The following is a 223198-nucleotide window of genomic DNA, read 5'->3' as shown; positions in this document are numbered from 1 at the left end:
TGGGGAAATGCTTATGTTACCAGCTGTGCGGGGAAACCTTGACATAAAACTCTATCAAAAGCAATGAATTGAGGCACAGTAAAGAGATCTGAAAGGAGCCGCCCTGTGACATTAACAGCCGTCTCTCTGGGGGCACCATCTCTTTTCCCTCTGCCCCCTTTTCTGCAGCTCCCAAATCCAGGGTCCCTCTGCCCTGGATTTCTACCAAGAACCACCCCATCTGGCCATGAACCACCCCATCTGGCCACGAACCACCCCATCTGGCCATGAACCACCCCATGCGGCCACCTCTTTCCTGGCCGCTTGTCATCATCTTCCCCCCAGAACTTGAGGCTGGGGTGTCTGCTTCATCAGCAGTACTAGCTCATACCACTCAGCCAAATGCCTAAACTGAACTCTGGGTGTGTCTCCAGAGCCCACAGAGCAGACAGACGGGACAGCACTCCCGAGGCTGCAGAGGGCAGCCCCCAGCGCCCCCGCCTGCCCTGGCACATGGGAGCCAGCACATCTCCAAGGCGCCAACGGGACCCTCAGGGACTCAGTGGTAGACAGGCCCCTTCCTCAGTCCCCAGACCTCCAACACCCCGTGGGAAGGCCCAGCCCCCTTCGTTCCCAGTTTCTGGTCTATTTATGTCTTATGAATTCAGTTATGTAAATAAGGGTGGCCCAGCCCGGGGAGGGGCCCTCACCCCCATCTGCTCCCTCTCCCTCTGCCTTCTGCTCCCCACTGTGACCACACATTTCAGGTATGCCCCCACCCCCATATCATACACTCTACATTTATGCTTTCTTATCTCTTCCTGCTAGAACCCAACGGGGGCCACCCAGAACCTCCCCGCAGACTGCCGGGCCTCCACCCAACCAAAACACAGTCAGGAAAATAAGGTCCAGAGGGCCTCTTTGAAGATCACACAGCAGGGATGACCTTCCCATCTCCTCAGGTTAATCCCACATCTAGGAAGAACCTCTAGATTCTCCCCTGAGCCTCACAGACACCCAGAGTGGTGCCAGTTACCCGGCTTACAGTGAGGCAGGAACCCAAGGTCACAAGCAAGATTCCACCTACTCAGATCAGTGTGGTCCCTATGGGTGCCCCACCCCAGAGAGGTGGGAGGAGAGCTGGAAGAGAGGTGCCAGAGGAGGGGAGAAGAGCGTGAAGGATGGTGGTCTTTGGGGACCCATCTCAGAAAGCTCCCTGCCCCCAGCAACTGCCCCCCGCACTTGCACAGTCAGCCCTATGTAAGCAGAGCTCGACTTTCTGACCTTTGCCTCTGACCTTTGCCTTTGGCCATTGCCTGAACCAAAACAGGCTGCTCTAGAGGCAGGGTTCCAGGTGGGCTGATAAGAATGGGGGTCTGGAGGGCACTCTCAGTAATACTCCTCCATCCTGAGCCTTCAGACAGCGTCAGGGCAGGTGTGTAGAGGTCAGGTTACCAAGCACCGACTACCTGTGGGCATGTCATGGGGTGCTGGGACCAGCTTCAGCTCTGCTCTGAGGGCTGGAGGGTGGGAGAGCCATGGGTAGAGGAGAACCACATGTTCCAATGTCCCCCCACCCCCAAACAGAAGTAGAATTTAGAGAAGGGCCCCAAGGATAAAGGACAGCATCTAAGAAAGAGCTGACCCAGTGGGTCAGGGAAGGCACCCAGGACAGCGGTTGACAGTGGATTCCAGAGAAACATGAGAGGGAGAACTAGGATTTGGTGATGGGCTGGAAACCTCAGGATCCCTGCCGGGTGTCCAGCTGGTGGGTGGGCCGAGGAAGTGCATCCAGGAAATGGCAGCGGGCCAGTGGAGAGGGGTCCTGATGTGGCGCTGGGCATCTAGCAGTGTGAACACCAGGAGACCCGGGTGGTACACAGGGAACTGTCCAAGGGAAAAAAGGAGTGCAGAGAGGAGGTGATGGGAATGCCAGCCTGGAAACCATATCCATGGGAGAACATTCCATAGGAGGGCATGACCATCAGGGTCCCCGGATCCTGAAACGCCAGCAAAAATGAGGCCCCAAAGTATCCATGTGGTTTGGTGGCCCTGAGGTCACTGGGGACTGACCGCTGGGGTGTGTGTAGGGTGCAGGTGAGGAAGTGAAAAGGGCCCTAAAGCAGCAGCTGAGACGCTGGCTGGCTGTAGACCGGAGGGGTCGTGGGAGAAGAGGACATAGTCAGGGGGGTAAATCTGGGATCTGGCGTTAGGAAGGAGGAAGTGTGGGAAGGAGGAGGTGTGGAAGGAGCAGAGCATTGTCCTCTCCAAGTAGGAGAAGCGGTGGCCAGGGACTCTGGGCAGCCGGCTTGGTGTAGAGGGTGGGGTTGGGGGCTGTTGGATGAACTGCGCTGGAGGGGGCTTAAGGGAGAAGACTCAGGACACCGGGCTTAAAGAGGCATCCCAGGGGCCACTCTTCCCCGCCTGGCGTGGGCTCGGCCATTGGAGGGCCTTGGCCCCCGCTCCAATCCAGCTTGCTCTGGGCGCTGGAAGGGTCACCTAGGAGCCACGTTGAGGGCTAAGTGGAGCGTCAGTCCTCCCCGCAATCAGCACCCGGGAAAGAAGCGGCGAAGGCCCAGAACCCGGAGGAAGTGAGGGGAAGGGGCAGGGGGCAATAGCCCCCGTCTCTGGTCGCGCGCCTACCACGCATCACACCTGTCCGTCCACCGCTCCTTTCCCGGCTGGGAGCTGCAATCGGCCGGCCGGGGTTCCCCGGGCGGGGGTCTCCCCAGTGAGCTCTGGGTGGGGAGGTCTGCGGGGCGGTGTCCTCGGGGAGAGTCCCGCAGGATAGGAGTGCGCGAGGCAGGTGCCGGCATCGGCGCGCAGGGAGGGGTCTGTCGGGCAGGGCTCCGGGGCGGCGAGTCGCTCGCCGCGGCCGCGGCAGGAGGGCGGAGGCGCGGGCAGGGGCTCGGAGCGGCAGGCGGGGACCCTCGGCCGCCGCTCCACCTGCGGGCCGCTGCTGCCCCCGCCCCCTCCCTCCCCCTCCGCCGCCGCCCAGCGTCGCCGCCGCCGGAAAGTTCGCGTGCGGCTGGCGCGGGGCGCGGGCGCGGGCGCGGAGCCGGCGCCGACCCTGATCAGGCAGCGCTGCGGGGGCGAGCGGCTGCGGGCCCGAGCGGCTGCGAGCCCCCGACCCGTGAGCGCGGAGGACGGCGGAGAGCGCGGAGAGGCCGGAGCGGCGCGCGGTGAGCACCTGGGACGGGCTCGAGGGCAAGTTCCCGGCCAGGGGCCGAAGGCTGGAGCGCGGGACTGGCTGGCGCGCACCCCTCTCGTGGGTGGGCGGTCTCGGGCCCCGGGTATTGCCCTCCTCATCCGTCGGACACCCTCTTCCCAACCCCAGGATGCGCCCTTCCAGCTCGGACGGGTCAACCTGGTTCCGAACTACCCGGAGGGCTGAGGGTCTCAGCGCTTCCTCGCTTCCTCCGTCCTCTCCTCCCCGAGGAGCGCGTCCCGGGGGGAAAAGAGTGGGGTGCCTGTGGCAGCCGGGAGCTCTGTCCTGCTGCCCCCTCCACTCCCGATTCCTCCCTCCAGCACCCCCTCTTCTCCCCTCCCCGAGCATACACAGAACCGCGGAGACACCCCCAGAGGCGTGGGGACGGGCGCTGGGCAGCCCTGCTTCACTCCAGCAGCGGCTGCTCCCCAAAGCTTCCCAGCAGTGTCTTGGTTACCCGGGTTTCCCCGGAGGGGCCGAGGGGCTACAGCATCCAGCCTGACACATTCATCTGCGGAGCCTACACTTATCACTCTGATCCACAGAGAGGACAGGGCATTGCCCAGTCTGCCCTTTCCTCACCGGCCAGCCCCCACTCACAGGCAGGGGCCACAGGGTTTCTGCCCCTACCAGGAACCCACTGACTCCTGATGTCTGGGCACCTGCATTCTCCGAGGACCCTTCAGGATGTTGTCCAGCCTTCTGTGCTGGGGGATGAGGGTTGGTGGGGCAGTAGCACCCTGGCCCACTTCCAGGCCCGCCCTGCCCCCACTGAGTGGGAGAGGACGCAGGAATCAGGCTTTGTCAACAACCTGTGGCCAGTGATCTGATCTCACCCTGGGGCCATGACCTTCTGCCACTTGCTCTGGTTTCACAAACACCCACCAAGCCCATTCTCATCAGAAGTTGGCAGGCCCCATTCAGAAGCTGGGGTGACCATGCTCACCTTTTGGAGCTCAACCATCCTGAGGGGGGGTGGTCTTTTCCCCAGTTCCAGGTCTGGGAGTCTGGGACATCCCCAAGGGAAACTGGGGAAACGGCTGAGCTTTGAGCCCCCAGGAGTTGTGCGTTCTGCCAAGCAGGGGGCAGAACACATGCCCCCCTTCAGCCTGTGGAGTGCGGGAGTGGGAAACAGAGGAGGGGGTGAGGTGGGGCTGGGAGAAAGCTGGCCCTCCATCCCACCACATCAGTGTCTAATCCTGAGCTACCTGTGCTGGGCAGGTGCAGTCCAGGGCCAGAGAGAGAGCCAGGCCTCCAGGTCGGTGAAGGGAGAAGGCTTGGTCCCTGGCCGTTAGTCCCCCACCCCCCACTGGCTCCCGGGCCGTGCCAGGAGAGTAATAAGGTGGAAGACAGCAGCCCTGCCTGAGGCCTCAGCCAATGGGAGGCACAGAGGGGCACCTCTGCATCCAGGTGTCAGTCCTCATTCATTCAACAAATATTTATCCCTGGGCCTGGCAGGCTGCCTCTAGGGTTGCAGTGTCCCCCACTGTAGGGAGGGGGCCTGGACCTGATACTCTGTCCTCCTCTTCAAGTGGCAAAGCTCATTTACTCTTTGGTGATGCGGAGCCAAGGATTTTACAAGTAGGAAACCGAGGCTCTGAGAAGTTAAATTATTGATATTTGCCCTTGGTCCCAGGACCAGAACTGGGCCCCGCAATGTCCCCCTCTCCTGTGGGGTCAGCCTCACACCTGGGCACCCATGGCAGGGACCTCAGGACCTCAGCCTTGCACACAGCTGAAAGTCATCCCGTACCCAGCCCTCATGCAGAGAGGTGTCTAGAAATCTTGCCCGTACTCCCCCTGAAAGGCATGGGGGGCCTCATCCATTTCTGCTGCTTCTTGTGTTTCTATCAGAGTCTTAGTGAGAGCAGTCATCCTCCTCTTAAATTGGTGGCAGGGTGCTGATGCCCTGATCCCTAGGGCCCTGGGGCCCTGGGGCCCTGGGTGCCTTGAACCGGTTACCCAGCCTGGGATCTGTAGGTACTGAATTGTGTGGAAATCTTCAAGGATTCCCAGCCCCATGTGCCAGACCAGAGTAAAGGGTATGGAGAATTGCTCCCCCCTCCCCTGCCCTGGCTGGGGCCCCAGGGCAGCCCATCCTTCCCTCCCCTCTACCCTGGGGCTCTGCTTCTCTCTGCGGTTCCCAGACTGACTGACTCCTACCTGGAAGGCAGACTGGCCCAGCTGTTGCCCTGCCCACCTTGAGCTCTCCTAACAGCCCTAGGAAGTCAGCAAGGTGAACTTCCACTTTTCAGATGGGAAAGTCAAGGCACAGCTGGGCCACCCCCCACCCCCAAGCTGGACTCTGAGGGGGCCGACATCTTGCTTTGGAGCTCCTCACTGGACAAGTCCCGCTGCTTCACCCTCCCCTCACCACCGGCTGCAGGGCCTCTGGGCAGGGACAGCTTATCGGGCAGTATCTTTTCTCCCCTTGTCCCCTGCTTGCTGTGCACCTTCCGCTCCACCCCAGCCATCCTTTGTCACTCTCTGCCTCCCCCGCCCCTCCAGCCTCTAGTTATCCAGGCTGCCTCTGTCTCCCTGGGCCGGCCCACCCGTCTCCCCTATCCCGCAGCAGGGCCTCACACGGCAGGCTCTGTGGCCTGGGTGGGCAAGGGCAGGGCAGCAGGCTCTTTGATAAGAATCAGAAGATAAGGCCCCTTGGGCTAGGGACACCTGAACCACCCTCGTCTTCCACCCACCTGGGGGGCTACTGCCTCGGAAAGCCCTCCGGTCCAGCTCCTCCAGAGCAGCCCTAAACCTTGGCTCCTCACCTAGACCAGGGCCTGCAGACCAGCGACTCCTGGGCCCTGCCTCACCAGGCCTGACCCACACCCTGGCCCAAGGGTGAGGAGCCCCACGGCAGTCTGTGTGGACCCACCACATGGCGTCCCATGAAGGGTGAGGAATGAATCACAGGAGAGTCCACGTGAACTGGCCCCCTGAGGGCCCATCTGGACTCCGATGGGAGGAGACTGAGATCCAGGGTTGTCTGGGAACCCTCCACCTTCGGTCGTAGCCTGCGCCCCTCCTCCCTACCTCCTCCCTGGCTTCTCCCAGGCACTGCCTTCCAGCCAGCCAGTTTCGTCCATCTGTCCATCCATTGGTGCACCACATGCTCACTCTGTGGCAGGGTACCTGGTGGGAGGGGCCCATCCACAGCCCTAGAGGGGCTCGTGTGAGGGAGCCCCTCCCTGTGCCCTTGTGGAATTCAGTAGAGCAGAAAACGGACTCTGGAAGCAGTGACACATGCCTGATGGGGCCGCTGATGCCTCAAGCATGGCTCTGGCCAGGACCAGGCACCTCGGGCCCCCCGACTACAGGAACCACGAGGGCGGCGGTTCTGCATCTGAGCCCCCGGCAGCCCAGCAGTGTTCATCTCAAAGGAACACGCTGCGGCTGCCTGCATGCTATGGCCCAGGAAACCCAGGAAGCCTGGCTTGAGTCTTAGGAGGGGCCCAAGGAAGCCCCTAGACACCCCAGTCCTGGGCAAGGGAGTATGCCTGTGCCAGGGACCACTTTGAACATATGCCTGGCACTCCTGACTCCTGGCAAGGCTGGAACCTGGCCCAGGGCCACCTCAATAACCACATCCCTGGGGACTAAGTGATGATGGATTGTCCCGGCACCCTACCCCGGCCTGCCAAACTGACTTTCCCAGGGCTAAGAATATTGGGAAGGATAGCAAGGGCCGAAGAAGGAGGTGGGCAGTTAGGGAGGCTGCTTCCCCCCCCCGACGTCTTTGGTACCAGGCAGGACTGTGATCACTTAGCTAGCATGGAGGGGAGGGGCTCTGGGGCCGGCCCAGCCTCCAGACAGACAGTCACGGGCCGTGAGAAAGCAGCTCCCCTTGGGTGATGGCGCCAGCCCCCCAGGCACGGGGCCAGACCCCAACCCCCAAGTGGCAGAGTGACCACTTCTTGCATCACTTCCCTCCCAGCTCCCACTCCATCAGTAGGATTTGGAGACTCCGAGGGAGGGGTGGTTTTAGGGGAGCAGGACACCCTGTTGATCATGAGAGAAACCAGCTGTGCCTCTTCACGCCAGAGCCTGCCCCCCACTGCACAGACCCTGCTGCTCTGATACTCGCAACCCCAGAGGAGCGTGCACCCGTGAGGACCTCTTTGCCCCAGCTGTGCAACCCCAGCCAGATGTGGGGGGCAGCTGCCCAGAGGCATGCCCCCCATCCAGCCACACTACCCCCACCTCTTCCTGCTGCTGCTGCTGGCCTGCCAGGTGAGCACTGCCGGTCCCCCACCCAGCCCCTGACTCCCACCAGGCTGCCTGCTCCCTGTGCTGATGTCTGTCCCCTCTGTCCATTTGTACCCCCCCACCCCAGCCAGAGACCCCCTCTGCTCAGGTGATGGATTTCCTGTTTGAGAAGTGGAAGCTCTATGGTGACCAGTGTCTCCACAACCTGAGCCTGCTGCCCCTGCCGACTGGTGAGCCCTGCCTTTGGCCTGAGTCCAGTGCTCTCCTCATGGGAAAGCCCTGTGCCCCCAACCCCCACCCACCCATTTACAAGTGAGGAAACTGAGCCACAGAGGAGCTAGTGACTAGCCCAGGGCTACAGATCAGGGTGTCTAAGAAAGAGAAGAACTGCCCCAGAACTAGGGTGCTTCACCACCCTCCTCTGCTGTTGGGCACCAGCCCTCCACGCTTGAGGCCTGGACACAGTCTTCGCTCCCATGGAGCTCAAGGCCTAGCAGGCAATGTGTGGAGGAAGTGAACCGGGAGGGGCAGGCAGAGGGCATCGGGCCTGGTGATGCGCAGGGAGATGGGCCATTATTTGGAGTGCTCAGGCAGACCCAGCACCAGTGTTCTGGACAAGTTCTGAAGATCACTCGAGTGCAGAGAGAGAGAGAGACTAGGGCAGGAGGAGCGGCCTGGGAAGCCAAGCCATTGTCTGGGCGAGGAAGGGGGCTGGTGTTGGGCCCAGAAGGATGGCAACAGAATTGGGGTTCAGCCTCCAGGGACAGTAGTACTGCCAGAGGGGCACTAGGAAGAGGGGAGACCCCCAGGGTGAGAGGCGGGGCATCCAAGGGGAGGTGGCCAGGCACAGCTGGAGCTCAGGACCGGGCTGGACAGAGGCGTCCGGGGCAGGCAGGATGGTCACTACGCACTGGAGGGAGCAGAGAGCATGCCGCAGGGGCCGTGGGGGCCAGGCCCTGCTGAGGAGCAACCCTGGCCCCGCCTCTGCAGAGCTGGTCTGTAACAGAACCTTTGACAAATATTCCTGCTGGCCGGACACCCCTCCCAACACCACGGCCAACATCTCCTGCCCCTGGTACCTGCCCTGGTACCACAAAGGTAACCACAGGAGGGATGTGGGGGGTTGACTGAGGGGGTCGAGTGTGGGGGCAGGGTGCTGACCAGAGCCTGCCCCTCCCAGTGCAGCACCGCCTCGTCTTCAAGAGGTGTGGGCCCGATGGGCAGTGGGTGCGTGGGCCTCGGGGGCAGCCATGGCGAGACGCCTCCCAGTGTCAGATGGATGACGAGGAGCTTGAAGTCCAGGTCAGTCCGCGGTGGGTGCCACGGGGTGGGGTTGGGGTTAGGTGGGGTCGGGCGAGGCGGCCTTCTCCAGCCCCGACTGGCCACTGCCGTTTGCAGAAGGAGGTGGCCAAGATGTACAGCAGTTTCCAGGTGATGTACACGGTGGGCTACTCCCTGTCCCTGGGGGCCCTGCTCCTGGCCCTCACCACCCTGTTGGGCCTCAGGTACACCCACTGACCCACACGGGGGTGGGGGTGGCGGGGCCACAGTGGGCAGGGGGACAGGGACTAACTCGCCGTGCCCACAGTAAGCTGCACTGCACCCGCAACTACATCCACATGAACCTGTTCGTGTCCTTCATGCTCAAGGCCAGCTCCGTGCTGGTCATCGACACGCTGCTCAAGACGCGCTACAGCCAGAGGATCGGGGACGACATCAGCGTGAGCGTCTGGCTGAGTGATGGGGTGAGTGCGGGGTGAGTGCCCGGGACCGGTTTCTTGGCTTCCAGGCCCCGGGGTGGTAGGCAGCTGGGAGACCTGTGCTCACACTGCCCCCGTGGCCAGGCAGTGGCCGGCTGCCGGGTGGCTGCGGTGTTCATGCAGTATGGCGTTGTGGCCAACTACTGCTGGCTGCTGGTGGAGGGCGTGTACCTGCACAGCCTGCTGAGCCTCGCTGCCATCCCCGAGAGGAGCTGCTTCCCCCTCTACCTGGGCATCGGCTGGGGTGAGTGGGCTGGTGTGCAGGGGTCAGGGGTGAGGGCAGGCAGCCCAGGGCCTTGGACCAGAGCTGTTCTTTTCCCCCCCGCAGGTGCCCCCATGCTGTTCGTCATCCCCTGGGCCGTGGTGAAGTGTCTGTTCGAGAACATTCAGTGAGTATCAGCTGACTGGAGGGTGGGCTGGAGACGGGCTCACCTCTCCCGGCTGGGAGGTGAGCCCAGCCCTGTGGGGAATGGCCATGTGGCTTCAGAGTGTGAAAGCGGCTCGGGGGTCTCTGGCCAGCATCAGTAGGGGGTGGTGAGCAAACCTGGTGCCCCGGGGTGGAGGTCATGGGTAATTATCTCCCTTCTTTTCCTGAGGCACTAAGTAGATCCCACAGAATCTATGGGATGGCGGGGGTGGGAGGGGCGCGCTGGGAGGCTGCCAGGACACAAGCAGTCCCTGCCCTGTAGGTGCTGGACTAGCAATGACAACATGGCCTTCTGGTGGATTCTGCGCTTCCCTGTCTTCCTGGCCATCCTGGTGAGGAGACAGGGCACCTGCTGGCACCACAGGGAGGGCTGAGAGGCTGCTGGAGTTGCCCCCCCAGCCCCTCCTTCCTCCATCGGCCTGCAGCAGCCCAAGGAGACAGATGGCACCCTGCCGGGGTGGACAGGGAGGGAGACCTGGCACTCTGCCAGGACACTGGCTGGCGCCCTGTGTCTCGGGCCAGGCTTCTCATCCTTGAGTGGGTGCCCACAACCCTAGGGCCTAGGAGCCAGGGCCTGGCTGGCTGCCCGACCCACCTCCAGGAGGGATAGGTGGGGGCCAGGGGCTGCCCTGAGCTGTGTCCCCCCCAACACACAGATCAACTTCTTCATCTTCATCCGTATCCTTCACCTCCTGGTGGCCAAGCTGCGAGCCCACCAGATGCGTTATACTGACTACAAATTCCGGTGGGTGTGGGGTTGTTGGGGGGTAGGCGGCTTACAGACCCAGACACTCCTGGGGGCCAGAGTGGGTATAGGTGGGTGTGGGGCACCAGAGCCCTGGTGAGGGCCTGGGCCGGATGGCTCAGGCTCTGCCCCTGCAGGCTGGCCAAGTCCACACTGACCCTCATCCCCCTGCTGGGAGTCCACGAGGTGGTGTTCGCCTTTGTGACCGATGAGCACGCCCAGGGCACCCTGCGCTCCGCCAAGCTCTTCTTCGACCTCTTCCTCAGCTCCTTCCAGGTGCCTTCCCGCCCCATAACCACCCAAAGCCCAGGCCCTGGGCGGCCCTGACCCCACCCCCTCTCTCCAGGGTCTGCTGGTGGCCATTCTCTACTGTTTCCTCAACAAGGAGGTAGGTGGCGGGTGGTGGTGTCAGGGGGAGTGTAGACAACCTCACCCTACCCCTGAGGGGTGCAAGCCCCTTGTGTCCAGCTGCACTTACTGGGCTCAGTTGCCGGGATGCTGGGTGTCAGGCCTGCCAAGATGGGTCAGCCTCAGCCGTGCACCTAGAGAGGGAGGGGTTCCCAGATGTCCCTAGCTTTCTGTGGTGACAGAGCCTGCCTGGTTCTATACCCAGGGCACCACACTGCCCTTCAAAGCTAGCAGCTTGGGGATCCTGGGAGGGTAGCAGGGGCAGGCCCTGGGTATGGCCCGACCCACCTGCCCACCCCAGGTGCAGTCAGAGCTGCTGCGGCACTGGCATCGCTGGCGTGAGGGCAAAGCACTGCAGGAGGAGCGCCACACTGGCAGCCACACGACCAGGCCCCTCAGGGGCCCCCCCAGTAAGAAGCTGCTGCTTGCAAGGGGCAGTAGCAGCAATGGGACTGGCCAGGACGCCTCTGCCGAGACCTGCTTGGCTGGTGGCCTTCCTGGATCGGCCGAAAACCCCCAGTGAAGCCCCCAGAATTCTAGCTGGGGCTGGACTCAGAGGCCCAGAGAGGCCATCACCAGAAATCTGGAACTGATGTCCAACGGAGGCTAGAGTGTGGAAGCAAGACAGCACCCTTGTCCACACATTCCCCAGTGTGGTGGTCTGAGGGGCACCTGCTCTGTGCCCAGGGGTGGGGGACAGCATGTGGTGGGAAAGCTGTTCTGTGAATGTGTGCCCCTTTGTCATCCTGGGTGTCAGCGTGTCCACATTCAAGGAAACGTGTCCTCCAACAATAAAGAGCTCTGTGTACACCCTGCGTAGAGAGCTGGGCTAGAGGAGAAGGGCTGGCTGAGCCCAGGGCTTCCCCATGAGACGGGAGTGGCCAAGGACAGCCCGTGTGGGCTCACCCCCTCTAGACTTTTCCTCACTACCCCATCATACCGGTGAATTGGAGCTGGAACCCCTCAGGATGTGAGTGGTGGCTGGAAGTGACCCACCTGCATGTGCTGCCCCTAGCCCAGTTTAGGTGGGCTTACCCCCACCTCCAGCCAGAGTGGACACTGCCCATTCAGTCTTGGCCCCTCCACCCCTGGAGGGTCACCATTCGCCTGCAGAGGGAAATGAAGGGCGTAGATGGCCTAGGGGTGAGCCACTGACATCACAGTCCTACCAACCCCACATGAATGCATCTGGCTCCCTGCTGGAGCCGAAGCCAGGGCTGGACTCAGGCTGGGTAAGGGCATCACTGGACAGGCCAGAACTGGATGTCCTCTACTGGTCTCTGCTTCCACCCCAGCATCGCAGTCCACTTGCCAACTGAAGCAGGGAGAGATGAATGCCCCAAATAGAGACCATCCAAGTGCAGGCACAGCAGAGTTTTCCTAAGACTGTGGCCCAACAAAACAGTCAGTTCACAGGAGTCCCTGCAGTCCCTGCTACTCCAGGACAGCTGGGCACGAGGGTGCTGTCTGTCGTGTGGGGGGTGGGCAGGAAGTCCCTGCAGTCCTTGCTACTCCAGGACAGCTGTGCACGAGGGTGCTGTCTGTCGTGTGGGGGGTGGGCACCCTGCTTGGTAGTCAGTGAGGGCTGATGTTCATGCAGAAAGTCAGATGGGCATGCCCTGAGTCCAAGCTGTGGACCCCTGGGGCACAGTGCATCTGATGCAGAGGGTAGAGGCAAGTGCAGGAGCATCAGGACTATGGTCATGCCTCACGAGCTGCCTCTGTGGCTGGTGCCATGATGCCCAGTGCAGGGAGGTGTGAAGGGAGGAGCAGGGGTGCTGTCAAGAGGAAGGGGCAGCAGGAGCCAAGAGCAGAAGCCAAATGGGCCAGCCAGGTGGCCCTGCTTCTAGGAGCTGGTGGGAAGTGACTGCTGGGACCTGGGGGAGGGGGTGTTCAGTCTCCGCACAGCCACGTGGGCTGGAGCTGCTCAGGCAAAGCTGGGTTAATTGGGGCAAATGAAAGGACAGGAGGCCTCTCAGGAAAGGTAAACAGAATTATTCACCTCCCAGGCACTGGGGCCCTCCTGAGGGGGACCCTGACCTCATGCCACCGGATATTGCAGGGAGGGAAGGGCAGAAAGTGAGTTGCAATAGACTGGGCTCTCCTGTGGCCCAGGTGGGATGAGATGTTGCTGTGATTGGTGTGGGCTGCAGCGCAGCGTGGCTGGCTACACCTCTGAGGACCTGAGACCCCTGACCTTGAGGCTTCAACCACTTCCTGTCCCAGGCTCCCCAGGACCTAGCACACTTCTGAGCCCGTCCACAGGGGCACCCCTACCCATCCTCCGTGCCCAGAAGCCTTGTGGGCACAAGCTAGCACAAGCAGGGCACGAGTTCTCCTTCACGCCAGCTGAGCTCAGGGTTGGTGACTGCCCTGGGGGTGTGCCACTCACCCAGGGGACTCCCTCTGCCCTTGTCCTCCTTCACCTTGTCCCTGTCCCCAAGGGAACTGGAACAGGCCAGTGAAGTCAAGGGTGGAGATGGGGTGGAGGCCAGGCAGGGGCTGGACTCATCCAGCCAATAAACATCGACTCTGACCAGGCTGTCCTGCAGGTGGGGTGGAGGCGCTACCGGTGGGGGAACCCACTTTCCAAAGCAGGGCCCAGCACCCACACAGCATCACCCTGCATTCAGGAAGATGAACATTCCAGGCTCTCTGCCCCTTTGCCATCTCTGCTTCCCTTCCCACCTCCACCCCAGCCCTTCATCTCACGCCCTTCCCCTCCAAAAAAGCATAGGAACTACCCAGCTTGTCTGTCTGTGTGCATGTGTGTAGCACTCAGAGGGACTACGATAAACAAGGGTCACACCTAGGGGAGTGATGGGCACCCCCAGGATGGCACTAGTGTGCCAGGCAGAGTGGGTCACTGGGGGAGGCCGCCTTAAGCAGGGCAAGTTTACAGGAGAGACACTTCAAGGGGATCAGAGTGACTGAACACACCGAGAAAAGATTTAGATAACCTGGTGGAGAGTTCAGGTCTTTAGTGTTAGTACACAGAAAACTAAGCAAATGAAAAAAGGTGGCAATTAATAACTTCAAGAACAGAAAGTTGAGTAGAAAAAAAATCACAGTTTACCACATGGCTCAGCTCTGAACACACAGACATCATAATTTACTCAACACTGATGTAACCAAAGTTATGAGAGAAAAAAAACTGTCTAGGGAGGACAGTGGATGGTAAAAACATGTGTGTGTGGTGCCAGTGGTAAAGAATCCTGCCAATGCAAGAAAACGTAAGAGAAGTGGGTTTGATCCCTGGAGTTGGGAAGATCCCTGGGTCGGGAAGATCCCCTGGAGAAGGAAATGGCAACCCACTCCAGTATTCCTGCCTGGAGAATCCCATGGACAGAGGATGGGGCTACAGTCCATGGGTTGCGAACAGTCGGACATGACTGAGCACGCATGCAAATAAGTTGGGCTGGGAATTTAAGAAGGAAAGGGGAGAACCAAGAAGCACAGTTCATGTATGCTATTTAAAAACAGAAACAAAACAATCAGCAGAAAAGTTCAAAGTAGTTGCCTCTAGGTGAGTCAGAGAAGTCTGAGGGCTGCACCTGACCAAACTCTGCCTGCCTGGGCCTCCTCCTGGACACCGGCAGCCATCAGTCCCAGGCCCTCCCCTGCCGCCCTTTCTCTTGCCTTGCTCTCCACTGCTCTCAGCCCCCTACCCTGCTTCCTCCTCCCTTCCCTGAATGCAGGTCCCACCCTCCTTCCTTCTTCATCAACCTTAAAATAGCATCAACATTAAAATTACTCCCAACCTTTATCTCCAACCCGTGGCCCCTCCAGATCCACACTAGACTCAGCTTCCCACTTGGCATCTCTACATAAGACATCCAATGGCATGTCGAATTCCACTGCTCACATTAAGCTCCTTACCTGCCCCCTCACCCAGCTTCTTCCTCCTACGATTCACTAGAGGTAGCCCTCCTAACAGGTCTCTCCACTTGTACCCTGAGTCTTATGGCCTGTTCTCAACACAGCAGCCAGAGCAATCACTTTACACCCAAAGTCTGCTCCAGTGAATCCCATCACGCATATCTCACCTCAGTTTACAGAAACACAGGGAACAGAGGAGCCTGTTAACACTACAATGATGCAACCAGGCAAAACCGGAATTTGGGAAACTCCAACATCAGGTATCCAGGGAGTCTTCAATCATAAATGGAGGGAAAATGCAGGAGGCAGTACTGTGACTAAGACAGACTGAAGGGACACATCAAGCTGATGCACTTGGCCTTTCTGAGTCTATAACCCTCGAGGAATACATTATTGTCGACAGCAGGGGACTATGGACTGGGTATTACGACACTGGGGAATTGTTGTTTATGCTCAATACACATGAACATGCTCAGAGTACATGCTCAGCAAGTACGTGCTAAATTCAGATTTTGATAAACAACCTTAAAAATCAGATATGGCCAGTCTCCTACAGCAGGTCACCATTCCCTCATATGGACAATCAGGGCAATAAAATCACCCCCTCCTGAGGTGTCATGGTAATAACCCCATCCCCCACCAAGTTGCCAGCACAGAATAAAAGCAGAGACGTGTGTGGCACTGCCAAGGGTAGAACGTGATGGAGATGTGGGTACCTCGTCCACCAGGACACTCCCTCATCTCCTCTCTCCTCGCTGTCTGAGGGTAGGGGAGGTGTCTCCAGCCACTCAGGGTTGACCAGGCAGCCCACCGTGCTGGTGAGGATTCTATCACCACTGTTCTGGAGTTCAATACCCGTCCCCCGCAACCCTGGCACAGCCCATTAACCACATTCCCACCTCTGAAGACTCCAGGCGTAGGGCCTCTTTCTCAGAAAACCTTAAGTTGACGGGGACAGCAGGAATGAAAAGGCCTCAAGGGTTGTCCCATGGGCCCACCCACACAGGGGCAAAGTATCAGTGCTAGCAGGCAAGGCCAGGGGAGAGTGGCTACAGACAAGGGAGACCCAGATGCTGGGGGCCCGGTGTGCCACCATTCCCACTTTCCAACTCCACAGGAGGGATGAGTGACCCAGAGAGGGCTGAGAGCAAAGTCAAGTCAATTTTTAACCAATGCAACATATTAGATGTTTCCAGTGTGCTGCCAGGGGGCCTGAACACCCCTTCAGGGGAAGGCCTTCCAGTCACCACAGCCCAAACCTCACTTAAAATGGGAAACAGGCAGGACAGCAGTGTTACATGCCCCAGTCACAGCAAGGCCAGGGTCGTGGCTGCAAGGGGGCAGACATCCAGGCCCCCGCAGTCTTGTGGGTCCAGGGCCCTGTCAAGAGCATCCATGAGGTGACTGTCGCGGCAGCAGGCCCTAATACTCGGCAGCCACCAGAGGAAGGTGCTAACCTGCACTTCAGGAAACAGGCTTCGAGATTCAGCAGCTTGCTCAATGCCACGTGCAGCAGTGGCCTGGCTAGGTTCAGGCCCACCCCTCCCCTTCTCCAACGGGGGATCTCTGCTGGCTGACCATCACCCCATCCTCAGTGGTCTTGGACATGCTGGGTGAAGGGTACCTGTGCCCGTGTGCCCAGCCTCTGGCCACAGGGCCCTGAACCCCAGCCAGGCCACACCCACCTCCTTCCAGCCACAAGCACAGGGGCTGTGTGGGTGACCCAGCCCAGCAGGCACTCAAACCCTTGGCAGGATGCCCCATAGGTCCCTGGGGAGCAAACAGGCCTGTGTGGTTACAGGAAATTGGCTCAGGGCCTGGCACCAGCCAACGCCCACTGGCTGCTGCTTATTGCATGAACCATCCTTCCTGCACCCTCATCCCTGGGGAACCCCCTCCAGGAGAAGACGTCTCCCAGAGCCACCTGTGGGGCCACTGGAGCCCCAGAATACTCTTAACAGGAAAGGGCTGTTCCCGAAATAAATTCCGGTTTGGCTTGTCCGCCAGGGCTACGTCCAGATCTGAAGGTCAAGTGCACTGGGGCTCTCCAAGTCCAGCAGCCACCCTCCCTGGACAGCAGACAGGCCACCCCTCAAGGGCCCAGTGCTGCTGAGGATGTGTTACCTCCAGGGCCCCCACGTCCACCTCCCACTGCCCTCCAGAAGCCCAAGCCCCCTGGTGGAGCCCAGGGATCAGACGGAACTTCTGGGCCTTGGACTTCCAGACCTGTGTGGGCAGCCAAGATAGGGGCCTCACAGACCAAGTTGCCAAGCCAATGCCACCCCACCTTTATTTACTGGTCTTCAGGTTCCAGTCAGACACTTGAATCTGGAGGGCACAGGAAGAAAAAAAATGGCCCTGAAGACCCTCCCAACTCACCACACAGAGCAGGACCCACTGGGTAGCCTCGTCAGCTCAGGCCAGCCCCACGCCCCTTCCTAAGGGTGAGCCAGACCTGGCTGCCTAGAACCCTTGGAGGGGGCACCCAGCAGTGTGCCAGGCCTGGAGAGCTGGTGTCATCCTAAAGCTGACAAGGAAGGAAAGGGCCAGGCTGGACAGTGGGGTGGGGGGTCAGACGCTCCCCGTGCCCCGGGCACAGATGCAGCAGGGGTCGGTGAGGGACCCATGCTGGGTGTGGCTGGGACCACCCTGTCCTGGCTCCTGGCCACTTCAGGACAAAACCAGCCCAGTCCCACAGCACAGGAGATAACAAAGGCCCCTCATCTCCCTCCTGATCCTGGAAGTGCCCAGGGGTTGGGGGTGGGGGCAGGAGAAGGCGACAAGAATCAGGGTCGAGGCCCTGGGGGCAGGCAGGACCAGCAGCTCCAAAGGTCCAGCCAGGCCCGGGGTGGGCACGGGCTGGCAGGGCCGAGGCCCTCCTAGGGACGGGGGTAACCTGAGATCCCCCGAGAGGAAAGGAGAGGCTCGGGGAGGAGGGGCAGGCCTTGGCCATCAATCATGCCTGTCCTGGTCCCGGGATTTTCAGCCCACTGGGAGCAAGGCCCCCTCCCCCTCCCAGGAGCTGAGCCCACAGGAGAGGAGGCGGCCAGCAGCAGGCTGCACCCAGATCTCCCGGAGGCCAAGGGAGGGGCACTGGCGCGCCTTAGGACTTCTTGGCGTCCTGCGTGTTCCGGCGCTTCAGGTCGCTCAGGTCGATGGGCTTGAAGGCTGCCAAGGGACAGAATGGTCAGTGGTGGGTGCAGGTGGAGAGGGAGGGTCTGTCCCTTGTCCTGCCCTCGCCTCTGAAAGCCCTGGGACCCAGGCCACCCCACCAGGCTGGCTTGGAAGCAGCAGGTGGGTGGGCCTTCCTGCCCCCTGGTCGGCCCCTCCTGCCCAGGGCAGCCCCACTTACTCTTCAGGCTGGGGTTAGGGACCTTCTCCACGTACTCCTCCACCAGGCCCCGCTCGCTGCCCGACATCTGGCTCCGCAGGTCCCGCTCCACACCCTGCCAGGCTGCAGGAAGCAGGGGTGGTCAGGGCCCCTACCCCGGGGCCTGCCATCCGGCCCCGTCAGTGTCCAAGCAGACGGCACCCGCTCCTGCCCTATCCCTCCCCTTCTGAGTGGCCCCACAGGCCCCCCGAGCCCAAACTCCCACTTCAACAGTTTCTGGCCCCCGAGTCCAGCCTGCTCCTAACCTGAAGTTGTCCTCAACATACCCTGCTCCCTCGAGGAGCCCTGCCCAAGCCACGCCCCTTCTGGCCTCATGGTACCATGACCAGAACTCCAGTCACAGAGGCTTATGAAACCCACTAGGGTACAGCACTTCCTCCAGGCGGGTGCCCATCTTTCCCATGTCCTCCACCCCCCACCTCCCAGCACAAATGCTGTGCACACGTGCTCACACCTCCACCACACCACTTCCAAGACACCCCAGGCTCCCCAGGGTGCGCCATCTTCCATGGCCCCCCTCTTCCCCAGCAAACACCACTGATTCCAAACATTGCCTCTTCTGGGGTGTTGCCTGTCAGGACCACCACAGTGCTGACCATGCACACCCATGACCAGAACTGGGTCTCCACACCCCACAGGAGTTCAGGGGAGGAGGGGCTCAGGGGGGCTGGCTGCGGACACTCCGTGTACCTTCATAAATGAAGCGCACATTCTCCTCGTGGGCCGGGGTGAAGATCTCGCTGCTGTTGGGGGGAGAGCGGGGGCTACTGTTCCTCTTGCCGTTGTAGACGACCCTGGAGACGGGGGAACTGGGGGGAGCCCGGCCCGTGAGGAGGGGCTACAGGGCAGGACCCCCCACACCTGGAGGTAACGCCACTACCTAAGACCCACCTGGTCATCGCTGGGGCGTCTGGTCCTCGCACTCCACTGCCGGATCCCCTCGGCCTCTGGAAGGGAAGCCTCATGACATAGTGGGATAGAGGCCACCCTGCCACCCTCTCCAGAAGGGGTCCAGGGATGGGAAGGGCGTGGGGGCATTTGCCTCTTCCCTTTAACTGTGGTCTCCCTGCCTTCCAGTAGACAGGGTCGAGCCACAATCCAGCTGGCTAAAGGTTCAGTACCCTTGGCCAGGGGCCACCAACAGGCCCGAGTCAGAGCAGCTTGAGCTCCAGTGGACCCCGCACTTGGACCACCGCGGCCCAGGGAACACACCTACCCCAGGGTCGGGAAGCCCTGTTGATATTCCAAGTCTCAGAACACCACTGCTAACAGAGCGCGGGGCTGCAGGAAAGGCCCACAGTCGTCCAGTGCCCTCACGGCCTGCAGGGCCTAGGATCTTGTCTCCACTGAGCCTCAGTTTCCTATCTGTAAAATGGGGATGTGCTTCCCAATGGGAAAAGTGCCTGCCCGGCTTCCTGGTCCCCAGGGTGTGACAGGAGGGCTGGGGGAGGACTGTGAGCCTGGAGGAAGCCATCAGGCCAATCCTAGTGACCGAGACTCTGGGGTGTGTCCTGTTTACAGGCTCTCTCAGCCCAGGAACCAGACAGCCCTGGATGGGGGTCTATTTTTAGACTCACTCTCAAAACTGCCCAATTGGACAAAGTCCCCTCTCTGGCTGAGGACATGCACCGCAGGGTGAGGAAGCTAGTTGCACAGGGCTAGTCCCAGGCCTGGCCTTGCCCCAGAGGAGGCCAACCCCAGGTGTTGGGGGATGGGGGAAGCCTGGGAAGGGCCTGTGAGCACAAGTGCCTCCCCTCCCCCGCCCCTGGAGCCTGGGGGCCCCAGAATGCTCAGCCACAGCCCCTCCTGAAGAGCCTGGAAGATGAGACCCAGTGGACACTTCCTCTCTGGTTCCTTTGGCATTTAAACACCCGCACAGGGGGACTTCCCTAGCAGTCCAGGGGTTGACACTCTGCTCCCATTGCAGAGGCTATGCTTTCGATCCCTGGTAGGGGAACTGAGATCACACATGCTGCACAGCCCAGCTGGGGAAAAAAAATCTGCACAGGTAAAACAGCCCACAAGCTGAGGTAGTAATGACAGAGCACAAAGCCAGCTTCCTGGGGGGCACACAGAAGCCTATGCCCTCCCAGGAGAGGGGCCCTGCTCCTCACAAAGGGACTTCTCCCTTTTTGGACTCGCGGGATCTCACTGCCTATGATTCTCCTGTCCAGATGCCAGTCCCACAGACACCAGAGCACAGAGGGAAAGCCCTCTCTGGCCTGAGGGTGCCCTGGGGACACGGAAGGGGCTCAAGAACACTCACGTCTCAAGGGGCTGTTGGCAGTGCAATGAAGTGGGAGGCTTCAATTAAGCAACAGGAGGGAGGCGCCTGGAGGATCAGCCAGCCCCAGCCCAACCCAGGCTGGCCCCTCCTACCCAGGCCCCTCATCCCTCCTGCAGTCTGTCCTCTCAGACCTCGGGGGCCACTTCTTCAGGGTACCTGCCTTCCCAGCTTTGCCCATCTCCAGGGCTGCTTCTTTCCAGGGCAGCCTCGGCCTTGGCCTCCTCTGGTCACAGCCTGAGGGCTGTCTGGCCTTTATGGGTGCCTGACTTTGGTCCAAGGCCCCCTTTCAGTCTCAGGCCTAACTCAGAGGCCAGCCCCTTCCAGCTCCCATTGCCCCGACTGCACACATGCACACGCATACATGGCTCTGGTTCTCTGAGCGCCTCACCTGCTCCCCTTGGTCTCTGCATTCCCAAGGCCTGGGCCCCAGGCCCCTGGAGCATTCGGTCTCCACAGTGGGAACCCATCCCTCGCTGCCCCTACTCTGTGCTTCCTGACCAGAGGCTAGAATGGCCCACAAGCTGAGGAGCTGTGTACCTGTCATTGGGCACCTGCCCACAAAGATGTGCTACTTGAGTTAACGAGGTTTCTGGTGCCCTGGACAGAGCGGCCAGGAAGTACCTTGGCCAGGGGCAAGACACCAGCAGGCTCTCATGTCCTCAGGACTTGAAGAATGAGTAAAAGGACTTTTTAAAAAGGAGTTATTGTCTGCCTCCTCTCGATGGGGGAAGTCACACCCAACCAGGTCTGTCTTTAATGGCCTGTGTCCTACCAGCTGGTACCTACTCGTGAGGAACCCCCGAGTCCTCCGTCTTCTCCCAGCAGCTTGGCCTCCCTCCGGGGGCCTTTCTCCTTAGGACCTTGGGCTGGCCCTGCCCCACCCCCGTGGATACCCTGCCTCCTGCGGGATGCAGGGAAACCAAGGCTTCACCTGAGTATACCAGCAGCTTCCCGTGAGGCCAGGGCCTGCTGCTCCCCTGAAGACAGAGGGACAGTGAGCTGCACTCACTCACCCACCTTCATCACCTCCTCCAAGGAGTTGGGCCCCCCATGCTGACCCCAAAGGAAATTTCCTGGAAAAATCTAACAAATATGCATGCTCCGTGACAGCCATTCCAGTTCCAGGATGTACCCAAAGGAAAGGGCCTGGTGGCTACCAAGAGGTGCACAGGAACAACCAGAGAAACAGCACTTGTCTGTGCCGAGGGAAGAACCACTGAAAGGGGCCCATATACACTGGGCCTGTTTCCGCCCTGGAAGGTGACAGCTACAAGTATGAGCCATGGCAATGGCGGGCGAATCATACCACTGATGCTAAAAACAGAAGCCTGGGAACACACGGCTGTCCAGTGGAGAGGGCCGAGCCGCAAAGGCGTGGACAAGGGAGACAAAACAAGGTCAGGGAGGAGATGTCTAAAAGGCAGTTGGACTCAAGGAAGGCCAGGGCAGAGAGGTGGCCTCTGAGCCACCATGACAAAACCTCCAATGACCCAGCAGGAAGGGGCTCGGTGCAGCACGGGGAGGAGTGGGACCTTCGGCCAAGACTGCCTGTGCCTGGCAACTGGCTGTGAAGAGAGGTGCGAGGCCTGGGCTGACGGTAGTGTGTGTGATGAAGCAAAGGGAAACTCGAGCACATTTACTGTCTGAGCAAAGTGCTGAGCAGGGCCTCTACAGAGGCGACTGCAGAGGAGCCAGGCAACCAGCAGGCTGGGGAGAGTGGCACGCCTGGAAAAGCGCCAGGGACACCTAAAAAGGCCCAGTAGGCCACGAGAATCCCCTGAGGTTGGAGTTTCCAGTCCCTCTGGCCAGCGGGGAGGGAGTGTCCACTTCTGCAAACATCTCCCTCCTCTTGTTTGCTTGCCGACTTTTGTTTACCATGATTATCAGGGACAATTATTTCCTGAAGACTGGAGCTCAAAACCTCACTACATCCCATCAACTCTGAGAAACTTTTTTACCCTTTTAATAGCTTTGAAATCAGGCTGTATCTGGCAATCGCCAGCACAAAGGTTAGCACCGTTTTTTCATGCTCGGTGGAGCTTGTGAGGCCCAGCTCACACTACTGAGGTCTCAGATCTGATGATGCAAAGAGCTTTCCCTCAGGCCACAGACCCCAAGCCTCCACCTACGTGTATGTGCTCTTCAGTTACTTCTTCCCATTCCCACCCACTCCTGGTCCGACATCCACTGCCCACTCTCCAATCCATGTCGGGACAGTACCCTGCACTACCCTTCTCCATCCCTGGTACACGTGACGCCAGCATGATCTTCCCAAAACCTGCCCCCACCCAAGTCACTCCCCACTCAGACAGTACCACGGCCTTCTATTGCCATCAAGCCCTCAGTCTGGCCATAATCTAATTCACCAGGTGTGAGTGTCACCAGCTACTGGGCCCCCAGCCCTTCCCAATCACAGTCTGAGCCAGAGAGCCAGCTCTGCTGCTTCCAGAGTCACAGAGAACCACACAAAGTCCCCTGGTGTACTCCACAGGCCTTGACTGTTGTCCACAACAGCCTAGCCCATAGCAGCCAGCGGGCTACCCGCTCAGCACCCGGCAGAGTCCAGAACCACTCCGTGACTGAGGGTCATCCATCGCTGCTCTGGGCAGCGTCCCTTCCCTCTATGGGCCATGGAATCCCCATCTGAGCCAAAACAACCCCCAAGAATGTTCACCAGGCCTTCCTGCTCAAAGGGACCCAAGTACAGCCACATGAAGCCACAACCTCAAACAAAATCTCTGTGGCTGCTTATCCAACGAGACAGTGGACGGGGCAATCATAGAAGGAATGTATCATCCAACTGGGCATTTCTGAGCATAAAAGGGCTGCTCTTGATTATGAAGTGCAAGCCAGGACAGCCTTGGGCAAACTGAACGCAGAGTTTCCTCAGGCATGGCGTAGACCCACAAACATATGACCCAGTGTGGAGGGGCAGCAGCCAAGGGCCAGCTGTGGAGCAGCCATTGCACTGAGCCAGGGAGAACACCAATAAACCCCACTTTGGAGGTTTAGCAGATGAGAAACCTGCCACTCAGCAGAGTGGGATCTGGGCCCCAAGAGACTCCCAACCTCTCGGCCTCCCAGGCCACAGAAATCAGGGCTAGACTAGGATGGCTGAGCTGCCCTGAGCACCCCAGAGACTGCCTCTGCCTTTGTTTGTACCCCTGGCAGGTTCCAGACCCCTGGCACCAATGTGGTTCTGCTAAGAGACAGGGAGGGACTCTTCCTGGATGGATCTATATAGCACCTTGCTCTTTCATGGGGAAGAAAGGGCTTCAGAGACCTCCAGTGAGGAGGAATGCAGGGAAGGGAGCCCAAAGCCCAGTCTCCAGACTGCCAGTCTTAACTCTTTCCCCACATACAGCCATATGTGTAAAGGCAGGGGGTGATATGATATTCTGTTGTCTGCAAAAATGACAATGGATATTCCGGAGTTAGAATCAATGATGCAATTGCAGCCACTCTGTGTTACTTTAAAATTTTTGATAGGTACTCAAAATTTTCAAGACTCCACCTCCCCTTCATATTCTGTGTCTGTGGGGTTCTCAACAGCCGTTTCCACCAATGAGACTTTTAGAAGGCAATCTACCACTCAAGCAGGACACTGCTGTTTTAGATACCAAATGGGCCTGGCGACCCTTGAAAAGACGCAGGCGAAGCCTCTAAGCACTGCACCACCCCTCTCCCTCTTTCCTTGGTGATAGCAGCAGCTTCCCTCCCAAGCAACAAACCCCAATGTATGCATTCCCCTCCTTCCTCACTTGGCAATCTCACCAGCCCTTCCACTCACCCCAAATCAAGCCTTCTCCTTCAAGACTTGGGGCCTGACCCTTCCCTCCCCACCCGCACTGCTTTCTAAAAGCTCTGGACACTCCCCCTGACACCCCAAAGGCTTTTGCTCAAAATGCCCCATCTGCCCAAAGTCGTCGCCCTGGCCCTGGGGGCCCGGCTCATGACCATCTTCTCTGGGAAGTCTTCCTAGGAGGCAGGTAGGGGATACGACTTGTGCGCCTCCGCGTTACCTGAAGTTTCTCACAAACCTGGGTTGCTTCGTTCGCGGCCTCCCCATGGCGGTCCCCGCCCACCCCGGCATCCCCCGGGGTTCCGGTGAGCTCCCGGAGGAATGGCAGCCTCTTACCCCCTTCCCTCCCCTGACACTGCCTCGCCCAGCTCAGAGACCAGGAGCGTGGGATACACGGGACGGCGGCGGAGGGCGAACCGCGGGAACCCGGCCGGCCGCGCTTCGCGGTCAGGAAGCATCGTCAGGGCTGCTCCCCGGGCGACGAGGCGGCGGCAGCTTCAGCGACGGAGAACGGCGGCCCGCTACTCCCTCTGAGCCCCTTGCCTCGCGGGCACGCCCCGCCTCGCCGTGGCCCTCCCTAGCCTCCGCCGCGGCGGGCCGGGAACCCCGCGACCCAGCCCGGGGCCCTCCCCTCGCGGCCGCCGCGCCAGGGCGGGTCCGGGCCGCGCCCGCCCCGCCCCCGCCGCTACCGCCTCACCTCGCCCTCTCGGCCGCCGCCGCCGCTGCCAGGGGCCCGGCCGGAAGTGACGTGTCGCCGCCGCGCACGCGCACTGGCGCAGGTCACGTGACCGCGGGCCCGCGGAGGGGCGGAGACTGAGGCCTGGGGCCGAGAGGCTGGGGTCTGAGGGGTTCTTAGACTTCGTGCCACCCGGGGTCGAGGGATGTCGAGGACAGTCTCCTGGGTCGGCGGGGTCGGGGTTCTGGGACAGACAGGGCCTGGGGGTAGCGGGATCGATGGACGGCAGGGACCGGTGGTCGGGAGCCGCGAGACTCTAGCTCCTTGCTCCGACACTGTCGGATCCCCAGACCAGAGTGGACGGCGGTTGGCCGCTGACCACCAGAGCAGACGGAGCCGAAAGACTGGGACAGGACGGTCCCCAGTAATCAGGCCATCACCACGGGCTTAGGAACCACGTTTATTGAAAAAGTAAAAAGTATAGCAATAAAAAAAAGTTTTTCACCCGAAGAAAAAGCCAGGCCGCGGGTTGGGAGAGGGGAGGGGTTTTGCCCAGGTGTGGGGTCCTGGCCAGTCTGGCCGGCCCATAGCCCCGCTGGTGGGGCAATCCTGGCATCCGGGGGAGATGGGCACCTGACTTCTCCAGGCAGGGCTAGCGCCCTGGGAGGGCAGGGCTGGCCTCAGTCCATCTTAGTCCCTTTGAATAGCTCCACCAAGTCCTTGAATTCCGGGTCAATGAGGTCTGAAGGCAGATCTCCATCGTCGTTCGCCGCTTCTCTGTCTGCCCCCAGGGAAATGAGGTACCTGAGTGCAAAGGGCAGCCCTGGTTGAGGAGAGAACGTGGCCCGGAGAATGCTCACCCCTGCCTGAAGGTAGCAGCCTGCGGTTCTGAGATCTACCTGTTTTTTCTCTTGCCAGGTGAGGTGAGGAGAAAGAAACCGACCCTTTGGAAGTTTCGCTAACTTTTGCAGTTTGCTCTTGGGAGGCAACAGGACAGAAAGGAAATTTCAGAAGCCCTTAGAGTTTTTAGGTACACTAGCAGGGCCACCTTTTGGGGGGACTACATCCTAGAGGCCACCCTCTCACCTGGCTATATCAGGGTATCCGTCACTGCAGGCGATGTGCAGGGGTGTCCAGCCTGTCTCGTCTCGCTGATGAATGTCTGCCCCGTATTTGACTAGCAGCTTCACACACTCAAGGTTTCCAGAAAGCACCGCTTCATGAAGGGCAGCCAGGCCTGGACAGGACAGGAGAGGTCAAGGCTCAGGCCTTCCCCTGCCACCCCACAGAGCCTCACTGGCCCTGCAGGCACTCACCCGACGGGTAGATGGTGTCCAGGGAGACTTTCCGAGTCCGGATGAAGCGCCCCACCTGCTCCAGGTCGCCCTGGCGGATGTGGTCCAAGAACAGGACGTCATTAGGGAAGCGTACGCTGCGATCAGCCAGGAGCCTCCGGCGCCGCTGCCTTGGGCTGTAGCGGGCATAGCGGGCTGTTCTGCTGGGCATCCTGGCAGCTATGGTTTGGGCCACCCCTGTGGGGACCCTCCTGCTCAGGGAAGGAAGGTGCACGGACCCGAACTGTGTGCAGGCTCTTCTGACTGACGGTGACCTCCAGCACCGCCGCCACAGTGCTCTCCGTGCTCCCGTTGGCCAGGGCACCTTCTTCTTATATAGGGCCGGCAGAGCTATATAAAGCTGCGCAGTCATGCTCGCACCCGAGGGGCTGAAACTGAGCCGCTCCAGCCCTGCCCTCAGGATCATGTTTAGTGGTTCATCTTTCAGCCCACCTGTCGCTGTGCCTGGCCAAAGGGGTCAGATCCTTCCTGGCTACTGCTCTCTGCCCCACAACTGGACCTCGAAGGTGCTTGACAGAGGGCAGGAGAAGCACTAGAAGGGCAAGGCCCATAAGCAAGGTGGACAGATAACCAAGGTCATTGAGGACCAGGGTCTCCCTCCATATGGAGAACTTGGGGAGAAGGGCATGATACGTGGTAAGCACAGCTACCTCTGCCCACTGGGAAGGCAAGGGGATGCTTCCCCACACCTGAGGAAGCACAGGAGAAGCTGTACAGAAGAAGGCCCAGCCCAACCCATCTCCCTGTCATTTGTCACTTTCTGTCATGGCTTGTATCACTCTCAGGGCAGTGTTCCCAAAACGTGGGCTTCAGTGGCACTGCCCTTCTGCTTGGAAACCTCCCAGATTAGAATCAAAGTGCAGAACTTCCCTGGTGGTCCCGTGGCTAAGACTCCCTGCTCCCAATGCAGGTGGCTGGGTTTATCCCTGGTCAGAGAACTAGATCCCACATGCCGCGAGGAAAGATCCTGCATGCTGCAAGGAAATAGAAGATACCACGTGCCACAATGAGGACCCGGTGCAACCAAATAAATATTATTAAAAAAAATTATTTTTTAAGTTTTATTTATGTATTTTTGGCTTCACTGGGTCTCTGTTGCTGCTCGCTGGCTTTCTCTAGTTGCAGTGAGCGACGGCTACTGTTCATTGTGGTGGACAGGCTTCTCATTGCAGAGGCTTCTCATTGCAGAGCATGGGCTCTAGAACGCATGGGCTTGATAGTTGTGGTTCACGGGGCTTATTTGCCCCTCTGCATGTGAAATCTTCCCAGAGCAGAGGTTGCACCTGTGTCTTCCTGCATTGGGAGGCAGTTTCTTAACCACTGGGCCACCAGGGAAGTCCAAATTTCTCCTCTTAATAAGGACACCAGCCTCCTGGTGTCCAGGGAGTAGGGCCCACCCTACTCCAGTTTGACCTCATCTTAACCAGTTACATCTACAGCGACTCCATTTCCAAATAAGGTCACATGCTGGAGTACGGGGAGTTAACACTTCAGCGTATAAATATTGAGGGGCGCAGTTTGGCCCCTAATGCTGGCAAGATCCTCCAGGCAGTCACTAAAGACCTGGATGCTGGAGATGGGCCAGCAGTCTGTAGTGGGGGCAGGAACTTGGTTATGAGAAGCCCTTGTACCACCATGTTGATCTCGTTTCAACAAAATCAACAAATTCATCAACACTCCAGGTGCAAAGCCCTGGGCCAAGTGCTGCAGAAAACACTGCACTGCCCTGCTGGGCTTTCTCCTCCTGCCTCTGCCGCTGATGTTCCCTGAGAAACTCCACCGGCCCCGGCCCCACGGGGCCCCAAGGGAGGGGTGGTTCCCAGGGCTCCTGTATTTTGGGCTCAGAGTGTAGTGCTGGGTGATCCTAACTCTTGGTCACTTGTGTCACTTACGAGCAGCTACAGTTTTTATCAGCGGTTTACATGAAGCCCAGAGACAGAGTACCATGCTGTACACAGAGATAGAACTTTCCTTTGATGTGAAGATTGCCTTTTCTGCTGTTGTGGAAAGTTCTGTCTGCCTGCCCTGCTCAGAGGATCAAATGAAAGAACTTTGGATGAAGAAGCTGCCACCAACAGCCTGGTGTTTCCCGCCAGTGACAGGCCTCAGGCCAGATAAGGCAAACCATCAGGGTGGGCCTACTAGTGACCCCAAGAAGGACCCTCCCACTTTATCCTGCTAGAGGTGAGCTGAGAGAGCTCAGGATCTGGGCTTTGGGGTTTCTGTTTGGATATTTGGATCAGAGAAGGGACAGATGCCTGAAAGGCATTCTGGTGACAACTTGGGAAACATGTCCTCAAAGCCATGGACACAGCCTGTAGCAACTTTTGGCAGAAGCCAGCCATGAGCAGTCTAACCTGCTATTCACACAGCCACACCACCACCAAACTTGTATATACACAGCTTTGTCCCTGAGCCTCTGCCCGTGTGAACTTGTCAAGTGACCTGGTTTGCACAACTTGAACATTCTGCTTTCAGGAGAACTGATTTAAACCAAAACAGTTAATGGAAAACGCTCACTTTGAAAAGTCCGAGGAAACTCAACTAGCAGAGAGGTCTGCCTCCAGTAGAAAATAAGCCAGGGGCCTGGAGGGGAGTCTGGGCGGGCCCACTCAGCCGCCTCTTGGCAGATGCCGAAGCCAGACCTTCAGGGTCCAGTACACAGGCCCAGCAGCTGCTTTTTAGGTTCCAGGCCAACCGCTTCCTGCCACCTGGAGAGAGGAAGAGAGAGATTGGGACGCCCTAGGCTGTTAAGCCCTGACTGCCCACCCCAGAGCCCACAAAGTTACCTTGCTAATCCACCAGCCCTGCCTGGTCTGGGACTCCAACCGCCACCTCCCAGCAATCCCAGACCCAGGAATGTGCTAATCAGCTGCCTGGGCAAAAGGGGAAAGGTATCGGTGACTCACTCCCCCTGCTAGGAGCACATGACATGACGACGTGCTCTGGGCAGCAGTGCCTGCTCCCAAACTTTCTGCGTGGAGGGCCAGGCTCTGCGGAGCTGCTCAGCGGGGTCACCAGCGTCCATCATTGGGCATAGCCCACCCCTCGCAGCTGGGACTCCAGACAGCCCTGCTCTCGGCCCATCCTGGATCCCCTTCTCCAGAATCCACACATGTACCTCTGGGAACCCTCTCCCATTTTGGAGAGCAGGGCTAACATCTCCCCGGAAATCTCCCACAGAGCCTCCAAGTGCCCAAGCTCACTACTTTGCGAATACATGTCTCACCATGTCAGCAGGACTGGACTGAGGCACAACGCACACAGACCCTGGAACAGCCCCAGCACAGGCCACCTGAGAACCAGGGAAGGGAGCCCCGCTGTGCGCTGAGCTGGGGAGCAGTACTCAGATGACGGGAGTGTGTGGACAAGCCGGGGCTTAGCTGCTGCTGCCCAAGGTGCTAACGCCAGGTTGTTGCTGAACACCAGCTGAACACATGCCCAGGTAGGAGAAGGGAGCAGCCCTGGGGTTTGAGGGCACAGACACACAGGCCTCTGGCTGGAATGTAGCTGTGGTCATGGGGGAAATAACACACACACACCTCCCCGCAGACTGAGACCACCGAGGGAACCACATTCATAGCAAGTCTCACAGTCACGTCTGCCAGATATGCCCCAGCCATCTCCAAGGCCCTGGCCGCATCAGAACTAGAGTCTGCAAATTGCATAAAGCACGCATCCTTCCTACTCGGGCAGCACGTTGGAGGGACTGATGGAGCATGTGGAATGACAGCCTGGGCTCCTTGGAGACCTAGCCACATTTGCTGTTCTTGACCTCCCAAAGTGGGCTGGGTCTCCACCCCTGTTCCCTCCAAGAATGACATCAATGTCCCACTGTGCCTACAGACATGTGCACAGAACAGACAGGAAACCCTGCCCTGGGCAGGGGTGCCCTGGCTGGGCACTGATGCCCACCTGAGCCCCACTGGCCCCTGTGGATGTCCCACTCAGAGCCCTCGTGGAACGCCAAGGCCCAAGACGTGTCCCCAGTCCAGGTTCAGGTGCCATCAGCCACTGTAGCCAGGATGACAGCTTTGAGTCATGGTTTTTGAGTTTTGGTTTTTTAGTCTGGGGGGGCAGGGGGAAGGAAAGGTCAGCTGAACTACTTTTCCTTATACAAACTATGCATGAGCAGAGGCTCTAAGGAGTCAAATTACATTTTAAAAACTAAGAGATTGGCTTTTTACATCAGATTCTTTTTTACACAAAGGTCTAGTGATGAGCACAGCACTTAAAAATTATTTTTATTTATTCCAGCTGTGCTGGACTCTAGTTGGAGCAGGCAGGATCTCTTAGTTGTGGCTTGTGGGATCTAGTTCCCTCTCCAGGGATCAAACCCAGGCTGCCTGCATTGGGAGCTCAGTCTTAGCCACTGGACCACCAGGGTAGTCTCTGAGTACAGCAATCTTGAAGTCTGAATGCCCCCGATTTCTCATCCAAAGCTGCAGTGGCTCTAGGCTGCAGGGGCTGGGGATACTCTTGCACAACAGACCTGTGCTCCCCTTGCTGTCATGTCCTGACGTGGCATGTTGGCAGAATCCGTGCTGTGACCATTGGGTGCCCACAGCAGGTAAAGCTGCAGACCCCCAGCTGGATAGCATAGGAGTAGGGCCAGGAGGCAGCCCTCCCCCTACCCCGACCACGTGCACTAGGTTACATGTGGGATCAGCTCCACGCAGTGACAGCTCCACGCCCATGGGATGTGTACATGCTTCTGGGTGTCTGCCACGCTCCAAAAAAAATGAGATGGCTCAACAAGAGCAGCCCCAAGCTCACCTCCTCTCCCTAGAATGTCGGAATTCCAACCCCCATCCCCGTGCCTAGAAGTTGTAAGGCAGAGACGACAAAAGGCAGAAAATTTTAACTTTATTTGGCCAATGTGTCCAATTCCAATATTGTGGTAGAAATGCCTGAAGAACTGTCAACATGTGATTCAGCTCAAGCATCCTTGGCTGTCTCCCAGCCTGGAAACGAAGGGTCCCGGTTCTGCCTGGCACAGGCCTCAGGCCACCCTGGACATCACAGAGCAATAAGGACCCTGGCTTGGGGAAGGAGGGGGCTGCTGGGCTTGTCCTGGGCCCAGCCACACCCTCCACTCACGGTTGGGGAGCGGCCTGTGACAGAGACCGGAAAGTCTCCATTTAATCAAATGATGCAGGAGCCACGCTCCACCATGGCAATACCGCATGAGGTGAGGGACCCGTCCAGCCTTGCCTGGTTCTGCCCCACAGAGGGCAGGAGTCCCAGGGAGGCCTGGCCAAGGTGGAGCACACACCCTGACGTCCAAAAATGTCTAAAAATCCCACAGACGGAATTTTTTTAAAGTGATAGTATAAACCTAACAGGAATGAGAGACATTGCCAGCGTGAGAGTCCAAAACATTTTAGCGAGCACTCTGGACAAAACCATGTACAAAAAAAGTACATCACGATTTAAAAAAAAAGGCCCACCAAGATGGGCTGGGCTGGGCTGGCCTGGAAATAAACCCTTTTCCAAAAGTTGAAAAGCAAAGGAAGACGGGTTTAGATTTGCACGTGTGGTAGAGTGAAGTGTGGCTTCAGAAAAGTTCCCTGCATTTCCAATCGACGCTCCCTCGCTGGGAGGGTCTGCGGGCGTCTGGAGGCTGTGCTGCTGGGTGTGCAGCCCACTGGGAGGTGCCGGGTTTGGTGCCCAGGTCTGGCTCTCTGTGTTACAGTTCATCTTTCACAGCTTTTTGATCATCATCTTCCTCCAGATCAGGCTCTTCTGCTTCTTCAAGATCTTCTAGATCCTGGGACATATGATGGAAAGGAAGGGTTGTGAGTAGTCCAGGCTGGGCCAGCTTGCTGAGGCCATGGACTAGGGACCATGCCAAGGACTAGGGACCAGTCTGGCGCTCAGACACAAGCAGCCACCTTTGGTCTCTATGAGCAGATGCGTAGATGTGTGGGGTGGCTTCTGGACGACAGTGAGGCATGGGGGCTCCTGCCCACAATATAGGGTGGAAGGAGAACTGGTGCTCTGGGAGTTCACCCCATGCTGTCAAGCGGGTGAGTACTTGGGCCTACTCCATCCATGGCACAAGTATGAAGACTGAGCAGGGAGCCACTGGTGTGTCATGTCCACCCCTCAAGTCCTAGAGTTCAAGGGGCTGGTGACAGCCCACCAATCCCAGCAGCGCACTCGGCCCTGGCGGTCCTCACTGCCCCCACTGCACCCTGCAGCCGGTCTGCCCCTCGTCCCACATCGCTGCACTTCCGGGCGGACCCTGTGGCCTGAACTGACCATTCCCTCCACCACCCGACCCAGCCCCACCCTCTTGGCCCAGATGCACTTCTGCTATCCCCTCCACTCCCCCCAGCTGATGTAGAGAGGGCCGAGCTCACGCTGGGCAGAGCACCTCAGCTGACAGAGAACATGCTAGATGTGCCTGCGAAGGTTCCTGAGCAAACAGTGGCGCCTAAAGACCCTTCCGATCTCACACCCCACCCCGTGCAGCACTGCGTGGCAGCACGCCCCACAGCCCGCCAGGTCCAATGACTACTTACGTCATCATCTCCGGCCCCATCCTGGCCACCACTCTCCAGGAACTTCTTAAAACCATCCAGTGTCCGCTCCCCATTGTAGTCGATGACCTGTAAGAAGCGGGGATGAAATGTGAGATGCGGTCCCCCCGACAGCCCCCCAACTCCTCCGCACTCCCCTCAGTGGTGGGCGCACCGTCCTGTCGGCGCTGGCGGGGAAGAACTTGAGCGTGGGGAAGCTGTGCACTTTCACCGCCTCCACCTCGTTGGCCGTGGAGTCCATCTTGGCGATGACTATGTTCTCGTGGTCCTTGTACGTCTCTCCCAGCTTATCCCAGATGGGGGCCAGCTGCTTGCAGTGACCGCACCACGGGGCATCTGAAAGAAAGCTGTTCTGCGTCTCGCTGGGCTGGGAAGTACCCCGCCCCAGCAAGCCCAGAGGAGTGGAGGGCTTCACTTACAGAACTCTACAAAGACGTTCTTTTTCTCATCAAAAGCAACCTCTTCAAAGTTCTTCCCAACCAGCACTTTGACAGGCTGCTTGTCCCAGTCGTCAGGCAGCTCCTGGCTCATCAGGTGGGGCTAGAGGGTGAGTAGAGAAGAGTCAGGCACACACAGTTGCCTGGGGACCCCTCTGCCACCTAGTTGCTCTGTGCGCCCCAAGGATCCTCAGCACCCTGACCCCAGACAAGGTCCGCACCTTAATCTTGCCCTCCAGGAAGCGGTGGCAGAACTCGGTGATCTTCTCTGCCGTCAGCTCATCTGACTCTGGCTTATATTTGGTCATCTCCTCCTCCAGCGTGATGAGGCGCACGGCCGGGCACTCCTCTTTCTTTAGGCCGAAGAATTCCAGGATGCGCTGGTTGTCAGTGTGGTCGCTGTCGATGAAGATAAACAGGATCTTGGGAGAGAAAAGGCATGTTGATGGCACTGCACAATGAGGGCTCCCTAGACTTCCCTGCTGCCCACTCCCCAACAACTGGGACCCCCACACTAAAACAGGCTGTCCCAAGGCAGGAGGAACCCTCTGATCAGCCTTTGATCCAGGGGTGCTGAGCAGCTTGCGGGCCACAGGGAGCACACACCTTGCCCTTGAAGCTCTCAGCCGCTTTTTTGAAGTTGCTCAGCTTGCCCTCATAGTCAGACACGCTTTTCGGCAGGAACAGCAGGATGTGAGTCTTGATTTCCCCTCCGAAGATCTTCGGGGCTGTCTGCGTTGGAAACACAGGTTACTTGGTCTGGGACACAAACCAAGCTATCGACACGGGCTATTCTCTCCTTGGCCCCAAGGCCACCACACACCTGGTCTCTGTAAGTCAGGGTCCCCAGGACCAAACATCAGGACCCTCCCCACCTGGGGCAAGATCAGCAACAGAGACACACCTGCTCGGTGAACTCAATGACCAGGGGCAACTGGTTGTGCTTGATGAAGTCCAGAAGCTTTTCTTTGGTGACCTCCCCCTCAAAGTTGTTCCGGCCTTCGTCAAACTGTGGACAGAGAAAGGCGTGGGTGCCAAGGCTCTCCACAAAGCCCCCTGTGGCCCTGGCCAGCTGACCATGGCCAGGAAGGCAGTCTACAGCCTCAGTTTCCTGTCTGGGTTGTGACAGCAGTTGGGGGGCGGGGGGAGGCCGGCAGGACACACGTCTCCATCCAAAGCAAACCAGCTGATGGCTGCTGGACACACCCTCTGGGCACTAGCCACAGTGAGGTCACCAGCAGTGCACAAAGGCTCCCATGAACACCGGCAGGCAGCCTCCCGCAGGCTGAGACCGCAGCAGCTGGCTCAGACCGTGCCCGGCACGGTCCTGACAAGCCATGAGAGCCCCATGTCCTGGGTGGGGTGCCAGGGGACTCCCTCATTGTCAAGTCCCCAAAACTGCAGCCCTCCAATTGTGGGCCTCACCCCTGCGGACCCAAGGCCCTTCCAGGGCGGCCGCAAGGTCAGACCGATTTTCACAACCACGCTCAGACGGCAGGTGCCCTGTCATGCATTCCCCCCCAGAGTATGTAGTACGGCGTGTGACACTGCGTCAGACTGAAGGTAAACAGGAAAACCCAGCTGTCCTCTGTTCGGACAAACATTAGAGACCAACAGAAATCTAAACCACCACTCTGGCCATGAAAACACTGGGAAAAAATTTTCATAAAAATGTTTATTTATTTTTTTGGCCACACCATGCAGCTTGTGGGATCTCAGTTCCCCGACCAGAGACTGAATCCCAGATGGATTCCTAACCACTGGACCATCAGGGAATTCCCCCCCAAAACATCTCTTTTGATAACATGTAATATGTATTATTGTTATTTTAGAACGAACAGGGTTTTTTTTTTTTATTTCTCAGTTCTAACATGTCTAACACAATAAAAATAGGTAGGTATTCCACACCAAAAAAAAAGGTCTTTGGGAGCTCCAATAATCTATTAAAAAAGAGTTTCAAAGTCCTGGAGCCATGAAAAGCAAAGGCTGCGGCCATAGAGCTGAGAGGTGTGGTCCCAGCTCCAGATGGGTGGGCAGACACAGCTCCCTGCGAGGAGGCCGAGCGGTGCCTCAGCCTGTGCGGCTGGTCAGTGAGCCTCCCGTCACCTGTGTGAACTCAGATGGGACCTACAGAGAGAAATCACTCACCTTCCCTGCCCGGCCATTTCCCTCTGCATTTTCCCAAAGTAACTAGCCACTTCCCATTCCCACCCCACTAGCTGAAGCTGGCTCTGCCTTCCCCACACCCGTGATGGGAAGGTGCAGAGAGACAAGAAGGACATGGAGGCAAGAGGCTGGCCACGGCCAGGCTCCATCAGGCATAAAGCAGATCTCCCATTAAGAGGCAGACAGCCATCCCTGCTCCCCCAAAACCGCCGTGTCTCTACTGAGACACGACCTTGGTCGAGGTAATGATGCCACGTTACACTGTGTTCAGTGTCTCCTTTGGTGAAAAACAAACAGCAAACAGCCCTTATGTATCTGGGGACAGCCACAGGAGGTCTTGGGGCCCTGGGCAGAAGCCACCCCACCAGGCTGCAATGAAAATGTCACAAAAATAAGGCCCCACCCCCACTCTTAAGCCCCTGGCTTCTAAGATGAAAGAGAAAAACAAAGTAAACACCAAACAAAGACACAGGACGATCAGCTCTCGAACCAGTGGTCCAAGCAGACCCAAGCTGGGACTCGGACTCAGAGCTGCAAGTGGCAGCTGGCCATTCTTGGGAGCCCCATCTCTCAAGGCTGCCCACACAGAAGACCCTGCTCACACTCAGGAACTCGGCAAACAGCCTGAAGCAACACTAAAGGCGGAGAATGGGGACAGTGGGCCGAGGGGAATCTGCACCTTCTTCCTCCCATCCGTAGAGCTGTCTGCCCGACTGCAGTTGTGACCCCAACTGACTCCTCAGCACAAAGCCCATGGGCTCTGCCAGGCTCACAACTGCCCAAGGCAGCATGACATTCCAGCATGGCTGCCAGAAGCCAGCAAGTGGAAGAGGGAAGCCCCCCTCACTGTTCCCCTTCTCCCCGCGTAGATACCAGAGACTTGAGGCCGAGAAGAGATGAGCAACCATGACTACAGTGTTTGTAGAACAAAGAATCATCCTTTTTAACCTTCAAGGACATGTGATCACCAGAACCAGCATCAATCCAGTGTGACAAGTGCCACTCCAGATCTCAAGAGTAATAGAAAAGGACGGTGTGGATCAAGCTGATGAAAAGGGGTTTGCAAGCGCCACAGGCCTGAATCTCCCCATCCTTCACCCAGGACTGTAGGACGCACCCAAGACATTCTATTCAAGGCCCCCAGGACCTTCATTCCACTCAACTCCATCCAACTTGGCTGGGTCTTCTCCTAATCAGCTGTTAGTAACAGTTTCCTGGGAACCTTTGGGAAGACAATTAACTAATTTAGCAATTCTGTTCCCTTTAAGGGATGGGGTGAGGATGGCTACTGAGTGAAGAGAATGTATATAATACCTCTTGTTTTGAGGAAGAGGAAAGGACTTCAGAAATAGCTGAAAGCAAGCTACCCCAGAACCCAGAGCACCTGGGAGTGCTGCCCTCCCTAGCCCAGATGCTAGAGGCTCAGCAGTGCCCCACCCAGGAGTGCACACAGTGGGGAGGCTGGGCCCCCCAACACTGTGTCCTTTCTGATCACTCAGTTCACCACTTTGCTGTAATGCTACAACTACCTTCTAACCCTGGGAACAAAACAGGACAGGAGTCCAAGGCCTAGCCCCTCTCCCTGAAGATGCAGCTCCAGCGCCAGCTCCCCCCGTCATAGCCTTCCCTCCTCCTCCACTCTTACCCAATCCAGGGACAGCTGTGTCCCAAGGGCACGCATGCTTGGCCAGCCCCAGACCCACTATCTGGTGGCTAAGATAAAAAAGAGACCCCAATCACCCACCAACTGCTGTGCACAAACACCAATCCCAGCTGTGTCCTAGCAAGAGTGCAGAGAAGTCAAGAGACACACGGCCCCTTCATGACCAAGCATAACAGACATGGGGCCAGGGGAGCCTGCAGAAGCCTAAAGGCCCAGCTCTGCAACAGAGTGGGAACACATGCCACTAATACCCCACCGTGGAAACAGAAGTGACAGCTGCATGTTACCACGAACGTAATTAATGCCACCGAAAACTTCAAAGTGGTTAAAACGCTAAACTTTATCACGTCTGTCTCACCACAGCTTTCCTTTAAAAAGCTAATTCTCTGAAGCTACTTGGCTTGCATAAAACATCACAATGGGGCCAACACAGAAGCTGGACATAGGGCCCACAGCAGAAGGGCTGAAGGCCACAGTCTAAGAGGCTCCTACTACCTGACGTTGCAAAACGGGCCCTGATAACAGGCGGGCCGCAGTCCAGCAGCCAGCGCCACCTGGGCAAGGTCCTCAAAGGCCCGGAACTTCAACTCCCCACCACGGAGAGGGGGGAGCGCACTCACCTTCTTTTTTTTTTTTTTTTAATATTTATTTGGCTGCACCAGGTCTTAGTTGCAACATGTGGGATCTAGTTCCCTGACCAGGGATCAAACCTGGGCCCCCTGCTTTGGGAGCTGAGACAGTTAACCACTGGACCAGCAGGGAAGTCCCCGCACTCACCTTCTTAAAGAGGACAACCCCATCCTTGTCCAGCTGGTATTTGGAGAACACATCGCTGTTAGATGTGATCCCGAAGGGGATGTCATCAATGGCCTCTGCTGCCAACAAGAACTGCTTTGCGGAGTCCGACTCCATGTCCTGGAGAGAAGAAGCAGAGGTGACCACCGTCCCAACACTGAGGACCCCTACCCTGGTCAGCAATGGGGGACACCACAGTGCCCAGGTCATGGCAGGTGGGAGGAAGACCCAGGGTGAAGTTAACGAGCCTCTACCTTGAAGAAGCCAATGACGGCCACCTCACTGGACTCCACCAAGGCCTCTGCAGCAGCCCCGTCGGACAGCGTGCTGGCAGCGGGGCCCGTGCGCTTCTTCAGCCAGTTCACGATATCATCCGCTTCTCGGCCAGCTGTGCCCAAACACAGGCAGGGTCCACTTGATATCGGGGATGCACCCACCCTCCCCACCTATCCTTATCCAAGCTCTCTGCCAAAACCAGAGCAAAACATCACCTTGCCGTAAGGAAAGGAATCTTGTCTACATACCTACCCGAATTCCAAGGTTAAAAAGGCTTGTATGTGTATATGGGAAACTGTGGATGTGTTTAAAGAAAGGGAAGACAACAGTGACCTCTGGATAACAGATCATAAATCACTTTTGCATCTTGTAAATTTTCCTTGATATTTAAATTCACTAAACACATGAGTACTTTACCCCAAGTGGTCTCACACCAGGCTTCGTCTTATTTAGCGATGTGGTAGGGTTGGAAGAAAGGGCTGCTTAGCAAGACAGCCTCGAGACTAGCTTTCCCCTGAAAAAGCAGGTTGGGCTCTGCTGCCTCGTGCACCCAGACTGGTCAGGTGTCCTCAACCTACACACCTCCTGGACTGGCAGGAGAAGAGATCAGCCCAGGTACACCATCACGGCAGATCAAACGAGAAGGAAAAAATCTGCTCCTCCCAAGACTGAGACCAGTTGCCCTTTATCCCCTTGTGTGACTACATAGTCTGACTTGGAATAGGGTTGCCAAATCTCACATTTAAAAGGACTCTGCCTAAAATTAATAAAAGCTGTGCTATCAGTTACAGGAGGAGTCAAAAAGAGTTTTCTCATCTACAAGACCTCAGTGTTAGTGACAGGATTGTGGTTAATTCTGCATATGGCACTCCCATTCCAAAAGTGAACCCAAGTAAAAGTGGGAGCAACAGAACAGCAGCCTACTGAGATCAGAGCTGATGTCAGAATGAACAAGACGGGCTGCTCTAAAGGATTCGTGCGGATAAGCCACAGAACCAGTTTCACAGACAAAGATTCCCCTTTTGTCACCGGTACCGACTGGGCTACACAGAGGCGGCGGCTGAGCAGCAAATGAGGGAGGGGCCGGTGCAGCTAGGCTTGGATTTGAGCTCTACCACGACCGCCACAAGCCCCAGCTTGGTACCCGCTGATCTCTGTCTGCCCCTCCTCTGTGAAAGGCCCTCACACCTGCCCTGGTGGCAGGCACACGAGAGAGTGAGCAAAGGCTGAAACGTGTTGTTCCACTTGCTCAGCCTCCCCCGACCCCCATACTGGTCAACCTAAGGACCAACTTCAGCCGGCTAGCCACCTTGTGGGATGACCCTCTCCACTTGACAGAACGTTCCTCACACAACCCTGAGGCTGAACTAGACCCTAGAACCCAGTCGGAGAACAACTTCTCCTCCATACCTGTTATCTTCCAAGACCCTGTCTACTGGCAAGGAAAGGACAGCGCCGCGTTCTCACCTGTGTACTCTTTGGGGGAAGCTGTGTCTCCATTCTTGAAGAACTTGATGGTGGGGTAGCCTCGGACACCATACTGCTGGGCCAGGTCAGACTCTTCAGTGGCATCCACCTTGGCCAGTCTGATCTCAGAACCTTCTGCCTTCAGCTTCCCAGCTGCTTTGGCATACTCCGGGGCCAGAGCCTTGCAGTGGCCGCACCATGGGGCGTCTGGGAGAGAAAGCAAGACCTAGAAAGCAGCACCGACCCACTCCACCGCCTCCCTTCCCTTTTCCTTTGGTACCGCCCTCCGTGAAATCTTTATTTCTGCACCAGGATAACCCCTCTGAATGCAGGGGCTGTGGATGCTCTTGAGCAGTATTAGACAGGGGGTACGAAAGACAAACCACTGGTTCCTACTCTCCCTCATCTTCAATGGTTAATAACTTCCTACTACCTGTAGGCAGTTAATGCAGTCGGGTCCTAGAATTTCCCTTTTGGAACCAGAGAAATTAAGAAGCTAAAGCTAAAGCCATGGCTGCTGTATATTTACTGACGAGTCATAACTATGAGACACACATCTGTGAACACTAGCCAGAGACTCACATCTAACACAAGTTCTTTAGATTCTCTCTCAACTCAGGTTAGTGGCTATGTTGGGCCTAAGATTTCCACCTGAGATAGTCAGGGCTCATACACTTACGAACACAAACAAAGGTTTTGGATTCTGGTGGGCAACACTGTTCATCAGAAGACAGCTGTCCCTGGTGAACGGTGGTGTGGGCAGGGGCAGTGCTCTCCGGGAACTGGTCCAGGTGAGCAATTCGGAGGCTACCCCTTGCATAGTCCTTCGTATTTGTGGCAGTTCATAGAGTCGACCCTACTTTCCTTAGGCTAACAGAGGGATCCTGCCATGTGGACGTCAGGCACAAAGGCACATCCAGGATGTCTGCCCTCGGTCATCATATCAAGGTCCAGCTGGGCACGAGGGATGCCCCCAGGACGCGGGCAGCGTAGGGACGCTGACAGCAAGTCTGTGAGCTGTTTCCGCTTACAGATGGGCCTCTCCAGGGGATAGAAGTCAGCGCGTCTAGGGGTGGCCCGCTGACACCCCTTTAGACTCCAACTCATCTCTGGCGGGGCCAGGGAAGGAAGCGTGGGGAAGTGCGCCCAGGTCCCCCATCCTCCAGCCCCTCTCCGTCCCCCAGTCCACCCCGGTGCCCCTGCTCCCTCCTCTGTCCCTGCTTCGTTTCTATCCCGCGAGTGGCCGCGAGGCCCGGCCCGGACGGATGGACGAGCTGGAGGCACTCACAGAACTCCACCAGCAGGTACTTGTGGGCCGCCAGCGCCTCGTCGAAGTTGCCCTTATGGAGCACCAGGACGTGGTCCTCCTCGTCGGGGGCGCCGGCACCCGCGCGGAATAGCGCGGTCAGGGCCAGGCAGAGCAGAGCGCGGCGCAGCATGTCGGCACAGACGCGGCGCTTCAGTTGGCGCCGCCAGGACAGCAGGCCACGAGAGCGCGCGCCGCCCGTCCTGCTCTTATAAGTCCGGCCGCCGCGCGCGCGCCCGCCCGTGCCCACCTCCGATTGGCCTGGGGGGTCCGGGGCCCGCCTCCGCTGCACTCGCATTGGGGGCCCACACAAGTCACGGCCCCGGATTCGGAATTGCTACAAGCACCTCCCTCGCCCTCGCCCGGGATTGGTCGAGGAGCTCGCGCTCGCACTCGTCCCCGGCATCTCATTGGCTCCTGGAGAAGAACTTTCTCTCTCTCGACTTGTGACTGGTGGTTTTCTCATACACCTTCCCCGGGCCTGGAATGGCTGCTACCTTCGGGGACCCGGGTTCTGCGGCTCCTGATTGGCCAAGACATGCGCGCTCCCCGCGCGATCCTTTGTCGAACGTGGCAGTGGGGAGGATTCCTCAGCTGAGGGGCGGAGCCACGCTTGCGCCTCCGAAACCCCTCGTGTTGCTTTCTGACTGGACCGCGTATCCCCACCTGACACCGCCCCCCGGCTCTGCAGGCCGGAAGCTGGGCTGACGCGCTTCCGGCGCGCGTGAGGCCCGTGCGGTTCCTGCCGTGACGGCTGGTGTCTTGTGCGGGCGTTGCCGGGGTAGCCTCCCTGAGTGGCCATGGCGCTACTTGGTGGCGGCAGAGCGCGGTGCAGGGGCAGCGCGCGGGGGGCCGGGGACGGCCCCACGCGGAATGCAATGGAGGAGCCAGCAACGCCCACCGGGGCTGTGCCCGGAATGGGGCCACTCGCCTGGTGAGAGGCTCCGGTCCGGCACCGTCCACTGTGGGCACCTCCCTGTCTTCCTACAGGCTGCCTCCCACGAAGCGGCCTCCGGGAAGCTTTCAGGCGACCGGGTAAACCTGTGCCGTCCGCCACGGGGTTGGCTAGCGGCCACTATCACCGAGCTCTACAATGCGACCGGGCAGTGTGACCCGGAGTGAGTGTAACACACAGTGAACACACAGATTGAGGATGGAAGAGAAGTGTACGATATTTCCTCGATGACTTTTTGTATGGATACGTTGGAATATTTTGTTGGGTTAAGTGAAAGTATTAAAATTTCATATTTCTTTTTCTTTAATGTGGCTTCAGAGCATTTAAAATAACATGCGTGGCCGGAATGTTAGCTTCTGTCCGGCGACGCAATTCTGGACGGAGCAGCGCCTTGCCCTCAAAGGCTCAAAGCCCAACCCCCAACCCCGTCGACACTCTCTTCATTTGTGTTCACTTCCTTTTATGAAATGCCACCCCCACTAAGACTCATCATCGATTTAATAACTTGGCAGGAGGGAGACACTGCTACATTAAATGTACACGTTGGCTATAGTAACATCTTGGTTTTAAAAATGGTAAAACAGAAAAAGTATGTTTTTGTACTTTAGAGAGTTTGCATTTGTTGACACCTTGCTCCTGAGGGCATGTGTTCTCATATCCTATGCAGTATTCCTTCTAGAATATGAATTTCGGAAGGTCAAGATCAGGTTCTCTGTGCCCCTCCGCCAGTGCCAGTAGAGCAAGAATCAGGAGGAAGTGGTTGTACCTCCTGGGGGGTACTTTACTGGAGCTGGGCCTCCCAAAACAAAAGGCCGTGAATGATGTGTCTGCAGCCTCCAGCCCACTTCCGTGTTCTGGCCTGGGTGCTGGCCTGCTGAGCAGCAGGCCTGGCTCATAATAAGCATCACAGGTCTGCTCTGCTCTCTGGGAACCGGTGGGAACTGCCTCATGTCTCCTGCCCAATCTGACCACGTTTTTGTGATTGCCATGACTGTTTTACAGACCACAATTTGGGGCCTGAGACAAGGGATCTTTGTATCACATCTCGATTTCAGAGGCACTCATGAAATCTGAGTTTAGATACCTAAGTTTGGGGACTTTATAGTTTTTTCAGCTAACAGAATGAAGATATACTTGGTGACACTTTGGAGGGAGCTTGGCCTCATGCTGCTGCTGCTGCTAAGTCACATCAGTCGTGTCCGACTCTGTGTGACCCCATAGATGGAAGCCCACAGGCTCCCCCGTCCCTGGGATTCTCCAGGCAAGAATACTGGAGTGGGTTGCCATTTCCTTCTCCAATGCGTGAAAGTGAAAAGTGAAAGTGAAGTCCTCAGTCGTGTCCAACTCCTAGCGACCCCATGGACTGCAGCACACCAGGCTCCTCCATCCATGGGATTTTCCAGGCAAGAGTACTGGAGTGGGGTGCCATTGCCTTCTCCCACTTGGCCTCATAGCATGTGGTAAATAGTTGAGACTACTGGAACCAAGGGGAGAACAGACCAGATGCAGAACAGCCAGGATCTGAGCTGCTGGTGATGGTTGAGCCTTACTGTGGTTCAATTTGAACTCCCTGGTCAAAACCAAGGGCAACTGGGACACGTCTTGATGCAGGTGATGACAGAGCCACTGTTGTGCAGCCCAGATGGACACAGCCAAGTCATCCTTCTGTGAGGACCAGGGCCTCACCGGGGCTCCGGCGTGGGCGGGGGCATGATGCTTTCATGCTCTGTCTGCATTGATGGACCTTCTCAAAGCACAGTTACCCATCATGAATCAACCTGTGCACTGACCTGTGCAGGAGCAGGGAAGCGGGCTTCCCAAAAAGCGGGAGGGAGGCCAGGTATGGTGATAGCCCCAGGTCTCCAGTTTCTGGGGCTGGTAAAATAGCTGGGTGAGGTGCAGGGGTGCAGCCTGTCCCCCAGAACATAGGCCAGGTTCAGTGTGCACCTCTGCAGGCCTTGGCCCTGAGGGAAGGGCTAGTGTCTTTTTCCTAAGGCCACTCACAGGCCTTTCAAGGGCAACTCTAGGAAGAGGTGATGAAGCCATGGTCACTGTCACGCCAATGCCCTGAACTGAGTGTGTCCTTGGAGGGCAGAGCCTACCCACCTGGTAGCTGTGGCTCTGGCATCTCTGAACCCAGCACAGTCGGCTCAGGATGACCTCCAGGGGTCTCTTACACCCAGAGAAGGTGCTCACTGGTTAAACAACTGAGTGATCAGTGTTTGATAAAGACTACTCTTGAGTTCTCTGGGCATGGTGAGCGCAGGCAGCGTGGCGGGTGGCTGGGTGCCATTGAGCAGACTCAGCTATGGAAGGTAAACCATCGGTGATATCCAAAGAGAAGACTGCAGTGGTGTGTGGAGTCCCCACCCAGGGGCCTGCACGGCGTTTAGCAGTCACATCCTGGTGGTGGTGACCCAGTTGGGGAAGATGGGTACCCTGGTCTCCCTGGAACCCAGCAATGTGACTAGTGACATCAGCAAGCCTGTGCTGACCACGAAAGTCCTCCTCGGGAAGGATGGGCCTCTCATCCATGTCTTCGCAAAGAACCTGGTGGCATTTGTGTCTCAAGAAGCTGGAGAGTTCTCCTCGCCCTGGACATGAAGGACAAGAGCATGGAGGTGGTGATGGCTCTGAAGGAGGTGATCCAGACATGCCAGGTGTGGTGACGCTGGCATGGTCACCCCTGCTCTCCAGGAGGGCCATGTGGCAACTCAGACACCCTCTCAAGGATTTGAAGATCCTCCTTTAGTTAGCAGGAGCTCTCTCTGGCTTTGGCCCTTGAAGTTGGAAGAAATACAGACACCTCAGGCTGACCTTGGTTTGGAAGCGGGCGTCCCCCTGCAGAGGGAGGACAGGAAACATGTCCTGAGAAAGTTTCGAGTCCTCCCCAGGTCCAGGCAGCCACACCCGTGTGAGAATTGACAGAATGAGTCATGGCCCTCAATTGTTGGGGGAAATTTTTTTATTAAAAATAAATGCATATCCCCCTCCAAAAAGTTCTCTGGACTTCCCTGGTGATCCAATGGCTAAGACCAGGCTTCCACTCAGGGGACACAGATTGGGTTTCTTGTCAGGGAACTAAGATGCTGCATTCCACATGGTGTGAAGAAAAAAAAAAGCAAGCGCATTCTCAGAATAAAATAACTCCTTTTTAACCCAACTGGAGGTATTAACAGCAAGCTCATGAACACCCAGGAATCCTCTTTACTTGCAGATTTCTACTGTGGAGCAGCAGCACGGGGCCGAGGGCTGTGCTATGGGCCACAGAGGTTTGCACACAGATGAGCTGAGACACAGGTGGGATATAGGAACCAGGTGCAGTGGTGAGGGAGGCCGTGGTAGACTGAAGTGGACTTGGATTGTAAAGCATGACAGTGCTGAGTATGAAGATTCTAGTAAGCTGCAATAACTGGTGGGTAGTCCATGAAAGGCGCTGACCTGGTGCCCATCGCCATGCTCCTCAGTGGAAGAAGGGTCCCTGTAGGGGATGGCTGAGGGCCATGGACAGGAGAGAGTGGAGAGGGTTACAGGTGCTGGCTCATAAGGGTGGGGAGGCCAGGCTCAGGAGCACTGAGCTGTACAAACGGGTTTGGGGTGGAACCAGGAGGATCAGGTTAGACTTGGGACCTGAGAGACACGTCATGCAGGTCCTACAGGTGCCACCTCATGTTAGCCTTCACGAGGGGAGGAACCAGAACAAAGTCCTGGCTGCTGGCAGGGTGCCTGTCCAACCTGGCACTTGGGGTCTGAGTTCACGAATCAAAATCAAGCTTGGAAAATCCAAGAGTCAAGATGGCATGACTAGCCCTTCTGGCCTGCCAGAGCCTCTGAAAGCCCTTGCCCAATAAACCAAATTGCTGACAGCACAGGTGAACCCTAGATTTGAAGATTTTCACTGGACATTTTAGGAAGTGGACCAGGAGAGTTGGAGGGGCTCTGGCTGGCCCTGGGGCTCCTCTGGCTGGCTGAAACTATAGCTGCTGCCTGGAAGCCTTTCGCCTCCAAAGGTAGGGCTGTTTCAGAGGTATGGGCATCTTAGTTTTGTGAGACAGGCCTTGGGCTTGGGAACCCAGGGCTGTGCAGTCTGTCTTCCCCTGCCTAAGGCTGGTGGTCCCAGGAGGTTGGTTAGGGTCTTTGTCCCCTGTGACTGTGACTCTTGGATTTATGTTTGGGCCAGCTGCTGCAGAAAGTGGCAGTTTGTCCTGGTACCTAGCACAGGGGCCCTGGGGTAAGGAAAGCCAGGCGGTAACCAGCCCTGTGGGAGCCATCCTGGCATGGCATGTGGTCACTGGCACGGGGGTGGGAATGAAAGGGTACTTCCTGGTCTGCTCCAGCTGGCAATAAATCCTTGAAGGGCTCACCCTGCTGCTAAGAACTGAGAAAAGTGGCAGCCTCTGGCAGGCGTGGCCAGGGCGGGCACACAGACAGCAGCAGCCTAGGTGTGGCACACACTTTCCTCACCAGCTGAGCACAAAGGAAGATTTCACCCTGAAAGTTTTGCCACTGAGCCATGAAACGGGGTTTATGGACTCAACTTTGTCTGGATGGAACTGGGGATTCGTATATGCCCTCTCCTTGTCCAGTCGGTAAGGGGTGTCTTAGTTCCTGGGTGCCCTTGGGGGTGCTGCTGAGGCAGCACCATCCCTGCCACCCCAAGGTCCTGAAGAGACCCTGCCAAGTAGCGGGACTGGCAGCGGTGCATGCGTGTCTCGGCAGTCAGTCCTTCAGGGCTCCCCAGGCACTCTCCTATGCCTCCTTGCAGCGAGGGTCCCCATCTCCTCCCATCCACCCCGCCTCAGCAATCCCACCTTTGGCCCTCTGGCCTTCCATGCCACCCTCTCCACTGGCCCTGCTGCCAACTTCTCCATCCTCCCATCCAGCTCTGAGTTCCTGTCCTGGGTTCCCTGGGACCCAGTCATTGTATTTGTTCCCAAGTCTTCAGCATGGTTCCCCTTTTTTGAGGTTGGAACCATTCCCTCTCAGAGGCTCAGACAGGGCCCACAAGCGGTGTGCAGGAGTCACTTTAGACACCGGATGCCCCACTGGACCCAACTGTCCCCGACCCCTTTCCCCGGCAGAACCCACCAGCCAAAAGGACAGCGCTAGCCTGGGGGGCTGATGTGTCTGAGTAAGGGCTGTAACCCCCTTCTCCTTCACCAGCCACAGACAGTGGTGACTGCGCCTGGCCCCTGGCCCTCCTGCGGGTGCCCCGGGGAAGCAGAGCAACGGGGCCCCCATTTCCCCTTCCCCACCAGGAGATGAGCAGCAGACACCCTGGCTCCTTAGGGGGAAGTTTATTTCCCGGTCAGAAAAGGAGAAGCAGGGACAGGCGCCTGTGCATTCTAGGCCCGGGCCTGACCAGGGAGGGTGGGGTCGGGTGGGGTGGGGGCAGAGGGGATGGCTCCAGCGGTGCAAGCTTGGTCCCACAGTTGTCCTGGCTGGGTCCAGGGAGGGCCTGCTGGGGATGGTGGCACCGAGCCCGGGGGCAGAGGGGCAGACCAGCGGGCCCAGAGGACGGCACATATGGAGGCAATAAATACTGGCGGGCCAGGCACACGACTCCAGGCCGGCGGGCCAGGAGGGACAAGTAAGGCTCGGCCACTGGCTTTGTCTGCCGAGGGCTCTCTCTTGGGGCCGTGGGCTGTAGGCACTGCCCACTGGGACAAAGAAGGCAGAGGCGTGACGACACCCAGCCTCCCAGGTGGCCCTGGAGGCCGCTTTTGAATTTTGGCAATTTGGCTTTTCCCAAGCCCCTGGAGCTGTCCCCGCAGGCCTGGCCAGGCCAGGGCAGACGAGGGACCAGCACATCCCAGAAGCCTTCCCGGGCCACGGGGATCACAGACAGGGTAGGGACTGGGCAGGGAGACACCACATGCTCATGCAGACACAGGGTTAGAGGTTAGTGACGCCCCCACAGCACACGTTCCACATGTTAAGGCATCATGGTTAGACCGTTACTGACAGTGATGGATGGGCTGACCGGGGAGAAGTGAAAGCTGGAGGACAACCGGCCCCACGAGGCCCCATGCGGTACACCCCACCCCCACCAGGAAGGGGGCGACAGGAGTCCAGGTAACGTAACAGAGAAGGCCCAGGGGACCTGAGCACCCTGAACCCCACTGCGATGCCTGACTCCCGTGCCAAGGACTCAGGTCGGGTCAGGACAGTGGGGGAATCTCGAGGGATACAGAAGGGGAGGTCGAGGCCTCCCTCCCCACAGCACAGGCGGAAGCAGCAACAACACTAGACCACCGAGGAGGCTGGGGCCAGTGGGCTGGGAGGGTAGAGGAGGGACAGGCCAGCCAGGAGGCAGCCCAGGGGCAGTGGTGGCAGCGTGGGCGGGCCCTGTCAGCACTTTGGTTTGGGGTCAGGGGGTTGGGGTGGTGGGGTGGGGCGCGTCCGTCCTTCCGTCCGCCTGCCCTGCCCGCCTCCCGGCAGGGGCTCAGTCCTTCCACTCCTTCTTGATGGTGAGATTCCACTCCCAGGACAGGTGGTCGGTCCTGTCGTCGTCTGTGAAGCGGGACTTGATGTTGTAGCTGCCTCGAGCCAGCATGCCCTTGGGCGCCTCCTCCATGGGGGTCAGGAACTCATACTCCTCCGCCCGGGGCCCATAGCTCCCCACCATGTAGTCGGTCTTGTCAACTGCGGGGTGCGGGGAGGGCGTCCGTCAGGGAGCTGAGCTGGGCCTTTCCTCGCTCCCTCCCGACGCCCCTGGAGCCCCTGGGTGGCCACCTCCCCCCTGGTGCCCACCCTCACTCACTCTTCACGCCTTTCCTGTACGTGTGCTGGATGTACTTCATGCCAGACACAATCTCTCGGTTCACCTGCAAGGAGGCACCCAAGCGGGGCTCAGCCAGACTCTCCAGTCCGAGCCCCCAGCATCCCCCCTGAGCCTCCTCCTTACCCGGAAGGAGATTTTTATCCGATATTCCACACCCTCCTTCAGCACAAAGGACTGCTTCTTGAAGCTCTCCAGATCACCTGCGTTTGAGAGGAATGCCACACTAGGAGGTTCAGGTAGGGAGGCCACTCCGGCCCTGGTGGGGTGCTCTGTCTGCCCCTCTACACACACACACACACACACCCTGGCATCCCAGACCACACCAAACACACATACACACACCCCCCTTGGCATCCCAGGCCACACACCCAGACACCCACACACACCCCACCCCCCAATCCCAGGCCATACCAAAGCCAAAGCCTTATTAAAAGTTGCACTTCCTAGGCTCCCCACAAGAGGGTGCCAGCACCTCAACAAATTATTTTTAGGGGAAGCAGCAGGGTGCCAGGCAGCCCCAGCCAGGAACCTGGAGATGCCACTCACCTGTCAGGTCCAGCTCCAGGGGGCCCGGGGCAGTACTACACACCAGGGTTAGTCGGGTCACCACAACATTGGGGACATTGGGGTCTGCAGAGTGACAGCAAGTTAGAGCTCTGCCAGTGGGGGAAATAGTGGCAGACACGCAAAAAAGCAACAGGTGTCCACACACCCCACCAGGGCCCACTTACCAGCAGACACAGCCACACGGCCCAGAAGGGCCTCCTTGTACTTGCGCAGACTCTCGTCGTCCTTGTCCAGCTCCTGGATCTCCTGAATGCTCTTCTGGGCCGGGGGCTTATAGTTGACTGAGTGCTCGTCCTCCTCGTTCTCTGCCGCAATCTGTGCCAACTGCTCAGCTGTGGGCTCCTGCTCAGCCATACTCACCTCTAGCTGGATGTGAGACACCTGTGACCAGGGTAGCAGGGGCTGTGGCAGCCTGGAGGGACCCACAGTGTGTCCCCGCCTGCCCTTCTGCAGGACCTGCAGGTGATCTGCACAGCTCTCTGCAAGTGGCCAAGCCCCCAACCTGGGCCCAAGGGGAGGTGCACGTTCTGTAACAGGAAGGCAGTGACGGCCAGAGCTTCAAAAAGGGCCCAGACACAGGCTCCTGAAGCCCAAAGCGGCCACTCACCTCCTCGCCCTGCCCACCTCACAGGACCTCACCCCAGCATCCAGAGCTAAATGAAAGCTGCAGCCTGCTCTCAGAGGAAACCAGGCACAGCTCCCCTGCTGCCCAGGAAGCAGCAGCACCTGGGTCCAACCAGGAAGCACCAGGACCAAGTGCTGCTTCCTGTTCTGAGCTGCCCAGGCCCTCCCCTCAAGGAACCCTTTTGCTGGGTTCTCTCTGACCATCCTGTTCCTTCGAAAACGCCCCAGCTACAAACCAAGGCCTTTGTGCAGGACATGGGTCAGTCATGTCTCACTCCAGCCCAAACACAGGGCTCCCCTAGAGCTCAGGTGACGGGGCTAGCCTAAGTCCCACAGGTAAGTCCTAAAATGGCCTAAAAGACCCTACCTGTCCGACAAACCAATCTCTAACTGTGAGGGTCTATGACCTAGAATTTGGGAACTGCACAGCCATGTGATGGGTAGTCTCAAGATCCTCCTTCCGCCCGGGCCCCAGAAGAGCCCAGAGCAGTGGTGTCAAAGCGAGAAGTGATGGGGCAGCCACAGGACTTCCTTCGCTAAGGATGACCGTCGCACCCTGTAGAATCCCTGAGGAGTATCTGAAACCAACTCAGATTAGACCCGGCGGTGTGGGAGGTGGGTCAGGGCCACCGGTTGCCAGTAGAGACAGCCAATGCCGGGACGTGCGTGAGGACCTTATCTTAAAAAGGGCCGCTGGGGACCCGGAACCGCCGGGCCGCCACAGGCAGGGTGGGGCCGGCTCGTTTTTCCAAGCTTCCCTGCAGCTTCCTCTGGAATTCCTCTAGAAGGCTCACGCCCTAACGTCACCCAAGCGCGGCCGCAGGCGACAAAATCATTTAAGTGAGATGGCGAGGCCCGCACTTCCGCAGGGCCTGCAATCTGGGCCAGGCGAGGCCCGGCAAGCAGGGTGGGGCGCAGGGACCTCACCTCCCAGGGGAGGAGGCGTCCCGCCTGGCCCCTATCCGCGCACACTAGCGAGGAGGGGTCTGCCGAGTACGAGCAGAGACCACAAAAGAGGTCTGCACAGACCCCGGCTCCCGCCCCCGGCACACGCGCCCCCGCCTCCAGATCCCCGCGCCCCCGATTGCACGTGGGCCCGCCCTGCGCCCGGGGCGCCGCCCGCTGTCAATGCCGCCCCCGCCCTGCGCAGATTCCCCCAGCAGGACTGGCGGGCGGGGCGGGAAGCGAGAACAAAGGCGCGGCCCCGGCCTCCTTCCCCGCGGCCGCTTCGCTCGCCGTGCCCACCGCGCTCGCTGGCCCCGCCGCCCGCACTCACCGGAGGATCGTCCGCGCCGCTCTCGCGCTCCCTCCCGCACAGAATGACGAACGTCGCTGCCCCGCCCGCGCGCGCCCTGCCGGCCACTTCCGGGGTCACGCGACTTCCGCTCGCGCTGGGCGGGCCGCGGATAGCGCATGTGCGAGGAGCTGCGGGCAGCGCGCCGCCGCCATCTTGCGGGCCGGCCTCGTGGGCGCGTCCGTTTGGGCAGCGCGGCAGAGGGGACTTACCGGTTGGGGCTCCTGTGCCCTTTGCCATAGGCTTCTCTTAGTCCCGGGTATCCCCAGGAAGTCAGCCGGCAAGCTGAAGGGGCGGGGAAGTGAGACGGTCTGCGAGGTGCTGGGACGCGCTTGTGTTACGGGCGCGTCTCCGTCAGCGGGCATCTCTCCTTCCGAGGGCACACTGCCATCACGCCGCGGGGACGAGCCGGCACAGCCGGTCCCATCAAGGAGCCGGGGTCAGCGAGTGGCAGCTGTCCGGCCTTAGGCGGCCTTCGCGCCCACTCGCCGCTGTTCGCCCTCCCGGAAGTTATCGTCGGACGTTCATCCACGGGTGTCCAAATGGCTCTCTCCAGGCCTTTCCCCTTCCAGACCAAGTCAGCATGCCGTCGCCCTTTTGGGAGCTCCTAGCCCAGACGCCACCAGGCGTGGCGACTGTCGGACACATGCCCACGCGTTCAGCCAGCGAGCATTTTGCAGCCCCAAGCAGGGCCTATAATTTGTAACCAGCCTGGCGGAGCCTGCGCTGCCAACGCCGGTCTAGCATGCAACTCTCCTTCCTTCACCTCCTCGCGGAGTGCAAGACCTCAAATGCTTCACAACGAAGTCATCACACACCCCTGGATTGCGTGTGGTGGGGGCATTTTAGGTCACAGAACCTAATGTGAAATACTGACCTTGATATCTTTTGGAAATGTCTTAAGTTTGGGGGAATATTTGCGAGTTTTCTGTAACTAAGAGTCACATGGTCAGCTTAAAATGTAGAAAGTTTAGTTGGCCAAAGGCAGAGCATTCCAATATTGTATTTATTCCATACGCGCTTTTGAGGCTTCCTGTTGGCGCACCTGAAAACCGTGCCGCTAGACCCGGCCGCACTCGTCCTGCGTCGTGCTACACTGCAGAATCGCTGACTGAGCAAAAGTCTGTTTTTCGACAACCCAAGCGCTTTTTGAAACTATCAAACTCTGTCACCTATTGCTGTGTAAAAACATAACCCTGGAATTTAGCAGCTTAAAACGACCAACATACACTGTCTTTACCAAGGATCAGGGAGAGCTCCGCTGGGTGGTTCTGGCTCCAGTCTAGTGAGGTTGTGGTTGAACTGTGAGCCAGGGCCCTGGTTTCAGGATCTGCAGGAATTCCAAGCTCATGCACGTGCTGTGGGCAGGAGGCTCTGATCCTCACAGGCTGTTGGCTGGAGGATTTAGTTCCCTGCTGCCCACAGCTTCTGGCTTCTCTGTAAGGCAGCTGGCTTTCCCCACGTGAGGCCTCAGAAAGAGAATTCAAGCCAGGGAAACAGTAAGTGCCCAAAACAAAGCCACAGTGCCCCTCACAACCTAGTATGAGAGGTGCCCTTGTTTCTACTCTTGTGCTGGGCATGTGGAGCTTCCTCAATACAGGGCTGGAGGGGAGCATGGGGACATGAGGACAAGGAGACGAGCTGGGCCATTCAGCCATCTTGGAGGTGGCCCACCACATGGATGGAGGCAGAAAGAATGGGAATATGAAGCCCAGAGTTTCTGCCATCAGCGTTTACAGGTGCCCTCTAGCTTACCTCCAGCCCTGTGCCAGGTGTGCCCTCATCTCCGTACGACATGGAGTAAGTCTGAAGCAAACCTCAATGTCACTTCACCATAAATATTTCTACACACAATATTCTAAGTACAAAGGTCCTTTGGGAGTTAATAACTGCGGTACCATCATGCCATGTATGTAACAAACCACTATGTAACAAACCACTCCAGAACTTCCCTGGTGGTCCAGTGGTTAAGATTCTGAGCTGCCAATGCAGGGGGAACAGGTTCAATTCCTGGTCAGGGAACTAAGATCCCATATGTTGCTTGAGGTGATAAAATGAAAACAACAACAAAAAGATGACCATGTTGCATAGCGCTCAGCCTGGGCTGTTGACCCAAGGACTTCCCATATGGCTCCTGCGGAATGTTGGCCACTGGAACTTCAAAAACAAATGTTCCAAAAAACCTGTTTTCTATGCCTGAAGGAAGGGCAGGGCCCAGCAGTAAGAGCAGGTGAGAATTAGGAATAGAGATATATAAAACAGTAGCCAACATTCAGTTGACAAATCACTCAGTTTACTACACACAATTACAAAGCAAAGACAAGGGGGTAATGAACCACTACAGGGAGAAGCTTGAGAAGGAGGCCTCTCAGCATGAGCAGCGTCTTTGGTCCCGGGGCAGTAGGGCTCAAGACAAACATGAATGGGAAGTTGCCTTCTGCTCCAGCAGGGCCTCTGGCAGTGTCCGAAATAGCTGGAACAGCTCTCAACAATGTGGAGTAGGTTCCTCCAGGGAAGAGTTTTCAAAGTCACTGGGCATAGTGGTCTCTTAAGGAGCAGCAGTTAACCCTAGGGGGAGGGGTCTTGACTCTTAACAGTTCTTTTTCTTTGAGTGACAAACATCATCCTTCAAGCTTCTTATCTAAAGTAATACTCCTAGTTTATCACTTAAAATACAGTGCTACAGCAGACATTTCAAAACAACTAACATGGAAGTTCACATTGGCCAGTGTGACTCCATTTTTAACTACTTAACATATCTTCATATAGCTTAAATCCCACGAGTTTCACACAAGGTGAGTAGGAATCATAACAGAAATCACTTCATAACAGATTAGATTCCACCTCTCAATGCGAAGAGGAGCATAGGATGATGTGTGGCCTTCTACCACACACTGCCTCCCAGGACCCCTCAAAGTCTCATCCCATCATGGTTTCTGGTCAGGACTCAGGTGAGGATGAGTCTGGGGGTGTGGCTTTTCTTAATCTGAAAGTGGGGGCTGAAGACCCAGAAGACCTGCTTTGTGGCAGGAGGCAAACCTGTGTCATCTCACTCCCCGACCATCAGAATTGTGACCATAATGTGTGTTTCACACCAAGTTTTGTAGTAATTTATAGAGCAGTAAGTACTTGGAATACTAATCAAGAAAATTAACAAATTCTGTTTTTTTAATTATTTGTATTTAGTTTTGATTGCACGGGGTCTTCATTGCTGCTTGTGGGCTTTCTCTAGTGGCAGGCAGGGGCTTCTCTTCGTTGTGACGCATGAGCTTCTCACTGTGGCGCCTTCTCTTGTTAGGGAGCATGGCTGTAGGTGCACGGTCTGCAGTACTTGCATCACGCAGGCTTTAGTTTCTCCCCAGCATGTGGGTCTTCCTGCACCAGGGATTGCTCCCGTGTCCCCTACATTAGCAGGGGGATTCCTATCCACTGTACCACCAGGGAAATCCAACAAATTTATCACTAAAGATCTAAATATTATTTCCCTTGATTGTACTGAATTGTTTTACTTCTGGTTAGAGCTTTGTACATGGCATTAGTTGTGCTCATATCTTCATAATAGGATCATCGTCTCTGCTCCTTGCAGTGTCTTGTTGAAGGACCAGGGTCACTGGTCCTTCGAGTCTCCCACAACTGTCTCTGGATGGCAGCACAACCCCCAGTACTGACATTGAGTCCCTGCCCTCCATCCTTTCTGAAGGTGCAGGTTGGACTGGCAGGAGCTAGACCCTTTTGGAATGTGACACACTTCTAGCGGGGAGAGGGATGACACTGTTTTGAACCTTTTGTCAGATGAGCAAAGAATCTTAAGAGATGTGACCTGACGTGGCATGGCCACACTCAGAGCACCCAGGCTGGGGAGGGCTGTGAAAGGATACCTTGAACCTTAACAGTGTTCTGAGGAAAGAAGAGTGGCTGTGTGCAAAGATTTACTTACAAGGACTTTAAAAAAATACATTTATTTGGCTGCGACGGGTCTTAGTTGTGACCTGCAGAGTCTTTGATCTTCTTGCAGTGTTCAGGTTCTTTTAGATGTGGCTTGTGGGATCTAGTTCCCTGACCAAGAACTGAACCCAGACCCCTTGCATTGGGAGTGAGGAGTTTTATAGCCAAGGGACCACCAGGGAAGTCCCAGACAGAAGGACATTTATTTCACCATTTTCACAGTATCACACGTTTTCATAACAAGGATCTGAAAAGCAGAGTAGATCACTGAGCAGACCCAGAGCATCTACACTGTAATAAATAAAATGTATTAATTTAAAAGCCCTGTGATGAATTAAAACTTTTTACATTATTCAAATAAAAATATTTAATGACATAGAAAGTCACCTTTACTGAGGTAGAATTTACAAAATCCATCAGTTCAAAGTTGACAATTCAATTATTTTTTAGGAAATTTGTAGAAGGGCATAATCCTCAGGCCAAGAAAGTTTCCCTTGCACTATTTGTAGCTGACACCTACTCTAAGCCCTCTTTCCCCGCAGCCTCTGGCAACCACTGTCCTGCTTTTTGCATCTGTACATTTGTCTTTCCTGGACTGTTCATGTTGGTGGAATCACACAATATATAACTGTAAGACAGGTAGAACAGGGAAAAGGAGTCCAAAATGGCGGCGGCTAAAAAAGCCCGCAAAAATAGAACAGAAGAAGAAGGTCAAAGGAAGGTCCGAGGACCAGAGTGAGGACTTCAGGTAGAACAGCACTCCTGACTAAGCGCAATTTGCATAGGGCAGGCCCAGGGGGAAGGAAAAAACAGATAAAAAGAGGAGCCAAAGGGCTGCTCGCTCTCTCCCTCGCGGCGTGCCTACTCTCTTTCTCTACCCCTGCCCCGCCCCCCCATCCCCCAACCCCCGTGCTGGCTTCTAAATAAAATAGAGCTGTAACACTGATTTGTCTATGAGCTATAACACGGTCTGTCCAAGACCCGAGAGCTGTGACACGCCGAGGGGGCTTTAATGTCCATCACGCCAAATCTTTGTTGTGACGAGACAAAAACCGAGGAGCATACGCTCGGCTGACATAGCCTTCTAGTGTCTTGTGATTTCACCCAAGGTTTTGCAGTCCGTCTGTAGTGTAGAGTGTGCGCTTTGTCCTGTTTTTGTATAAGTATAGCATATTTTGTTTTGTATTCACTTGTCAGTTGATGCACTTTTGGTTTCCTTTTTGTCTGTTATGAACATTTGCATTTGTTTCGCATGAATGTTTGGTTTGTTTGTTATCTTGGGTAGATTGCCAAGAGTGGATTTCCCCATGTTTTACAAGGTGTGTGCATGGGTGCTAAGTCACTTCAGTTGTGTCCAACTCTTTGTGACCCTATGGACTATATAGCCCACCAGGCTCCTCTGTCCATGGGATTCTCCAATCAACAATACCTGAGTGGGTTGCCAGGCCCTCTTCCAGGGGATCTTCCCAACCCAGGGATTGAACCTGTGCCCTTATGTCTCCTGCATTGGCAAGCGGGTTCTTTACTCCTAGTGCCAACTGGAAAGCCCTTTTCCAAGGTAGGAAGGTACCATTTTACAATCCTGACAGCAATGTGGAAAAGTTCCAGTTGGGCACACCCTTGTTAACACTTGGCATTGTCTATGTTTTTGATTAAAGCTGTCCTAGTGGGTGGGACATGATGTTTGTGGCTTTGATTTGCATTTCCTCAATGAAGAGTCTTCTTTGGTACAACATCTATTGAAGTTTTTTGTCCATTTAAAAATTGGATTGTTCTATTCAGTTGCAAGACCACTAATGGGTCCTGGATAGGAGTCCTTTGTCAGATGTATCTTTGTTACTTGACATTGTTTTTCATTATGTTTTGTTTTTAAGATATTTATTTATTTAATTTTTATTATTTTTGTCTGTGGTGGGTCTTGGTTGCTGCACCCGGGCTTTCTCTACTTGTGGCGAGTGTGAGCTGCTCTAGTTGTGCACAGGCTTCTCACTGCAATGGCTTCTCTTGTTGGGGGGCATGGGCTCTAGGCGCGAGGGCTTCAGTAGTTGTAGCTCGTGAGCTCAGTAGTTGTGGCAGACTGGCTTAGTTGCTCCGTGACATGTGGGATCTTCTCTGCCCAGGCATAGAACTATTGTTCCTTGCATTGCGGAGTGGATTCTTAACCACTGGACCACCAGGGAAGCCCAACATTGTTTTTCTTAATGACATCATTTGCAGGGCAACCCTTTAGTGAATTCTAACATCAGTTTTTTTTCATGGCTCATGCTTTTGATGCTGTGTCTCAGAACTCTTTGCCAAAGCTAAAACTGTGAAGGTTTTCTCCTATAGTTTCTTCTATTATATGTATAATCTCAGCTTCCATTTAAGTCTACACTCTATCTTGAATTAATGTTTGTGTATAACTGAGTTAAGAGTTGAAAAGACTAATAGTTTTCAGCCACTGAACTGTCTTGACACCTTTGTTGAAATTTTATTCACCATAAACTTAAGGCTTTATTTATAGACTCAATTCTGTTTTGTAACCTATATGTCACAACCTCTTGATAACCATAGCTTTGTAGTAAGTTTTGAAACCTGGCAGTGTAGGTTGTCAACTTTATTCTTTTCAAAATTGTTTTGGCTATTTGAGGTCCTTTGAATTTCCATATAAATCTTAAAATCTGTTTTCAGTTTCTACAAAAGCACTTACTGACAGGGATTGTTGTTTAGTCGCTGAGTCGTGTCCAACTCTTTTGCGACCCCATGGACTATAGCCCCACCAGGCTCCTCTGTCCATGCTATTTACCAGGCAAGAATACTGGAGTGGGTTATTTCCTTCTCCAGAGGATCTTCCCAGTGCAGGGATCAACCCGTGTCTCTTGCATTGGCAGGTGGATTCTTTACCACTGAGCCACCTGGGAAGCTCCATTACACTGTATCTATAGAGCAATTTGGGGACAGTTGCCATTTTAACAATATTAAGTTTTTCAACCCAAAACATGAGATTTCTATGCATGTATTTGTTTTTTTATTTAAAGATTTTTTTTTTTTTTTTTTTTTAACCAAGCCACATGGCACACTGGATCTTAGTTCCTTGACCAGGGATTGAACCTGTGCTCCCTGTAGTGGAAGCAGGGACTCTTAGACTGAGTTGTATACATATATACAATCTTTATAATATTCTTTTCCACTATGGTTAATTCTCGGAGAAGGCAATGGCACCCCACTCCAGTACCCTTGCCCAAAAATCCCATGGACGGAGGAGCCCGGTAGGCTGCAGTCCATGGGGTCGCTAACAGCTGGACATGACTTCACTTTCACTTTTCACTTTCACGCATTGGAGAAGGAAATGGCAACCCACTCCAGTGTTCTTGCCTGGAGAGTCCCAGGGATGGAGGAGCCTGGTGGGCTGCCGTCTGTGGGGTCGCACAGAGTCGGCCATGACTGAAGCGACGCAGCAGCAGCAGCAGCAGCATGGTTAATTCCCAGGATATCGAGTATAGTTGCCTGTGCTATGCAGTAGGGCCTTGTTGTTAATCCATTCTATGTGTAATAGTTTGCATCTACTAACTCCAAACTCCCAGTCTATCCCTCCCCCATCCCATCCCAGGCATCTATTTAATCTTTAGTTTCTTTTTGTAGAATTTCATAGTTTTCAGTGTGCCTGTGTGCAGGTCTTGTACTTTTATTGTTAAATTTGTTCCTAAGCCTTTTTTTTTTTGCGGGGGCGGGGCTGCATTGTGTGGCATGTGGGATCTTAGTTCCCCTACCAGGGATGGAACCCACACCCCTGCATTACGAGCATGGAATCCTAACCACTGGACCACTGGGGAATTTTTATGTTATTTTTAACATAACAGTGTCATTAACTTGCTTACCAAAATTAACAATGCTTTCCTAATATTATCTAATAGTTCATGTTCAATTCTTCTATCTCAGCTCTTATCTCAGGGGAGTCGAGGAGAGTCGATTGGGAGTTTGGGATTCACAGATGCAAACTACTATAAATAGAATGGGTAAATAGCATTCTGTATACGGTATAGAACAGGGAAGTATATTTGATATTCTATAATAAACCATATGGAAAAGACTATGAAAAAGAATATATAGGAAAATCCCTGGCAGGCCAGTGGTTGTGCATGCTCAGTTGCTCAGTCATGTCCAGTTCTTTGCAACCCCATGGACTGTAGCCTGCCAGGCTCTTCTGTCCATGGAATTTTTCCAGGCAAGAATACTGGAGTGGGTTGCCATTTCCTACTCCAGGGAATCTTCCCAACCTAGGGATCGAACCCACGTCTTTTGTGTCTGTCTCCTGTATCAGCAGGCAGATTCTTTACCACTGTGCCCCCCAAGACTGCAGTTTCACTGCTGAGGTCCCAAGTTCAATCCTTGATCAAGGAACTAAAACTAAGATTCTACAAGCCCTGTGGCACAACAACAATACATATATAAAGCAGAATCATTTTGCTGTATGGCAGAAATTAACACAACATTGTAAACCAACTACATTTAATAAAATACCTTAAAAAGGAAAAACAAAAATAACTCTCTCATTTCAGTCGGTTTATTCACATCAGGATCCAGATGGAGTCCACACTACACACTCGGATGATGTGCCACTGAGAGGTTTATTCTCATACCTGTCTGAAGCCACACATCAGTGAAATTCTGACTGCTAACTGGAGTGACCCTGCAGGTTGAGAGCTCACTCCAAAGACTGCCCCTGCTTCAGGCACCAGTCATGAGCTACCCACATTTTTTGCCAGCAGACTACAAATTCAAAGGTTCCCTTCACTGTTTCAAGTTCAATAAACAACTCAGAACTCAGGAAAACGATTTACTTCCAAGTATCCATTTATTGTAAATGATACAACTCAGGAACAGTCAAAGGGAGGAGATGCTTAGGACAAGGTACGGGGTGGGGGTTCCTGGCGTGTCTGTGCTGTCTCCAGGTGCACTGTCCTCCCAGCATTATGACGTGTTCGCCAATCCGGAAGCTCTTTAAACCCCGTGGTTTAGAGGTTTTTCAGTACAAGGCATGACTGATTAAATCATTGGACACTGGTGATTAACTCAATCTCCATCCCCTCTCCCCTCTGCAGAGGTCAGGGGGTAGGGGGTGGGGCTGAGAGTTCCAAACCTATGTCTTTCTGGTGACCAGCACCCACCCTAAAACTATCTAGGGGCCCACCAAGAGTCATTCATTAACATAAATTGAAAAGGCCTTGTTATGAATAACAAAAGATGATCCTATCACTCAGGAAATCTCAAGGGATTTAGGAACAAAGGACAAAGATCAACTTATATAGTTATTACACCACATTCACTTTTTTTTTCCCACATTCACTTTTGATTCCTTTTCTATGCTTGTAGCACTTAGGTGGGGAGGAAGCCAGGACACCTATGGTGAGACATTCCCACGGGCACTTGTGGATTTGCCAGGGGAATCCTCAGGTGTGATTGGTGTGGTGTGTCTTCCATTCCCCTTACTTCTCAGGGGGTTTGAGCCCCAGGTCAGTTTGAGGAAGTGCTGTGGGCTTCCCAGTGCTTCATCTCAGGGGACACTCTGCTGGTCCTACCTGCAGTGAGGTATGGTAGGCTCCTGGGACTGCCTGGCCTACTATTGTCTATCATCACATTAGCTGCTGAGGACTCTTCCCAACATGCATCATGTTATTAGGCATCACAAAATGGTGATTTTTTTTCTAACACTTTTGTGTTTCTTAGCTGTATTTTTTTTTTTCATATTTATTTATTTGACTGTGCCCGGTCTTAGCTGCAACACATGGGACCTTCAATCTTCATTGGGTCCTGCAGAATCTTTAGTTTCAGTACCTGGATTCTACGTCCCTGACCAGAGATGGAACCCAGGCAGGCCCCCTGCTTTGGGAGCTCAGAGTGTTAGCCACTGGACCACCAGGGAAGTCCCTTAGCTGGAATTCTTTTTAAAAAACCCCTAGTCAACAGCTATTTAATCCCTTCAAACTACAGTTTGTATAGAAAAAATATTTGTTTCTTTCCTTTTATTGGCCAATTTTTAGAATGAATCTCCAGAGGTGAACAGTAGATTTTTTTTAAATATCAATATGGACTCTTGGATGTTTATTTATTTGACCAAAAAAAAGAAAGAAATATTAATTCTATGAAACCACTAATGGTAATTTGAACGGCTTGTTTATGATGGATTTGTACATTTAAAAAACTGGAATGCTCACAGTGACTTTTCAGTTCAGTTCAGTTCAGTTCAGTCGCTCAGTTGTGTTCGACTCTTTTCGAACCCATGAATTGCAGCACACCAGGCCTCCCTGTCCATCACCAACTCCCGGAGTTCACTCAGACTCACATCCATCGAGTCAGTGATGCCATCCAGCCATCTCATCCTCTGTTGTCCCCTTCTCCTCCTGCCTTCAATCTTTCTTAGCATCAGGGTCTTTTCCAATGAGTCAACTCTTCACATGAGGTGGCCAAAGTACTGGAGTTTCAGCTTTAGCATCATTCCTTCCAAAGAAATCCCAGGGCTGATCTCCTTCAGAATGGACTGGTTGGATCTCCTTGCAGTCCAAGCGACTCTCAAGAGTCTTCTCCAACACCACAGTTCAAAAGCATCAATTCTTCGGCGGCTCAGCCTTCTTCACAGTCCAACTCTCACATCCATACATGACCACAGGAAAAACCATAGCCTTGACTAGACGGACCTTTGTTGGCAAAGTAATGTCTCTGCTTTTGAATATGCTATCTAGGTTGGACATAACTTTCCTTCCAAGGAATAAGTGTCTTTTAATTTCATGGCTGCAGTCACCATCTGCAGTGATTTTGGAGCCCCAAAAAATATACAGTGACTTTTATATAGATACTAATTTATAATTAGTTCACATGCTAAAACATTGTATAATTTGTTTCTACAACCTGGACAGATAACATAAAAATTAACTCTGGCATAACTTAGACAAGATGATATATTTTAAACTAATGAGATTATCTCCCAGTACTCTGATGGCTTATTTTCACATTAAATCTTTATTGATGTATATTATTTATTGCTGCATACATGCTAAATCACTTCAGTCGTGTCTGACTCAGTGCCACCTCATGGACTGTAGCCCACCAGGCTCTTCTGTCCATGGGATTCTTCAGACAAGAATAGTGGGATGAGTTGCCATTTCCTCCATGGTATCTTCCGACACAGGGGTCGAACCTACGTCTCTTATGTCTCTTGCATTGGCAGGTGGGTTCTTTACCATTATTGCCACTTTCCCCTAAATGGTCAGTTGATTCCAGAATGACTCATTAATAATGACAGGTAATTAATGTAAACCATATAAACTTTTATGAAAATTACACAGTCCTATGTAATTCCATAACAAGTAATAAATGTAAATTACAAAAAAAAAAAGCAGGATATGTGGGGAAGGCACAATAGAATACAAAGTGTAGCAAAAGAAACTAATTGTAGTACAAAGTACTCTGAACGGGGTAGAAGAGAAGGACTTGCCTAAGCAACTTTGGAAACTGGTACTTTCACTGGAAATCAGTACTCTGTGGCTCAACACATGGATGAATCCAATACTGTACCCAAGTTAGTAAATGCTTCTAACAGGGTGTATGTTAGCAGTTCTAAAATCAGGCTAGGGGGATACTTAAAGGACTGACATCATTTAAGCAAATATCATGTTGATAATGAGAGCCAGGTTTCTTTTTTTTTCTTTTCGTCCCCCTAGAGAGCCAGGTTTCTTATTGCCAGGGAAAGAATTTACAAATAAGGGGAGATGAGAATGAATCCTATGGAATTGCGTTGGAATCAGAGAACAGTAGAAACTCATGTTTTTTTTTAAATGCATGCTGCTGCTACTGCTGCTAAGTCGCTTCAGTCGTGTCCAACTCTGTGCAACCCCAGAGACAGCAGCCCAACCAGGCTTCCCCGTCCCTGGGATTCTCAAGGCAAGAACACTGGAGTGGGTTGCCATTTCCTTCTCCAATGCATGAAAGTTAAAAGTGAAAGTGAAGTCGCTCAGTCATGTCCGACTCTTAGCGACCCCATGGACTGCAGCCCACCAGGCTCCTCCATTCATGGGATTTTCCAGGCAAGAGTGCTAGAGTGGGCAGATAAATATTGATGTATATGCATGAATTAGTATATATATTTCCTAGCTTTGTCCTGAGAGGGCCCAGAAGCAACAACAGCCCAGTAGCAATGAGCACACCCAACACCCAGATCTTGGTTGTTAAATACCAGTCTCCACGAAAGGAGCCAGGGAATAGAAGGTGAGCCTGGAGCCTCTTCTGGGGCCAGAAAGTCAGGAAGTGCTTTAAAAAACAGGCTCCCCTGGCAGTCCAGCAATTAACTTTGACTCTATGCTTCAACTGCAAGGGGCACTGGTTCAATCCCTGGTTGAACTAAGATCCTACATGATGTACACAGTGCAGCCAAAACATTAAAAAAAAATTTTTTTTTTAAGGAAAAAGAAAACATAAAAAAGGACATGGCATATCAAAAAGGCATAGGTGTGAAGAAGGCAATGGCAACACACTCCAGTATTCTTGTCTGGAGAATCCCATGGACAGAGGAGCCGGGCGGGCTACAAGTCCATGGGGTCTCGAGAGTCAGACACAACTTAGTGACTAAACCACCACCCAGGTGGGCTAGCTGAGAACTAGAGCCACCTGGAAGTTAAGTGGGGGTTGGAGTGGGGTGCAGAGTTCTGTCTAGGGGAGAAAGTAACCTTGAACTAACTGGGGCAGGGAGCTGCCAGAGAGATGGCTCAAGAAGTTGTTCCCAACAGGAGAAAGATCGAGTTCAGATGTAGGGTTAGAAAAATAGGTATCTTGACCAAAGGCATCAGAACAAGCCAACCCAACTGGTTCAGGAATGTAGTTTAATTAAATGAATCCAGATGGGAACAAAAATAGATTTAGGGACCACAGAGTGACTGGAGGAGTGGAGAAGGCTCAACAGGGTCTGGCTGACCTCACCTGAAGCCTAGGTGAGGACTATAGGCCAGGCAGAGAAGGGCTGGGAAAGCAATTGGAAAGTAGTTCGGGGAGGTTTTGGAAGGCAATCTGACTTCTCTTTGGAGGAAGTTTGAGCTGGCTGGGTTAGCAGTCAAGAGAAATGGGATTGAAAATGAAATTGGGGCCTCGGTATCCTTGGTGTTGGCCCAGCAAATACTTCTTAGTTGCTACCAGCCTGAAGAATCTATGTTGTAAACTCTTTTGATTTGATTCCTTTGATTATGTGCTTTATATCCTTTTTTCCTATTTCTTAATAAGTTCTTTTGAAAAATGTGAAAAAAAAAGAAAAGGCATAGGAGGAACCCTAATGTCTGAGCAACAGAGTTTATCAGATTGTGACTCATAGAATCACATAAATTATAATCAGTTAACAGATTATGACTCATAGAATCAAATAGCCACAAGTCCATACTGACTGAAATAACTGAATAAATGGTGAAGGGACTGTTCTTTCTTAGAAAAGAATTCCAATTAATGTTGAAAGAATAGGGGAAATACAAAAAATGCAACATTAAACACTACAATAATAATTATCACACCATGAAAGTGAAAAAAAAGTGAAAGTGAAAATCCCTCAGTTGTGTCCGACACTATACACGGACTATGTAGTCCATAAAATTCTCCAGGCCAAAATACTGGAGTGGGTAACCTTTCCCTTTTCCAGGGGATCTTTCCAACCTAGGGATCGAACCCAGGTCTCCCACATTGCAGGGGGATTCTTTACCAGCTGAGCCACAAGGGAAGCCCAAGAATACTGGAATGGGTAGCCTATCCCTTCTCCAGCGGAGAACTGATACCGGGGTCTCCTGCATTGCAGGTAAATTCTTTACCAACTGAGCTATCAGGGAAGCCCTTATCGCACCATAGGAGGCTAAAATTAGCAGCCAAATGGTGAGAAACAAGTATTCACTTAGTCTCAAAGTTCTCAAAAAAATTTATAGATTACAAAGGAGAGAAGGATAACTCTTCCTTCTTTATGGAGAAACCTGGCAGCTCCCACTGAATCATGCAAGCAAGGTTATAAGATGGGTAATGAGAGACAGACCACCGTGCTGTACCCCATGGGAAACCCTTTCAGTGATATTTTTGCTTAGAGTATGTAACCTTGGTCTAATCATAACGAAGTAAGACAGTCCCCAGTGGAACTGATCTTCAAAAAGTGCCAAGGTCATGAAAGACATGAAAAGGCTAGAAGCACTACCAGTTGAAGATGACTAGGCATCGTTAGCTCAAGGCAGTGGTCCAGACATTCCTTTCCCATGTAGACAGGGCAAAGCATTTACAACATAGACTATTAGGACAGCTGGCTAAACTTGAATAAGGATATGGTTCAGATAATGGTATTGTTATCAGTGTTCACGTCTGATTATGTAAGATGATGCATTTGTTTTTACAGACATGCATGTGGAAGGATTTAGGGGTAAAGTGGCACCACGCTGCAACTTATTCTCTACCAGTTCAGAAGAGACAGAGACTGAAAAGGAGCGGGGTTCCATCTGGTGGTCTGGGCGACAATCCAGGAATTCTTTGATTATCACTTCTTTTCTATACATCTGACTATATTGTCATCCTGCTTATTTAACTTATATGCAGAGTACGTCATGAGAAATAAACTGGATGAAGCACAAGTTGCAATCAAAACTGCCGGGAGAAATATCAATAACCTCAGATATGGAGATGACATCACCCTTATGGCAGAAAGTGAAGAACTAAAGAGCCTCTTGATGAAAGTGAAAGAGGAGAGTGAAAAAGTTGGCTTAAAGCTCAACATTCAGAAAACTAAAATCATGGCATCTGGTCCCATCACTTCATGGCAGATAGATGGGGAAACAGTGACAGATTTTATTTGTTTGGGCTCCAAAATCACTGCAGATGGTGACTGCAGCCATGAAATTAAAAGATGTTTGCTCCTTGGAAGGAAAGTTATGACCAACCTAGACAGCATATTCAAAAGCAGAGACACTACTTTGCCAACAAAGGTCCATCTTGTCAAAGCTATGGTTTTTCCTGTGGTCATGTATGGATGTAAGAGTTGGACTATAAAGAAAGCTGAGCACCAAAGAATTGACGCTTTTGAACTGTGGTGTTGGAGAAGACTCTTGAGTCCCTTGGACTACAAGGAGATCCAACCAGCCCATCCTAAAGGAAATCAGTCCTGAATATTCATTGGAAGGACTGATGCTGAAGCTGAAACTCCAATACTTTGGCCACCTGATGTGAAGAACTGACTCATTTGAAAAGACCCTGATGCTGAGAAAGATTGAAGGCAGGAGAAGGGGACGACCAAGGATGAGATGGTTAGATGGCATCATCAACTTAATGGGCATGAGTTTGAGTAAACTCCAGGAGGTGGTGACGGACATGGAGACCTGGAGTGCTATAGTTCATGGGGTTGCAAAGTGTCGGACACTGAGAGACTAAACTATCAGAATTACAAACTGACCCTTAAGAATGTTTCCAGTTAAATGGAGAAGTAGGCTGATGTTAATAGAAATGATTAGGGAAGGTCAAACTGAGGTCTCCTGCACTGTAGGCTGATTCTTCATCAACTGAGCTATCAGGGAAGCAAACTTAGTTGCTTTATGATCCAGCAATTCTACTCCAAAACCACTGAAAACTATCTCCACATAAAAATGTGTACCTCGATGCTCACAGCAGCATTATTTCAATAGCCAAAAAGTAGATACAACCCAAATGTCCATCAACTGATGAACGGACAAAACAAAATGTGAACTATCCACCATAGGATTATTTGCAGTAACAAGGGTTTCATTTGGACTGGATACTGACACAGGCTATAACAAGAATGAACCTCAAAGACATTGTGCTGAGTAAAGACGCCAGACACCGAGGGCACAGGTTGCATAAATCCATTTGTACGAAATGTCCAGAATAGGCAAATCCACAGAAAGTGGACAAGTGAAGGCTGAGGAACAGGAACAGAGGCATGATGGCTAGTGGGTTTCTTTTTGGGGTGATGAGAATATCCTGGAATTTGAATGTGGAGGTGAATTTGTGACTTGGTGAATAGAGTAAAATTACTGTAAACAGGTTAACTCCATGGTATGTCGACTATATGTTAATAAAGCTCTTATTAAGAAAAACAACCTGCAGTAATAAGGGTTTCATTTGGATGGTGCTGGGAAGGTTATTCTGTATACATTGTTAACTCAAATTTTGTACTGACTGTTATTTTTTCAGGTAAAAAACCAATGTTCTTAAGAGTATTTCACATTCCACACTCACTGAAACAGAAACACAGGAGCCCACTCCATGACCCTGCCTTTTCATTGTCTATCGATGTCCCCCACGTCAGTCCCTAAGTGCTCAGTCCTGGCAGCCCCTCCCCAGGTCAGGCTGCACCTCTGGTAGATGCCCTTCCTTTGAAGCCCAGCACAGAGGCCCCATGACCTCCGCCCTCTCCACCAGCCACAGTGGGGCTCTGGCTTGTCCCCGTGTTCTCACCCTAGGACCTTTACATTTGCTCTTCTGCCAGCGAGGCTCCCCTCCGAATATCCACGTGCTCACAACTCGACCTCACCAGCAAGGCCCTTCCCTACTCCTTAGCACCCTCTGCTCTGTTTGCCTCCACAGCCTTGTTACCACCTAACATCTTGTATTTCACTTTTCCCGTCTTTCCCCCATGGAATGTATATTCCACAACAGAAAATGCTTTATGTCCTGCCTGCTTCACTTATTTCTATTGTAGTTGTTACACTATTATCATAATTTCTTATTTTTGTTTCCTGTATTAGAGCCTTAGCTCCCTGCAAGCAGGAACAAAACCCTTGTTGTTTACAGAAAGCAACATTCCTCTTCTGATATTTCAGACCACGTCTGAGTGTGACAACCATTCAACGACTCTGGCACCTTGACTCCTGCTAGGTTTCACACAACCTGCCAAGGGACACAGGGCTGTTCCTCCTTATCCAAGTTGCTCTGTAAACCACGTGTATCTTTGCTCAACCAAGCAAAGCAGAACGCATCTGGAGCTGAGTGGCTCCTCTTCACACAAGCATCCTGTCAGAGTCCAGGAGCCCCAGGCCCTGTGGGCATGCCACGCTCTTCCCTGGCGCTGGCTTCCTCAACATCTTTGAGATTCCTGAAGACTGACTGTCCGGATGAGGCATGTGCCCGCTCCTGGACTGATCACTGAACTTTCCACTCAGACCACAAGGCGGAGGTGAGCTGGGGTACGTTCCACTGCCCTGCAAGTGGGGCAGCCCCATCCACCTGGTCTGCGAGACTGCAATCCAGCATTTGAGAAAAGAACATGAAGGAGAAACCGAGCAAAAGCACCAAGTGCATCTCATCCTTTCACTCACTCGGTCTGTACTTTCAGGGATGAAGTGCTGGCCACTGCAGGGTTACCCAGCACTGCCCTCAGGTAACCAGAAGCATTTGCCTCGGAGCACAGAAACTGCCCCTGTACATTTACCACCCAAGAGCGCTTTCTCCCAAGAGCACCCCCATGTGAACAGCAAAGCACATGGCCCTCCAGTCCTTGAGATAATGGATGGTTTCCCATTTCAGTTAAGGAGATTGAGGATTAAAGTGGTGGTGGGGGGACTTCCCTGTGATCCAGTGGTTAAGAATCTGCCTGCCAATGCAGGGGACAGGGGTTCAATCCCTGGTCAGGGACAATTCTACATGCTGTGGGCAACTGAGCCCATGCACCACAACTACTGAGCCTGTGCTCTGGAGCCCGTGCTCTGCAACTAGAAAGTAGCCCCCACTCGCTGCAGCTAGAGAAAGCCCATGCCCAGCAACAGACCCAGTGCAGCCAAAAATAATTAAAAAAATAAAGTGATGGGGAGATTTCTCTCAGTTCCCTGCCAAACTGCAAGCTTTTCTGACTCGGTCACTTCCCCACTAAATGCTTCTAGCAAATATGTCACCCCTCCCTACTCCCGTCACCCCCAGCCCCATATCCCTGCCTCTACCTGCAGTGTCCACACGTCAAGTTCCAGCTCACAGACACCTAGCTGACAGCAGCACTTGCCTGGGTCCACATCTGGATGCTTACCAGTGTAAGCACCGGTGTTTCTGCCTCTTAGACCCAACACTGAGCACAGCCTGTCCTTTGCCTGCTTTCTTCCTGGAACTTTCTCTTCACTAGTGACACCCTCCGCCCATGTGGCACCTTGGCCACCCCTTACCATGCCCCACAAGCCCCCAATTCCCCGTCATCGCTTCCTCCAAACACCGGAGCCAACATCCAGAAAGCAGTCTCCCTGCCTGGCATGTGCCTGCTTAGTCCAAGGCTACCTCATCAGAGAGGCTGCCTGGCTCTGTCCAGATGGTCTGACCTCCACCAGTCGCCCCTCACCACACTGCAGCTAAAGCTGAGCCCTGGCTGATCCCCTCCCGTTAAGACTGGGCTAGAGGTAGGGATGAGTCACCTCAATCATCTTTCCATCAGTGCCTGACATGGCTCAGATGGTTCAAATGGCAGCTGCTGGCTCTGCAGTGGCAGCACATTAACTGACTGTTAAAGGGCCACCCCTTAATCACACTCCTTCCTTGTGACTCACTCCAGCCTCATCCCAAACATGGAAGCCATCTGAGCTGCGGGCCATGGTAGCTGCTTCCGGAAGAGCCAAGGCACCGGCTGCTGTTAAGGCTGGGGTGACTCTCCTGGCCCCCACTTACTCCTCCCCACAGTCTCTATTCTCAAAAGGCTGTCACCATCCCCTTCTCCTCCTGCCTTCTGTCTTTCCCAGCATCAGGGTCTTTTCCAATCAGTCGGCTCTTTGCATCAGGTGGCCAAAGTACTGGAGCTTCAGCTTCAGCATCAGTCCTTCCAGTGAATACTCAGAGTTGATTTCCGTTAGGATTGACTGGTTTGATCTTGCTGTCCAAGGGACTCTCGTCTCCAGCACAATTTGAAAACATCAGTTCTTTGGGGCTCAGCTTTATGGTCCAACTCACATCTGTACATGAATACTGGAAAAACCATAGCTTTGACTATATGGACCTTTGTCAGCAAAGTGATGTCTCTCTCTGCTTTTCAATAAGCTGTCCAGGTTTATCATAGCTTTTCTTCCAAGAAGTCTTTTAATATCAGAGCTGCAGTCATCGTCTGCAGTGATCATGGAGCCCACGAAAATAAAATGTTAGTATTTCCACTTTTTCCCCTTCTGTTTACCATTAAGTGATAGAACCAGATGCCATGACCTTCTTTTTTGAATGTTGAGTTTTAACTTTTTTCATTCTTTCACCCTCGAGGCTTTTTAGTTCCTCTTCACTTTGACATTAAAGTGGTGTCATCTGCATATCTAAGGTTGTTGATATTTCTCCCAGCAATCTTGATTTCAGTTTGATTTATCCAACCTGGCATTTTGCATGATATACTCTGCAGGTAAGTTAAATAACCAGGGTGACAGCATACAGCCTTGACAGTACTCCTTTCCCAATTTTGAACCAGTCTGTTTTTCCATGTCTGGTTCTGCTGCTTCTTGGCCTGCGTACAGGTTTCTCAGGAGACAGGTAAGGTGGGCCATCTCTTTAAGAATTTTCCAGTTTCCCTCTAGCTGGGTTGTAGGCATAACTGAGTGGCTCAAAAGCATGTCCTCAGGAGGGGAGGCCCAAAGAGATGTCCATGCCCCACACCCCAGGGATCTTGGCTCCTCCTGAACCATAGAACTGCATGGCAGGTCACACCAGCATTCGAGCAAGTAACATGACCATCCTGCTCTTGTCTGTCCCAGGAGGGGTCCAGATGGGCACCACTGTCTGCCCGCCCCCCCAGTTCCCTGTGAGTCAAATGAGATTCTACCACAGCTCCCACTAGCTACATCTCCAAGTACATAATTAAGAAAACACTGAATACAGTGATCTTTCCTTCATGACACAAAAGACGAAAAACACGTGGGGATTATGTTGCAAAGTCAGAACTACTAAACCTAGATTTCTGAGAACCAGAGCACGAGAAGGAAAGGAATAGCTCAACCCAGCAGTCACCTGAAACTGGCCAGAAGCACAGGGCACCCCACCTTGCCCCGCCCCTCACCTGGCAGTACAGGCAATGAACAGGTGGCTGAGTGTGGAGGACCACTGCTCCATATCCTCCCACCTAGGGGGGATGAGGGGATGAGAAAAAGGGGTTTGGATCTGTGGGAACAGCGTGGCAGCCAGCATCGTCCTGCAGAACTCCAAGCCACAGGCCAGGTGCCATGTGCCCAGCAGGCCTGCCTCATTTCCTCCTCAGATCCCACGTCCCTCCCGCCTACCAGATCACACCAGCATTCTGGCCCAGGTGAGGACCCTGAAAATGGGATGAATTAAACAGTTCCAGTTCTACACACATTTCTATTTTATTATGGCAAAGGTGAAAACGCCACCTTCTCCACAACAACAACCAGTAAAAGTTATCCCAAAAATAACTCAGTACAAAACAGGTCTGTTTCAGAATTTAAAAAAAAAAAAAAAGGAAAAAGAAACCTTTACATGAATTTTAAATCCTATTTTAAAACACAAAAGAAACAAATCCATCATTGGCCACACAGCCCCAGTCTGTCACCCCCTCCCACCAGGGAGCACGGACGAGACTTCTGGGTCCTGGTCCATGCACGGATTTGCTGGTCTGTTTAACTGGTGTCCATCTGAAACAGAGGAAGAGAGGTGCTCACTCAAAATGAGGCCCTCCTCTCAGTTGGTCTGGGACTGACCCTCACCCAGCCCTCCTCTGTGACTTACTCTTGCATTATAAGCATCCAGCTGGGCATCTAACTCTTCTGCGGAAAGCTGCTGCTTTGAACTCCTGCCGGTGCCTCTGCCTCTGCCCCGGCTGCCTCCACGGGTGCCTCTCCGGGTGCCGCCGCCACCACCAAAACCTCCTGAACCACGGTTTCTAGTCATCCCACCTCTGTTTACACTAGCAAGAAAAGGAAACTTTGCTCACATGCCTGGGAAGACCTGCAGCATGAGGAGACACCCCACAAGTCAGCCATGACTAGAGAGGCCCTGAACTCACCTCTGTGCAGGTCTCCGCTGCGTGTCAATCTGTGAGGTGACGAGCTGAATGTTCATGGGGCGGCCTGTGGCAGAGAACACAAGAGGGCCAGCTCCTGTTAGAGGACTCTGAAGCCTGCTAGGGGCAGCACCCTGGCCTCCATGCAAGCACTGGAAAGGGACACTGTGCATCTTGATGCTCCCGACGAGAGGACAGCCTGGAAATGCTGGTGGGAGAACAGCCCCACCAGCGCCTCCTCGCTCCTTCTCATCCAGTGCACGTGGGTGTCTGTCGGGCGTCCGGGGTGCCCAGGAGCAGAAAGGTACCTTTGTCTTTACGACTACAGCCCCGCACTCAAGAGTTGTACTATGGTGATTCTGAGAAGGCTTCACAGAAGTGAATCTTCCGGAAGGAGCTGAAGGAGGGGAGGGATGTAGCTTGCTGGATGGGGATTCACAAGAGGTTGGTCCAGATGTGTGGGGCAGCATGAGAGGTGGCAGTGGAAGAGAGACAAAGGGGCGAACACAAAGTGTCCTCAAGCAGAGGGGACCCTACTCTTGCAGGGATGGGGCCAGCCTTTGGCTCCGCAAACTAGCTACAGCGCTGCAGCCTTTCTGGGTCCAATCTCAAACGCACCATCCAAAGGGACGCCGTTGTACTGTTTCATAGCTTTTAGTGCATCTGCCTTCCGCTCAAAGTGCACGTCAGCTGTTCCTAAACTGCGGCCAGATCGGTCGTAGTGCACAGCCGCCTTCTTCAGAGTTCCAAATTCAGCAAAGAGCTCCTGAGAGTCAGAAAGAGCAGTTGTTAGCAAAGCAATCTTTCTTCTGGTGGCCCAGGGACACTCCCTGGAAGTGTAAACTGCTTTGGGGTATTTCCCTGGGAGGAAGACATACATGTGGTGGGGCAGGGCAGTGGCGGTGGGACCTGGGGTATGGGATGGGACAGGTGGGACAGCAATTTCCCGGAGCAGCTGGGCCTGAGGGCTCCTGCCCACTTGGGAACCTGACATCTCTACCACGATGCAGGTGAAGGATCACAAAGCCCACCAATGAAGGGCAAATATTAAGTTGCTATCTTCTTCAACAAAGGAATATTTACAACACACCCAAGGACTGTGCCAAGAAGCAGCCAAGGCCAAGATCACAGAGCAAGGGGCTCTATCCACTTGTGGACCAGCTCCAAGGGCCCTCTGACTGGGAGCCCTGACCCAGCCCCTCCCCCAGGGCAGATTCTGGCTCACCTTTCCCTCTCCTCCTACTCAAGCCTGCCGCAAAGCCTGAAGTCAAGCGCTGCCATGGAAACTGCCCTGACCTCAGGCAGGCTGGGAGTTGGAGAGGGAACCCAGAGTGTGGGGCTACTCCGGCCGCAGGCACACAGCGGGAAGTGGAGTTCACCAAAAGCGGTTTCCAGTGGATGCCAGAAACCACCTTAAAAAAAGTGTTGAGACACTGTGAGTGCTCACTGGCCTTGCTCTGTCCTCCCAAGGCAAAGTAAATGGCTGGGCTCTGGGAAATTGAACCCAGGGAGGCCCAGTACCCTGCCCAGCCATCTCCTGGACTGACCCCCAAGATGTCATTACTTAACCATTTTAGGCAGCAAGTTTAAAGGCCTTTAGGGTTCAACCAAAAAAAAAGAAAAGGAAAAAAAGAAAAAGGGGAGGAAAGAGAGAGGAAAAAAAAAAAAAGAGGCTTCAACCAAAGATGTTTGAGAATCATGCCACTAGCAAAACCCAGGGGGTGAGGATAAGTGAGAAGACAGGGGATGAAATTCTAAGTAAGACATAGGGCTTAAGGCAAATGGAACCAGAGTGACGCTGGCACCATCCTGGTTCTATGCTGTCAGTTCTACAAAAGAAGTACTTTCTCCTCCCAACAAACCATTAAAACAAGCAAAACGTAAGGAAAGCAAGTAGCCTAGCTCTTCCACGAACAGGAACGGAGCACATTCAACCAAGCTTCTGTCAGAAGAGCTTGGGCAGAGTGCCTTCATCTACAGAACACGTTTTAGCAAGGAAGAACGGCAGCGCCCCAGACTAAGCTGGGGTCTTGTCTTCCAGCACAAACTGACACATTGGTCAGGCTTTCAATTCTAGCTCAACCTCTGCTCTGCATTCCTGGAGCCCCTCACAGGGAACAGTGGCTGGCCCTTGGGTGCCTGGGAGAGCTTGTCTTCCCAAGGTGTGTGGGGGGATTCAGGGCCAAGTCCCAAACGCCACAACCAATTCCGTGCGGAGTGACCCGCCCACCAAGAAACTCCAGTCCCTTACCTGAATATCAGCGTCGGACACTCCAAAATCCAGATTTGACACCAGCAGTTTCCCACCGGTCTCCACGCCGGCACCACCCCCAAAACCGCTATCGAAAAGGTCATGCTGCCATTTGTCGGGAAGTTGTTTCGGCTGAGGGAAAAGAAAACACAAGAACAGAAAAAGGTCTGTGAGTCTCACTCCAGGGCTCGCCCTCGCCCTCACGGCCACAGCAAGACCCTCCCCCCATCACGGCGGGGAAGCAGGCACTGAGACAGACCCGCGGCCCCCGCTTCTCGCCCGCGTCAGGCCGTACCCGGCCGCCAAGGCCACACGTCCCGCAACTTCTCGGTTCCCTCCAACCGACTTCCCGCCACCGGGGCGGCCGCGCCAACGGCCCCTCAGCCCCCAGAGCCGTGAGGCCGGGCGCCCTGCTAAGACAAAGGCCGCCAGGGTCTCCGCCTTGGTGCCCGGCAGGCGTGCGACCTTCCCGCCCGCCGAACCGGCCGGCGCCCGCGACCCCCGGCCCAGTCGGTCAGTCGGTCAGCCGGCCGCCCGGTCGGTCGCCCGTGCGCCGCCCTGCCGGTTCGCTCCCTCGCCGCGGCCCGCCACCCGGTATCCACACTCACCCTGCTGTAGGGCGCCGGCCGGTTCCTGCCGCCGCCGCCCGCCGCGCCGCGGGCTATGGCCGGCCGATTCCGAATGGGTCCGCCGCCTCGGTTCACTCGCGCGGCGGCCTGGGCCCCGCCGCCGCGGCCACCCTGGGAGCCGGCCCGGCCGCGGCCCCTGCCCCCGCCGCGGCCGCCTCGCTGGCTCCGGTTCAGCTTAATGATGTCGTCCAGAGACATATCCATTTTGTCGGCCATGGCGGGCGCGGAATCGGCCTCGGCTCGAGCCCGCGCGTCAGCACGTCGGCGCGTCACTTCCAGCGCCGCTCGGGGGTTTTCCGGTGCCGCGTCCTCAGAGCGACCGCGGATTGGCTGCGGGCCTTCGGCGTCTCAGAGGGCGAGGCCGCGCGTGCGCACTGAACCAAGGAGCTCGGCGGGCGCCTCTGAGAAGTGCCGAGCCGCGGCCACAGGCGTTTATGTACCTTCCCGCGCGGGGCCGGCGCTGCCAACTGAAGGCGGGTGGTGCCGCGCGCGATTAGATCGGCGGGGGCGCGGCCGTTGGGGGCGTGGCCGAGCGTGGCGCCTCTCCCTTGCCCCTCCCCCACCGCACCAGGAACCCGCACCCTAGTCCCGCGGCGGGAGTGAGTGCGGCCCGTGCGGCCCGTGCGGCCCACGCCTGGGTTGTTTCCGGGGTGACCTCGTAGGGAGCGGGCTTGGGTCTCCATCTACTCAGCCCCGTCAGCCCTTTCGGAAGTAGCGCACGGCGCGTTTCTGCGGTTGTTAAAGAAAGCCGACGAGCCCTTCTGCGTACGCCGGGGCAGAAGTGCGGTGTTGGCGAAGGACCAACACCGGTCCTCCCGGGCTTCCCGAGGACCCGGCCTCCGCCCCAGCCCCCTTGCAGACAGCTCTTACTGCCTTTCGGCTGCCACTGTTGCCTACGCTGGACCCTCGGGGCGACACCCCTTCTTTGGCTTCCAGGTGCCGTAGCTCTGCAGACTCAGCACAGCCGGGTGGTCTCTTCCCTCCTCGCAGGCTCCTCGCGCCATGAGGGTGAAGATCAAATGCTGGAACGGCGTGGCCACTTGGCTCTGGGTAGCCAACGACGAGAACTGTGGCATCTGCCGGATGGCCTTCAATGGCTGCTGCCCGGACTGTGAGTGTCCCCTGCCCGCTGTCTCTCGAGCTGTGCCTATCATCTGGCCTTGGCGTGTCCCCAGAAGTACTTGCACAGCGTTTCTGGGGTTTGGTTTCCTCTTCCCAAGAAAAGTTGATAGAGAAAAGCCAGGCTATTTGGGCCCATATTTGTACAAAGATCCTGTCAAAAGTTTTGTAAGGAAAAGAGCACAGTTTGCTGTCCTGGTAAAAGTCACTATGAGACACGTGGAACACAAAGATGTGTTCAAGCATTTTATTTGAAAATTTCAAGTCAACAAAAAAGTGTAATGTTACAAGGTTTCCCCCTCAATCCAGCACATAAATGATGAATAACACGTTTTCATATCTGGTGGGTTTTGCCCAGCTGTTTTAAAGTAAATGCTAAATGTCTCCTGCATTGTCAGGTGGGTTCTTTACCACTGGGCCACCAGGGAAGCCATAGTAAATGCTAAATGTGAGGCCCTACTTCAGTGCTGACTTTCACCCAGCACTGTTGTCACTTTAGACAACGTATTTCTTACCGTTGCCCCTCATTCCCAGTCCTTGTTCAGATTTCTTTAGTTGTCCTCAAATGTCTTTTTGTTGTTGGGTGGTGTGAGCCAAGACCCAAGGTGTGATCACTTTTTCCCTTCACTACTTAATCTAGAATAGTCTTGCTTCAACTTCTCTATCGCGTTTTAGACATCTAATTATTTGTTTTTATTTTTATTTATTTATTTTTGGCTGCGTAGGGACCTTCATTGCATTGGGCAGGCTTCTCTCTAGTTGTGTTGCATGGGCTCAGTTGTCTTGGATCACGTGGGATTTTAGTTTCTAGACCAGGGGTCAAACCCACATCCCCTGCATTGGAAGGCAGATTCTTAACTACTGGACCACCATGGAATTCCCCGTAGACATCTGATTCTTTCAGAACCTGTTGTCTTGCAAAATGCCTGACCTCAGGTTTTATCAGAGTTCATCTTTGCTGGGCTTTTTTGCATTGCTCCCTCGTGGCTCAGACAGTAAAGCGTCTGTCTACAATGCGGGAGAACTGGGTTCGATCCCTGGGTTGGGAAGATCCCTTGGAGAAGGAAATGGCAATCCACTCCAGTACTATCGCCTGGAAAATCCCATGGACAGAGGAGCCTGGTAGGCTACAGTCCATGGGATAGGAAAGAGTCGGACACGACTGAGCGACTTCACTTTCACTTCACTTTGTCTCCAGTGTGTTCTGTGAAGTGAAAGTATTTGGGTCAAAAGGAGATTTTTGCACCAGTGAATTTAGTTTTTAGTCAGACACAAGTGAACTAGAAGCAGTAGGAAGGCTCTTAAGACTTTGCCTAGGGAACGAAGGTGTTCCCAAGAGAGAAGTGAGATTTGGGGACCACTGAGAAGTCAATGACCAGGCCTGTCCTGTGGGGCTGTGAACATCAAAATAGTACTAGATCTTTGCTTACAGTGAAATTCAAATAATTGAATTTTAGTGCAAATATAATTTTATCCTAGCCTTAAATCTTTACATTCGGTGAGAGGAAATCTCATCACCTAGGGGCTAGTCCATCCTGATTTAATCAGGCTGGTATATAATCTTAGGAAATCAGTGATTGGTTCTACTTGATGAGGTTTTATGTAACAGGCAGAGAGAATAGAAGCACAAGGTCTGGCTTGGTTTAATCCGTTTAAAACCTCGCCCCCCCCCCCTTTTTTTTTTGGTTCAGTTGGGTCTTGTTACTACATGCAGCCTTTTTCTAGGTGAGGGAGCACTACTCTAGTTGCCGTGGCTTCTCTTGTTGCGGAGCACAGGCTCTAGGCGCACAGGCTTCAGTGGTTTCATTGCTCGGGTTTAGTTGCTCTGCAGCATGTGAAATCTTCCAGGCCCAGGGATTGAACCCATGTCCCGTGCATTGGCAGGTGGATTCCTATCCACTGTACCACCAGGGAAATCCTAACACCACCCTTTCTCAAAGCTACAACACAGGTTATGGGTAGGTACTTGCAACTTTCTCAGCAGCAGATATGGCTTCTGAAAAGAAAAGTCCTAGGGTAGCATTTATGTGGTCATGCCCTTGACCCAGTGTGGGTGAGTGAGCCTGTGTGTCAAAGATGGCACCAGGGCTTGCATGCAGCTTGTGGAACCCAGTGTGTAGGGCTGGCTGAGGTGTGCTGGCTCCTGGGAAGAGGGGGGGGGGGGGGGCGGGGTTTAGAGGCTGAACTTTGGACTTGCTGGTTGTGAGCCAGCTGTAATGATCGAAGTGTTTGGTCAGCCCAGGGTGCCTTCTATACAGATCAAGTGATGCTGGATTTCTCTGCTGAGATGAAATTCCTACGAAGAATCCAAAGTGACTCAGACTGTGATAAACCTGCTCCTTGTCTCAGGGCTTTGTGAGTGAAAGTCTTATGGAGAGGATCCCACCGACACTTAGCATGAGTCACTATCAGCATGGAAGGTGGTGTCAGATTCCCCACGAATGGACGTGATGGCTAGGGTACTCCTGCCAGTAGGCTAGCTGGCCCCTGTGCATCCTCTTGCATCCTCTATTTGTAAGGGCTCTAATGTGTTAGGGGTGATTGCAAGCGTAGTTCTGCTGAGGTGGGAAAGACCCTGGGTGGGGTGGGGTCGGGGTGGGAACCAACAGAAATCAGGTGTCACACCCTGTGGGCTCCTGGCACAGGGCTGTCCACCTCGCCCCCGACCCTGGCCTGGGAAGCAGAGTGAGCTAGATGGTTTTGTATTTTCCAGGTAAATTGTTTTTTGGTTGTTTTGTTGTAAAAGATTCAGAAAAGGAATGATGTTTTGTTTTAGAGAGAATTACTTTTAAAAGATTGGGGGTTTGAGGGGGAGAAAGGATCCATGTATATGTGTAACTGAGTCCCTTCACTGTTCACCTGAAATTATCACAGTGTTGTTAATGGGCTATACCCCAATACAAAATAAAAAGTTAAAAAAAAAAAAAATTGAGAAACACTGCCCCAAACAAGAGAGTAAGAAGATGGCAGTGCCCATCTGTCTGACTCCATAGGGTGAATGTACCACTGTGGGGCAAGGGCTGCTCCTGAACTGGGAAGGAGGTGCAGGTTTTGAGCAGCCACTGAAGGATATTTAAGACCTGGCACCCACACCAGCCTCCTGGCCGGCATGCTCCCTTCAGGCCATGGCAGCTGCCCTTGGGAGTCACGTGGCCTCGTCTGTCGGTGGTATGTCGGGGGGCATGATAGAGACTGCGGAGCACTGTGAGGCTTGGACAAGCGCTCAGGTCAGGTTTCCGGCCCCTTGTGCAGCTCAGAGCAGGTGCTCCATTAGGTCTTGAGAGCACTGCCATGTGGCTTCGCCATGGTGTTATCTGTTTAACACATTGTACAGTCACCTGTCCCTGTGTCTGGTGTCAAGAGAGACGACCAGGACCACATGTGACTAGGCCAGCACTTAGGAACTACTTTGTGGACAAGATGTCTCCTGTTCACCCCAGCTTATCTGGCTGCTGCACTGTGTGCCCTAGTGACTTCTGGATTTGGTTCACGCTTAATAGGCATGAGGGGCCCTGTGGCAATGGTTTGGGGGAATGGCCCCCCTAGAGGGTGGTGGCAGCAAGCTGCAGCTCCCCCTGCTCATGGGGACCTTACCTGCTCGTGGCTGGGGGAGGACATTGTGCTCTGCTGGCACCAGCTATGTGATGGGGTTTTGTAGATTCTTAAAAGCCAGGGACTTGTTTCTGTTGATGCCAGGCCCTCTTCACAGTGGTAGCACATGCAGGTGTGTGGGCTGGAGGGCCAGCACCAGGTTCTCTGGACCTCAGGTAGGATAGAAATGGGGAGGAAACGGGAGGCAGTGCCACGTCACTCCCAGTGGCCGATGGGCTGGGCCATAAGCCCCTGTGTCCCCGACCTGCTTCCTGGTACTGAACTGGGTCCCTACTGCCTGGCGATAGCAACATCTAGTTTCTAAGGCTCCGGCTCATCTCACCTTGATCAAGAGAATGGTTTGCCGCTCGGAGGCAGGTCACCTGTGCAGGCGCCCTGACACACTGATGTAACCTTCTTGGCATCACGGATGCCAAATGGCAGAGCTGCGGTGTGTCTGCAGATGGGCCCAGGCCCTGGGAGGCCAGTGGACGGGGGTTCAGGCCTGGCCAGAGCTCTTGCTGCTGCTGAGCTCCCGCGTGGAGGTGGGAGCAGCCTGGGTGGTCTTTGCAGAGGTTCATATAGAGGTGGCTGCTCAGCTGAGCCTGTGGTTTCCTTCCAGGTTCCTGTCCTCTCTGAGCCCTGAGGCCACCGTGGGCATGCTTCCCCCGTCGGACTTGTCCTGTGCTCTGGGTGACTCACAGGTCCTCTCGTCCCTCCCACAGGCAAGGTGCCGGGTGACGACTGCCCGCTGGTGTGGGGCCAGTGCTCACACTGCTTCCACATGCACTGCATCCTCAAGTGGCTGAACGCGCAGCAGGTGCAGCAGCACTGCCCCATGTGCCGCCAGGAGTGGAAGTTCAAGGAGTGAGGCCATCCACGCTGCCCGATGCCCCTGCCCTCACCCTGAGACGGCCTCACCCCCACAGTGGCTCTGGGTGGCTGTCTCCTCCACGGAGACAGTCTCCTCTGGGCTCTGACAGGGTTGAAATGAGGACTGGAGCTGCGTTTATTTTCTCCCATCACAACGTTGACACTTTTATCAAATAAATAAAACTCATTAAACCACCTAAGCCTGGCCGGAGGCTCCAGTTGCTTGTTTTCTTGGTGCTGAGGCAGCCTCGGTGTGCGCCAGTATGAAAACTCATGAATAAACATCCCAATGCGATGCCGAGAGGCCCTGAGTCACACCCCTGGAGAAGAAGGAGCCAGGGATCAGCCGGAGGAGCCAGGGTGGGAGGAGTGGGCTTGGGTTGGAAGAGCCTGGTGGGGTTAGAGAGGCCGGGAGGCCCCCTCTTCAGGGTGGTTGCTGGGACCCTGGATGGACATGGCTGGCAGGCACTCCCATGCTTCCTCCCTCTGGAAGGCTGTCCCTGAGTAGGTGCTAGCTGTGCAAAGAGGGCTTTGCCAAGGCTGCTGTGACTGGTGGCCTCAGTCCCCTTCTTCCAGCTCCTTGTCAAGGCCAGTGTCTGACATCAGGACATGTGTCCACGGGTGTCCAAGGGTCTCCCCATCTAGAGAAGTCAGCCCTTGGGACATCCTTGGGGCACCTCTGCTCCACCACAGCCCCCGTTGGCTGGTGGCCTGGTGTGGGGTGGGGGCAAGGAACCCAGCCCTAGGGTTTTGAGCAGCTTTTGGATGGCAACCGCTGTAGGCTACATGTCCTGTGAGCAAGGGCTCCTTCCAGTCTATTCTCGACCTCCCCCCGCACCTGGGGTCACTGCCCTGTGTCCCTGTAATGCCTTCTGCCCAGTGGGTAGCTGGTTTCTGAGCACCAGTCCCCAGGGGAGAAGGCAGGGCAGTACATGGTCTGGACCATTGTGCCCAGAGGGAAGGAACCTTCACAGAACCTGGAGGTCATATGCTCCTTGCCCAGAAACCCAGCTGCCAGGGCCCTTGTGCTGGTGTCTGTCCTGGGAAGGCACGTGGCCAGGGTGTTTGGAAAGTGTGAGCAGGAGGAGGGGCAGCTGAGTAAGCCTCATGTCACCTGCTGTGTGCCCTCCGTCTTGGGCCCTTGGACTCAGCCTCCTGGGTGCTCCCATTTAGCTCTTGGACTCTAGGCAGTAACTCTGAATTCTAAGCGCCTATCTACAGCGTGTCTGGATCCATGGTCACTGAGTTCACAGACCAGTAAGAAGACCAACCCTTACTGGGAGGTGGGCAGTGGCAGCTGCAGAGGATCCCACAGGGTGACCTGGCCTGCCCTGCTCGCCTCCCGTCCCTGGAGTTCTGCCTTCCCTGGGGAATTCTCCCCTGTGACAGGAAATACCCACATGCCTAGGGTGCCAGACCGTGAACCGAGCCTCCAGGCTTTTAGCCCTGGCACACCGGGACAGGTGCCCTCACCCCAGAAGCCTAGAGCTTGCCACAGGTTATACAGTCCTCTAGGCAGGCCACTCCCACTTCGCTGCCAGGTGGGCTCCTCTCCATTCTTTACTGGGTTCCAGCCTGGTCTTCCCAGGGCCTGCGTGGTCCCCTCAAGCGGGACACAGAGCTGCCTGCCAGGCCCAGCACACACCCAGAGCCCAGCCATTGGCTCCCTCCCAGGAAGCTCAAGGGCTCTGCCAGTTCCTCTCAGGCCCCCTAATCTCAGCTCTTCCTCTGCCACAGTGGCACAGGGTCACAGCACCCACTTCTGCAACGGCTCTCCTGTGGCCTCGCCTCATCTGTCCTGTGAGCCCTCCTGCCTGTCCTGCGAGCTGTTTGAGGACCAGATCAGTGGTATAAAACTCTCATAGGTGTGAAACCCACCTCTGCCCTCCCCACCCCCGGCCCTCTTAGATTTCAGTGCCCCCTCCAGAAGCCTGGTCCTCTGGTCAGCTCCCTTTAGGGTGGGAACGGCTCCTTGTCCCCGGGGTACGGGGTACAGTCCCAGAGGGGGGTGACGGGACTGGGGCGCCGTTGGACTCGTTGAAGGCTCTGCAGCACCGACGCCCCTCCCCCCACTGAGTCGGGACTAAGGTCTGGGAGGGGCCTGGGGGCTGCCTCCCAGCAAGAGTTGAGTGGGCCAGAAACGGGGAGGTAGGCGTGGGTGGGGAGGAAGGGGGCGTCGCATCCCCCCAAGCCCTGGAGCATCTTTCTCCAGCGTGCCCCTGTTCCCAAGAGGCTCTGAACCCCGCGCGGGCTTCTCTCTCCGGGATGCGGAGGCCGGTGCATCCCGGCGCCCGCCCTCGCGCCCCGCCCCGCCCCGCCGCAGATATAAGGCAAGGGTGCTGCCGTTCCGCACCCCGCCGCCCGCTGCCACCGAGTCCCCATGGCCGGGCCCGCGATGCTGGTGGCCGCCGCTCTGGCGCTGTGCTTACTGCTGGCGTCCCCTGGCCTCGCGTGGTACAAGCCGACGGCGGGGCAGGGGTACTACTCCGTGGGCCGCGCCGCGGGGCTGCTGTCCGGCTTCCACAGGTCGCCGTACGCACGGCGCTCCGAGCCCCGCGGGGGCACGCGATCCCTGGGAGGGGTCGGCACTTTCCGGGAGATGCGCCCCAACCTGCGGAGTCTTGTGAGTAATGGGCGCTGTTGGGTGCGGAGGGCTGGAGGGTGCGGGTGCCCCCTTATCCTTCCATCCCATCTTGCCCCCAGGCCGTGTGCGTCGAGGAGGTCACCCCCAACCTGCAGAGCTGCGAGCCACTCCCCGACGGCCGCGCCACTTTCCAGTGCAAGGCCGACGTCTTCCTGTCGCTCAGCGCCTCGGACTGTCGCAAGTGAGCCCCGACCCCAGCACCTGGACCTGGCCTGAATGTCCCGGGTACCCGTGGGCCCGCCCCTGCCCTGGAGCTAGATGGCACCCAGTACCGCCCATCCATCCCCATAGTAAATGGCTTAATGAATAAATGACTTGCAGCCTCTGGAAGTTGGGCACAGTGGGTGGAGTGGGGGTCTCCTGAATCTCCACACTCATACTCTGCTCACCTAGGCATGCAGACAGCAGCCAGGTCACCAGGTTGCACGGAGACACCTGTATAGGAGCTCCCAAGAACCACTGCTGGTAAAATGCTGCTGGGAACTTTCTGTGGGCCTCAGGTGGTATCAAACCCAGACATCTTCTGGAGCCCCGCATCTGGCTCTGCAAGGCTTCGCTCCATGCCCTGCCCCCTCCCTGCTTTTGTTCAGGCAGCTCCTGGATTCTCCTAGGAGGTCCTGCCTCGGTCCCCCACTAGCCATCAAGTCTACCAAACCAGCTCAAAAGTCCTACCTTGTAATAAGCCTCCCCTAAACACCCCACACCAGGACGCCCTCCTGCCTCAAATGCTACGTTTCTTGAGGCCTCCCTTACTAGAGGGGCAGCTCTTGGAGTGACTCCTTTCTTGGAGCACCCCCCAAACACCTCAAAGTACACAGCATGGGACAATACTTGTCCAAATGAATGAATGAATAGGCTGGGCCCAGCCAGAGGGGGAAGGCAGCGAGATGTGTGGCTCCGGGGCTGGGAGGGGCTACAGCAGGGGGGATGACAGAGCTGAGAGCTGGGCACAGCCCCAGCTGAGTCCTGAGTCAGGCAGCTGGCTCCTCCCAGGCCTGGGAGCTCTTTGTTCATCCCAATCTAGACCCGAAGGAAAGCAGTATCCCCAAAGCCATGGGTGGTGCCATACCTGGAGAAGGGAGGGGATGTGCAGGACCCTGGCTCTTGAATACAACTGCCTTGTGCCAGCCCAGCACCCTTGCCCAATCAGGCTAATTCCCTAATTCAGTTGTTGGGATCTCAGTAAGTTGATTTACACCCTGGCCCCCAATGAGGCTGACCTGAGTCCCTTAGCCTGAGCTCTGGCCCCAGAGATCTGGAGCTTGTCTCAATGACGTCCCCCACCCCATGGAATGCCTTGCCACCAGCTGGGCCTCAGAGGACCCAAGGGAGCTGGACCTACCAGCTAGCCCTCTGCTGAAGCTGTGGGTGGGACCCACAATCCTGTTGTATCTGGGTGGACAAGTGTCCGGAGGCACCTACCTCCTGGATACCCAGGCTCCAAGTTTCCTCCAACCATGGTCCAGCCGCGGCAGGGGGGCTTCCTGGTTGCTGCTGCAGGCTGTCCCCCAGCCCTCACCTTGGGTGCCACCCAGCAGGGGGTTCTGAACAGGCCTAGGGCTGACTCTGGTCTCAAGAGGAATCCACTGGCTGCTCCTGTATCCCCACCCCCATCAATCTACAGGAACTGGCTGATCGCTGCAGGATTGGAGTGAGAAGGCTAATACACTGGGTTCCTGAAGTTGGGGCAGGGGTGCGGGGAGGGCCCTGTGCTTCTCACAGCTTAGTGTGCTGCCCCCACTGGGAAAGGGAGGAAAGGAAGTGGGGCAAGGGCTGCCCCGAGAAGCCACGTGCACTGACAGTCCCCCAGCCCCCTCACTGCAGCTGCCCGCACAGGTTCTAGACTCCAGAAAGAACAGGCCCACCTTCCAGGAGTGAATGCTAGTCTAGGACTCCCATGGGGCCAGGCCACAGGGTGCTCTGGCCCCATCTGGCCCAGCAGCTGCAGGGCAGAGGCAATTCTGGAGAGAACTGAAGAGGCTGAAAGAACATCCCAGTCCTTACTCTTGAACATCAGAGCCATAAACCACAGCCACTGTCCCCCTCCTCCCCAAAAGAGGTGACTGGGGTTAGCACCCTGCAGCCGCTATACCGCTCCAAGTGGGCCCTGACTTGGGTGCAGGAGACCCTGAGATTCTGTGGACTTGGCCAGGGAGCAGCCCCCAATTCCTTCTTGGATCAGGGAGCTATGGGGACTGCAGAGTGTCAGACTCTTGTTTTCCTCACGACAGACCCCAGGGCCAAAGATGCTCTGTCGGCCCTTGCCTCTCTCCCTCTTTCGTTTCCGGCCACTGTGGGAAGTGGCTGGGGAGCTGGATCTAGGGCGTTTCTTGCTGCGGCCATCCACCTCCTTGTTGGGTGGCGGGGAGCAGGGCCAAGGTTTTCTGGTACTGCCCTGCAGGATGGACAGCCTGATGCAGAGCCCCTCCCAGCAGGTTTATTTGGTTGCACACCCGCCAGTCAGGTACAAAACCAAGAACAGTCTCTGGGGAGGCTGGTCCAGGAAAACGGGTGCAGCGTCTGGGCCCCAGGCCCCAGGGCAGAGGCTGCCCATGTGGGAGGCGGCCTGGTCTGCACCCCGAGGAGGAAAGGGGGCAACCCACTGGGTCACTGCTCCCTGAAGCTTGTTTGAACTGAGGCAAGGCAAGTGGGTAGGCCGCCTCGAGCTGGGCAGTGGAAGGCGTATAGGAGCTTCCCAGGGGGCAGATAGTGAGCAGCAGCAGGGCCGGGAGGATGAAAGCTGGGTCTTCCATGGCACGTAGGGTGGCACCCCTCTGGTCGAAGGTGCCCCGTGCCCATCCTGCCGGCTGGGCTGCTCCACTGTGCTGGAAGCCCTCTCTGTGCAACTCAGCAGGAAGGGCAGGATGGTCTGCTGCAAGACAGGCACCTTGCAAGCAGGGTGACAGGCCACGTCCTCCACATCAGCCCTTCCGCGGTGGGTGACTGGAGAAGAGGGCACTGCAGCTTTGTTAAAAACTGAGCCAAGCTCTCAAGGCAGGGTTGAGAGAGGGCCAGCCCCTCAGAGGGCCCCTGGCATCCTCCCACCTGTCGTCAGAAGTCACAGTCAATCTCCCTTTCGGGCTGCGTTTCCTGCCGCCTCATGGCCTCCTGAAAGGCCAGCTCCTTGGCTTCCTTCTTCTGGTTCCGGGCCTCGTATTCCAGCCTGGGGGCCAGATGGGGTGAGGTGTGCACCCAGAGCCAGGGCCTCAGTGCCACCCTGTGCCCCCAGCACCCCAGCCAGGACTCACCTGTTCTTGATGATGCGCTGGACAATGAGGTCTGTGGTGAGGTCATTCCCACTGTCAACCTGGCAGAAAATGCCCCTCCTTTTGGGCTCCTGGAGGCCAGAAAGAGGGGAAGGAGGTAAGAGCCCTCCCCTGAACCTTGGGGAGCCTGCAGTACTGCCCTGGCTCCTACGGCCTTTCCCCCCGCCCCCACCACGATGGGCATGATCACTTGTGCTCAGGTCCCGCCTCCTTAAACCATGTGGCCACCAGCGAGGCAGCTGTCCCTCACCCGTTTCCCAGACAAGCATGGTGAGGCACAGGGGCATCAGGTGGCTGGGAAGCACCAGACAGTGGCCGCCTCGTGTCCACTGAGGGCCCTACAGGACCCACCTCGTATGGGTCAGAGCCATCCTTGTCAGGCACGACTTCTGTCTTCCCGTGACACACCAGGTCCACCTGGGGAGGAGGCAGCGGTCAGGGAGCCCTCCCAGCATCACCCTACACGGTCCCCTGCTCCCCGAGGACCCTCCCTAGGGAGGCCAGCACGGCTCAGAGCACTGGCCTGGCCCCACTCGGCCCAGGTCCTCCCTGGAAAGCTCCCACCAGGAGCCCCACCCTCACCTTGAAGTGGTCCAGGAGCTCAGCTGTGACCGAGTACGGGGCCCCAATCACCACTTCAGACACGTACTGGGTGGACAAGAAGCGCGGCTGGTTAACTAGGACTTGCCAGGCAACAAGGCAGGGGCTGAGAGGGGGCACGGTGGAACCCCAGACTCGTACCCCTGGGAGGGTTCCGGGGGGGTGGGGGGTGGGGTGATGGAGAGGAGCAGCTCCAGCCTGGGAAGGACAGACTGCTGGTCTGCCCACCGGCTCTCACCCGGCAGGCCAGCACACTCAGGGTCCGCTCATGCAGGTTCATGATGGGGTAGTTCTTCCCCTTGTAGTGGTTGACCTCCTGGAGGCAGAGCAAGGTTGAGTCAGCTGGCAACCTCGGGACCGGTGTGTCTTTGTGTGTATGAGGCTGTGTTCCCTCCCAATAATCCCTCGCGGACGTCTGCCAGTATGGGGAAACCTTCCCTGGGTTTCTCCCTGGGCAGAGGCCCAAGCTCACCACCTCTTCCTCACTTGTGCCCAACCCCATCCCTAGGAGTCTTTCCAGAGTCCCCACACTATCAGATGCCCCGGGGTGAGACCTGGTCAAAATGCAAGCCAGCGATGACGTAGGGCCTCTCCGCCAGGCCATATACCTTCTCCAGGAAATCCACATGCCCAATGTCTGCACCCAGGTTAAGGAGCGAGGAATCAATACAGAGCAGCCATCCACAGGAGCAGGGGCTCAGTAAGGTCCCCTCCCTCTCCCCTGCTCACGCCTCTCCCTGCTAACAGCTGTGTCTCTGCTAACGGCTGTGCACCCCACCCCAGTTCAGGGTCCTCGAGAATCAGGGAGGCCCCTTGAGGCCCTGGGGCCCACTGGGGAGGATGTGGAGGAGCAGACAGAAGGCCTTGGGCAGGGACAAACGCCACCCAATCCCAGAGGATACGGAACAGGTCAAAGGCGCCAGCCACATAGATGACCGTCTCCCCAGGCTGGGGCTCCTTTCCCGAAGCAAACTGGATGATCTTCTGGGATGTCTGAAGAAACTGGGACACCCCCGTCCAGGGGTTCCGCCCCCCGGGGCACTGCAAGCCGAGAACAGTCTGGTCAGTGACGGAAGCCTTGCAGGCACGTCCTTTGCCTGTGACCACCCTTGGGCCTGCCCACACCCGCCTGTCCATCTGCTCTGGGAGGCACAGGTGTGGGGTGGAGGGAGCAGATACAGGGGCCACAGCCAGGACTCCAAACCCCTAGCCGCTGCTGGCCACTCGCTTGTTTGCTCTGCTGTTGCTCCCAGGCAGGCATTTCAGGCAGGGATGCTGAGGGCCGGCTGGCATTGCCTGGTCCACACCGAGACCCGGGTGGGCGGGGCACCTGTGGCTGGCGGGACTGGGGTCCTGCCCTGCGGCCACAGCAGGCACTGCAGCCAATAGCACCTTGGCTCGGCAACTGGCCCGCCAGGAAGAGGCCAGTGGACACAGCCCTCGTGGGGACCTGGCACCCTGAGGCCACCGTCTGGTCACCTGGGAGGAGCCTTCCGAGCAAAGTGTCTCCCCGGCGGGTGTCGGGTGAGGGGGCTACAGAAGGAGAGAGGACCAGGCCACCTGGTTAGAGAACCCTCATTCACACGGTGGCCACTGGGACCAGCCAGCCAGCAAGATTGGCGGTCAGCACCCAGAAAGCAGGGAGCAGGGTAGAGAGCGAGACCCCCTTTCCCCAGGGAGTGGCCTGGGGGTCAGGCAGTGGCCCAGACAGGACAGGCAATGCTTACCTTGCCAAAGCTGTCTGCATACTCCCGGTACTCGGAGGACATCTCCTGCACAGAAGTGTACAGGGGTGAGAGGCCTGGCCCTCCAGACACAGCCAACCCCAGGACCCCAAAGCTTGCTGTTCCAGTGCCCTCTGAGGGACAAGGGGAGGGTAGGCGATCCCTCCCTCCCAATCCCACACTCACCTGGCTGCTGTGATGGGCCTTGGTCACCAGCAGCATGCGGCCAACGAGGTCTGTGGTGGACACCCCCTGGGTGCGCTTGCATTCTCTGGGGACAGAGGTGGGGTTGGGGCTCTCATCCTGGGACACATGTACAAGGCTGCCTCCTAAGGGCACCTAAGTTGCCCCACCCAAGAGTAAGGGCAACTGTGCTTGTGGCCGAATCTACCACGGTCCATCCCTGGCGGCCTTGCTGTGCATAGCCCGTGCACTTCCTCGCTACTCTTGGCCAGGACAGAAAACCAAAACCCAGAGGGTGGAGGGTCCACTGTCATTTTATCAACTAAACGACATGACTGGACAGAACAACAGGATTATCAAGCCTCAAGTTCGCAGACCATCCGAGGGGGTGGCTCTGATCCTGTTCGGCCCGCTGACGCCCAGGTCCTGCCTCACCACCCACTCTGCCAAGGGAATCTCAGTACTGCCCAATCTGAGCTGCTGCCATGTGGGCCTTTTCAAGAGTTACTCATAGAAGCCAGCTCCCCAGTCGAACCCCACGTCTCCACTGCTCTGCAGCCACTGGGGCCAAGGGGCTCCCGTACTGGGTGGCCCAGCTGCATGGCACCCCCAGCCACCGCACCACACCCGCACAAGTCACAGGAAGCACAGGCTGCAGCCCGGACGCTGCCCCCACGAGCAGAAGGCGCTCGAGGGGCCCCAGGAAACCCACTCCTCTAAAGGTGGGCCAACCGGCAGCTAGAGCTTACCTGTACCTTCCAGCCTGCTTCACTTCCTCGTAGGTGTCCCGGCCATCTACGGTCAGCGTGATGTCATCTAAGGGGTGACATGCACACAAGAACACCGAATTTAACCCAAAGCCACGAAGACCTCCAGGTCCATACCTTCACTCCAGGCCTGCCCCGGTGTGCGTACACTCCTTTCTGGAGAAGAACCCAAAGCTTCCTCAGACCCTCAAAGGGCTCCATGCTCCCACAAGTGTGAGGATGCCAGCACCTCCAGACACCCCTCTGATGGTCAGGTCCTGAGCTGCTTGAGTCCCCAGCCCCTTGGATTAAGTCCTGTCCACTCACTGCCGTGGACGCAGAAGTCACAGTTGTACTTGTCCAGAGTCTCCAGTGTGGTGACGTAGGGGGCTGCCGGCACCACCTCATCCACCCACTTGATGGCCTGCACCATCTTGTACCTCTCCTCCTGAGTGAACACCGGGGGCCCCTTGTGCTTGGCGATCTCCTCTAGGGAGAGAGAAGAGGGCAAAGGACAAGGTGGGTGACTCCTGGAGGGCAGGCCACAGGCTTGCCGGCCCCTCCCAGCACTGAGCAGGGTCTGCAGCTACACAAAGGCTTGTGGAGGGAGGCTGTCTCTGACCGGGCCCTCAGCCCATGAAGTACCAAGCAGCCCTGCTGTCCTCTGTGAGCTGGTACAGGCACTGGGGATGTACCTGCTGGGAACTGCACGCCACCCCCTGCCTCAATCCATTAGAGTTCCAGGTACAGTCCGGGTTGCCTTTGATGGCTGGGTACTCTGTACTCAAAGGCCTTGCGAATCAGAAAGCGGGTAGGAAGTGGCTGGCATACCCAGATGGATCCACTGGACACCCCCTACACCCAAGCTCATGACAGGATACAAGACAGGAAAGCTATGGGCGGCCTGGCCTGGGCTGGGGTTAGGGTGAGCTTGCAGAGCTGTGCTAATGGCGAGGATGGCCTAGGCCCGGCCCTACCCTCCACGGGGACCTGTGGGGTCTGTCACAGGCACTGGGGCCGGGGGTTGGGTGGCATGGGCGGCGGTGGGCACAGCAGCCCGGCTTACCATCAGTGTGCACACCCACGATGAGGTGGTCACCCATGGCCCGGGCCTGGCGCAGCTGGTTGGAGTGGCCATAATGTACCATGTCGTAGCTGTGGAGAGCACAGGGCTGTCATCCTCGTGTTGGGGGTTCAGCCTTGTTCCTCTGCAGTGTCATCAGGAAGCCCGCCAAGAAGCCACCACGGGAACTGCCCCCAGGGTCCCAGTTGGGCTTTCAGAGAGAGGAGTGCTCAGTTCTCCTTATCACCAGTCCCTGGGCCCAGGGTCAGACTGAGCAAGCGTGGCTGTGCCTAGGGACAGGTCTGGGGACCCTGAGGGCTGGTGAGGACACAGAACAGTCCCTGCTCCCCACACCTGGAACAGTGCTCTGCCCTTAGCTCCCATGGGCAGTTCCCTTTAAGGTGTAATATAAACGTGATAATTCAAGGGTACAGTGGACTCTGTATTACCCTGAGACAGCCACGCAGTCCCTGGAGCCAACACATAATGAAGTCTAACCAATGCTCAAGGGCGATTGCTGGCTTTAAAAGTTCTGACTGCTCCTCATGGCCTCTGGAAACTCAGTGAGGCTTTGCTCCCTGGAACCAACAACCACCTCCCTGTCACCTGGGGTTCTAGAACATTCATCCTCAAATTCAGGTCTGGTTAAGAGAGAATGCTCAGCTGAAGGCCACACACAGTACCACAGCTCCACTCGAGTTGTCATTGGGCTCAGGGGTGGACCCTCATGCTTGCTCTGCTTCCTCTCAGCCTGGTATCGCCTTCTGAGTAGGTGGAGCTGTCCCTGCTTCTCCAGGTGACCAAGGCCACCAGGTGTACACAACCATTCTACTCAACACTACTTGCTAACACCACCACAGCACACCGGGCCCCAGCAGATGAGCCTGTGGGGCGCAGTACTCTGGTCCTGGGCTAAGGGAAGAGGGGAGTCTAAATTCAGGAGCCTGGCTGGCCCTTGTGCCCACCAGACAGGCTGGGCAGGAGGGGTGCATAGCAGAGAATTCAGGGTGGTCCTGGGTCCAGGCCGTACCACAGTCACTGTGGCCTGCTAAGGGTGGGGTTAGGCCTGGCCAGGGCCAAGGTCAGAGTCCACAGACAGGAAGCCACACCCCCTCCCCAAGGTGACTCAGGTGCAGGCACAGAAGTATGGCAGCCCTGCATGCTGGCTGCTGAAGCCCTGGGCTTGCTTTCTCTGCTTTCATCAAACAAAGGTCTGAGGAAGTATTCAAGGTGGCAAGTTACCACTAGACGTTCACTTTTCTCTTGTCCCCCGGCAGCCTCAAACCTATCTAAACACCACTACTCCAATTGTCTGGCTTGCCAAAAAAGAGAGAACAGTTTGGCACTGTAACTCTCCTCAGATGGATCCAGGAGGCTGAGGGCTGCACTAGGGTCTTACACGGATTGGCCAATGCCTGCACTGACACTTGCCCAAACACTCAGGAGAATCTTCCAGGTTTTGTCCTGGGCAAGAACTCTGGGAAGACATTTTGGGTGCACGGCTCCCTAGGAGAAATAGTTCCTAAGGCACTGAAATGATTAAAGTCACCAAGGTTAGACCCGCAACTCTGGCCACTATTGTGCACAAATCAGGCAGGTGGGACAGCCTGGATGGGTCTCCAGCTTAAAGGCAAACGTGGGCAAAGGAACACCCAGGAAAGGCGCTTATGTAGGGATCCGCAGAAAGCCTCCAGCGACCCTCAGCCGCGCTGCCCGCAGCAACTCGGGTCCAAGGCTTCTTCCGCAGCCTGTGACTCCTTTCGCCCGCCGCCCCGAGCTCGCCGGCGGCCCGATTCCAGCGAAAGCGGCCACAGCGGTCGCCGCGCCCGCGGCCGCACCCCCGCCCCCGCCCCGCGTCCCCCGCCGCGCTCACCAGCCGTCGCACCACACCCGCACGGCTCGCCTAGCCCTCGGGCCCGGCCGCTTGGCGCCGCCCGCCTCCCCGTGCCCGTTCCGGATCATGGCCCAGTAGTGGCGGCGAGACACTGGGCAGCCGGCTCCCGACTCCGAGCCGCCGCAGCCCGCGCACGCACGCGCCGTCACGCGGGCCTCACCCGCCTCGCGCGGCCAATGGCGAACGTCGCCCCACCCCCCGCGCGGAGCCCCGCCCTCTCACCACACATGCGGCCAATGGGGAACCCCGGTCGAGTCGGGTTCCGGCCCTCCGCTCCCGGCCAATGACCTGTGTCCAGCATCCCTTAGCGCCCACCTGGCAGAGGGGCGGAGCAGGACCACGTGGGGCGCACCCGCCCCTTCAGGAGTCTCGGCAGGCGCCTGCGCCCACCCACAGCTTCAGGAAGGTAGTCGCTGACACGGGGAAGACAGTGCAGAGACGTTTAATAACAATAAAAAGGCCTGCTGAGAGCCTAGGCTCAAAAATCACCCCTTTGCAGCATACTCAATACAGAAAAAGGCTTCTATAAACTTAACGTTTTCAGTAAGAAGTAGTAGAAATTGGGTTGATGCCCCTGAGACTGGCCTGGTGAATGAGGTAAGGCAGCTTTGTGCTTCCTCTTAGCTGGCCAGGTGTGAAATAACCGGAGTTCTGTTCTCACAGAGGGTGTGACTGCCACCTCTTTGGGAAGAGGCCGCTTGAGCAAGGCCTCTTCCATCATTAGGCCCATGCAGGGGGCAACCACAGCAGTGCAAGGGGGCTTCCCACGAGGACAAATGGCTAAACATGTCAGGGTGAAAATGTCACCCCCAGATAATTCTCAGGGGGCAGTCCTGGCATTAATGGTGCCACCTGCCCCTGAACAAGAGTCCCGGCCATTTTCAAAGTGCCATCATTGTCCTTGGTCAAGCACCAGGTTACGTTACTTTCTTCCTTTTTGTGCGTTTGGTGCAGCCCCTGCCAAACCAGCCACCTAGGATGGGGGCTGAGCTAAGGGGTGCACCCCGGTCCCCAGGCCCAGGTTCCTCTCGGCTTCTGCACAGTGACTTGCGACTGTGGCTGCCTTCTTCACCAGCACGCAGGGGAGTCGCCAGGGAGAAGATGGGGTCCTGCCACCTACGGAAAGGGAAAGCTGGGTCAGGTGTGCCAGGGAGCCCCTGGCAATCACAACCCGCCCCAGGACGGGAAAGCTGACTGAGGTCACCCTGCGTCCCTCCCGTGTCTTAACTGTGGCTGGGCTGTGCTCAGTGGTGGCTCCAGAACATGTGAGAAGGGTAAGTTCCCTGAATAACTCAAAGGCCAGGACCCAGACTAGCCTGGCCTCTGCAGAACTCACTCCTCATTGGTGACTGAGGGGGCTGTGCACACAGGGGTTGGGGAGGCACTAGCCCCAGGAAGGATGAATCACTAGCCAACCCTGGGCCCCACCTTTCATTCATAAGGCCAGGGACAGGCAGATCAGACCCTCTTCCCCTTCCCAGACTTGACAGGACTTGACAAGAGGAAAGCTGACTAGGGAGGCGCGGCCTAAACACTACACCGTGACGAGATCATGTGTCTGAGATGTAGAACCACATATTATAAACTTAAGATACAGATAAGCACTGATAAAGAAAATGAGCTAAGTTAATGTGAAAAAAAAAAGTACAGTACACAATAGGCCCACATTACAGAACACCACAAACATAACATACAAGAATTGCCAGGCCCAGAAGGTGAAGGGATCCTTAATTCTTGAACCCTTTGATTAAAAGAAGTTATTGATTTCCCCTATAAGACCCTGGAAATTCACAGAGAAAGAAAGTGTAAACTTTTTACTCAATACACACACCATGTCTAAATTATCAAAAATTCTGTATCAAGGCACAATTTGTTTAAGCTTCCCCAAAGTATTCCAGTTCCCCAAGCCAAGTGCACCCAGATCCTGAAAAGCAGAGTTGCTGAGAGCACATCCCTTCAAGGCACCTTCCCGTCCAGGCTGCCTGAGGGGAAGGGGGGACATCCAGGCATACCCTGGCAGATTCCCTCTCCCCGCAGGAATCACACCAGCCAGGACATCTCAGCCAATGCTGGGGCTGGGCCCTGCAGAGGCCACCACGCCACAGTCACGCCTCAGATGCCAGCTGCCACACCTCAGAGCTTTCTCTACACTCAGCTCACAGAGGACGACAGACACAGCCCATCCACACAGGGGCAGGGAAGTGGGGGATGCGCCTGTACCCCTCACCTGCTGTAGCGGGGGATCTCTAGGCCCAGTTCATCCATGAGGAGCTGCATGACGTCATCACACTTGCCGTGCAGCTTCAGGGCAGCCCAGTCATCCTTCGGGGTCCACTGGGGACAGGAGAAGGTGAGTGAGGACAGCACCTCACTCCTTCCCAACAGCCTGCTGGCCTCGGGCCCTGCTCAGCCAGACCTCCACGGTGCCTGACTGTGGGACACAGATGTCCCAGGGATGGCTGGCTCTCCTATTCTAAGGCCCAGGTCTGAGGAGGCGGCTCTGAGCACCTGAGTTACCTGCAAGTTCACAATGTAGAGCTTGGGCCGCCGGCTGGGGGGCTTGGTCATACACCAGAGGTGTGGATACTTCTTTAGAACCTGCGGGAATGGACAGATGGACAGACGACACATACCCCAGATAAGGAGGCTACAGAAGATGGGGTCTAAGGTTGAGCTGACCAGACGCAGGCAGGTTCACCTCTGTTCCCATCCACGGTGCTATTTGCATACCTTTAAGCTGGAGCCTAAACACAGGATGGTGTCTGCTTTGCTGGCAGCCTCGGTGGCTGCCTCCCAATTCAGAGGCTGCCCCAGCGTCCCCCTCTCCCCAAAGTGCACGATGGTGTCCCTGAGTTGGCCTCCACACTTGTGACAGGTGCGGCCGGTCTGGTGCCGGTGCAAGGCAGTGCGCTCCGTCACATCAAACACCCGCACATATTCCCTATTGGGAGTGCAGGCCGTGCAGACCTGAGGAAAGTAGGGTCCGTGAGTGGGAGCCGCTGGCCTGCCCAGGCCCGAGTCCCCGAGGGATCGCTCACTTCAATGTACATGTTCCCGTGGAGCTCCGACATGGCTGAGCGAGGCAGCCCGCTTCGCAGGTGGAGCCCGTCGCAGTTCTGAGACACCACATGCTGCACCTGGAGGGGCAACAGCAGCGGTCAGCAGGAGGAAGTGGGGGGCGGCCCTCAGGTGTGAAAGCATACCAAACCCTGCCAGTCCCAGAGCCCACAGCCCAGCAGAAACTACGACCTTGCACAAAGCACCGAAGGCAAACCCAGAGCAGCAGGCTGGTCCCAGCAGGACCCAGGAGGCTCTGATGAGGAGGGCACCAGGCCCACCCCCACCAACTCAGAAGCACTAGGAGCCCCCAGGAGGGCAAATGTTTGCACCACCTCCTCTTGGCTGAAAAGGGGCTCGGGACCCAGACTGATGCTTTAGGTCCTTGAAGCCCTAGAAGTTTGACCCCTCTCCCACTCGGCAACAGGTGCTTAGCGGAGGATCTCCAGAGACTTCTTACTAGTTTGCCCTGTTATCTAGGTGGTTCCTGAGGTCTGTGGAAAAATGCAAGAGAAACACGAGGGGAAGGGGCTACCCTTGCGAGCTCTGGGCCTAGGTGGACTCTCTGTGTGATGATTCAGCAAACAGGCTGCCCTCTGCTCTTGGAGTGGAAACACAGGAGGAATAGATGGCAGCTCAAACCAGAATCTAAATTGCTTGGTGGGTGCTCATCAGGTGTACCACTGGCTGACAGAGGTAGTATGCAACTGTCACCTGGGCACCAAGGTAGCCCTCCGGGTCCTAGTCATGGACCCAGTGAGTACAATCAGCCCTCTATATCTGAGGGTTCTACATCTGCAGATTCAACCAACCAAAGATCAAAAATATCTGGGGTGGCGGGGGGCGGGGGGGGTGCGGCGGGAATATTCGGATGAAAGAAATCTATAAAGTTCCAAGAAGCAAAATTTGAATTGGCCACATACTGGCAAGAATCTGCACAGCGTTTACACCAGTTTAAATAGCACTGATATTATATTAGGTTTTATAAGTAACTCATAGATAATTTACAGTATAGGGGAGGATGTGCAAATTACACACAAACACTACGTCCTCTTTATACAAGGGACTTGAGCATCTGCAGCCTTTGTTATCTAAGGGGGTTACTGAAGGATGGCTGGACACTAGCCACCCTGGGCTCTTACCAGCTTCTGCTCATGTAAGCGGGTGATGCTCATGTGGGTGAGGGTTGGCTCAGCCTCACTCAGGTCAGCAGCACTGCCAGGTGGAAGGGAAGCAAAGGTGAGGGGAGCTGCAAGGACAGGTACATGTGCCCCTGTTCAACCAGGTAGGAAAGCTGTGCTAGGTTACTCACCTAACACTTCTTCCTTTCTGCAGCAGCGTCCACACTCCATTAGGGCCCCGGTAATCTGGGATAGAGGCTGCCTGCAGGTTCAGAAAGGAGATAAGCCCAGTGAAAAGATCACTGGAGGCACTGATAGTACTTCCCAGGCTGGCCCACAAACTGGTCGATTCGTTCCATAGCCTGAGCATTTCCTAGTCTAACATCCACCCAGACAGAGTGCACCCCTAGTGGCTTCTCCGCTCCGCTAGGACCCCTGCCCCCACCTGTTCCAGCTCATCCTTCTAAGCTCCAAAGAGCCTTGTCCATGCTGGGAGCCTCTTTACCATGTAGTCCAGCCTGGGCTCATGGACAGGTCTGTCCTCATACTGAGGGGAAAGACTGATCAGACTCATCTATGTGTCCCCAGGGTCTAGCCAGTACTCAAGGTTTAGCAAACAGTGAACCCGTAAGTGGAACACTCCACCCTCCAAGTTCTCACATCCTGATGCTATAAATGGTTCTTGGCCTACCTTTACAAAGGCCAACCTCTTCAGACAAGATAAACATCACTGAATTTCCCAAGCTCCCAATGCACTGAAACAGAGCTACCCCGAGAGAAAAAAACAGTGTGCCAGGATCAAGGTATCCTGTGCTTCCCCAGGCTGTGAGTGACCTCCCTTGTGGGGGACAAACTCTCGGGTGCTTAAGCTCAGAAAAATGCCCACCCTGACTAGTAATTCTTATGTACATGGAAAATGGGACCCTCAAACAGTAACACTCAGAGCAAATTAATGAACAGCATATGGTTTTAGTAGCTGCTTACAATTCTTTAAAAAGTGATGTCACTGCTTCCACATAATCACGTGATAGTTCACATGTGCCACGGTTCCAGGTGTTGGTAAGTTAAAGCGGGTAACATACCTTACACGTTCTCACTATTGGGCCTCTTCAGTCATCCCTGCATGGAGTGTCTTACTTCACAAGTGCTTGTAAAATCTTATCCACCCTTCAAGGCCCAGACTCAATGCCATGCCACCTCCCACGGAAAAACAATCAGATGGGTTTCCCAGATGAAACCAGAGGGTGTATTTGGATTTCCATTCTAGGGGCCTAGCACAGCCAGCTTCACATTAGTCATTTGCTTGTACGGCTTACAATCATCACCTATGGATTCTTGATGGAAATCCTTGCTTATTCACCTCTGCTGGGCCTACATGCAGGTCACACTCAACTTGCACCCAGCAATTAAAGCACGTGCTATCCACACTATCCAAGCTAGTCACATTCGGCTGCCCAAGTAGCTTCTCTATAAAACTTCCCAAAAGCCATAGCATTTCCCTTCCTTATCTAGTGCACTCTAGTGCGTGCTGCCTTGCTTTCTACTTACCTTACTTCAACCTTCAGAATGAATGGGGAATGAGAAGGTAGTTCGGGGCTTAGCTCTGCCCACATAACTATCAAGTCCTGTTTTTACCACTCTTCCTTCCCTGTCTCTAACTGGCTATAATGTAAACTCCAAATATTTAAAAACGTCTATCTACTTAACGAAGTTCCAAATGGAGTCATTTCGAGTTTCTCTAAAAAAGTAAAGACACTCAGGAGGTGCTTTTATAATAAGCTTTTGCAAATCGGTACCACTGCTTAACAGAATACTGTGCTCAGTGCCGGAGTCAGACACCCAGAAGGGGGCGCCCCCCGCCTGCCCAAGCCCAAGCTCCAGCAGTCCGTGTTTCCCAGGACCTGGGAGCCGATCCAGGGCGCAGTCGTCCCCGCCTCGGGTCCCTACCGTGCTGATCCCCGCGCCCGTGTAGACGACCAGGTACTTGGCATTGCGGACGGCGCTGGCCAGCTCCCGGACTTTCCTCTGCAGCTCCTCCGGGTCGTCGCACACCTGCCAAGACACCGAGGCCGGTCGTGAGCCGGCCCCGGCCCGCCCGCCCGCGCGCCCGCCCAGCCCGCCCGCGCCCGAGACTTGCCTCCTCCTGTCGCCGCTTCAGGCCCTCGCGCCGCCTGCTCCGGCCCTGCAGCTCGGTCACCAGGTCCTCGCTCTCGGCCAGGAGCCGGCCCTCCTCGGCGCTGCGCTCGGTCGCCGCCTTCCTCAGGATGCGCGACACCTGCAGGCGCGGGGCGGGCGGTGAGGGCGGCGCGGGCTGGGGACGCGGCGCGGGGCGGGCGGCGGCGTACCTGGCGGAGGCGCTCTCTCTGTTGCTCCTCTCGCAACCTCCGGACCCGCTCCGCTGCCTTGCGCTCGGACCGGCTCAGACCCCCGGCAGCCATCGCTCCTAAGGAGACTCGCGCTTCCGCTTCCGCCTCCCGGCAGGCCACGCACCAGCGCATGCGCGCAAGACCCGCCCCGCCCTTCCGCCCCGCCCGCGCGTTGCCCCAAGGAAACACCTGCCAGTCTCTTTAAAAGGTGTTTATTGATCATATACAAAATAAAGAAAACCTTATATATCACAAACATACACTATGTACAGCAATAAATACCCGGGGCCTGGCCCAGTGCCGCCCCTCCTGGACAATAATTTAGCAATAAATACTGCACAGGGCAGGGAGGGCACGAGGCCGCGGCCGCCCAGGTCAGCCAGGGTGCCCCAGTGAGGCCCTTCCCAACCTGGATCTTCAACAACCCCCGCCCGCCCCGGCAGATCCCAGCGTACCCCCGCCCCCCTCCCCCACTTCCTGTCTTTAGCCTTAGGCGGGGCAGGTAGGATCTGATCAACTCTGCTTGGCCCACCTTCTCAGCGCCAGGAGAGCAGCAGAGCTGGACACACTGGACAGCCCTTATCCTGCTGCCGTAAGATGCCAGGAGAAGGTTTTCTGTACCCACTCCCGTTTGGTTAAAGGCTTCAGGGACTAGCAGTTTGAGGGGATGTGGAGAGGGTGGGGCTGGGACACAAGGTTGTTAGAGGGGTCCCCCTTCACAGGTCACTAGGGACGGCTCTCCTAACACTCCAGCTCAAACTGGAGGGACACCCACGTACCAAGGCTGCTGCTCCAGGGTGGGGTGGAAATGTGTGCGACTGGTCCAACAAGTATAGCACATGCTCAGGACACAGACCAGAGCAAGACAAGTTACCAGTCTCCAGGGCACACCCTTGCCTCTTCCCATCCGCTTCAAAACCAGACAGCTAACTGGAAGGCAAAAACCTGCCAGAAAGAATTATTCAGTGGCTTCTGGGGGGGAAAAATCGTTAATGTGTTGGTTCCTTTCACCAAACCACAGCCTAAAAAAGTAACTTACAAGATCCTAGAGCGGAAACAGTGCTGCAGGCTGTGGCTTCCCAGCTGTGGACGGAAGCTTCAGCCAACCAGCCACTCCAGAGAAGGAAGCAGCAGTGACACGATGGGGCTTGACCATATGTCCCAAAGCAGGCTGCAGCGGATCAGAGCTGCAGGCCCAGGCACCAACCACTGAGGCTGCTGCTGATGGTCAGGGTTGTGCCCAGACCTGGAGGCCTGGACCAAGAGTAGAAAAGCCTCCAGGGAGACCTGGCACCTGGCAGAAACCAGCACACCACCCAGCAGCCACAGCTTCTCCAATGCAGTGAGTGCTACCTGGAGCAGTGGCCAAGAGCCACGGGGAGGGCTCCCTGGAGCCATAACTTTGGGCAGGAGCTGACCTGTTCCCAAAGGGTTCGCCTCTGAAATCTCAGTGTCCATGTCGGGATAAGGGAAGACTGGGCGAGGGCAAAGTGTAAAGGAAGGTGCACATTATGGTTTACTTAGCGGACAAGTTTGGGAGACCTGGCCTGGGCCAAAGTCCTCAATTCGCTGTGTCAAAAAGTTGAGGAGAAAGAGAACATGACACACTCACAGTAGGAAAAATGAATTAACAAGAATCAAAAAGACACCAAACAGCCACATGTGGACACAGGATCTACTGTCAAGAACCAAAGTGAAGTGGGGGAGGGGCAGAGCAGCCCCAAGAGGCTGGCTTAAGGGGAGCAGAATGCTCCCCAGATCCAAGGAAGAGTCGCTCCAAATCCAAAAACCTCAAAAGGAAGCACAGCCTAACTCCAGACGCGTCTATAAACCAAACCAAGGACCTGTAATTCTGTTCAGCACATGCCCACCCTCAAACCTCCTCTCTCCAGGTCTACAGCATGACAGCAGTGCACAGAGATGGAGGCCCCACCTCTGAACAAAAGTGGGGACTGTACTTGGACACGGAGAGCCTGTCCCTCTCCTTGTTCAGGACAGGGCATGATCTCTCTTTAGGGATTCTTATGATGTGATTCCAACTTGCTGCTACAAGCAACATCAACCACTCTCTTCTGGACCTTAGGTAGACAAAGCCAGACTGCAGGGAGCCAAAGGAAGCCACTAAGTGATTCAGAGTCAATGGTCAAAATCTCTACTGCAGGCCAACCTGGGTATAGCCAGGAATGTCTCTGAGTGTCTAGGGTCAAGATCAAGCCCATCAAGACAACAGTTGACAGCCCAAATTCCCCAGAGTTTGGGCATGCTGCGTCAAACTCAGGGATGAAGATCCTACTGTCCACAAGGTTAACCCTGCCAGGCCACATTGTTTTTCTTTTCACTAGCCCACTTCTGTGCTTTTTCGAGGGCTTCAGGCCCCCAGAGAAGCCAACCAGCGACCCCAAGTAGTAGCCAAGCCCCACATGGCCAGAGCCAGAGGAGTAGCCTCTTGGGGGGCGGGAGGGGCAGGCACCACAGGCAGCCCCCATCACGTGCCTACAAGCAGCTGCCCAAGCCAAGTCTGAGACTGGCTGCCTCACTGAGTGGCCATGATGGGAAGGTGGGCTCAGCCCTGGGGAAGCACCTCCACAAGCCGAGCAGCGGATCCCTGGAAGACACAGACCCCAAAGGGTGGTGAAAGAAGGCCCAAAGCCAAGAGCTGCCAGCATGTTCGGGGGGAGAGGAGGGACAGGACCTAGCCCCAGAGACCATAGCCCTTGTCTGGCACTGGTGGGGACCCCCAGGCCTTCAGGCAAGGAGAAGGGGCTGCTCCAGGTGGGCCCCGAAACCACCTGGCTCTGCCTGGGAAGCACCGTCCCGCAGCATGGAAACAGCTCTGGGATGAGTGGGCAGTGGGTCCCTGGGCTTCCCCTGCTGAGGCCCACCTGAAACCCACAAAAACAAATCTCAGATTGGTGGTTGGAGCCCAAACACGGTGACTGGAGGCCAGAAGGAAGACAGCCAGGGGCAGCTTGGCCCTGGCCTGGTGGGCACCCACAGTGACTCCTTGATCCGTGCGAGCCCCGACCCAGGGCCAGAGGCCGAGGATAAGGAAGTAGTGCGGGGAGCCAGGGGGGGCACCCAGGATGGCCCCCAGTTTCACCTACACTGCCGCTGGATCAGCCCAAGCCTGAGACACACATGCGAAGCCAAGGGTCAGACAGGGGTATGGCAGAACCCTGCAACTGACCCCCCCACCCCGGCCCTGGGGCTCAAGGTGAGTGCCAAAGCAGAAGAGGCAGGGCTGGCGGCGCAGACCCCCAAGCTCCACTGGAGCAGGCGCAGCCCGGCACAATAGCCTGGGCCTGACAAGTCAGCAGAAGCAAAACCACAACCAAATCCAAAAAAACAAACACGGGAGAACAGACACAAGAAGTGACACCCACAGGTCAAAGGTCACCAGAAGCACCAGCACGTGACGCTGCACAAGACCTCACCAGGCACGGACGACACCACGGCACCGGCAAGAGACGGAAGCAGGAAGGGGCAAGGGAGTAAGTCACTTTCGGTACAATTGCAAAAGAGATAGCAGGGAGGACGTCAGGACGCGCCTTCCGGTCGCTCGCGGCTTGGCTTTTTTTTTTTTTTGTCTTTTTTTTTTTAAACTAAGTTTTATAAATAACGTCTGATAACTCTGTGTATATAAAAACTAAACTCCAACAGCCACAAAGACTTGTCTGTAAGTTTACAAGAAAGGATTTTTTTGTTTTTTTCTTTTTTTTAAACTAGCAAAGTTTCTATTATACTTTCTTCCCTTTTCCATGTATATGGTCAAATGTTCTTGCTTTTTTGTTTTTTTAAAAAGACAGTTTTATAAATACTCTGCAGCTTTTTTTTTTCTCTAGCTTTTAAACATATAATTTAATAACTTCGTAAAAGGAACTTCTCTCTTTTAAATAAAGGGCTATGTAACCACACAAACAGGTCATGTAAACAGTGACACGGGACCCATCGAAGGACACTGGACACACCCTTCACGCTCACAACCAGTGATTTGGTCTTGTTCAGTGCAACACGTCAGGCGTGAGTGCCAAGGCCCCTGGCCCACAGCCACACAACGCCCCATCCCCCTAGCGCCAGACTGGTGGCCCGCCCATCCAGGGCTCTCGGGAACAGCCAATTCTGTCCAGGCCTGTGGGCTGGGCTGAGAATGAACCTCCTGGCCTCCTGCTAACCTGGTGGCCGTCAGAGCCTGTGGGCCACTCCGTAGTGAGAACAGCCTCTCTTGCCCTGCAGCCCTCCGTGCTCGGGGACACCCATGCCCGAGAACCCGCTTGATCTTCCTCTGTTTACTCCCACAGGCTGACTCTAGACTCCAAGCCCATCTGCCCGTGGTACACAGGGGGTGGGAGCGACCCCACGTCACCGCCAAACTGACCAATCCCAACGTACAAAACACACGATGACAAAGACGAGATCGAAGGGGCTCAGCCCAGCGCCCCTGGGGTGCAGGTTGTGCTTTGCGGGGAAGGGAGGAGGTAGGAGAGGAAGAAAAGGAGAGAAGAGGAAGAGGAGGGAGGAAGAAGGGGACAGGGCTGCCGAATTTGCCATGCGCCTACTGGCCCCTTGCAGACCCGCCTGGCCAAGTGTGTCCCTACGACCGGGCGTCCGTCTTGGACTTTACTATTGTGATGACGCTGGTGGCAGCCACCTTGCCAGGGACGAGGGGCCCCAAGCCAGCAGCAAGGGGACCCCGAGCTGGCGCCACAGGGCTTCGGGCCACGGTCCTGGCGAAGTTCTGCAGGGCCTCGTACTTGGAGCGCAGGGCATCGAGCTCCAGCTTCATGCTGGCATTCTCGGAGGCCAGCTTCTCCACCTCCTGCTGCAGCTCCGCCTTCTGCTTTTCCAGCTCCTCCTTCTGGGTCACCCGCTTCACACGGCAGCTGGCGGCATAGCCGCGGTTCTTGAGCGTGCGCCGGCGCTGCTTCAGCTGGATGATCTCCTCCTTCGACAGGCCCCGCAGGTGCTGGTTCAGCTCCCGCACCGACATGGTCACCAGCTCCTCGTCCGTCAGGCTGGTGCCATTCTCTCCTGGCTCCCGCTTCACCTGGGGAGGGCACAGCGCACGAGGTCATGGGCCAAGTGAGGGCCATCACCCCTGTGCCACCCCAGCCCTGAGACGCTTCCCACCCTATCTGCTCACCTTCAAGGCCTTGTTTCCTTTATTGGGGGTCGTCATAACCCGGAGGGCACAGCAAGCAGGCACTCTGCGAGACAGGGAGCGAAGGTCAGGACCTTGGAGACCACTCTCTTTCCCTCCCCAATCCACAAAGACACTTGAGCCCCTCTGACACCCTCTGTCTACCCAGGGGAAGACACCCATCCACCCCCCACCCCAGCCTCATCCCTTGCCTGCCCCTTCCCTTTGATACCTGGCCTCTGAGCTGGGTTGCTCCCTGTCCACCCTGCCCCTAGGGAACTAGGTGGGAGGCTAGGAGGGTCAGATGGGGGAAGGGGAACTGAAGGGCTATTAGGGAGGCAGAGGCAAGAAAAGGGGCCGGAGCGGTGGGTAGAGATTAGAAGGATGCGGGAGGGGCCAGCCTAGAAGGAAGCCGGGAGCTTTAAAAATAACCCCAGTGCGCCCCAGAGCACGGCTGTTCCTGGCGAGTCATGCTGACTCAGCACATCGCTCCCGCTCTCTGCTCTCTCACCGGCCTGGCACTCCCCGAGGCCGCCAGCCAACACAGCCCCAGGGGACTGGCAGCAGCAAGCTGCTGGGGCGCGGCGAAGGCCAGCCTGGCCAACAGTAGGTGAGGGTCGGGGCCAGGGTTCTACCTCCCCTAAGCCACCTGGGACAAAGCTCAGTGGGCTGTCCCCACTGGGGACTGGAGCACAGGGGAGGATGCAGGAGACTGCCAATTCTCCTAGACTGCTCAGTTTGAAGAGTAGCAAGCGGAGTTGTCCAAGCCACTCTGATTTTGTCTTTAGGACGGGTGGGAGCTCCCCACCCTCCTGGTGGCAGACACTCCTGCCAGAGGAGCCCAGCCCCGTGCCCTCTTTGTCCACCTCTGCTGCCGATGGAGTAACCATCCTGTGGCTTTGGTTGCAGCTTTTTGTGCCCCTGCCCCACCCCATCCAGGGTATTTCACAAGAGTGCCCACAACTGACCCCCCAGGGGCCTGCTCAGCCCTTTCTGGCCAGTGACTGTTCTCTGGCTCCCTGGTTGGGGTCCCCACCCACAGGGCAGGGAACAAAACCCAGAGAGCCCCCTCACCCACCCACTTGGTCATCTTTTCTGCATCCTGCCCTCACTTTCTGCAGCCCTGCCAAGGACATTTCTCCCCACTGAGTCCTGGATTCCTGGCTCAGCTGGACCACCTCTGTCCCCTTGCTCCCTCTGTGATCTTCCAGGTTAGAGGCAGGGAGGTAAATGGAGGCCTAACCAGGATTATGGTGCCCTCCTGGAGAGGCTATGGCACCACCGCTCTTCCAGAGCAGAGGGTGGGGCAGAGGAGCTGCAGGTCACAAGGTCTTCAGGGCCCCATGCCTACTGCAGGAGCCAGGTCCTCCAGGGGGAGCCAGAAGGGCTCCCTGAGCCCTGAGTCCAGGTCAAGGGTCACTGCATTGGTCCTCCACTGTCAGCGCGAAGGAAAAGCCCCGGCACCAGCTTTTCCCACGCGCCATCCTCCCCCCACCCCCCACCCCCAAATGCTGAGCACACGGTGACTTCCTGAAGAGATCACACAGAAAAGTGCCGAGCGTGGCGGCTGGGAGCTGAAAAGTGCCTCCTCGGCAGATTTCACCCTCCACAGAAGCCCTGAACTCAGCACAAGTGTAGCCAATCGCCTCCTAATCAAAGGTGTGCCTGTGCACTGCTCGTGAGGGGGAGGGGCGGGTCTCAGCAAAGCGGGGACTTCCGACCTCCTGGCCTGGTCTCCGCTACCTGCGGACTCACACTGCTGGGACGGAGACAGCTTTTGGGCATGGGCTTGGACTGACGGCTCAGGGCACCACAAGAAACCAGAGGGAGGGGATTTCAGAGGCCGGATCAAGGAGAACCTTTACCCTGTTTTTTGTCTCTGCTGCCGCTAAGGCTGAGCACACCTTGTGGAGAAGGAATGGGCGGTCCCAAGGGCAGGGATCCACCAAGGTACCCAGGGCCACTCATTCAAGCTGAGAGCCAGCCAGAAAGGGGAGCGAGCCCCATCCTCTTTCCCAGGTGTGGCCAACAGACAGGAGGCAGTCCACCCCCTGCTCCTTCTCCTGATTGCAAACACCAGTGGCCAGACTGCCCTGGCAGGTGTGGCCTTGGTCACTCTGGCACCCTCACCTAGACCACTGCACTCCCACCCTGACCTTCAGAACAACCTTCTCCAGAAGCCCTTTGTAAAATGTCTAAAACAATTTCCACCAGAGCGTAAGTAGCTGAGAAGAATCTACATGTTCCTGGGGCATAGAATTCCAGCCAAAAGATCAGCTTAAGTGTTAAAACACCTGGCATCTATAAGCCCAGGGCTGGAGAGGAAGGAGGACAAACCACAAGGTCAGCCTTGGCTAGCCATGAACCCCTGGGCAAGAGTAGTCAGCTCTGGTCTAGATGGAGAGCTCCCCTAATCCTTTAGACCAGGAACCACTCATACACCCAGGAAAAGTAGTTCAGGCCACACCACCCTCAGGCTGTCACTCCCCAGGAGTCCCTACCACTGGCCTGACACCCAGAAGGGCCACGTTCTTTGCTAACCTGCACAGTACTGAGCCCCAACCTCAAGTGGAACCACTCTGGGGTGACCAGGATGCGCCTAGTCCTGCCAACACACCAGTCCGCCCTCAAAGTTACCACCACTCAGACCCCAAGGCCAAGCTGTGAAGAAAGCCAAAGCCTGCTCACCAGACACCTCACTCCCCTGAAGTCTAAGTCCTTATGCTTCCTCTCCTTTGCCAATTTCCTGGTAGAGCTGCACCGACTTGCCCCCTGAACTGTCCACTGTCACCGAGGACTCAAGTACAGGCACCCTCCTTCTCCCACTGCCTCATGTCTTCCCACCTGAGACAGCTGGGCCTGGCCAACCACACCAGCCACAGGGAAAGCCTACTTCCCAGCCCGCTGGGACGGCCCCCCCTAAGCTCCTCCCCTCTTCTCAGAACTATTTCCCAGTTTGGGGAACTGTCCCAGAGGCGAGTCAGGGACCAGCAGCCTGAGAAAAGCCTGCCAGGGAGGGGATGGACACACCAGGGGCTTCACCCTCTACCCCGGGATAACCTGCACCGTGACTGCTCCGTTTACTCCTCACCCTCCTATCGTAAACTCACGTATCAGCCCAAACAAGCAGGCGCCCCAGCCTGGGGCCTGGCCCCTTCTAACTTCTCACGGTTTCCCTCTCACCCTTCGTTTCCCGGCCTCTCAGGCCCCTAGCTCAAATCCCCCCAGGCATTAGGACGAGCATCTAGTGACCTCATGCTGATGACTCAGCAAGTCTCCCTCTGGGCTCTGGTACGCGTGTGACGGAGCGAAGCCGGCGCGGGCAGGGTCTTCCCATCCCGCCCCCCACGTGCCGCCTCCTGCCCCCAGCCTGCCAAAGACCCCGCGCCAGGGAAGCCTTGACACAGACACCTGATGAATCAACAGCTCAGGCCGGAGCCGCCGAGCTCTTCCGCGGGGCCCTGGGCGCCCTGCTCGACCCCACCCTTTCCTCCCGCCTCCCAGACCGCCCCTCCCTCCAGGACGCCCGGCTTTACCTAGCCATCCCAGAACACGCCCCGCCCTGCCCCTGAGCGCCCCTGCGCCCACCCCATTACCCCCGGCTCAGAGGTCAGGAACCGCTCCTGACCGGTGGGGAAATCGAGGCACGGGCCGCCAGCAGGGCACAGGCAGACCCAAAGACCTAAGTACCCGGCCCGCGCCGCCGGGAGGAGCCGCAGCCCCGCGAGCACCCGTCCCCGGCCTGGAATCCCCGGCCACCCTCCGTCCGGCCCTGGCCGGGCCGCCGCCGCACTCACCCACCACACTGCGGGCCCGGCGGGCCGAGGCCGGGGCGGGGCGGGGTGGGCACTCCGAGGCCGCGCTGGGCTGGCCGAGCGAGTACTCCGGGATCAGAGTGGGGGCTCGCCGCCTGCGCGGGCCGCGCCGAGCGCGTTGGGAAGGCCGGGCTGGACCAGGCTCGGGGCTCGGGATTCTCCGCCGCCGCCGCCGCCGCCGCCACAGCCGCCACAGCCACCGCCGCCGCCGCTCCACAGACGTCACATGATGTTTGGTCACGTGGGCTCCATTCATGAAGCGGCGACGCGACCGGCTGGGGCTTAAAGGGGAAGGTGCGGCGGCGGCGGCGGCGGGGGCGGGGCACGCCTGCACTGCGCCTGTGCGCCCAGGCGCCGTTGCCTGGGCAACGTGCGCCGCGCCCGGTGGGTGAGGTCTCGCGGGACTAGCCCAGGAGCGCGCTCCCGGTCAGCCACGCCCCCTTCAAGGCGGGGCCTGGCTATCCTGCTCAAATATTCTCCTGTGCCTTGTGTGCAGGACATTTCAAAGGCCACGTGTCCAGGGTACAGGTGCGGATCAGAGGTCCCACACATAACGGAGAAGATTCTCACGGTAGTTCTGATGCCGCCTGTCAGACTCTGCATGCACTGCCCCCATAACTGGAGCGGGCCTCAGCCCTGCCAGGAACGTTGGCCTGGCTCACGGAAGACCCATATACTCCCAGAGGTGAAGGGCTTGTCCAGGATTCAAAACTTAGGTCTGTCTGCCACTTCCAGCATCCTTCCTGTAGTGTAATCTGTCTTCACCCAACATCCTGAGACCTCACAAGGACTCAGGCGGTCCCTGGAACACATCTGGCTCAGAGTGAGTGAGGGGTAAACATCTGTTGAATTAACAGTTGACGTAGGAATTGTACCTTTCCTTTACTGTTTCATCAGCATCTGCCTGGAGCTCAGGTCACCGGTCCATGTCTGCTCCTGAACTTTCTGTAAGTTCTCACGGCTCTTCAAAATTCCCAGAGAAAAAGGTGACAAAAGGCAGACGGGAAATTGAAGGGATTCAATTTCTACTTTGAAGTTTTGGATTTACCTTCTCAAGTGTAAAGCCAGGAAGGGGGACCTACCCTGTCAGGCAGGTCAGAGGGATCAGGTGAGCTGAAAGAAGGATGAGTGAGAAGTTGCCTGTCCTCAGGGGGATTCAGTGCCGCTGAATGAATAATGGAGGCCAACCCAGGAGGCCCCCAAAGCCAGGAGACATCAAGCTGTCAGCAGCTCTCTCTCCCAGACTCTAATTCCCTCAGAATCCACAGGACCTACTTTGCAGTCACCTACTTTGGATCCTTCAGGACAAGATGGGAGCTAACAATTCCAGCCTCACTCCTTTGAACTGTATCCTGAAAAACTGGGATAGATTTGATCCCCAGGGCTTAAAGAAGACACACCTGATCTTCCTATGTGATACTGCATGGCCACAGTATCCATTGGAGGACGGCGAACAATGGCCAGTTGGAGGGTCTCTTAAGTATAAGACTGTTCTACAATTAGACCGGTTCTGTAAGAAACAAGGGAAATGGGTGGCGACCCACTCCAGTACTCTTGCCTGGAAAATCCCATGGATGGAGAAGCCTAGTAGGCTGCAGTCCTTGGGGTCGCTAAGAGTCAGACACGACTGAGCGACTTCACTTTCACTTTTCACTTTCATGCATTGGAGGAGGAAATGGCAATCCACTCCAGTGTTCTTGCCTGGAGAATCCCAGGGACGGTGGTGTCTGGTGGGCTGCCATCTATGGGGTCGCACAGAGTCGGACACGACTGAATCGACTTAGCAGCAGCAGCAGCAACATGGCACCCCACTCCAGTATTCTTGCCTGGAAAATCCCATGGATGGAGGAGCCTGGTGGGCTGCAGTCCTTGGGGTCGCTAAGAGTCGGACACGACTGAGCAACTTCCCTTTCACTTTTCACTTTCCTGCATTGGAGAAGGAAATGGCAACCCACTCCAGTGTTCTGGCCTGGAGAATCCCAGGGACGGGGGAGCCTGGTGGGCTTCCGTCTGTGGGGTCGCACAGAGTCGGACGCGACTGAAGCGACTTAGCAGCAGCAGCAGCAGCACATGGTTGTCTTATCATCCTGTCTGTGTTCTTTAAGGGCAAGGCGTGTCCCGCTGCACTGGGTGTAGCCTGAGTCTCACAGATTATAGGGCCTTATTATACCCAGGGAGAGACTTCTAAAGCCCTCAACTCTTTTCTTTTTTAATTTTTTTTAAATTTTTGATTGCTCTGGGCCTTCATTGTGTGGGTTTTTCTCTAGTTGCGGCAAGTGAGGGCTTCTTATTGCAGTGGCCTCTCATTGTACAGCACAGGCTCTAGATGTGCGGGCTCTGTAGTTGTGACTCTTGGGCTCTAGAACACAGCCTCAGTAGTTGTGGACACAGGCTAAGTTGCCCCACAGTATGTGGAATCTTCCTGGACCAGGGACTAAACCCACATCCCCTGCTTTGGCAGGTGGATTCTTAACCCACTGGACCACCAGGGAAATCCCACCCTCAACTCTTAATCTACTAGACCACAAAGACTTGCCTCTGAGGCCAAGAAAGAGGTCTTCTTGGACCTCTCGCATCCTCACCACCAGCTGCAGGCTCTTCTTCTGTCCTGCTCTGCTTAGGTCTGCTCATACTTGCAGGGATTTCCACAGGTGTCACTTCCTGCAGGATACCAAACACCTCATAGCATTCTCCCCACATCACATCCCTTCTCGGGCCTGTGTGGCTCTGCCACACTTCCCCATCTCTGGCCTTTGGTGGTTGGAATCAAGGTTCACAGACCTGCTGGCTGAAACCCAGTGTGTTCTTCACGGGGTAGCACAAAGCTTGTTGCAAAGTTCGTCTGGATCCCTGTGCCTCCTCCGAGGCTGCCACGGGTGATTCCTTACTTTGGAACCACCTTCTGGCTTTCTCCAAACCCCAGACCAGGGCACGTGTGGAAGCAGCAAGACCTCCTCATCTTATTGGTAGACACCTGACACACAGGAGGCGCTCCAACAGCGAGACTGACCTTGACTTGAAGGGAACAGTCAAGGAGAAGCTTTGGTCCTGGGCAGATGTGCAGTCTGTGGGACCATCTCGTCCAGGACACATTTCCCCCAGAGGGATGGTGCCAGGGTCTCCCCGCACTGTCAATTACTCTGCCAGGTGAGGCCCATAGCCCACTCATGCTTCTACCCACCAGCATGAGATGCCAGGGGCTCATGCCCTAGGGGGCCCCTGCAGGGACTCCAGGCCTCAAGAGGGCCTTGGGCACTTGGTACGTGGGGAATGACTGGGACTCTGGAGGCCACCCTGACAGGGACGAGGGAATGTAACCTCGCCCCTCGTGAGCGTGCGTGCTCAGTTGTGTCCGACTCTTTGCGACCCCATGGTCTGTAGCCCACCAGGCTCCTCTGTCTGTGGCATTTTCCAAGCAAGAATGCTGAAGTGGGTTGCCATTTCCTCTTCCAGGCGATCTTCCCAACCCAGGGATCGAACCTGAGTCTCCTGTGTCTCCTTCATTGGCAGGCAGATTCTTTACAACTGAGCCACCAGGGAAGCCCTAACTGCTGTAGTCTTGCCCCTTAACTGTTTTTTCTGTCTCCCATAGATTTGGAAGGCCATGTCCTTGTCCCCAGAGTGCTCCCTCTACCCACCACATTTGCACAGGGCTTTGGTCCTAAGTGGGCCCAGGGGAAAGAAATGAACCAGAGCTGAGACCTTGCAATGCGGTTCCTGGAAAACCTCTGCCCAGGGGCTCTCCTGATCCCCTCCCCTCACCCTCCCAGGACCCATCGCTTCACCTGGGTGCCCCCCCACCAACACCCTACAGATGCCCCGTCTTGCTCCTCTGACATACTCACTCACGTGTGTGTGATAGTGAACCTCTGGAGGCAAGGGGCCTTGTCTTCATGCTCAGTAACTGTTCATCAAACAAATGTGAGCCCTCTTGGCCCCAGAAAAGGTTCTGACCCTCACCAGCTCCTCTGATCTTGTGGGCCTCTGATGATGGATAATTTTAAGTCAACCTGACTGGGCCGTGGGGTGATCAGATACTACTTCTGTGAGGGTATTTTTGTAACATGTACATCAGTAGACTTCAACATTAGACCAAATTAACATTTTAATCAATAAAGCAGATTGCCCTCCTTATGTGGGTGTGCATCACTGAAGCAGTTGAAGGCCTGAATAGAAGACTGACTCTCTGCAGAGTAAGACAGAATTGTCCATCAGACCACTTCAGACCTCACCTGTCTACGTCAGTTCGCCCTGCCTGATGGCCTTCAAATTGAAATACTGGTTCTCTGTGGGTCTCCAACCTGCCTGCTTGACTCCATAATTGTGAGCCAATTTCTCATGATAAATCATATGATATGAGTTTTGCAACATATATAAAACATGATAAATCCTGTTATATATATATATATATATATATATATATATATATAAGCCATCTCCTACTGGTTATTCCTCTGAAGAACTCTAACACATGTTCCTAAGGGGCTTCTTCCTTATCTGCCCTTGGCCTTGCCTGGGTGAGCTGGGGAGACATCTGTCTCCACCAGCCTCCACCAAACCAAGAGGTGCAGAGTGCTGAGGCTGGTACCCCTCCCCGCCACAGCAGGGCCTGCCAAGACCAGCTATGGTACCAGCTTCCAGTCATGCCTCTAGTGACTTTCCCCAGAAGCCGCCTTGCGCTCTGCTCACTGGAAGGCTCAGCCCCACCAGCCAGGCTGGCTGCCTTGGAATGTAGGGCTCTGGGCATGTGGGTGGCCAGACTTCAATGTTATACCAGACAGCAATGACCCTCTGGCACAGGTGGGAGCCTCCCTCCCCACGAGGGGACAAAGTTGCAAGTCCAGGCATTGGGGCTGGAAACCAATTTATTTATCCTAAAAAGTTAAGAGACAGAGCTGACAGCGTCTGTGGGTCAGGCTAGGAAAGGGAGATGATGGCGTGAGTGTTGGGGCCTCAGAAGTCCAACCGACTGAAGACCCTTTTTCTCAAATGTCCTGCTGGCCAAGAACCATGGGCTCTTCTGCAGGATGTCGGGGACCCTCAGGTCCTTCCCACACTGAGGAAAGGTGAGTGGGGAAAGGGCAGATGCTCTCCTTGGGTGGGCCTTCGTGGTGGGGGTGGGGAGGGGTGGGGCCTTGACCTTTGTACTCAAGCTGAAGCCAGCTAATGCTGAGGGGGGAGAGTAAAGCCCCCTCAAGCCTCCTGAGCTTTGGAGGAAGGTGGTCCTGACGTGGTTTGGGGACGGATGAATCAGGAGGCTGAGGCCAGAGAATCCTTGTTTTGGACCAGGACACGCTTGGGGGACCATGGAGGTTCCCACTGGGAGGTGATGTGCCCCGTCCCCGGCTATGACTCGCGGGTCCGAGTGGACCAAGCCATGGGCAGTGTGGATCAGCGTGAGGACACCCTGTGTAGCCTGGGGCTAGATACTCCCAGCGCAAGAGCTGTGAGCCCAGGAGAAGGTGGAGAGTGGCCCACAGGCAGGCTCGACCCCTCAGTCCTGTTTGCCTGCTGGGGCCATGCTGCGGGGCAGCAGCTTGGAGTGGCCAGAAGGGGCCAGCGAGGTGCCGGGAGGGGAGTCCAGTTTCACCTTGTCCAGGATGGTTTTCTTGATGGCAGCTGGTGAGACCTTCTCCTGGTCGGCCATGGACTGCAGCTCTCTGGGGAGACAGTGAGGAGGGATTCGTCCAGGGCCCCACCTCCTTCCAAGCTCAGGGGCCCAAGAGGGAAGTGGGAGGAAGTCCATGGCTTCCAGCAGGGAGCTGCTGCGCTGTCACTCCTACCTCAGGGCCTTTGTCCCTGCAATGCCCTTTGCCAGCGACCCCTCCCCTACACTGCCATCCATCTGCCGCTCACCCCATTCAGGTCAGCTCAGGGTCACCAAATCTACCAGCAGCACCTGAGTCACGGAGCCCTCCTAGCCCGGAGCACGGGACATGGGCCTCATCTGCCTCCCTTGCAGTCTGGCACCCAGAGGGCAATGCTATGTTCTAGCGTCACTGTCAGACAGGGGTAGAGAAGCCTGGGGGCTTGGACTGGAGGGCAGGTAGGATGCTGAGAAACAGTCCTGTCCATCCTGCAGTCCTGAACTTGCAACAGGAACTCTGAGCCAAGATGCCACACCGTGTCTGTCCCCTGCTCTTTCAGCTTTCACTGACCGCGCTGATGTTGTGCCAGTACCTCCCGCGCATCTCTCACTCTCCCCGCAAGGCCAAGAGGAAGGTGGTATCATCAGCCCCACAGAGATTTCCTCCTGGCCTGCCTCCCTGGCTTGGATGACCACCCCGGTCAAAAGGCCACAAGTGATGAAACAATGAGGAGCACAGCCTGGGCCCGGGAGGCAGCGCCTCCTCACAGCATGATGGGGGATGGTGAGAGATGCTGTACACTGCAACCCCAGGGCTCCCCGTGCCCTGCCCACTGCCAGGTCAAAGCTCGATAACCATCTGTTGAGCCAGTGACAGAGTGGGTGGGCAGTGGCTGAGGCCCACCGTGTGCGGGTGCAGGAGGCCTCCACGGCCTTGATGAGCAGCGAGCGAAAGCCCCCACTCTCCAGCACGTGCAACGCATGGATCGTGGCCCCGCCTGGTGAGCAGACGTTGTCCTTGAGTTGGCCTGGGTGCTGTTCAGAGTCCAGTAGCATCTTGGCAGCCCCCTAAAGCCAGACAGAGGGTCTGAAGGTTGTGAAGGTACTGCCCCCACCCCATCCCAGCCACACCCACTGACTCTCCACCCATCCGCCCCAATGCACCAGTCTTGGTCCTGGCAAGGAGTGGCCCCCACCAGAGGGTCAGAAAAAACACTAACCAGCAGAGCCTGGGCCCCGAGGCGGACTGCCAGGCGTCTTGGAAGTCCCATCTTCACACCTCCATCAGCCAGTGCGTCCAGGGCTGTGAATGCCTGCAGGGAGAAAGCGTTTAAGCCACTGTCCCAGGCCCATTCTCATTTTCCTCAATGCACTGCTTAGGACAACAACCCCAGGGAACCTCATGGCTCCCCGTGCCCTACCCACTGCCTGGCCAGAGCTCTATAAACAGCTGCTGTGTGAATGACCGAGTTGGTGGGCAATAGTTGGGAACCACCGTGTGCGGTGGGTCTGCAGTAGCTCTGCCCGCAGGAGTCCAGAGCAAGGAGGAGGGTGGAAGATGGGGAGACATGCCCTCAGGTCCTGGGAACCGCCTACTTGCCCCTGCCCCTCCCCAGTTCTCACATAGGCTGGGCCACTGCCACTGAGCCCTGTGACGGCATCAATCAGGTCCTCCTCCACCTCCGTGCAGAAGCCCACGCTGCTCATGAGCTGCTCCAGGAGCCTGCCGTCCTCCACCTGGGCATGGGTGCCTGTGGCATACACTGTGGCCCCTTCCCGCACCACGACCGGCGTGTTGGTCATGCAGCGGATGACTTTGGGAGCTGGCTGGAACGCCGTCAGCTTCTGGAGGAGAAACCAGCTGTGTATCCATCCCGGCCCCTTGCCCTGTGGGCTGTGCTGGATGTGGGTGTGAATGTTCTCACCCAATTCACCCAACCGAACACTTCCTGAGCTCTATGGGCTGCACCAATGCACCCACTTCACAGGTGGGGGACCCCAGGTGTGGAGCAGGCTAGGACTCCTAAGCCCTCTGTAGCGCACACATCTGCCCCATCTCCAAACCCTCGAGCCAGCCTTGAGCCGCGATGCCCACCTTCTCAATGGAGCTGATGGTGACACCGGCTGCACAGGACACCACGATGTGCCGAGCCTCAATGTTGGCGGCGATCTCATCCAGGATGAAGGGGATGATGTGTGGCTTCACGGCCAGGAAGAGCACGTCGCTGTGCTGCACGGTCTCCTTGTTGTGATGCGTGAGGTTCACCCCCATCTTCTGCAGGGAGTGCCCAGGAAGGCTCAGCCTGTGATTCGTGGCTGGCTGGCCCCCCCAGTGTCCGCCCCCAGGCCAAAAGCCCCTCACAAAGCCCCTCATCATAGAGGATTCTGGAAATGTCAGCATGGCAGGGCTAGCGGCTCAGGGCATGGGGCGCTGACATTCTCTAACTGCCACTCCCACCCCAAGGTGGAGGAAGCATTCTGCTCTGAAAGGTAACCCTTTAGTGGGCGGAAGAGGGAAACTGCCCGCAGTCCAGGCCCAGCCCACCTGGGTCTGCAGCCCCTAGACCCCTGCCCTGTGCCCTCCAGGTGTGAGTAGTGCTGTAGATAGTAGTCTTAAGCTGGGAACCTGCCAGCACCCTTGGAGCCATCACTCAGCCATGGCAAACTGAAGCTGTGTTCAGCCCTTGGATGTCTGTCCTGGCCCCCACACTGTGACTGTGACCCCTTGTGGGGGCTCCACTAAGGGAACCGCATTCCTGACCAGCACCCTTTCCCCACCAGCTGCACATGTGCCCGACGAAGGTCCCAAGAGCTGAGGGAGGGAAGCCATCTGTAGTCCAAGAGGCAGAGTCTTTAAGATAGTCTTGCCCAGGGACCCTCTTCTCATTGGTATGGGGGACTGCGGCATGGTGCCGCCCACTGGGGCCCCTACTCCTGGTCTTCCAGGGTCAAGGCTGTCACACACTGGCTTCCAGAAATACTGACTAACCTCCTGAGGGACAGCCTCCCAGTCACCCTCCAACCCTGCACCTACCCTGAGGGCAGAAACGGTGGCCAGGTCCATGTCTGGAGAACTGGCCATTATCTTGTGGGCAGCAACAACACCTGCAGGAGTCAAGAGTCCCTCCCTCAAGGCCAGGCCTGGCATCCCTCCCCCACATCCCAGGAAGAACAGAAATCCCCCCACCCCAGGGTAAAACAGCAACCATCGCCTTACTCCAAACTTCCCAAGGCTACCGTTTCCCACAGGGCTCAAAGGAGGCATATTATTCGGACTCCCTCCCAGCCTGGAGAAGGGTAACCGCCCACCCTCTTACGTTTGTCCTTTCCTGGCTGTAGAGCCTACCTGCTGCTGTGAAGCCCTTGGCCAGCGCAAAGGCCAACTGGCCAGCCCCGATGAAGCCCACGCTCATAGTGTCTGGAGGTCTGCGCCCACCGCCCTCTCAGCTGGCACCGGCTCTGCAAGAACAAGGCGGGACGATGGGGCAGAATCCAGCCCAAGAACTTAGGCAGACAGTGCCAGCTCTGGCCACTCCACCGCCACCGGGAGTCCCCCCGCACCCGCCCTATTTCAGCCGGTCTAACTCTCCCCTACTCCGGTGCCCCGCCCACCGCGGCTTCCCGATCGGTTCCCGAGGGTCCCGGACACAGGGAGCAGGGAGAGGCGCGCCCGCCTCCGGAAGAGGTCGCAGCTGCTTGGGGTGGGGAGACGAATCATCTGCGCCCCGACGCACCCGCGCCCGAATCCCCTCCCCACGCCCACACCTCCCCAGGTCCGAGCCCCCTCCAGGCCGAAGGCGAGGGCACGGACCCACATTTCCCTCCCGCAGTACCACCGCCCGCCCAAGCCCGACTTCAGCCTGGCCCCCGATAACCCAGTTACCCCGTACGTGTCGCCCCCAGTCTGCACCGCCGCGCCCGCCACGCGGCACCCACTCCCGGGGGCCCCACCTCCGCCGCCCCAGCCAATCCGCGGCGCGGCCGCCCTGGAGCCGGCCAATCCAGGGGCGCGGGAGGTGCCGAGGGGCCGTTGCATCATCCTCTCGCCCCGGCCCCCCGCCCCCGCCCCCGCCCCCTAGGCCCTGTCGACCCCGCGCTTGAGAACCCGCACCCCGCTACCCCCAGCCGGGGCTCTGAACCCTTACCCACCCGAACCCGGACCGCGCTTGAGGATCGAGAGCAGCGGGGGAGGGGCGGCAGCAGCCGGGTTCTCAAAGAGCGGCCCTGGGTTTCGGCTCCCCTCTTGGGGCCCTGTAGATTGAACACGGACGCGGCTCTTGCTCGCTGAGTCCAGACATGTTATTAACTTGATTATCGAGTATGGAAGAGTACAACTAGCTAGGATTTTTTCCTTTCTTTCTTGTAATGCCTTTTTTTTTTTTTTTTAATTACTTGCTAGGCTTCTTGCTTTATTTTCGGGAAGGGGGGATTGAAAACAATTTATCAAATAGCATTTAAGGTATAACACTATTTTGATACTGTATTTTGTCACTTAAATTTTTTTTTTTAAATTGTATCCGGAGGTGTGGAAACTGGAGAGACAGCCCCGGGCTTTCTCAGAATCTCAAAACTGGGAGGCACCTGGGAAGTCCAGGTCCCTCCCCCTGAGATCTGTACCCCTTCCTTACCCACTAGTTTCCCCTCTGTTAGTCTCAGGCTCAGGCGCCCTTTTAAAACTACATGGCCCTGGGGGTCACTGGCCTATTACCACCGTGACCCTCCCCAAACAGGCTCTCAGGGTGGGTAGTGGTCAACCAGAAGACAGAGGAAGATGACCTCCTAATGGCCCAAGTTCCCACAGAGCACCCCATGTCTCTTGACATCTTGTCTGCAGGGTCCATGAAATCTTTTGGCCCTGGATTCTCAAAAGATTCTCAAAAGATTTCTAGTTATCTTTGTGAAGGACATGCTCAGGGCTCATTTGAACTGAGCCTGCTTTTGGGGTTCAGAATAGTCTGGAGTCCCAGTCAGCAGCAAAGTTAAGAGCAAACGTAATTAGCGATTCTCATTAACAACCCATCCCCTCCCCTGCTTTTTTTTTTTTTTTTTGGTTTTGTATCTTAAATGATGACAAGCTGTTCTGAAATGTAATTTCAGTGTATTTGGATGTTTGTGCCCCAGAAAGCGAAGAGTCGGACACGACTGAGCGACTTCACTTTCATGCATTGGAGAAAGAAATGGCAACCCACTCCAGTGTTCTTGCCTGGAGAATCCGAGGGACGGCAGAGCCTGGTGGGCTGCTGTCTATGGGGTGGCACAGAGTCAGACACGACTGAAGCGACTTAACAGCAGGAGCAGCAGCAGCCCCAGAAAGCAGGGCTGTGAGTTCTTGACATAATAATGACCAACACCGACACCACCAGACCACTGTGCAGTGAGCTCGTGTACACAGCAGATGTTCAGGCCTCCTTGTGTTTATTGTGGCGTTCAGTCCTCACCCTCTGAGGGAGGAGCTGTTGTAAGTTCCGGTCCAAAATGGATTGCTCAGGGAGTGGCCCAGACTCAAACGCATAGATGTGAAGCCGGGGCTCCTACAGTGTTTTGACTGTATGTTATTAGAGAGGGGGCCTCCCAGGTGGCTCAGTGGGGAAAGAATGTGCCCGCAATGCAAGCGACCCAGGTTCCATCCTGGGTATGGAAGATCCCCTGGAGGAAGGCATGGCAACCCCCTCCAGTATTCTTGCCTGGAGAATGCTATGGCTAGAGGAGCTTGGTGGGCTACAGTCCATGGGGTTGCAAAGAGTCAGACGTGACTGAAACGACTTAGCACCCACGCGCGCACATATCATCAGAGAACAGAGTCCATCCTTTAAAAAGTATTGTTTTTCGCGTGACAACAACAAATAACTCCTTTCTCCAAAAAGAAAGAGTCCTCTGATCCAAGGAGTGAATATCATGAGGCCATTCCCCATTGCAGCCTCCTGGGAGACAGAGGACATCTGCTACGCTTATCTTGAGCCCTGGAACCCCTCTCCTCCCCCTCTGTCTCTCCGCTCAGGACCTTTGAAATTTGGAGTGGATGGAGCTTTGGGGGCAGAAGATCACAGGGCAGTGAACAAACTGGGGACGTGTGACAGATAACTCATTTCAGAAACTGGGTTAGAAAAGGAAGGAAAACTGTTAAGGCCTCCCTGTGGGCTGAGAAGGGTGTGGCCCGTAGGCGCCTTTGTCACCTAGTAACATGCTTCCAACCCCCACCCTCCTTCGTCAGCAGAGCCGTCGGGACACCTCGGGACACAGGGGCTCCTGCCCCCTCCTGGATCTGCTGCTAAACTCGGGCCTCTGCAGGTGAAGGACCCCTGTGCGTGTGCCCTTCCCAGTGGGCAGACAGGCCATGTCTCTCTTACTGTGCATGGTGCCAGCACAGGGAGCCCTCGGACCCTGTGCCTAAAAGCTGCTTGGGCTCTGCTACCACGAGTGTAGTGGCCCCTCTGCCCACTGCCATGCCCAAGACCCCTGGGAACCGCAGTGGTGGTGGGGGTGCTGAGAACTCCCCACCCCCATCTTCCCCTGCTGTCACCCACTACTTCCTGGGGAGGCTGCCCCCCCACACACCCAGTATCCCAGCACCCCCCTCCCCCGCCACGGCTGCCTCCTTACTCAGCCAGGTCTAGTCTAGGCTCTTCTCTGGGAACATTGTGGCAGATGGCCCAAGAGGTGCAGGTGGCCACCACCCCCTTAGCAGAAACTACTCAGTGCAAATCAGCGTTGGTGTTTATTTCCTGCTCAAGGCCCTGGGCCAGGCTACGGGCTGAGCGGCTACTGTGCTTGGGCAGCTAGTGGTCTGCTCCAAGCTGGCCCAGTCTGGGCCCTTGAGTGGGAGAAGCTGGCTGGAGTGTGGAGAGCAGTGGCCCCAGCAGGCCCTTGTGGTCAGCTGCCAGGCAAAGGAACTCTTGAGCGGAGGTCGTTGGTCTGAGCCCCAGGGGGTGCTTGATACCCAGGTTCGTGTCTCAGTGGCTGCCCCAAGCTGGTCCTCCTCTGGATCAGGGCTGCCCCAGGCCAGCCCCCCCGGGTCCTTGGCAGGTACGGCAGGAGCTGCTACATCGGGGTAGATGCTGGGGGCCCAGCGGTGGCTCCCTGGTGGGTGAGAACCCAGTGTCTTCCTAGTGCTGTGCCCTTAGCAGTGTTGTTGGCCGCTGTGGGCCCCTCCAAGCCTGCGCTCTCTAGCTTGCTGAGGCTGCCCTACGCGACCACTCTAGAGTCCTTGCTCGGCTTCCGAGGCTGTGGCCACCAGAGGTGGGCAAGGCAGGGTCCTAGTTCCCGGCTCCTCTCCTCGTCCCGGCACAGATACCCCAGCAGGAAGGTATCTGTCTGGATCTTTCCAGGGTTCCAGAAACTGCCCCCTCCAAGGCCAGAGGAAGCACTGGCTTCCCACACCCCTCCGCTGACCTGGCTCTGGCCCTCTCCTGGGTTCCCTTCTGACCCCTTCCCACACCTCTGGGAATTGTCGCTCTTCAACTCTACTTAGGTGACTCAACCTAGATGTGGTCTCCAGACACTGATGGGCTTTTGGGTCAACTTTGTAATCCTGGTCTCAAGGTCCCCATCTGCATAGTGGGTCACAAGAGTGCCTGCTTCAAAGGCTTCTCATGTGTTACAGGGGCCAGCACTGAGGGAGGGCATGCCAGGAAATGGAGAGAGATGGAAAGAGAGAGAGAGAGAACGAGAGAGAGACAGAGAGATAGAGTGGGAGTTGCCTGGCGAGACTCCTCCCCTGTGACCTGTTCATGGCCTCCTGCCGCTCTGTCCCCTGTCTGTGCCTCCCTGAGCTGCACCGCTGAGCACTGCCAGAAGCCCAGGCATGACTCTCTTGGCTGCCTCCCTCCAATTCATCCTCACGGGTCTGGGTTCACCTGGGTCCTCTCATGATGCCTGAGCCCCTGGAGAGCAGAGGTGGGTGGGCTGCTGCCACCTGTTATGCTAGAAGGTGGGCACGAAGCGGATCCTCTGGGAGTAGGCCAGGTCGGCGACGTAGAGGAGCAGGTTGATGTAAGTGAAGGTGGCCACCACCAGCTGGCTGTCCCAGGGGCAGCTGCCCCTCGGGCAGTCGGGGGGCCGCCCAGGCTCACCATACTTGGGGTCGAAGCAGAAGACGGGCCAGATCACTGCAGCGCTGAGGTAGAGGAGCACGGCCAAGAAGGTGTACACCACCACCATACGGTCGAAGGGGCAGCCCAGGCCCCCCGTGTGACCCAGCACACTCAGGATCACCACCACCACTGTGGCCAGGAAGCAAAGGCTGTAGACGGCCACACACCATTGGGTGGCCACGTAGCGCCCATAACGGCTATCATGGACCAGCGCCCCAAATATGATGCAGGCCACGAAGGCCTGGACGATCTTGAGGAGGCCTGACACTGTGGCCATGTAGCTGGCCACCTGGCCTGGCCGGGCCCGGGTCAGGGCCACCTCCGTAGCGTAGGCCAAGAAGAGGAGCCCGGCGAAGACGCTGGCTGCCAGGCGGAAGTTCCTGGCTGTGCAGCCCTCGGGCTCAGGCGGACACTCCAGCCGGGTGAAGTATAGTGGGTAGATGACCGCCGCTGTAGCAGACAGCAGCGTGGCGAGCATGGCGAAGGCCGCTGTGAAGTTTCCCCAGGACAGGCGCAGACAGCCGTGTAGCCGGGTGAACTCGCAGGCCACCACCAGGACGGAGAGCGCAAAGCAGAAACCCCAGGCCGCCACGCAGAAGGTGCCCTGAACGCCCGAGAAGCCACCCCTGTGGGCCACCAGGCTGAAGGTGGTGCAGCCAAAGACCAGCTGCAGCACGCGGGCTGTGCCCACGGGAGACGTCACGGCACCCAGGTGCAGGTAGCCGCCCCCGGGGGGCTCCATGGTGCTGCCCATGTGGCCGGCCGCGTCCTCGCCTCACACAGTGCCCGTAAACCCTGGGGTCTCTCTCGGCTCCGTCTCCTGCGGCAGTGGCAGGTGCCGGCAGCCTGCAGTAGCAGTGACGCCGCCGGTGACATTGCAGCAGAGCAGCCTCTCTGCCGCCTGTGTGTATGTGGGGGGGCCGAGGCCCCCCCAGCACTATAAATAGGCGACCGGGATCAGAGCCCCGGAATAGCAGCCTGAGTGCCTGTCCCCATCCCAGAGCGACATCTGACCCTTGCGTCCCGCCAAGCCCCAGCCATTAACCCCTTGGCCGCTGGCACCGCCTCCGCCTCTGAAGCACCTGCTTCTGTCGGTCAGTCAGCTGCGTTGCTGGGGGAGAGGCGGAGGGAAAAGAGCAGAAGGGACCAGGCACCCCAGCTCGAGCAGCCTCGGGCAGCAGTGCTGGGGGAGGGGCACAGAGAGAAGAGGACAGCAGCCACTCTGAGGCAGCAGTCTATCTGGGAGGCCCGCGGGGCTTGGTTCAGAGCTGGGATGGTGTCAGGACCCCATTGTCCTCGTCCCTCGGCCAGCACTCAGCTCTGATTCCTGGGAGGTGGTGGGGAAGGGGAGTGGAGACCCTCCTCCCGAAGATGCCCACCCTCATTCTCTTCACCCTGACCTGGGGGCTGAGTTTTAGCTTTTATTTGTGGGGATTATAATGGAACTTTTTACTTGATCCTCCTAGTCATGTAAAATCCTAGGAAAAACTCAACTCTCCCATTTTTAGCCTGAAATATTAACAAGAGGGACTTCCTTGGTGGTCCAGTGGCTAAGACTGTGGCCTCCTCAATGTAGGGGCCCAGGTTTGATCCCTGGTTGGGGAACTAGATCCCACACACCGCAGCCAAGAGTTCACGTGCCACAACTAAAGATCCTGCACGCCGCAACCAGACCTAGGGCAGCACAGCCAAATCAATAAGTATTCAAATGAAGTAAAATATTAAAAATCTATGAAATGTTTTTGAAAAGGAAAAACAAATTTTGACCGTGAAAGTAGTTTTTGTTCAGGCCCAATCAACACATGAAAAGTGTAATTAATTTGCCTACTATTCTATCACCTGGGTTCAGTTGCCTGAATATTGACTTTCTATTAGGTACTATAAGTTACCTAGAGATGATTCAAAGTATTGAGGAGAGGAATTACCTGGTGGTCAACTGATTAGAACATGGCACTTCCACTCTCGTGTCCCTGGGTTCAGTCCCTGGTTGGGGAATTAAATCCTGAAAGCCACAAGGTGTGGCCAATAAATAAATAAAAATAAAATAAAGTGTACGAGAGGATGTGCATAATATTATACTGTTTTATACAAGGGACATGGATATCAGTGGATTTTGGTATCCTGGTGGTGTGACTGGGGGTAGTCCTAGAACCTATCCCTTCTGACACAGAGAGACAATTGTAAGTACAGTCTTGTGTGTATTTCCCCCAACTTTCCATTTAGAAAAGTTTCAGATTTACAGACGAGTTTCAAAATAGCACAATGAACACTCATATGTCTTTCACCCAGATTCAAGAATTATTAATATTTTGCCCTGTCCATGCTGTTTCTCCTCCTCCATTAATAATTAATAATAACATTAATTCTGGCAATGTGACAATTCTCCACTAGATACTTCCATGGACACCTAAGAGGGAGGCCGTTCTCCTGCAGAACCTGAATTCAGTGGCCACACTTGGGAAATTGAAGAATGATCACCTAATACACAGTCATGGGCTTCCCTGGTGGCTCAGTCGGTAAAGAATCCGCCTGCAATGAGGGAGACCTGGGTTCGATCCCTGGGTTGGGAAGATCCCCTGGAGGAGGAAATGGCAACCCACTCTATTCTTGCCTGGAGAATCCCCATGGACAGAGGAGCCTGATGGGCTACAGTCCATGGGGTCGTGAAGTGTTGGACAAGACTGAGCAACTAAGCACATACATAGTCTTTCAGTTTTCCCCACCTGTCCTGGAAATACACCTTACAGCATTTAAAGTTTTTGTGCCAGGATTTAATTGGAATTAAACATTGCATTTGGCCGTCATGTTTCTCACTTTCCTTTATTCTAGAATAGTCTCTCTCTCTCTTTTAAATATATTTCATAACACTGATTTTTTTAAAATGCCCCAGCTGGCAGCTTTATTGGTGGTCTTTCAGCGTGTTCTGTCTGTTTCCTCATGTTTAGATCCTGGCTAAATGCCCTTGGCAGGAAAACCATGTGGGAGATGTCACCTGTCAGGAGAATCACAATGGCTGTACATCCAGAGTAAGAAGTTTGACCATCTGGTTGGGGTGGTGTCCATGTCTCGTGCCCCTGTGATTCTCCCAGGCATCCTGGCATCCCTTTATGCTTCTTATGGGCAGCATTCTCCATGAACACACACCCTCTTTAAAAGCTGAATTGTGCTGGTCATCCGACAACATGATTGTTGGCCATGTTTCCAGAGCAGTCAACATGATTGTAAACACAGGATTCCTGTCGCTGTTCGGAGGTTTTGCAGGCCCTCAGACAGTGTCTGGACACTGCGATGGAGCAGAGTGGGCAGTGAGGTCTCACCAGGCAAACTTTTTATGGAGCCCCTTAGGAAGGATAACCCACCTCCTCTCTCCAGGCATCCGCAGCAGGTGCTCCTGACCCTGGACAAGGGAATGAGGGGAGCACGGGGCCTTAGGCTTCAGGGGTACAGACAAGCTGGTTCCAAACCCTTCTGCCCCCTGCTCAGAGAAACCTGGAAGGAAGTCTTGCACAGAGCGGACGGTTTAGTTTATCTCAAGCAGACATGTGCAAACTTCAGCCCAAGTTCATAGCTCAGCGAATCCTAACAGTGAACATGCCCACATTTCTCGACCACACAAACTGTCCTTGGGGCATCAGCCTTGCAGTACTCTTGGCCCCTGTTTCCATTCCCTTCGTACCCCCAACCAAAAGGGTTCAGGTTGTAGTACCTGAAGCCTTGGGCACTTTGGGGTGTCCCCAGGTGCTCAGGGATACCAGCACACCTGTGCAGGTAGGAGGCAGCCTCTCAGGCGCTCTGTGGCCGGCGTGGCGGGTGAGACAGGCACCTGACTGGCCTTCTCCCCAGGAAGTTGGTCCCCTTCCTCAAAATCAGACACTGCACTGTGCCTCCATCTTCTGGCACAACGAAGCCGGGAAACCAAATTGAAAAATGGGTTGACAGACGCTGGGCAGAGGCGAGGCACAACAACATGACCATCCTGGGAAGCCCGGCCGAGAAGCTCCCTGAAAGTGGTTGGGGCCACCGGGTTCTGAGTGAGGGTATGGAGCCCAGGTGAAGTGGCATCCTGGGACCCGTGTCCGTGGCTGTCCAACAGTGCCAGGAATGCCAACTAGCCCTCCACCTGGCCCCACTCAAAGTCCAATTGGCCCTTCGGAGCCTGGAGTCTTTCATCTGGGCCTGACCAGGCGAGAGCTGTGGCTGGTGTGGCTGGCCTGCAGGGCTGAACATGGCAGTGGGTGCTGTGCTGGGGATGGGGGTCAGTGTGTGGGTGTGGAGGGGGGACCTCAGTGAGGGAATCTCAGGTGCCAGTCAAGCCGAAGTCAGTACCATATGCTGGAACTCTCTGGGAAGCAAGGTGCCCACCTTTGGCATCCTTACTTTCCTTCTCCACATGAGGAAGCTGAAGCTCTTGGCCTGAGCTGCCCAGCTTCCCGCAGCCACCCTGTGCCTGCATGGGTATGCCTAGAACTGCGATCAGCCATCTGGCTTGGGCCTACCAGGGAGCTATGTCCAGGCTTGAGTCCTCTCCTGGGCCCAGCTTTTCCTGACCCACTTAAGTGACTGCTGTGCCCATGTGTGGGCTTCCTAGGCAAACAGCAAGGTCCTACTGTATACCACAGGGGACTGTATTCAATGTCCTGTAATAAACCATAATGGAAAAAGAAAATGAAAAGAATACATACATACAGTCATCAAGACAGTATGGTACTGGCACAAAAACAGAAATATAGACCAATGGAACAAGACAGAAAGCCCAGAGGTAAAGCCCACGCACCTATAGGCACCTTATCTTTGACAAAGACGGCAAGAATATACGATGGAGAAGGGACGGTCTCGTCAATAAGTGGTGCTGGGAAAACTGGACAGTTATGCGTAAAAGAATGAAATTAGAGCACTTCCTATCACCGTACACAAAAATAAACTCAAAATGGATTAAAGACCAGAAACTATAAAACTCTTAGGAGAAAACATAGGCAGAACACTGTATGACATAAATCACAGCAAGATCCTTTATCACTCACCTCCTAGAGTAATGGAAATAAAAACAAAAATAAGCAAATGGGGCCTAATCAAACTTGAAAGCTTTTGCACAGCAAAGGAAACTATAAAAAGGTGAAAAGACAGCCCTCAGGATGGGAGGAAATAATATCACATGGAACAACTGAGGAAGGATTAATCTCCAAAATATACAAGCAGCTTATGCAGCTCCGTACAAGAAAAACAAACAACGCCATCAAAAAGTGGGCAGAAGGGGCTTCCCCGGTGGCTCAGTGGTAAAGAATCTGCCTGCTAATGCAAGAGACAGTTTCGATCCCTGATCTGGGAGGACTCCACATGCCGCAGAGCAATTAAGGTTGTGCGCCACAATTATTGAACCTGTGCTCTAGAGCCCACATGCCCTAGAGCCCATGTTCCACAACAAGAGAAACCACAGCAATGAGAAGCCCGTGCAGTGCAGCTAGAGAGTAGCCCCCACTTGCCGCAACTAAAGAGAAGACTCAGCACAGCCAAAAATGAACGAATCAATAAAAATTTTTTTTTTAAGTGGCAAAAGACCTAAACAGACATTTCTCCTGAGAAGACATACAGATGGCTAATAAACACTTGAAAAGATGCTCAACCTCGCTCATTATTAGAGAAATGCAAATCAAAACTATGATGAGGTATCACCTCATACCAGTCAGAATGGCCATGATCAAAAAATCTACAAACAATAAATTCTGGAGAGAGTGTGGAGAAAAGGGAACCCTCTTGCACTGTTGATGGAAATGCAAATTGATATAGCCACCATGGAGAACAGTATCAGTTCAGTTCAGTTCAGTCGCTCAGTCGTGTCCCAGGAGAACAGTATAGAGATTCCTTAAAAATACTAGGAATAAAGCTACCGTATGACCCAACAATCCTGCTACTGGGCCTATACCTTCAGGAAACGATAATTGAAAAAGACACGTACCCCAGTGTTCATCGCAGCTATGACATGGAAGCAAGCTAGATATCCATTGAACGATAAATGGATAAAGAAGCAGTGATACATATACACAGTACAATCTCACTCAGCCATAAAAAGGAATGCATGTGACTCAGTTCTGATAAGGTGGATGAACCTAGAGCCTATTATACAGAGTGAAGTATGTCAGGAAGAGAAAGACAGATAACGTACATTAATGCATATATATGGGATCTGGAAAGGTGGTATTGATTAACCCTCTGTAGAGCAGCAATGGAGACACACATAGAGGACAGAATTACAAACACAGGAAGAAGGAGAAGGTGAGACAAATGGAAAGAGTAGCTTTCAAAGGTATACATAACCATATATAAAATTAGATAGCCGGTAGAAATTTGCTGTATGATGCAGGGAGCTCAAATCTGGTGCTCTAACAACCTAGAGGGGTGGGAGCAGGTGTGAGGTGGGAGGGAGGTTCAGAAGGGAGGGGACATACATATACCTATGGCTGATACATGTTGGTATATAGTAAAACCCAATAAAGTATTTTAAGCAATTATCCTCAAATTTAAAGTAAATAAAAAAGGAATACATACATATATGTATAACTGAATCACTTTACTGTACAGCAGAAACTAGCACAACATTGTAAATCAACTGTATTTCAATTAAAAAAAAAAGTATCAGCTCCTTTTCTGAAAGAGGCCTTGAGAATCTGAGAACAAATCACAGCAAAGTCATCTTTCTTCGCTTTGCCAGTCGGGTTCTGCCCACCCACGAAGCCCCGGGGGAGCTCTGGGCCCCACCGTGGTCAAGGGAAGCGCTTCAAGGCTGGACCCGTGGTGAGGATCCCTGGACCCTGGCATGGGCCATGCTTCTGGTTCTAGACACTGACTCCCAACTGGTTGGCCACTGTGCTGCTTGGCAACAATGTCTTCTGCTTTTGAGCTTTTGCTAATGTGTCACAATTACAGAAGCACAGTGATTCTGGATTGACAGCTTCTCGTACTATGGAAATGTCAACAAAATTTTAAGTGAGTTTGGTTGGAAGTCACCTAAAGTTCAACAGTAGGGACTGGTGAGTAGACTAAGAAACATCCCGTGTGAGGTACACTCAGGCTGCCTTGAGATCACCTTGTAGAAGAGCAGAGTGACGAGGCAGGAGATCACAGGGGCAGTGTGGGAGACTAAAGGGCCCATGGCACATCTGCATCGGAAGATAGAAAGGCTGGGTAAACGCCTGAGGATGCCCTGCCATCACCTCCAAGGTGAGGCGCAGCGGGTGCTTCTGCTCTTTGGATTTTCAGTATTTTCCCAGTTTTAAACTAAATAGCTATTACTTCCTAAACCAGGAAAAGAGAATAATTAAAAAAAATAAATGAAGTGCATTTTGCTACAGTTCTAAACATGGTTAGGTTTATATTCTTGTATAAATAAAAAAAGCTGCTTTAAAAATTTTTTAAATAACTAAATAAAGGACTTCCCTGGAGGTCCAGTGGTTAAGACTGCACTTCCACTGCAGGGGGCATGGGTTCAAGTCCTGGTCAGGGAACTAAGACCCCACGTGCCACATAGTGTGGCCAAAAAACCCACAAAACTTGCTTTTACAAAATTTTAAAATAGACTTTATTTTCTAGAACAACAGTAGACACACAGAAGAAATTGACTGGAAGAGGTCCTATATTCCTCACATCCAGAGTGTTCTATCAGAAACATCTTTCAGAACAATTGTTACAATTAATGAGACATTGGCATATCATATCAATACATTATTATTAACATTTATTCAGGTTTCCTCAGGTTTAACCTCATGCCCTCCAGCTGCTCCAGGACCTCTCCTGACCTCACATGACGAGTAGCCATCACGTCTCCTTCAGCTGCTCTTGGCCAGGAGGGTCTCTCAGACTTTCTTGGTTTGAATGACCCCAGTGGTTTGGAGGAGGGCTGGGCAGTGATGCACAAACTGTCCCTCTGCTGGCCTGTCTGATGTTTTTCTCGTTATTAGTCTGGGCTTGTGGGTTTGGGGAGGAAGACCACAGAGGGGAAGTGCCCTTCTCATCACGTCCCCCTTAGGGCCGTGCTCTCAACGTGACTCCTCACCTTTTGCCCTTGATCACTTGGCTGAGGTGTGTCTTTCAGGTGTCACCTCTGAGGAGTTCCTCTTTCTTTCTCCCCCTTCCCATCCTGTTCTCTCTGGGGAGAGGACCCACACTTGTGGCCCACACTTAAGGGGAGTGTATTCTCCCCCTCCTTGAGGGGACAGTATCGACATAAATTATTTGGAGTGCTTCAAAGAGGTTGGTCTTTCCTCCCCCACTTAACTTTCTTCAATTATCTACTTATATCAGGATCGACTTGAGGACATTCATTTTATATTTTGGGTTACAATCCAAAACTACATTTTTTATTCTGTTGCTCAAAGCCTTCCAAGTGTGCCTTGACATACCCCATCAGTGGGGGTTGGGGTTTGTTTTCAGCTCCTCCTCACTGCAGGCACTGCAAGATATCCCAGGCTCATCCTGCGCATTTCTCCCCAGCCTTAGAACCAGGTGTTTTCCAAGAAGCCCTGGTTCCTGTTACTGGAGACGGTGTAAGAGACCAAGATCTGGACTTTTCTGGTGGTCCAGTGGTTAAGAATCTGCCTGCCAGTGCAGGGGACAAAGGTTCGTTCCCTGGTCTGGAAAGATTCCATATGCCTCGGGGCAACTAAGCCCATAGGCCACAACTACTGAGCATGCACTCTAGAGACTGAGAGCAGTAACTGCTGAAGTCTTCGGGCCCTAGAGCCCACGCTCTGCAACAAGAGAAGCCACTGCAATGAGAAGTCTGAGTGCCGCAGTGAAGAGTAGCCTCTGTTCGCTGTAACTAGGGGAAGCCTGGGCAAAGCAATGAAGACTCAAAGTAGCCCAAAAAATTAAATTAAAAAAAAAAGAATTGGCCACTTCCACTCCAGAGGGCATGGGTTCAATCCCTGGTTGGGGAACTGAGATCCTACCTGCAATGTGGCTCAGCCAAAAAAAGAAAATAAAAATAAAAGAAGTTGAGACGTCAGGGTAGACAGTTCCGCCTATCACTTTGATCATGCACTGAACACTACAGGTTTGACATCACTCACTCGCCTTATGGGTCCCAGGCTCATTTTGCCAATGGTACCCACAGTACTTTGGCCACCTGATGTGAAGAGCCAAATCATTAGAAAAGACCCTGATGCTGGGAGAGATTGAAGGCAGGAGGAGAAGGGGACAACAGAGAACGAGATTGTTGGATGGCATCACTGACTCAATGGACATGAGTTTGAGCAAGCTCTGGGAGATGGTGAAGGATGGGGAAGGCTGGCGTGCTGTAGTCCATGGGGTTGCAAAGAGTCGGACATGACTGAGCGACTGAACAACAGCACTCGCAGTAAGGCACAGACGCTGGAGGTAAGCTAAGCCTCCGTCCTTTATCAGGAACATGGGGAGAAAGGATTTATTCATTTGGTGAAATCCCATTGGGCCTAACCCACAAGTATCATGTTCAGTGGGCCTGGCACGCCCGAGACACACAAAGCCACCCTGTTACTCTTCTCAGTCTACCTCATACAGAGTAAGGCATCTGTCTGTGCTGATGTCACCACCTGCCGCCCTTCTCCACACAAAGAACTGGCCTCCAGCCAGCGCCTCTGGGGTCCCTCCCCCAGAGGCCCAGCTCTGACCGAAGCATGGACCCCTCCCTCCATGCAAGTCTCCCTTGGTAGGTGAAGGCCAGGCCCCTTTTGGGTCCTCCCAGCCCCCATCACCGACTCGATGGACGTGAGTTTGAGTGAACTCCAGGAGTTGGTGATGGACAGGGAGGCCTGGCGTGCTGCAATTCATGGGGTCGCAAAGAGTCGGACACGACTGAGCGACTGAACTGAACTGAACTGAGCTCCCTCTCCCACTGGAAGGCCACTGTCATGCTGGGAACCCTGTTCATGCCTCTCCAAAGAGGCTGCTCCCCAAGCCAGCAGCCACCCCAGGGTCCCCCTTCTTTCATCTTCAGCCTTTGGCCACACCCCTCCCTGACCTCACTGTCTCCCTGGGTCAGTGAGACTGTGGCCTCCCACAGGAGCCGTCCACACAGGAAACCACAAATGGGCCATTTAAGCTCCCCTTGGGGAAGCCAACTTCAGTGGGTCCAGAGCTGGTCAGACTTCAGGGCATACTCCCAGTCTTGGGGGGCCGTTGAGAGGATGAGGTCTCCGTGATGCTCCCCACTCTGGGATTGAAGCTGCAGGCTGCCTGAGAGAGACTGGGTGGTCGGAGGCTAGGAGCAGGGTCCAGGCATGAATCCTTCCTCTGTCCCTTCACATAGCCTCTTCAGGCCTCAGTTTCTTTTTTAAAATTTTTATTAAGATATTTGGCTGCATCAAGTCTTTCCTCTATCCCTTCGCATAGCCTCTCTGGGCCTCAGTTTCTTTCTTTTTTTAATATTTATTAAGATATTTGGCTGCATCAAGTCTTTGTTTCAGTATGTGGGATCATTTGTTGTGGCTGGGGGTGCGGGGGGTGGGGGCTTAGTGGCCTCAAGGCATGTGGGAGATCTTAACTCCTCAACCAGGGATCGAACCCGTGTCCCCTGCATTGGGAGGCAGATTCTTAACCACTGAACCACCAGGGAAGTCCCAGGGCCTCAGTATCCCAATTTGCAAATTGAGGCTTGTAATAAGACCTACTTGCTGGGCACCGGGGGAATCAGGGTGTCATGTGTGGGGGGCACCTAGTGCAGGGAACGCTGAGGAAGCCAGGTCTGTTGGAGAGTCATGACCCGGCCACCTTTGGAGGGGGTGCTTATCAGTATGTCACAAAACCCACAGGGGCTCACTATCTTCGATGCACATGCCACCTCGGGGTGCCTCCATGGAGATGCCGGCCCGTGAGCCTGTATGCAGTGGCGCTGACACAGACTAGTCACGCGGCCCTTTGTACCTGAAGACAGTATGAAGCACAGAGCTCACTGAAGACTGGGAATGTTCTCTTCAGTCCTAAGTTGCAGCAGGAGGTAGAAACCAGGCAACGAGTGTATGGTGTGCAGTCACACGTGAAGGACAAGATTGTGTCTATGTGTGTATGTTTGTGTGTGTGTGTGTATGTGTTTATGGGGAGGTTGTGTCCTCTGGGACTAACCACAGAAGCAGAGTCAAGGGCTGGCCTAGAGGGAGAATTTTCACCCTCCAAAATTCTGCCTCTTTCAAATTCTGGACCATGTGCATGTGTGATGTTGTGAAAATAAATATAATACAAACTTCAAAGAATGTGCTAGCTGGGTAGGGAGTGTTTTGTGATGAAGTTTTGAAAGTGGAGGTTGCTGTTGGAGACACAGCACTGTTGATGTACAAATGCCGAGTCGTGCCCCTAGAAATGGAGGAGGTGTGGCGTGAATGTCACCCCAAGATCAAAATAAAGAGGAAAGGGAGCTTCAAACCATGCTGGGGGCTTGTCTGAGACAGGCCCGTTACTGCTGTGTGTGGAAAGGATGAACAGAAGGAGCAGGGGTTGGAAAAGGCCCCGGAGTCCCTCTCAGCTTCTCCCTGCTGCCCGGGGTTTGTAGGGGTCCGGGTCAGGTCGGGGTGTGAAGCAGCCAAAGTACCCCCTCAAATAAACACGTCTCCAGGGTGAGGCTCTTTTGTTATCTTTTCTTCATTATTTAAAAAAAAATATGTTACAAAACAATATCATTCACTATATATTTCTTGCTTATTTTTCTTTTTTAAAAAAATTAATAAAAAAGTCACTTTATAAAATAATACAAAAGGGCAGGAGAGGCTGGGGAGCTGGGCTGGGGGAGTATGCCTTCTGGGCTGGAGGCTGAGGAATCCAGTGCTTCTGGCTCCCTACCGTGGGTTGGAGGTGGAGGGAGTATGGGGCGGTTAGGAATGAGGCGATGGGGATGGGGGGTGTCAGGAGGGCGGGGCAGGAGGGGGCCAAGGACCACAGCCAGGCTGATGGCAGGTCCACCATCTCTGGCTGGGGCCCCTCAGAGGCAGTAGGAGAGAGACAGTGAAGGTTGCCAAGGGAGGGCGTCCAGACCCAGGGTGGGGATGGCAGGGGCCCTGCGGTCCTAGAAGGGCAGGAGGGCCTGGAGGGGAGATGGCCGGGGCGAAGGGCCCTAGCTTCCGCTGCTCAGCATCCCCAGCAGTTTACTGGGCTCCAGGCCCTGCTGCTGTGCTACCGTCTGCACGTCGAAGCCCATGTGCATCAGGAACTGGGCCACATTCATCTCCTGCCCCGTGAACTGGTCCCGGATGGTGGGGCATGAGGGGTTGCAGTGGGGCCAGGGGCAGCTGTCCACCAGGTGGATGGGGCAGCCCTTCAGGGGGGCTTTGTTGGCCTTGTGGCTGTCGTGGAGGCTTCGGTCCCAGCAGTGCAGCGCCCGGGGCAGCGAGGTCCCCTTCACTTGGACGTCTGTCCAGTGGCTGCAGACAGAAACCCAGGTTGGGGATCACTCGGGTGTGGCCAAAGCAGGGGACGGCATTGCCACCACTGAGTTCTTGCCACACAGCTAGTTGTGCAAGTGGTTTTGAAAACCCTCAGAAGAAGCCAGAGCTGGGGAGGCTGGTGGGCAGGCCTGCTGGGGATGGGGGCGTTGCAGATGTCTGGATTGAGAGCCATGGATAAAAGCTGTTCTGGGGCCAGGGGGCACTGACCTTCGGATGATGATCTCGTGAGAGAGGCAGGCGGGGGCAAAGCTGGCCCTGTTAGGAAGAAGGCAACCTGTGAGCAACCACATCACACCTCAGCTCCTTCCCCACCCCAAAGCGCATAGGTCACAGCTCCTCTCCTGGGAGGCTGTCCCCTACCTGGCTCCTACTTCCCTCCTGCTGCTTGCTGTGTTGGCCAGTGGCTCCCCCTACGCCTTATCCCCACCAGCTCCCAGGTGCCCTATTAACCCCTGTCCCTTTCTGCCTCCAAATCCTGCTCAGAGTAGGGGCTCTGCTGGACAGGTGAATATTTGTTTTTTTAATAGACTTTAGTTTTTCACAGAAGCTTTATGTTCACATTGAAATTGAATGGAAGACATAGATTCTTTTTCATCCCCTGCTCTTATCCATTCACAGCCTCCTCCATCATGAATATCCCCCACCAGTTGGTATGTTTGTTACAATCAATGAACCTAGATGACACATTATCACCACCCAGAGTCTGTAGTTTACATCAGGGTTCATCCTTGGAGTTGTACTGTCTATGAATCTGGACAACCGTATAATGACACATGGGCTTCCCTGGTGGCTTAGATGATAAAGAATCTGCCTATATGAAGGAGACCAGGCTTCAATCCCTGGCTTGTGAAGGTCCGAGGGAGACGGGAATAGCTACTACTCCAGTATTCTTGCCTGGAGAATTCCATGCACAGAGGAGCCTGGTAGGCTACATGTCGCAGTCGGACATGACTGAGTGGCTAACGCTACTACGACTGCAGTGACATGTGTCCACCGTTGTACCATACAGAGCAGTTCCTCAGCCCTAAACATCTACTGTTCTCCACCTATTTATACCTCTCTCTCCCAACCCCTGGCCACCACTGATCTTTTTACTGTGTCCATAGTTTTGCCTTTTCCAGGATGTCATAGGGGCTTCCCAGGTGGCACAGTGGTAAAGAATTCGCCTGCCAATGCAGGAGATGCAAAAGACTTGGGTTCGATGTCACAGAGTTGGAATCACACCACATGTGGCCTTTTCAGACTGGCTTCTTTCACTTGGTAACATGCATTTACAGTTCCTCCTCTTTTCGCGGCTTAGTTGCTCACTCCTCTCTAGCGCTGGGTAGTACCCCTTTGTCTACATTGACCACAGTTTATCACCTCAAGGACCCCTGGGTTGCTTCCTGTTTTCCATCTTTGCGGCCTCTCTTTTCAAGTCAAGTGGTTTACTATGTATCTGGGGGGCCAAGTGGGGTCCCCACACACTCACGGCACATCCTTGAGTGTGTTCCGCAGCTCACGGCCCAGGTTCTGGATGTACAGCCATTGGCCCTCCTGCACTGGCTGCCCCGTGAGGTGCACATTGTCCACAGTCAGCTGGGCCTCGTCAAACAGCCACTGCACCACGAACACCGGGCCTGGGGGGATGGCTCAGCTGGGCCTCGCCTCGGAGCTCTGCCCCCCACCCCAGGCTCCAGGGGCAGAGGCCAAAGCCAGCTCCACAGCAGGCTTACAGCCCAGCCAGGCCCTGGCTGCAGAGTGCTGGCGACTAGTCCCCCTGGCACGCTGCCTTGAAGAGGTGCCTCGTTCCCTCCTCCCACCTTGGCCTGGCTCCAAGGACTCCACTTTGACCAAAACATGGCGATTATGTTGCTTCGAGTGTGGTGCTGGCGAGGGACAGCCAAGGCCCCACGCAGGGACAGCACTGGGATTCAACTCCAAGGCACGTTCCTCACCGTGGGTGTGGTCAGCGTAACTAACCATCCTAGTTTGCTTTGAACTGAGTGGACTTTTAGTGCTAAAACTGAGAAAGTCCTGGCCAGGCTCAGATGACTTTGTCAACCCTTCTTGGGTGTGGCAATGGTCTCTGAGCCTAGCCTCTAAGGACTGGACTCCAGGCTGGGTTTCCAGCAGACACAGAAAGGCTGGACACCCACCGCCAAATCCCACCCAGCCCCCCCCCCCCCGCCCACCTCCCTGCGTGCCCACTCACAGCGCAGAGTTGGGTAGACTTTGTAGCCAAAGAAGCAGTTCCATTCCTCGCCCTCCTTGAACTGGCGCCGACAGCGCTCCGGGACCACCCCGTTCCAGTACCTAGGCCACACACTGCAGGTTAGGCTGCTCTCCCCACTCCCACCCAGCCCCCACGAGCTCCTCCACCCCCTGATGCCACCCAATCCCAGGCCCTCTGCACAGAATGGGCCCTCCCTCCCGGGGCACCTGATGCCCCGGCGGATGGCCTCTGTGGGCGCGCAGGTGATGGTGTCGATGCAGTCTGTGCGGCGGTACTGCTTGTTGTCCAGGAACCAGCCGGAGTCAGCCAGGCCCCGCACCTGGATGGCTGGATAGCCCAGCTCCTCCAGCTGCTCGGCCACGCGGTCCACGTTCAGCAGCACCCCCGTGCCCCCCGCACTGCAGGGAAGGTGGGAGGTCAAGCCGGGCAGATTGAGGAAGGACACTCACCCACCAGGCCTGCCCAGCCCCAGCCCATTCCCCAGGGCACAGGGAGCCAAGAGCATTCTGAGCTGCCACCACGTTCTGGGTTCGTGTGTAAGGCCCCTGGGCCCTTCCAGGTCTTGGAGGCAGAGAAGGGCTGGCAGAGCTCCAGGCACTGACACAGAGCTAAGTGTCGGGTCATCTCACTTCCTCCCACCCCTTCTTCCCTCCCCCCCTTCTCACTCTCTGACTCAGTTCCCTTATCTGAAAATGAAGGTGAACTCTGTGGTCCAGGCCCCTCTGTCCATTCCTTAGACAACCCCTGAGTCCCCTACTGGGATACAAGCCCACTGGGATACAATGAAGTGATCTTGCCTACAGGGACCCCAGCCCTTGGCGGTGCATTGGTCCACAGCTAGCCCCTAGTCAACTGCCTAGGTCACTGTGATCCAAAGCCTCCCTCACACCCAACAACCACGGAGGCAGAAGCGTCTGCGGGACAGCTTCCAGCCACATGGCATTCGGGAGCCAAACCTCAGAGATGCCCCATGTTGCTGAGCCTCCTGGCCATGCGTCTGCCCTGGCTCAGCCCCATCTTCTCCCTTCCATCCACACTCCCACCCCAGCCCCTGCCCAGCCCACCTGCTCCCTGCCAGCAGCAGCACCTTGGCCCCACTCAGCCCTTTGCCCAGAAGCTCTCGCACAACCTCCCGGATGATGAGGGTGCCCATGAAGGCGTACTCATCTGCACAGAGAAGGAGAGCTGGCTTCAGGTGGTGGCCTGGACAGCCAGTCCTCCCATCCCCAGGTTGGAAGGAGGTCAGGTATAGCTGGGTGTCTGGAGGGTCTTCCACAGGATGGGAACAGGGGCAGGGGTAGATTGAAGGAAGGTGGGTCAGGTACACAAGACTGTGCTGGGGGCCCTTCCTCGGGGAACACCTAGGAGTGAGGAACCCCCTCCCCCAGTGTCAGGCCAGCCATGGACAAGCCAGGCAGTGGGCGCTGGGGGCGTGCACCCTGGGACACACTATCGAAGGGTTAGAGGGAGTCACAAGGCTGAATGTCTGTATTTCCCCACAAGTGCTGTCCTCCCTGCCCTGCCTCTGTGGGGGTGGGGGGGAGGGGGTGGAGGGGAAGGCATGGGACTCACTCTTCTCAGACTTGGATGAAGCCCCACTCCACACATCGCTGGAGCAGTAGGGGATGAAGCTGTGACACATGGATGGTGTGAGCCTGCCATGCTCCTCTGTTGCCCGAGGACCCCAGGAAGGATCACCCTCCTCGGGAAGGACTCCTGAGGACAGGACCTCCCTAGGAAGGACCTCTCCCAGGACCAGATCCCCTTAAGGACAGGATCCCCCAGGATGGACTTCCCCTAAGAACCTCTTAGGAAGGAGCCCCCAGAAAGGACCCCCAAGACAGGACTCCCCTCCCCCAGAAAGGATCTTCTGGCTCCCTCTTACACCATGTTGGCGTTCCACCAGTGGGGGTTCTCCTCTGGCTGGGAGGACAGGATCCCTGTGCCTGTGACAGGGAAGAACAGAGGCAGTAGGTCTTTTTGGTGGGAGCAGGGCATGCAGGCAGGGGTGAAGACTACAGGAAGGTAAGCGGATGTAGAGGGATCCTACCAAGCTCCAGCAAGGAGGTGGGTGGTGACACCCACCTGAACTAAGGTTGCCGGGGAAGTGGGGAATGGATGGGTTTAGTTACTCCAAGGAGTCTCCATGACCAGGATGCCCAGCCGGGCTGTGACTTTTGGACATGACCCTCAACCTCCCCCCCTTCCACCAGCTACTTTGACCAGGGACCAGCTCTGTACTGTGTAGCCAGGGTGAGCCCTGGGAAGTTACCTGTGGAATAAGAATGAAATGTTAGAGTGAATGTTCCCTAATCTTGGTGGGGTGGGGGACGGATGGGGTGGGGCCTCTCTGGGGATCTAGGGAATGAAGGAGAAGAGGCTTCTTCCAGGACTTCCAATTATGAGCCCCTTTCCCTTCCCCTCGCCTCCTGGGGATTCCTCGGCAAACCCTGGCGCGCTGACCTGTGCGAGTGCGGGGCCAGTCCTTGGAGCTCATGAGACGCCGCATGGTGTCATATCGGGAGTCGCAGTTCTCCCGGTTGAAGCAGTACCAGCCTCCTGCGGGCACAGCCCACAACCTCAGGGTCCAGTGCCGAGGGGACCCTCCTCTTGCCCCGCTGCATCCGCACCTGAGACTCACCTTCCAGAAAGAGTAGCCATCGCCGGCTGCCCTTGGATTCCTTCAGGTAGTAGCTGCAAGGGAAGTGAGTGGAGTGGGTGGTCATGGCGGGGGGTAGGGGGGACGGCGAGCGGGGGCTGCAGGGTCCAGCTCGGGGAGATAGGGGTCATTCCACCTGTCGCCGGGCACGCGCCGGCCGCACGGGGGCGCCAGCGGACAGGCCCCCGAAGAGCGCGCCCGGCCGGGCCAGCGGCGGTCAGTCCCGGGAGGTGGCGCTCGCGAGGCGGGGAAGGGCGGCGAGGGGCTGTGTGGTCCGTGGAAAATCCCCACGGCCCGCCCCGCGCGGGACCCGCTGTAACCCCGGCGCAGGCGGCCAGGCGGGGTGGGGGGTGGGGTCTTCGCCAGGGCTCCAGATCCTCCTGGGATGCGCAGTGGAGCTTGGAGAGTGAAAAGCACTCTCGAGGGTGCGTGGGGCAGGGGGACGGGGTCGCACAGGCGGGCGTGGAGGGGCCCGGGCGCCATCGAAGCGGCGTCGCATCCTTCCTACCAAGGTCGGACCTAACGTCGTGTTCCTCAGGCTGTGCAGTCACTTGAGGGCATGGGCAGCCCTAACCCCTCCCCAACCCTCAGCCTCGCATCCTTCCTTTATCTGCTAGGGGCTGGAGAGGGGGTGAATGCCGCACCCCAGGTCCTTCTGTCCCACCTGCGCCCCCTGTCTATTCCTCCGGCTGGCTGGATCTCTGGCAGTCCCAGCAGCAGCCCGGAGCAGACGGGGCGAGTTGAGCTGGGATGGGGGTGGAGGTGCGGACGGCAGGCGTCTCTCCGCCCCGCTGTGTCACCTCCTCTTGCTGGAGTCAGGGCCACTCGCGGACTGCCATCTCCCCGCCCAGGGAACGAAGAACGCGAGCACAGGGACTGGGTACCGGTGGCCGAGGGGTCAGTGCCCGGGGCTGGCCCAGGACCAACGCTGCCCCAACCCCCGCGCAGCTAGTCGCCTAGCAGGGCCCTACCCGGAGCCAGCGCCTCCGAGGCCCGACGGGAGCCCTTTCCCTTGTGGGCGACCACCGCTGCGGCCAGCAAGGACGGTCCAATGCAGGCTCCGTGCGTCTGAGCGGGGACAGGGAGGCGGGTGGTGCGCACCCGCTGGCGACCAGGCAGCCGGCGGTCCCGGGGCCACCGACGGGGGCTCGCTGGTCGCGGCGGGCGGGTGCAGGCCTTACCCGGCCGGGCTGCCGTCGTTGCAGGTCACCGACGTGTTGAGCAGGAGGTGCAGGCGCAGGTCTTCGTTGAGCTGCTGCGCCGAGCAGGGGTACAGGGACTGCGCCAGGCTCTTGACCTGTGCCATGAAGCTGTCCATGTTGCCCTCCACGGCCGTGAAGTCCAGAGGGAAGCTCTCCACCGGTTGCCCGGCTGCCGGGGCCGCCTCGGCCCGCGGCGGGGGCGGCGGCGGGGGTGGCTGCTGGCCTCGGCGCCGCCAGGTCTTCCTGCCCTCGCCGCCCCCGGCCCAGTGCAGAAGGCCCAGCAGCAGAAGCACGCGCACCCCTCGGCCCATGGCCGCACCGCTCGGGCCCGCGGCCACCTGCGGAGAGCAGGAGGCGTTGAGGCGGCGCGGCGGCGAGGGCGCCAGGCCGGGGGCGCCCGGGCCGCGGCGCGCCAGCCGCGCCTGCTCGCTCGCCCCGCTCCCCGCGTTGGGCCCGGCCGAGGAGGCGCGGGCGGCTCGGCGTCGAGGCTCTCGGGGCCGGGCGCCGTCGGCCTGGGCAGCTGGGACTCCGCGCGCGGCCGGCCGAGGGCAGCGCAGGGTCTGGGTGCGCTGGCTCCGGCCCGCGCCAATGAGCGGCGGGGGCCGAGCCTGGGCGTAGTTTGCGGGGGCCGCGGCGGCCCGGGTGCCCGCGCGTTAGATGTGCCGCCGCCGCCGCCGCCCGGGCTCGGCGGAGGGGGAGGGGGCCGCGCTCGCTCTTTTCTTGGCGGAGGCATCGCCTTTTCTTCCCAAACCGCAAGCCTGACGGAGGGGCCTGGACTACCCCGCCGCGGCCGCCGGAGGCGCTCCCGGCCCGGCTCCGTGGGGGGCAGCGCGGCCCGGCAGCCCCGGCGGCTCATTCACCGCGGCCAGCCCGGCGCCGCCGCCCCCGCCCCCGGGCGGCTGGAAGGGGCGGCGCACGGGGGCCAGCGGGGAAGGAGCGGGGTTTTTCCGCGCGGGGGGGAGCTCGGTTGGCCACGCGGCGGGTCGGCCCGACGGGCTGGGGGCGCAAGGGGAGCGCTCACCTGAGCCGCCGGGGGCCCTTCGCTCCCGCCGCCCAGGCCCAGAGCAGCGGCGGACGACTGGCACCCCGGTCGGCAGCCCCCACCCCGAACCGGCCCGGAGTCCCGCGCTCACCGCGGCCCGCGCGGGCGGCCCCGCGGCCCCGGCTCCTTGGCGTCGCTCGCCCAGCGCCAGCCCGCTGTACGCCCGGCTCGGCTGCCTCCCCTCTGGCGCTGGCGCGGAGCCGCCCGGGACTTTTATCCAGCGGGGCCCCCGGGATCAAAGCGACGGCGGACACAGGGCTCCGCGCCGAGGGGCCGGCAGCAGAGGCGCCGGGGCCTCCCGGAGGAGCGGACAGGTGTGGCGCGAGGCCCCGGCGCCCTCGGCGACCTGCCGGAGGGACTGGGCGCCGCAGCACGGCGCCACGGGGGAGTCGCCCTGTCCCGCGCCTGGGTGGACAGATTCTGGGCGGCCCTCGGAGGCAGTGGGTGCAGAGCGGGCGCCGCCACTTTCCGAGGTCGGTGGGCCTCGGGGTGACGTCCTGGTTCCTCCCCGCGTGTTCTCTGGCTTTGCATCCCGAGCCAGGGACCCCTAAGAACCTCTCCCCGCCCCAGCCGACACCGGGGCGTGGGCCAAGATGGAAGAGCTCCCGGCTTGGTCTCTGTTCAGTGACCTCCGGGCAATAAAGTGTACCTGCCCCTTCGTCTCACCTTCCCAGCGCACCTCACTGGGGACAGAAGGAGAGTTCTCAGAATCCAAAATGGGGTGTGTGTGTGTGGGGAAGCTGCTTACTTAGGAGCTTGTTCCGGGCTGCGTGGACAGACAAAAGAAAAAAAGGGGGATTTATTTGCCCTACACACAACACACACTAAGCACCATAGACAGCTTTGGTAGAAAGACCTCTCATTCCCCTCCCAGGCACAGCTTCGCAGATGTCATTAAGCCGTTCCAAAGATAAGAAATAGACCTTGCCTTTCGGGACAGGGGTCTAGAGCTGGGGCACAGCTTCCTGAGCTCCCTCCTGACTTGGGGCAGTAGGGAAGCTGTGTCCTCAGGGAGGCAAGCACCTGCAGCCCCTCTGAGGCAGGAGAAGAGAGGTTGCCAGAGCCTCTGGCCACACCAGGGACCACTGACCCTGCCTTCCCCTCCTGCCCTGTTGGCCCCGAGCACTGTCCTCCTCAGCAGTCCCTGGGCTGGGTAATGAGCTGTGGGGTAAACAGTTACCACACCCACCCCGTGCACACACACACAGCAGGCTGCTTCAGCGGTCTCTCAGAAGACACAGTGAGAGACCAGACAGGGCCCTTGAGAGCTTCTCTGTGAGGCTGAAACTGTAACTTCAACCTCGAAGCCTTGTATCAGGCTGAGGTGCCCCAGAGGTCAGCTTTGGCTGGAATCACGCAATGGAGAAGAGGGCAGACTGTGACAGAGGGCCTCCCCACAAGCACCCATAGGGCAGCTGGGCACCCATTTTCCTGCTGAGGGGACCAGAGACTCAGAAGTGCTAGCGGAAGAGCTGAGTGTGAGCTCTGTTCATTCAAAAACCCACGCTTGCCACACTGCGGTTGTCAGGTCAGTATACAGGCCCTCCATAGGACTGGCCAGAGACAGGCACTTCAAAGGCAGATTGCCCCATTTGAAGGTGTTCCTAGGCATTGGGGAGAACGAGCCCCAGGAACCTTCTCCGTCTAAGAGTCTGTTATTCTAAGTCCCAGGCAGGGAAATACTGCTTCCAGCCGGATGGCAGGATTGCATAGAGTTCTGCTTCACACGGACCTGGCTCTGAGCCATTTCCTGGCAGGAGATCCTGGGCAAGCTCCATGACCTCTCTGTGTGCCTCTGTTTCCTCTTCTTTAAAGCGGGGCAACGACCGTACCTCCATCAGAGGGCTGTTGTGGGATTACGGGAGCCCATGCGTGAAAGTGCTCAGCGCTGCGGGAATGGCAGTTACGACTGCCAATGGAATTCCAGTGTGAGGGGGGAGCTTGCATGCTGCACTCGCTGGCATTGCTGTAATGAGATTTAGCCTGCACTTTGACCAAAACGAGTTCCTGTTTGCTTTATTCAACACTACTAGCAGTATTGAAGAGCCTTCCCCAGAACTTGCCTGTCCTTCCGTGTCTCTGCCTTTCCCACATCCTCTTCTTTAAAGCTTTAGACCCTGGACCCCAACTCTTGGGGGCAACAGCTCCTGAGAGCCTTCTGGAGCTGTTCATACCCCCTTCTCCTCTCGACTCTCACAGACTGGCTCTGTTCCCTCAAGGGCCAGCTTTACCTTCTGCACCTCGGACTCCTCCAATTCAGTCTTCAGCTCCCAAAATCTGGGAGGGAGATTCCCAGGACAGCAGGTTGGCCTCAGTTTCCAGGCTGCCTGCACTCAGCCTAGAGGCCGCCGTGTCCCTGACACGTGGGAGGAAAGGGATCCTGGACTGAACAGTGGAAGTTCAGATAACACCTCACACCCACTAGGATGGCTGTGATAAAAAAATATGGAAAGCAGGGAATTCCCTGGGAGTCCAGTGGTTATGACGCACTCAGTGCTTTCACCGCCAAGGATCGGGATCAATTCCTGGTCAGGGAACTAAGATCCAGCAAGCCATGTGGTGCAGCCAAAACAAAAACAAACAAAGGAAAACATTGAAAACAACAAGCATTGGTGTGGGTATGGAGACACTAGAGCCCATGCATTGCTGGCAGGAATAAAAAAGAGTATAGCTGCTATGGAAACAGTTTGGTGGCTGTGCAGTAAGTTACATACAAAATTATCACATGGCTCAGCAATTCCACGCCTAGGTACAATCCCAAGAGAGATGAAAACAGGTGTTCAAACAAAAGCCTAACCATCACTGTTCACAGAAGCAGTACTCACTGTAGCCAAAAGGGGGAAACAGCCCAATGTCCATAATGAATAAAATATGGTCCATCCACACAATGGACTATTATTCAGCCACGAAAAGGAACAAAGTACTGACACGTGCTTCAACATAGATGAACCTTAAAAACAATAAGGCAAGTGAAATAAGCTGGAAACAAAAGGCCACGTATCTTATGATTCCATTTACATGAAATATCCAGAGTAACCAAATCAATAAAGATAGAAAGGCCTTTCTTGCTCAATCCTGTCTTAACTCTTTGTGACTCCATGGACTGTAGCCCTGCCAAGCTCCTCTGTCCATGGAATTCTCCAGGCAAGAATACTAGAGTAGGTAGCCATTCCCTTCTCCAGGGGATCTTCCCGACCCAGTGATTGAACTCTGATCTCTTGCATTGCAGCCAGATTCTTTACCTTCTGAGCTACCAGGGAATCCCATAGGGATAGAAAAGCAGACTGTTAATTTCCAGGGGACAGGGAGGAGCAGGGAGTGACTGCTAAAGGGTACAGGGCTTCTTTTTGGGATGATGAAAATGTTCTAAAATTGACTGTGGTGATGGTTGCACAACACTGTGAATGTACTAAATGCCGTGGGATTGTGCACCTTAAGGGTTTTTTTGTTTGCTTTTGTTTTGGTTTTGGTTGTGCTGGATGTGCAATGCAGCGCATGGTCTCTTCCTTTCAGCACTTGGGCTTTCTCCAGGTGCGGCCCACGGGGTCTTCTCTAGTTGTGGTGCATGGGCTTAGTTGCCCGGTGGCATGTGGGATCTGAGTTCCCCGACCAGGAATTGAACCCATGTCCCCTGCTTTGGAAGGCAGATTCTTAACCATGGACCACCAGGAAAGTCCCTAAAGTGGTTCTATATTATGAATTTTACCTAAAAAAACCCCAAAACCAAACACCTAAGGGTCTGACCAGTGGTGGTCAGCAGGCTGGGCCTGAAGCACCAGGTAACTGGCAGGGAAGGAGGGTAGGTGAGTGAATGTGGTAGGCTGGTCCCACCCTGGAGATTCAGTTGGGACATGGGATGTACATGCCACTATTCACTTATTAGACAGATGTCTATGGTGACCCACACAATAACAGATGTAGCCGTGGGGCTGAGAGCCTACATCTGCCCCTGCTGGGCCTGCACCTGGTTCTCTGAACCTCAGGCTTATTATCTGTAGGGTGGGAACGAGAATACTACCTGCCTTCCAGGGTCATAGGAGCATGAAATGGGGCGGGACTTGTATAGGCCAGTGAGCACGTGATCAATGATGGTTGTTGCTCCCCAGTGGATGCCAACCATTCTTCAGGAACCAAGGCAGACTGTGGTCCTGGGCACAGGGGGTTTGTGTGATGTCTGGAGGGCTGACACTCAAGCTTGAGGAGGAAAAGCGGGAACAATAGCCCATGGACACCAGATACGCTGGACGTGGGACTCATGCTTCTGCCAACCCTGCCCCAAACCATTGCCATGTCCAGGTAGTTTCTGCATCATTCCTGTCTCTTGGCTTCCTGGTTCCCGTTCAGGTGGGCAATAGGTGCTTCTAGCCAAGCTTAGATCCTATGCATGCCCAGGTGCAAGGAGGCCTAGGAAAATGAGAGCCCAGAGGGGAGTCTCTGCCTCTTTTGAAGTGCCATCTTTAGATATGGGATGGGGGTTCAGGGGCTGGCCCTTTGGGGAGGAAGTTTTAGGGGAGGGAACACAGAAGGAACTGATGAGACTGGTCCACGTGTGGCATGCGTGCACGCTCAGCCACTTCAGTCGTGTCTGACCCTGTGTGACCCTATGGACTGGAGTGTGCCAGGCTCCTCTTTCTATGGGATTTTCCAAGGCAAGAATACTGGAGTGGGTTGCCAAGCCCTCCTCCAGGGGATCTTCCTGACTCAGGGATCTAACCTGTGGCGTCTCCTGCGTCTTCTCCATCGCAGGTAAATTCTTTATTACTGAGCCACACCGGAAGCCCTGTCCATATGCGTCCACATGTGCCTAGTTTCTGGGAAGGGGGCATCAGAGATGGAACATTTTGGGAAACAAGAGCTAGAGCCCGAGTTGGGGTAGGCTTGGGGTCCCTGCTAGCCAGCAGGCCCTGGGGAGGAATGTATGGTGGGGGGCAGTCAGTGGTGCAGGGGATCCCACCTGCTGGACTGGGCCTTCAGGGTCTCAGGATGTCCATAGGCTCCAGACTCAGTGTCCTTACCAGGACTTGGGTCGTCCCCGTATCACATAGCCAGCTTCCTCCTGGGGATCCCCAGGGCCCTGAGCCCAGGGCTCCAACAGCACAAGGCTGCTCTGGGCTGCAGCTGCTGCCTGCCGTCTGGGGCCCAGCTGTTCCCTGCTGGCCTCAGCCGCCCCGCCTTGCACAACCACCTGGGCGGCTCTGCATCCCAGCTGCTGGCCTCTGAGGCCCAAGAGGGCAGGAAAGTGGGGCAGACCACCACACCCCCCCACCAGTGGCTTGCCCTGAATGGAGCCCCTACTCCCCAGCCAGCCAAGAGCCCACAGCTAGCTTTGAGCTGTGGGAGGGGCCTCAAGTTGAGGTCACGCAATCACAGAACTTGAATCTGCTTGGTTTCCCCGACCCCCAGCTCTCCATCAGCAGAAACCCCCTTCGGTTCACATCCTGGGGCCTTGATGAGAAAAGCCCATCCCCTGGAGCCGTCTGGTACAGGGTCTGGGGCCACCTGGTCAGTTCCAGGCCTTTACAAACAACTCTGAGGCATGATGTTAGAAGTTGTCCTCTCCTGTTTGCAGGTGGCCGTTTGCAGGCCCGGCCTGAGCAGCCTTGGGGTCACCTGCAGAAAGGACCCATACGCCCCTCACCATAGGAATGGGAGCATGTGGGAATCAGAGCTCCCTTTACTTAGGGGTGAGAGCCTCTAGGGCTGAAGGAGGAAGCTGAGTACCAGATGTGCCTGTCACTCTGCCGCAAGCCCCGCCCTCCCATGCCTGTGAACAGAGGACTGGTAGAGTTTTCTGGCCCCAGGTTTGACCCCAGCCCACCCTCCCCACACAGCCCCACCTGGCTGGTGGGCGATCCTGGCTGAAGGACTCTCCTGGATGCCAACCCACAGCTGACCTGGGCTAACTATAGAGTGTCAGGGTCCACCGGGGTCCCCCTGGGACCAGCCACATTCCAAAGCTGAGGGGAGGAAGGTGATGGGGATGGGAGGGGCTTCCTACACATCTGTGGAGATGGGGCTTCTTGGGGGTGTCACCAGAGCATCTGCAAAGTGCCAGGGCATGCTCCTCACTATATAGATGAGAGGGTGAGGGGGAGGTCAGGCTGCCCCAGGCCTGTGGAGAGGGCCAGAGACAGCTCCTCCTTAGTTTTCCCAGCTGCTGGCTCTGCTGAGCCCTAATGAGCTCCAGTCGGCTGGTCCCCATCCGAGCAGCCTGCTGGTCCTCAGCGCTGGCTGCAATAGCGGCTGCAGGCCATGTGACCTTCGGCCCTCCCTCCCTCTCACCCTGTGATCCGCACGTGGCCTCTGGGGAGGCAGAAACAAACCCTCAGATCTGCCACTGGGAACCTTTCAGCGCCAGCGACTTCAAAGGGGGCAGCAGGGCGGCGGGGGCGGCGGATGCTTTTCTTAAAGAGCTACACCACTTTTTAATTCAAAGCAGATTCTGGGAACAGCTGTCAAGCCACTGCCTGGGAGGGACGAGGAGGTGAGGAGGAGCAGGAAGGTGGCTTCCCTGTCCTCTCCAAATCCCACCGTGTTTGCTTATAGAACTGGCTAGAGGGCGGGGCGTTGGGGACTATGCTGAGCACTTTCCTCGCACCATCTTGCAGAAGCACCACCACCCTCCACCCAGGAGTCAGGATCCACTTCTCAGAGGAGGACACTGAGGGCCCAGCAAGCTCCTGAATCAAGGGTGTTGATTCTTCTGCTAGCCGGTGGCAGCTTAGAAACGGAACTAATTTCATGAAATTAACAGTGTGATCTCCTTTCCAGGTGTGAGTAGGAGCCGAGATTCTTACCTGTTCAGGTGTCTGCCTGGCCTGGAGGTCACCAACTGAGACCAGATGTGGGGCAGCTCCATGCATGGTGGTGGGGGCGTGGGGGTCCCTGACGATCTCACATGCACTCACCGGAGCCCTGTCCCAGGCTTGTCTGCTGGGGGTAAGGGGGCAGATGATGGAAACAGCTGCTCAAGGGACTCCACAATGTGAGGTCACGAGTGGACAGAAAACGAGAAAACCAGGCAGAGGGCAGCAGGTGGGAAACTGTCAGGGAAGCCCCCCAGCAGGTGACCTGTGGGCATCTCCTTTCTGATGGGAGGGAGCTGAGGAAAGGCCTGGAGAATGGGCTGAGCGGGTGGCCATGAGGTGGAGAGTGCTGAGGGTGGACAGCAGGCCACCATCAGGAACTCACATTTTTTTTTTCCTTTGGCAGTGGAAAGCCTTAATGATAATACAGATAATCACCCAGAGTATCTATGTTGGAAGGTGGATTTTAAACTTACTAAATTTAAATTGTAATTTTGCTACAATTATATCTGTCTATATATATCTTTATATATATTTTAAATGCATTCAGCTGGAGTGTAAACACAGCGTGAGGCAGGGCTGAGCCTCCCCAGGTCTAGCTCAGAGGAGCCTCAGAAGCCACTTGCTCTGAGAATGAGCCACAACTTTCCCAAAGAGACAGGTGGAAGGAGCTTCAGTCCCCAGGTCAGCCCAGCCAGGGGCTTTTAAACCTTAACCTACAACCTGAAGTTCTAAGAGAACTAGTTTGGGACATTGTTTCTTTGGAAAATACAGCCTTGGTCCCATCAGGGGCACTGGGGAAAATAACCCCTATTACTGCCCCCTCACCCCAGCATTCAGGTGGGTCCTGGGCCAATGTTGAAGGGAGTCTGGGCAGCTTGGGGTAAGGACTCTGGCCTCACCTTCTGACCTGGCTCAAGATTTCCCACAGACACTGAGTAGAATCGCTGCCTGTGATGTTTGTCTGGCTCACCTGCACTGAGCCTCCACCTCCCTGGGCCTAGCTTTACAGATGAAGAATAGAGGCCCGGGCAGCCAGGAGATGTCAAAGCTCTGCTTGGTGCAGGTAGGGGAGCCTGGACCCCAAGCCCTGACCACTGTCTAACCTATATAACATCCAGGACTTTGTGCTCTGGATGTACCATACGGTGGAGTGGAGCAGAGTTAGACGAGGTTCCAGAGTGAGTCATACAGGCTGCAGAGAAGACAACAAATGAAGGTATGTTCTGTGTTACCTGCTGTGTAAGAAGGAAGGAGAGAATCTGCATCTGTGTCCACTTAGCTTCTGATACATGCATACGCTCATCTTTGCAGAAAAACAGGAGGGCTACCGCAGAACTGGAAGATTACTTCCTATGTGAGTGACAGTCGGAGTGATGAAGAGGGAGTGACCCTTTTCTGGCTATGTGTCATTTTATATTTATAACTTTTGAATAAAATAATATTTAACTCAAATAAATGAATATTTTCCATAATCAAAATATAATATTAAATAGAAAAAGAATGAAAAAGACCCTAAAATTCAGTAATAAATTATTTTTTGACTCATTTATTGTATATCAAATCAACATAACCACACAGAAAAAAGAGAATTCAAATAGCTTTGAACACCATATTCTGAATTTCAGTGTGATATATTCTGAGGACAAAAATAATTACAAAGAGATCTTGAGATTTCCTTAATAGGTTTGGTTAGTAGCAGGATTGTTATAGTAATTTCAAAGCTATTTGGAGGGCATTTTGGAACAGAGTAAATTAATAAATATGTTGATGCTGCTGAAAAAGGGTTCTTACTGTGGATAAGGGTTTATTTGGTTGTGCCTTTTTTTTTTTGAGATTGAAAATGGTTGAATATTGACAAATTCATACAGTTCAGTTCAGTAGCTCAGTCATGTCCGTCTCTTTGCGACCCCATGGACTGCAGCACGCCAGACCTCCCTGTCCATCACCAACTCCTGGAGTCCACCCAAACCCATGTCCATTGAGTCCGTGATACCATCCAGCCATCTCATCCTCTGTCATCCCCTTCTCCTCCTGCATCAGGGTCTTTTCAAATGAGTCAGCTCTTTGCATCAGGTGGCCAAAGTATTGGAGTTTCAGCTTCAACATCAGTCCTTCCAAAGAACACTCAGAACTGATCTCCTTTAGGATGGACTGGTTGGATCCCCTTGCAGTCCAGGGGACTCTCAAGAGTCTTCTCCAACACCACAGTTCAAAAGCATCAATTCTTCTGTGCTCAGCGTTTTTTATAGTCCAACTCTCACATCCATACATGACTAGATGGACCTTTGTTGGTAAAGTAATGTCTCTGCTTTCTAATATGCTGTCTAGGTTGGTCATAACTTTCCTTCCAGGGAGTAAGCGTCTTTTAATTTCATGGCTGCAGTCACCATCTGCAGTGATTTTGGAGCCCCCCAAAATAAAATCAGCCACTGTTTCCATTGTTTCCCATCTATCTGCCATGAGGTGATGGGACCAGATGCCATGATCTTAAGTTTTCTGAATGTTGAGCTTTAAGCCAACTTTTTCACTCTCCTCTTTCACTTTCATCAAGAGGCTCTTTAGTTCTTCTTCACTTTCTGCCATTAGGGTGGTGTCATCTGCATATCTGAGGTTATTGATATTTCTCCCGGCAACCTTGATTCCAACTTGTGCTTCATCCAGCCCAGCATTTCTCATGATGTATGTACTCTGCATATAAGTGAAATCAGCAGGGTGACAATATACAGCCTTGACGTACTCCTTTTCCTATTTGGAACCAGTCTGTCATACAATTCAGCCAAGTATAAATATGAAAGGAGGAAAGAAGAGGAAGACTAAAGGGTGGTGAATTCAGGATGCCTGCTCTGTCTCCTAGGGGGCCTACAAAGCAGAGGCATCCCAGTAGCAATGAACATGCTCAACTCCAGACCTTGGTTGCTAAATCCCACTCCCCTCTAACAGGGATTAGGGCTTCCTTGGGAAATGGCATTCAGGGCTGGGGCAGGGACATCCTGGGTGAGCTTAAGACACCTTCTTGCGGCTGAAGTGAGGAAGTGCTCAGAGAACAACAGAAACGTCAAAAAGATGCAGGAAAGGTGTGAGTATTATAGGTGACTGCAGAGTAGCTCGGATTGTTGTATCAATTACAGATCTCCCAATGTTGTATCATAGTTTGGTGGTGAAATAAGAGTGGCCCTTCTTCAGAAATACATACTGAGGTATTTAGTGGCAAAGGTGTACAATGTCCTCACTTACTCTCAGATGGTTTCAGAAAAAAAAAAGATATATATACACATAGCGACAGAGAAAAAATATACATAGAGAGAAATGATAATGATGAAGCAAATGGGCAGCATGTAAACAAGCGGTGTGTCTAGGAGGCATGCATGCAGGAGTTAGTTTCTGTACTGTTCTTGCAACTTCTAAGTTTGAAATAATATGAAAATAAAAAGTAACTGTCCTCCCCTCCCCAAACAAGCACAGGAGCCAGCTTGAACGGAGGGTCTAACTGGTCAAATGTGGATCAAATTTTAGCATCAAAAGAATAACTGAATGAAGGAAAAGAATCTATGTGTTCATATTAACATTTAGGAATTTAAAAAAATTCTTAATCAGAAAATGCCTGTTAAATATAGAGGGAATGATAAGGTTGGAAGACTGTGATTTTGCACCATAAATGTAATGACGGATTCAGGCAAGGAGTATCAATTGGTGCTAAAACCACTGGGTCAGTGGTTCTTAGAAAAACATCATATTTGCGCTCTCAAAGAATTACCTCCACACACAGCTTATTCAGTTTACAAGGGACCTGGAATGGGGAGGTTCAATCTTTGCATCCTTACTAATGGGACAAACTGAAATCCTGGAGCTCCTGAGAGGCTGTCATCTATACTGCCTCACTGCCCTGAATGTTTAACTCCAGGAAAAGATCATGCAGATCCAGCCTGTGGGCTCTAAAATATGTGAATGTCATGAAAAATAGAAACAAAACGAAAAACAGAGGCACTGTGGTTATTATTATTTTTGGCTGTGCCACACAGCTTGTGGGATCTTAATTCCCTAACCAGGGATCAAACCCATGCCCTCAGCAGTGAAAGTGCAGAGTCCTAACCACTGGACCACCAGGGAATTCCCAGGACTGTGGTAGATTAAAGGAGTGTAAACAGGCCCAACAACCAAATGCAATGTGACAACCAGCTATAAAGGACAATTTTGGGACAAGGGAAATTCTAACGTGGACTGTGTAGATATATCATTAGATAATACCATTATATCCATGTTTGTTGCATGTGGTGACAGGTTATGATTAAACAGGAGAAGGTCCTAGTTCTTAGGAGGAGCTGCTGCAGTATTTGGGGAGAAAGGGCCTAGATAGCATCAACTTACTTTCTTTTTTAACAATACTCATTTATTTGGCTGTGTTGGGTCTTAATTGCGTCATTTGGGATCTTTTGTTGTGGCACATGGGCTCCAGAGCATGTAGGCTCAGTGACTGCAGTGCTCAGTAGCATGTGGGATCTTAGTTTGCTGATGAGGGAGTGAACCTGCGTCCCTTGCATTTCAAGGTGGATTCTTTAACCACTGGCCCACCAGAGAAGTCCCTCATCAACTTACTTTAAAATATAAATACGTATGCACATATTAACACACAGAGAAAAAGCCAAACACTGTCATTTCCATAATGGTATCATACAACATGCAGCCTTTGGGGACCAGCTTTTTATTTTTTTTCGCCACATGAAGCAGCATGCAGAATTCCCCAACCAGGGATAGAATCTGCACCCTCTTCAGTGGAAGTATTGAGTCTCAATCACTGGACCACCAAGAAATTCCAGGACCAGCTCTTTTCACTCAGCGTGACTCACCCAGGTTGCAGTCAGTATTCATTCCCTTGATTTCTGAGCAGTACTCCGTGTGTGGATGTGCCGCATTGTTGAAGGACATTTAACTGCATTCCAGCTTTTGACTATTAGATAAAGCTGCTATGAATGTTAATGTACAGATATGTCATTTTTTTTAATGGCAAATTTGGGAAGAAAAAATAAGAGCTGCAAAAAGAAGCTGAACTATGAGCACCAAGAAAGGACTCCCCTTTAGGACCCTGCATGCTTCCCAAAGATAATCTTTGACCCCACAGTCATCTCTGTGACCTCTGTTGTGATCACACTCTCAAGGCTGTAACCAGACCCCCTGTAGGAGGCCTTGAGGCCATGAGGGAAGGTGCCAAGTTGCAGTGAGGAGCTCAGGAAGGCAAGCCCAAGGAGGCAGCCTCCTCATGAAGCAAATGGAAGAGTTCTAATGGAGGAGTTCTGACTCAGGCTTGTGAGTTCTAATCCGTGGCAAACTTGCCTCGAAACAGGTGAGGGTCCTTCCTGCTGTGGTGAGGAGCTGCTATGTCAAGCCTGAATTTTTGCCCCTGGCCTGAAATTATCCCTTGTCCCAGGGGAGCCTCTGCTGGGCGTTTCCAGCCTCTGGAGGCTTCTCAAGCTGTTCCAGCATCAAGGGGTCGGCTCCAGGGCTTGCTTCATGGATGCCTCACAGACTCTGTTCTGTCATGCTTGGTCTTCAAAAGGTCACACCCAGCCAGGCAACTAAGGGAAGCAGGTCGGCTCTGTCTCTCCCATCTCCTAATGCCAGCACCAGGACACAGACCCCATGGAGCATGGGGCACCCTGATCTGCCTGGTGGGCAGCAGCAACCGGAGAAAGCACATGTGGGGGGACTGCACATACGTTTGTCTCCTCAATACTCATTCCTCTCACAGATGTTTGCAGAATTCCCGCCCCATGTGAAACTCTGGTCTGCGTGCCTGCCAGTGGATAGCCAGGCAGACAGGGCTGCCCTGCGTGGAGACAGCCAGTAAACAAGTGAGCAGGCACGAAAGGCCTGTCCCAGCAGATGGGGCTCTGAGGAAACCAGGCAGTACTGAAGAGGCCAGGTTGGGGGCAACCAGGGACCCAGCTGCCACAGAACTGCATGTGGGGCCTTGGTGGGCTGAAGGGTGGGTTAGAGAGCTTGCAGGCAGTGATCAGAAGTGCCCCCCCCAGGAGTCTGCTCCAAGGTCTTGTGTACTCAGCTACACATGGATGGTGTGACCCATGCGAGCAGGTGGGAAGGGGAGGGTCAGGTCAACTGAAGCTGACTCTGAGCCAGAAAACTTCTCTGCCCTGTATCCTGTGCAGCTCCTCTCCCCAGAGGGGACTGGCTGATAGGGACCAATGTGTGGGCTGGGTGAGGCACTGAGGTTGCACAGTCAGTCCAATAGGACTGTAAGGCAAACAGGGAAGGGTGGCCCTGGAGCTGTGGCTACCCTGAAGCTTTCCCGTTTTCTCGCATACACATGCTGTCAGTATGAGGCTGCTGGTGAGATGGATGTGTCAGCTACACGAAGGCGCGTTGCAGCACCCACTCCTGAGAGGTGGCAGGATCCACATGCCCCTCCTCCCCGTACCTTCCACTGACTTGGGCAGCTGGAATCAGAGGACAAATTCCGTCACAGGACAGAGTGAGAGCACGGAGAGTCAGAATGCTCGTCGCAGATTTTCACCGAATCTGCTCTCTGATTTGGAGTTTCTGGCGGGCTCTTCCCCAAAGCTGCTCCCAGACTTTCACACCACCCCTCGGCCGGCAGGCATTCACTCCACAGAGGTGCGGGAGCCTGGCTTCACCCCTAGGGACCATAGGGGACAGGAAAGGGGGCAGTGGGACCCAAAACGGGCCGGAGGGGATAGGGAGCCCAGGGCACCCCAAGCCCGGACCCAGGGCCACGTGGCCCGGCTGGTGTGACCGTGGTCAGGTGTCGGGCGCGCGCTCCGGGGTGGGGGGGGGGGGGGGGGGGGGGGGGGGCCACCAAAAGCGTCGGGGGCGTGGCCACGCAGGGGCGGACTAAGAGGCGCGCTGGCCCCGCCCCATCCCAGGCCCCGCCCCCGAGGCCGCGAGGCTGTGCGTCCGGCTGTTGCGGATAAAGTTGTTTGACGCCAGGCGGGCGGGCGGCGGGTCACGTGAGCGGAAGATGGCGGCCCCGGCAGGCGGCGGGGGCTCCGCGGTGTCGGTGCTGGCCCCGAACGGGCGGCGCCACACGGTGAAGGTGACGCCGAGCACTGTGCTGCTGCAGGTGCGGCCGCGGGCGGGCGGCGGGCGAGCGGAAGGCGGAAACGCGGCGGCTGGGACGTGGCGCCGCCGCTCCTGCGGTTGCTCCGAGGGCTGCGGGGGCGGGGCCGGGAGGGAACCTTGGGGCGGGGCCTGCTGCGGCCAATGAACAGCCCTATGGCGCGGCGGGCCCGCCCTCTTCCGCGTCGGGCTCTGGCGCTTGGGGATGGGGGCTGGCTAGCCTCCTTGAGGGGATGCCTGGGGTCGCGGCCCCCGCTACCCCCATCCGAGCCCGCGGCGCTCCGAGCCCAACATGTCTTCACTCTAGGGTCACCCTCCGGCTCGGTGCTCTGTGGCGGCGTGTGCTGAGTCATTTACTGCCTTTAACCCGGTAGCTGGCCCATGTCGAACCTGTTATGTTGGAAATGCTTTTTGGGCCCTGTTATGTAAGGGCCGGCGCGAAGACACGGTGGGAAAGGGGGCTGAGCCGATGAATGGCAACTCAGTGTGCAGAGCGTGATGAAAGAGGGGCTTCCGTCGAGTGGGGAACCCAGGACCTCCTTGAGCTGGCTCTCTTTGGAGTTTGAACATTATTGTCTAGGGCTGGAGGGGCGTCCCTGAGTGTGTAGGAAGATACCTGTGGTGGCCAGTTGTTGAGGGCCTGATGTGGAAGGTCCCGCAGAACTGAGTTGACACAGCAGGCCCAGTGAGGAGAGAGTAAGCAGGATTTGCAGGTGAGGTGTGTGGAGGTGCTGAATGGGTGGTCCACGACTTGTATTACAGGCTTTGTCCTTCGGAGCCAGCGGGCTCTGCAAGAGGTGGACTCTGTGCCCTCAGCTGCCTCAGTGGCACTTGCCTGCCCCCGCCTGGGGCGACCAGGCCTGACACAGTGGCTCACACCCTCATCTCACCCTTAGGTCCTGGAGGACACGTGCCGTCGGCAGGACTTCAACCCCAACGAGTACGACCTGAAGTGAGTTTGCTCTGGCCAGGCCACTGGCTCCAAATCCATAATCCACCTTTCACCCAGGGCCCTGCTGGGGCTTCAGCCCACGTGGGTTTATTCTCTCACTCCCTGGAGGCCAGAAGCCTCTGATGATGGGGTTGGTGGGGCTGCATCCCCTCCAGAGATCTGGGCGAGTACCCTGTCTTACCTCTTTCAGCTTTGGGGGACTCCAGGTGTTCCTGGGCTTGTGGTTGCTTCCCTCTTGTCTCTGCCTCCCTGATCCTTGTGTGTTTGTGTCTCTCCTCTTCTGTCTCTTATCAGGGCACTTGTCTCTGAATTTAGGGCCTAGCAGATAACCCAGGATGACCTCATCTCGAGATTCTTAATTTCATCTGCAAAGGCCCTGTCTCCAAATAAGTTTACATTCATGAGTTCTGGGGGTTTGGCTATGGATATATCTTTTTAGGGGCCATCATTCCAACCATGGCAGAGAGCTCTGGGCCTTTGGTTGTGTAAGTTCCTGGTGGGGCTCTGAGGGCAAGAAGAGGTGATCATGGAGAAATGGGAAGAAACCTGTAAACTGCAAGTAGCTTCTGGTGGCCTCAGGCCCTGGAGCTGTGTGCACCAGTCTTTGTGTGCAGGCATTTTTCCAAAGAGAGGGGTTTCACCAGATTCTGGAATCTAGGGCAGTGAAAGAGTCAAAACCCCACACGAGTGGGTGTGGGTTTCTGTCGCATATGGGGAGCTTCCTACCTTAGCAGCATACAGCATTCGCAGTATGGCTGTCCTCACATCAGGGGTAGACAGGAGCCCGAGGTGTGGGAGACTGCTCTGCTAGACCTGGCTCGCGCTGCCTCTCACGTGGGGCTCTATAGAAGAGGTCTGAGCAGGCATGCCTCCGTGTCATTCCAGATCCCTGCCTCCTGCCCAGCCACGGAGAATCCCAGGGCCTGTACTGGGCCTTCCCCTGGCATCCTGTCACAGAGATATGTACTCTTTCTTTGCTCTCCCTGAACCTGCCTGAGATTTCCATGTGGTGCCTGGTTGGACTCTTAAAACATGTATTGATTTTTCTCTTGTCTTCTTTGTATCCACTGGCTGTGTAATTTGTTTAAAAACTGCTGCTCCTGCCAAGGAAGGGAGCTTCTTGCCCACGTGCGTGTGTGTACTTCATGAGGCCCCTTCCCCTCATCTCTAGGGCTCCGAGCGCCTCCCTTCTCGAGTTTTCCGTAGCTCTGCTGTCCTGTCTTGCACTTAACGTTGAAGTTGTTGTGTGGCAATTTCTAAAGTGTTGAAGATGGGTATCAAAGTTCTTCTTTCCTAGGTGTTCCAGACGCCCTTTGCATGTTCAGAAAACCATTGTTTCCAAAGGCATCTTGGTATTCATACTGCTGGGTGACCACTTCTTGTGTATTCAAATCTCATGTTCTCTTGCCAGTGCTGTAGTTCCCCCTCCCCTCCTAAACTGTCATTAAAAATGGAGCTCACGGTCTGACTTCTGAGAGGCATAAATAAGTTCTCTTATTCACTCTTCTGGTGAATCATTCTGGCCCCTGTCTGTGTCATAAAATCACGGCCACACGGCAGTACTGTTTTCTGTTACGGGCAAGAGCTTTCCTCACTCCCAAGTGATCTGTAGGGTTAACAGTGGTGGTTCTCCTTTCCATAGCATTTGTGGGAGCAGAGAGGGTCAGGAGGAGTGGGCCCAGGGTCAGGCAGGCTCCACGGCCACCTGGCTAACACCTTCCCGGCCCTCACCCAGGTGAGACAGTGTCAAGGCCTCCAAGTCCCAAGCCCCTTTCTGTCCCTCCTCTTGTCAGGTGTGGGTATCTGACTCTCTTTCAGTCCACAAACGAGATGTGATCTGAGCTGGATATCAGGAGCTGTACAGTGTGGTCCTAGCACTGCCTTTGGGTGGCCTGGGCTCCCTGTAGGTACTTTACATCTGGGTTTCCTGTTTGTGAAGCAGGCTGATCACAACCCTGGCCATGCTTCCCAGGAGAGCTGGCTGCCAGTGGAGACCAGCAGGTGTCTCGGAGGTCGCTGGATTCTCTACCTGTCCTCTTGGCTGTGGGTATTTCCCTCCTGACTCACCAGTTCACTTTGCTCCCACCAGTTCCATCCAGGAACCATCCGTCTTTGGATCCAGGAGCTCTGTACATGAGGGTCAGAGGAGGCTGTGGGCCCACGCGGGCCTCTTCCTCATCTGTTGGAAGCTCTAAGTTGCCAGGTCCCCAGCTGTAAGACATGCAGGACGTGGACAGAGAGACAGTGCTGCTCCAGGGTTGGAAGACCTGGCTTTGTGAGCCAGGAATGGTGGTCTCAGCCCTTTATCCCCATATTCCAGCCACTGTGAGGGCCTAGCTCTCCATGGGGATTTTAGGTCAGGTCATTCCATTTGTGATTCTCTAAAACCTTTGCCTCTGTCACTGGTCTTTGGGGTTGTGGCCCTGCTTCCAAGGATAGCAGGAAGCAGGGGAGACGGGAGCAGGTCATTTTGGCCAGTGGCCTGCAGTACAGGCGATTGGCCGCAGTGGCTGGAGTGCTGCAGCTCCGGGCAGTAGCAACAGGGCTTTGTTCCATTAGAACTTTTCTGTGCAGAGCAAGGTGCATGCCCTTCAGTTGTGCCCACGTGTGCTTTCATCTTCTGAGTTTGTAGTTGGACTGATCGCTGCTCCATGGTCTGAGGGAGCAGGCGCTTGCTTTGCCCCAGGGGTGACCTGTCTGTGTTCTCACTGTTCTTGCTCGAACTGTATCAGTGCTCAGTCTCTTTCCTTCAGAAGACCCGCTACTGGAGTCAGGGACCCACCCTGTCTTTGCAGGCTCTCAGGCCATCCCTCAGTTCTTGCAGCTTTGCTGCCCGGGACTGTGGAAGTGCTGGCCAGACATGGGCGTCTGCTCGTACCCTGCTCTTGGCAGTGCTGGGCTGTGTTCAGGTCAGGGGGCAGCCTGAGGCTTTGATCTGTTTTGCAGGTTTCAGAGGAATGTGCTTGACCTCTCTGTCCAGTGGCGATTCGCCAACCTGCCCAATAACGCCAAGTTGGAGATGGTGCCCATCTCCCGGAGCCGCGAGGGGCCCGAGAACATGGTAGGTAGCTCTCGGCGGCCGCACCTCCCAGCTCTTCCTTTCAGACCGCTGGGAATGAGCAGATGGGTGGGCTGTGGGGCTGTGCACGCGAGGCACTCGTCCCATCCTCAGTCAGGTGACAGCCACTTTTCTATTCCCCAAACTGATGATTGAAAATTAGACTTTTCATTATTTGTGCTGAAGTGTTTTGGGGTGGGGGCGGTTACTTGTGCTGTGTCCATGTCGGCATGCTGGCAGCATTCACCATAGAATGTCGCCAAGAATCTTAGAGCCGGCAGGACTCTCTGTGTGGCATCCAGTGCAGCCTCAGCTCTGGGATGAGGACAGGGTGAGGCGCAGGCTTCCTCTGACTGGGCGCAGCGAGAGCACAGCCCGAGTCACAGCCCGAGTCTTCCGACCGCAGCTCACTGCTTTCTACCAAATCCGCAGCTTTTGCTTCCTAGGGATTTAGCAAATGGTAGTGGATTACTACGGACAGACGAGAATCATGATGATAGCTACCCTCTTGTGCTCAGGCAGGTCCTTTAAGAACCAAAGTACAAATCCTCCCAACACTGCAGGGAAGCAGTTTTCATCCCGGGTGAAAGACAAGGCTAGGGCCTCAGCGGTGTGAGTTCTCAGTCTAGAGCCCACCGGGAGTCAGGCGCCTGGGGCTGAGCCTGATAGATCTCTTTTTCCATTACAGTTGTGGTTCTCAGCCTTTGATGTGGAAGGAACACTGACTTCCCTAGGGGATTCCTTGGGCATGGCTGGAGACCCCCTCAGGCTTTCCCACAGACGGGTTTCTCTTTTGTCTTTTATTGGGATTTAATGTAAATAATGGCAACCCACTCCAGTACTTTCGCTTGGAGAGTCCCTTGGAAGAGGAGCCTGGTGGGTTACAGTCCATGGGGTCGCAGATCGGACCTGACTGAGCGACTGACACACACAATGTAAATAAGCGTGCCCTGGAGAAGCCCCTTGGCCAGAAGGGCAGGAGTAGCCGGACCTAGAGAGTCACTGCCCGGTGACAATGGGCGGAGCAAGGTCCCTCACCTGGGGACGTTGAGCTTTAGTGTGTCTGTCACTTGACTGAGGGACCAGAGTATTTATCCCCCTTGTGGGTTATAGTAGACTTGTGTCTCTGTTTTGGGAGATAATTGTTAAAAGCATCTCATAAAACAGTGTGCTCACTTATTTAAAAAAAATTCAGCAAACACAGTACCCTCCGCCTGTACCCTGAGGACCAGACCTGGGCGGGGTGCAGCCAGGACAGCGCTCCTCTTCCTGACCTGGCTCCGACGTCTCACCCTCAGGTGCGCATTGCTCTGCAGTTAGACGATGGCTCTAGGTTGCAAGACACTTTCTGCTCAGGCCAGTCGCTCTGGGAGCTTCTCTGCCACTTTGCCCAGATCAGGTAAGTGCTGATGAGCAGGTTCTGGGCCATGCCTTTCTCCGCCATGGGGATGTTGCCGTGGTCACTGGGGTTGATCCGGAGCTGCAAGCTGGAGCTGTGCTTTGGCCTCCACCAGCCGCTGCTGGTGCCGCCTTCGGGCTACACCAGTAGCTCATCTGTCTTTACTGGGTGTCCTGGTGTGATGGCTGGGCCTCGCCCTCCTGGAAGAGCTTGTGGGGGACCCAAGAGACCCCCTCCAGTCTGGTGAACATTGAATAGAGAAGTAGGGTGCTGACAAATGCTGCAGCTATAAAACTCCCTTGTCATGAGAATGGGTTGTATTCAGAGAAAATACTGTAATGACAGTTGCCATGGGTCAGTTTCTATCTGGTGATTAATGGTTTAAACTTTGTTTCTGAAAGTGTCAAAATGGTAGTCTTTTAAGTTCTGATTTTTCTTTGTGGGATGGAAGTCTTTGTCCGCTTTTAAAGGTCTCCAGCTACAGAATGGAAGGGACCATGGAAGGATATAGTGGTTGCTGTGTGGCCTTGGGCAAGTTGTTTGCCCTCTCTGGGCCTCCCAAGGGTGATATGATGTTATGAGTTGATGTTTCTCAAGTGCCGAGAACTAGGTTTGTCTCTGTGGAAGAGGGGACTCTGGATGGGGTCCTCACGGTGACAGGTTGGGGAGGGTGAAAAGGGGAGGTGGCGGGGGGGCCACTTCAGGCACTGAAGGAGATGAGGTCCTAGATCCCTGCAGACTCCACACTGCTGATGTGGAAGGTGGTTCCCTGGGTAGGGTGGGGCTCCGCCCGCACTGTCCCGAGAATGGGGATAGATGAGCGTGAGAATTCTGGAGGTCCTAGTGTTGGGGGCACGGGTGGCTCCTCAGATCACCACCTGGTTACTGATAGCCAGCTGTACTGTGGCCAGAGCCCCAGTGTAATTGGGAGCTCAAAGCCAAGGTGCCCAGACGTTTGAGTGAGCCTGACATGACAGTCCAGTGTAAACAGGAAGGGACAGCAGCTGTCAGGACAGGCAAGAGCATTTGTTCCTTTTCTTGGAGGATGGAGAGGCTGTTGGAACTGGGGAGCTGGATGCCATTAAAAAGGAGGGTTCAGAAACAAGAACTCTCAGAAGCAGATCAGGAAGCTGCAGTACAAGGTGCTGGGGTCAGCCATAGCTGTGGATCAGATGGCAAGATCCCAGACACACAGGCCAGTGTGCTGCATGTCTGGGAGTGCTGCTGGACTAGGGGTCTGCCATTCTGCTGAGGCACCTGAGGGTTAGCTGGTCTGGCTGATCTGTGGCCTGCCTGAGCGCATTCTTCCCGTGGTAGCAGATGCCTGAGGGCACGTGGGGCCACAGAGGCGTGGGAGCAGACCTTGGACCTGGGGTGCAGAATCGGTGCCCTGCCTCCTCCTTGGAGGAGCCAGAGAGCCAGCGGCCAGACACGAGCACGAGGCCAGAGGATGGGGAGTCTGGACAGGCCAGTCTGCCAGCTCCCGCTGCCTCAACTCTAGAAAGAAAACAGAGCACAGGAGGAAGCTGGTGGGAAGCGGTCCTAGAACCAAAGGGTATGCGTTTCCGAGTGACAGGCTGGCTGTGCCTGGCCGTGGGGCCCCATCTGGTGGCATCACTGTGACTCGTCAGGAGCTGGGGATACAGGGATGGTTCCGCACCCTTGGGGTGGCGGGCTCGAGCTTGGGCTCTCCGTGGTAGTACCAGGATGGTGGCCGCGCAGTGCCTTCAGAACACTGTAGGAAATGCATTTGTTCTAGAATTCTCTGTTTTGCTAGATAGTTCTGGGGATGAGGATGAAACAGAGCCATTTTTAGACACACAAGGTCACACACGCACCACATGCACTCTCTGAGCAAGCTGCCGACTGCTCCGCCCTGAGATCTGCTCTGGAGGCAGAATTGCTGGACCTGTAGATGGCACTTGCCGAGGCTTTGTCTCCAGAAGCGCAGATCTGGGCCTTTGCTTGGAAGCTGGCATTAGCTAACTGTGAAGCAGGGTTCAGATGTGGGAGGGTGGGTGGCGGCTTTGGCGCCAAAACCATGGCCAGATGCCCAGTGAACTGGTGCAGTCAGGCTGGGGCCACAAGAGGGCCCTGCTGCCGGAGTAGGGGGCGGCCGCCTGACAGGTCCAATGTGGTGAGGGAGCTCCAGCTGGCTCATAGCAGCTCCCTCACTGGCTGGGTGGGTGGGAGGCTCTGGGAATTCCAAGTCTCCATGTGCCCAAGAGTGGGACAAGCAGGAAGTTAGTTTTTCTCACTTGATGCTTTTGGGAAGTGGTAAGCGTCCCTGAGCGACTGGCGCCGTGCATGGCCGGGAGCTGCGGGTGTGAGCTCGGCATCCCGGGTCCACTGTGGGTCGGGCGGTGGGTCCTCTGCTTGGGGATCACGGTGGACAGTGGCCCGGCCCTGATGCCAGCATCTGGAGCGACAGACTGTCCACTGGATGTGCCATGTGGGCCACACGTGCGGGACAAGGAGGTAATTCAGAATTTTCTGGTAGCCACATCAAAGAAAAGTAAAAACAGGGGCAATTAATTTTAGGAATATAATTAACTTGACTCAGTATATCCAAAATATTATCCTCTGAACATGTAATCAACAGGAAAAAGGAGATATTTTACATTCTTTGTTGGTAGGAGGTCTTTGAAATTCGGCGTGTCTCACACTTGGAGCTGGCCTCCCTCTGGGCCGGCTGCCCTGTGTGTGCTCAGCACCCGTGTGGACTGGTAGCTCTTACGGACGGCACTGGCTCCATGTGGGCTGGCCCATCCCCCTCTCTACTTCCCATGCGTCTGTTGCAGGGAGGCTCCAGGCATGCCATGGAGGCTCGATTCTCCCCTGAAGCCGTTGCCCCTGGGCACCTGGCCTGATTTCATGGCTGAGCCTGCTGGTCCATCTCAGCCATGTTCACCCTGTGGATAGTAAGAGCAGGGATTTAGGGGTCCTTGGGAAAGACAGGCCGTCTGCCTGTTCTCTTGGGGTTGTATGGTCCCCAAAGCACTGCGGGCTGCAGAGAAGCGCTGCCTGTGAGGTTAGGGACCAGCCGTGGTCACGCAGAGCCCAGACCCAGGGCCTTGTGGGCAGTTAACACAAGGCATAGATGCTGGACTCTTCATTCCGTGGTCTCAGGCGGGCCTCCCTCCCCGCCCCCAGCCTTTTTTGGAAGGGCCAGAGGCCACTTTGCTCTCGAAACTTCCCGTTCTGTCTTCTCAGGGGGAGGAATCCCTGTGATTTGGCCAGTCCTCGTCCTTCTTGCTCCATCTGGCGCTAACCTCATCTCTTTATGGGCTGGGTTGCTGAGTGTGGTGGGTGTGAGTCACCTGGCCCCTCAGGACATAGCCTCGCCCACCCTTGGGCCTTCTGGTGGCCTCAGGGGCCCCTCTGAGCCTGCAGGCATGGCTCTGTTAGTTTGGGTTGATTTCTGTCAGTTTTGGTTCTTCTTGTCCAGGAGTGTTGTGGTGCCAGGCTTGTGTCAGAGGCACCTGAGTTTGTACCAGCCCCGCTTGGTCAGGCCCAAACAGGTGACAGAAACAGAAGGGGCTCCAGATAAACTGCCTTGCCCCCCGTTCACAGCATCACTTCCCTGGGAGCCCTGCCGGGAGCCCACGTCTGTAGGGTGGCACTCTCTGTGGTGGGTGAAGGACAGCAGGGCCTTGGCCGACCCCCTGGCCCAGCCCCAGGAGCAGGTGTGCTGGCCTTAGTGAAGCAAGATCCTCCCCAGCACGCCCCATTGGGCCAGTGGCCCTGCCTGGGCTGGGGGAGCTGAGGGCAGTTCCAGGGGCACGGGTCCCCGGGAGGGCCCTGCCAAGTTCCCTCTGAGAATGAGGATCTTCAGCGAGGCCTGTGGCAGGGAGTGCCGGTTTCGGCTCGCCAATGAACTGGAACCTCCTGGTCCGCTGTCCTCGGCTGGACACGAGAAGTCTGCTAATTGGCCAGGAGAGTCTGGAAGCGATTGCAGCTGCCACTCCCCTCAGCGTGTTTTGGGGCCTCCTCTCCGATCCCACATGCGGGAACCCGATCCCTCTGGAGGAGCCGACATCAAAGCCGGGCTGCTGTTTGATGTCCAGAGGCCTCTGAGGACAGCAGGCAGGCCGGCCGGCCGGCCTTCCCGGGTGCTGCGTGCTCTTGTCCCTGTCTGTGATTTGCGGTTCCTGGGCTGCCCTCAGGTGCCGCAGGCGAGGATTTTGGAGGGAGGACGTGTGGCCGGAGCCCCCAGGAGCAGAGCGGGCTCCGCTGTCTTGCGATGGGCAGTCAGCCAGCTTTCTGAGCCCAGGCAGCTGCCGTCTCTGTTGCCGTTGAAAGGAGCAGGACCCCTGTGTCTCCCCCTCCTTCTTCCTTTCTGGGCCTGGGATCTTGTTTGCTGGAGTATCTTCCCTCGCTCCTCTGTTTCGGCATCTGGATGAAGAGCTTGTGGGCCTGGCAAGGGCTGACTCTCTGGCACTTTGGGGTCTTGTGTTTTCTTGAGGCCTGGCCCTGTAAAACACGAAAGCAGACAAGAGAGACGGGAGAAAGCATGCTGAAGCCGCCCAGAGGACATGGGTCCTCTGTCCCGGGTCTGGGGTGGCCCAGGCAGTGTTCCAGTGTCCATACATTTACCAGCTCAGCACCTGTGTAATCCCGTCCCAGCCACTTCTGTGTTTGAGCCCTGGGGCCCGGCTGGGGCTGAGCTGCATGGCCTAAGGGGGCTTCAGGTCTCCTGCCTGCTGCACATCACCCTTCCTGGAGGAGAGGGACAGGCCTGGGGCACTGCTGGGGTCTGGGATGGGCCTTTATTTGGGGGCTGGTTCTATGGTTATGTGTTAGGAAAGGCAGAGATGAAGAAATGAACTTGAGTTGGTTGTCACAGGCCTGCCACCAGCAATTTAACCATCCAAAGCCAGGGCTTGGCCACTGTGTGCTTAAAACCTCGATGGCCGTCGAGGTACAGGCCGGTGCAAGTGGTGTGGACTTTCCTGAGAGTGTGTGCCCGACTGTGCACCTACATGCCCTCCACCCTCCAGCATGCCCAGCTATGCTTCCCTAGGGCCCTCCCCTCCCATCTCGGGGTCTGCTTTACAGGGGAGGGGCATTGGTGGCCGGGCCTGTTGCCCGCCTCCCTGTTAGTCCCGGGGTTGCTCTACTGTCTCCTTGGAGTCCGTGTGATAGATCCGTGCCAAGTGATTCTGGTGTTTCTGGTGGCAGCAACCCGCTCAGGGGACAGGTTCAGATAAAAGCTCAGATCACAGTCCCCCAGGACTTGTCATCACCGACCGTGGGGACAGTTGCCAGAGATGTGAGGCACATCTGAGAGGTGACTGGTGCTGCCTGGCCCCTGTTCCGTGTCCTCTGTTTGCTCTGAGCCCCGAGGCCAGGGGTGGGTGGGAGACCGCCAGGCTGATGGCCAGCTGTGGGGTGGCCAGGGTGGGCGGGTCCCCATGGCGCTGGCCAGGGTGCCGTCCTGAGGGCAGCAGTGTCCCTGGGCAGGGGCCGCCTTTGATGCTCTCTTCACTCTCCTCACAGGGAGTGTCTGGAGCGGCCGTGTGAGGCCAGCCCGGTCTGCGTGTACATGAGGGATGAGGTAGGTGAGCTGCGGACCCGCCCACCTGGCCTGCACCCCGCCGCCCACTCCTAGCTGCCACACAGGCCCAGCCCCACTTTCCAATCTGGAAAATTCACTCCCTCAGACCTGCTTTCAAAGCAGCAACGGGCAGACTTGGGCCCTGAAAGCATGATGTGTTTCATGGAAAAAAGGCAGGACGCCGGCTCCGCTGGAACCGACCGCGGGCCGCCCGGGCTGCTCCCAAACCTCCCTCAGAGCCCTGTTTGTTTTCTCAGCTTCTCTCAAAGCCCAAGAGTCACAAAAGTGGTTTCATTTTAATAAATATTTGCTTTGCTCCATGTTTTGATCTTTTTCAAAACTGAGTGTGGCGTGGTGCAGGCTTGGCCTGGCACCGAGGCCCTGCCTGTCCCCGCCCGCCCGTGACGGGGGACCCTCCTGGCGCTCAGTGCCCTGGCTCACAGGGGCTTTTTGTTTCAACCCTGGCCAAGTGCCCTTTCCTGGCCCAGGGTGGCCACTGTCCCCGAGGGGCCCCTGGTATGGATGGGCCACACCCAACTATTTTTCCCAGCTTGAGGTTCCTGACCCAGGGCTCAGCAGGGTGAGGGTTCCAGGGCTATGAGTGGGAGGGACCTGAGGGGAGACATCTTCTCCTGCAGGAGAGAGACCACTGGGCCTTGGGCACCTGGGCCCAGATCGAGGCCATCGTGGTCAGTCCCGGCCCTCAGGGGGTTCATTAGCTGGCCAGATGTGGCTAACCCAGGCCTGAGCCCTGCCCACCCAGACCTCGGATGGGGTGGGGTTGGGGAGACAGACATGGATGAGCAGACAAATGCTCAGGTGTAGATTGGGGTGCAGAAGCTGGACCCAGGCCTTCTGGGTGCTGGGGCTGGCAGGGCGACCCCACAGTGCTGTGACATAGTGCCCAGGCTCGGGGAGGCAGCATGTGGCGGGCTCAGCGGATGGGGAGCTGCATCAGCACGGGGTCAGCAGGATGTCCTGTCCCCCTCACAGGTGACCGGCAGAGCCGCCTTGCAGAGCACCACGCTGCAGTCGCTGGGCCTTACTGGGGGCAGTGCGATCATCAGGTGGGGCGTGTTTTTGAGTGTGGTTTAGAAAACGGGGGTCTCACAGGAAAGGCATCAGGAAACATGGGGATGCCCAGACCCTTGCCGGTGGCTTCTCCTGCCCACAGCCTGGGGGCTGGGCACCCTAGGGTGCAGCGTCGGGTGGGGGGATCTGCCCTTGGCAGGGTTGGCATGGTGACCCCATGCACATTCCTTGCCCCGGGAGGTGAGGTGGGTTGGGAAGGGCTGTGGGGTGCTTTTGGGGCACTGGGTTCAGTTTGGTAGTCATCAGAGGCTAGGGGGCGGCACCATGAGACCCAGGGCTCCACGTGTGGAGTTTCACTTGCTTTCTGGGCCTCTCCACTCAGGTTTTCCATGAAGCGATGTGACCCTGCCAGCAAACAGGAGCCTGGGGCCTCCTGGAGCAAAAGCCCAGGAAGCCCGACCCCCTCCATGTCGGCTGACCAGGCAGCCAGCAGCCCTCTGCTCCCGCTGAATTCGGCAGGGCTCAGCCAGGGCGATGTGAGCCGTAAGGATGAGGCAGTGAGCCCGGGTGCCAGCCGCGTGGATGGCCTAGGCCCGAAACCAGCAGATGCTCAGGCGAAGCAGATCTCGAAGGAGCCCCCACCTGCCCCTTTTGTTCCTTTCTCTGGTGGGGGACAGCGACTGGGGGGCTCCTCCGGGTCTGCCAGGCCTCTGATGTCATCTTCAGCCAAACTGCCAAAGTCCTTCTCCAGCCCTGCAGGCCCCTCCAAGCCGAAGAAGTCGAGGCCTGGCCAAGAGCCCCAGCCAGAGCCGGAGCCGGTAAGGGGTGAGCTGGGCTGGGCACTGGAGTCTTTTTTCCTGACAGCACCTGACCTCGTGGCTGGTCAGCCTAGGGTACAGCAGGGTCACTTGGGTACGTTTTCATCTTCTCAGGGAAGTGATGTTTTGGCTTTGTTTTGCTTGAAATTAACTTTCTTGAGGCACCACTTTAGATGTACTGTAGATGGGTTTTGACAAACCTGTGTGTCCCTGTGGCCACGTCACAGTCAACAGAGCCATCCTTTCTAGAGCCTCAGAGCTGGTACCTCGCCTTCTGCTAGGCTGGTGGGTTTGACCGGCACTGATGTGAAGGTGGTTTGGCCTTGATTGTGCCATGCCACCTTTACTCCTGAGCCAGGCGTTCCCCAGCTCACCCGTTGTGTCCCATTGCTGGCCAGAAGAGGGTGAAGTTGCTCACTCTTCACAAATGTTGTGGCCTTGTGGTCGGGCCTTGGACATCTCTTCTGGACATTTGTGGAAAGTTCCTGGTGGCCACCTGAGCCACGGCTGGGAGGAAGGTGCATGGCCCTCTCTGAGCTCGGATGGAAGGGCGCAGGCTCTGGGTTGCCTCTGTGACGCCATTTTCCTGTCTGATCAACTCTGTTGAGGTATTGGGTTGGCCCAAAAGCTCATTCAGGTTTTTCTGTAAGATACTATGGAAAAACCAGAACGAACTTTTTGGTCAACCCAGTACAGCTTACTGCATAGACACCTGCCATCAGGGCAGCGTGGGGCTTTTGTAGATGTTGAGGCTGTCTGTGGGCACCTTTGAGCTATCGTGAGTCTCACACCCTCCCCTGCAGTGAGGCCCGCTCCCATCTTTTGCTCTGACCATACACAGACATGCACAGTGGCCGGAACCCTGCATCTTGGATCATGCTGAGCAAGGGGACCCCCAGGTGGCCAGCATCTCTGCAGAAGTGAGGCATGTGGCCAGTGTCTGCCTCCCCGCTGTCTGATGGTGCCAGCCCCCAAGGCCATCTCTGGTCTTCTGTAGGTCAGGCCAGCCCTGCCCTGGTCAGTTGCAGTCTTGGCAGAGCTCCTAAGAGGGAGGACAGGCATGACTTCTGTTGGATCAGGTGCTTGAGCTGGGTGCCGATGCAGGACTTTCCCCTCGGAGTGCCTCTGGGACTTTGTCCAGGAGGGCTTTCATGAGTCACAGGGCAAAGCCCCCATGGGCTTGTGTCCCTCTTTGTGACTGTTCCCTCAGCAGTGCTCACAGACCCTGTTTTCAGGAATGGCATGTTGTAGATTTCTCAGTGTCTTGGGTTCCTGGGCACCAAGGAATGTCTTGCCCTGGGACTGTCTTGGGCACCCTGCCTCCTGGGCTTGGCCCCTAAGGAGGCTCTGTGCATTCATCCAGAGTCCAGCTTAGGCCTCTGGCTTGTGGCTGGAGAGGGTCTTTCCTAATGGAGACCTTATGGTGGCGCCAGCCTGGGTTGGCAGCCTGGCGGCAGATGCTCACCTCTGGAGCCCTTGAGGTTGCACAGGTGCCTGTGGGCATTGTCTGAGACACTGCTGCACCTTCGGAGTGGGGCCCCCAGGTTCTCCACCCTCCTCTCCCCTTCCTTCCAGCCAGAGTGACTCCATGTGCCCACCCTCCACTCAGGATCCACTTGAGGTTTTATGTGATGAGAAGGATGCCGCTGCCAGAAGAAAATGCTCTTTACAAATCACCCTTGCAGGTGATGGAGAGCCATTGCAGGATTCCCTGCCTGGACTGGGAGCTTCTGGAGTGAGGGTGGTGAGGCTCCACCTGGGTGGTGGGATGCTCACCTGCTTTCCTGGTTCCAGCAGTTTCTCAGTGTCACTTGGAGTCTGCAAATAATGTCAGTTTTATCTTTTTCTTTGGGTTCTTCTTTCTTTCTTTTTTTTTTTTTTTGTTTGTTGTATAGCAGTGATTGGGTTTCTGGTGTCTGTTGAATAGCAAATTTAGTGAGCATTCTTATCTTGACCTTGATCTTACAGGGAGTAATCTTAGTTTATCTGTGAAGGATGCTGAAGACAGTGAAAAGTCTCTTTATCAAATCAAGGGTTTTTATTTCTAATTCTCTGAGAATTTTTCTTTATCGTCAGTGTGGTTATTTTATAAACTGCTTTTCCTGAATTGAGGTAACTCCACACCTTATGTCTCCTTGAGTTCATTTGCATGCTGTGGTTTTGGGTAGATTTCTCTGCTCAAGCCATCCTTGCACTCCAGGGCACAGTTTCAGTGATGTGTTTAGCTGGGCTGTTAGTTGCAGTTGCACTGATGTGTTAGTGCTGGAGCCTGCCTGCACCCTGTCTCTTCTAGAGCCCCCTTCCTGGCTTTCTGGCCCCCAAACTCAGGGGCCCCTCCCCCAAAGGGCAGGCCTGAAGGGAGTTAGATCCCCGGGCCTGGTTCACCCCAACCACAAGGCTCTGCACTCAACCACTGATTCTGGGCCCAGGTGATGAGACTGAGGGCTTCATACTACTATTTAATGCAGCCCAAACATCAGTGTAGAAGCCAGTGGGGTCCCTGAAAGGGACTCTTGCTCCAGGTCACACACCGGAGGAGAGTGGAAAGTAGGGGCACCTGTGCCTGTGTGTTGTGGGAAGGTGGGGCAGCTTGGCCATGAAACAGAGCCTGAGTCCCTGCAGAGGAACAGGCATCGGAGGTCTCCTCCTGCTGAAACGGATGGTGGTGGGAGGGGGGTGTTGGAGGTGGGGTGGGGACTGAGCCAGTCCCAAGCCCCATGAATGGCCATCCTAGGGAGTTAGTGATGGTACCCTGGCCTTTCAGGGACCCCACTGGTTTCTACACTAATGTTTGGGCTGCATTAAATAGTAGTATGAAGCCCCCAGTCTCATCACCTGGGCCCAGAATCAGTGGTTGAATGCAGAGCCTTGTGGTTGGGGTGAACCAGGGCTGGGGTCCTGACTCCCTTCAGGCCTGCCCTTTGGGGGAGGGGTCCCTGAGTTTGGGGGCCAGAAAGCTAGAACTGGGGCTGGCTGTCTCCTCCTCCCAACCTAAATCCTGTGGCTCTCTGCATCTCTTGGGAACCCGCTGACACCCATGTCTGTGTGGGGAGTGGCTTGGGCTGGTGCCGGCCTGGTAGTGGTTGCTGTCAGGCGCAGGTTCCCAGTGCATCCCCGAGTGCTGACCCCAGGGGCCCCAGGAAGGAGGGGTCCTGGGGAGGGTCCGCCTGGCCGCCAGCAGTGCGTGTCTTTGATCTGGGAGCCCCAGCAGCTGGTTGATTGTGGAGCATCCCCCGCCCACCCGCCTGCCTCGCGCCTCCTGTCACACTGACGGCCGCGCACCCGGAGGCCTGGCTGGCCACATGGTGTCTGCTTTGTGTCCCCTCGAGTCCTGGGGGAGGGGAGAAGGGAACAAAACAGAACTTTTGGGGGAACTTCAAAGGTACATTTTAGTAATCAAGAAGAGTTTCCAAGTTTCCCATTAATGTTTTGCCTGTGTGTGGTTTTGGATTTGAATGAAGAGTCAGAAGAGACAGGATGAAATACAGGCAGGTCCTCGGCTGAGGCCCAGGATGGTTTACAGACCCGGGCGGCTCCTGCCTTTGATGTCAGAACATTAATTATTAGAAGGTAGTTTTACTGGCCGTCAGAACCGGGTGCGGGGAGAGGTTGGGGCTGCCCGGCGGCCCCTGGCCTGTCCTTTGAAGTCCTTCCTCTGGCCCAGGAGGCTGCCCCGCAGCTCTTTGTGCTGCTGGGCCGTGCTCCCAGCAGGCATCCCCCCACGCAGCTGGCACAGGGGTTCGTGATCAAAGGCCCCGACCCCCTAGGCAGGGCTGGCTGGCCGCCGTCTCCCTGCCTGCCCCCCACCCTCTGGGGGGTGGTCTCTTCCCTTGGAGACGTGGCCCCGTGGACTTGCTCTGCACCTCGCACCCACACCTTGGGGCAGGCATCAGCTTCATCTATGGCTGTCCCCGGTTACTGGAAGGTTTAGAACACACCGGACTGGGGGGACCCTGGCCAGGACCTGGGGGCTGGGGTGGACTGGGAGCAGCGCCTCTTGCTGGCTTGCCGCCCTCCTTCTCTTGGTCTGGGGTGTCTGTCCATGACAGCCCCCCAAGAGCACAGCTCACTGTCCCCTGTGTGTGAACCCAGGGTGGGTATGAGCTGTCCCTGACCTGCTGGTGATTGGATACCCGCGGGCGCCAGCCTTGGCCTTAATTGGGATGTCCTCTGAGGGTTTTTGGCAGATAGGTCAGCCGCTTAGAAGGCCCCAGCTGAGTCTCAAGGCGGTTTCTGAAGCCTGGTGACCGGCAGGTGCCCTCCAGCTGTCCCTGTGCTCTGTCAGCCATGACTGGACTCAGGGGAGAGACAGATGCCCAGCCTGCGGAGCCATGATGGAGAACAGGCGGGCAGGGCACCCCGGCCACTGGCACATCTTTTGGTACCCAGAGCCGCCCACAGGGCCAGGAGGCCTGGTTGGCGGGCCCCCATCCTGATTGGGCCCCGGGGCTCCCTGTGTGGGATTGCGCCTGGCCCTGGTCCGCTGTGTGCGTTCACTCCCGGGCCTGCTGGCCTGGAACACGCGTCTTCCCCTGTGGATGAGGAGAGCCACCCCACGCCCCGCGTCTGCTCATTTCAGTCCTTGGGGGTTTGTGCACTGTGTGCACAGAGATGCTGGCTTCAAACTGCCCGTGTCGCTGTTGCAGCCCAGCGTTTCTCTTTTAAGATCCGCTCTGGTTTTTCCTGCTCGGAAGGCAGGCAGAGTCAGGTGTGGACCTCGGCCCCGGGCTGGGGCAGACCTGGCTTCTGCCTGTGTCATGACGGGCCCGGCGGGTGCGGGGCTCAGGTTGAGTGTGACCTCGCCAGTCAGGCCTGGCCTCGCGTTGGCTCGGCGCACGCTCCGGAGGGCGGCCGGCTCAGAGTGACGGAGGCTTGGCCCACGTCCCTCCCGCGTAGTGATTCATTTCAGCTCCAAGCCTCAAGGGGAAACGCTTCACATTCCCTGTTACCAAAAAGCATTGTCAGAGGACAGTCTGGGCAAGAGGGAGGCGGGAGGGACACAAGAGCCCTCACAGGGAAGCTGGAAAATCTGGGGTTGAGGTCACCTCCAAATAGTTTCTGCATTTTTTCTCCCTGTGTCATCACGTCCTGGAAAATTACCGTCAAGAAAATGAAACCTCAGCGGGCAGTGAGGCCGCTTCTGACACGAAGGGACCCTCGTGTGCCCAAGTGGGTCCTCAGCCACTTGTGCGGTGGCCACTGGAGCATGTCCACCAGCTGTCGGGGGATGCCATGGGCCCAGATCTTGGCCCGGTGCCCTGTCCCCTCCAGGCCCAGCCCCTGGCTGTGCCTGTGACCTCACTGACCTGGAGTGCTGCTGACAGTGGGCGGTGCCCTCACTTCCTCCCCTCGGGTCTCCCTCAAAGGGCCTGTCCCCTGGTGGCTGCGGTTCTTTCTAAAGGTGCTGGTGGCCGTCCACAGCTGGTGGCTGGTTCCCAAGTCCCCATGACCAAGTGGCCCAGGTGTCAGTCCACTGTCTGTCCAGCCTCAGGCCATTGCTCGGGGCCTCCTCTGAACATCAGCCGCAGAGGGTGCTCCTGTCATCCCACCTCCGGAGGGTCTCGTCCCTCCCCAGGTGCCGTCTGTCCCCCTTGCCAGTTTCATCCAGTTCGCAGACACCCTGACTCATCCACTCTTCGCATCTACTTTCCTCCTTTCTGGTTTTCTGGGTGCTGTCTTGTCTGTAATAACTTTGGTGGAGGCTGCGACAAGGGAATCTTTGCCAGGGTCGCGTGTTTGCAGGAAATGAGGGACCCCTGCGGGGTGTTTCACCAGCAGGGTTGGGTCCCTTAAGGCCCTACCCTTGGAGCCTGCAGACACCCGCTGTGCCTCCCCTCAGGACAGTGCCTGTTTGCTCATCTGCCACGGGCAGTCGTATAGACCCCCCACCTCGCAACTCCGTGGACTCAGGCCCCGGGCCCTGGCTGCTGCCTCATCATTCTGTTCATCTTCTCGCTGACAGATGCCCACAGCGTGGAGGCCATCAGGGGAGAGACCGGCTCCTCTGGCATTCCGGGGGTTAAGGGGTGGGGGAGTCAGAGCCAGTCGCTGCCCTGAATACTGACAGCCTTCAGGAGCTGGACTCTGAGCCAGTGATGGAAAACTTGAAGTTTTGCCAGGATGACCCAGGCCTGGTGACATTGTGTTCTTGGTGGAGACGCATCCTCCAAGCAGCTCCCGCAGGCTCTTGAAGAGTAGACCTGGAGTTCTGGGCTGTGAAGACAAGCTGTCAGGTGTGCTGAGGAGGTTCCAAGCCTGCCACCCCACAGCGGGGGTTTCATCTTGGAGCCCCATCCCAGAATCGGGGGCTCTGGCCCTCGACCAGCACACAGGAACCCAGTCTCTGTGGTGAGGGCGCCAAGGCCCCTGACAGTGGCCATTGTGGGCCTCTCTTTTTCCTCCCCTGATGGTGTCTCATCCTAGACTTCTAGTCTCTATCCAAAAACATCTCCATGAATCCATCTAGGATGAGAGCTGTGTGCGTAATAACTGCCCATGACCAAGGAACGGCGGGTGAAGGAACAGCAAATGAGGGCCAGATTGCCGGCAGAGCATCTGAAGTGAGCGGGGCCGAGGCTTGGCCTCCCCTGGTGCCGTGTCTGCCGCACTTCCTCCCACGTGGAGCTGTCAGGCCCTCTTCCCTTTGCTGGTATCTCTCCTCTTTGCAGTGGAAATAACTCCACTGCACAGGCTGTGTGGAGGTGTTTGAGGCCCCCTGGCTTCTCCCTTGGTCACTTGGTAGGACAGGGTGATGCGTCCTACCAACCAGCCATGGAAATCCACTCTTCTCGTGGGACAGGGCCCTCCTGGGGCTGGATCAAGGCAGCAGCTCTGGGACTTGGGTGGTCTGGGCTCTGATGGGCGGCATCAGACCCCTGGCTCCTCTGCCCAGGAGCAGGGAGTTTCCCCAAGGTGCAGACGACGCGGGCAAGTCAGAGTCATCTCGAGGTGGCTCTCCCTGGCCCTCTGGCTCCCACGTGGGACCCTGGCTCCAGGCTGCTGTTGGACAGACAGACGGGCTTCTGGAGCAGAGCTGAGGCATGTGTGGGAAGAGGGGCATGAATTGAGGGTAGATCCAACACAGAGAGATTTCTGTCAGTTTACGGTCTGACTGAAGGTCAGTGGCCCCTGAGCAGCATGAAGCCAAAGGCTGATGTCGCCCACGTCCTTGTTCAGGAAGTTGTGGAAGTTGTGGGAGGGCTGCGGTCCTCCAGGTCACCCCTGGGCTGTGCGCTGGAAGCGCCCAGGACGAAGAGGCCAGAGCGGCCCCACGCTCTCGGGGTCGGGCTTCACCAGTGTGTCCCCCGGAGATCAGGGGCACTTCTGGATGGTCAGGCTCAGCTCCAGGCCACAGACCGTAGGTCACCTGATGGCTGGATTCTCAGGGCAACTCACTCGTGTGCCCACACGGCCCTCTGAGGGCGGGACTGGGGCAGGGTTGCCTATGGGCTCTCTGCTCACGCGCCCAGGGGCCTGGCACTTGTGGACACTGCGGTGCCCAGCTCAGGCACATCCATGTCTGCCCTCACCCTCCCCCAGGAGCCCAGGCGAGTGCTCGGCCCTTCTGGAATGCAGGCGCCGTGGCTGTGGGGGGCAGCCTGGCGCCTGGCATCTTGTTATAAAAAGCTTGGCGTGGACTGCCTGTGGGCTGCAGGAGGGTTGTGGCTTTGAGGGGGCAACCCCCAGGGGCCTCGGTCAGCCACCTACCGACCCCACTGCCCAGGCCTCAGCCAGTCTTTCCTAACCACCCTGCCACCAATGCCCTGAGATCAGAGGGCCTTCCTGGCGAGAGCCCACTGCCCTTTGTTACGAGGCGTGACTCAGCTGTGCGCTCAGGAATGGCAGAGACCTGCTGGCCTGGGCAGGCAGGGCCTCGGGGGTGGCTGGGGGAACAGCCCTGGGCCACCTGGCAGGTGCACTGGCCAGCTCCAGGATGGTGAGTCTGACTTTCAGAGCCAGCAGGGCTGGGCTCGGGCCAGAGTACAGGAAGGGATGAGCCCGGCGCTGGGTGTCGAAGGCAGAGGGTGGGATTCCTGTGCAAGGCTGGGGCGTGGAGGAGAGGGCAGGCAGGAGCAGGAGGCGAGAGAGGCCTCACCCCAGACGTTTGTGGACGGTCCGTGAAAGGGAGGGCAGGACCTGGTGTGGGCCCCACAGGATACCTCCGTCTGGCCGGGCTCCGTAGGCAGCCTCAGCATCGTGAAGGTATCTTGCCCCGTCGTCAGTTGGGCCACACCCGGAGGCACCACAAGCAGAGTGAGCCCTGCCTTGTAATTTCTGTCGCCGTTGGCTGCCAATTAGGAGAGAGGCTGTCCCTTCCTGTGTCCCCACGATGGGCAGAGGGCGGGGCTGACTGCTCCCCCAGGGAGGGGAGGTGGGGTCAGTCTAGCTATGGGGCCAGCGGCTGGCAGGTTTTTGCCAAACCTCTAATTTAGGGGCTGTTACTTGTCCTGCCCCTCCCATGGAATCCCTGACGTGGCCCTGACCAGGGTACTGTTCCCCAGTTTTGTTCCCCACTTTGGGAGACTGATAGCAGGTGGCTTCCTGGGGCTCTTGGGGAGCCCCCGTGAAGACAGGATGAGAACAGAGATGCTGCTGTTCATTCACTGTCCAAGTCCCCCCAATAGTCAGGGTGCCGTCTGACCTGGCTGCGCTGAGATCCTCGGGCCCTGTGCCCTGTTGGTGAGGGTCTTGGCATTGTCATTGCTGAGTGGATGGGCCTGGGGGGAGGGGCCCTGGTCCTGGAGAGGCGTGGGCACCCCATGCCCCACCCTGGAGCCTGGCCACGGGCTGACAGGTGGGGCCGGCAGCACAGGGTCAGCTGGGGTCTGCATGGCCAGCCCAGCCCCTCGGGGTGGGGAGCCTGGGCCCCTCGCAGGCCCTGCATAAGCTGAGCTCTCTGCCTGCTCAGCCAGTGGACCGAGACCCCGTGGTGTGCCACCCGGACCTGGAGGTGCTGCTGCAGGCCTGGCCTGCGGAGCTGCCTGATGAGTTCTTTGAGGTGACCGTGGACGACGTCAGAAGACGCTTGGCCCAACTCAAGAGTGAGCGGTGGGTGTGCCCTGGTTCCTTCTGATACACCCATGCGCTCAGCAGCACCTCGGAGGGTGGGGGGCCCAGGCAGAGCATGCTTAGTCCTGTCTGGGCCTGTGGCGGGGAGCAGCTCACAGAGCCTGAGGGAGAAGCTGAGTCCAGCTGGTGTGGGCCTCCGCTCTGGCTGGGGAGACCTGGGACCTTCACTACTGCCCGCCCCCTCCCCAGGAAGCGCCTAGAAGAAGCGCCCTTGGTGACCAAGGCCTTCAGGGAGGCTCAGATGAAAGAGAAGCTGCAGCGCTACCCTAAGGTACCCCGGGGGCGGGGTTGGGGGTGGTGCGGTCTCCGCACGGCTCTGCGCTGGGGCCTCCTGTGGTTCTCGCAGCCCACAGGCCACTGGCCATGGTCTCCTGTACTTCAGCCCAGGCCGGCAGGGCTGCGGTTTGTTAATGAACCAGTCAGCCCCGTTTTAAGATGAAAAATGTCACTGTGTTTTCACAAGTGCACGTGGGTACTTGTCTGGTCCTCGCGTCCAGCGCATGGCCAGGAGTTTCAGGGGGCAGCCAAGGTGAGGGGGTGCCAACCCAGTGTCGGGGAGGCCTGGCCACTGTGGGCCCAGGGATATGGCTGCCTGGGTTGGGCTCCAGCTGTCCTGCTGACAACCCGGCTTGTCCTGGCCTAGGTGGTCCTGAGGGTCCTGTTTCCTGACCGCTACATCCTGCAGGGCTTCTTCCGCCCCAGCGAGACCGGTAAGCAGCCCCGTCTGGGCGGCCAGGAGGGCGGGAGGCCCCGCAAGCCCCTCCAGGCTCTTTCCATCTGGGCTCTGGGGCAGGCAGTGGGCACAGGGCTGGGGGCCGGCTCTTCGCCAGAGGCCTGACAGAGCAGCTGGGCAGTGCCTCTGGGACTGGGTGCCCTTCATGCACCCACCTGTTCTGGCATTGGTGGGACAGAGGGGCACACAGAGAAGATGGGCTCGCCTACACCCAGTACCGGGGTCTCTGGCCTGGGACTGCAGCTCACCTAGAAGAAAGACAGCCATGCCACCAGTTTTGAGTGGGGTCCTCCGTGACCTGGGGGGAATGGTCTGCACAGAGGTTGGACCTGGCTTGTCCCATTGCAGGGGGGGTGGCCCTGGAGTGGGGTGCCTGCTTACCCACCCTTCCTCCTGCAGTGGGGGACTTGCGGGACTTCGTGAGGAGCCACCTGGGCAACCCCGAGCTGCCGTTCTACCTGTGTGAGTGCTTCCTTGGGACCTCCTTTCAGCCGCCCCGGTCCCTCTCAGTCGGGGCTTGAAGTAGCTTTTCCCACAGAAGCAGCAGCGGGGGCTGGTGGGTCTTGTGCTGGGGCCTGAGCATGAGTCTGGGAAGGAGGGTGACCATTGCTCTGCTCAGTACTCCTGTGCCCTCTGCTGCCCACCTGCCCTGGGCGAGGTGGGGGCTGGGGGAGGGGGTGTCAGGGAGAGCTGCTGGCCACCTCTGGAGCACATCTGGGGGGTTGAGGGGTCAGGTGTTCCCCTGCGGTGAGTCTGCCCCTGGCTCTCTCCCCAGCTTCTGGCTGTTTTTGCAACAGCCGAGAGACGGACAGGGAGATGTGAGCTGAGGGGGCTGCTTCAGAAATCCTCCGGCTCACTCAAGCCTGTTCTAGGAGCGGGGTCGGGGGTGTAGGGGCAAGCATGGGCAAAAGGTGGGGGTGGTGATGGGGGGAGGGGAGGGGCAGGGCACTTCCTGGTGCAGACAACCACCTCTCCGCAGTCATCGCTCCTCCAAAAACCATCCTGGACGACCACACGCTGACCCTCTTTCAGGTACCGTCTGGGGCCAGCCTGGGAGGGACAGTTGCCAGGGAGGGCGGGTGAGGCCACAGTTAGAAGTATGATAAGGCCTTGTTGAGGGTTGAACTTGTACCAGAGTGCCTCTGAAGGCAGTTTTGGGGCTTTCCAGTCTCTCGTGCCTCCTGCTTCAGTGGGGATGGGCTTGTTCAGCTGGCTGCTGCCGGCTTGAGCCAGGACTGCCCCTGGATCTGGGTGAGAAGGGGCTGGCACGTGGGGCTGCTCAGGGACCCCCGAAGGACCAAGGGTCAGAGGCCTCAGTTCAGGTGGCCAGCCGCCCAGGAGGCCCCTGGGGTGCCAGCTGCCAGGCAAGTTTGGCTGCAGACTGGAGGGGCTGCTGCCAGGCCTTCTGCCCTGCCCCTTTCTGTCCCCTGGATCCCATGGCCTCCACTGGGAATGCCATGGCAGGCCCTCCCTGGGCACTGGGGGCCCCCAGAGCTCCCAGGGTGAGGAGTGTGGATCCGGTGCCCTGCTGGGCTGCAGTCCAGAGCCAGGAGGAATGTCCTGTCCCTTCACCCCAGGAGAGCAGCCCGGGGCCTCCCCAGCCCTCTGGCCTAATGGTTTCCTCTTAAAGTTTCTTCAGATATTTTAATTAGTAACAGAGGCTGGCCTTTGTTAAATGGCCAGCAGGCCCTGCAGAGGTCTGAGTTGGGGCAAGGGGATCTGCTTGCTGCCTGGGGCTGCCACCATCTTGGGGGAATGGGGCCAGACCAGCAGAGAGTCTAGAAGCCTCCCAAGGAAAGGAGTCGAGGTTGGTGGGAACAGGGTGCTTCCCCACATTCCCACTCCCCCTTCTCAGCCCCCTTCTGCAGCGCCCCCCTCCCCCCGCCCCCCCCCCCCCCCGCCCCGAGCCCCAGAGGCACAGGGCCTCCTCCTATCCCCACCCGCCCTGCCTCCCTCCCTCCCTCCCTCCCACTCTCCCTCTTTGGCCAGCCTGTTGATAAACATTGAATTTGGAAGATGCTTTGGGATGGAGAGAGGCCAGCGTCCAGGCAACCCCTCCAATTAGGAACCCTGGGGTGCTGCCTGTCCGCCCACGCGGCCTGATTCCTGGTGACACTCTGCCCCCTGCTACTAGCAGCCGTCTCCTTTCATCCGTCAGCTCGCCCTGGAGCCGTGGGGCCTCCTCTTGGGGTGGCGCCCCTGCCCGCCCGCGATCAGAGAGCTGGCAGGGCTCAGGGAAGGAAGCCTTCCTCCCTCCCGCGGGTGAGCGGGTGCGGAAGCTGCCGGCTTTCATGTCCCTGGCAGGCCCCGTGCTGGCTGCCGGCTGCCCTGGAGGCTGCCTGGGGGCCAGTCCTGTGCCCCAGGAAGTGACAGCTCAGGGTGGGTGTTGGGGTTGGAAGCCTAGCTGCCTGTTTTGGTCACGGGGCCAGGAGAGTGACTGTTGGGCGAGACGGGTGAGGTTGAGGATGGGCGGTTGCCAAGGATGCCATCCATGGACACAGAGGTCCCCAACAGCCCCCGTCATACCTGCTTCCTGGGTCCGAGCCCCCTTTGTGCTGGTGCAGCCCCGAGCCTCAGGGACCTCCCTTTGCTCCTGTCTCAGCTCCCCTCACGGCCTCCCCCAGAGCCCCAGCATCAAGCCCCACCCCTCGGTGATGCCCTGAGAGGGCCCTGAAGACTACCACGATCTGTGAACTTTGTCAGCCTGACCAGAGGGGTGCGCCTCCCTCCTGGAGTCATGGTGGTCTTCTGTGCTTTCTACTCACCCCTTTTTCCAGTGGGGTCGTCCCCTGGGACACAAGCTGGCAGGTGGGGGGCTTCCAGCAGGTGCAGAGGGCAAGCAGGGAGACCAGGTTCCAGAAGAGCTGCCTTGAGGGGCCCAGAGGGGCCCTTTAAGGCTTTAAGCTCTGCAGCCCCTATATGGCCCCACTGGGACGATCCTACCAGTGCTTAGTGGGTTGGCCACCTGAGAAAGGTTGAGGCACTGTCCTACCTGTTTCCAGCCCCTCCAAATTCCGGTGCCTCCAGGGCCGGGGGCAGCCCCCAAACACCATCCAGGCCATCCCTCCACAGCAGGCTGGGATCCCAGGCCTCAGAGTGGGGTTTCAGAGCGTTCATGGCCCTTTTCTGTTCCTCTGCTTTGCCTGCAATCCCAGCATTCCAGGTCTTCGAAGCTTCCTTCTATTAATAGTCCCCACCCAATTCCAAGAGCTCAGAGCTGAGAGGACACGCTCAGCTGGCAGCTGCGGCCCTTCCGCCAAGGGCTGAGGACACGGCTCTGGGTGGTGGCCTTGCTTCTCCTCAGGCCAGCTCTGGGGGTTGCAGCCACTCCTGCCTCGGACGCAGAGGTGGGAGTGGAAGCAGGTGATGATGCTGGGGGGCTCTGGGATCCTCTCCTACAGCCCTGATTTCTGCACCATAGTCTGGCCTCCTGCCTAGGAGGCCTCCAGGGACGTTTCAGGGGCCGTGTGATGCGTCCTGTGCAGGTGGGGCCAGTCCTTGAGCGGAAATCTTGTGCCACCACCCCCATGGACAGGGTGCCAGGAAGAATGTGGGGACCCCCTACCCTGCAGGAGGGGCTTCACACTGGCTAGCACTGGCTTTTCCTCATAAGGTGACCCAGTGCCAAGTCAGGGAACCCTTATGTGAGCTTTCAGGTCAAGGCAGTAGGCCTGGGGGCACCTCTGGGCCCAGGCTCCCAAAGCAGCTTGGCTCCAAGAGGCCCCCTGCCCACTTCCCCATGCCTGGGCCCCCCTGGAGAGCCCTGCACATGGCGCACCCGCTTCCCATCCAGCTGCTCCCAGTGGACCGGGCTCACCTGTCAGCCCCTACAGGGTCCCCCCTCCATTCTTGGGCAGCAGAGGTCGGGGGGGCTGGTGGGGGCACAGCGGGCTGCGCCTGTGTTGGCGGCCACCTTGCGCCCCCATGCCCCCATCCCCATCCGTGCACTTCTGTTCATCCGCATCTCCTCTGACCTCTCGATGTCTCCTGTAGTCTCTGGTGAGGGTGGGGGTGGCCACAGCCTTCAGAATATTAAGCGTTGACCCTGGGACCTGGGCAGGAAGGGGAGGCAGTTAAAAATGCCAGAGCACGCACACCATAGGAGCTTCCTGTTCAGTTGGTGCTTGGGGCTGGGCCCTGGCAGGACCCTGTAGTTTGATGCCCTGGCCTGGCTCACACTGGGGTTGGTGCCAGAGAAGGAACAGGTGAAGCTGGGCAGCGGGCGGTGTGATGGGAGGGGCCTGGTGGGGCTGTAGGCCTCCTCATTGGAGCCCTGGGCCTAAGAGATGCGGTGCCCGTGAGGCCAGCACGGAAGCGGGCTGCAGCCCTCCCTGCTCCTCCCTGCCATCCTGTGCCCCACGGTGCCCACTTGGTCCCTGAGCTCCTCTCCGCCCTCCCTGCAGGCAAACCTCTTCCCCACTGCCCTTGTGCACTTTGGACCTGAGGAGCCAACAGGTGGGTAGGGTCCCTCTCTGCCCACCAGTGCCAACCAGCCCTGGGCCCCACTTCCAGTTCCTGAGATGCCCCAGAGCAGAGGACTTCGGGTCTGGGAGGGAGACCTGTGGCCCCGATACCCCTATACCCTACTGCTCCCCAGGGTTGGGCCATACTCCCTCCCAGAGCAAAGCAGCGGTAGGCAGGTGGGGTCCCGTCTGTGGCCTGAGGGTGCACCGGGCCTCCTGCAGGCAGCTACCTGGAGCCCAGGCTGCTGGAACACACCGTCTCCCCGTCTGCAGCCGACGTGCTCGTGGCCAGGTGCGTCTTCGCGAGGGCGGGGGGCCACTGGTGCAGCGCCGCCTCCGGCACCTCGGCCCTCACGCCCTCTTTTCAGGTGCATGTCCAGGGCGGCGGGAAGCCCGCCCCCACCGCCAGCCCCTGACCCTGCACCCCTTGACTTGGAGCCAGCTGCTGAGGAAGGGGCAGTGGGGCCCCCTGAGCCCAGCCGGGGGACAACGCAGCCTGTGAGGAGGGATCTGGGCAAAGTGCCCAAGTGGTTGAAGCTGCCAGGTACCCTGGGGGCGTGGCCAGGCAGGGAGGGGCTACGGGCAGGGGCCCGGGGCCCCGAGGTCACCCTGTGTTTGCCTTGCAGCCGGGAAGAGGTGAGAGCCGCCAGAGGTGCCCACTCTGCCAGCCACAGGACCCCTGCCCACCCTGAGCGGGAATAAAGACGCGAGCCTCTCTTGAGACCCTCCTGTCATCTTTTCCAGGGGAGGGTCCTTCGGTCCTCCGCTCTGCGCCAAGCTTCCAGCCACAGGCCTCCAGCCTAGCTGGATGGCGATACGTGAGCCCAGAGGCTGCTTGCCGAGGCTTGTTCTTGTTAAGGACACAGGTGTCTTCCTTGAACTGCCTGCCCTTTGGTTTTGAACCTCACTGACATTAACAGCTCCCTCTCTGTGGAGGACACGAGTTTGGGGAGAAAGGCCTCTGGGTGTCGCCCGCTTGGCTGCAGCTCAGGCCAGGCCCCCAGCCCCTGACAGGAGAGAGGATGTTGCCTCCACCCCCGGAGGGTGGGGCGGGCGGGGCGGCCTGGGGTTTCCCGGGGCCTGCCCGCCCCACCGTCTGAGTGCACTTCAAAGTGGCTGTGGGGGGGGCACGGGCCCTGGCACTTGTCGCCAGCCTCTCCCCTCAGGTCTAATTACTTCCACATGCGCCCAGAGCTTTGAAGCCCTGAGACTCCCTGTGGGAGGGGGGAGAGGAAGATGGGGGACAGAGGCAGGGAACGGGTGCAGGAAGGAGCCAGTGGGGCTAAACTAGGGAGGACGGGTGGGCTGGCCCCCTACCTATGCCACCCTTGGGGGAGGGGGCAGGGCTCCTGGGTGCCCATGGCAGTTGGGCAGATGTCCCTCCCCAGCAGGCCAGATCCCGCTGCTCCATGAGAGTCCTGACTCCGAGGTCACTGAGCCCAGAGCCCTTGGGGTGTTTCAATCCTAGGTTGACAAGTCCAGGCAGCTTTCAGAATTAATGGGAGGTAGGTGCTGGGGGGGGGTGTGGGGTGGTTGCTGGGCCCCAGAGGGCAGCCAAGCCTCATAACTGGGCTCCTAACAGGTCCTGAACAGCCCTGACCTGCCTGGCCTGGGCCCTGGGGGCAGTGGTCCTTTCCACTGGCGTGACCCCTCTCCCTCTGAACAGCCCTGCCCACACATCCCTGGGCATCCCGGCCGGTCGGTGGCACCCCACACCCACGGCAGCCCCATGGCAGAGGCACCATCCCAGGCAAGCAGCCACACGTGCGAGGGCTCCGATTTCACAGCCCCTCGAGCCCGGCCCACGGCAGGGTACTCACACATGCTCTTTGTTACTCTGTCCTCTCCCAGCTTTGAAGCAACTTGACTTTGGGTGATTAATGGCAACAGGAGGCTGTGCCTGGGGAGGTGGCTCTGATTTATTGATGTTGCTTTGTTGAAAACAAATATATAGCTCAGGGAAACATCTTTTGATGGGAGTATCAGATGGCTAGAAGGTGACACATTAGCTTTGGTACCAGTGGCAGAACCACACCATTTTGTGGAGGACAGATGGGCTACCTGTTCAGGCGGGCGGGTCTCCCGCACCCGCTTCCCAGTGACCAAATGCTTCTCTCACACGGTGGGCGCCTGGCTGCCCTGGGGAGTGGGGTGGGCACCTGGCACCTGATCCTGTCAGCAACCCCTCCCCTCCACATGCTGTGTCCTGGCTGTCAGCAGCAGGCAGAAGGGATGACCTGGGGAAGAGGGGTGGTTTGCTGGGAGCTGGAGGAGAACGTTGTGGGTCAGCAGCTTCTGTCATGTCTGCAGCCAGAGGCCACGGCTCCCAACGGGTGGTCACAGTGAGGGTCGAAACCCTAGAAGTCCAGAAGCTGTGGGGGAGAGGCACACTCAGAGCTTTATGGGTGTGGGCCACCCACCTGCTCCCGGCCCAGGCCCTGTTCCTGGAGGCCCACCTACCAGCTGAGGCAGCACCTTCTCCAGCTGCTCCACGTCCACATGGGCCAGGCCCTCTGCCTGGGCCTGCCGGACACTGCGAATGGCCGCTTCTGCCGTGATGCCGGGGGAAGAAAGGTAGAGAAAGCTGGGGGGGCTTGAACCCAACCCCCCTGGGCCAGCCCTGGCTGTTCCCCACCCCTGTGCCAGCTGACAGCTCAGAAGACTGAGGCTGGGGCTTCTGAAATACAGAAATTTTCAGGGACAACGTGCTTGTGGGAAAATGGGAAAAAGGTGTCTTGATAGCCTCACTGAAAAATGAAAGGGATCACGCATGGTCCAGACAAACCTGGGTGGGACCCAGAGGACATTATCAGGTCCCTCTGCTCACCTACAACGAAGATCTTGAGCAGCTCGGCCACAAGCTGCAGCGCATCCCCACTGACTGCAAGGCGAAGGGAGCAGGTTACAAGCATGCACTCTCCCTGCCACCCCACTCCGCCCTCACGGCTTAGGACTAAGCTCAGGCTCAGGCTGGTGACCTCCGCCCTCTGTCTGGTCCACCCAGCCCTCCCCAAGGCCCTGGCTCCGGCAGAGCTGCAGCGCAGGGCCCCAGCACCACCCCTGCCTCGGGCTCACACACCTTTGGTCTTCTTGTCTTTAAAGTGCAAGTGCAGCAGTTTGCTCACCAGCTCCTGGGGAACAGAGGGCATGTCAGTGAGCCGCTTCCCCTACCCCTCCTGCTGACCCTTTCGTCATTTCATTGCGGATGGGACGGGGTTATAATTTCCAGCTGGAAATGCTGTCTGTGGGGCTGGGTCTCCCCAGGGTGGAGGACTAGGCGTGGGGGGTATTTCCCTGCGAATGCCTCCAGGAGAGCCAGAAATCAGATGCGTGTGGCAGACACAAGGGAGCAGCCCAGGTGCCTATCCACTGCTCTGGGGCTCCAGTCCTCATGGTATCCAGGGTGGTCTTGTGCTCCTGCCCCCAGAGACAAGTTGCTTTCCCTACAGTGGGCCCCTTCACAGGCCTGCCCATGTCACTAACACCGCCTGGCTTTGCCAGACCCTGTTCTGAGCACAGCGCCAGCTCCATCCCAGGTCCCTCCTTGGGGCCTACAGCACAACACGGAGAAGGGTATCTTCCTGTAATGGGAAAGGGTACTGTGAGAACCTCAGAGCTGAGCAGGAGCCAGGCTCCTTTGTCAATGGGCAGTCAAGGTAGAGGACCCAGGGAGGTTGCTGAGGGTAGGGACCAGCTGGAAGGAGCTGTGAATGAGGAGCCCGCAGAGTGCCTGGGGAGGTAGGACAGCAGCAGTGGGTGCCCAGAAGCCAGGTGCCGTGCAGAGGTGAGCCGAGGACCCACCAGGCCTCCAGCCTTGGCCATGGAGATGGAACTGCCTCACCCAGTGCAGCTCAGCAAAGCTGGAGAGCAGAGGGGAGGCAGTGGACCCTGCCGGAGACCCAGCTCCGGAGGGGAAGAGCTTGCCACCGGTCACTTGGGCAGCGCTGAAGCAGCTTCACCCTTCCAGCTGTGACCACGGGAGCCTGGCGCCACCTGCTGGTCCTACTCGCTGTGTACCTGGAGTGTTAGTCACTCAGCGGTGTCCGACTCTTTATGACCCCGTGGACTGTAGCCTGCCAGCTCCCTGTCCATGGAATTCTCCAGGCAAGAATACTGGAGTGGGTTGCCATTCCCTTCTCCACGGGAACTTCCCAACCCAGGGATTGAACATGGGTCTTCTGCATTGCAGGCAAATTCTTGACCAAGTGAGCCACCGGGGAAGCCTGTGTACCTGGAAAACACCAGGAAGGGCCCAGAAGGCTCTACCGCTCCACCAGCTCCCAGACCCAGGCAAAGAGCTAAGTCAGCCGGATTGCTGCTGGGGGGCAGCTGCATGGGGTGGTCGTGACAACGGGATCAACACCAGCTGGGAGCAGAGATTCCCTAAACTTGCAGACGGGAGGATGGGACCTGGGACGTAGTCAGCCTTTGTCCCACTGTGTGGAGGCAACACAACCCCTTCTCCTCCCTGTCACCCTCAGGGGACAGCCCTGGTCATGGGTAATGGCCACAACCCCAGCTCTTGGTGATAAAGAGCGAAAATCCCCGCTAAGGACAGGCTGGACAAGGCAGCGCTCACAAGGGGCTGGGATGCTCCTTCCCGCCCCAGGTTCACAAAGGCCTGACATCAAGGGCTCAGTGTCTTCTAACCTTAAGGCAGAGTATCAAAGTGAGAGTCAGATCACTCATTGCCAGCAGTGTATGGGAGGTGGCAGGCCTCCCTATCCATCCACCCAGAGCAGCACTCGCCAGGTGCAGAGCAAAGGGGCTAACTCTGGAAGTGGATGGCCTGGGTTTGACCCTAGTTCTGCTGATTTCTCCCACTGGCAAGTAGGGACAGTACTAGGTCCCATGTCCTAGGGTGTTGAGCATTACACGGGCTAATTCATGCCTGGTGCATATCCAGTGCCTGACTGCTGCGTGTGTTGCTAAGAAGAGCACTCGTAGAGCCAGCCCGGCTAAATCAAGACGCAAAGCACAGGGCTGGCGTGACAGGAAAAAGGCCAAAAAGAAGCTTTAGAATACACAGCCGAGACTACCAGCGAGCTGGGCCGCACTGTGCTCTACGCTAAACCCGTGAGGGTGGAGAGTCCTGCCGTTCCCGTAGCCGCGGGGCGAGGGGCAGGGCGGCCCAGGCTCCTCTCTGAGCCTCTCTGCATTTGTGCCAGCACCTACCCCTGCGCGATTTCTGCAGACCCCCTCCGTCTGGCCACAGACCAGGGCACCTATTCAACCTTCTGCTACCGGCCCACGGGACCACGGAGGACGAAGGGCGCTCGGGATGGGGGTCATTGCCGGATTCTGGAAACCGGCTCACCCTAGATGGCAGCGGGGGTGCCGGCTCAGGACCCGCACGTGAATCAGACAGGGAGCCGGAGCCGTAGCGTCCCCGCCGGCCCGTGCACATCCCCCAGCCGCGGAAACCTCGCCCGCAGCCCCCAGCCCGCCCAACCAGCACGCCCTCTCTCACTTTCCGGAAGACGGCTCCGGTTTCCTCCATGACCGCCACAAAAGCGCGCGCCCTCTGGAGCCCCGCCCCCGCCTCCCCAGCCAATCGACCCAGAGCGCGCCTCCCAGATCCCCGCCCTCGCACCGCCAACCAATGGGCCCGCCGCGCGCGCCCGCTCCTTCGCCTTCATTGGCCCGTGGTGAACGCCCTCCTCCGCAATGCCTCCTGGGAGTCGTAGTTTCTACGCCTTCCCGGCGCGCCCTGCTCTTCCTGGATACTGAGGCGCGCGGAGGCCGCGTACACCTGCGGCGAAAGAGCCGGGGTCAACTGCACGAGGGCTAGGGCCTTGGACCCGGGGCCCAGGGGTACGTCCGACGCCCGGACAGGCTCTGCCGCTGGAGGCTCCGCCCCCGAGGACGCCCACCTTCTCGGTCCCCGGCTCTTGCCGTCCCCTGAACATCACCTGCCCCTTCCCTCCTCCCTCCTGGGGCCTCCTGCCTGTTGGACCAACTCAGTTTGTTCCTTGTTTCTCGCCTGCTGAGGACTTAGGGTCTTTGTGCCCCCACTGAGCTGCCGGGGTCTCTGTAGGCCCCCATGGGAGAGGCCCTGCCCTACTGCCTTTCCCTGGCTTCCCGGCTCCAGCTGGTTTCTGGTGAGTCCTGTCTAGGAATTTTGGGGGAAGCCCTTCCTGCACTCCAGGGACATGGAGGAGTTCCGGCGCGCCTACAGCCGGCTGTGCAAGGAAAGTGGAACCGAACCCCAGGAGACTGTGCTACAGCAACTGCACCAGCTGCCGCAGGGCCGGCTGGACCTGGCCACACAGAGCCTGACAGTGGACACCTGCAGGGCTCTGGGCAAGCTGCTGCAGAAGGAGTCACTGCTGACAGAGCTCATCCTGAGTGACTGCATGCTGAGTGAGGAAGGTGGGCACCAAGGGCTGGCAGCGCCCAGGGCAGTCCTTGCAACTTCAGAGCTGGGGCTGGGTTCAAGCCCTTTGCTTCAGGGCCACCTCCCCTGACTGCTTTTGCACTGCTGCTTGTTAGCTACATATACCCCAGTCCTTGGTGCTTGGCACCTCTAGCAAAGAACCCTGTCCCACCTGATCTCTTTTTTTATTTTTGGTGAAGTTTCTCAGTTTCACTGTCATTAAAGCAACCCCTTTGGAAACCTGGGCGCAGAAGGCGATTTCTCTTTTTAATGGGAAAGCCCTTAGCATCCCCCAGCCTAGGAGAGTCCCACCGTGCTGATGAGCACAAGGGTCAGCAGCCTGACTCGGCACTGGAAGCTGTTTCAAACCTGACACAGAGTGGGGGCCACGTGGACAGCCATCCTTCCCCTGTGCCTGGGGAGCTGCCCCAAGATGGAGCCGCCAGGGGTGGGGAGTGACTGCCCTGCTCTCTTACAGGGGCCACACTGCTGCTGCAGGGGCTGTGTGTCAACACTGCCGTACGGTTTCTGGATCTCAAGGTGGGTGGATCTGCACTCAGGGGCATGCCACCTGAGAGCAGGAGTAGAGAAGATACAGGTGTCCCAGCAACCAGGAGTCTGCACGGTGGCCAGAGACCATGTCTGTAAGCGCTCTGGGCACACAGGCTCCACACCTTTTTCTCATGGTCTCATGCCATGTGTGTTGGTATTCTGAGGGCAGAAATGTGAGTTCCAGAGCATTCTCACAAGCACACTGAAAGATCCCACATCAGAAGGCCACTCTGGTCAGGGAAGGCAGAATCTGAAAGGAGCCACACGTCTGCCCAGAGCTCACCATGGCCTCACCTGCTGCCTGACCAGGGTATTCAGAGCCCAGCCCAGGACACTGGGGAGTGACTGGATGGCCTCTTCCTCTCCTAGGGCAATAACCTTCGAGCAGCAGGGGCCGAGGCACTGGCAAAACTCCTCCGACAGAACAAGTCCATTCAGAGGTAGGGTGGCAGTCCCAGCCCCCAGCTCTCCCCGCAGCCCCTGCTCTCTCTCTGTGGTTCTGGGTTGGCTCTCCACGGGACATTTTTCTGCAACATGAGAGTTCACTCCTTCATGCCAGTCTTCTCTGGTGGGGAGAAGGTGGGTATAAGCTACTCAGTTTCTGCCAGAGACACCCCAAGCCTGTGCTCCTCCTTGAGCCTACTGGATCCCATGGGAGGAGGATGCCCTTTGAGCTACGCACCTCACGTCCACCCTTCCTGCAGCCTCACCCTGGAGTGGAACAACCTGGGCACATGGGATGAAGCCTTTGCCACCTTTTGCGGGGCCCTGGCGGCCAATGGCGCCCTGCGGCAGCTGGACCTCCGCAACAACCAGATCAACCACAAAGGCGCCGAGGAGCTGGCCCTGGCCCTGAAGAGCAATGCCAGCCTCCAGCAACTGGGTGAGGCTGCCAGCGCTGGCCTTCCCCACCCTCAGGGCAGGCAGGGAGGTCTTGCATCTCAGCCCTCCCAATGCTTCCTCTGTCCTCTCCCAGAAGGGAGGGGGTGGTGAGGAGGCGCACACTGAGCTGGGCTCCTGATCTGTGGCCGATCACAGGAAGTACCAGCGTCTTGGGCTAGGCCAGCCCTCCCACCCCTGGCAACACCACATTTCCTTCCAGACCTGCGCTGGAATCACATTGGCCTCCTTGGGGGCCGCGCCCTGGTGAACTGTCTCCCCAGTAACAGAACCCTGTGGAAGCTGGAGCTGGCTGGGAATAACATTCCGGGCGACATCCTCAGAGCCGTGGGTATGGGCACATGGGGCTGCTGGCAACTTTCACTGTTTGAAGCAGGGCATAGAGCTGATTCCCTGTTGACGGATCAGCTGGCTCACCCCTTAAAAGTCACATTTTGGCCTTTAACCTTTGGGCCAGAACCCCCGAGGGAGGGGCAGCTTGGGCTGGAACCATAAAGGCATCACAATGGTAGAGTGTTAGAAACAGAGGGAGCGGGAAGCAGGCACCAAGGAAGAAAGGGCAGAGGTGGGAGCCCGCAGAGTGCCAACGGCCCAGGCTCACCACGGTCCCCTCCTCACACCACGGTCCCTTCTGTCATGACCCTCCACTCCTCCATCCCGGGCCTGCTGAGCACTCTGCCACTCCCCATGGCAACTTGTTCCACCAGCAGCACCAGCCCCTCGAGGGCCCAAGCTTGGGCTGGAATCTAGTGTGGGGTTACCACCTCCTGAGTCTGCCCAACTCATGTCCTCTCCTGTTTCTTGGTTCTTGCACCTGCCTCTGAGTCACCCCAGTTGACAGCCTGGCCGCTTCTGGCTGGCCCCTCTCCAAATGCTGCCTGGATCTTTCCAGAACATGGGAGCTGAGCACGACATTCACCTCTTAAAAGTCACATATTGGCTTTTAACCTTTGGGGCAGAATCCAAATGCCCACCTTCTGTGACAGTTGAGCAACCTTTTCACCTCTTCCCATGTGCCTGTCCCCCCCACCAGGTGCCTCCCGGGCTCCTTGCTTCACTGTTGCCCCATGCCCTATCCCCACTGCCTCTGAGCCTCTCGCCTGCTAGTGTACTGAGCGGTCTGATCTGTGTGGTTAAGACATGGGGGTGGGCTGGCCGTTGGCCACTCCTGGGGCTCAGTCCCTCAGGAGACAACTTCGCTCTTTCCAACAGAGCAAGCCATGGACCACAACCAGGACCGGCAGACCGTCTTCCGGGAGAGTCAGGCCCGTGCCCAGGTGCTCAGCAAGGAGGTGCGGCACCTCCGGGAAGAGAAGTCCAAGCAGGTAAGGACAATGCTGCCTCTGACTGCAGGGCCTCGCCCCGCCCTGGCTGTGTGGACAGAGCCCCTCTCAGCCCCCATGCCACGGCCTTCTTCCCTCCCTCTGAGCCCTGGAGCCTCTCCAAGAAGCCAGTACCTAGGCCCGAGAGGCAGCCTCTTTTCTGATGCCTTTCAGCTGGGTGGGTGGGCTTCCCCTCTGGGCCTCCCTGTCTGGCAGCCACCCCCTCCTTGCATGAGGCTCAGCTCCTTGGTGTCCTGCTGCCTCAGTAAATGTCAGTCTCCTTTCTTGCCAACCGTGGGGAGTGAGCAGGCTCTGGGCCCTGATGGGCTCTGCCTGGCTCTGTCCCCAGTTTCTGGACTTGATGGAGACCATCGACAGACAGAGAGAAGAGATGGCCAGGAGCAGCAAGTGAGCTTGGCCCCGGTCCAGGGCAGGGCGGCAGTGCAGTGGGGGAACCTGGGGGTCCAGGTCCTGGCTCTGGCCTTGGAGTGACCTAAAGTGTGAACCTGGTCCTCTCCCCACGGACAAGAATGTAGGCTGTGTTTCCTGAGGGAGTTGGCTGGAGGGTTCGAGGCTCCACTGAGCACTGCCTTAGCCCACACCTGGGCATTGTGTGAGCATGAGGGGCAGCAGCCACTTTTGGGGGGGGGCTCAGACGACTCGGTTTTGGGCCCCTCGGACCCTCTTCTCTGTCTACAGGGCATCAGCTGCACGTGTGGGGCAGCTTCAGGAAGCCCTGAACGAGAGGCATTCCATCATCAATTCCCTCAAGGCCAAGTAAGGAGGGGCAGAGGGCAGGATGGGAGTATGAGGAGGTTTCAGAACACTTTAGAGACCTGCCCACAGGGCAGAGGAGGACCATCCTAATAGGGACTCAAGTTCCACTGCACAAATGAAGTCAGGGAAACCGCTAGGGTAGTTCCTGAGAAGGCTTTCTGGGAGGAGCTCCGACTCATCCACTTCCGGGCACTGGGCACTGAGGGAGGGAAGGTTAAGCTTCGTCCACTTTCCCCAAGCCCCATCCCAGGCTCCCCAGAAGCCTGGTCCCACCCCCCCCACCATCTCCTTACCTGGTTTTGCAAAAGCAAGTTCTTTTCACTGGCAGCAGACAAGTCTCTGAGGAGCCTAGACTAGCTCAAGGGGCACTAGCGGGGGCAGTGGCCTGGCAAGAATGACCTTAGCAAAGGCTAGAGGTTGGCTGGGGCGGTGCTGGCCCTTCCCTCCTTACAGACTGCAGATGACGGAGGCCGCCCTGGCTCTGTCAGAGCAGAAGGCCCAGGACCTGGGGGAGCTCCTGGCCACCACAGAGCAGGAACAGCGGAGCCTGGTGCAGAGGCAGGCCAAGGAGCACAGGCTGGAGCAGCAGGTGGGTGGGTGTGGGGTGGGTAGGCCGGGGGTGCGTGGTGGCAGATGGCCACTGACGCCCTTTTGCCGTGTTACCCCCAGGAAGCTGCAGAACGGGAGTCTAAGCTCCTCAGAGACTTGTCTGCTGCCAATGAAAAGAACCTGCTTTTGCGAAACCAGGTATGGGGTGGGGCTGGGGCCAGCCCCTGGGGCTTCGGGAAAGCAGAACGAAGCTTCCTCCCTCCGTGCCGACTTTGCAGGTGGATGAGCTGGAGCGGAAGGTGAAATCTCAGCAGGAGCAGCTGTTCCTGACCAAAACGGAGTTGACCAACACGACGGCTGAGCTGAAGATGCGGGCCATCCAGGCTGAAGGTCAGCACACCCAGGCCTGCTGCTGGGGCCTGGGAACCTGGGGCCCCCTGAGGAGTCCCACCCACACGCCTCCCCTGTGCTTCCAGAACGCCTGGAGCTGGAGAAGAACAGGTCCCGGCAGAGCTTGGAGGACGCGGAACATCTGCGCTTCAAGGAGGTGCCTTATCAGTTGTGTCGTCTGGGCTTTGCCCTCCCCGCGCCCCCGGGGCCTGCAGACATCTCAGTGGGGCACGGTGCTCCCAAGGCAGACTCCTGGCCGGGCTTCCCTCAACAACCTTGGGCTGCTGATGACAGTCCCGGCAGATGTCAGACCCAAACCCTCCCCACCGGTTTCTAGAAGGGACCCTGACTGACTGTGCCCAGGCCACAGTGCAGGCTGCCACCTGGGGTGCAGCACTGGGACCTGCCCTCCGTCCTAGCTTCCTTCGAAGCCACTTGGGGCAGCCTCCACTCGGAAGGAACAGGGTCCCCAAAATTCATCTGCCCCCCCAGGGTGGGGATCCCATGAGGGGAAACCTGGGGGGCCAGACTGCCAGCCCTGTCCCCACCTGCACCCGGGCAGGTGGAGCACATGACTCGCCACCTGGAGGACAGCGAGAGGGCCATGCAAGAGAGGGTGCAGAGGTTGGAGGCTGCGCGGCTGTCCCTTGAAGAGGTGAGCTGGGTGCCAGGCTCGGGAGGCTGGGTGTGGCTAGAAGGGGTCCCCGGGCAAGGGCCAAGGATGGAGCGGTTACTGTCTGTGGTGTAGGAGCTGAGCCGGGTGAAGGCCGCGGCACTCACTGAGCGAAGCCAAGCCGAGGAGGAGCTCATCAAGGCCAAGAACCAAGTCCGCCTGGAGGAGGTGAGCGCAGGGTCATGGCGCACTGCTTGCAGCACCCGCCGGGGAGAGAGCACTGAGGGGCTGGCATGAGCTGCCGGGCTTGCACAGCCCTTCGGGCTTAAGTGGGCATGACCAAGGCTGTCTCCCGGCTCTGTGGGAGGGACAAGGGAACAGGAGTTCCAGGGGTGCAGAAGAGTCAGACGAGGACACTCAGCCCATCAGTACCACCTCCAGCTCCCCTGCAAAAAGCCAATGTGCTCCCTCCCCATGCTGGGGAAGGGGTTTGTCCCAAATGTGCAGCCTGTGACCACTTGGTGGAAGCAGGGGGCCAGATGGCAGGATGGTGTCAGCCTGGCACATGGGGGAGGCTCCTCATTCGAGTTGAGCCCATTCAGAGCAAGGCATATGTTAACTGTAGTGACAAAGTGGTTTCCACATTGCAAATATAAGCTCCCTTCAGCCTGAAGGGACAGGGGTCACTCCTCACAGGAGCTCAGAGCCACAGGCCAGAGAGCAGCTCACCTGTCCTTCTCCTGGGCCCACAGCAGCAGCACCAGGCTCACCTGGAGGAGAAGCTGCGGCTGCTGGCACAGGCACGAGACGAGGCCCAGAGCACCTGCCTGCAGCAGAAGCAGACGGTGGCCGATGCCCAGGCGCGGGCCAGCCAGCTGGGCATGCAGGTGGAGAGCCTGAGGCGGCGCCTGGAGGAGCTGCAGCAGGTAGCTGGGACACTGAGGGCTCCTGGTGCCCCTGGACCGCCCCCCACCCCCACCCCCAGCCACCACCTCACACTCACCCCTCCTCGCCTGGCAGGAGCTGAGCAACAAGGACCAAGAAAAGGTAGCTGAGGTGACGAGGGTGCGGCTGGAGCTGCAAGAGCAGAATGGCCGCCTGCAGGCCGAGCTGACGGCCCAGGAAGCACTGAAGGAGAAGGCCGCGGCCCTGGAACGCCAGCTGAAAGGCGAGCTGAGCCCCAGGTCCCCCCACCCCTGGCATCGCTGCAGGGCCTTTCTTACTAGGACATCCCACAGGAGGAGGAGGTGGGCCGGGAGAGCTGAGCTTGGCCTAGGCCTTCGCTCCGGGAGGTGCTGGTAGGGGAGGCTGGGTGTGTGTACGCCCAGAGGACCCTGAGCAAACCCCACCACACCAGCCCCCTGTGGACCTCCGGGGCCCCCTTCCTCACTGAACTTCCTCTCCTGCAGTGATCGCGAGTGACCACCGGGAGGCGCTGCTGGACAGGGAGAGCGAGAATGCCTCTCTCCGAGAGAAGCTTCGCCTTAAAGAGGCTGAGATCGCCCGGATTCGGGATGAGGAGGCCCAAAGGGCCAGCTTCCTGCAAAATGCTGTCCTGGCTTATGTGCAAGGGTCCCCCCTGAGGACTTTGAGCCCCCAGAAGTGAGGGGGCAGGGAAAGTCTGAGAGCGGCAGGAAGGTGGCATCTGTCGGACATGTGTCTGACGCCTGCCCCTCCCTTCTTCACCAGGAACAGGCCACTGGCAAGTCTGGTCTCTTTGCGCAGAGTCTACAGCCAGTAACGTGGAAAATCAGTGCTGGGCAGGATCTGAGAGCAGGACAGCCGCAGCTTACAACCAGGGTGCCTGTCTGGGTGGTTGGGGTGGTCCAGAACCTGGCTGGCCAAGAGGGCCTTCCCCACTCTGTCATCCCCATCACAGGGAGTGACATGCCTGAGAACAGACCCAAGAAGGGAGGAGCAATGTGTGAGCTCTCCCGGCCGCACCCACCGTGGTGCAGTCACCTTTCACAACCAGGAGCTCTGCAGGCCCAACTGCTCACCCCAGGGTATTTTGAAATACAGAATTTTGCACTTTGTGATACATTTTGGTTCCAGTGCCTTTCTCCCACATCAGTCTGTGCTCCCAAGCCTGGGCCCTGCAGGAAAGGCCAGCCCTCCAGGTGTGGCTGGGTCACCCCTTATAACTGCTACCAGGTGGGGATGGTCTGGCTACTGCAGCGGACAGGAGGGGATGTGGGCGCAGCGGGCTGCCGGCCTTGAGGGTCTCTGGTGACTGACAGCAAACATCCGAGTTTTCACCAGCTGCCTTTTGGTTGGAGGGTAGGTGGGCCCAGGCGGTACTCTGCCTCGAGGAAACCCTGTGCCTACCGACCGCAACCTGTCCAGGTGGTTGGGAGCTGCCTGCCTGCGCTGCCCTCGCCCCATGAAGTGGGTCACAGGGAACCGGGGAGGGCCTGCCCGGGCTCAGACTCGCTGAGGGGTTCGTTGTGTCCCGCCCCTCACCAGGTTTCTCTGCAAAGCGCGTCGGCCCGGGTTCGGGGCCGGTCTGCGCCCCCCGCCCGCCCTGCCGGCCGCGCTCGGCTGTCTCCGCGCCCGACGCTCGGCAGCGCTCGGCTGTCTCCGGCCGCTCGGCTCCGCGCTCGGCTCGGGTCCGCGGCCGCTGCGGCGCCGGGCATTTCTCCGCAGCTCGGCTCGCGGCCGCGCCCGCCCGGCCCGCGCCCATGCAGGCCATCAAGTGTGTGGTGGTCGGCGACGGGTGAGTGCGCGGCGCGGAGGCCGCTCGGCCGGGCTTGCCTGGCGGGGTTGGCCCAGGGGATCCTCCCGGGCAGGGCGCGCGGCTCCGGGGCGCGGCCAGGGCGGAGGAGGCGGCGCGCGCACGGGCCAGGGATCCCGGCTGGGGGTCCAGGCGCGGCGGCCCGGATGCGCCCCCGACCGGCCTGTGGGCGCCCAGGGACCGGGCAGGGGCGGGAGGACGTGGTGGGGCGGGGTCCCGGCTATTCGCCGGGCGCAGGCCTCCAGCCCAGGCCCACCTGATGCTGCCAGCTGCTCGCGGCCCCGCCCGGCCTCCGGGTGGGTGGGGCAAGGGCTCTCACCTGGGCTGAACCCTCAGTGGGTGCCACCCTCCCGGTACCTGTCTGGGGCGCTGAGGCGGCTTGCCGCAGCCCGCACCCACCACTCTGTCCCCAAAGCCCACCTGCCCTGGTGCCCCTCCTCTGTCCCTCGTTCACTGCGGATCTGCAGGGCAGGCACCCCTGTCCCCACCCTGGGACCGTGGGAGGGGGCCGCCCTTGCTGAGCGGCGTGCAGAGGTGGGCCTGGGAGCAACGTGGGCTCGCCCTCTCTCCACAGCGCCGTGGGGAAGACCTGCTTGCTGATCAGCTACACAACCAACGCCTTCCCCGGAGAGTACATCCCCACAGTGTGAGCAGGCGGGCGGGTCCAGAGGTGGGGAGCAGAGGGTGTGGGCGCCTGTGCGCGAAGCTCCTCTGGGCTTCGAGGTGGGGCCCAAGTGGCCCTAGTCTGGGTTCCTGGGGTGGAGCAAGTTGCTGACAGAGCTCCAGGTGTGTGCAGACTGAGAACCCAAACACTGACAGATCTCTCTGTTTCTGCAGTTTTGACAACTATTCTGCGAATGTGATGGTGGATGGGAAGCCGGTCAACCTGGGGCTGTGGGACACCGCCGGGCAGGAGGACTACGACCGCCTGCGGCCACTCTCCTACCCCCAAACTGTAGGGGACCACAGCGGGGCTTGCAGGGGCTGGGTGGCTTGGGTAGAGGCCCCGAGGGCCTGGTGCATGTGTGTGTTGGGGACTGAGGCGATTCAGAGCCTTTTGACCCTTCCCACATGGTCCTTCCTTTCCTTTCTCCCAAGGACGTCTTCCTGATCTGCTTCTCCCTGGTGAGCCCAGCCTCCTTTGAGAATGTTCGAGCCAAGGTAGGGCAGGGCAGGAAGCCGGGTTGGTCTTCCTGGGAGGGGTGGAGACTGCCCAGAGAACTTGTCCTTACAAGGCAGGGTCTCTTGCCTGAAGGCCTGACAGAGGCAAATTGTCCTTTGGAGGCAGAAGAGATGCCTATTCCACTTGGGGTAGGGCTGGTGAGTGCAGCTCTCAGAGAAAGGAGGGCCCTGACTGAGACGCCCAGATGAGCTTGGAAGCTTCTTGGCAGCATATTTTTGTTCTTGGTCATTGCTTTACCAGACCTAATGGTTGCCCTGTGAAGCAAGAAGGGCTAAGTGTGGGTCTAGGCACAAGGAAGGGGCCCTTGAGAGCTGTGGCCTGCTCTGGGCCAGGCTGAGGGCAAGGCCCCCAAGGGTTAGGGATCAGAGCCTCCATTCCCACAGTGGTACCCAGAGGTTCGGCACCATTGCCCGCACACGCCCATCCTCCTGGTGGGCACCAAGCTGGACCTTCGTGACGATAAGGACACCATCGAGCGACTGCGGGATAAGAAGCTAGCACCCATCACGTACCCCCAGGGCCTGGCCATGGCCCGAGAGATCGGTGAGTGGGCCTGTCCAGGCCTGCTGGTGCAGGGAGGAGAGGAGTGTGCTCTGGGAGCCACAGCATTAGCCTGTGCTCCGCCCCCGCCTTCGATGACCTCTCCTCACTGCCCCCTTTCTTGGCCGATCCCAGGTTCTGTCAAGTACCTGGAGTGCTCAGCCCTGACCCAGCGGGGCCTGAAGACAGTGTTCGATGAGGCCATTCGGGCTGTGCTCTGCCCGCCCCCTGTGAAAAAGCCAGGGAAGAAGTGCACCGTCTTCTAGAGCCCCCACTTCCGGAAGAGCAGCCCCCTCCTGCCTGTATCTGTTGTGTTGAGATGTGTCCTTGAGTCCGCTGTGGGGGAGTGGTGGGGGTGGGGAAAGGGAAGAAGCATGGGGATGAGGCTGCTGCTCCAGGGGCGCTGCGGGGGCCATGGGGTCCTGTCTGCTCTGCCTCATCTTCGTGGGGACGCAGCTCCAGCCTCCCCTGGCCCCCACTGGAGGCCAGAAGGGAGCAGGGTCTCCCTCAGGCTGTAGGGGCGGGTCCGGGGCAGCCCCAGGATGGGCTTCCCAGATGGGAGACTTTGGGGGGGGTGGGTTCTGTCCTTGTGCCCCATGATGGGGCAGCCCCTTCTTATTTTATACAATAAACCTTCATCATCTCCTGTTCTCGACTCACTACCTGCCCTGCCCGGGTCTCTCCCTGCCTACTCCTCCACCCTGGGGGTCCTAGGCCCCCAACCCCTGCCAACCAAGGGTACAGAGCAGGTACGCTTGACACTCCCCACCCCCCAGCCCAAGGCCAGTTGAGCCCTCTCAGTCTCCATAGGAGGGACCCAGATCAAAGTGGGAGTGAGTGTGCTTGGCCCCTTCTGGATAAAGCAAGCCCCTCCTGTGCTGACCTCAGGCCTCTGGGAGGGCACAGCACCCCTCAGCAGCTCCCAGGGGTGGCGCAGTACAGTCTGCAGTCAGGCCCTAGGGGGCCCTGTGGAGCCCAGGCCAAGGCCAGGGGTCACTCAACTGAGTGTTCACGAAGACACACCATCCAGAGGGAGGGCGTTGTGCAGCTGTGGAGGTGTGGAGAGGACAGGAGGGGTGGCAGACGGGTCAACAGTTTGGGTTTGCTGGGCAGACACGGCGGGAGGTGAGGGGCGGCCCGGCCTGTCACTAGGACTTCACCCCTGGGGCCTGCAAGGCACCACTCTGGGCAGATCCGTGACATGAAGCTAAGTGACACTCAGCTCCCCCACAGTGGTGTGCAGAGGGTGGACAGCTGGATTTCAGGAATTCTGCTAGCGAGTTATTAAGTAACCACTGTTAAGAATTACATAAACTTGAAATCAGTTGTATTTTAAAATGAAATTAACAAATACTCAAAACCCATCACTTCCTAAACATTTTTGTACAGGTACTATTATCTGTGCTTTTGAGTGTAAGCCTTTTGTGTCTGTGTGGTGAGGACAGCATGGAAAAGTGGAGGACAGACATCTCTGTGCCAGCTCCACCTAAAGGACATCAAACAGGAGGGAATATGTCACCATGGAAGTTGGCAAATTCTACAGCTGGATCTTGTGCTGGACTGTGCCCAGTACATGGTGAAGGACTCACAATGCTGAGGGAATATTCTCTCAGTAACTGAAAACCACCACCTGATTCGGCAAAGAAGTCATTCAACCGTGAACAAAGCAGTGAAGCTCCAGCACACAGCCTGCTCAGGGCTCACTTTTGTTTTCTGCGCTGACTTAAGGAATACCAATGAACATTCACGTTAAAAACACCACCGCTTCCACCCTAGAGGCCTCCGGACAGGGCCGAAGGCCATCCTTGGTCAAATTCACTACCCTCCTTAGAAGCTGGCCTTCTGGAAGGTCCTACATGTCTGCCAGGGACTTAGCCAGGCCCGAAAATCTCTGGCAGGAGAGCCAGGCTGCCACTGGCCCAGGATGAGAGCTGAAAAGGTGTCTCTACCTGGGACTCGTCCCCATGCCCAGCTCTGAGCTTTGCATCTTCCGGCCACATGACTGCAGCCTAAGTGTGAGTGTGCAGGCTGGACAGAACAATCATGTTTCCTGAAGAGATGGGGAAGGGGGATGGGGGTAAAGGTGGGTTCAGCATGGAACAGGGGTGTGTGGGGATGGAGGGGGGGCTTAGGTAGCCAGGAAGCCCCCATCCACTGGCACAGTGGAGCCTGTGGTCATGCTGCTGCGGTCACTGAGCAGGAAGAGGATGGTGTCCACCACGTTCTCCACCTCTGCGGGCAAGGTGCGGTTCAGGACGTGCACGAAAGGAGCTGCCCTTCGTCCCTTCCTCCCACCCCTCACCTGAGCAGGCCACTGGCGTGACTCCCAGCCGGGCTCCCGGCCAACTCACCGGCAAACCTGCCAAGGGGGATGCGGTCCAGCATGGCCTTGGCCTTCTGAGGGTCACTCCAGGCGGCCTGGCCCATGGGTGTCATCACCACCGTGGGGTTGACTGCATTCACACGGATCTGCACTGGCACAGGCAGGGGGTCAACTCGGTGGGCTGAGGCTCTCTGAGCACAGGGACTGGGCGATGGGAGGCGTCCCACTGGGGCTCACCTTGTGTGGCCCGAGCTCCACAGCCATCACTTTGGTCAGTGTGTCCAAGGCACCCTTAGTGGAGCCTGTGAGGAGGGACGGCACGTGTGGAGCCTGAGCTGCCTGCTCAGATGGGGGGTTGCGGGGGGTGGGAGTGGGGGCAGGGCACAGCCCGGGCTCACTCACAGTAGACACTGTGGTTAGTCAGTCCCCGTTGGGAGGCCTGGCTAGAAACATTCACGATGACCCCTGGGGCTCCCCGAGCTATCAGGCCTCGGGCCACAATCTGAAATGGCAGAAGAAGGATGAGGCAGGGCTGGCATCACCCAGCAACCCCCACTCCTGCCCTGAAGCCAGCGCACCTGCGACACCTGGATGACCGCCCGAAGGTTCACATTGAAAGACCTGGAGGCACATGGACAGACCCCGGTCAGGGACTGAGGCCCTGCAGCAGGAGACAGCCCTTCCCCAGGAGTGCTCCTCCACCCCACCCCACCCCACCCCCGGCTTACATGTCATATGCCTCCTTGGTGACCTCCAGGAAGGGCTGTAGAAACGCCACAGCTGCATTGTTCACCAGCAGGTCCACAGGGCCAACACCTCCCAGCGCCTGCTCCGTGGCCTCCCAGTCAGCTAGGTCCACGCACACGGTCTCTACCCCGGGGCACTGTGTGTATTATGTGGTAAGGGGGCACATCGACCAGAGACTCCATGCCCCGGAGAGGCTACAGCTGGGCCTCTCCCATTCAAGGGAGAGGGACTGTGTTTTCGTGACCTTTCAGTCTCCCAGGGGTAGGGGCTTAGGGGTCTCAGGGGAACCAGTCGCCTTCTTGGGGCTCCCAGGGTGCTGTCGGGAGACAGTTAACTTGGCCTTTGGGCAACTCAACTCGGGGCTTCAGGATCAGGGATCTAGCCCCGCCTCCAGCCAGTCTACTTCCTCCCAGCACCAGAGCGCCTCTGGCCCAGCAAAGCAGCCATTTCTGCCTCCTCCTAAGTCCAGGGGGAGTCGCCGTTCTTCCGCGCGTCCGGCGAGGGGCGGGGGTGCTAAGAGTCCTTGGTGAGCCCCAGCGCCCAGCTCCCGTGTGTCCCTGATGGGCCGCCCTCAGCTCCCCCCTGCAGCCCTCTGGGCTGGGACAGGGCGGCGCCTACCTCGCGGACCAGGCTGTCCAGGTCGGCCTGGGTCCGGCTCACGGCCACCACTCGGGCGCCAGCCGCGTGTAGCGCCTTGACAATACTGCGACCGATGCCTGCGAGGAGCGCGGATGAGTGAGGGTACCCATCCCCGGCCACCTTTGCCCGCCCCCGACCACCTCCCCAGGCCCACCTTTGCCCGCCCCCGTGACGAGCGCCCGGCGCCCCGCGAGTCTCAAATCCATGATGTTCCGGCAGCCACACTGCGAATCTTGAGCTGCGCTTCTGGGTTCAGAAGGGCGCGGGGCGGGGCCGGGAGAGGGGCGGGGCGCGACGAGCCAATCGCAGGTTGGTGTCCTGCCGCGGGCGGGGATATTCAAATAGTGGTCTCCCCGCGGGGGCGATTGGCCGAAAGGAGTGGGCGCGGCCTAGGAGAGACACACGGGGTCCTCGCCTGACCGTGAGGCTGCTGCTGCTGCTAAGTCACTTCAGTCGTGTCCGACTCTGTGTGACCCCATAGACGGCAACCACCACGCTCCCCCGTCCCTGGGATTCTCCAGGCAAGAACACTGGAGTGGGTTGCCATTTCCTTCTCCAATGCATGAAAGTGAAAAGTGAAAGTCAAGTCGCTCAGTCGTATCTGACTCTTCGCGACCCCATGGACTGCAGCCTACCAGGCTCCTCCATCCATGGGATTTTCCAGGCAAAGTACTGGAGTGGGGTGCCATTGCCTTCTCTGTGAGGCAGAGTTTTGCCTTCTCTGTGGTCCTTCAACCCGGCGGGAAATAATGTTAGCGGGCCCCGGCAGCCTTTTCCCCCTGCCAAGTAGGTTATTACAAAATCAATAAAACCAAATATGGTAATTTTTACCGGAAAGAAGGTGAAAGAGAACGCAGTGCTAACCCTTTTTTGTTTCTGAGAAGAAAGGTTTGGCTAAAAGGATCACATGCTCCCCTCCCCCAGACCTGGGAGTAGCTCAGGCAAGCTCACTTGTATTGCTTAGAGCGAAAGGTTTGGACAAGCCTATAAGACATGACTGAGCGACTTCACTTTCACTTTTCACTTTCATGCATTGGAGAAGGGAATGGCAACCCACTCCAGTGTTCTTTCCTGGAGAATCCCAGGGACAGGGGAGCCTGGTGGGCTGCGGTCCATGGGGTCGCACAGAGTCGGATACGACTGAATCGACTTAGCAGCAGCAGCACCAGTAGCATAAGCCTGAAGAAGAACTGATGCGAAGAACTGACTCCTTGGAAAAGACCCTGATGCTGGGAAAGACCGAAGGCAGGAGGAGAAGTGGACGACAGAGGATGAGATGGTTGGATGGCATCACCGACTCGATGGACATGAACTTGAGCAAGCTCCGGTATATGGTGCTGGTCAGGGAAGCCTGGTGTGCTGTAGTCCATGGGGTCACAAAAAGTCGGACACAATTGAGCTGAACTGAATTGGCTCCCAGAGGATCAGGGGACAAAGAAAGGATTTGGACACCATTCTGGGTCCAAATTGAGACTTAAATTGAAGAAAATTGGGAAAACCACTAGACAATTCAGGTATTACCTAAATTAAATCCCTTAGGCTTATACAGTGGAAGTAACAAACAGATTCAAGGGATTGTGTCTGATAGACAGAGTGCCTGAAGAACTATGGTTAGAGGTTCTTGACATTGTACAGGAGGCAGGGATCAAGACCATCCCCAAGAAAAAGAAATGCAAAAAGGCAAAATGGTTATCTGAAGAGGCCTTTCAAATAGCTGTGAGAAGAAGAGAAGCGAAAGACAAGAAAAGGAAAGATATACCTATGTGAATCCACAGTTTCAAAGAATAGCAAGGAGAGATAAGAAAGCCTTCCTCAGTGATCAGTGCAAAGAAATAGAGAAAAACAATAGAATGGGAAAGACTAGAGATCTACCAAGGGAATATTTCATGCAAAGATGGGCACAATAAAGGACAGAAGTGGTATGGACCTAACAGAAGCAGAAGATACTAAGAAAAGCTGGCAAGAATACACAGAAGAACTATACAAAAAAGATCTTCATGACCCAGATAATCATGATGGTGTGATTGAAGGAGGAAACAGACAGAACAGGCTCCATCTGGAAAGCAGGACTCCATCTTGGGCCCAACAGTGGACTTTGAGCTATATGCCCAGTATCTATGGAAATGACATGCCAGCTGGAAAACCAGGCCCCCGGAAGGAAGAGCCCTAGGGCTCGTACCTAGACTCTCCATCACCTAAAAGAATACCCTAATTATCTGTGTAGATAGAATCATACATTCTATTATGCTTATTGGGGTATGACCACAGGCCTATTGATAATTGTCCACTGTTAACTACCTAGGCCTAAGGCATATGAATCATGGGTCAACTTTGACTGTATCTTTCTTTTCATTTGTTCAGACTAGTTTCAGGGAATTTGGGGAGGTGGGTTTGGGCACATACACTTAGGGTATATACAGTTTTCAGAAAAACTGGTCAGGGTCCTTGGCTAAGAGGAGACTCTTCCTTGGGCCCGAAGGTGTAATAACCTGCACTCCACTATCTGCATTGTCCTTCTGAGGGAGTTTGTTTCCTGGAATGCGTGGCTATATTTGGTGCATTGGCCGGGAAACTCCTCACTTTGAGGAGACAGGTCCCCTTTGGGACTACTCTGAGGGCTTGCGGCTTGAATCTTCTAGAGGGGGGAAGGTGCCTTGCCCTTCTGGAAGGATTCTGCTCCTCAACACCCGGACCTTTCATGTTAGCAGGTAGTGGACGGCAGCAGGGGAACTGAGCGCTCAGGTGAGGAGGAACCCACCCGGGAAGGTGGAAGAGGGGGCTTGATCACCCCCCTGGGAGGGACTAGAAGGGGCACAGACCCACAGGAGCCTGGAATAGGCAGGTGGGAGCGATTGCTTGGTATGCAGGTTGACAAGCGTGTTAGGGCTTAGGAAGGAAATTTGTGAATGTCATTTAGGAGGTAGTGTCGATGCTGTCTTGGGGAAAATTATTACCAAGCTATCTCCAGGAGATTGTTAGGAGAAAAACTTGGTCTTTGTGTGCTTGTATTCTGCCCTCCCCAAGGAGGCGTCCCATCTGCTGTGAAATTCTTGACCCCTCAGAATTATCAGGCTAGAAGGAGGGGGACACATAAGTGAGTATGAATTGGCTGTTCCGGAGACAGCCTGGGATGTGGGACATTTAACCTATCTGTGTTTTCATCTTCTCCTGATCAAGCCCACCAAGGCAGAATGGACTTAAAAGTTAAGGGAGAAACAGTTTTGGACCACGTGGTATTCTGGTTTGGCAGTGCTGACTGGCAGGTGAAGACACTCTGATCCCCCTTCTCCCTCTGAGATCTGGCAGGTAAGCCTCCTCTCACCCCAATTAGGAAACCCCAATGGCAATTTAAGTGTTTCATTGAGTGGAAATATCAGAAGTACGTATGGTGCCAAGAACTTCATAGACAGAACAAAAAGGAAAAGTAGAAGACAGTCTGAGAAGGTAAGCAAGATGGGAAGAAATGATTCTAAGGCAGCTGTATTGGACTGCAGGATTAAAAATTTAAAGAAGGGATTTGGAGGAGACTATGGGGTGAAGATGAAGCCTAACCACCTCCACATACTCTGTGAGGTCGAATGGCCCCCTATGGGAGTAGGGTGGCCACCAGAGAACACCATGAACTCAAAAATAGTGGAAGCAGTCTATACAGTAGTCACAGGAGAGCCATATTGATATATGGATATCAATATCCATATATTGACTCATGGCTAGGGTTAGCTCAAGACCCTCCTACTTGGACAAGGTTCTGTACCCTTGTAGGGAAGGGAAGGGAAAATATTAATGGCACAAAAATTGACTGATGATAAAAAAAAAAAAGAAGAAGTTCTACAGGATTTGGACCGGGATGACCTGACCCCTCCCCCACACTGGAGAATGACGAGCCCACCGCCCAGTGCTCCACCAGGACCAGAGGCTGCCTTAATGCCCGATCCAGGGCCAGGTGAAGGTCCTGCAGCAGCCGCTGCTCCTCCGCCAGCTCTCCTGGAGATCATAGAGCTGCCATTTCAGCAGGCTCCGATCCCAGCGATGGAGACCTCTGGTCAGTGCCCCCAGAATTCCACCTCAGGTGGACCTCCTAGATGGTATCCACCTCTCCCGGTGTGTACTGATGGTAAGGAGGAAGAAAACACAGCAATTAGTCAGAGGCTGCGCTCCGCCAAAGAGCAGGGGGAAAGAAGCCCACTACAGATGCCCCTCAGAGAGCTACAATAGCCTCTGGTTCAGGACACATGTGGGCACTACCATCCACCCCCTGTAGCTTATTATTACCAGCCATTTTCCTCTACGGATGTATTAAACTGGCAGAGACACACTCCACTGTACTCGGAGGAGCCACAAGTCATAATTAGGCTAATGGAGACTAGTTTTCAAACCCACCGCCCTACATGGGAAGACATAATCCAACTACTAGTCTCCCTTTTCAGCACTGAGGAAAGACACAGGATCCTAACTGAGGCCAAAAATGGTTAAGAGAAATGGCACCTGAGGGTACTGCAAACGCGCAGCAGTGGGCAGAACTAGCCACCCCCAGCTGGGGGTGTACCACAGAGGAAGGGGGGCCACCTGGAGAGATGTCGGGTGACTATTTTACAAGGCCTCACAAGGGGGGCCCGAAAAGCTATGAGTATCATAAAACCCTCCAAAGTGATTCAAAGGGAAAGCGAATCACCCTCTGAGTTCTATGAAAGACTACGCGAGGCCTATAGAGTTTATACGCCAATAGATCCGGAGCCCACTGGGTCTCAGATGGTGATAAATGCAGCCTTTGTGCCTCAAGCCTACCCCAAAAATGTCAGATGTAGGGCACCAAGTGACTCATGAATTTTTATACATCTCTGAATGTGCCTTTGTTGGGAAGAGACTTGCTGTCTAAATTGGGGGCACAAGTGACCTTTCCCCCCATGAAAGACACACTCTTTGAGTGGGCTCAACCACCTATTTACTCTCCCTCTCGGTAACCCCTCAAGATGAATGGAGGTTGCTCAATCTCCCTGAAGGGAAACTGGATGGGCTACACAGTTGAGAGAGAGAGAGAGTTAACTCAACAGTTCCCTGAGGTCTGGGCAGAAGACAACCCCTCCGCCCCGGGCTTGCAAAACAAGTCCCATTGGTAATAGAACTCAAACCCTATACAATTACATCAGCACTCACTGGCCTTGGGCCTGCCAGACCTTGCTAAGCCATTTACTCTTCATGTGACTGAAAAGGACAAGGTGTCTATGGGAGTGCTGTCCCAGACTATGGGGACATGGGACAGACCAGTGACTTATCTCTAATCAGCTGGACAATGTTGCCACTGGGTGGCTGCGATGCTTATGGACAGTTGCTGTTGTTGTCTTACTGGTCTGGGAGACAACCAAGCTGACTTTGGGCCAAGATTTGATCGTAAAGTCCTGCATGAGGTCAGCACTCTCCTCTGAGGGGGCCCCCATAAATACCTGTCGACATCCTGGATTACTCGATACCAGTAATTGAGTAATTACTCAGTTACTCAATACTGTTATGTGAGAACCCCCATGTTACTACTGAGGCTTGTCAGGCCCTGAATCTAGCCACTCTCCTTCCTGTAGGAGAAGGTGGGCCCTCACATGATTACGAGGAAATCCTAGAAGTTTATGCCAGATCTGTCTTGAGAGACCGGCCAATCCCAGACCCATAATTGGTCCTGTACACCAAAGGCACTAGCCTGGTGAAACAAGAACAATGACTGTCGGGATATGCAGTAGTCATGGAAGAAACCATCGTTGAGGCTGGCTCTCTGCCATCACACTGGTCCGCTCAATGGCCGAACTATATGCTCTAATCCGGGCCCTCCAGCTGTCAAAAGGTAAGAAGACAAACATTTACACAGACTCCAGGCATGCTTTTGCCACACTACAGGGCTCTGTATAAGGAGAGAGGCCTTTTGACAGCTAGTGAAAAAGATATTAAAAATAAGGAAGAAATTCTGACCCTATTAGATGCTGCCTGGGAACCAGAAAGGTGGTTGCAGTCATACACTGCCAAGGACGTCAAAAAGAGGATACCCCCCAGGCTCGGGGAAACAGACTGACAGATAAAACCCCTAAACAAACAGTTGAGGGCTTGGGGGTGAAAAGTGAAGCCCCTATTAAAGCTCTTGTATTGGCGGAGCTGCCTGACCTAACACTGGACTCTCCAAAATACAGTGAAGCCCAAAACCAACTAGCCAAAGCGGAAGGGGCCATCTAGACTGAAAAGGGATGGTGGGCATTGCCAAGTGGCAAATTATTGGTACCAGAGGAACTGGCACCCACTCTGGTAAGCCAACCACACCAAGCGACTCACCTAGGCCATGATAAACTGGAAGAGCTAATTCAAAAATATTTCTTGGTTCCCCGCCTCTCTTCTCTATGCAGGACAGAATCTCAGAACTGCACTGCCTGCTCACAGGTCAATGCTGCCTATCAGCACAGACGGAAACCTCTGGGATTCAGCTAAAAGGCAGGCTTCCTTTGAACACCTGGAAGTGGACTTCACTGAAATGAAACCTCACCAACACTACCTGCTGGTCATGGTATGTACATTCTCAGGATGGGTAGAAGCTTTTCCTACCGGGACTGAAAGAGCATCAGAAGTAGTCCAGTGCCTGCTTAGGCAGATAGGAGATAGTTCCTAGATTTGGATTTCCTACCAGCATTGGATCAGACAATGGCCTGCCTTTCGTAGCTGATTTAGTACAACAAATAAGCAAAACTTTAAACATCAAATGGAAACTACACACTGCATATAGGCCCCAGAGTTCTGGGATGCTGGAATGAATTAACTGGACACTTAAAGAGACACTGTCCAAAATGGATCATAGAGACTGACTGCTCCTGGGTGGACTTGCTTCCAATGGCTCCACTAAGACCCAGGATGACCTCACGGTCCCATGGCTCTTCTCCATATGAAATTGTGTATGGGAGACCCCCTCCCATAATAAAACAGCTGTCAACAAATTTGCCTCAGGTAAGGGGAGATGAGATTTCACAGCAGATGGAACAACTGGGTAAGGTAATAAATCAGGTAACTAAGTTTGTACAAGGAAGGGTGCCATTCCCCTTTGGGGAACAGATTCACGAATTTGTGCCCGGGGGTCAGGTGTGGTCAAGGACTGGAAACAAGACTCCTTGGCCCCACATTGGAAGGGTCCATATACTGTTGCTCTAAGCAGCCCTACTGCAGTTAAAGTTGCAGGTGTCACTCCCAGGATCCACCACACGAGGGTGAAGAGAGCATACCACGCAGACCCGGAGGACACCAAGTGGACTACACAAAAGGACCCCACTGAGCCCCGTGAAACCAAGAGCATCTTAAAGAAGAAACAGAGGTGAAGCTCTACAATCAACTGCTGCTACAAGGACTTGCTGGTATCATCTTGAGACTAATCAGAGTTTCAGTACAAAGAGGGACCTGTGCTATAATTAAAGTTGAATGTTGTGTATACATTCCTGATTTATCTGGTTATGTATCAGCTGCTTTAGATGACATGAAAAACCAGGTAAAAGCAATGTCAAATGAAAACATTCCTTTCTGGACTTCGGTCCTATCTTGGGTGAAGGGGGATTGGTGGAAAACTATATTTACCATTGTTATAGTTGCCTTGATAATTCTGCTTTGTGGACCCTGCATTTTACAATGTATTATGAACTTTGTAACCCAAAGGTTGGTGTCGTTCTCCCAAATTGGTGGTCAGAGAGCCAGGGTCCAATATATCCCTATGAATGATGCTCATACTATGAATTAAGAGCATCAAGAGTGGGGAATGAAGGAGGAAACCGACAGAGCAGGCTCCATCTGGAAAGCAGGACTCCATCCTGGGCTGGACTGTGGACTTTGAGTTACATGCCTAGTATCTACGGAAACGACATACCAACTGGAAAACCAGACCCCTGGAAGGAAGAGCCCCAGGTCTCGTACCTAGACTCTCCGTCATCTAAAAGAATACCCTAATTATCTGTGTAACCGAATAGAATCATAATTCTATTATGCTTATTGGGGTATGAGCACAAGCCTATTAATTGTCCACTGAGATCCAACCAGTCCATCCTAAAGGAGATGAGTCCTGGGTGTTCATTGGAAGGACTGATGTTGAAGCTGAAACTCCAGCTGAAGCTCAAACTCCAACTTTGGCCACCTGACTGAAAGAGCTGACTCATTGGAAAAGACCCTGATGCTGGGAAAGATTGAGGGCAGGAGGAGAAGGGGACGACAGAGGATAAGATGGTTGGATGGCATCACAGGCTCGATGGACATGGGTTTGGCTGGACTCCAGGAGTTGGTGATGGACAGGGAGGCCTGGTGTGCTGCAGTTCATGGGGTCGCAAAGAGTCGGACACGACTGAGTGACTGAACTGAACTACCTAAGGCACATGAATCACAGATTAACTTTGATTGTATCTTTCTTTTCCTTTGTTCAGACTAGTTTCAGGGAATTTGGGGAGGTAGGTTTGGGCATGTACATTAGGGTATATAAGGTTTTCACAAAAACTGGTTGGGGTCCTTGGCTAGAGGAGACTCTGCCTTGGGCCCGCCGGTGTAATAACCTGCGCTGCACTATCTGCACCGTCCTTCTGAGTGAGTTTGTTTCCCAGAACGCGTGGCTACAACATGATCACTCACCTAGAGCCAGACATCCTGGAATGCAAAGTCAAGTGGGCCTTAGGAAGCATCACGACGAACAAAGCTAGTGGAGGTGATGGAATTCCAGTTGAGCTATTTCAAATCCTAAAAGACGATGCTGCGAAAGTGCTGCACTCAATATGCCAGCAAATTTGGAAAACTCAGCAGTGGCCACAGGACTGGAGAAGGTCAGTTTTCATTCCAGTCCCAAAGAAAGCCAATGTCAAAGAATGCTCAAACTAGGCACAATTCCACCCATCTCACATGCTGGTAAAGTAATGATTAAAATTCTCTAAGCCAGGCTTCAAGAGTCATGAACTGTGAACTTCTGGATGTTCAGGCTGGATTTAGAAAAGGCAGAGGAACCAGAGATCAAATTGCCAACATCTGTTGGATCACCAAAAACGCAAGAAAGTTCCAGAAAAACATCTATTTCTGCTTTACTGACGATGCCAAAGACTTTGACTGTGTGGATCACCACAAACTGTGGCAAATTCTGAAAGAGATGGGAATACCAGACCACCTGACCTGCCTCTTGAGAAATCTGTATGCAGGTCAGGAAGCAACAGTTAGAACTGGACGTGAAACAACACACTGGTTCCAAATTGGGAATGGAGTACGTCAAGGCTGTATATTGTCTTCCTGCTTGTTTAACTTATATGCAGAGTACATCATGAGAAATGCTGGGTTGCATGAACCACAAGCTGGAATCAAGATTGCTGGAAGAAATATCAATAACCTCAGATATGCAGATGACACCACCCTTATGGCAGAAAGGGAAAAAGAACTAAACTCTTGGTGAAAGTGAAAGTGGAGAGTGAAAAAGTTGGCTTCAAACTCAATATTCAGAAAACGAAGATCATGGCATCTGGTCCCAGCCCTTCATGGCAAATAGATGGGGAAACAATGGAAACCTTGACAGACTATTGTTTTGGGCTCCAAAATCACTGCAGATGGTGACTGCAGCCATGAAATTAAAAATGTTTTCTCCTTGGAAGAAAGTTATGACCAACCTAGACAGCATATTAAAAGGCAGAGACATTACTTTGCTAACAAAGGTCCATCTAGTCAAAGCTATGGTTTTACCAGTAGTCATATATAGATGTGAGAGTTGGACTATAAAGAAAGCTGAGCGCCGAAGAATTGATGCTTTTGAACTGTGGTGTTGGAGAAGACTCGTGAGAGTCCCTTGGACTGTAAGGAGATCCAACCAGTTGATCTTAAAGGAAATCAGTCCTGAATATTCATTGGAAGGACTGATGCTGAAGCTGAAACTCCAGTGCTTTGGGCACCTGATTGGAAGAACTGACATATTTGAAAAGACCCTGATGCTGGGAAAGATTGAAGGTGGGAGGAGAAGGGAGAACAGACGATGAGATGGCTGGATGGCATCACTAACTCAATGGACAGGAGTTTGAGTAAACTCTGGGAGTTGGTGATGGACAGGGAGGCCTGGCACGCTGCAGTCCTTGGGGTCACAAAGAGTTGAACACGACAGAGCCACGAATCACAGCACATTGGAGGACGCAGTGGGTGGGAGCGACGGAACGGTTCTCCTGACACCCACACATTGGGTGTGGATGTGGAGGAAGGTGGTCTGGTTAGGGGATGGGCCGGTGGAGCAGGTATGGGAGTGCAGGCCGGTCCAGCGAAGCCAAGGTGTGGCCCTGCCCTCTCCTCTTTCCTGGCTGCCCCCAGGCTCTGTCAAGTACCTGGAGTGCTCAGCCCTGACCCAGCGGGGCCTGAAGACAGTGTTCGATGAGGCCATTCGGGCTGTGCTCTGCCCGCCCCCTGTGAAAAAGCCAGGGAAGAAGTGCACGGTCTTCTAGAGCCCCCACTTCCGGAAGAGCAGCCCCCTCCTGCCTGTATCTGTTGTGTTGAGATGTGTCCTTGAGTCCGCTGTGGGGGAGTGGTGGGGGTGGGGAAGGGGAAGAAGCATGGGGATGAGGCTGCTGCTCCAGGGGCGCTGCGGGGGCCATGGGGTCCTGTCTGCTCTGCCTCATCTTCGTGGGGACGCAGCTCCAGCCTCCCCTGGCCCCCACTGGAGGCCAGAAGGGAGCAGGGTCTCCCTCAGGCTGTAGGGGCAGGTCCGGGGCAACCCCAGGATGGGCTTCCCAGATGAGGGAGTTTTGGGGGGTGGGTTTTGTCCTTGTGCCCCATGATGGGGCAGCCCCTTCTTATTTTATACAATAAGCCTTCATCATCTCCTGTTCTCGACTCACTACCTGCCCTGCCCAGGTCTCTCCCTGCCTACTCCTCCACCCTGGGGGTCCTAGGCCCCCAACCCCTGCCAACCAAGGGTACAGAGCAGGTGCGCTTGACACTCCCCACCCCCCAGCCCAAAGCCACATGAGCTCTCTCAGTCTTCATAGGAGGGACCCTATGGAATGCAAGTGAGTATGGGAGTGAGTGGGAGCGAGTGTGCTTGGCCCCTTCTGCATAAAGCAAGCCCCTCCTGTGCTGACCTCAGGCCTCTGGGAGGGCACAGCACCCCTCAGCAGCTCCCAGGGGTGGCGCAGTACAGTCTGCAGTCAGGCCCTAGGGGGCCCTGTGGAGCCCAGGCCAAGGCCAGGGGTCACTCAACTGAGTGTTCACGAAGACACACCATCCAGAGGGAGGGCGTTGTGCAGCTGTGGAGGTGTGGAGAGGACAGGAGGGGTGGCAGACGGGTCAACAGTTTGGGTTTGCTGGGCAGACACGGCGGGAGGTGAGGGGCGGCCCGGCCTGTCACTAGGACTTCACCCCTGGGGCCTGCAAGGCACCACTCTGGGCAGATCCGTGACATGAAGCTAAGTGACACTCAGCTCCCCCGCAGTGGTGTGCAGAGGGTGGACAGCTGGATTTCAGGAATTCTGCTAGCGATTTATTAAGTAACCACTGTTAAGAATTACATAAACTTGAAATCAGTTGTATTTTAAAATGAAATTAACAAATACTCAAAACCCATCACTTCCTAAACATTTTTGTACAGGTACTATTATCTGTGCTTTTGGGTTACTGTAAGCCTTTTGTGTCTGTGTGGTGAGGACAGCATGGAAAAGTGGAGGACAGACATCTCTGTGCCAGCTCCACCTCAAGGACATCAAACAGGAGGGAATATGTCACCATGGAAGTTGGCAAATTCTACAGCTGGATCTTGCGATGGACTATGCCCTGTACATGGTGAAGGACTCACAATGCTGAGGGGAATATTCTCTCAGTAACTGAAAACCACCACCTGATTCGGCAAAGAAGTCATTCAACCATGAACAAAGCAGTGAAGCTCCAGCACACAGCCTGCTCAGGGCTCACTTTTGTTTTCTGCGCTGACTTAAGGAATACCAATGAACATTCACGTTAAAAACACCACTGCTTCCACCATAGAGGCTTCCGGACAGGGCCGAAGGCCATCCTTGGTCAAATTCACTACCTTCCTTAGAAGCTGGCCTTCTGGAAGGTCCTACATGTCTGCCAGGGACTTAGCCAGGCCCGAAAATCTCTGGCAGGAGAGCCAGGCTGCCACTGGCCCAGGATGAGAGCTGAAAAGGTGTCTCTACCTGGGACTCGTCCCCATGCCCAGCTCTGAGCTTTGCATCTTCCGGCCACATGACTGCAGCCTAAGTGTGAGTGTGCAGGCTGGACAGAACAATCATGTTTCCTGAAGAGATGGGGAAGGGGGATGGGGGTAAAGGTGGGTTCAGCATGGAACAGGGGTGTGTGGGGATGGAGGGGGGGCTTAGGTAGCCAGGAAGCCCCCATCCACTGGCACAGTGGAGCCTGTGGTCATGCTGCTGCGGTCACTGAGCAGGAAGAGGATGGTGTCCACCACGTTCTCCACCTCTGCGGGCAAGGTGCGGTTCAGGACGTGCACGAAAGGAGCTGCCCTTCGTCCCTTCCTCCCACCCCTCACCTGAGCAGGCCACTGGCATGACTCCCAGCCGGGCTCCCGGCCAACTCACCGGCAAACCTGCCAAGGGGGATGCGGTCCAGCATGGCCTTGGCCTTCTGAGGGTCACTCCAGGCGGCCTGGCCCATGGGTGTCATCACCACCGTGGGGTTGACTGCATTCACACGGATCTGCACTGGCACAGGCAGGGGGTCAACTCGGTGGGCTGAGGCTCTCTGAGCACAGGGACTGGGCGATGGGAGGCGTCCCACTGGGGCTCACCTTGTGTGGCCCAAGCTCCACAGCCATCACTTTGGTCAGTGTGTCCAAGGCACCCTTAGTGGAGCCTGTGAGGAGGGACGGCACGTGTGGAGCCTGAGCTGCCTGCTCAGATGGGGGGTTGCGGGGGGTGGGAGTGGGGGCAGGGCACAGCCCGGGCTCACTCACAGTAGACACTGTGGTTAGTCAGTCCCCGTTGGGAGGCCTGGCTAGAAACATTCACGATGACCCCTGGGGCTCCCCGAGCTATCAGGCCTCGGGCCACAATCTGAAATGGCAGAAGAAGGATGAGGCAGGGCTGGCATCACCCAGCAACCCCCACTCCTGCCCTGAAGCCAGCGCACCTGCGACACCTGGATGACCGCCCGAAGGTTCACACTGAAAGACCTGGAGGCACATGGACAGACCCCGGTCAGGGACTGAGGCCCTGCAGCAGGAGACAGCCCTTCCCCAGGGGCGCTCCTCCACCCCACCCCACCCCACCCCACCCCACCCCACCCCCGGCTTACATGTCATATGCCTCCTTGGTGACCTCCAGGAAGGGCTGTAGAAACGCCACAGCTGCATTGTTCACCAGCAGGTCCACAGGGCCAACACCTCCCAGCGCCTGCTCCGTGGCCTCCCAGTCAGCTAGGTCCACGCACACGGTCTCTACCCCGGGGCACTGTGTATATTATGTGGTAAGGGGGCACATCGACCAGAGACTCCATGCCCCGGAGAGGCTACAGCTGGGCCTCTCCCATTCAAGGGAGAGGGACTGTGTTTTCGTGACCTTTCAGTCTCCCAGGGGTAGGGGCTTAGGGGTCTCAGGGGAACCAGTCGCCTTCTTGGGGCTCCCAGGGTGCTGTCGGGAGACAGTTAACTTGGCCTTTGGGCAACTCAACTCGGGGCTTCAGGATCAGGGATCTAGCCCCGCCTCCAGCCAGTCTACTTCCTCCCAGCACCAGAGCGCCTCTGGCCCAGCAAAGCAGCCATTTCTGCCTCCTCCTAAGTCCAGGGGGAGTCGCCGTTCTTCCGCGCGTCCGGCGAGGGGCGGGGGTGCTAAGAGTCCTTGGTGAGCCCCAGCGCCCAGCTCCCGTGTGTCCCTGATGGGCCGCCCTCAGCTCCCCCCTGCAGCCCTCTGGGCTGGGACAGGGCGGCGCCTACCTCGCGGACCAGGCTGTCCAGGTCGGCCTGGGTCCGGCTCACGGCCACCACTCGGGCGCCAGCCGCGTGTAGCGCCTTGACAATACTGCGACCGATGCCTGCGAGGAGCGCGGATGAGTGAGGGTACCCATCCCCGGCCACCTTTGCCCGCCCCGGTGACGAGCGCCCGGCGCCCCGCGAGTCTCAAATCCATGATGTTCCGGTGGCCACACTGCGAATCTTGAGCGGCGCTCCTGGGTTTAGAAGGGCGCGGGTCGGGGCGCGGCGGGCCAATCGCAGGGTGGTGTCCCGCCGCGGGCGGGGATATTCAAATAGTGGTCTCCCCGCGGGGGCGATTGGCCGAAAAGGAGTGGGCGCGGCCGAGGTGAGGCACATAGAGTCCTCGCCGATCCTGGGGCAGAGTTTATCAATCAGATTGCCTTCTCAGCGGCACTTCAACCGGAGGGAAAATAAGGTTAGCGGGCCCCGCATACTTTTTTCCCTTCCCAAGTAGGTTATTACAAAAATAAATAAATAAATAAAATCAGATGTGGTAATTAATACCGGAAAGAAGGTATTAGACTTCCCTGGTGACTCAGACGGTAAAGCGTCTGCCTATGATGCGGGAGACCCGGGTTCAATCCCTGGATCGGGAAGATCTGGAGAAGGAAATGGCAACCGACTCCAGTATTCTTGCCTGGAGGATCCCATGGACGGAGAAGCCTGGTAGGCTATAGTCCATGGGGTCGCAAAGAGTCGGACACGACTGAGCGACTTCACTTCACTTCTTCACTTTATCGAAGAGAAGGTACCTCGTGAAAGAGAACGCAGTGCTAACCCTTTTTTTGTTTCTGAGAATAAAAAGTCTGGCTAAAAGGATCACATGATCCCCTCCCCCAGACCTGGGAGGAGCTCATGCAAGCTCACTTGTAGTGCTTTGAGCGAAAGGGTTTGGACAAACCTGTAAGCCTGAAGAAGAAATGATGCGAAGAACTGACTCCTTGGAAAAGACCCTGATGCTGGGAAAGATTAAAGGCAGGAGGAGAAGGGGACGACAGATGGTTGGATGGCATCACCGACTTGATGGACATGAGCTTGAGCAATCTCCGGGATTCAGTGCTGGATAGGGAAGCCTCGGATGGTGCAGTCTACGGGGTCACAAAAAGTTGGACACGACTGAGTGACTGAACTGAACTGATAAGCCTGAAGTAGAGCCCAAGGACAGCAAAGGTGCACTTTAGCTGCAAAGGGTGTTGAGACACTAACTCGTCCGACCCACCCGCAGAAGGTCACTAGTACTTCAAAAACTAGGATAGGTTGGCATAGGCTAGGCTTGGGGTCATCAGGGTACCTGTGGCCCGCAAGGGCAAGCATTGCTTCCTGGAGCTTTAGGGTCAGTTAGAGATATATGTGTGCTCATATGTCCATGCATGCACTGGTTCCACTGTTAAAGCTACTTTGTTCTGTGGATCATGGTGGGAAAGCCTAGAACCTGCCCTGAAGGCCTTCTTTGGCCAGGATTATGTAAGCAATTGGTGACTGCAGGGCCCCTGGGTCATGTGGCTTTGGGCCCAGAGAGGTGGATTGTCTGGAGGAGACGGTGGCCTGGGGTCAGCAGGAGGCACAGATTTGAGAAGCCCCTGGAGGATCACCAAGTGAGTTCTCCCTACCAGACCTGGTCATGTGGTACTGCCCATCCCCTCTGGGCTCCCACCTAACCCTGCCTTCTGCTCCTAACCTTGGACCCTGCCATCTGCCTGCCAGAAGCCAAGAGGCAGGGAGGGGCGGGGGGGGGGGGGACAGTCCCCAGCCTGTCCTTCCTGAGAGGCACGTCAGCTCAGATCCCTTCACTGGCTTTTCCTGGCCCCCCCAGAATGGTGTCCAAATCCTTTCTTTGTCCCGTGATCCTCTGTGGGCCAGTTCAGTTCAGCTCAGCTGTGTCCGACTCTTTGCGACCCCATGGACTGCAGCATGCCAAGCTTTCCTGTCCATCAGCAACTCCCAGAGTGGGCCAGTTGCACCGATCCAGATCAGTTTTGGCACAGACCTTGCTCTGGAAGCCCTGAGGCTGAGCAGAAATGCCCTTTGTTCTCTCAACCCAGAACTACCATTGCCTGGACGGCCCCACCCCAGCCCTTTGTCTCTTGCCTCCTTGCCCAGGGTTGTACACTGCACCAGGCCAGCTGACTGACCACCTCAGGCCCTCATCACACACTCAGATGCCATGGGTCCTACAGGAAGCTGACCAGGGCAAGCACAACTGAATCCCAGCAGGGCCCGGGAGACCCTCTAGCTGCCCCAGGTGCAGGGCTCTTGTGTCCGGGGTCAGGCCAGGAACAGTAGGCAGGGCAGCAGCTCTGGACACTGCCCCACCTGGGGCTGCCCTCTTCATGGATAGTCTTGTGGGGGAAGGTGTGCCCCAAGGTGAAACTGGGTTTCTCATGGTTGGAGAAACTATAATAGTCCAGCACCAGCCCCCTACCTCCTTCACATCAGGGCTGAGAGCTCAGGCCCATCTTCCCTAGGGATGGTCCGGAGCATCTCCCTGCAGTTCCTTAGACCCTCTTCCTTCTCCAGCCAAAGGTAGTCAGAGCAGGGGATGCTGGGCTGAAGGTCAGAGCCAGAACCACAGGGAAGGAAAGTTGGGTGCAGGCTGCCCTCTGCACAGAGAAGGCTGGGTGTAGTAGGGCCATGGACAGCAAAGACAAGGAAACACAGCCATTCAGATCAAAGTCGCGGGTCAGCTGTGGAATTCCTTTGGCTTTGGATCTGCCCCCTCTCTACCTCTTTTAAGATTTCCTGCGGCTCAGTCCCTGATTCTCCCCTCTCTGCCCTTGGGGCAAGCTCATCCAGAGCCCTGACAAGGCTACTTGTTTCAGAACTTCTTTTTATTTAGGCAAATCCACCCTAGCACATTGGACCACAGAGTGGGTGGGATCGACAGGGACTGGGTCTCCTGGCATCCACACACTGGGTGTGGATGTGGAGGAATGTGGTCTGGTTCGGGGGTGGGCAGGGTGGGCTAGGTATGGGTCTGCAGGCTGGTGGGGCGCTGGCGAAATGCATCGTGGAGGTGGGACCAAGCCGGGGGCGGGAGCCTGCAGATGGTTGTCTGGGCGTGGGCGTGGATGGCGTCGGGGGCGTGGCCTAGGGCGTGGAGAAGCCTTCGCCTGGTGGCCCTGGAGGCCTGAGGGCGAGGCGGCGGGGCGTGGAGGCGGGGCCAGACTCGGCCGCGCACCATCCCGCTGGCGCCCAGAGCGTGGCGCTCTAGGAGGCCAGGTACCCGGCGTCCACCAGGATACCTGACCCGCTGGTGGAGGCGCTGCGGTCGCTGAGCAGGAAGAGGATGCTGTTGACCACGTCTTCCACCTCTACAGCGGGTGGCGGGCGGGGTCAGCGCGGCTCGGCCCGGCTGGCTCTGCCCAGCCGCCCCAGCCACGTCCGCCACTCCGGGAAGCCCCCCTGACCTGCAAACTTCCTCAGCGGGTGGCGCTCCTTCAGCTTCTGGGAGAACTCAGGGTCAGCCGAGACTTTTTGGCCCATGGCTGTCAGCACCACCGTTGGATTCACGGAGTTCACCCGGATCTGGGGTCGGAGGGGCCAGAGGGGCGGCCTCAGACGGTGTAGGAACCCCGCCCTCACGGCCCCCCCTGAGCTTGCTCACTCACTCCTTGAAGCCCCCTACCCCCGTTCTGATCCCCAGGCCCCAACCTTGCCCACCACCACCCACCTGACCCCTACCCTGCGTGCCTTCTTAGGCCTGGGCCCCTGGCACCCCAGGGCCCCCATGCCTACCTTGTATGGTCCCAGCTCCATGGCCATGGATTTGGTCAGCATGGTCATTGCACCCTTGGTGGTGCCTGTGAGGAGAAGGCAGCACTGAGGATCCTTAAGGCTTCAGCAGGCTTTGCATGACGCCCAGCCCGGAGCCCAACTGCTCCTGCCCGGAATAGGGGCTCAAGACTGGCTAGAGGGACTCACTGTAGGCAGCTAGGTTGGGGAAGGTGACATGGGCCACCATGCTGGAGACATTGACAATGGAGCCAGGCACTCCACGGTTGATCATGCCCCGGGCCACGATCTGGAAGCCAAGACAGGGGATGGCCTGAGCCCACCGCACCCCGACCTGGGCCACGTCAGTGCTGAGCCACAGCCTCCCACCACCTCACCTGGGACACCTGGAACGCAGAGCGCAGGTTCACACTGAAGGACCTGGGGAGCCGGCAGGCAGTTAGGCCGTGGTCACGCCCGAGACACATCCTGGACAGCTCCCTCCCGTCGGCTTCCTTCCCTCCTCCTCACCTGTCAAAGTCCTCCTTGGTGACCTCCAAGAAGGGCCTCATCAGTGCCACGGCGGCATTGTTCACCAGCAAGTCCACGGGGCCTACACCGCCCAGAGCCTTCTCCGTGGCCTTCCAGTCACCCAGGTCCACGCACACAGGCTCTATCCCGGGGCACTGTGGGGAGGCATTGGCCGGTGACCAAAGGGGTGCTCCTGGCAGGCTCATGAGGCATCCCCAAGGGTCATGGCCCCGGGTCACACTAGGCCCGTACACCTCACCTCCTTGGAGAGGCTGACCAGGTCAGCGTTGGTGCGGCTCACGGCCACCACTCTGGCTCCTGAGGCATAAAGGGCCTTCACCGTGTCCCGTCCAATACCTACAGGGGTTCACCAGGCAGGAAGATGGACCAACAAGTCTGCGGTGGTGGCTGCAGATATGCTGCTCAGGAAAGCGTGATGAGAGGGTGTTGGCCAGAGGGGTGTTGGCCCAGGAGGTGGCAGGAGGCAGGGATCTGGACAACCAGGATCCGGCCAAGGGAGGCCCAGAGGGCAGCCCCTTCTTGCTGGGCCCATGGAAGAGGCCTTGGCTAGATGCGCCCCCATCTGCTCAGACTGAGTCTGAGGGCCGTCCTCTCAGGAGGGCTCTTGCATTGGCCAGGGAGAGGCTAGTGTCCTGTCCCAGTGGGGCCTGCTGGATGGTAGGGAGCAGTGCAGGCCCACTTTGGCTGGTTCGGTGGCTGGAGTCGGAGGCACTTGCCGGCAGGGCAGGCTGTGACAGGCACAGAGGGAATGTGCAGGCTCCAGCACTAGGCTCTGGGTCTGCTCATTTTGTTTTCTAACCTCAGCTCCTCTCACATCCCCACCTGCCCGGCTCATACCTACCTTTTCCTGCTCCTGTCACCAGGGCTCGAAGGCCACTGAAATTCAGCTGCATGGTGCTGCTCCAAGTCACTGTTCAACTGGAAATGAGGGTATGGGGATTTTATAGGCCGGGGCTGGGGCAGGATGGGCAGTTTGCCAGGAAGGCAGGTTTCTGTAAACCAGAGACAGAAGCTGTGCTGATGCCTGGCTCCGCTGGGTGTCCCTAATTTCCCCTTCTCTGGCCAGGTCTGGAAGGGATCACTTTCCTTACCCACAATCCAAAGGGGCCAGCCATAAGCTCTGTCCTGGGTTGGAAAACAAACTAGAAATAACAAGCTAGAAATGAACCCTGGAGTGTGGAACATGTCCCTGGCTGGCCAGAAGCAGATGGCCTGAAGCTGGTTCCTGCGAGCCCTGAGTCTGGTGGGCTGGAGTGACAGCCAAGAAACACAATGCTTCAGGCTGGCCCCCTGCACCTGCCGACCTGGATCACACCGTGCCCCAGTCTGGGGGCCACTTTGGCCTCGGGCATCTTCACCTGCCCCTTGCCAGCCTCAGACTCTCACTTCTCAGACATGCCTGTGGGCCCCGGCCACCTATACCCCACTCTCATTCAGGGATCCTGCCATTAAACCCATCTCACCTCTCTGAGATCTCCCTGACTCCTGGAGGCCCAGATGGGCTTGCTCTTCTGATCCTGTGAATTCATCAGTGACTAAAAAGAAGGCAGTCCCTGCCCTGCCAGGGACTCAGGTAACACATCCAACCTGGCTTTCTTCCCTCACACTTGTCAGAAACTCATTCTTTTTTTTTTTTTGGCCTTGCTTGAAAAATCTTCGTTCCCAGACCAGGCACTGAATCTGGGCCCTGGCAGTGAAAGTCTTAACCCCTGGATCACCCCGGCCAGTCTTTTTTTTTTTTTTCTTTTTCAAATGAGCAATAATCGCACACTGGATAAATCTCATTGGCTATGGTACTGCTGCTATGCAAAGCTAGAGAAACATTCTTAAAAGAGACTCAGGATGCAGACTGTGGAAGTGGAAAACTGACAATCAATTCTGTGCATGAGTGAGCTGGCCCAGAATACGCAACAGGGGATGCCCTGAGCAACAGAAGGCTGAGTCCTCATATACAGTGTGACTAGAAGGTTTCTTCACGGGACCAGACCACAGGACAGAGCACACCTGCTCCCAGCCCGTTCCGGAGTCCTGGGAGCTAACCTCCAGGTGGCCTGATGAAAAGGAACATCCACTGGCTGTGGCATATTCCAGCCCTACCCCGACCCCCGCCCCGCCCCGCCCGCACTGCCTGCCTGATCTACTCTCAGAGGTCCTTCTGGGAAGTGTTCTCCCAAAGGTCCATAGCTTAAAAAGTCTCCCTACCTCCATTAATTCCCACCCCAAACAAAACCCCAGCAGCATCTGCCCCACTCAACCAAGGCCATCACTACACTCTAGACACATTTTCAAATGCTAAAGACAATATTTATTTTGAAGTAATTCAGTTGCAAGGATAGCGGGAACTTTTCTCCTTGAACCATTTGAGAGAAATTTGCAAAACTAGCATTCTATCACCCCCAGACAGCTTAGTGTCTGTTTCCTTTGAACAAAGACATTGTCCTATACAACCACAAAAACACACAATAAATACAACAAAATCTCAACACACACCACCACAACAAATATAAAACATAACCATCAGAGTCAGGAGAATAACACCATGTGTTCCCACACATGTCCTCAGCCCTCATTCAGCTTTCATAAGTTGTCCCAATGATGTTCTTTATGTTTCTAAAGAACATAAAGCTTTATAAAGGTTTAATTGATATATACAAGAGTACCTAATTTAATGTATACAGTTTAATGAGTTTGCACAAAACACCTGGAAACCATCACCACAATCAAGGTCATGAACATATCCATCACCCCCAAGTTTCTTCGTGTCCATCGTTGTTTTTTTAAGATTATTTTTTGATGGAGACCATTTTTTAAAGTCTTTATTGAATTAACTACAATATTGCTTCCGCTCTCTGTTTTGGGGTTTTGGGGGTGCTTCCAAGGCATGTGGGATTGTAGCTCCCTGACCAGGGATTGAACTCACAACCCCTGTGTTGGAAGATGAAGTCTTAACCATTGGGCCACTAGGGAAGTCCCTGCACACTGGTGTTGTGTTTGTGGTGAGGGCACCCGCCTCACACAGAGTCCCATTGGTTAGTACTAACTGTGAGCTACAGGTCTCTAAAACCTGCTTGTCGGGCATAGCTGAGACTCCCCATTCCAGTTCTTCATGGCCAAACCATCCAGTTCAGGCTCACATATTGTCTTTGGAGGTCCCGTCTCTAGTTTTCCT

The 223198-nt window shown here is 56.3% G+C and overlaps 22 protein-coding genes, 3 long non-coding RNA genes, 2 other non-coding genes and 1 pseudogene across 62 annotated transcripts; 12 read left to right on the top strand and 16 right to left on the bottom strand.

Annotated features, from left to right (window-relative positions):
* The first annotated feature begins 2987 nt into the window (after positions 1-2987).
* Positions 2988-11546, top strand: GCGR (glucagon receptor). 3 transcript variants are annotated; one of them, XM_005221046.4, is made up of 14 exons: positions 2988-3161; positions 7232-7420; positions 7524-7626; positions 8387-8494; positions 8577-8698; positions 8795-8901; positions 8985-9141; positions 9241-9400; positions 9485-9545; positions 9846-9915; positions 10240-10328; positions 10466-10604; positions 10675-10716; positions 11038-11546. In XM_005221046.4, the coding sequence occupies exons 2-14, from the start codon at positions 7361-7363 to the stop codon at positions 11257-11259; spliced, it is 1440 nt and encodes a 479-aa protein (XP_005221103.1). In that variant the 5' UTR covers positions 2988-3161; positions 7232-7360; the 3' UTR covers positions 11260-11546. The 3 variants fall into 3 exon arrangements, with proteins under 3 accessions (XP_005221103.1, XP_024835863.1, NP_001179343.1); XM_024980095.2 differs by lacking the exon at positions 8795-8901 and having other exon boundaries at positions 9046-9141; NM_001192414.1 differs by lacking the exon at positions 2988-3161 and having other exon boundaries at positions 7319-7420; positions 11038-11545.
* A 5333-nt stretch (positions 11547-16879) lies between these two features.
* On the bottom strand, positions 16880-24840 carry MCRIP1 (MAPK regulated corepressor interacting protein 1). 4 transcript variants are annotated; one of them, XM_005221040.5, is made up of 5 exons: positions 24793-24840; positions 18898-18953; positions 18697-18815; positions 17968-18069; positions 16880-17783 (listed from the first exon to the last, which is right to left on the bottom strand). In XM_005221040.5, the coding sequence occupies exons 2-5, from the start codon at positions 18903-18905 to the stop codon at positions 17719-17721; spliced, it is 294 nt and encodes a 97-aa protein (XP_005221097.1). In that variant the 5' UTR covers positions 18906-18953; positions 24793-24840; the 3' UTR covers positions 16880-17718.
* A 378-nt stretch (positions 24841-25218) lies between these two features.
* PPP1R27 (protein phosphatase 1 regulatory subunit 27) lies at positions 25219-26418 on the bottom strand. Its single transcript, NM_001206265.2, has 3 exons — positions 26088-26418; positions 25858-26008; positions 25219-25575 (listed from the first exon to the last, which is right to left on the bottom strand). The coding sequence occupies exons 1-3, from the start codon at positions 26275-26277 to the stop codon at positions 25452-25454; spliced, it is 465 nt and encodes a 154-aa protein (NP_001193194.1). The 5' UTR covers positions 26278-26418; the 3' UTR covers positions 25219-25451.
* A 4556-nt stretch (positions 26419-30974) lies between these two features.
* Positions 30975-40964, bottom strand: P4HB (prolyl 4-hydroxylase subunit beta). The gene is made up of 11 exons (NM_001434990.1): positions 40764-40964; positions 39476-39682; positions 37987-38120; positions 37715-37852; positions 34013-34117; positions 33715-33840; positions 33330-33530; positions 33091-33211; positions 32826-33007; positions 32654-32740; positions 30975-31896 (listed from the first exon to the last, which is right to left on the bottom strand). The coding sequence occupies exons 1-11, from the start codon at positions 40912-40914 to the stop codon at positions 31816-31818; spliced, it is 1533 nt and encodes a 510-aa protein (NP_001421919.1). The 5' UTR covers positions 40915-40964; the 3' UTR covers positions 30975-31815.
* Positions 40965-41050: 86 nt separating this feature from the next.
* Positions 41051-44697, top strand: LOC132343112 (proteasome assembly chaperone 3-like; annotated as a pseudogene).
* A 2321-nt stretch (positions 44698-47018) lies between these two features.
* ARHGDIA (Rho GDP dissociation inhibitor alpha) lies at positions 47019-51034 on the bottom strand. Of its 5 annotated transcripts, none has more exons than NM_176650.3 (6): positions 50988-51034; positions 49252-49468; positions 49067-49150; positions 48644-48720; positions 48500-48563; positions 47019-48381 (listed from the first exon to the last, which is right to left on the bottom strand). In NM_176650.3, the coding sequence occupies exons 2-6, from the start codon at positions 49439-49441 to the stop codon at positions 48182-48184; spliced, it is 615 nt and encodes a 204-aa protein (NP_788823.1). In that variant the 5' UTR covers positions 49442-49468; positions 50988-51034; the 3' UTR covers positions 47019-48181. The 5 variants fall into 5 exon arrangements, with proteins under 5 accessions (NP_788823.1, XP_059733741.1, XP_005221068.2 ...); XM_059877758.1 differs by having other exon boundaries at positions 50079-51032; XM_005221011.5 differs by having other exon boundaries at positions 49252-49614; positions 50988-51032.
* Positions 51035-71240: 20206 nt separating this feature from the next.
* On the bottom strand, positions 71241-75025 carry ALYREF (Aly/REF export factor). Its single transcript, NM_001035417.2, is given in 6 exon segments — positions 71241-71542; positions 71637-71814; positions 71914-71977; positions 72529-72676; positions 74162-74293; positions 74770-75025. Coding segments are annotated over 6 exon segments (774 nt in total). The 5' UTR covers positions 75007-75025; the 3' UTR covers positions 71241-71527.
* On the top strand, positions 74246-80573 carry ANAPC11 (anaphase promoting complex subunit 11). Of its 6 annotated transcripts, none has more exons than XM_024980453.2 (3): positions 74246-74326; positions 75781-75901; positions 80226-80573. In XM_024980453.2, exons 1-3 carry the CDS (start codon positions 74264-74266, stop codon positions 80369-80371), a joined length of 330 nt encoding a protein of 109 aa, XP_024836221.1. In that variant the 5' UTR covers positions 74246-74263; the 3' UTR covers positions 80372-80573. The 6 variants fall into 6 exon arrangements, with proteins under 6 accessions (XP_024836221.1, XP_005221121.1, XP_010814773.1 ...); XM_005221064.5 differs by lacking the exon at positions 74246-74326 and adding an exon at positions 75172-75263; XM_010816471.4 differs by lacking the exon at positions 74246-74326 and adding an exon at positions 75172-75263 and having other exon boundaries at positions 75727-75901.
* A 2180-nt stretch (positions 80574-82753) lies between these two features.
* On the top strand, positions 82754-83202 carry NPB (neuropeptide B). Its single transcript, NM_173944.1, has 2 exons — positions 82754-82996; positions 83077-83202. Exons 1-2 carry the CDS (start codon positions 82754-82756, stop codon positions 83200-83202), a joined length of 369 nt encoding a protein of 122 aa, NP_776369.1.
* A 2230-nt stretch (positions 83203-85432) lies between these two features.
* On the bottom strand, positions 85433-92624 carry PCYT2 (phosphate cytidylyltransferase 2, ethanolamine). 5 transcript variants are annotated; one of them, XM_005221028.5, is made up of 15 exons: positions 92473-92624; positions 90603-90691; positions 89864-90025; positions 89540-89606; positions 88794-88878; positions 88611-88655; positions 88363-88416; positions 87786-87924; positions 87438-87520; positions 87122-87199; positions 86866-86931; positions 86635-86700; positions 86266-86354; positions 86063-86180; positions 85433-85960 (listed from the first exon to the last, which is right to left on the bottom strand). In XM_005221028.5, the coding sequence occupies exons 1-14, from the start codon at positions 92559-92561 to the stop codon at positions 86069-86071; spliced, it is 1224 nt and encodes a 407-aa protein (XP_005221085.2). In that variant the 5' UTR covers positions 92562-92624; the 3' UTR covers positions 85433-85960; positions 86063-86068.
* Positions 90692-90750, bottom strand: MIR2347 (microRNA mir-2347). The gene has a single exon (NR_031288.1). It is a non-coding gene; the product is annotated as a microRNA mir-2347 (primary transcript).
* Positions 92625-92919: 295 nt separating the features above from the next.
* SIRT7 (sirtuin 7) lies at positions 92920-99116 on the bottom strand. Of its 2 annotated transcripts, none has more exon segments than NM_001075217.1 (10): positions 92920-93609; positions 94721-94827; positions 95011-95091; positions 95224-95460; positions 95532-95630; positions 96693-96765; positions 96863-96933; positions 98619-98723; positions 98809-98946; positions 99017-99115. In NM_001075217.1, coding segments are annotated over 10 exon segments (1203 nt in total). In that variant the 5' UTR covers positions 99110-99115; the 3' UTR covers positions 92920-93410.
* A 117-nt stretch (positions 99117-99233) lies between these two features.
* MAFG (MAF bZIP transcription factor G) lies at positions 99234-108288 on the bottom strand. Of its 5 annotated transcripts, none has more exons than XM_005221045.5 (3): positions 107976-108288; positions 104178-104241; positions 99234-104081 (listed from the first exon to the last, which is right to left on the bottom strand). In XM_005221045.5, the coding sequence occupies exons 2-3, from the start codon at positions 104211-104213 to the stop codon at positions 103629-103631; spliced, it is 489 nt and encodes a 162-aa protein (XP_005221102.1). In that variant the 5' UTR covers positions 104214-104241; positions 107976-108288; the 3' UTR covers positions 99234-103628.
* Positions 108289-112836: 4548 nt separating this feature from the next.
* Positions 112837-117516, bottom strand: PYCR1 (pyrroline-5-carboxylate reductase 1). 2 transcript variants are annotated; one of them, XM_010816470.2, is made up of 8 exons: positions 117467-117516; positions 116923-117035; positions 116611-116681; positions 115672-115851; positions 115200-115421; positions 114797-114889; positions 114481-114644; positions 112837-113649 (listed from the first exon to the last, which is right to left on the bottom strand). In XM_010816470.2, exons 2-8 carry the CDS (start codon positions 116987-116989, stop codon positions 113484-113486), a joined length of 963 nt encoding a protein of 320 aa, XP_010814772.1. In that variant the 5' UTR covers positions 116990-117035; positions 117467-117516; the 3' UTR covers positions 112837-113483.
* Positions 117030-124470, top strand: LOC107131541 (uncharacterized). Its single transcript, XR_001494375.3, has 2 exons — positions 117030-119864; positions 124058-124470. It is a non-coding gene; the product is annotated as an uncharacterized lncRNA (long non-coding RNA).
* MYADML2 (myeloid associated differentiation marker like 2) lies at positions 119380-122516 on the bottom strand. Its single transcript, NM_001076948.1, is given in 1 exon segment — positions 119380-122516. A coding segment is annotated over 1 exon segment (924 nt). The 5' UTR covers positions 122421-122516; the 3' UTR covers positions 119380-121496.
* Positions 124471-133303: 8833 nt separating the features above from the next.
* On the bottom strand, positions 133304-140708 carry NOTUM (notum, palmitoleoyl-protein carboxylesterase). Its single transcript, XM_024980983.2, has 11 exons — positions 140126-140708; positions 138927-138979; positions 138749-138844; positions 138171-138231; positions 137858-137916; positions 137350-137452; positions 136492-136683; positions 136265-136365; positions 135542-135689; positions 134278-134325; positions 133304-134046 (listed from the first exon to the last, which is right to left on the bottom strand). The coding sequence occupies exons 1-11, from the start codon at positions 140455-140457 to the stop codon at positions 133740-133742; spliced, it is 1500 nt and encodes a 499-aa protein (XP_024836751.1). The 5' UTR covers positions 140458-140708; the 3' UTR covers positions 133304-133739.
* A 6363-nt stretch (positions 140709-147071) lies between these two features.
* Positions 147072-149504, top strand: LOC101907887 (uncharacterized). Of its 2 annotated transcripts, XR_003030958.2 has the most exons (4): positions 147093-147672; positions 147960-148223; positions 149116-149213; positions 149309-149504. It is a non-coding gene; the product is annotated as an uncharacterized lncRNA (long non-coding RNA). The 2 variants fall into 2 exon arrangements; XR_009491796.1 differs by having other exon boundaries at positions 147072-147672; positions 147960-149213.
* A 5471-nt stretch (positions 149505-154975) lies between these two features.
* Positions 154976-182890, top strand: ASPSCR1 (ASPSCR1 tether for SLC2A4, UBX domain containing). 4 transcript variants are annotated; one of them, NM_001104980.1, is given in 16 exon segments: positions 154976-155090; positions 155983-156038; positions 158985-159099; positions 160395-160495; positions 165995-166052; positions 167046-167119; positions 167467-167902; positions 176811-176950; positions 177161-177242; positions 177615-177681; positions 178104-178166; positions 178684-178736; positions 182108-182159; positions 182390-182459; positions 182536-182711; positions 182794-182890. In NM_001104980.1, coding segments are annotated over 16 exon segments (1659 nt in total). In that variant the 5' UTR covers positions 154976-154988; the 3' UTR covers positions 182808-182890.
* On the top strand, positions 167909-174426 carry LOC132343110 (uncharacterized). The gene has a single exon (XM_059878609.1). The coding sequence runs from the start codon at positions 172215-172217 to the stop codon at positions 173196-173198; it is 984 nt and encodes a 327-aa protein (XP_059734592.1). The 5' UTR covers positions 167909-172214; the 3' UTR covers positions 173199-174426.
* Positions 168190-168268, top strand: MIR2346 (microRNA mir-2346). The gene has a single exon (NR_031285.1). It is a non-coding gene; the product is annotated as a microRNA mir-2346 (primary transcript).
* A 1176-nt stretch (positions 182891-184066) lies between the features above and the next one.
* CENPX (centromere protein X) lies at positions 184067-187693 on the bottom strand. Of its 2 annotated transcripts, none has more exons than NM_001114527.2 (5): positions 187638-187693; positions 185247-185298; positions 184995-185048; positions 184628-184716; positions 184067-184539 (listed from the first exon to the last, which is right to left on the bottom strand). In NM_001114527.2, the coding sequence occupies exons 1-5, from the start codon at positions 187665-187667 to the stop codon at positions 184525-184527; spliced, it is 240 nt and encodes a 79-aa protein (NP_001107999.1). In that variant the 5' UTR covers positions 187668-187693; the 3' UTR covers positions 184067-184524. The 2 variants fall into 2 exon arrangements, with proteins under 2 accessions (NP_001107999.1, XP_024836253.2); XM_024980485.2 differs by having other exon boundaries at positions 184068-184539; positions 187485-187693.
* Positions 187694-187852: 159 nt separating this feature from the next.
* On the top strand, positions 187853-195686 carry LRRC45 (leucine rich repeat containing 45). The gene is made up of 17 exons (NM_001191278.2): positions 187853-188539; positions 189022-189083; positions 189465-189535; positions 189800-189978; positions 190198-190326; positions 191208-191320; positions 191667-191725; positions 192017-192094; positions 192548-192683; positions 192764-192841; positions 192922-193033; positions 193120-193190; positions 193596-193688; positions 193782-193874; positions 194399-194572; positions 194667-194814; positions 195056-195686. Exons 1-17 carry the CDS (start codon positions 188320-188322, stop codon positions 195250-195252), a joined length of 2013 nt encoding a protein of 670 aa, NP_001178207.2. The 5' UTR covers positions 187853-188319; the 3' UTR covers positions 195253-195686.
* RAC3 (Rac family small GTPase 3) lies at positions 195325-198751 on the top strand. Of its 3 annotated transcripts, NM_001099179.2 has the most exon segments (7): positions 196249-196362; positions 196955-197026; positions 197218-197335; positions 197479-197541; positions 197947-198106; positions 198239-198388; positions 198708-198751. In NM_001099179.2, coding segments are annotated over 6 exon segments (579 nt in total). In that variant the 5' UTR covers positions 196249-196327; the 3' UTR covers positions 198370-198388; positions 198708-198751.
* Positions 198752-199410: 659 nt separating this feature from the next.
* On the bottom strand, positions 199411-202072 carry DCXR (dicarbonyl and L-xylulose reductase). Its single transcript, NM_001075891.1, is given in 8 exon segments — positions 199411-200335; positions 200455-200572; positions 200664-200728; positions 200829-200928; positions 201005-201047; positions 201155-201309; positions 201792-201889; positions 201967-202072. Coding segments are annotated over 8 exon segments (735 nt in total). The 5' UTR covers positions 202019-202072; the 3' UTR covers positions 199411-200231.
* Positions 202073-202121: 49 nt separating this feature from the next.
* Positions 202122-209263, top strand: LOC101910153 (uncharacterized). Of its 3 annotated transcripts, none has more exons than XR_003030957.2 (3): positions 202122-205854; positions 207386-207642; positions 208193-209263. It is a non-coding gene; the product is annotated as an uncharacterized lncRNA (long non-coding RNA). The 3 variants fall into 3 exon arrangements; XR_009491795.1 differs by having other exon boundaries at positions 202122-207642; positions 208193-208350; positions 209001-209263; XR_813452.3 differs by having other exon boundaries at positions 202122-207642.
* A 4066-nt stretch (positions 209264-213329) lies between these two features.
* On the bottom strand, positions 213330-215942 carry LOC112441469 (L-xylulose reductase). Its single transcript, XM_024980982.2, has 8 exons — positions 215869-215942; positions 215728-215825; positions 215091-215245; positions 214926-214968; positions 214750-214849; positions 214585-214649; positions 214376-214493; positions 213330-214256 (listed from the first exon to the last, which is right to left on the bottom strand). The coding sequence occupies exons 1-8, from the start codon at positions 215918-215920 to the stop codon at positions 214153-214155; spliced, it is 735 nt and encodes a 244-aa protein (XP_024836750.1). The 5' UTR covers positions 215921-215942; the 3' UTR covers positions 213330-214152.
* A 2634-nt stretch (positions 215943-218576) lies between these two features.
* On the bottom strand, positions 218577-221578 carry LOC782391 (L-xylulose reductase-like). 3 transcript variants are annotated; one of them, XM_010816478.4, is made up of 9 exons: positions 221493-221578; positions 220871-221021; positions 220268-220365; positions 220009-220163; positions 219876-219918; positions 219688-219787; positions 219502-219566; positions 219174-219291; positions 218577-219077 (listed from the first exon to the last, which is right to left on the bottom strand). In XM_010816478.4, exons 2-9 carry the CDS (start codon positions 220920-220922, stop codon positions 218974-218976), a joined length of 735 nt encoding a protein of 244 aa, XP_010814780.1. In that variant the 5' UTR covers positions 220923-221021; positions 221493-221578; the 3' UTR covers positions 218577-218973. The 3 variants fall into 3 exon arrangements, with proteins under 3 accessions (XP_010814780.1, XP_010814781.1, NP_001193891.1); XM_010816479.3 differs by having other exon boundaries at positions 220871-220947; positions 221493-221557; NM_001206962.1 differs by lacking the exon at positions 221493-221578 and having other exon boundaries at positions 218974-219077; positions 220871-220922.
* Positions 221579-223198: the final 1620 nt, after the last annotated feature.

The sequence above is a fragment of the Bos taurus genome, chromosome 19 (assembly GCF_002263795.3).
Source record: "Bos taurus isolate L1 Dominette 01449 registration number 42190680 breed Hereford chromosome 19, ARS-UCD2.0, whole genome shotgun sequence".
NCBI classification, from domain to species: Eukaryota; Metazoa; Chordata; class Mammalia; order Artiodactyla; family Bovidae; genus Bos; species Bos taurus.
This window is presented reverse-complemented; position numbering and strand designations above follow the sequence as displayed.

Excerpts from the sequence above, each read along its gene's own strand:
- LOC782391 (XM_010816478.4), bottom strand. The coding sequence starts at position 220,922 with ATGCAGCTGAATTTCAGTGGCCTTCGAGCCCTGGTGACAGGAGCAGGA. Across the intron at positions 219,567-219,687 it reads CCCCAACCTAGCTGCCTACA|GCACCACCAAGGGTGCAATG; the intron begins GTGAGTCCCTCT and ends TTCTCCTCACAG. Across the intron at positions 219,292-219,501 it reads TGGAGCTGGGACCATACAAG|ATCCGGGTGAACTCCGTGAA; the intron begins GTAGGCATGGGG and ends CTCCGACCCCAG.
- P4HB (NM_001434990.1), bottom strand. The coding sequence starts at position 40,914 with ATGCTGCGCCGCGCTCTGCTCTGCCTGGCCCTGACCGCGCTATTCCGC. Across the intron at positions 39,683-40,763 it reads GTACCTGCTGGTGGAGTTCT|ACGCCCCATGGTGCGGCCAC; the intron begins GTGAGTGCCTCC and ends TTTCTCTCCCAG. Across the intron at positions 38,121-39,475 it reads TTCCCCCAAAGAGTACACAG|CTGGCCGAGAAGCGGATGAT; the intron begins GTGAGAACGCGG and ends GTTTGGGCACAG.
- ARHGDIA (NM_176650.3), bottom strand. The coding sequence starts at position 49,441 with ATGGCTGAGCAGGAGCCCACAGCTGAGCAGTTGGCACAGATTGCGGCA. Across the intron at positions 48,721-49,066 it reads CCTGGAGCTGGACCTGACAG|GTGATCTGGAGAGCTTCAAG; the intron begins GTGAGTGGCATC and ends TCTCAAACGCAG. Across the intron at positions 48,564-48,643 it reads GGATAAAAATCTCCTTCCGG|GTGAACCGAGAGATTGTGTC; the intron begins GTAAGGAGGAGG and ends GCCTCCTTGCAG.
- NPB (NM_173944.1), top strand. The coding sequence starts at position 82,754 with ATGGCCGGGCCCGCGATGCTGGTGGCCGCCGCTCTGGCGCTGTGCTTA. Across the intron at positions 82,997-83,076 it reads GCCCCAACCTGCGGAGTCTT|GCCGTGTGCGTCGAGGAGGT; the intron begins GTGAGTAATGGG and ends TCTTGCCCCCAG.
- RAC3 (XM_024980506.2), top strand. The coding sequence starts at position 196,328 with ATGCAGGCCATCAAGTGTGTGGTGGTCGGCGACGG. Across the intron at positions 197,336-197,478 it reads CACTCTCCTACCCCCAAACT|GACGTCTTCCTGATCTGCTT; the intron begins GTAGGGGACCAC and ends CTTTCTCCCAAG. Across the intron at positions 198,107-198,238 it reads GGCCATGGCCCGAGAGATCG|GTTCTGTCAAGTACCTGGAG; the intron begins GTGAGTGGGCCT and ends GGCCGATCCCAG.
- PPP1R27 (NM_001206265.2), bottom strand. The coding sequence starts at position 26,277 with ATGCCCAGCAGAACAGCCCGCTATGCCCGCTACAGCCCAAGGCAGCGG. Across the intron at positions 26,009-26,087 it reads GGACACCATCTACCCGTCGG|GCCTGGCTGCCCTTCATGAA; the intron begins GTGAGTGCCTGC and ends TGTCCTGTCCAG. Across the intron at positions 25,576-25,857 it reads GGATACCCTGATATAGCCAG|GTACCTCATTTCCCTGGGGG; the intron begins GTGAGAGGGTGG and ends CTTTGCACTCAG.
- MAFG (XM_005221045.5), bottom strand. The coding sequence starts at position 104,213 with ATGACGACCCCCAATAAAGGAAACAAGGCCTTGAAG. Across the intron at positions 104,082-104,177 it reads AAGGAAACAAGGCCTTGAAG|GTGAAGCGGGAGCCAGGAGA; the intron begins GTGAGCAGATAG and ends TGCCCTCCCCAG.
- GCGR (XM_005221046.4), top strand. The coding sequence starts at position 7,361 with ATGCCCCCCATCCAGCCACACTACCCCCACCTCTTCCTGCTGCTGCTG. Across the intron at positions 7,421-7,523 it reads TGCTGCTGCTGGCCTGCCAG|CCAGAGACCCCCTCTGCTCA; the intron begins GTGAGCACTGCC and ends CCCCCACCCCAG. Across the intron at positions 10,329-10,465 it reads TATACTGACTACAAATTCCG|GCTGGCCAAGTCCACACTGA; the intron begins GTGGGTGTGGGG and ends CTGCCCCTGCAG.
- MCRIP1 (XM_005221038.5), bottom strand. The coding sequence starts at position 19,480 with ATGGCTTCCTCCAGGCTCACAGTCCTCCCCCAGCCCTCCTGTCACACC. Across the intron at positions 18,070-18,696 it reads TGTGCGCTTCATTTATGAAG|CCTGGCAGGGTGTGGAGCGG; the intron begins GTACACGGAGTG and ends TGCTTCCTGCAG. Across the intron at positions 17,784-17,967 it reads CCCTAACCCCAGCCTGAAGA|CCTTCAAGCCCATCGACCTG; the intron begins GTAAGTGGGGCT and ends GTCCCTTGGCAG.
- LRRC45 (NM_001191278.2), top strand. The coding sequence starts at position 188,320 with ATGGAGGAGTTCCGGCGCGCCTACAGCCGGCTGTGCAAGGAAAGTGGA. Across the intron at positions 189,536-189,799 it reads CAGAACAAGTCCATTCAGAG|CCTCACCCTGGAGTGGAACA; the intron begins GTAGGGTGGCAG and ends CCCTTCCTGCAG. Across the intron at positions 190,327-191,207 it reads CGACATCCTCAGAGCCGTGG|AGCAAGCCATGGACCACAAC; the intron begins GTATGGGCACAT and ends TCTTTCCAACAG.
- CENPX (XM_024980485.2), bottom strand. The coding sequence starts at position 187,667 with ATGGAGGAAACCGGAGCCGTCTTCCGGAAAGTGAGAGAGGGCGTGCTG. Across the intron at positions 185,049-185,246 it reads TAAAGACAAGAAGACCAAAG|TCAGTGGGGATGCGCTGCAG; the intron begins GTGTGTGAGCCC and ends TTCGCCTTGCAG. Across the intron at positions 184,717-184,994 it reads GCTCAAGATCTTCGTTGTAG|AAGCGGCCATTCGCAGTGTC; the intron begins GTGAGCAGAGGG and ends GCATCACGGCAG.
- LOC132343110 (XM_059878609.1), top strand. The coding sequence starts at position 172,215 with ATGCCCAGCCTGCGGAGCCATGATGGAGAACAGGCGGGCAGGGCACCC.
- LOC112441469 (XM_024980982.2), bottom strand. The coding sequence starts at position 215,920 with ATGGATTTGAGACTCGCGGGGCGCCGGGCGCTCGTCACCGGGGCGGGC. Across the intron at positions 214,850-214,925 it reads CGGTCATCCAGGTGTCGCAG|ATTGTGGCCCGAGGCCTGAT; the intron begins GTGCGCTGGCTT and ends CTGCCATTTCAG. Across the intron at positions 214,257-214,375 it reads CCCCCTTGGCAGGTTTGCCG|AGGTGGAGAACGTGGTGGAC; the intron begins GTGAGTTGGCCG and ends CCTTGCCCGCAG.
- PYCR1 (XM_010816470.2), bottom strand. The coding sequence starts at position 116,989 with ATGAGCGTGGGCTTCATCGGGGCTGGCCAGTTGGCCTTTGCGCTGGCC. Across the intron at positions 116,682-116,922 it reads CAAGGGCTTCACAGCAGCAG|GTGTTGTTGCTGCCCACAAG; the intron begins GTAGGCTCTACA and ends TGACTCCTGCAG. Across the intron at positions 114,645-114,796 it reads TCGGGGCCCAGGCTCTGCTG|GGGGCTGCCAAGATGCTACT; the intron begins GTTAGTGTTTTT and ends GTCTGGCTTTAG.
- SIRT7 (XM_059877840.1), bottom strand. The coding sequence starts at position 99,109 with ATGGCTGCCGGGGGTCTGAGCCGGTCCGAGCGCAAGGCAGCGGAGCGG. Across the intron at positions 98,724-98,808 it reads TGAAGCGGCGACAGGAGGAG|GTGTGCGACGACCCGGAGGA; the intron begins GCAAGTCTCGGG and ends GTGTCTTGGCAG. Across the intron at positions 95,461-95,531 it reads ACGGGAACATGTACATTGAA|GTCTGCACGGCCTGCACTCC; the intron begins GTGAGCGATCCC and ends TACTTTCCTCAG.
- ANAPC11 (XM_024980453.2), top strand. The coding sequence starts at position 74,264 with ATGCTGCCATTTGTCGGGAAGTTGTTTCGGCTGAGGGAAAAGAAAACA. Across the intron at positions 74,327-75,780 it reads AAACACAAGAACAGAAAAAG|GCTCCTCGCGCCATGAGGGT; the intron begins GTCTGTGAGTCT and ends CCCTCCTCGCAG. Across the intron at positions 75,902-80,225 it reads CAATGGCTGCTGCCCGGACT|GCAAGGTGCCGGGTGACGAC; the intron begins GTGAGTGTCCCC and ends TCCCTCCCACAG.
- PCYT2 (XM_010816463.4), bottom strand. The coding sequence starts at position 92,561 with ATGATCCGGAACGGGCACGGGGAGGCGGGCGGCGCCAAGCGGCCGGGC. Across the intron at positions 88,879-89,539 it reads AAGCAGGCTGGAAGGTACAG|AGAATGCAAGCGCACCCAGG; the intron begins GTAAGCTCTAGC and ends CTCTGTCCCCAG. Across the intron at positions 86,701-86,865 it reads AGCTCCTGGACCACTTCAAG|GTGGACCTGGTGTGTCACGG; the intron begins GTGAGGGTGGGG and ends CCTCCTCCCCAG.
- ASPSCR1 (XM_059878032.1), top strand. The coding sequence starts at position 154,989 with ATGGCGGCCCCGGCAGGCGGCGGGGGCTCCGCGGTGTCGGTGCTGGCC. Across the intron at positions 160,496-165,994 it reads TGCCACTTTGCCCAGATCAG|GGAGTGTCTGGAGCGGCCGT; the intron begins GTAAGTGCTGAT and ends CTCTCCTCACAG. Across the intron at positions 178,737-182,107 it reads ACACGCTGACCCTCTTTCAG|GCAAACCTCTTCCCCACTGC; the intron begins GTACCGTCTGGG and ends CCCTCCCTGCAG.
- NOTUM (XM_024980983.2), bottom strand. The coding sequence starts at position 140,457 with ATGGGCCGAGGGGTGCGCGTGCTTCTGCTGCTGGGCCTTCTGCACTGG. Across the intron at positions 138,232-138,748 it reads CTGGCCCCGCACTCGCACAG|GCACAGGGATCCTGTCCTCC; the intron begins GTCAGCGCGCCA and ends TCCCTGTCACAG. Across the intron at positions 136,366-136,491 it reads GCCATCCGCCGGGGCATCAG|GTACTGGAACGGGGTGGTCC; the intron begins GTGCCCCGGGAG and ends TGTGTGGCCTAG.